The sequence below is a fragment of the Bidens hawaiensis genome, unplaced genomic scaffold (assembly GCF_021521415.1).
Source record: "Bidens hawaiensis isolate Kalapana, Puna unplaced genomic scaffold, B.hawaiensis_p1.1 tig00004282_1, whole genome shotgun sequence".
NCBI lineage: Eukaryota > Viridiplantae > Streptophyta > Magnoliopsida > Asterales > Asteraceae > Bidens > Bidens hawaiensis.
The window spans coordinates 1,827,636-2,115,993 of record NW_027491257.1 but is presented as its reverse complement, the minus strand read 5'-3'; the positions used below and the strand labels follow the sequence as shown (position 1 = coordinate 2,115,993).

Below are 288,358 nucleotides of genomic sequence, written 5' to 3'. Positions count from 1 at the left end.
TTGTACTTTAACTTTACATTTTCACAACAAAAAATAATACAAATTTACATAAAACACGTACTTTTTAATTTTAAAATATTTTGTTAAGTTCCTTTTTAAGTTTTAACCCTTTTGCATTTTAATTTAATACATAATCTTTTGTTTTTTTAAATAAACAGGTCAACTTGAAAACCAGTGAGGGGTGACCCGACCCATTTGGCAAAATGGGTTCTAGTGTTCAACCCAAAACTGAGCCGAACTCGTTTGTACCAAACCAGAACCCGCAAATTTCGTTTTGGGTTTTTGTATGCGCATTAGAAATTTACACCCCTACAAGGAATATGGCTAGTGAGTAGTGAGTTATATGGTTTGAAAGTTTTAAATAGTATATGTTGTAAATTTTGGTTGGTTCTCTTCTAGTATCCTTAAATAATCCAAGGACATAGTTTGTCCCACCTATGCTCGACCAAACATAATAATCCAAGGACACAACCTCCTCCTTAATCGGACCAAAAAACCGTACCCATTAACCTCGTACGTACAAAACATAGTCCCTCTGTCCCATTTTGATACATTCATTCATCTTCCTAAAATCCAAAGCATTCATTCCCACAACATCAAATTGTTTCATGGAGAAAACTAGTAGCATCAAAGCCGAAGACCATGACGATGATGTTCCCGACAAACTCGAAGATCTTGATCTTAATCCTGACCAAATATCCACAGCCATCAACGATATATCCACCATCGACGACAAATCAACCTCACCTCAACTTCCAGAAACCGTGGACACATTCGTTAAATTCATCGAGTCGAAAATAAAAACGTACAATAACATTAAATCCGGTACAAGGTTTGCTAGTATAACCGAAGATGATGAGTTTTTTATTAATTCGATTAAACGTTTGTCTAAGCTCAAAAATGCATTGGGCGAGTTTCCTAACACGGCGTTGTTTAACACGATTAATCAAATACTCCAACTAGCCATTGTGTTGATTGAAGACGAATTTCGTGCTATTTTACAAGACTCAAATACTCCATCCGACGCAATAACGAAAGGGGCCGAACCTGAAACGTATAACCAGGACGAGTTTCCTGGTTATTCGAAAGAAAATGTGATTTTAATGAATAAAATCGTTGCGGTTATGATACCAATGGGGTACGAACACGAATGTTGTCAAGCGTATAGTGAGGCACGGAAAGACGAATTGAATGATCAAATTAAGAGGTTTGAGTTTGATAAAGTGAGTATGGAAGATGTTCGAAAGTCGAAATGGGTGTCGTTAGAGCCCGATATAACACGATGGGTCAAGTTAGCGAACCATTGTTCGCACGTGCTTTTCGTAGCCGAAAGGGAGCTCGGGGAAACTATATTTTCTGAACATCTCTCAGTTTTCACGGGCATGTTCATTAACCTAATTCGCGGGATCACCACTTCGCTTCTGGAGTTCCCTACCACGGTGGCGGTAGAGAAGCCGAAGGCGAAAAGGTTATTTAAATTCCTTGATATCTACGAATCGATACGTGATCTTAACATTGCGGTCGGGGACGAAAAGCTAGAAGAATATTGTAATCTAAAATCGGAGATTTCGATTGTCGGGGACACTATTGGGGAGGTGGCGGTATACATGTTTAATGATTTAAAGCGGACTATTAACAACGACACTAACAAGTCGCAGGTCCAAGGGGGTGCAGTGCACCCCCTAACGCGCTATGTTATGAACTACATAAAATACGCGTTTGATGATTACCAAAACACATTGGAATATATTTTTCGACAACATGATAAACTCGAAAGCGAGCCTCCATCGAGCACGGAAAACTCGTCTTTATCGAAGCAATTGTTGGATATGATTGATTTGCTAGATGCTAACCTACAAACAAAATCAACATACTACAAAGATGCTTCATTACGCTACATATTTCTGATGAACAACAATCGGTAATGTAATTTGGGTAAAGCCTTAGATTATGAAAGGAGATACGTTATATTTTAATAATCCAAACTATGAGCGATAATAATTCTTCCTGCAATGTGACAAGTGATAATTCTGACTTTCGCTTTCATTGTCAAAGACAATCTCACCTAAAAGGAAGAGTCACTTTGGTTATCCTAATGAGCACTTAATTGATTTATGTCAATTAGAGCGTTTTAAATTGATTTGAAATGACATAAACGAAAGTTAGAGATAAATGAAGTTATTTTTAAGGATTGCCCTTAGACACGAAAATGAAATTAAGAAGTGTCATTGGTCACATTGTCCATACTCTATATGGATTAATATCGACCACTTAATCATATTTTGAATTATTAAAATCCAATTTGCCTAAAAAGAATGTAACTAGACTAATTCAATAGATAGTTCCGCTTACTATCTAGATTGTTTATCTAACAGGTTTATATTACAACTAGTGAAAGAAACAAACGAGATGAAGCAACTGGTCGGAGATATTTGGTGTCGTCGAAAGTCATCAGACGTTAGAAACTACCACAAGAGTTATCAAAGGGAAACGTGGACGAAGCTATTACAATGGCTGGCACAAGAAGGCATTCAAGTGAACGGGAAACCAAATAGACGAGTGTTGAAAGAAAGATTTAAGAATTTCAACACGATGTTTGATGAGTTACACAAGACACAAAGCACGTGGATTGTGAGCGACCAACAATTGTTGTCGGAGATGAGGGTCTCAATAAATGCGGTGGTGAGTCCCGCATATAGATCATTCATTGGTCGGTATAAATCGCAGTTTGAAGGGAGTAAGAGCATCGATAAGTACATCAAGTATCAACCTGAGGATATCGAGTTGATGATCGAGTCTTTGTTTGAAGGTAATTTACAAATTTATTTTATTGTTTTAGAGGTTTTTCAAATAAGGGAAAATCTTATCAATATTCAATCAATCATACCCAGTAAAATCCCACCGACAGCAAAGCTATAAGTAGGGTCTGGGAAGGGTGGGATGTAGGCACACCGTACCTCTATCCAAAGGAATAAAGAGGTGGCTTCCAGAGAGACCCTCGGCTCTAAGTACATGTGTATGAAGCAAAATAAAGGAAATCAAAGTTTAACAGCTATATAAAAACTACTACTAATTATAATAATATTAATAATAAGATCACAGTTTAACAGCTATATAAAAGCTAATAATAATTATAATAATAATAATAATATATGTAAGGGAAATACCATTATGGTATGTGACATAAATAAGTTAAGTCTAAGCCCTAAGGTATTCAATTCTCTCTAAAAATCCTTAACTTTAATTCTACTTCTCCACGAATTCCTATCCTCAACCATGTCCTCGGAGAGGTTTAGGTCTATCAAATCATGCCTAATCCTCTCATCCCAAGTCAATTTCGGTCGTCCTCTACCCCTCCTCCCCTCTATAGTAATGTTGTCTACGGATCTAACAGGATTCGTCGTCAGTCTTCTCTTTACATGTCCAAACCATCTCAATCTCCACTCTCTTATCTTGTCTGCTATGTTCGCCACCCCTAATCTCTCGGGAAACACAACGTTTCTTATTCGGTCTAGCCTTGTGTGCCCACACATCCAACGTAGCATTCTCATCATTTTTATGTGAGATTTTAAACAACCATTTTTATTTATTTGGGCAACAAAGTTGTTTTTGTGATTTTTCCTTCAAATAATCTGATTGGATTATTTCATCAACTATTATCCAGTATTTTTTTTTTACTTTAAAAAAATTATAAACAAATAGATAAATATTTTATGTGAGATTTTGAAATTTAACTATAATACAACAAACATGGCACATTTAACATAAGCAATTTTCAATACATAATTGGAATGTAACCGTATAATGTATATGTATTTGTATGTAGTGCTTTACAAAACTTACTTAAGTGTTAAAACTGAGGCAAAATATACAAATTTTTATGTGGTTTTTGAGATCTCTACTTAAAACTAGTTATGTTTTGAACATCACTCTATACACATAATCTAATATTTTATTTAATAGACCATTTATTTTGAACGACATACTATCTGTTTCTAAATGCACTTGTAGGTTGAACCGTCCGTTTATAGGATAGAGTGAAGACCTATACACATGCATTTTGTAGGGTTTGAACCCTTCATTTATAGGGTAGAGTGACCTTACCACCACACCACGTCAATCCCTTTGAACTATGACTTGTCTTTCTTTTTATATCGTTTAGCTTACGCACCAGAAAACACAACTTAACTCGACAATGAATGCTCGAATATTAATAGTTTTAAGTGTTTTATTAACAAGGTACGGAGAAGGTTGAGACTCAAATGAATGCCATACAAGCTCTATCAACTGTGAAGCAAACAACAGGAGCTTTCAAGAATCTATTGAAAACATATAAAAATGTTGGACTTATGTAAATATGATGATAGTTTTAGTGTTGTATTCATTGTTTAGTTAGAAGTGAAATTTTGTTTGTTACATGTTTTTTGCTTGTTTAAAGTTGTATATGTACGATGTAGCAAGATGTGAACACACGAAATCCATTCAGATTCTGACTTTACTCCTTTATTGATTCCATGAATACAGAAAATATTAATCGATAAACAGAAGTTCGAAACTTTTATTAAATTTGTTATAGAAAAAGCACACACAAGAAACCATCAACCAAATTAAACACCCTAATTAATCTAGACAAAAACCTAAACATGCTATAATACTAATTGCTATTTTCTAGACAGTTTCAATAATAAAAATAACCTTGAAAACTAATAAAAAAATGAACCATAACTCTAAACAAAAACTTAACCAACTTAAACAAAAACTCAATTAAACTTACAATTTTAGTTCCTCACCTTTCTTCAAATTTTGTCTCAGGACTAAATTTCCAATATAACTTTGGGTGGGTTATAATTTGAATTAGTTTAAACTAAAACTTTTGAATCATTATTTAACTATGATGGGAGTTAGGGTGTTCATAGTTCGATTTGAACTCATGATCCCTTCTAGACCAGCTAATGGTTTTAGTTTTCTTTATACAATATTGAATGTTTGGTTTAGAAATTTTCAAAACCATATGATATGGTTTGGTTTGCGGTTTCAACCAAAAACCGGTCGTAAAACTCCGAACCAGACCGTAATTTTATCTCTAAAATAAAAGCTAGTAAAATCCCACCCTACAGCTAGTTTATATATTGTAAAACGACATAGAGAAAACTATTTTAAAAAATAGAGTTATTATCATTATTTAGTGATATAATGTATAATTTCATATTTTTCTAATGCTATAATTTAAAATACCTAGATTTTGAATTTGCTTTGTTTTCTAAATCTATTGAGATGGCCCTTATAACAAATTTATGTTTGGTCACGGAGGGTTTTAGTACAAGTGCGGGACCAGTCTGCCAATAATTAGGACTGCAATGTACAAGACAAGCTTTATATTCCTAAGTGCAATTTTCCACATCTCATATTGTGCAATTTTCCACATCTAATATTCTCATTACATATTCTATAAAATAGTTTATGTTGTTACCATGATTTGTATCACTAAGGAGGCGGAAATTTGTCGTGGAGGTTTCAGGATCAATTAATTCTAAGCATCACCCACTTGGGGTGGAACATATAATGATTTACCTCTCTCGTGTTGGTTGTAAGACCGGTTGGTGAGGGCACTTAATAAAGTTACTGTATCGATTAAGACCACAAGAGCTTTCCTATCTCATAAGTCACTAGGTTACGACTTTAAGTTTTTTTTAACTTTCTCGTACGCCCTTTAATCGAAAATCACTAATGTTTAGATGATCCTTTTTGACAATCCTAATCTTAATTCAAATTCATGTATTTATGTATATGTCATTTGTATATCGGTATATGTAAGGTGTAAACCCAGTCTCACATTGAAAGTTAGAGAAAGCAAATACCTATATGTAAGCCTATATGTCACTACCTTTATTGAAAGTTAGACAAATCTCTTCTGAGTTTTATATGTAAGGCAAGTGTTCTAAGAAGTTGTTCAAGTCAAATGTGATCGACACTGCTACATGCTTAGCTCTGATGTGGATGACTAGAGAACGAATCGTTCCCATTGACTCGTTGCCTTTGAGAGATGGATATTGTATCCAAAACTCAATCTAGGTACACAAGGTTGGATAAGATTGATTATTGTTTTGTGCGTAGGCCTAATGGTTTGGTTTGAGGTGACCAATGTTTCGTAGATGCCTAATTCAAAAAGAAGAGTAAATTGCTACATATAAATGTGTGACTCGTATGGAATTGACAGTTTGTAATCCCGTTTAAGAAGGATTAGGTCTTTAATTACAAAGATAAAAACCTAATTTTGATATACATGAACTTTGACAAGCTAAACAAAAGCGGAAAAACCTAATATTAATACAAACGGTAAACAAATGTCAGAAACTGTTCCAGCTATCCTACCATCCGTGAATTATCGAGCCTTATGTATTTTTTAACCTTTTCTTTTTTCTTTTTTCTTTTTTGGACTTTTATGTATTAAATTTTACGCTGCACAACTGAGCTTGAGTCTAGCCTTGCTCGTTTAAAGTACTACATGAGCTCGAGCGGAGCTAAGGCTCGTTAAAGGTTTTCTCAAAGTACATAAAAATAGTTAAAAACGTATATAAATTAATTAATAAATAATAAGCAAGCCGAGCTTGAAGAAATAGCTAGCGAGCCGAGCTCAAGCTTTAGAAAAACAGCTTGAATTGAGCCAAGCTCGAGCCTCCTAGGTCGAAACAAGCTGAACTCAAACCTAATCGAGCTCAGACTCGACTTGTTTACACCACTAAAACAAAATATGTCCAAAGTCTGTGTTCCCTTCTTTCAATTTTTTTATAATTCAAAAATAATAAAAGAACTAATGAAAGAGAAAAAGAAATATTTACAAAATTTCTATTACCAAACCACAACTCAATTAAATTAACATATTTTATAATTGCACATGAAACAAAATTTATAAAATTGTTAGCTAACTTTTTATTTATTAATTTTATCTCTGATCACTCGATAACTCGAAAAACATTTTTAATTTTATGACACATAAAAATATAGAGTTCCCATCTAATTTTCATATTGATGTCTCATAATTCATGAACATGATCCCCTGCATGGCTTAGTTGGAGATTTAGGTATGAGAATAATGTTGATATTTTTTGGCCAATACATCTTAAAGCTCAATACAATAAGGTTGGTTTTCATTTAAATCAACTAACAATACATAAAGTATCTTGCTTGTAAAATTAATAATGAGATTTATATTTACTTGATGCAGATAACAACTAATTAAATAGCTTCTGTAGATATAGATATGTACTAATTAACAATTATATACTGAATGATATCAATGTTACGTTCGAACCATAAATGATGAACCGATGATTTGATATCGAACTGATTGAAAAATAGAGTATGAAATCTAACTTAAGAAGGTTTTTCCACACAGTTGTAGGTTTTCACCTTGGTGGTGTTTCTAGGTGAGTCAGACATTGAACGTCAAAATCATTATCGACGGTTGACATCTCATCTCAAGATGACTCATTCAGGTGTTCGGAGTAGTTTCAAACGCTGTTAAAAAAAAAGAACCATTTAAGATTGTCATGTGAAATATCTTTAAGATCTAAATTAAAAGGTTTAGATTAAGTAATATGACTAATATCATTATAGTAATTATAAATAACTTGACAAAATTTACAAAAAACATTAATTTGTTCATTAAGAAATTAGATCAAAAGTTGATAACTATTCAATTGATTTATGGTTTCCTTACAAACCCTAGAGAGAAAAAAACTAAATAAAGGGACCTATTTTTACTTCTCGACACGAATCACTGCCGCAACCCAGCAACAGATAAAATAAATTTCTTGTTTTTTTTTTCACAACGCATCAATATTTTCTCTTCATATTGTAGGTTTTTTCTTCGAGGCTTATATACACAACTAGGTTTTCAACATCATACACTATGTTTTTTCTTTGGAGCTCATCTTCGCAACTAGGTTTTTGTCTTTTTAATTCAATACTAAGGGTTTTTCAAAAGCTAAAATAACATACCTAAATTATCTAAGACATGTATTCACTTCTCATCATACTCAGAGCCAAACCAAGAAACATCATTCACATAACAAATGTGTTTATTGGTTTGATTGCTTATTAATACTTGTTGGAAAATTTAGATAAAAATAATTTTGTGTACCTATTGTTAATACAATTATTAGTTAACTAGCTTTTATACCTGTGAATTACACAGAATTTGTTATATAAAAAAACTAATAAAGTCCATTATTTGAAATAAAGGCACAAAATTAAAGGTAAAAAGGAAACTAAATACATAATACAATAAATGAGAAGTCTAAATTCTCAAATTACACTCATATGGAAAACATATAAACGAATTAAATATTGTTATAAGTTCAATACTGCTATGAGTTCGAAGAAGAAGAGAGATTAGAAAATTAAAAAGAAATTGTATGCTAAGATTGAATGTGGTTAGGACAACTAAGCATTATTATTTTTGTTTATTAGTATAGTAAGATAATAAGATTGTTGTAAACGATCATTAATATGTGTATAATATTTTGAAATATATTGAAAAATTTGTAACTCAAGGGTCAAACTCTTTTCACCCATGACCCGTGGATTACATAGATTAAGGAGAAAAGAGATTAGAAGATTAAGAAGGAATTTTATGCTAAGATTAAATACGGTTAGGACAACTAATCATCATTATTTTTATTTATTAGTAATAGTAAGATAGGTTTGTGATCACGTTAAATGAAGCATGCTTCACAACATAGTCTAAGTGTTGTGAGTGAAATAAAAGCGCTTTGGGGACTTGGGTGAGAATTTGTCCCAAATTTAAGCATGTATAAACCTTTGAGTGTTTTATACATAATAACCCAAGATGCTTGGTAAGCATATATAGTTGCGCTTTATTTCAACTCCCCCACACACGTAATAGATGGGTTGTTTATGTTTTAGAGTTTCATTTAAGGGAGGAAAGAAAAGAAAAGGGAGAGATGGGGAAAAATAGTTGTTTTCCCGAGTTTAATTTCAAAAAGAAAAAACAAAAGGAGTATTCCTGAGTTTCATTAAAAGAAAAAAAATGAGAGAAAGAAAGAGGAAATAAAGAGTAAAAATAAGAGAATTTGTTTACTTTGAAATTGAAAAAATTTAAAAGGAAAGAAAATTAGAGAGAAAGGGGAGATGACAAAAGAAAAGATAAGAAGGAAAACTTTCTATTCATTTCCATAAATAAACTCGGGAACACAGCTTCAATTGTTCTAAAAGAAACTTCAAATTTGTGTTCGCATGCAAACACAAAAGCAAAACCAAATACAGGGCTAGCACAATCAATTTTTATTATGAATTGTAATTTTTTAAAACTAGTTTCTCATCTTTAAACTAAATCGAGTTTAGAATATCTCTTTCTTCAAAGATAGTTTTAGAAGCTTTGAGTGCTATTCGCATGTCTCACTATAATCCAATATTTGTGCATCATGGAAAAAAGTCGTGTGGTTTATATGGAAGTTTGTATTGCGAACTTCTACCAGTAAAGATACAACAATACGACAATTTTAATTAATTGTAACGGTAAATAGAATATGGTATTGAAGACGCAATTTAATTCATATAATTAGTGCAATTAAATGAGTGGGTGATTGTGTTTTGATGTAATTATAAAACTTAGGTAATCAATCTTAGTTGAGTAGTACTCGAAGAATGAAGAAACGTGGATCTACTCACCGGTAGCAGATCTACTTTCCTCGGGTTTTGATTGTACTATTTCACCGATGGTTCTTCTGGATCTGTGTTCTTCCACCTACAAAATGAACAACGCCGTTAACTTACCCCTCAGAAAGGGACAGAGGGGTCCTCTTTGGGGTAACCCTCCGGCGTGAGAATAAGTATGTGTAGGAGAAGATAATAATGTGTGAGTAAGGGAATCTCAAGAGTATTGCTTAATAGCTGAATACTGTATGATTGTGTGACTGTGTGTTTGTATGTAACTGACTGTGAGTGAATGTAATTCAATATGATTGAATGTGATATCCCTGCCTGTAACTGTCAATGATTGAGTATGAATGTGTCCATCAAAGTGGAGTTGATGCTGTATTTATAGTGCTAGGGTTTCCACTGGTTGGGCTCAACCTCGTTGGCCTCCTCCAATCGCACTGCGCCACGTGTCCTCTGGGACACCTGGCGCTTTCTCGTTGGTTGTAATCACGTGGTAGCACATGTGTCATGCTGAGTTGTCGACCTTTCATTTGGCAGCTGTCAACATCAGCATATTCTTACTCCTTAAAAAGATGCCTTCTGGAAGGTTGTCTGACGTGCACAATCAAGGTTGCCCTAATCCTGATTTGGATAAGGACGAGGTCGATTATGTGCATGTGTGATATGCGCCAATCCTGAGGATGCACGAGGTCTTCTCTTTATTCTCACGCGCAGATATTTCATGCGCAGATGTGATATGCACGAGCATGTGATATGCGCCGCGCGCTGGTGCGCCGCGCGCATATGTGATGCGCGAGCATATGTGTGCCTGGGCAGATGTGATATGCACGAGCATGTGATATGCGCCGCTCGCATATGTGATGCGCGAGCATATGTGTGCCTGGGCATATGATGCCTGAGCATGTTTTGTATGCGCCATGCGCATAGGTTTTGGCTTTGTGCCTTCATAATGTGTTTATCTTGTGGGTTGACCCGCCTTGCTCGGTGTTGAGGCGGGTACATACCTCTTCAAGCCCCCCAGTCTAATGTGTGTCTTATCTCGCGCTAGCGCGGTAAGATAGATATTAGACTTACTGATGGGGTTTTGTCGTTTTCTTGGTTGTTTCCATCGTTGCGCGAAGTTCTATCCATTTGGTTGAAACGAAGGGTCCAAACACGTGGTTGGTTGGTGGTGTCGTGCGCCGTAAACGTGTCAGACGTTTCGTGTGCTCGAGGTGCTACAGTTGCCTTTCATGTCCCCTCGCACAGCTGTCTGGAACACGTGTCGCGCTCTCATTGGTTTGCACCTGCGAGTGGGGGCGCGTCTCTGCTCCGTGGCAGATCCGTTACGTTTTTATGTCCCCTCAACAGTGTTAGGGACACGTGCCGCGCCCTCGTTGGCTTACACCTGCGAGTGGGGGCGCGTGAAATCCGATCAGTTACCACTTTTCTCTCTCCTGGGCCTATAAAAGCAGGCCCTTAGGAAAAATTTTTTATCTTCATCTTCATTGTTGCTAATTTTCGAATTTCTGCCTTTCATATTCTGAGTTGAGTGTATTCATCGTTTCGAATCTTCGATTATCTGCTGCTGCAGTTGTATGTCTGATAGTTCAGACTCCTCTAACCCCTCAATCACCTCTATTGCCTCTCGAAGACGCCGTGTGAAATCTGTGGTGATGTCGACATTAAAGCAAAAGGGCAAGGGGAAGAGGGTTGTTGAGACCACATCGGAGGAAGTAGGGAAGACCAAGGCCACGAAAATGTGGAATGAAATCCCCTGCAAGTTGAGGCAGGCCGATCTCGACAGCCTCATCTCGTCACAGGGTTTCCCCCCTGTGTTTGGCTGCATGTTGCCTGTGGCCGAGCAGACGGCGGCGGACCCGCCTCCCGGCTATATTTTACTGTACACCCATTTTTTCACCCACTGCAACCTTCGTCTTCCGATGACAAGGTTTGTAGGTGCGGTGTTACGTTTTTTCGGGATTCATATATCCCAAGTCCATCCGTTTGGACTTGTGCGCATGACTCATTTCGAGTTCATGTGCAAATCACAGCGCGAGGAGCCCACCCCTCGGCGCTTTCAATTTTTTTACAAGCCCAAGATCCAAGATTCTTGGATCTCCTTTATTCCTCGCAGTCAGAAGGTTAATTGCAGCACCGTGTCATTCAAGAGCCTTCATGACTGGTCTGAGAGGTTCTTCTACATCAGGGCTGGTGTAATCCCCATCCACATGACGATGCGCGCGATCGATTCTGCGCCCGCGGATGCGGATGTTATTAAGAACCCAACCGGCGCTTGGGTTAAGAAACTGACCGCCGAACCATCCCCCGCCAAGAAAATTCGCGAGGAGGCGCTGGTGGGGGTCGGCATGAGTAAGCTGTGGACCGACAGCGTGCTTGAGCCCGTTATCCAAGTCGACGGGTTGTGTAAGTTTATTTCATTGCTTTATTTCTTTTTCTGCGCGAACATAATTCTTTTTGCTGATATCACTTGACTTGTTTTTGCGCAGTCACCAAGGATTATATCCACGCCGCTTATGATGATCAAGTGGAGGGTGGCTCCGTCGCGCTTGGCGCTGGGGAGGTGGGCTTCCCAGATCGCTTCGATGACATGTTCATCCCTGTCGATCTGGCATTTGACTTTGATAGCGACGCGCCTGGTAAGCCTTCGCACTTATGCTTATTCCTTTAGAATACCAAATTATGCTAACACTTGTGTTGCATGTATTGTAGATGCGCTGGAGAACTACGAGCTGGAGCTCGCGGAAGAGGAGGAGGAGGAAGAGGAGGCGCCCCTACTAAAGCGCAAAGCTAAGGGGAAATCCGGCGCAGGGGGCAGTAAGAGACAGAAGAAAGACGACACCCCTGTCGCTCATCCCCATGCTCAAACGAAGGGACCTGAGGAAACCCAGGTGTTTACCACCAAGGTTTCTTTAGCTTCCCTGCCTGTGAAAGTGGGGAGACCTCCTGTCCACTTGAGGTATGGTGGCGTGACCTCCTCCCTTCGCGCGGCTGAAGAGAGAAGCAGTGCCGCGCCTGCGAAAGGTATACTTTGCTTACCCATAATTCTGATTGAACTTTTATTACATCTTTTCGCATTTGAATGTTTGCAGGACCGGCGACGGTAGCAGATCAGCCTCATGCGCAACAAGGTGCTGAGGCTGCGCCGGGGGCTGCTTCGAAGTCCCCTGTTCTACCCTCAGAAAAGGGTAGAATGAACTTTATGGCGATGTTCAACGCGCGAACAGAATTGCGCGAAGGTATGTTTTGCGCCATTGTCTTCTGAATTTTTTGTTTTGATCAAATCATAAACCCTTTTTTGTTGTTGATTTGTTCATAGGAGTTGTAGCTGGCGTACAAGCTGCTGGTGACACTCCTGGAGCCGTTGCCGGCACCGCTGGTTCTGGTCCTGCTCCTGCTAGTGCTGAGTCTCCCCTTATTGGGATTACAAAGGAGCAGGAAGCCGTATTGCGCGCCGAACTGGCGGCGTCGAGACCTCCCTCGCCTCCTCCTACGCGCAGCCCTCTCTGCGAGGCTGGTTTGGAGCCCTCCAGGTCGCAGGAGAAGAGGCCTATTGAAGAAGATGAGGAGGATGAGGGGGCTCTAGCTGAAGACTCCTTGGGAGACCGCGCCAGCCCTGCGATGCCACAAGACTTCGCAGCGCAGACTTCTGGTGGGGCTGGCGCTGACTTTTCTGCTTCATCCCCGCAGGTATGTTTTAATTTGTTGCTCCGCTGCGCGTACCTCCATATAAGTATGTTTTATGACTTAGAACATTTCTTGTGTTTTGCAGGAAGGTGACCACGTTTACCGCCCGAGATGGAATATTAATGAAGACAGTTCCTTTCAATCCATGGGCGTATGCGAGGACTTCTGGGCTCATGCCGTGCCTCCTACTGAAAGGAGGTATCAGGAGGAGCGCACCCGAGCTGACTTGCTCAACGATCACATTTTCGCTGGGTCAGCTTTCTTTGCTGCCTCCCAAGAGCTTCATCGTGATTATATTAAAGTACGCGATGCTCTTGTGGCAGCCCAGCAAGAGGCTAAGGTGGCTGCCTGGAACCTTTCTGATGCTCGCGCACGAGCTGAGAAACTCCAGGCGGAGCTCAGCGAAAACCGAGCAAGTGCCAACACCGCCTTTATTAAGCGCGGGCATGAGCTCCAAGCTGCGCGGGAGAAGCAGCAGGTGGCGGAGGCCGAAGTTGCCAAGTACGCGCGGAGAGTGCGTGTCTTGGAACAGCAGGCGGAGGCGCGTGACCAAGCTATCGTCCAGAGTATCACTGAGAAATCATCACTGGAGAGCGAGGTTGCGCGCCTGAAGAAGGAGTTGGCGGCCGCGCAGGTCGATAGGGATGAGGCCTTGGCGACGGCAGCGTCTAGCCAGGAAGCACTTGATGCTGCGCAGGCGGAGAAAGAAAAAATTTTGGCGGCAGCAGCATCTGATAAAGAGGAGCTAAAAAAGACCAAGGAAACTGTTGAGTTATTAAACTCCCAGGTTCCTGCCCTCGAGACGTCTGTTGCTGGCCTCGCGCAGGATCGCCAATGGCTGGTGTCACAGGGCATGACTCGTTGCGCTTTGGCGATGAAATATTCTGCCGAGTTTGAGGCCCTTGTGATGGACTGCAATGCTGCCGCGCGCCTTGTGGGTCGAGCTGAAGGGTTTACGGATGGGTATGAATATGGGATGTTGAAGAAGAACCCATCCGAGTACCCTTACAAGAGCGACGCGGCCTGCGCGGACATGGCCGCGGTGGGGGAGAAGTATATGAACACTCCCATCCCCATCCTTGTGCAGGTACCTTGACCTTAATGAATTTTTCTTGATTAATTTTCCAAGTTTTTTGTACTCAATCCTTTTCTAATGATTTGCAGATAGCTGCGCTTGCTGACCAGCCCGACCTCGGCGCGCTAAAGAAGTTGCTCGATGAATGCGAGGGGGCTGGTGGCGATGATGGTGGCGCGGGGGATGTTGCCCCTGCCAGCGGCTCTGGCGCGGCGAAAGAATCTGCTCCTGACACCGTCGTGATAGAAGACTCCATTGAGGAGGAAGAACTTGACTATGGTCAGTTCGGAGATGAGGAGCGGGCCGCGCCAGATGCTGCGGGAGATGATGAGGGTGATGAAGTGGCTGACGTCGACGTGGAGACTTGAGAAGCCCTTCATCTTTCTAATTTTTTTTTTTTTTTGTTTTTTGTTATACTTGTAATTTGTAACTCATCACACTTGTAAATTTCAATGCTATGGAATGAAATTTGTTTTCCCTTTTTCACATCTTGCGCATTTCCATTCATCTCTTCATGTTTGCTTGTATAGATATAAGATATGCTTGTACGTTAAAATAAGAACAAGGTTGTAAGGAAATTATTTACTTAACCATAGTCCTATTTTGTAAGTGGTTTCGCAGTATCCTGTTTATGCTGACATGCGCGATGACTTTTCACTACTCCATTTTTGCGCGTCGTTGTCGCGCGTTTTTTATATGAGTTTTAGCCATTACATGTCAGCATGTGTTACTCAGATATCCACTTTTGTTCCGCGCGCGACCTCGACCTGAGACCTTAACAACTATGATTTGGCATGTACTTTGCCTTAGTTGTGTTTAGGGATTTTTATGATCAGGCTGCGCGGGATGTAAGATGGATGTTTGTGAGTGTTTTGAGCTAAGGCTCTTTGTTTTGGGCTAAGGCCCTGACGTTTTTAGAGTTAAGACTCGTTAACGTGTTTGAGCTAAGGCTCGTAGGTTTGGGCTAAGGCCCTGACGTTTTAGAGTTAAGACTCGTTAACGCGTTTGAGCTAAGGCTCGCGCATGTATGTTTTACTTCGTTTTATTTTGTTTTGAAGTCAATATAGTGTTGTCATATTGCTCCAAATTAATAAAGGAAGTGTGAAACATGTATGCAAAGGTAATAGAACAAATATTGAAAGATAGCGCGAATCATCATTCATGATGGCTTAAAAGCCTTGATTACATATTTGAATTTTTACATGAAGCATTTTCTAAGCTGTGCTGCGTTCCACGCGCGCGGTATCTTTTTTCCATTCAAATCTTTTAAAGTGTACGCGCCTTTCCCCAATTCTTCTGAGATTTGATAAGGTCCTTCCCAATTGGGGGACATTTTTCCTGGGGGTATTGCGCGGCTAGCTTCATTGTTTCGAAGGACAAAATCATTTTTCTTGAAGTGGCACTCTTTAACGCGCTGATTATAATATTTTTCCAGCTTTTTCTTGTATTTGGCTTCATTGATGATAGCCGCTTCTCTGCGCCCTTCAAGCAAGTTAAGGTCCAATCTTCTTTCGCGCTCGTTATCAGTGTTGCTCATCATGAGTACCCTATGGGATGGGCATCCAATTTCTGCTGGGATCATAGCCTCTGTCCCATAGGTTAGGCTGAACGGGGATTCGCCATTGCTAGTTTTGCTTAATGTCCTGTGCGCCCACAGGACATTAGGTAACTCTTCGACCCAAGAATGGGATTCTCCCTCCAACCTTTTCTTCAGCCCATTTAACAAACTTTGATTCGCGCGCTCCACTTGGCCATTCCCCTGAGGGTGGTAGACCGAAGTGAAGATTTGGTTGATGTGCAATTCTTTGAGCCAGCTGGATATCTTCCTGTCAGTGAATTGTTTGCCATTGTCGCTCACAATTTCCATAGGAAGGCCAAAACGGCAAATGATGTGGCTCCAGATAAATTGCTTCATCGCCTCAGCTGTGATTTTTGCTAGTGGCTTGGCCTCAACCCATTTAGTGAAATAGTCTACCGCCACTACCAAAAATTTCACTCGCCCTTGCGCTTGCGGCAGGGGCCCCACAATATCAATGGCCCATTTGTGGAAAGGCCATGCGGAGGTCACTGGAATCAAGTTGTTCTTTGGCCGCATGGTGTTTGGCGCGTAGCTCTGACATGCCTTGCATTTTTGTATTTCTTTTAACGCATCCAAGTACATGCCTGGCCAATAGTAGCCCGAGCTCATTGCCTTGGCAACCACCATGCGCGGGCCAGCGTGTATTCCGCAGATTCCTTCGTGAATCTCCCTAATCACATAGCTTGCTTCTTCAGCATCCAGGCATTTCATGAGCGGTCCAAGATAAGAGCGTCGATATAATGTACCATCAAGTAGTTCATAGTTCTGCGCCTTGTGTCTTATCTTTCTCGCCTGTGCGCGTTCGTCCGGTAACTTCCCCTCCTTCAGGAATTCCATTATTGGAGTTATCCAGGATGAAGGGGTTGTATGAATTACAAGGACAGATTGCGTTTGCACTGACGGGTTGCTCATCACTTCCACCCTGACATCTTTGCCAAAGTGATCAAAATTAGTTGATGCCATCTTACTCAACGCGTCAGCGGACTTGTTTTCGCTGCGCGAGATGTGTATGATTTTGAAGAAGTCAAACTGCTCAACGAGCTTTTTTGCCTGCTCTAGATATAGAGGCATGGTGTTCTCCTTGGCATCATAAAGGCCATTGACCTGTGCAGCTACCAAGTAAGAATCAACATGGGCCTCTAGCCTTTTAACTCCAAACTTGCGCGCAATGCGCAGACCAGCCAACAGGGCTTCATACTCAGCCTCATTGTTGGTACTCTTGAAGTCCAACCTAATAGCATAAGTATATTCATGATTATCAGGGTCCACCAGTTTGAGGCCTGCGCCGGACCCTTCGCTGTTGGAGGCTCCATCAGTGAATAGCCTCCAAACACCTTCTTCATCATTTGCTCGCGGAGGGTCTACCTCGCGCTGAGCTTCTTCAATCTTTCCCTCTGGGATTTCCGTGATGAAATCCGCTAAAACTTGACCCTTTATTGCTGGACGGGGCTTATAAGTGATCGTGTGTTCACCCAATTCCAGCGCCCACTTTGTCAGCCTTCCGGAGAGCGCGGGGCGTCGCAAGACTTGCTGGATGTTGTAACCTGTCAGAACTTCAATCGGGTGACCATTGAAGTATCTGTGAAGCTTGCGCGACGCGTGTGTTAGTGACAAAACTAACTTTTCCATGATGGAATAGCGCGTCTCAGGGTCTGTCAGCACCCGACTCACATAGTATATTGGCGTTTGGATCCCCTTGCGATCCACCAATAATACTGCGCCGATGGCGCGGTCTCCAGCTGACAAGTACAATGTAAGGGTTTCGCCAGGAAGTGGAGCTGTGAGCGCGGGCAGCTTTATGAGACATTATTTTATCTCACTGAAAGCTAGCTCAGCCTCAGGCGTCCACTTGAATTGGCTCTTCTTCAAGCAGTTCCTCAAAGTGTTAACGAATGGAGTAGATTTGCTGGCGTGGTTCGCTAGGAACCTGTTGATTGACACCAATCTACCATTCAGCTTCTGAACCTCTTTCATGGTGGATGGTGAAGGCATGTCAAGGATGGCTTCCACCTTTTCAGGGTTCACCTTGAAACCATCCTTAGTGACCATTACACCAAGAAATTTCCCCTCTTCCGCGCCGAAAGTACATTTGCTCGGGTTGAGCTTCATGTTGACTTCCGTTAAGCGCTGAAGAGTTTCCTCGATGTCTTTGAGCATTTGTCTCTCCTCCCTGCTCTTGATCACCAAATCATCAACGTAGACTTCTAGATTTCTTCCGATTTGTTCACTGAAAACCGATTCCATAAGTCTCTGATAAGTGGCGCCCGCATTCTTTAAACCAAAGGGCATTTTTGTGTAACAAAAAACACCCTTGTCGGTTCTGAAGGCAGTCTTGTCTTCGTCTTGTGGTGCCATTTGAATCTGGTGATAGCCTTTGTAGGCATCCAGGAAACATTTGAGCTTGAATGGCGCCACGGAGTCCACCTTTGCGTCGATGTTTGGGAGGGGGTAACAGTCTTTCGGACATGCTTTGTTGAGGTCCTTGAAGTCAATACACATCCTCCATGACCCGTTGCTTTTCTTTACCATCACAGGATTGGCTACCCACGTCTGGTATCGGATCGGGCGGATGATGTTTGCGCGCAACAGGTCCTCAACTTGCTCATTCATGGCCTTCGCCTTTTCATCCCCCATGATTCTCTTTTTCTGAGCAATTGGCTCCACCGACTTGAACGTGTTAAGAGAATGTTGCGCCAAGTCTCGCGGGACCCCAGTCATATCGGAGTGTTGCCACGCGAAGACCGACGTGTATTTTGCGAGCAACATTTTCATTCTCAATCTCGTTTCGTCTGAAATGGTAGCGCCAATTGTGACCGTTTGCTCTGGGAATTTTGGGTTTAAAATCCACTTCTCTGGCGCATTATCCGCCATTGGAAGTTTCATTCTCCCTTCCCGCGGCGTACTTGTCACTGCGCACAAATGATCGCGATAAACAAATGTTACACCTGTTGGTGTAGGGAACCCCAATGCACCGTGCGCTGGCGACGGTACAGCATTAAATTGGGCAATCGTTCCCCTACCCAGGATCATATTGTGGCATGACGTGGTGGGCAAGACCAAGAAGTTGACAACTTCGGCTCGCTTGTGCTCATCATCCCCCATAGTTAGTTCAAACTGAATTTGACCTAGGGGATGGATGATTTCATTTGAAACACCACAAATTGGTGCGTTCACCATCTCGAGCCGCGCTTGGTCTGCCGGGTCTAACTTTCTGAAACATTGCTCATACATAATGTCAGATTCGCTTCCAGTGTCCACCAGGACCTTTGACACTTCGTAATGAGCAATGTGTGTGGTGATGACGAGAGGGCTGCTGATTGAAGGGCCTCCCCTGATTCTTGGGAAGATAACTTGCTGCTCGCGCCAATCTCCGTGGATTTGCGCGCTTCTCTTTTTTGACGTCTGCCCTTGTCGTCCTCCCTCAGCCACACAGATTCTTTTGTATTTCTTGCTGGCAGAGGCTCCTTCCGGTTGCTCATCCTCTATTCTTGGGTTTTTCACCAAGTGAGCCAGCCTGCCTGATTTTACATCCTTCTCGATCGCATCCTTTAAATGATGGCATGCGTCGGTGTTGTGGCCCGGGGACCTGTGAAATTCACAATATTTGCCACTGTTTTGCGGTCCCTTGTAGTGTAGTTGCTTGGGGGGCTTGAATTGGACATTCTCAGTACTTAACACCTGTGAAGGTGTTTTAGTGAGGGGAGTCCATATTCTTGGCAGAGGTTTGCTAGGATCTTTGCCGCCCTCCCTCTTGTCACCCTCCCCGCGATTACGAACATCTTTTTGGGGCTGGGGTGAGCTTGGTTGCGTTTGCTTTTCTGTGGAAGAAAAACTTGTTGGTTGCAACCTGGACCATACAGAGTTCTGTTTGGCCCTCTTCTCTTTGCTGCGCGGTGATTCAGCCTGATGCGCTCTTTCTCTTGCCCTATCTTGGGCAATCTGCTTTTCATTTCTCGTGAAGACTCGCGATGCTTCCATTAGTTTTGCCCAAGTGGTGGGCATACCATCTCTGCTTACGAGAGCTCGGCGGAGTTGATCACTGCGCGCGCCTTGTATAAAAGCCACGCGCAGGAGTTGCTCAGTTATACCCCCGATTGCCAGAGACTCCTGATTGAAACGAGTGATGTAGTCCTCAATCGTTTCATCATTCCTGCGCACGCAGTGCATGATGTCATCAGGATCGCGCGTGTGTCTGCGCTGTTGTACGAAGTGGGCTTGGAACTTTTCCAATAGTTCCTCGAACCCATCAATTTGCCCAGTCGGCAAGCTCTCGAACCAGACCCGCGCCGCGCCCGTAAGGCAGCGGGCAAACATGTGACACCATGTTGGCATCGTCCAGCTCTCTAGGTTTCCCGTGTTATAGAAACCTTGCAAAAAGTCATCTGGATCTGTTGTACCATCATATTTGCCCAGACCACTTGGCATCTTGGTCTTGTGCTGGATTGGGGCCTTAGCGATGCGCTCAGTAAATTTTGAGTGCTTCACTAAGATGGCCGGCCTGTACGGCGTGGTTACGTCCACTTGCCCCCTCACTGGCGGGCTGTACGGCATGTGCAGATCCAGATCTGCTCTGGCTCCAGGCGCCATGTTCACAGGCGCGCGGAGTTGTGAGCCTCCTGCATGAGTATCTCGCGTCTTCCTCATGCTATGCACTTCTTCATCAATGAACTCAGTGTGTGCAGTGTGAACAGAATGTCCTTCTTCCGGAGCGCGCGGCCTTTTTGTAGTCTGCTTATCAAACGCTTGCCTTTGTGTTTAGTCGGTTAGCTTTTTCTGTTTGACCATTTCATTGTACTTTTCCATTAAACGCCGCTGCTCGTTTATGAGCCATTCATTCGGATCATTTGTTTCTTCTTCTGGACCCATTGGTCCTTTCAGTTTCGCGCCGGCAAGATTTTGTAACGTGAGATCGTCTGGGGGAGTTTCAGTCTGGCCGTGAGGGGTTGTGATGAAGGGACGGTTACTGGTGGTGCGCGTAGAATCACGCGGCACCCTCAGAAACTGTTGTCCCTCATTGACACCCTCACGTTCAATATCCTCCAGAGCTTGATCAGCGTTACGAATGCCAGAAACCATGGTGATTGATTTTTTTTTTTATGTAGATCTGATGAGATCTGATTGCCGTTTGTAACAGTGGATGGCGCCAATGAAGAAACGTGGATCTACTCACCGGTAGCAGATCTACTTTCCTCGGGTTTTGATTGTACTATTTCACCGATGGTTCTTCTGGATCTGTGTTCTTCCACCTACAAAATGAACAACGCCGTTAACTTACCCCTCAGAAAGGGACAGAGGGGTCCTCTTTGGGGTAACCCTCCGGCGTGAGAATAAGTATGTGTAGGAGAAGATAATAATGTGTGAGTAAGGGAATCTCAAGAGTATTGCTTAATAGCTGAATACTGTATGATTGTGTGACTGTGTGTTTGTATGTAACTGACTGTGAGTGAATGTAATTCAATATGATTGAATGTGATATCCCTGCCTGTAACTGTCAATGATTGAGTATGAATGTGTCCATCAAAGTGGAGTTGATGCTGTATTTATAGTGCTAGGGTTTCCACTGGTTGGGCTCAACCTCGTTGGCCTCCTCCAATCGCACTGCGCCACGTGTCCTCTGGGACACCTGGCGCTTTCTCGTTGGTTGTAATCACGTGGTAGCACATGTGTCATGCTGAGTTGTCGACCTTTCATTTGGCAGCTGTCAACATCAGCATATTCTTACTCCTTAAAAAGATGCCTTCTGGAAGGTTGTCTGACGTGCACAATCAAGGTTGCCCTAATCCTGATTTGGATAAGGACGAGGTCGATTATGTGCATGTGTGATATGCGCCAATCCTGAGGATGCGCGAGGTCTTCTCTTTATTCTCACGCGCAGATATTTCATGCGCAGATGTGATATGCACGAGCATGTGATATGCGCCGCGCGCTGGTGCGCCGCGCGCATATGTGATGCGCGAGCATATGTGTGCCTGGGCAGATGTGATATGCACGAGCATGTGATATGCGCCGCGCGCATATGTGATGCGCGAGCATATGTGTGCCTGGGCATATGATGCCTGAGCATGTTTTGTATGCGCCATGCGCATAGGTTTTGGCTTTGTGCCTTCATAATGTGTTTATCTTGTGGGTTGACCCGCCTTGCTCGGTGTTGAGGCGGGTACATACCTCTTCAAAGAACTACCCACACACCGGGATAACCAATGAAATTGTAAGAAACAAACCAAATCATTTCAAGAATTTTAACATACTTATTTCACGTTTAAATTTATATTCATTTGGTCATCTCGGATGGTACAATGAGTCATTCTATTGTTATCCCTTGGAACGATTTCTTGAGTAGATCAAAATTGGTTTGGATGATCTGTTTAGAGCCATTAACATTTAAGACTCAACAAAACACCTTCATTTTGGTTCGTTCAATCTTAACAGCTAAAGATAGAGTTGCTAATACCGGTTTTAAGCCTCTAATAGTTAAATATGTGTTCCATGTATTAGTTATTATAATTTGTTTAGTATAAGACACTTTACTATTCATTTCTTCATAAATAGAATATATATAATTATTTTACATAATAAAAAGATGCTCATTTCCCATAAAAGATGTCGGTCTAGCCCTCTCACCAAACCCAAACATCCTAATCCTAAATAGGTTTATTACTAAAACTAACTAGACACTAGAAAAGCACTAACATGTCAAAATTGCATACCCTTTACATGATTCAAGTTTGCAACACCTAAAAATTAATAATCAATGATGATCTATACCCTACAAGTCTAACACAATATACAACAATTATAACAAATACAAAGTCTTATAGTATGAGACAACAATTCTAACAAATACAAAGTCTTATAGTATGAGAATTAATATTTGTGAAACTAACATTTGTAGTCATACAAATGCATTGTTTTCATCACCTGACCAATCATCAAACCGGTTTAGTGGTTGGACTTGCCCAACCAAGCTATAAAAATAGACGACGTCATAAATAGTTTAAAAACTAAACAACTTAACACCTGGTCTAATCGTTAGCCTAGCGTAGGAATGAGCATGAATTGGGTCTTACCCATGAGACCCACCAAACCCGAACTAATCATACTCGATTAGAATAGAATAGGGTGGTTGACTTGGTCCTCGAGTCCTACAATTACCAAAATTCAGGTTCAGATCAATCCAAGGTATGCAAAAATGGCTTAGAAACTGCTTAAATCGGTTCCAATACTAACAGACGGTTATAGGCCCCGAGAGACCCGTCTAGGACCCAACCAAGTAATAACAATAGGGTCGGCACCCGCCTTCCCGGATATAACAAGGTTCGTATCGGTTTTGACAGGTAAAACGCATTTAATCACCCATAGCAAGGTGATTTAAATACTCACCTATTCCTAATCTATTCAGTTCAATCGACCTATCCGCTCCAGTTCCGAAAACATATCAAACTCACCACGCAACTTACCCGAAACCAATTCCTCAAAGTAACCTTACTCGGACCTATAACTAAATCGAAACCGGTTTCACCTCTACCCCGTCATAACCCTGGCCTGAACCGACCCAAATCTTATAAAAAAAAATCAGTAAAAAACCGTCCCTACCCTGTTTATAGAAAAACCCGATTGGTACACCTCTAAACCAGTTCGAAAAACCCATCTCTGTGTCCAATCCAGTCCTAAAAACATACCGAACTCACCACGCAACTTACCTGAAACCAGTACCTATACATAATTGAACAGAAACGGGCTCCTCCTCTACCCGGTCATAACCCGACCCGAACCAGCCAAATTCGATTAAAAAACCCGATCAAAAACTCGGTTGGTGAACCTCCAAACCGGTTTGAAAAACCCATCTCAATGTACCGAACTCACCACGTAACTTAACCGAGAGCCCGAACCCACTTTCCCGAACTCATTTGACCACCCAGGTCCGATCACGTACCCCCAAATAAATTCCCCCAAATTTGTTGATTGGGTCTTCTCACTACCACCCAAACACTCTCTCGTTCTGTGCTTCGCTTACTACTCTCAACACACACAATACTATCTCGATTTCGATTCAATTTCAAGCCCTAATTCCAATCCAATCAAACCTCTCGATTGATTCGATTCGCCTTTCATTTCACTCTCTCTTCGGATCTCTTCTTCTCCGATGGCTGACGGCAGCAAGCTTCATCTCTCCTCTGGCGATCTCGATTCATGGACTCCGAAAGGTTTAATTCAATTTCAATTTCAATTTCATGCTCATTAATTCATTAACTAAACAATTAATTAGTTAATCGGTTAATTAGTTAATCGATTGACTGACTGATTGATTGATTACGATTCGGTTCGTGTTAGGTTACGGCCACGGCTATGGCTAGGGTTAGGGTTTACGGATTTGCGATTTGTTTTTGAGGTGTTTGAATCTGTTAGCTGTTAGGCTAGGGTTTACTGATTTGTGCGTTGTGGTTGAATTGATGATCTGTGGTGAACTGATGATTATGAGTGTAGTTGTTGATGCGATTGTGATGTGGATATGTAGTATTGTGTTTTGAATTTGATTTTCGGTGTTTGCTCGGTCTTCTGTTTGTGTTTGGTTGTGTTAGGTTAGGGTTTATGATAATATGATTTGTATATGTTGGACTGTGTGTGTTTACTTTTTTTTGGCTGCAGGGGTATTTTCGCATTGATTTGTGCTGATTACGGATTTAATTCTTTGATGTTTTTGTGTTGAATTGATGATCTGTGTTGAACTGCTAATTATGAGTTTAATTGTTTTCGTTTTTGCTTTAATCTGTAATATGTGTATATGTGTTGTGAATCTGTCATATTGTTTTTTTTTTGAATTTGATTTTCATTGATTGCTCGCTCTTTGGCTTGTGTGTGGTTGTGTTAGGTTAGGGTTTATGATTTGTATGTGTTAAACTGTGTGTATTAATTCTTTTTATGACTGTAGGCTATTGTGTCATTGATTTGTGCTAATTATGGATTTAATTATTTGACGTTTTAGTGCGAATCTGATGTTACTGTTGTAGATGTGATTTAAATTTGTAATTTTTTTTTCAATTTGATTTTCATTGATTGCTCACTATTTGGTTTGTGTTAGGTTAGGGTTTACTGATCTTTACTTTGCTGAGTACTTTAAAGCGGCTAAGTTAGGGTTTATTTATATGCTTGACCGTGTCTGTTTGCTTTTATATGCGTGTAGGTTATTATCGCATTGATTTGTGCTTTATTATGAATTCATTTCTTTGTCGTTTTCTGTGAGTTTGATGTTATTGTAGAATTGATTGTACATGTAACTAACAACAAGACACATACGCGTTGTAAATATTTAATGGATCTTATTTATAATTTATCTCACTTATGTTATCTGATAAGGTACATTATCACCGGTATACTAGTAGCCGGAGGCATTTTAACAACTTTAGGTTATCGTCGCATTGATTAGTGCTATTTATGAATTTAATTATTTGACATTTTGTGTGAATCTGGCGTCATTGTAGATGTGCTTGTACATGTAATTAATAAAGTGATGCTTATGTATATGTGTGTTGTAAATTCGTAACGGATCTCTTTTATTATCTTAATAGAAAAACTGTAATTCTGTGTTTTCACTCTTTTATTTACTCGTATCTCGCTTATATTATCTGATAAGGTACATATCACCGGTTTACTAGTAGTCCGGGGTATTTGCTTAAACAACTGTAGGCTATTGTTGCATTGTTTTGTGCTAGTTATGAATTCGTTCAGTTGCATTTTTTTATAATTCGATGGATATTGTATTTGTGAATCTGTATGGAATTTTAGTTCATAATTCGATGGATATTGCATACAGATTCACAAGGCGCAGTTTTTGTTATTGAAGTTTAGCTACATTGATATGAAACTGATTTATTCAACTTAAACATCTTGCTGCTCTGAATAATGCTTGTTAATTTATAATTGCTTGTTTCAGAGCCTGAGACTCGTGTAAAGAGAGATGATAAAAAGGATTTTTTTATGGATTGAAAGGGTTTGCAATCATGTTTTGTTTTCTCTAACCTCTGTTTTAATGTTATTCAGCTGAAGTTTCAATGAGATTTTCATATAAGTTATTCTTTTAATTTATTTACTTGATAGTTGATACACACCACTTATATGCTCATATTGTTTTTCTTTTAATCTTGGAATGATTTGATCATTTTTGGTAGTGGAAACTGCAGGTGGGAACGATGAGGATAAGATGCTGGGTTTACTAGATGATTCCAAAGGTGGGGTTTGTATATGGTTTGTAGTGTTACAGTTTTTGCTTATCTAATTAATGGTTTGGAAGGGGCTTTTTTCTCTTTATGTAGCGCCATCTTCTTTTAATTATAGATTTTTTGAGCTTTTATGACTTTTGTGCTTTATGCCTGATTATTTAAAGATCATGCAGGTCTGGATAGCAGCATTCCCCTGTCTCCTCAGTGGCTGTATGCTAAACCAAACGAGAGTAAGATGGTAAGTTATTGGATAATAGTTAATGATATCTTCTTTAAAAGATTTTGATTTTCTTAACGATATCTTCTTTTTAATATTATCACAGGAAATGCGTGCACCAAGTTCTCTCTCTCTTGGAATTTCTGCTGATTCCAATGTGAAGGACAGGCGTCCAGATGTCACTGATGACAAAAAAGATTGGAGGAAAGTTGCAAATGAAACTGAAAATTCGCGCCGTTGGCGGGAAGAAGAAAGAGAAACAGGCTTACTTGGCAGAAGAGACCGCCGGAAAACTGACAACCGCCGTGTTGATGGCGGTAGAGACACCACTGATGCTAGGGCTCCACCTACCAATGAGAGGTGGCATGATGCTGGTACCCGTAATCCTAACCATGAAGCTAGGCGTGATAGCAAATGGTCATCTAGGTGGGGCCCAGATGAAAAAGACAAAGAAGCCCGGGTTGAAAAGAAGACAGATGTTGAAAAAGAAGATAATCATGGTGAAACACAAACACATTCAAGTACTGTAAGATTGACATCTGAGAGAGATCCTGACTCTCGTGATAAATGGAGGCCGCGTCACAGGATGGAGGCAAATTCTACCGCACCGGGTTCTTTCCGGGCTGCACCAGGGTTCGGGCTGGAGAAAGGACGGTCTGATGGTCCAACCACGGGTTTCACGGTTGGTCGTGGCAGGTCTAGTGGACCACTTGCAAGGCCTTTATCTGCAGGGTCTACAGAAACCAATGATAGCGTTCCTGGAAAGGCGGTTACTTCATCTGGTGTGTTTTTCTATCCAAGGGGAAAGCTTCTTGACATATATCGTACACAGAAACTTGACCCGTGTTTTGTTAACACGCCTGACAACATCGAGCAAGTATCTCCTATAACAGAAGTAACTGTTGTTGAACCACTTGCTTTTGTTGCACCTGATAAGGATGAGGAGGTATGCTAAACAGCTAAAGTGTCCTCACAGTTTTGTTACTGTCTTTATTATTATTGTTACTATATTTAGTTATCTAATGTATTTTGTCACAGGCTATTCTTGGTGACATATGGAAGGGGATTATTACCAACAGTGAGGTGTCCAATTCATTTCCAAAGGCTAGAGAACCTGAGTATATTGCAGGTAATAAAGATTAATCTTAATGACAAGTGAGAACAGGTTTGTATTTAAAGATTAGTTTTTGTATATTGAAGTTCAAGTTTTTTTTGTTGTCTTAAGATGCTGGAAAAGAAGATATTTTCTCATCGGTGGAAGAATTGGATGATTTAAAGAAAATGATTAATCAAGCAGAAGCTGAGAGTACTCTGCATTTTAATATTCCTAAAACTAACTTAACTGAGGGTGAGTTACAGATATTTAAATTCAGGTATTCACTAATTAACACTTGTTAGCAGATTATTAAAAAATGACTTTGTACCTTGTTTCAGTGGAGCAAAGAATTCCAGAAGGAGAATCATATGAGGGGAATATAACAAGGTCAAAGAGTGGATTTGTACTCAGCAATCATGAAGAGACTTTTATTTCTAAAGTTGCTGATTCAGCCTTTGTGAAGCATCAGCTCTTTGATGATGTCATCAGTAACAAGCTGTCTGACAATTCAAACTCGCTCTTTGCCATGCCAGCATCTTCGGAGCAATACTGGGCTGGAAATATGCAGCAGCCTGTAAGGGGTAGTATAAACAAACATTTGGCTAGTGGTGTACCACCCGAGGAGTTAAGTTTAATTTATTGCGACCCGCAAGGTGAGATTCAGGGTCCGTTTCTTGGGGTTGACATCATTTCTTGGTTTGAACAAGGGTTCTTTGGGGCGGAATTACCCGTTCGTGTGGTAGATGCACCTGAAGGAACTCCGTTTGAAGAATTAGGAGACGTTATGCCACACCTAAAAGCTACACACAGTTACGCCACTGATGCTGACATGGCGATGCCTGCTGTTTCTGAAATGGGTGGTTTGACTGAGGATCCTCGTTGGCAGTTAAATGGTAATAATGGGTTATCTGCAAAATCATATTCCGAAGGCCAACGCTTCCATGATGAAGGTTAAATTAAATGCCTCACTTTTGTTATAAGTTAATTATGTATTAATGGTTACTTATTGTTTTCTTTCATTTCAGAAATTGTGTTTCCAGGAAAGCCTGAAAGCTATGTGAAACACACGGTTCCTACTGACCTAACAGAACCTGGTGTACCGAGCCAGAATGATAATAAGATGCACCCGTTCGGGTTATTGTGGTCTGAGCTTGAAGGGTCAAGTTTGAGAAAAGAACCGCCATCTAAAATACCATTTAGTGGCGGCATTCAGCAGCAACATATGAACCCTGTTGGTGATGTAGCTGATTACAGAAGGAATACACTTTCTGAAAGTAACTTATATCAAGATGCCATGTCAGCATCCAACATGAATCAAGAAGCTAATCACTTTGGTTTAGCAGAGAAACTAAGGTCTCAACACATCCAGCAGCAGTTGCTTCAACAGCATAATCTTTTATCTTCTTCTCATTTGAATGAACAACGGTTTTCCGGTCAAGATATTGACCACTTTTTGGCACTTCAGTTGCAGCAACAACAACAACAGCAGCAACAACAACTGCAACAGCAACAGCAACTGCAACAACAACAACTGCAACAACAAAGGCAGATTCAGCTTCAACAACAAATGCTACTAAAAGAGCAACAGTCTAGAAAACAAATGTTGCTTGAACAGCTGGTTCAAAACCAGAGGTCACGAACCGATGTTGCGAGGTCCCACAACGTCCTCGATCAAATGCTTCTGAAGCAGCAAATATTAAGTGAAATGCAACAACGTGAGCATTTGATGCAAGCGAATTACGGTCATCAAGGTCAAACGAATGATCTCATGGAGATGATGATGCGTGCTAAACACGGACACGTCTCATCTTTAGAACAGCAGTTGCTTCAACGCGAGCAGTTGAGACAGCTGGCGTTGAGGCAGAGGGCTGAAATGGAAGAAGAAAGACAACTCGGTTCCGACTGGTTTCACCGAGTCAACTCACCTGGACTTGGTTCTTCAGATTTGAGTCAGCTTGAACGGAACCTCTCGATGCAGGAACGGATCCAGCACGGGCTTTACGAACCGAACCCGTTACCATTTGAACAGTCGTTGTCAATGCCAGGTGGCGGTCCGGCAATCAATCTTGATGTAGCGGGCCGGTTCTCTTTGACTCCTCACTCTCATCAATCCAACAATTCATTAAATCCTAATAATTTCCGGTCCTCACATTTGGATGCGATGGAAGGACAAATGTCAAACGAGTGGATGGAATCAAGGTTTCAACAACTACATATTAATAATGAAAAACAGAAACGAGAAATGGAAGTAAGAAGAAGCTCAGAGGAACAAAGCCAATGGATGTCAAGTGGGACCAGTGACGACACTTCAAAAAGACTGCTGATGGAACTACTACACCAGAAGCCATCCAATCAACCTGTTGACCCATTAGATATTAACAGTGGACCGAACCATCACTCGTTTGGTGTTGGATCTTATGGCTCGAGTCTTGGTTCAACCATTGATGATGCATTAGCTGGCTTTAAAGCCCATGAAGAGAGCCCGGGCCAGTTAGCCGAAACTCAAGAAGGTATGATGACTCAGCAGGGTGGCAGACCTTCTGATTCGTTTTTAGTAGACACTAAAGATCGGTAAGGAAACTTAACTCCATTTAGTAGCGCCATTCGATCTTCAAATTGTTTTTTTAGTTAATAATTTCTGTTTTTTTTACTTTGTTTTGCAGTGTGACAGGTGGTACATCCAGAAGGCCTGAAAATATTTTGTTGAAACGCCCTCCGGTCCCGCGTGCAGCCTCTACACATGAAGGATTATCTGAGCTGGCATCGAATTCAGACATTAGAGGGAGGAGTATTCCTATTAATATCCCTCCTGAAGGTATGTATATATTGCGAACGTCAAAATTTTATTACATTATCTGTTTGTTAAAATACCAAATAATGTTAGGGGGAAGACGGGAAGTGGTAGGGAATGTGGTAACTCAAGTGAACGAGAATACTACAGGTGGCAAGAAGGATGTTCGGTTTAGGAGAACGTCATCTTGTAGCGATGCGGACGTGTCAGAGACGGCATCTTTTAGTGACATGCTTAAAAGCAATGCTAAGAAGGTAGATAGTAATGCCGCCGCCGCTGCTGCTGCGGCTTTAGAAAGTGCAGATGGACAAGGGGGTAAAGCGGGAAAGAAAAAAGGTAAAAAAGGGAGGCAAATCGATCCAGCTCTTTTAGGGTTTAAAGTTACCAGCAATCGGATAATGATGGGTGAGATCCAACGTATAGAAGATTGACCGGTTAATTTGTCTTGGTTTTCTTGATTTGTTGTTCTATTTGAAGAGTTTTTGTAGCCTCATTTTTCATCCAAAGTTTTTGATGCTGGGGTGGTATGGTAATTGGTAAGGTTAGGATTATTGCATAGAGTTTGCCTGTAAAGCATTGTACAGACCTCTTTTATTTTAAGATTTTATATGTAGCTAAGTTGAAAATATGTCACCCGTCTATTTTTTTTTTTTACTAAACCACATACGTGATCATATATTTAGGGACGTTTGGGTGAGCTTTTAAATTTGCTTATTTGATTTTTAAAACACACTTTTGAAAAATTAAATAAGCAAATAAACAAGTTTGAAAAGCTCACCCAAACACCCCTTTAAAAAACAATTAAGAACAATGGTCTTAGAATTTAGAACCATACATGGTTGATAAAAACTGGCTGCATAAATTGGTATGGTTTTTAAAGTAATTGTAGCATCTGTTTGATAACTGGTATAGGATGTCACTAGGGCTATCCAAGTGGCTCGAAGCTCGCTGGGAATCAGCTTGTTTACAAAATGAGCTAACTCGGTTTGGATTGTTTACAAACAAAGATGACCTTGGTTCGGCTTGTTTATAAACCAGCTTATGGTGGTTATGAACTTATGATGCCATGAAAGGCCAGAATCTTAGGTCTATTACAAGAGAAACATAATAGTTTTTTTTTTGAACGACCAACAAAATTTTATCAAAAAAGAATCAACTAGCAAGACGTAGTGACACGATGACAAACGCCAAGTCACCAAGTGCAGCAAAGAAGAATACAACAAATCAAATCCCCCAATCCCCATCATACCCCATTACGAGCGAAATTTACACCAATCCTCCCATGAAATTCCTCTTAGCACTTTTATCTTTTCAATGAAACTCGATATTAGTATCAAGTTCCTCTTCTTACGTCAAGTTGCATTAGGCAAATTGCGTGAAAAACTTTTGCTCTATCCTTTGGGAGCGAAGCAAATTTGTTCAAAATCTAACACATCCCAAAAGCTAAAAAGAAAAAAAGTGGGCAGTTTATACCAAGTCAAAAGTTGTTCTCAATGTTTGATCAGCAAAAATAAATCATAAAAAATATCCAGGTGACCACATAATCTGAATATTAGAGGACTTTGGCGCGTCTAGAATCTCAAATGCCTTTTTACATACATGTTCTTCATTCCAAAACTCAGAGCAATCTGTCGGTCTTTCCCTTGAATCGCCCGATTTACCTTTCCTACAAACGAGTCATACTTTAGGATAAGCCAAGCCACCAATTTGAAATGTCAAGTTAGTGTATGTAGGGTTCCACCACGAGGTGTGCCTCAACGAAGAAAAGGGTACATAACACGCTTGTGCGCATTCCTTATAAAATTCCGGATTTTCATCAAACTCCTCCCAGTGATCATGTTGAGAATCCGTGGACAACATCTCCGACCCAATAACTATGCTACACCCCCACTGCTGACAACCGTCAAGGCACAAACAAATTCACTTAAATCACTATACCAATTGTGTGGAAGTTGCAATGTGATTGATTTCTTGCATAAATCAGATTTTAATTGCCCTACATGTGGAAGTACTATACTCATAAAGTGATTGAAGAGGTAGGTCCCAGCAGAGACCAGTTGGTCCCGCAAGACTCACCTTGAACAGGGTTGTCTGCGCAAAGGCCATCTGCTCCCGCAGGACCCACCATGCTCATAGAATCTTACGCGCAGTACGCAAGCTGTACACGCAGGGAAAGCCTCCCAATGGTGAAGTACCCCGCCTGTTCCCGCAGTTGCGGATACAAGCCATCAGGGAAGGCTACCCGCACACAGCAGGGCTACACGTACAAGACTAGCTACTTCAGTCACGTGAAGGCATGAGCAAGGCGGGAACAATCCCGCCCAAATGAGCCAGTCTGATTCTGAAAGATCTTTTGTACCATACCTACCAAGGTATGGATAGGACAGACGATCTGACCAGAACAGCCCATGAGCCAATCACAGGGTGACAGCTCACCGACAACAGTGCGAGGAGGAGCACCCTCTAGTACTGTTTGTCACTATTAGCCGCTGCCTACTCACCAACCCTCACTGTGGAGCAGGCGCAGCCTACAGTTGGTGGAATAGTATTACTGTTGGCCGTAACCTATTCACCAACCAGCATGGCCTGCGTACAATCCACAGTCAGTGGGACGTGCATGGTCTACAGTTGGTGGAATAGTGCAGCCGACTTTATTACTGTTGGCTGTAACCTACCCACCAACCAGTATGGCCTGTGCGTAATCCACTGTTGGTTGAACAGGAATACTATTCAGCCGGCTGTACCTTCTAGAAAACCTACCTTCGGCTATAAATACTCCAATATCTTGGAATGGTAAGATGATCTACAATCTCGTATAACTTACTTGATAACTGCTCTTATAGTATTCATATACTTTTATATTCAAAGAGCAATATAGACTGATTCTCACGCCGGAGGGTGGTCACAAGGAGGAACCCCCCCCTTCTCAGTGACGAGCTTACGGTGTCTGTTTTGCAGGTTCCCTGAAGTACAACTTACTCTGCTGGACCTAACCTTCGTGGGAAACATTACCTGGCCCCCAGATTACCTATAATCTGCCCGGGGTTACTTAGTGTTTCTTCATTGGCGCCATCCGTGCATAAAGCTAGAACTACATCCTTCTCCAGTTTTTCAAAACTTCCAAGATGACTAGAGAAATTCCGGTAACCACAACCCCAGCCACTGGGGTAAACACCGGCAACACAATGTTTACAAACACTACCCCAGCCACCCAAGCTGGGGCAAGTGAAATACATTTTACGAACACTACCCCAGTCACTCATGTAGGGGCAAGTGGAGTAAATATTCCACTGGGATTCACTGATGCCCAGCTGGAAAAACGACCTCGAGCCCCTCGCCAAACACTTGATCAAGTGAAGGCATGGGCCGAGGCACGTCAAAGAGAATTTCAGGCTGAGTTGGACGAACGCTTGCGTTCAGTCCAACAAGCTGAGGAATTCGGTAGTACTCGCCAGCACCTCAACATGAGTAGTGAGTACGAGTACTCAGACGGCGAGGGGGAAGACTCCGACACCGACGCGAACCCTCGCCATAGGACGAAAGGGAAGCGTAAGGAAACGGATCCCCAGCCAAAAAGGAATTTTGGGGAAGCATTCCAACCAGTCACAGAAAAAAGCGAGCGTGACTTCTCCAAGGCCTTTAGACCTACTGCTACAAACGCAGGAAGGTCAAAATTTGCAAGGGACATTGCAGAAGCAATCGCCCCGAGGAGTGCCAAACAAATGTCCAATATTGGCACATACGATGGTCTATCCGACCCAGATGACCATCTGAACAGGTTCATTGCGGGGGCAACCGTCAGTAACTGGACGGAACCCACGTGGTGCTACATGTTCCAGATGACTCTGGTAGGAGCAGCCAGAGCATGGTTCGACCGTTTACCGGTCCACCACATTTATGACTGGGCAGACTTCCAGAACAAGTTCAGTCAACAGTTTAGTCAACAGAGGAAACACACTGAGGAGCAGTGGACGATCCTCAACTGTGTCAGAGAAGAGGATGAATCCTTACTGGACTTCATCACCCGCTTCAACTCCAAGAAGGTGAGTCTGGGCAACATCAGTGAATACCTCGTTCGCGCCGCTTTCATTCAGGGCGCTGAATACCCAGAACTCATCCGCACTCTGACGGGTAAAGACGGTATGCCATCCACGTGGGATGCCATAATGACGGCAGCCAAGCGCTTTGCCGAAACAGAGAAACAGCTGGGAAGAGATCTCCCCCACAATACAAACCTCTACACGCAGAGGACAAGGGAGAATAATGTAAGAACCGCCCGGCTAAACAAAAAGAGGCGGCAAGGTATTTGGCAGTCAAGGATAAACTTTGACGCCCCCTCAAGCTCTCGCCCTCTGGTTGGCGGAAGGGACAAAACGCACCCTTTGAACCGGAAAAACCGCTGGACGCCACTCACCAAGAGCGTCACGGAGATATTTGCCACGGAAAAACTGCCATGGCCAAAAGCTCCAGTGATCCGACAGAAACCCAATGCGGATCAAAGCAAGTCTTGTGACTTCCATGGGACAAAGGGCCATAGCACTGAGGAGTGCACATCCTTGAGGGACATCGTCGAGACATTCGTCAAGGATGGGAGGCTCGCACACCTCGTGGCATCTATCAAGAAGGGAGGAAGGAACGACAACAGGTACAGGGGTAACGGACGGAAGCCCGTCGACATTAGCATCAACATGGTCCATGGTAAGGTCAGAGGAAGAAAGAGACCAATGACCGAACCATGCGCATGGAAGGAAGCAGAAGTGCGCTTCCCGCGAGTGCCGGGAGGCCCAAACAAAGAAGGCCCCATTGTCATTAAAAGCCAGTTGGGGCACTACATCACCTCCCGCACCCTCGTTGACAATGGCGCATCGTCGACAGTGATGTACAGGCAGTTCTTCGACAAGCTCGATGATGAAGACAAAGAACGCCTGGAGACGGTCTACGCTTCAATGGAAGGGTTTGACGGCAGCATGAACACTCCCTTGGGCATCCTATCTTTCCCCGTCACTCTCATTGATGGGAATTATTCACGCACGGAGGATGTGGATTTTGTTGTGATGAAAAAACCACATCATACGTATGACATCCTATTCGGGAGAGACGGGATGGCAAGATTCAACGCTGTGGTATCCTCAGTCCACGGCATGATGGGATGGCCAACAACTGAAGGCGTAGCGATGATCACGGGCATTCCCCAGGTATGCATCGCATCTGTCTCCTCTAAACCCAAACCGAAGATGGCCAAACAAACCATCACTGAGCCTGAACAGTGGGCATTCAATGGGAAATATCCCGATCAGGCCGTTACCATTGGCCCGACAATTGTTGATCCAACACGCACCTTACTCAAGCGCTTACTGCAGCGAAACGCAGACATCTTCGCGTGGACACCAGCCGACATGACTGGTGTACCCCGGGGAAAGGCAGAGCATAAGCTCAAATGCGATCCGGCCGTAACGCCGATCGTACAAAAGCGCAGAGTAATGGGGCCCGAGCAAACCAACGCGTGCAGAACCCAAGTCAAGGAACTCCTTGATGCGGGCATCGTGCGCGTTAGCAAATATCAAACATGGGTTGCAAATCCCGTAATGGTACCGAAGAATAACAAACAATGGCGCATGTGCATAGATTTCAAAGATTTGAATAAAGCATGCCCCAAAGATTGTTATCCGTTGCCAGAAATTGATCTCAAGGTGGATTCGGTGGCACCATTTCGCCTTAAATGCTTCTTGGATGCGTATAAGGGGTACCATCAAATCCACATGGCTGTGGATGACCAGGACAAAACCGCCTTTCGGACGCCCGATGGCACATTTTGTTATAAAATGATGCCGTTCGGACTTAAGAACGCGGGGTCCACGTACCAACGACTAATGGACAAAGAGTTTCACGCCCAAATTGGGAGAAACTTGGAAGTCTATATGGATGATTTGGTCATCAAAAGCCCCGAGCCAGAGACGATGTTGAAAGACATTGAGGAAACTTTCAACACGCTCAGAAAGATAAACATGAAGCTCAACCCGAGCAAGTGTTCATTTGGGGTGGAAGAAGGGAAGTTCTTAGGGGTCATTATTACTAAAGATGGCTTCAGAGCGAACCCTGAAAAGGTCGAAGCCATTGTCAAAATGGAATCACCTACCACCATAAAACAGGCTCAAACACTTAATGGACGACTAGTCGCGCTTAACCGCTTTTTGGCAAACCATGCGGATAGGTCGTTCCCTTTTGTGTCAACACTAAGAAATTGTTTAAAGAAAACGCACTTCCGCTGGACACCAGAAGCGGAAGCAGCTTTCCAGGAGATTCGATCACGCCTGATCGAACTCCCAACACTCACAGCACCACAAGCGGGAGAGGAGTTAATCCTATACCTCTCCGCAACAGATAGAGCAACCGGGGCAGTCCTGCTTGTAGAACGAAAAGGCATCCAGATGCCAATCTATTATGTTAGCCGCGTGCTGGCAGACGCGGAAACCCGGTACTCTACCCTGGAAAAACTGGTCTTGGCACTTATACACGCTTCACGCAGGTTGAGACGATATTTCCAGGGTCACCCAATCACTATTCTCACCAACTTCAAACTCTCAAATGTTCTAGGCAAACCCGAGTTATCGGGACGTCTAGCCAAATGGGCAATTGAATTGGGAGAATATGCGATTCAATACAAGCCGAGACCAGCCATTAAAGGCCAGGTCCTGGCTGATTTTATTGCCGAAGTCCCCGCTGCGCGGGAGAAAGAGTGCCAGGAGGAGGTTCAACCCTCCCCAGCACACGAAATCGATGAGGTCTGGCGACTCTATACTGATGGAGCAGCTAGTAACGAGGGTTCAGGCGCAGGGTTAAAATTAACAAACCCAGCAGGCCAGGAATATACTTATGCTATTCGGCTGGATTTCCCAAGTACGAATAACGAAGCTGAATATGAAGCATTCCTGGCCGGATTGAGGATTGCGCGTAAAATGGGTGTAAAAAATTTGGAAGCCCATGTAGATTCCATGCTAGTGGCAAACCAAATAAACGGGACGTACACGGCTGTAAATGACACAATGGCCCTGTACCTTGCCCAGGCCAAAGCCATCATGCGCGATTTTAACGATTGTAAAGTGATACATGTCAAGCGCAGCGAAAACAAATCTGCGGATGCGTTAAGCAAGCTTGCATCACTGGCCTTCACCCACTTGGGTAAGGACATCCGCGTGGAACTCCTCGAAACACCATCAGTCCCGCACAAGGAAATTTGTGTCATCCAAACCGGTACAGAAACATGGATGACCCCAATAATAAAATACCTTGAAGCAGGAACGTTACCAGAGTCGAAGTCACAGGCAAGAAAACTACGCTGTAAAGCACTGAATTATCAGCTGGTCAATGACACCCTTTACAGACGTAACTTTCTTGGCCCATTGTTAAGATGCGTGGACAACCAAGATGCTGACTACCTCCTAAGGGAGGTTCACGAAGGCATCTGTGGAGTACACGCAGGCCCCCGCGCTGTGGTAGCCAAGCTAAACAACGCGGGATACTTCTGGCCGGGTATGCATATGGACGCGTTGGCATACATCAGAAAATGCAGATCTTGTCAGCTTTACGCACCCAACACGCATCGCCCGAAAAATGAACTTGTTCCTGTCACTTCCTCATGGCCATTTCAGAAGTGGGCCATTGACGTGACAGGCCCATTTCCAACAGCAGCTGGGAATGTTCAGTTCCTAGTGGTGGCCATTGACTACTTCACCAAATGGATAGAAGCGAAACCTTTAGCCCAAACAACCGCAAAGCATATCAAAAAATTTATTTGGGAATTTATTATTTGTCGTTTTGGACTTCCACAGAATTTGGTAAGCGACAATGGCACCAACTTTGCTGACAAGAAGCTACAGCAGTGGCTGAAAGAACTTCAAATCACCCACACCTTTACCTCAGTGGCACACCCGCAAGGTAACGGTGAGGTAGAAAGAGCAAACAAGAGCATCGTCGAAGGCATCAAGAAAAGACTCTTGGAACACAGATCCGGCTGGGTGGACGAGCTTCCGCACGTCCTTTGGGCAAACAGAACGCTGAAGAAGACCAGTACGGGAGAAACCCCGTTCAGTCTCACTTATGGCACTGAAGCCATGATCCCAGTCGAAATCGGTTTACCCTCACCAAGGGTCTTAATCCAACCAGAAGACAATGATGCGGAAAGACGGTTAGACCTTATGCTAACCGAAGAGCGCAGAGACTTAGCCGCCGTGCGTGAAGAAAACTACAAACGACAAATGCAAAAGTACTACAACACGCGGGTAAAACTCTGCAACTTCAAGGAAGGAGACTACATACTGCGTAACAACGAGGCTTCGAACCAACAACGCCCAGGAAAGTTGGCCCCAATTTGGGAAGGGCCATACATCATCAAAGAAGTTCTGGGAAAGGGCGCGTACCGGCTCGAAAGGCTCGATGGCACTCCCATCCCTAGAACATGGAATGGAGCTCAATTACGCAAATGTTATATGTAGATCAATTCCAACTTGTAAAGAAAAGGCCTAGAGCCACTTCTAATGGAAATGATTCTCCTTTCATGATGTATTGATAGCTTGTAACCTATGAACTTCCCTTACGGGAAGAAGTAGTTGCGTGTGGAAGGCGGCAATACCCGCATAAACACAACGCCAAAATGTTAAAAAGTTCTAAGGAAAACCTACACGCAGGTCAGATGAAGGTAAAGTTTAGACATCCTTGTAAGTGCAAGTGACGGTCTTACCCGCACAATCACGAACAAGGAAGCCAAACTTAACTTACCATCTACCACGTTAAAAGGTTAACTTATGAACACTTAAAAAAGAAGAAAAACCTACACGCAGGTCAGATATAGGTCTGAAGTTAAAGCCATCCTACTAAGTGCAAGTGACGGTTACACCCGCACAATCACGAAAGAGGAAGCGAAAACTTTAGTCCATTATCAACCACGTTCAAAGGTTTAACTTAATGCCTTAGAAATTTCGAAAAGGAAACCTACACGCAGGTCAGATAGAGGGTAAAGATTAGCCATCCTACCAAGTGCAAGTGACGGTTTTACCCGCACAATCACGAGGGAGGAGGCGAAACTTTAACCCATCATCAACCACGTTCAAAGGTTCTTATTCTAAACACTTGGAAAATTGCTAAATCAAACTAAGTATGCAAGTCATAAGTTTATAAAGCAAGGAACCCAAGGAAGGAAATAACAATCTTATACGCAAAGAGATTAATATTTCACGATCAATTACAAGAATGGCTGGGTAACTACCCGCCTAAAAGAAATCTATACAAAGCTAAGTCTATCCTAGCAGCGGGAAGGGATCTTCAGGATCAGGCTTCAGGGCCACCTCCGCTTGGGCCAGCACCATCAGAGCGCGGCTGCCCAAGGAAAGCCTTAAGGATGTTTAGCCCATCATCAGCAGCAGCGACTTCATTCACCTTCTCCACCACTGGATGCGGGAAGGCAGCGTACTGATTCACAGCTTGGTCATAAGCAGCTTCAGTATTAACATTGAATAAAGGGAAGTTGGAGGGCGGAAAGCCTCTCTCAGCAAACCCTAGACCAAGCAGGAAGCCAGTCTTCTGCCCATCCTCATGAGAAGCGTTGAGGGCTGCGCTCATTGCATCGTCGTAAGAGGTCTCTGAGAGGACCTGACGCACAACCTACAAAAGAATACTTAGAACATTTTCTAATTACGAGCAGAAAGCGTAAAGAAAAAGAGGATACCTGAGGCAACGCTTCTCGAAGCAACCATTGGAGGGTAGCTTGACTTTCTTTACAAGCACGTTCGGCTCCGCTTTTATCAAGGTTGGCAAGTTGAACTTCCTTGGCGGCAGCTTCTTCGACGCTTTTGAGTTTCCTTTCAGTACGGTCAAGCACCCCCCTCTGGTCAAGGATCTCCTGCAGCTTCTTGGCATCTTCCATTGCCAAGGCGTCATGAGCATGCTGAAGAGCCTTTAATTTGCATTTAAGCTGCTCATTCTCTTCGCGAAGTGGCTCAGCAACAGCTTCAGCCTTGGCAGCCCTCTCAGTTGAGTTTCGCGCAGTCTCCTTGGCCAGCCGAAGCTGTTCATTCACAGCTTGGGCAGCCTTGGAGCGGGCCTCGAGTCGCGCCTGGACTTCAACCTCAAGGGCCTTGAATGCCTTCTCCTTCTCGGCTGCGGCAGCGGCCAACTGCCGGTTCTCCTCCCGAAGAGCCCGCGCTTCAGATATATCTTTGGCGCGAGCTGCTTTTAACTTGTCGTTTTCACGACAAAGCAGCTCGACACGGGGCTGCGTTCGGGCCTGGAGAACCCGAAGCTCATTGGTTAGCCTACCCTCTTGGTAGCCAGCCATGGCTTCCCCCAACGCACCATGAGGAGCAGCGTGGCGAGCCCAGTCCACGCACTCCACAGGGGTGCGAAGGGTTGTTCCTCGGCGTATGTTCCATCTTGGAACATACACTTCATTGGAATCCGACACTGCAAAAGAAACAAAGGCAGTTAGGAAAAGATGATAAAAATATGTAAAGGAAAAAGAACCCTACGTACCTGTAGGGTCAATAACAGGCCGATAGCCGCCAAACCCATCACCTGAACCTAAAGGAAATCCATCCAACAGGTCAGGCAGACGGGAAGGTGGCATAGATCGGCGGGAAGCCTGGCGCATACCTGAAGGTCCGGCCGTCGGTGCCGGTGGCGCAGGTATAGTGGCAGCCGCTGTGGTAGCCATGGTTGGCGCCACCTCCTCAGCAACAGTAACCGCCGGCTCCGTGAAAGATGCTGTAAAAATTGCACTCACGGCCGGCGGAGACACCTTCTCAGCTGGAACAGCCTCAGGAAGGCTGGAACCAGCGGAAGCAGGCGTAGACGCCTGGGTCGATGCCTCGGGAAGGCTGACCGAGCCTACCGTCATTGGCGGGGGAATACTTGCTCCAACTCCACCCTGGAATGCGTCAACATCCACACCTGCACAAGCAAAAGTGTTAGAAAAATTTATTTTAAACAACAAATCTAGACAAGAATTATGGGGGTACTTACGGGGTTTCTTGAGCTTGAACGCACGGACGAGCGGGGGCGAACCCGATGGAGCCGGCCTCTTGACACCGGTAACCGTCGTTGCCGCTGCCTCCTCGGAGGTGACACCTGCAGCCTCCGGAGCGGTGGTCTCTTCACCACCGGGCTTCCCCGCCACCTTTGCATTATCTGACTCCGAGTCAGATAGGACTACCGGGTCGGCCGTAGAGGCCACCTTCTCCTTGCCCTTCGCGACGGCAGCCTTTCTCTTCCGCACCAGTGGAGGACCTTCTGCGGATTCCTCAGAAGAAGAAGAAATGTCATGAACTCCAGCAGCAGGCACAGCTTTGAGAGGTTCAGGGTAGAAGATAGGCTTACCTGGCCGACGGTGGCTCAGGATCTCTTGGCCTGGCGGGTAAACCTCCACGAACCGACCCGCAGTCTGCTCGAGGATGGGCAACTCGTTCTCGTCCAGAGCACGAGTACCCATCCGCGCAGGACCATCTTCCTCCCGCGGATTCAGGAGCGACTGAAGATCGTTACCCTCTGAAATCAACAAGAAAGTTAGAAAAAATCGTAGTCAGCAAAAAAGAAACAAGACATACCATAAGGGGTAGAGTTCGAACCATATTCAAGGACGATCGGAACCTTATCCGCATTCGCCGCCTTCCACACCCGGCTCATCCCCAGCATCACCATCGCCGACTCCGGAAAACGGAAAACCGGGGACTGGACCCGGGATATCTTCGAAAACCATTCCGCCTCCTCGTAGTTAAGGGCGGGAAGGTTCGGAAGCGCCTGGCCATTCTTAAACTTCATGGCGATGGGGACGGCGCGAGCGGATATGAAGAAGAACTCTCTTCTCCATGAGCGAAGACTCCGCTCGGTGGTACAAATCTTTAAACCCTTTATACGGGTTGTAAGAGTGTACCACCCCTGGATGCACCTCCAAGTGTAGAAGGTCATCAGACGGTCAACAAAGGGCTCAAGGCCCAGTATCCGGCACACCCACTCAAAGTGCCGGACCTTGGCAATGGCCATGGGGTGCACCTCTGTCAGGTGCACACCGTGCCTCTCCAGGACACGGTACACAAACTTTGTCAACGGAAACCTAAGGTTTCCGTAGACAAAGAATGCAGCATAAACCCCGATCTTGCCACTAGGGGCATCGTACACAGTATGGTGGGGTTCAGGAAACTCAGGCTCGAGAGACTCGAGCATGAACTTCCTGACGATATACTGGTACAGATCGACAGGAAGAGAACACTGGCATTCGCCAGCAGTCTTCTGATCATCAGTATCATGAGAAGACATGGTGGAAAAAAGAAAAAGATTTCAGAGTAAGGCTTTACTGAACAGAAAAATTTGCCGGAAATTACTTGAGAAGAAGAAGAAAGGTGAAAGTGTGAATTACAGATAACTCTCTTCCCCTTTATATAGTAATCGCAATTAATGCGGTGAATTTAATGCGGAGGAGAGAGAAATCAAAGGTGCAATGAAACTATGACACGTGGCAAAAAGCAGGCTGGCAACAGCTGTTGAAAGGACGTGTGCCAGTAATTTCGCGGCCACGCGCCAGAAAAATCACGCCCACGCGCCTGAAAAAGCGACTGGAATGACCATGTTCTGTCACGTCACCATAACTTCCTGCACGTCCTGACACAGTCAGAAGAAACTGTCGCGCGACGTTTCAGAGGTTTGGACTGTTCTTATCTTTTCACCAACTCTTCGAATTTCAAAATTCAAAATTCGAAAATAAGCGGGAAAATCCCCCCTTACCTTGGCAAACAAGTAACCGTAAGACGGATGCGGGTACAGTGTTAAGGCGAAACCCTTCACACACCTAGCACCCGCAGGGAATTGAAGCCAAGAAAACCTTGGCAAACAAGTAACCATAAGACGGATGCGGGTACAGTGTTAAGGCGAAACCCTTCACATACCTAGCACCCGCAGGGAATTGAAGCCAAGTATTCCTCGGCAACCAAGTAACTATAAGACGGGTGCGGGTACAGTGTAAAGGCAAAATCCTTCACATACCTAGCACCCGCAGGGAATTGACGCCAGGAATACCTTGGAAGTAAAGTAACCGTAAGACGAGCGCAGGTACAGTGTTAAGGCAAAACCCTTCACATACCTAGCGCTCCGCTGGGAATTGAAACCAAGAAGGATCTTCTGGGCAATGCTTGCGGAAACGGAAATAACATCCCCGCATAGCGGGAGCGTCGAGAACTACGTTGTTTGAAGCTCCAAGATGGAATTGGTGGTCTTAACATAATTGATCACTATGTTCGAAACTACCAAAACCTCATGGAAAATACATACAACTGGGACTCAATGCTCCTGACTTGCGAGGAGGTTACAGACCTACCCGCATCATACCCAAAGACCAAGCAGGAAACTCGGGCATTTCTGCAAGTGACAAGGACTTCCCATGGAAAACCTTACAAAACCCTTTTCAAAACCCTTTGCTTAAGTCCAAAAGTTCACCTCACTTTATTAAACACGCATGAGAAGAACATTGGACTGGGGGGACTTGAAGAGGTAGGTCCCAGCAGAGACCAGTTGGTCCCGCAAGACTCACCTTGAACAGGGTTGTCTGCGCAAAGGCCATCTGCTCCCGCAGGACCCACCATGCTCATAGAATCTTACGCGCAGTACGCAAGCTGTACACGCAGGGAAAGCCTCCCAATGGTGAAGTACCCCGCCTGTTCCCGCAGTTGCGGATACAAGCCATCAGGGAAGGCTACCCGCACACAGCAGGGCTACACGTACAAGACTAGCTACTTCAGTCACGTGAAGGCATGAGCAAGGCGGGAACAATCCCGCCCAAATGAGCCAGTCTGATTCTGAAAGATCTTTTGTACCATACCTACCAAGGTATGGATAGGACAGACGATCTGACCAGAACAGCCCATGAGCCAATCACAGGGTGACAGCTCACCGACAACAGTGCGAGGAGGAGCACCCTCTAGTACTGTTTGTCACTATTAGCCGCTGCCTACTCACCAACCCTCACTGTGGAGCAGGCGCAGCCTACAGTTGGTGGAATAGTATTACTGTTGGCCGTAACCTATTCACCAACCAGCATGGCCTGCGTACAATCCACAGTCAGTGGGACGTGCATGGTCTACAGTTGGTGGAATAGTGCAGCCGACTTTATTACTGTTGGCTGTAACCTACCCACCAACCAGTATGGCCTGTGCGTAATCCACTGTTGGTTGAACAGGAATACTATTCAGCCGGCTGTACCTTCTAGAAAACCTACCTTCGGCTATAAATACTCCAATATCTTGGAATGGTAAGATGATCTACAATCTCGTATAACTTACTTGATAACTGCTCTTATAGTATTCATATACTTTTATATTCAAAGAGCAATATAGACTGATTCTCACGCCGGAGGGTGGTCACAAGGAGGAACCCCCCCCTTCTCAGTGACGAGCTTACGGTGTCTGTTTTGCAGGTTCCCTGAAGTACAACTTACTCTGCTGGACCTAACCTTCGTGGGAAACATTACCTGGCCCCCAGATTACCTATAATCTGCCCGGGGTTACTTAGTGTTTCTTCAGTGATCTTCTGATGCATTTCCCTGCGACGTATTCATTAGAATTATGAGGAACACTACTATTATATCTCATAAGCCAAAAAAAGATTTGAGATTTGAGATTCGAGAACAAGATAAGATTTATAACTGAATCAAAGAATGTAGTACCGTCTCGTCACCAATCAACTTATTCCCACCGTTTCTATAAAGGTAGACCTTCCACAACCATTTATATTTCGATAAATCTCCTATGCATTCAAGTGAGTCACATTGAGCTGCATTGAGAATAGCTATACTTGATGGGTCTGGCAATTCTATGAGGCTTTTGTAGGATGACAAGTTGTAGAACTTGAAACATGGGATTTGGGCTCGGCTCGAATGCAATTGTGAAAAATTATTATCACTTAGCTCTAGTATTTGTAGGTTTAGTAACACACTCATATCAGAGGGTATGTCTCCATCTCCCAAATTGCATCAACTAAGATCCAACCTTCTTAAAACACGTCGAAATTGAGGAAGCTTTAGGCTCACTGAGTTTTGATGAAAACATTGTAACTGGTTACAATGCATGTGATCATTGAAGCATGCTGACTCACTAAACAGTATTCCAAGATGCAATTAACAAAGCCGTTGAACAAGCTCTTAAGGATCGTGGGATAACCAAGTCCGCAAGTAGCAAAACCAACAGCTCAAACCAACCCGCCTATCAAGTTGATGACTCCAACATTGCCTTGATCAATGCCTTCCTGGTCAGCCATGAAGAATTGCTACAAGGAAAATTGTTGCCCCTTCTTTCCAACAAGGTGATATCCCTGAAATCAACAAGAGAGATCTTAAGAAAATGGATATCAAGCATCAAATGGCCATGGCGGTTCACCGGGCCTCAAACTTCATGAAAAAGTATGGCAAGAAGAACTTAAGAGACTTTGACAACAAAGGCATTGGGTTCGACAAGGACAAGCTACGTGTTACAACTGTAATGAGATGGGGCACTTTGCAAGAGAATGTACTAACCCAGCACAACCTGCCAATGACGTTAAATCATCGAAGTCTCTGATAGTGAAAGTGGGAAGAAGAATGACAAGAGACCAATGGGTCAAAGTAGCGCGCTCTTCGGGTAATTCAACTAAAGGGAACTCAAGCTCAAGCTCTAGGGCACGACTCATCCAGTTTGATGAAGCGATCTGAACAAGATTGTGATGGTCAATTTGGTGAGCTATGAACCCACTGAACTTTGCTAAAATGACATTCATGAATGGAGATCAAGCATCTTTAAGCTCTGAAACAGGATGAAACCAAGATACTCCTGAAACTCCCGAGGCACACAAACATCTCTGCTCTCAAGCATGCACAGATAAGGTTGAACACTATAGAACACATAATGCCGCATTAATTAGAGAAAAATTAGGGCTTAAACATCAGAATGATGAATTCAAGAAAGCTGACAAGATATACACCAGTAGAATTAAAACTCATCATGATGTCATGCAAACTTGAATATAAAATTGTTTAAGTCAAATTTGCTAGTTGAGTTTCACGAAAAACGAATTGTTGAATTAAATGCTAAAATTGAGACTCTAGAATTAGATCTTTCACAAAGAAAAATAATTGTAGACAAGTTTAAAATGGCGCCTGATAAGTTATATGGTAATATTGGAGCACAAATGAGTGTGAAACAAAAGACAGGTTTGGGATATGAACATGCTGCAATTCCACCACCTGTTAATGATAATTATACATCTCAACCCCATTTTAGTTACAACACCCCACCTGAAAACGAAATGGTATTGGCCATGTTCCAAAACCTAAGATATCCGTTCCCGAGGTTCCGAAAATTGTTGATCCAATTCCAGTGTCTGTTAGTTCTAATAGTGATTTATCTTGTTTGGCAGGTTGTGTAGAAGAAAGTGGGTCGGTGGAAAGTGACATGGGTTGTGACAAGAAAAGAGTGTCAAATTCACATTTTGTTTCTAATGTGAATTTAAAATCATCATTTACCAACTCTGTCTGTAATAATAACAATTCTATTTTCAAGCAAAGTACATTGTCTTCATCTTCAAATGATGATGCAACTTGTGAGAGTGTTGATGTTGGCACTTCTCATATTATTTTGAATGAAAATGTTGATGTTATTTCAGATAGTGATTGTGAAACTGTTTATTATGAAACTTTTGTTGAAAATTGTGTGAATGTGAACGAGTCAGTTGAGGTGAACATAACTAGTTGTTCACCATCAAGTTGTAAGCCTAGGGTTAAGGCTAATTCAAATAAAAATAGAGTTTTTGAAAATGAAAAAGCTAGTACTTCGTGTAAATACATTCCACCAAGTAAAAGGTCATTTTCACAAACAAGCAGACATTTAAAACATTTAAAACATCTTCAGTCATGCAACTTTAGTGATAATAACTACTATGGTCATCATCAACAAAACTATGCTAACTCATATTATACCAATGCTTTTGGTGATCGAGGTCACAAACCAAATGGCTTTAACAGCCACGTTCCTTTCCAAGGATCACATTTCCCACCGCATCAACCATATTATACTTTTGATGATTATTCTACCGTTTATCATAGAAATGCCGTTACGTGTGTTTTAATCCTTCTCACCTTGCAAGACATCGTAAGGACTGGCATAGACAGCAAAAGGATTTGAAAAAACAGTTTAATCGGTCCCGATCCCATGTTGCTGCAGCTCGAGATTAAGGACTGATTAAACTGCCATTGATGTAGTGAAATGGATGTGAGATCCAACAATACCAAGAAAATAAGAAAACATTTTTGGATAACCAAAAGGGAAAGATCAAAAAGGGATTCAAAGACTGAAAAGTCCAGAATCCACCAAAAACAAGTGGGAAAAGAAATCAGAAGGTTGAAAAATCTGAAAGATTTTATTTTGAAAACAAAGAGAAGATGGCCTAGAAAATCTTTCAAAAACAGGGAATACATCTCTGCATGGATTCCCAAGGATTGTACATCAGATTCTGATTCACCACAAGTTAACATGTTTTCAAGAAATAAAATAAAATTTGGTGATTTTGTTGTTAACCTTCCCGAAACAACTTTGTCTCGGGAACCCACCTCTAACTAAATGCTAATGCGTATAGGGTCAGTCAAGAAGGCCTGTCAACAGTACCTGGCACTTAAAACAGTGACTACACCCGACACATGACATGGACGAATCCATACTATTTGACGTTCAATTGTTCGATGGCGAATCTGTTTCCTTTGCTTGCGATTTGGGTAGGAAAATAACAAAGAGAGGGAAGGTCTCCAATGGCACCTTGACCTTCAATGATGTCATCCTCGTGAAACAAATCAATCACAACTTGCTTAGTATCTTTGAGACAAGAAATTCTCCACTTTATTTACTGAGAATGAATGTTTGATCTTGAAACCAGGTTTTAAAGTCCCTAAAGAATAGATATTGATGCGTACTCCGAGGCACAATGATGCTTATATATTAGATATGAGAAGTTCATACTCACATCAAGCTGCTTCATGTCTGATATCCAAAGTCTTAGAGAATGGTTCATCAATTTGGCATCAACGTCTGGGTTATGTCAACTTTAAGAATTTGAACAAATTGGTAAAAGGAGAGCATGTGATGGGCGGCTACATATGGATTTGTTTGGCCCAATTCAACCTTTGGAAATAGGCCGAAAAGCCTACTGTCTTCTTGTTACTGTTGATTTTTCCCGTTTCAGCTGGACTTTCCCTAACACATATAAATATGTACAAATAAACTGAACATCACCCATCAATAATGAAAATTTTAATTTTTCTTTAGTAATGAATATTTTTTTTATAAAATATAAAAACTCTAAAAATTGCTAACAAACATTATAAATGTGCCAATAATAACTCATATATAGATTATAAAAAATGTTCAAATTATACATAGAATTGTCTAGTAAACCCAAGTCAATTAATATTTTTAAGCATAATACTTAAGTGAAAATTAAATAAAAGAATAAAAACATCCATCGCCTCAACGACCGATAAATTATGTTTCTATCTACCAAACGACCATCCTCCTCGACGCAAGTTTGCCCAAGGCTTTAACCATCGCCTTACCTGCTGCGTTTAAACCAAATGACAACACATGTCCTGGGGCAATGGGACCATTCCATAGGCTCTCCATGAACGGAACAACAATTGCAGGGACAGAAGTAGAATCAGTGTTGTCAGAAACACTAGCAAGAACTTCATTTGCAACAGTTTCTTTAGCAACAACCTTTATATTATCATTTGATGAGAGAGGTGTGGGAATGGACTTGACCACACTAGGTTCTGCCTGAAGATTCACTATAGGCTCCTGTCTGATTTGGGTCAACATTGATAGCCGTTATGAATGAAGTATCCGAATCTGAATCAAAAGCATCTTCGACGGTTACCACGTCGGTTGTATCTTCTGGTTGAACTATGGGATCAGCTGCAGCAGGTTGAGGTGCTCCAGGCCATATAGGATCAGCTGCAGCAGGTTGATCAGCTACAACATTCATTAATACTATTAATACTGACGGAGATACCGAAGTAGGGACTGGAGCAGCTGCAGCAGGAGGGGTAGAGATACAATGAAACTGATTGAACAAACCATCATAATCAAATAAACAATTAGGTCCCGTGTGTGCGTGCGGAAGCAAAAAAATTTTCCTATGGGGTCGGGATTTTTTGGTGCTAGGCTTTTTTCCGACGTCAAAAGTTTTCGGGCCAAATTCATATTTAATAATAAACAAATACTACATATATATTATAAATGTTTCCTACACATTTTCATGTTTTGAAAACTTTTAATAACATCTTCAATCACGACTTCCAAAAATAAATTATTTTCAAGATAATAAATGCATGCATCATATATATATATATATATATATATATATATATATATATATATAGTCGTCACCCATCTAATGTCTGTCTGGATCGATTGAAGGCTTATCAAAGAAAGAGTTGTTTTCTTTTGTCCAATTTTGTTACGATCGTTTGATAATAAAATTATTTATTTGTAGAATAACAATCCAATGGTTTACAATTAAAAAGTCGTAACAGTAATCAGTGGCGGATCCATGAATTTTTTTTGGGTGGTTCACTACTTTTATATGTTTCAATTTCACCGAGTCGGGTATATAAAATTTCGGGTCGGTTTGAGGTTCGGGTCGGTTCGATGGTTCGGGAAAAGTTCATTACATAATCTTGTTTTCACCATCATTTTAGCAAGATCGCCTAAGCCACTCAAGTTGGCAAACCGCTTATCTTCTTTCACGTTAGTAATGTAGTGGCCAAGTTCATATACAAGCTTCTCCTTTTCATCAAAATCAAAATCACATGGATACATCTCGGCCAAGTTTATCAAGTTTACTTTACTAAAGGCACTAAAATTACAAGACGGGCTCAAAGAACTCATATTAGTAAGCAATTTAGTGGTTACCTCATTAAAGCGGCTTCCAAGCTCTTGAATTTGCATGTCGAGAACCGTGTTGAAATTATTAACCACATAATGATGACGATTGGTGATACCGGTCTTCTTTCTTTTAAATCTCGGGTCAACATTCTCTTCATATTCAAAATACCTACAAATCAACAATTTCAAACTAACAAATTTAAAACTAAGAAACTAACAAAAACTAACAAACTAACAAATTAAAACCAATAATCATTAAGGCTTTATTTGAAATAAATAAAAAAAATAAAGGTATTCACATAAGTTTATTTAGTGAAATAAATAAAAAATAAAGTTACAATTACAAATATCAAAACAAATTTTCACTCAGACAAATCGTCGAACAGGTGGAGGGCATCCCTGGATTCGGGAATCGTCATAACTCATAAGAATTAAGAAGGACTGGGTTGGATCAATATGAATCGGATAACTAGAATACAACACTCTCTTTCAAAAAGATTTTCACAAAGCAAACTACTTTCAATAATCATTTCGAATGGATTAAATAAAATGAATCATACAAGAAGCAAAAAAATACCTAACAGGAGGCGGACGGCGGTGTGCCACTGCCGGACTAGTGAGCAGAGCAAGCAAAAAAAGGTTTTTGTTGGAATTGATTTTTATGGGGGCAAGGATTGGTTCAGGGGTTTGAAACCAGTGACTGATTCAATCAGAGGCGGAGGCGGACGGCGGTGTGCCACTGCCGGAGTGGCTGAGCTGAGCCTGAGGGTGGAGCGGTGGACAGAGGACAGAGGCGGCTGCAGCTGCTGAGGACCATGAGGACACGGATTGGTTCAGGGGTTTGCCTGCTTTGCTTATCAGCTTATGTTATAAAAAACCCTAACAGGACTTAGGGTAACTTAGTAAAAAAAAAAAAAAAAAAAACTGTTAAAAACGGGAATAGAACCTGCGACCTCCGGGTTACAAAACCCACAAACTACCATCCGGGCAAGCACTTTATATGTTTTTAAGATGGTTCCTGTATAATTTATAGGGTGGTTCCTTTATTATTTTCTATATATAAATACACTATAATTTCGAAACTCGGGTGGTTCCGCGGAACCACCCGTTACTACCGTAGATCCGCCCATGACAGTAATATTCTCATAATAACTTTCTATTCCTCCAATTAATTCTAATTACAAAAAGCATATAGATTATGTAAAATCACTCATTCATATAAATACATATTTTTAAATTTCTTCAAATGTATAAACATATATACTTACCTAACGATTTTAATAATTTACGCTTGTGTGGTAAACGAATCGGTAGTCTAGTTATACTTAATAGGTTATACCTGTTTGAATCAATGTGAACCGGATACACCTCCCTGTATATTCAAAAATTAAAAATCTCATCAAATAGATCAGTTACATCATCAACTACATCATCAACTACATCAACTACATCATCAACCACAACTTCAACTTTATCAATTACAACTTCAACTCTGTCGATAAACTTTTCCAGCGCTAGGGTACATAGCGTATCGGAAATTGTATCAACAATGTTCTTGATGCATTTTCCTTCATGCCTGCACAATCGATACACAAGGAAATACATATTATGTAAACTATAACCATATGTTTGCCTAATAACTATTCATGTCTAATTCATTCGATATGAAAAGCTAAAGGCCACCACCCCCGGGTTTCATTTGATCAAGTTATTGGGGCAGGCAGGTTTGGTAAATTTTACAAAGGTACACCGAGTAACACAATATAAGTCGCTATAAAATGTGTGAATCAATATTCAAAGCAAGGGCCAAGGGAATTCATGGCTGAGACTTTTAAGTATGGTTCAACTTCAACATAAGAATTAGTTTCACAATTTTGGAGGTTTAAACAGATGCATAGTTTTGGGAAAAGACTGGTAGTTGTATGTTTAATTTACAATGCGTGTTGTAATGGAACTCAACCTGACCGGACCACAACTGAAACCTGAATAACCAAAATGTATTCTGATTCTCATCGGTTACTTTTGCTAGCATAAAATACCTGATTTTCAACAATTATATGCATATAAGTTTGATATTGACACCTTTAGTTACAAGTATAATCGAGTATAGAAAGCAAACATATTGAGTATAAAACAAATATCTAGAAATCAGGAGAAGAAAATTACCCGCTCGCAAAGTCATTAGAGACCCATCCAGAAAGGTTGCCAGCCTTTACCAGAGCTTGTCTCCATGATTCAACTTTGTGCTTATTCCCACGCTCATGTTTGGTAAATGCCTCTCCATATATCCCATTTTGTTTTCTAACATCTGACGGATCAACGTCATAAAATATGGGCATAACGATTTGCCCTGTGTATTCGCTGCACTCTAAAATATGTGCAAGCTCGTCCAAACACCAAGATGAATCAGCATAGTTTTTAGAGAACACAATAATTGCAATCCGTGATTTTTGGATAGCCTTCAGGAGGGCTGGACCGATTGCCTCACCTCGAGCAAGTTTTACGTCATCCTTGTACGTGTCGATTCCTTCTCGTACAAGAGCCTCATAGAGATGATCCACAAAACCCTTACGGGTGTCTTCTCCTCTAAAACTTATAAACACATCATGTTCCCATGATTGAGAGGACAATGAAGATGCCATTAATTTGTGTATTGAATTTGTTTTAATTAGTATAAAAGCGAGCAATGGAAATGAGATCCAAAAAGAGAGAGGGGGTTTGAGTGGCTGAGATGTGAATTGGTCTGTATTAAATATTCCATCAAGTCAAGAAAAGTCATACAACGTAAACTTCATAACTCCTTCAAATAATTTAAAGAAGTCCGTGTTTTTTTTTCTAAAAAAACTAAGGGTCAAAAGAGGCTGAAAAATTCACATTAAATTTCTTTGTTCTTTTGTCTTTGTTCAGGGTTGGACCTAATAATTTAAAGAAGTCCGTGTTTTTTTTCTTTGTCTTTTTTTTTTTTTTTAAATAATCGAAGTTTTATATAATTTACTATAAAACGATTACAATAAAGTGGCAGGCAAACGGGCAACAAGCTGCGCCGCAACCCCCTTTTGAACAGAAACAATTACAATTTGTCTTTTGAATTAAATTAACTTATTATACCTATAAACATTAAATGAGTTTATTTAGCAATTAAACTACATTATAGATTAAAGTGTATTAAAAGGCCAATTAAGTACTAACAAAAAAAAAAGATAATGGCATCGTATTCTTACTTTGTTTTAGGCCTTCAAAATAGTTGGACTGACCTGTCTTTGTTTATATTTTTTTGATGACCATTTATCAAGACCAAAAGTAAACGGAACGTAAATAAGAAGGATCAATGACTGGTCAATGAATGAATAAACCAGAAAACAAAGAAGTAATAGGGAGTGGAACGCAGTTCATCTAGAAGAAACGCGTCGAACAATTACTCAACTAGGGACGTGTGTGTGATTGTGTGTTGACTTTGGGTGACCCAGTCCACCTCTTTCATTTCTAATTAAATTTCCTTTTTATCAATAAAAATATGTATTTTTTTTAAAATTTGATTTCAAATCATCATTTTTTTCTCAAAAAAAAAAAATAGCTTCAATTTTTTTTTCTCCTTTTCAAGCAACCTTCTTAAGACATTTTTTTTGTTTACATAAATCATGATTACTCAACCTTTTTTTTTCTTTTCCATTTTTAATAAATCTCAACTGTATAAAAATAAATAAAAGGATTCTATAGAATTTTCATTTTGAAACAACAAAAAATTGTAAGGCAATTACTAACCCGCCCAACGCACCGATTTTGGGCAGAATAGCTGAAGACATCAGCATATGTAATCAATAGAATACCGCAATAAGGTCTCTAGTATGTATCTTCACATGAGAAGCTGCTCACGACCACCGCGAATGTGGTTCAAACTTTTGTTGAGTGTCTGGCTATATATGTTTATTATGTGTTCATAACAAACCAGCTCGGAAAATTAGTTTTCTTCACATGAGAAGCTGCGGCACATTCTTGTATTCTGCAAGGCCTACAAAATTAGTTTTCTTTAGATCGCTAAGTGGCTAGTTTATCTACAGTTAATTTCATGTGTTAGTAGGTAACTTATGCATAGTTTGTGCGTGCAATCCTTGTGACCACTTCTCTAATTTTTCTTACCTGCATTAACAGCTTCGTTTACATCAAATCTTATAAAAGACTAGGATGGATAACACCACTGATATTTAAAGATGGTGAGTTACAGATATTTAAATTCAGGAATTAACTAATTAACACTTGTTAGCAGATTATTAAAAAACGACTTTGTATCTTGTTTTAGTGGAGCAAAGAATTCCAGAAATAGAATCATATGAAGGGAATATAACAAGGTCAAAGAGTGGATTTGTACTCAGTAATCATGAAGATATTTTTACTTCTAAAGTTGCTGATTCAGCCTTTGTGAAGCATCAGCTGTTTGATGATGCCATCTGCAACGAACTGTCTTGACAATTCAAACCCGCTCTTTGTCATGCGAGCTGTTTAATTCAGCCTTTGTGAAGCATCAGCTGTTTGGGTGTTATATAAACCTATCAAAAGTTTTATTTGTAGGTAGTAGTATGAATTCTGTTCTTGTTTCTTATTAATAAAAAGAGTTGCATAAACGTTTTATGCAATATCATGTTTGGTGTTCTTGATTCACTTGTCTAAGGTCATTAGGAACCTTCATAAATAATTTAAATCATAAATAATTATAGGTGAGTAATAAACTTGTGAAGTGTGAATAAATATTTTGGAGTAAATGAGTTTTGGAAAATCAGAAATGATTAATTTGAGGGCCTTATGTGCCAATTCTGAAACTAAAGCAAAATATACAACGGTCAAATTCTACGAAGATTCATTCAAATAGGCAGTATGCAAGTATGAGAAATTGGTAGGTAAGGTACCAAATTATTGCTTAATCTTTTAACTACAACAAACCATACCTTGAAATGAACATATGAAGTGTTTGATTCGAGAATGTACAATCGAATATCAATCAATTAGCAAATCAGAAATTGAAGTGTTTGAAACTTACATTGTATCAGAGAACAACGTGAAATCGTAGAACAAAAGCTAGTCTTAAAATCCAAGAAGCGGTTAGTAATGGCAATCGACTAAAAACTCTAACCTTCATAATTGATTACAATGAGATGAAAGACCAGAACATTATTAGGTTTGTTATGAGCTACACATGAATACCAAGTCAAAAGTTGTTTTCACTGCAATTAAAAAAAATAAAAAATTTGAGGTGACCATTCAATCTTAATTTCAAAGGGCTTTGAAGCGTCTTCGATCTTAAATGTCTTTTTAATTCCAGTCTCGTCCCAACATTCTAAGTAGTCTACTGCTCTTTCCTTCGATTTACTGTTCCTAGGAACAAGCCCTACTTTTAGATTATCCAAGCCATGAAACTGAAATGTGATATGAGTGTATGTAGTGTTCCACCATGAGGTGTGCCTCAATGAACCAAAGGGTACATAACCCACCACCTGTGGCCAATCCGTATAAGATTCTGGATACTTTTTATACTCTTCTAAGTGATCGTGATCTAGTTGAGAATCCATGGACAACATCTCCTGCTTAATAACTACGCTACACCCATACATATTGCAAGCATCAGCAGATAATAAAAATCCACTAAAGTCATTATGCCAATTTTGTGGAAGTTGCAATGTGATCATCGTGATTATTTCTCTACAAGAATTTGGCGGATACACACACGGATGCACTACACTCCAAAAGCGATCTTCAAGTGCATTAATCTGCATTTGAATTATGAGGAACACTATTATTATTATTACATTTTATAATGCATATAATAAGGTTTGATCAATTTCAAGAACAAGCTAGATAGAAGTTATACCTGAAGCATAGAATGTAGTGCTCTCTCAATACCAATCAACTTATCCTGATTGTCTCTCATAAGGGAGACTTTCCATAACCATTTAAAAGTTGATAAATCTCCTACACTTTGAAGTGAGTTACAAAATTCTGCTATAAGAATAGCTATGCTTGATGGGAGATCCGGCAGTTCTATCAGGTTTCTACAAAATGACAACTTGAGGAACTTGAGACATGGGATTTTGGAGAGGCTGGAATGTAATCGTGAAAACCGGTTATGACTTAAGTCTAACATTTGTAGGTTTATTAATCCACTCATATCGGATGGCATGTCACCATCTTCCAATTTGCAGTAACTAATATCCAACTTTCTTAAAAAACGTGGAAATTGAGGAAGTTTCCGAGTCACCATTAAAGAAAGCTCTTCTAAACAGCATTCCTCGTCAAAAAGATCCCCTGCTGATTTCTCAAGTCGCAATCCAGAGAACTTTAGATATTTCAAACGCTTTAAGAGATGGAAGTTGCCCTCTATCCATTTTAGTTTGGAACATTTTCTTAAATCTAAAAAAACAAGGTTGGTACAAAATTGCCCAACCGAAGTTGGGACTAATTTTATACCAGTTTCATCCACATGAAGGTTTACCAAGCTGTCCATTCTTGTTTGTATATCCGGAAACTTTTTAAGTTGCTTGCACTCAGAGAGCACAAGAGTCTCCAATTTTTTCATGTGTATGATGGGTGGAAACGATTTAAGTTTGTCACAGCCTTTCATATTCACCCAAACAAGCCTTTCGTGATATCCAATCGATGGATGAATCTCTTTTAACTGTACACATTTCTCTAAATTCAATTTTTCAAGACATGGAAGGCCTTTAAAATCAGGTGTCATCCTTAGGTTCCTTGAATCATGGAGATCAAGAATTTTTAAACTTGGCAGACTCTGTTGTAAGACAAATACGTAAAGTCAAATAGGGATATTTATTTATAGGTCGGTATGCGCATAACTCGGCAACAGTACACGTGTAACGCGCCATCGAACCGGTAACCAGTGCCGGTATGCACATAACCCGATGCCGGTACGTGCACAACCCAATATCAGTTGGGTAAGCGGCACGGTATGTGCATAACCAAACATCGGTATGTGTGTAACACAATATCGAATGCTTAATCAGTGGCAGTACTGGCGCAACCTGACACCGAATGGGTATCCGGCCACGGTACACGCACAACCCAGAATCAGATGCGTTACCAGTGCCGGTATGCACATAACATGGAATCGGATGTGTAACCAACACTAGAAAACGTGTAATCAACGATTGAGTATTGGCATATAAATAAAAATAGGAAAAAAGTTAAAATGAGATCAGATTTACAAATACAAGAGAAAGAAACAAATTGGAAAAAGTTAATTACAAAACATATAACATATTTGAATATAGATAAAAAATAGAATTACGAACCGTACACCCTTTCCAGAGTTGTTTCAGTTTGCTCATTTCTGGTAGGAGTGAAGATGCCGGATAGTGTTTCCAATCAATACACCGAAGTTTTTTCATGTTTGCAATAACATCAGGAAGATGTTGATGGTTGGGAAGCGAAATGGTCGACCGAAAAGAACGATCTCGCAAAGACAATGCCTCTGTCTCCTGTGTTAATTAATAAAGGGAACCAAATTTTGTTAACAACAAAAAAACGTCAATAGCAACACATATATAAAATATTTTTTTGGCAAAGTTAATCTGACCATTGACGGTGCAGCTGCCCCCATAGTACATAAGTAATCAATATCTTCCATCTTCCAAATTCTGCTATGTTTTTCAGGATTATCAGGGTGTTCCCCTCTAACAATGTAGTGGGCCATTTCTTCTACCAAGTCATGCATATCAAATATTTCATCTGAAACTTTTATAAGAGACTTTTGTGCCAACACTTTTATCCCTATATGGGGCTGAAAGTTACAAGTATGAAGCACCGACATTGCCTCATCTATCTTCACTCTCCTATAGAAACATGCGATATCTAAGAATAACTGTTTCTCGTCAGGTTCAAGTCCATCATAACTAATTTTAAGTCTCTTTGTAACATCAGGATATGGGATGTGTTTTAACTTGGCCAAAACACTTCTCCACTCATCCTTGTCTTTGTCGTACAGAAAAGAACCTAAAATTTCTAGTGCTAATGGGAGCCCACCAGCATAAGAAACTACATCTCGTGAAAGCTTCTCATAATCTTCTACAGGTTCATCTTTCCCAAATGCATGTTTATTGAAGAGCTTGATAGCCTCGTCATGTGATAACAAACTCACTTCATATATCATGTCGGCTTTGCGGGTTAGCAAATGCTCATCCCTGGTTGTGATTATTATCCTACTGCCCTCACCGAACCAATCATGTGAACCTGCTAACGCCTCTAGTTGATTGCGTTCATTAACATCATCGAGAACAACTAAAACACTTTTGCAACCTAACTTTCTTTTTATCATATTTATTCCTTCCGTCTCACTCCCTATCACCTCAGTTGTTTTCGTAACTAGAGATAGTAATTTTTCTTGCAACTTAGTCAAACCATTCTTGCTTGATTCCTCACGAATATTTTCAAGAAGACAACAAGCTTCGAATTGGTGAGAGATTTCCATATACGCAGAAGATGCAAGAGTAGTCTTACCCCCACCCCCAACTCCCCATATTCCAACGATACACACACCACTGGACCCAATTTTTAACTTTGATTTTAAATCTTGCAAGCGAGTCTCTAGTCCAACGAAGTCTTTATTAACATTTGTAATTAGGGGAGGCAATCTACGGGAAATTGTTGCAACAATGTCCTTAAGGCATGATGCTTCATGCCTGTATAGATACATAAGGAAATACATATTATATAACGAATAATCATATGTTGCCTGATAACTAGTTATGTCTATTTCATACAATATGAAAACCTAAAAGCCACCGCCAACATGATCAAGTTATTGAGAGCAGGCATGTTTGGCAAATTTTACAAAGGTACACCAAAGTAACAAAATAAGTCGTTACAAAATGTGTGAATCAAGATTCAAAGAGGGGTTAAGGTAATAATTAATGGGTAAGACTTGAGTATGTTTAATTTACATCGTGTGCAAATATAAAATACCCAATAAACACGAACCCCATTCACAGTCACATCTACGTAGGAATGATCAGTTATCGGGTGAGAATAAGCACAAACCCGAAAAAGATACCCAAACAAGCCTCATGGTTGTACCTGACTAGGATAGTAGGATGAGCCCCACTGACAATCACATCTGGTGAACTCTCCTTTTTTCATTTACTCCAAATCTCAGATATATAGTTAATGTGTTACGTAAGCAATTAAATTTTATTATGAGATTAACAAACTAAATATTCATTTCAACCTTTTTATTTTTACCTCAGCCTTTTGAATTTGAAATTTGACTAACCAGAAAAAAAGTAAGTCAATGTCTCAAACTGATCTATTTATACACAAATATGTGATACTGAATTACATGTGTAAGAGTTAGAGAGAGCAACATATCAAGTATAAAAAGTTTTTTCTTAGAGAAAAAGTAAAAGAAAAATTACCCGTTTGCAAAATCCTTAGGGACCCATCCAGAAAGGTTGCCAGCCTTTACAAGAGCTTCTCTCCATAATTGAACTTTGTGCTTATTGTCACGCTCATGTTTGGAAAATGCTTCTCCATATTTCCCATTTTGTTTTCTTATATCCGATGGATCGACGTCATAAAATACTGGCATAACGATTTGCTCTTTATTTTCCATGCACTCTACAATATGTGCAAGCTCATCCAAGCACCAAGAAGAGTCTGCATAATTTCCAGAGAATACAATAACTGCAATCCGCGATTCTTGGATTGCCTTGAAGAGTGCTGGACCGATTGTGGCACCCCGAGGAAGTGTTTGGTCATCCTTGTACGTCTGGATTCCTTGTTGCACAAGAGCTGTGTAGAGATGATCCACAAAGCCCTTACGGGTGTCTTCTCCTCTAAAACTTATAAACACCTCATGATTCCATGATTGAGAGAAAGTGGCAGAAGTTAAGTGAGGAGAGGACGATGAAGATGCCATTGATTTGTGTATTGAGTATTGAAGTTGTTTGGAACTAGTATAAAAGCAAGCAGTTGAATCAGGTATAAAAAATAATGCTAATACATTTTTCTTTTATAAGAAAATAAAGGATTAAGACGTTATGAAGATTAAAAATATTATAATTATCGTGAATCTCGACGGATGGAATCCCCATCACACCTAAAGTATTCGGTGTTGTTTTGTTAAAATAAACAGAGGATTAAGACGTTATGAAGATTAAAATATTACTAGTTATTGTTGATCTAGAGGGATTAAAATAATGCCAATACATTTTCTACCAATTAACTATATTATCAAGTAGCTCAAATAATTGAGGCTCCAATATTTTTTATGTTTGTTGACCATCAATCAAGACAAAGTAAATGTAACATAAGTATAATCATCGATATGGGTGCAAACGAGCCACCTCATTTAACTTATACAGACTCGATTCGAGCGCTATTTTCGAAGCTCGAGCTAGGTTGTGAGTAGATTTTCAAGCTCGAACACGTCTTGATTCGACTAGTTTATTGTTTATCATTTTTTTTACTATTTTTATATATTTTTTTCTATTATAATTTTATATATGAAATAATATATATTATTTAGTTATTCTTATTTATTTATTCATAACTTTATATATATATATATATTAATTAATAATTATTAAATATATATTCTAAAAAATTATATAAATGACAGACTCGTTGAGGCTCGCGAGCCGGCTCGTTTATTAAACGAGCTTACTTTAAGGCTCGAGCTCGGGCTCGGTCTCGGTCTCGAGTAAGCTCGGCTCGATCGAGCATTTTAACAAGCCGATCTCGAGTAGCTCGCGAGCAACTCGGCTCGTTTGCACCCCATCAACGTAAATGTGAAGGAAATTCCTTAAAAAAAATTAAAATTGTGAGGAGTGTAACACGGGTCGTCTTCTAGGAGAAGCAATAAGTTATGTGGGTATCGTGTGTATTACTATGTATTGTATGGGAAGTCAGGTAGAGGTGGACAAACTGGGTTTTTTTAAGGTATCAGGTTCCGGACGGGGCTGGAATCAGGTTTTTTCCCACCTGTAAAGGCGGGTTAGGCCGGGTGACCAAGTGTCACAGTGTACCTCTTTTGATAATGTTTCTATTTTTAAATTGAATTTCCTTTTTGTATTTTTCTTGTTATTTAAACTTTAATCAGTACAAATAAATCAATAAAAAAACTCAACGTCTGAAGTAATTATTTCTCAATATACAGTGCCACTAACAAAATAATTGAATTGATAACAGTCAACTCAATTAATCATTCAATTGTAAATAGAAAATTACAAGAAGCAATTAGGATCCAATAGAAAGAAGATGAGAATACAGAGAGAAAGGAGACGGGAAACTAGAACCAATTCACCATAAGCTCATTCACGACCTAGACTCCTTTGCGACTTGGCTTATAACTTGGAACATTTAACATGTTTGGGCCATTTGATTTGGGCTGCTTGTACGGGATTGGGTTGGTTCACAACAAGGTCATGTACAGATGCTGCGAGGTGCCATAACATGCTTGATCAAATGCTTCTAAAGTAGTAAATATTAAGTGAAATGCAACAACATGAGCATTTGATGCAAGCAAATTACGGTTGTTGGTTCAGGCCCCAAAACAAACATACAATCAAAGCTCACGTATGTATGAAAGATGAATAAATTTTGACAATGCAGGGAAAGAAAAGCAAATAAACAACCTACAAGTAACAAATGTGGGATTGATAAAACTAACAAAATATTAGTTCTTCCTAAAAACTTGGTCAAATTGTTTACTAATTCATCTTCACAACATGCGCTTTTGACCTGTAACCCGTTGACCTCGACTCTCAACCCGTGAACAACTTGAATAACCCAACAATGGCCATCATGAAGATGATATGCTTTGGAACTGTTTGGAAGGAATAAACCATGCTTTGAGATGGATTTATGATGGCACACATAATCTGGCAAAACAAAAGTTAAAACTACGATTTTTTTAATTGAGGCGTTTCATCAAACACATGGTTTGCAAGAAACTACAAATAGATTAAAACGGTGTGTAGTGTACGGCAGGAAATACATACCTTTGATTTGAGAATGCATAACTGTCCTACTCAATAAATCGATTAAATCGGTGACCATAAAATCTCAATTTCAGTTGACATTGGATAATCTATGATATGAAATGTCTTTCTACGTTCAGTCTCTTCCCAACACTTTGAGTAGTGTATTGGTGTTTCCCATGATTTATTTTTTCTAGGAACAAGTCCTACTTTTGGGTTAGACAAGTGTCCGGTCTGAAATGTAAGATGAGTGTATGTAGGATTCCACCATGACGTCTGCCTCAATGAACCAAAGGGTACATAACCCACCACTCCGCACTCATTATAAGATTCTGGATTTTTATCAAACTCCTCTGTAGGTCCCGAGTCGGGTGGGTCTAACAACGTCTTTAGATCAACCTAACTTAGTGCTAGCGGAAATCACACTAAGCAACCAAGAGGTCTCGGATCTTGAGTTTATTTTCGGTCAAGGAAAGGAGAGGTTAGAGAGAGAGAGAGAAAGTGATAGAGTTCTTGCAAAAAGTTTTCTTTTGTATATTAAACTTCAACAACCACCAATGAACCACGAACAACTCCCTTGCTTCTCATGGCATGCTTCCTATTTATAGGGAAGCATGCATGAGAAGTAAGGTACATCTAATGCCCAATGGGCTTCTTTACAATGGACCATGGCCCAACAATGTACAAAATGACCCATCGGCCCAAATATATAACTTAATCAATACAAAAGACTAACTATACAAAACGGGGCCCAACAATCTCCCTCTAGTCTTTAGTATTGAAACCCGTCGGTGTCGTATATCAGGCATTTGTCCTCGGTCAGTGGAAGTTCAACAAGTCTACGCACGAACTTGTTGAAGGCTTCCACTATCTGGTCAGTATTCTGACGGCCCAGATCCTCGACGGTTCCCAGCGGCTTGTTGTAGAGCTTCTTTACATCTTCAACATGTAGTCCCATAAGCTCATGCTCGTCAAACACTATGATCTCGTGCATACCACGGCAGTGAATAACGGCCTCGCCGGTTGTGTTATCGAACTCCCAATCTTTGAAGTCTCGGAGAGTGTTGGGAAGATAAGGCTCGCCATGATAAATCTCGTGACATTCTTTTGGCGCCTTATATCTCCACATAGTGCGAGGCTCTCCGGTAGCAGGGTTTATCTCTCTTGGATTCTTGTACCTGCGTCCCTTATTTGGCTCGAAGTCCTTGTAGTTGACTCTTGATTGTCGCTGCAGATAAGTCGGGACCCAACTTTCCAGCGTACTTCCAGTGGCATCAGGACCTAGAGCTTTCTGAAGATAATTCAGATCAAGCTCAGGTAGAGTCTTCAGCTCGTGATGACTAAGATAAATGAGATCCCCGCTGTAGCGCCTGATGTCCCAGACTTTGTTCCTTTGATCATACCTAGCATACATGATCAGCTAGTCGTCATGATATGGATAGTTGAGCACGCGGGCAGACGCACAGCTAGTGACAATGTGTGTCTTTCGCTTCTTCTTTGGTGGTGGTGCAGGGACAGGATCTGTTGCAGGAGCCTCCGAAGCTTGGGCGGGAGGAGTATCCGGATTTGGCGAGTAATTAATGCCATCGTCTTGTTCATGCACTGCCTTCTCTGTTTCAGTTCCCTCGATGAACTCCTCAAAGCTTATACCTGCATTAATAAAGTTAGCGATCACACCTGTATTGTCAGTCGGAGAGATGATGTCTTTGTATAAGTTGTCAAGTATTGAATCATCCTCTCTGACTTTGCTGGCTGAGCCGGGGTTAGTAGGGTCTTGAGTATCGTGTTGAGAGTGTGGAGGTGATTGAGTGTTAACTCCACCTCCACCTCCTGCTGCCCCGGCCCCTCCATCTCCACCACCACCGTTGCCACCATCGTCATCATCATCATCAAAGCTATCATGGACGTCATCGTCGTCGTCATCTTCTTCATCATCATCATCCTCCTCTTCATCTCCATCATCCTCTTCGTCACCATCATATCCACCACCAACACCACTAGATTGGCCGCCCTGTTGTACTAACTGACCAACAGTCGCCTCTCCTTCTGACACAGCAACCTGTACTCCTCGCATGGTCACAGAAGGACCTGTGGCGGGTTGCAAACCACCAACTTGAGAAGTCTCACCGGACCTTCTCCAAGTTCTAAACACGGCATCAAGCCTATCCTCCAGACCATGAAATTCATCTTCTTGAATGCCCATGAGGTCTGAGGCCGCTTGGTACTTGCTCACCATCTCTTCATTGGTCTTGAGCTGCAGCTCATTCAGACGCTCTTGTTCTTTGATTCTTTCTTTAATGGCTTCCATGTCTGATCTGAGCAAGTCAAGAGAGGTGGAGGAAGCGAGTTGATTCTCCAAATCAGCAACTCTTGAGTTTGTAGCTTCCTTCTCAACATCCCACCTTCTTGTAGCATCTTCAATTTTCTTGTTTATGCTTGATCTGAGAGCTGCACTTGGTAAGTCTCTTTCAAGTGTGGCCAATCTATCTCCAAGTCTAATGTGATCGGCTCTCAGATTAGCATTCTCGGATGCCTCATGATTCATTAAAGTATGAAGATTTTGGATGCGGGTGTGGAAGGTATTAGTCAATAACCGTTGATTTTCAGCAGCTTCATCACTTGCTGCCTTCTGGTCTTCCAACACCCGGATCCTTTCCCTTAGGTCCGCCTTTTCCTTTTCGTTCTCTAGAGCCTTGTGCTTCATTTCCTTGATAAGCTTGAGGAGGGTAATCTCTCGTTCTGCCCGTTTGGCGTTTGATTCCTCCAGTGCGACGATCCTATCGAGGATAGGATCAACGTACACTGGAGGTGTCGCAGACATCCCTTGTGAGATTGGTTTGGGAGAGATAATGGTGGACGGTGGGGTGGTGGTTATTATGGGTGGTGAGGTGGTTGGCAATGGTAGGGTGATGGCTTGAGTGAGGATTTGTGAGGCTATAGTGGTGAGTGGTGTTGGTTGTATTGTAGTTGGTGTGACGGTTTGGGTTGGTGAAGTAAGGATGGTTTTGCTCCATATGCTTGTAGTTTATATTGGGGAGCTAAAAACTGAGGAAGTGAATATGGATGAGGTTGGTTGTGCGGGTGGTGTTGAGGCTTGGGTAGGTTCAGGTTGAGATTGTTGTTGAAGTAGTGAGTGTGGTGAGGAAGGTATTTGGGGTAGGAAAGTTGGAATTGGTTGGTCTGTAGGTGAGGGTTCAAGTGAGGATTCAGGTGAGTCATGGAGTAGGGTTTTGGGTTTTTTGGCTTTGGATTTCTTTCTGGTTTTAGGTGGTTTGAGGGCAGGGATTTGTATTTTGGTCACATCTAAGGTGTTGAGGGCTTGGGCTAGGTCTTCTTTTGTTATTTTTGGTAGGTCTGAGGGCTTGTCTTGTGAGGGAGATTTGACATGAGACTTGGTTGACTTCTGGGAGTCTCCATGTCTCCTCAAACGCTTTAGGGGAGGCTGGTCTTCTTCCTCCTCCTCAAGCTCTATTATTTTGCCCTTTTCCGCCATCTTTCTCTTCAAATCATGTTTGGCCTTGGTTCGATCTTCGGCCGGCTCATCGGATGAATCTTGACCTCCTTCAACTGTGGGTTCTTCATCACCTTCACTTTCACCAGACGCCTCTTCTCTAGCAGGCTCTGTCTCTTCAAACAATCCAAACTTGGGCCCAGGTCATGGTCCTGTGTACTGATGACCTCTGCCCTTGGTGCTCAATAGCACACCAAAAACTGATATCTTGATCCCGTGAATATGAAATGACTCGGGGTGTGACTTCTTGTATTTTGCCTTCTTGTATCCCGGCCTTTGAATTTCTGGGATCGTATCATCTAATAACAATTGCACGAATCTTGGGTACATCAACCATGTGGCCCCACTCTTGATGTTTGCGAGCATGTACAAGAATATACGTCTTGAGTAATTAAACTTCTCTTTGTTGGTCAGTGCGTACATAACTCGAACCCAATCTGTGCTCATGCTGTCAAAACCACCTCGAATATAGGTGAAGCAATGAGTAATAATGTGGAAGAGGAATCTCCAATACGGTGACAGATGGCTCTTCTCTAAGCTTTTCCATTCAGTGTCATACCCCATCTATGCAACGAATTCTTCCAGCTTCTTTTTGTTTCCTCTCTCATACTTGTAATCGGACTGGTCGTCGATCTTTAACACCCTTCTAATATCATCCTCTGTGATAGTCAATTCTTTTCTGGCAACGGTTGTTGTAAACGATAGAGAATCATCTGCAACCCTGGTGAAGGCCCAAAAATCTAAGATCCACTTGTAGTAGATGGTTGGATCTGCAGTGATGGCATATGAAAGGGGCGATTGCCTGAGCCCCTTGACCATAGGAGTGAATACCTTGTCCGCCTTTGCCTTAGTCAACGCCAGAGCACAAAAGTTGTTATGACCCTGAAATTGAAAATCAAAAGATCATGAGAATCATCATTAAACTAGATATGTACATGGACATCAATAAGTTATACATTAGATAAGTTAGATTTAATACTACCATTATGTACATTCTAGATTAATTTTAGACAATCTATAAGTCAATTGGATCATAATGTACAAAGATCAAGTTCAAAACAGTCCACAAGTCCAAACAGTGTGTTTGAGTAAAACAAAACAGTTGCAATGTGTTGGAATTTCTGACAAATTTGCTAAGTAAGGATTTATCGCATGAGAAAGTGTTTCGCTTCGCATGGTCAAGCGAAGCGAAACAGAAAGTGTTTCGCTTCGCATGGTCAAGCGAAGCGAAAGACCCTTTCAAGCGAAAAACTTGTACTTAGCCCCTTTTTTCCACTTCTCACTTTACTCAAGATCTCCTGTATGCGAATTAGGTTTCTGGAAGGTTTGAACTTGAAGATCCTATGATTACTAGGTCAATTTGTCCTTAGAACAGATGAAAAAAAGCTTAAATCTACAAACTTTGTACAAACAACCCTAATACTAATAATTAATGATGATACTCAAGATTTATGAGTCCAAAAACAGATTATTTAAAACATATGAACCAATTTCATATGAAAATCAATCATGAATCGACCTGACGGCTCATCTGAACCATCGTCTCGATCCAGGAGAACCCAGAATTCATGAAGATGAAGGATTCATGAAGTTTTGATGTTATACCGAAGGTGGATACTCTGGATTCAACGGCATATTTGTGATTATGAGGGTCGGATGCTTTGAAGATTTGAAGAAAATCTGGGTTTGAAGGTTTGAAGATTTGAGAGAGGAGAGAGTGAAAGTTCAAAACATTTTGGTGAATAGTGAAAGATATTTTAGGTTTCCCATATATATAGAGTCAGCCTATCTCGCAATAAGGCCAAAACATCGTGAGTATTCACCGAAAATACACTCTCAGTCCTCGGTCTTTAAAAATATTTGCATTTTCAAACCCGAAAAACATTTACCCACCAAATCCAAGCACTTGATTATTTATAATATTTTCTTTTGTTGGTCCGTAACTGTTTAACATTTGCACGATCGATCTCTTGTGTCAAGACAAAACATAATAAAAGAAGACACTAAATTAAAATAAAATAAAAATAAAATTAAAAAATAAAATTAAAATTAAAATTGAGAAAGAAAAAAATTAAAAAAAACTTAAAGTTAAAGTTAAAAGCAATAATATTAAATTAATTTACATAGTACTTTCTTTGATTAATTTTTCAAAGAATGATCATGATATGGAATCATATTGATTTGCAAAGCTCTACATCGCGTTTCCATTTTGAAATTATTATGACACAAGTTCATCATTGACTGTAGATATTGTCCTCCTTTTTAAATTGACAAGTGTTTTGATGCCAAAAGTGATACATTTAGGGTACAATTAGGCACGATGCGTATGCGGTCCCCACTTAATCGGACATGTTACTGATTCCATTATATCTCAGGCCTACTTTGTGTTATCATATCACCTCAACTTGACTTAGACCTTTCTTAGTTGATCACAGTACACTTATTGACAGACTGACTTACTGTACACTGTACACATGACACTTTGTGCTTTGCACACTTGACTCTATCTAGAAAGATTAAAATAAAGCAGAAGTTCAGGCCATAACAATCAGGTTGGATAATACCATATTATCGCGCAGAGAAAGTCCAAGGCTTGAACAAAAGAAAGAAAATAAAACAAAGCAGAAGACTCAGGGCCTTAACGATCAGATCTTGTATGACTACAAACGTAGAAAGTCCAAGGCTTGAGTCGAAAATAAATGAAGAAATAAAGCAGAAGTTAAAATTCCTAGGACTGACTCTTTTTCTGACTTCTTTTCTTTTTCTTTTCTTGCTTTTCTTTTTCTTGACTCTTTTCTTTGACTCAAAGAAAATTGAAAATTTGACACTGACTTTCATAAGACGACTGTGATCAGGTAAAGAAAGGCTTGGGTATGACATGTGTAGTTACATTTTTGCCTTCATGAATATGACTTCACGGAATCATGCAACCGTTTCATAATTGTATATCCACTAGCACCGGCAAGAATTTAGGTTTATATCACCCGACACTTACTTGTTTGTCAAGCCTACCTACACATCAATGAATGACCTTGTAGCCTTTTGTTCTATTCTTTTAACGCGCTAAAATCATTACAAACCAATGTACTATCAGTTTCCAAATAGTCAGATCAAATTCTTAAAATTTAAAAATTTTAATTTTTCGACTCCCTCTAAGCAGGAGCTCCCTCTAAACGGGACAATAGTTCTTTTTGAATTTTCTTGAAATATAGAAATAAAATCTTTTTGTTAAGTCAAATGACTTGTTTTTGTTTTACTGAAAGTAAATTTAAAATCTTTTTGGTGAGTTAAAGTTAACTCATTTTCTCCCTCTAAAAGTGTGACATATTTGAAAAATATTTACAGTTTTTAAACTAAAAGATAGACAATAAAAATTTACTGAAAGGAAATCATGCCCAAAGACTCAACGAGAAACAAAAATCGGGCACGACTGAAAGCTTTTGTAAAGAGATCTGCAAAGTCAAAATCAGTATGGACCCGTTTTATGTCGACAAGCTTGCGATCATAACAATCACGAATAAAATGTATCCGGATGTCAATGTGCTTAGTCTTTGAGTGCTAGACCGGGTTTTTGACAATAGCAACGGCCGCCTCATTATCACATTTGATGGTTGATCCATAGAAATTCAAACCGTAATCCAGCAGCCGATTCTGGATCCATATCACTTGTGAGCAGCAGCTGGATGCGGCGATGTACTCAGCTTCGGCTGTGGATGTAGACACGGTGACTTGTTTCTTGAACTGCCATGAGATCAACCGATCTCCCAGGAATTGACATCCACCAGATGTGGATTTTCTGTCCAAGTTGCATCCTCCATAATCACTGTCGGTGTAAGCATGAAGTTCCAAGGGAGAATCCTTTGGGTACCAAAGACCCAAACATGGTCTCCCTTTCAAGTATCTGAATATACGTTTGACAGCAGTCATGTGAGATTCTCTTGGGTCAGACTGATATCTGGCACACTGACAAACAGGGAACATGATGTCCGGTCTGCTTGCAGTGAGATACATCAGGTAACCGATCATTGACCTATAAAGGTGTTGATCGACTGGTTTTTCTGATGGATAGGGAGCGAGAACAGGACGCTTAGCGATTGGTGTCATGAAAGCAGTTGAGTCCTTAAAACCAAATTTCTGAACAATGTCATGAACGTACTTTTCTTGGTGAATCAAAGTCCCGTCCTTCGTTTGCTCAACTTGTAAGCCGAGGAAGAAATCATCTCCCCCAAAGAACTCATTTCAAATCGCTTTTGCATGATCTCAGAAAACTCCTTGCACAGAGTCTCATTCGTGGACCCGAAGATGATGTCGTCAACATACACTTGAACGAGAATCAAATCATCCTTCACTTTCTTGACAAAGAGAGTTTGATCAACAATGCCTCTCTTGTATCCATTCTTCACTAAATGATCAGCTAGTGTGGCATACCAAGCACGAGGAACTTGGTGAAGACCATAAAGTGCTTTGTCAAGTCGGTAAACGTGGTCAGGATAATTTGGGTCTTCAAAACCTGGTGGTTGGCTCACATAAATTTCTTCTTTTACTTTCCCGTACAAGAAAGCATTTTTCACATCCATCTGATATACTTTGAAATTCATGTACGAGGCGTAGGCCAAAAAGATACGAATTGCTTTAATTTGGCCACCGGTGCATAAACTTCATCGTAATCAAGTCCTTCTCGTTGCCAAAAACCTTGTACGACCAAGCGGGCTTTATTTCTTATAATCACCCCCTTGTCATCCTTCTTGTTACAGAACACACATTTTGTTCCGATCGGCTTCTTGTGATCTGGTTTCTTCACTAGCCTCTAAACGTTTAGCTTCTTGAACTGCAACAGTTCTTCTTGCATTACTTCAACCCAAGAGTTCTCCTTCAAAGCAACTCTGTAGTCCTTGGGCTCTACTTGCGAAATAAAACAAGAAAAAAGACATCTGTTAATGTTACCAGAGGTGCTGCGTGTTTGGATGCCAGCGGACGGATCTCCAATGATGTTCTCAGTCGGATGTCGGCGATGAATTGGTAACTGTGGGATTTGTTCGACACTCTCGACTGGTGTTGCCTCAAGCTCAATGGTCAGGCTCTCTATGGGATGAAAAACCGTGGTCACATCGACAGCGGCATTTGGTTGGGGATCTCTTGCATCTTCTTCTTGATCAACCAAATGTTCCTATGCGATGGTGCCTTCCCATAGGTTGTCGTAGAAAGGTACTACGACAGCAGGTGCCGACGATGAGTCAGTGGTGCGAGAAGTTCCAACAGGAACGGTGTCATTCTGCACATTCTCTCGAATAACTTCCTCAGCAGATCCATGAACGTCTTCTTCAGAGGAAGGTGTAGGAACTGATTCAACTATACTTGGATCATCAGCTGGGGAAGTTTCCATTTGGTGGTTTTGTTGATCCGCCTCTTGAATGGTCTGGTCGTTTCCCACATTGTCAGCTGACATAAATGAGTCGGTGTCTGAATCATTAGTGTCTTCGACAGCGGGCATTACTGTAGATTCTGCAGATGTTTGCACATTGACTTCCGGGACAGGTTGATTAACCCCGTGTGAACCATTGGTGCAAGTGCGGGTGCAGCAATCTGAATATCTGTCAAACCTTTCACAATGGCGTGCATCAAGATTGATTGATCAACAAATGTCGGAGATGGTGCAGAAACAACAGGAGACATTACTGGTGCAGACGGTGGTACATACATTCCTCAAAACTGCCTGAACAAGCATTCATAATCAAACATCCAATCAGGACCATTGTGTGCATCGGTAGGGTTTAGTTCTTGCCAGTCAATGTTGTAGGACTCCAAAATCACTCGGGATTTCTTATTGAACATACGATAAGCACTTTTGTCAGCGGAATAACTAACAAAGTAGCATTCATCGGCCTTTTCAGCAAACTTTGAAGTGGCACCAACATTTGGCTGAAGAACTGTGCAAGGACAACCGAATGTCTTGAAGAAATTAACCCTTTGCTTGTTTCCATAAAAGACTTCATAAGGTGTCTTATTCAGTCTTTTGTTCAGCAACACACGATTCTGAGTGTAGCAAGCAGTGTTGATAGCTTCCCCCCAGAAGAATAAGGGAAGCTTGGAGTATGATAGCATGGTTCTTGCAGCTTCAACCAATGTACGATTTCGTCGCTCAGCCACCCCATTTTGTTCAGGAGTGTAGGGTGCACTAAATTGACGAAGAATCCCCTTGTTGTGACAGAATTCGTTGACAGCTTTGTTGCAGAATTTTGTTCCATTGTCAGTTCTGATGCACTTGACTCGTTTGTCCGACTGATTCTCAACCAACATGATGAATCTGATAAGAAACTGAGTTGTCTCATCCTTGTGACCTAGTAGAAAGGTCCAACTGAAACACGAGTAATCATCAGTAATACCCAGACAATACGCTTTTCGACCTATTGCCATTGGTTGAACGGAACCAAAAAGATCCATATGCAACAATTGAAGAGTGGAGTTAATGGAATTGACACTCTTGGGGCGGTGAGGGAGTTTGTGCTTTTTGCACTTAGAGCAAGATAAATATTTTTCAGCACAATGAAAAGATTTTACAGGCAAGCCCCTCACATGGTCACCTTTAACCAACTTATTCAAGTTCATAAAGTTGACATGCCCTAGACGTCGATGCCATAAGGATGAGTCGTTCTCCGAGGCCTTGGACATCAAACAAGAAGCAGTCCGCATGGAATAATTGCTTCTCATGTCCAGAATATAAGCGTCATTGTGCATTGGAGTACGCAACATAATCCACTCTTCCGGGACCTCGAAGCCTGGTTTAAGAATAAGACATTCATTTTCAGTGAAAAGAGTTGAAAATTTCTTATCGCATATTTGAGAGACACTGAGTAAGTTATGGTTGAGTTGTTCCACAAGATTGACCTCGTCGAAGGTCAATGTGTCATTAGAGACCTTGCCTTGTTTCGTGATTTCTCCTCCTATGTCACTAGCAAAGGAAACATGTCCACCATCGAATGGTTTTATGTCAAACAACAGGGACTCATCTCCTGTCATATGTCGGGTACAACCACTGTCCAAGTACCAAATACTATTGACAGGCCTTCCAGGCTGACCCTACATACATGAGCAGCTGGTTAGTAGAAGGGCCCTGAGACGAATTTGTCTAGGGTAAAACAAACAGAAAATCACCCAGTTTTATTTTATGATTCTTAAAAATGTAATCTTTTGGTGAATCTGAATCTGAAGTGCAATCACTCGAGGAACTTGTGTTAAGATTTCCTCGAATCTGAAAAGATTTTCTTGATTGCCTTCGCTTTGGTTTGGGTTTAATTGTTAAATCTTCTGTGTTTGCTTTTGAAAATGGTTTAGAGGGGTTTTTAGGGTTTTCAGCTTCTGACCCTTTGGCTAACCGCTTCCTTTCTCTTTGTGTTAGCCAGAAGGGTTTCTTGGATTTGTCGGTTCTTTTAATTCTTGAATCCGTCTTACTGGCTGAGGTACAAGTTTGATAAGACATTTTCTTAGGTTGAACATTTAACTCAGTAAATGTCTGACCAAACTTGCTTTTGGCATCTCTTTGTTGCTTATGCCAGTTCTTGCAGTGTCTCGCAAGATGAGACGGATTTCCACACACAAAACAACATTTTCTTTTGTTACAATCATAGACATGTTGACCACTGAAATATGTGGAGTGAGGTGATGTGAAAGAGTTAATGTATTGATAACCTCTATCTATGAACACATTTGAATGATTTGATGCAAAGCAATTTGACTGCCTAGGTTTATGACCAGAGTAGTAATAGGAACTATCAAATTGATCATAAAATTGAGAACTATTTCTATTAGTAATATTTTGTGAAAATGAAGCTTTCTTTGAAGGCACATATTTACACGACGTGCTTGGTTTTTCATTTTCAAAGATAATTTCTTGTTTTCGTAAGTCCTCAAAATCACGATCAGTTGACGAGCAACTAGAACTTTTCTGTTCATCAACTTTAGCCACGTTTGTTTCATCAAAAACTGTTTCACACTCATAATCAGATGAAGAACATTCACTTTCATTACATACTTTTTTACAATTTTCTTCACAAGTGGTTTCACAAAATACAGGTTTTGATTCCGACATTAAACATTCCAACATGGATTCACAAACTTTGTTACAGACAGGGTTATTAATGCTTTTGGTCAGACCCATACATGACTCAAAACGTGGTTCTAATCCTCCATGTTGCTTAAGACCCTGATTAACTTTCTCACAATCACCATTGTTTATATTGCCTGCTTCACAAGACACATTGACTTTAGATTTATCAAATGATTGAATTGGAGCAACAGTCTGAGATGCTGCGGGAATAAATGTCACAGGTTTTGGTATCCTACCAACACCGTATGCCATTTCTTCATCAGGAGAAGTATTATAGCTAAAGTGGGGCAAACTGGTGTAGTTATCATTGAATAGTGGTGGTACGGCCATGTAGTCGTACCCCAACCCCGCTTTAACTTTAGTACTTCTCTGGGCTCCAATAAGATCATCTAATTTCTCAGATGATACCTCAAACCTTTCGACTTGTTTTTCCATTTCTTTCTTATTAGTAACTTCGAGTTTTAACTTCTTAATCTCTTCTTTTAAATCATTGATTATGTCCTTATAGTAAATGACATTATGTTTTTCTCGAAAAATTTCAAGTCTAAGATTAGCGACATCATCGTGATGAGTTTTGATCTTTTCAATGTAGATCTTATCAGCTTTTACATATTCAGTGTTCAATTGACGAAGTTTTGCATTTTCTTTCAAAACTTCGTCTTGCAAGTATCTATAGTATGTAACCTTGTTAACACATGCTTCTGTGCAAAGATTTCGTTTTACCTCATCAAGGTGAGATGCACAAGAATCGTCAGCAGAAGATGAAGAGGCTTCATTGTTTGCAGTAAAAGCCATGCTAGCCATATTTAGCAGATTCTGCAGCTCTTGAAACTGTTCGTCCCAATCCATACCAGTGTGCACTTCTGTTTGAGAGACAAGGGCTCTTGAGTTTGAGCTTGAGCTGCCCTTGTGTGGACGATTCCCGATTCTTGGAGCTGAGTTGTTTGCCTTTTGATCCTCAGGCCTCTTTCCAACAGCTTTTGCATTCTCTTCATCAGTTACTTCTGTCACCTGTATATCGTTTGCTGGTTTGGGAGGATTTGTGCATTCTTTGGCAAAGTGACCCATCTCTGCACAATTGTAGCATCGAAGCTTGCTCTTTTCAAAACCAATTCTCTTTCGATCAGAATCATTGAAGCTGTCTTTTCCGTAGGTTTTGATGAAGTTGGTGGCCCTTTGCACAGCCATGGCCATCTGATACTTGATGTCCATTTTCTCAAGATCCTTTTGATTGATGTCTTTCAGATCACCTTTCTCAAAATGAGCCGGTAACAAATTCCCTTGCAACAGCTCTTCATGACAAGACAGGAAAGCTTTAACGAGTGATTTGAATCATTCAGCATGGGAATTGCTTCACAATAGCTGGAGGGTTTGTTTGCTTGAGGTTTTGTTGTAGAAATTCCATGTGCCTTCAGAGCTTGAGCAGCTGCACTGTCAACTGCCTTTTGAAACGAACGTGCACTGGATGGAATTGATGGGTTGCTGGTGGAGATAAATGCGGTTGATTGTGAAGGAATAGTTGGTGAGTACTTGGGATTGGTCACGGGATATACATTCGGTTGGGTTTTGCTGACAAAAGCTGTTGGCACACTTGAGGATGTAGTACTCACTCCGGCTTGATTCAGAGAATTCATGTGATTGTTCATCCTCATCTGTTCATCCATTTCGAATGATTTGATAGTGGATATTAGTTCACCATTAGTCATCCCATTCAGATTTGTGGTTCTCTTGATAGTTATTGTGTTTACACTCCAACTGTAGGGCAAAGAGTTCATCAACTTGTGATTCACCTCAGTGTTGGGAATGTTAACACCTGCAGCTCTTACTTTGACCATGAGCTTTTCAAACCTCTTCACTAAGTCTAGCACAGCCTCACCTTGACGATGGTTGAACATGTTGAATTCTTCCTTCAACAGTTCTTTCTTGTTTTCTCTAATTTCAGCATTTCCTTCAACCATCTCAACAAGAGCTTCCCATAATCCCTTGGCACTTCTGTGTTCTCGTAGTGTTTCTGTGATTTCATTTGAAAGACAAACTGTCAACAACAGAAACGCTTTCTTATCTTGTGCTAACTTATCCAAATCATCTTGATCATAATTCTCCGGTGCCTTAGGTTGTTCCCCAGCATCAGTGCGAGTTACTGGAACATGAGGACCAACTTCAAAACATCTCATCAAATCAGTTTCAGTTAATGAGATGAAGTTCATGAATCTCCATTTGAAATAAATAAAGTTATCATCTAAGGTCATAAACTTAGAAGGTTTTTGAGGTGTTCCCACTTGATTTTCCAACAGCAAATAACCCTTCAATAATTCTGAATCAGTGCTAGCCATTGTATAAGCCTTCAACAATGTGTAATCCTCAAACAGTCAACTTTTTCGCTTAAATAGCTTCAAGCGAAGCGAAACGGCTTCAAGGGAAGCGAAAGGATTCCAAGCGAAGCGAAAGGATTCCAAGCGAAGCGAAAGAAATTCTTAAGCGAAGCGAAATGGTCCAAAAAGCAAATCTTCCTTGGGATCTGTTCCACCCACTTTTGTCAGTTCAAGTACGATGTTTGGTACAATGCTTGAGCGAAGCGAAATTTTACTTTTCAAACTAACAAACTTGAAGCCCGTAAATACCACTTATAACACTTAAAACTTTTACCAGTAACATTTCTAAGAAATTGTATGAAGTTTTGCCAATTCTTTTTGTATTTTTGATAATTTTCTTTGTCAAGAGCACTTGAACACTTATCTTCTTCTTTTCAAGATCAAAACCCAAGGTTGTGATCCAAAAACCCTCAACTAGTGAGCCGAAGCTCTGATACCAATTGTAGGTCCCAAGTCGGGTGGATCTAACAACGTCTTTGGATCAACCTAACTTAGTGCTAGCGGAAATCACACTAAGCAACCAAGAGGTCTCGGATCTTGAGTTTATTTTCGGTCAAGGAAAGGAGAGGTTAGAGAGAGAGAGAGAAAGTGATAGATTTCTTGCAAAAGGTTTTCTTTTGTATATTAAACTTTAACAACCACCAATGAACCACGAACAACTCCCTTGCTTCTCATGGCATGCTTCCATATTTATAGGGAAGCATGCATGAGAAGTAAGGTACATCTAATGCCCAATGGGCTTCTTTACAATGGACCATGGCCCAACAATGTACAAAATGACCCATCGGCCCAAATACATAACTTAATCAATACAAAAGACTAACTATACAAAACATGGCCCAACATCCTCCCACTGATCAGGTTGGAAATCCATGTACAACATCTTCTGCTTAATATGTATGATACACCCAAACATATCGCAACCATCAGCAGATAATAGAAATCCACTAAAGTCATTATACCAATTGTGTGGAAGTTGCAATCTTATCATGCTTAATTCAATATAAGAACATGCCAGATCTAAACTTGGAAGCGCTATACTCATAAAGCGATCTTCAGCTATCTGCCATGTATTCATCTCAATTATGAGGAACACAATTACCATTATTACAAACTAGTACTTTACCCATCCGGTGGACGGGAACAACAACGCGAAAATGTGACGTTAATAATCTTAATAAATAATATGTTCCAAGATAACCCATTTGCGCCGTGCAAAATCAAATGACCCATAAAATCTGTTTGAACAGTCAAACTAGTTAAAATGACAAATCTATCTTTCTTTGTTAAAGAAGAGATTTTGCCTACATCAAACACAAGCTCAACATATTAGCACCTGAATATTGAACTTCCTATTTATTTCAAACAAAAGTCTCTTTAGTAAAAAGTGAATCTCCCGGTCTGATACATATAGCTAGAGGTGCACAAACCGGGTATTCTCAGAAACCGGAACCAGGTACAGCCAACAAAAGTCAAAACCAGGTCCGGGTATAGTCGGGTATTTGACCGGGTTTTGACCGGTTCCATCGGGTTTTTTTTTTCAGGTTTCAGGTAGGGTACGGCCGTGTATTGGCGGAACCGGTTCCACCGGGTCCGGGTCGGTTTTGGTTCAGGTACAGTTTCAAAGGGAAACCCAAAACTCGGTCCATACCCGCGGGTAAGGTAAGGCCGGGTCCGGTTCTGGGTAGGAACCGCTGGGTTGGGTCTAGAACCGGTTGTTTTGTGAGAAAATTATTGTTTAGTTTAACTTTATTCATTTATGAGAAAATTACTGTTTGCGTCCCTATGGTTTTAGGACGGAGACACAATGAGTCCCCGAAAATTTTTTTGAACTAGTTGACTCCCCGTGGTTTTAGAAACGAACAATTTGAGTCCCTGTGGTTTCAAAAACGAACAATTTGAGTCCCTATAGTTTCAGTAAAATGAAAGTTTATTATAAAAGTTAAGTAAGGGTAGGGACTCAAATGGTTCATTTTTGAAACCACGAGGACTCAACCAGTTCAAAAAAATTTTCGAGGACTCATTATGCCTCTACCTTAAAACCACAGGGACGCAAACAGTAATTTTCTCATCAATTATTATATACTCATGTACATGAATTCCTGACATTAAATGGTTTTCGTTTGTTAATTTTGTTCTTTTATAGGCTAAAATCTCTTAAAATAAGCAAGTATATTAAAACAACAAAAAAAAGGTCAATATAGACATTGTAATTTGAACTACACTAAGCCATTTCAAGAGCATCAATAGAATACAATTCCGACAATGAAATATATCTAAGTGTGAAACATTTTAAAAATCCTGAATGACATAATGGCATAACTATCTTTCCTTTCATTCTAAACAAATAGTACCTGTTTAAAATCAAAATACAAGTCATTTACTGTCAAATGTACCACCACACATATTCTAAAAGAAAGAAATAAGTATTTACTACATTCCTTTGCTGTCAACCTCGCAAATTGCGATTACTGACTACATGACCCACTTCAACCAGTGTTAACAATATATATCTTTAAATGAACTGTTAATTGTAACTTTAGAAATATACAAACCAAATTAATTAGGTTAGTGTGACACCTAAAATAAATATTGTTCATCTTCGATGCCATCTCTGAAAATAAGCAAATAAAACATAAGTGAATAAAAAAAAGTACAGAATAAGATGCTCATAAGCTACAACACTCACCAATCATTTCTCTGCAATTTCTCTAAGCATCACTCCCCATCACCAAAATCAAGAATCATTGATTAAATATCAGATCGACAGGTTGACTTTTTAAATCCAAACACTTACATGACGATATTTAGTTTGGGATTCAAGGATATATCAATACACACTCTACATTCTCGATCTCACCACCATTTTGTTTTTGTAGCTCTGTCTTGCTTGTGTCAGACATCTGTAAAATGACAATATAGCATCAGAGTTACATAATTATCGGTTCTCCTATTTGGCAACCCCTATATAGAAAAGCATAATTTAAGTTCGTAGTAAATAATATTTGTTTAACTTAACATGCTTTCCGTTAACAACATCCAGGCAATCAAAGATCATAAATAGCAAGTGAAACTAATGCCCAAAGTTTCAGGCTGGCCCGTAGAATATTTGTATATGTTTGCGGCCCTATAATTGTCTTAGGGTATAGATGGGCACCTGACTCCCGTTAACAGCATAGTATCGTATCATGTATCCTTCAAAAAGTTAAGTGGCTTTAGAAGTTGCATTGTTAAAATGTATTCTTAATAATTTCTGACTGTTCCCACGTTCCCTATCAGCCATGTTCTTTGATCTAACCACTAGAAAATAAAATATTATCCAAATTGACGGGTTAGTAAATAATAAAATCAAGTTTTTTGTTGTGTATTACCCATTGAAACATAAAAGAACTACAAAACACAAATTTGTAAGTTTCAACCCAACAGATAGGAGGTGAAAGTAACCAATAATAATGATGTTTGACCAATTAACTATTGCTATAAATAACTTACCGATTGATCCGAAATATAGATGCAGCAGTAAATCAACTTAGGATTTGCACCTTCAACATTGGCCTCACACAGAAGTCTCCACAAATAGCCAAAACTTATTTTGTGCACCAAGTATGCATTTTTCATTTGTTGCTATACTTGTTAATGGAAAAACAGTTTCCCTACATCACATTCAAATAAACAATCATGATATAACTTAGCGTAGCATTATTTGCAAATGTTAACTTGATATTTGAAGTTAAAATAAGCTGGACACAAACCATATATGAGGTTTTTTTTTTTGGAAAAGTGATAGAGAGATATCAAGTCCAGTTGTCTGAATTCTTAAAATAGTTCTTCAACAATTTCTGTTAATGCTGCATTTGAAGGCCAGTAGTACATTGTGGGTTCATTTGTAGGGATTGAGGGTTTTGCTCAAGCTGAAAGCAACTGTTTCGCCTGAACAAAAAGAAACACACAAATGAAGCTAATTGTATGAACAATTAATCCATAAAAAAGAAGAAACCAAATCAAACCTCTAAATATGAGTTTCTTGTTGAAGCATCCATCCCTTTTGTTTCTGTTGCCACCGAGTGCTCTGATTTCAAAATTCACCGAAATATTTTTATTTACCGCTGTATGCACAAACAAAGAATATCGATAAACCAAATCTGCAAACCGTAATCGAACAGAAACGTGCGGATGTGAATCAATAGCGCAATGGATTATTGAACAGGTATTGAGAGTATCGAATGGAAGATAGGTTTTTAGCTACCTTGGTATTGAACAGTTCGGATTGTTCAATAGCTTCGCTGGAAGACAAATTCTTTGTTTCTCTCTATATATAAATCTCTGTGTTTGTAGTGGTTACCGGGAAGAAGGGGCGGCGACGGGGGAGTAATCAAAAACCGTTCGGAGTGTACGAAAGAGATGATGAAACTTCCCTTGACTACCCCTTCTAGAAGCTTTTTAATGACTTTGGATGGCTCAGATCAAATGCAGGAGGCTTTAAACGAAAATGATTTTCTCAAATGCTGGTTACAACATCCGGGAACAATATACTATATAATTTATCAGCATTGGCTGTGATAAAAAAACCCTCAAATAACCATTTCTATTTCAACCAGTAACAAAACCACATGCCTTATGTTCTTCAAACTGTTCATAATCACCGCCTTTCAAAAAGGACTTATTTTGTGATCAATAATAACCTGAGCACTAAAAAAAGAAATCAAATTAACCTTTTCTTCCTTGTTTAACCTTTGGTCTCCGTTCATTGAGAAAGTGCCTTCATCTCCATTGAAAAGCAACTCTAAATCACTAACACCTGAACATTAAAACCACATTACAAAGTCATACAACAAATGTTTGCAAATTAAAATCAAAACCTCCTAAATTCATTTATTTGAATGAAATACACTAATTTAACTATATAGAATTATAATAATAATTCATAACTTTACCTGATTTGCTCCAATTTTCAACGCTCCAAGTTCCTATAAGATAACCTTTCATTGTTGATCTTCCCATAAGTTTGTTCTTCTTCTTCTTCTTCTTCCCTATTCTCAAATTCAAAGCAAAATCAAACCCGAAACCTTTTTAAATCCTCAAAAAGCAGAGCATAATCAACCCACAATCCCATTTTTTATAAAAAAGAAATGAGCATTGCAAACACAAAGCATAATCAACCCACAATCCCAATCACTATTTTTCCTATATCACAAATAAACTAAAATTATCAGTCAAGACCCTCACGGTTAATAAATACAAGTTGTGAGATTTGAATATTTAAAACGAATGATACCTAAGAGAGGTCGAGAGAATAGATGATGAACAAATGATTTTGAGGTACCGATTGAAGATGATTATCAGACTGAAGATGATGAATTAGGTACCGATTGAAGATGTCCAACTCGCTGTCTGCTTGAAATCCCCAAATTAAATAATCATTTGCCATTTATAAAGAGTAATGATTTTTATATATCACAGTTTCGTTAATGGAAACTGGTGTGTAACCTCTCACAACTGCGACTGACGGGAAGTGGGGAGAGATTGACGGCAACTGCCATGTGATATACAACTAATTGATCCCAAGGTTTAATCGATTGAGAATGTGGAACCGCTGGTAACGCGTGATGAAAAACCTATAAACGATTTGGTTATCGGAGGGCGATAATCAATCTTGGATTGAGTGTGAGATTCAATCTTGGATTTTGCTTCTATTATTATTGTTAAAAAATCCCAATCTATGGTAACTATATATAAACTAGAGTTATTTTACATTATTTGTTTTTAATATTTACATATGTATATTTGGATTTTAATTTTATTTATTGTAAGAAATTTCTGATGGCTTGAGAGAATGGTTGTTTTATATTTTTTGTTCTTTTAATATTTATTTTTTGGATTTAAATTTTTTTTATTGTAAGAAAGTTAATAATATACTTAGGGTTTGATGATAAAAGGGTTTCATAAATAAATGATATGTTATAACCCCGTTTAAATCCTGTTTAGATTAGGTGACCCATGACGCACTCGTGTTTTTTTACTATAAAATTGTTTATTAATTATAAATAATATCTTTTTCTTTTTAAATTGAATATTAAATTTTAGTATATCCCTATTTTATAGGATTTTCATATCAAATAATTGGTAAGATTAATTTTTAATTTAATGAGATGTTATAACCCGTTTAATAGCTATCTGGTTTTGGTAAGATCCATACTCATGAATTTGGGTTAAATCAATGAGAGAACTCCATTTAAAAATCAAACAATCTGGTGACTTCCATAAAAGGGGGGAGCGACAACATCATGACACGTACGATTTTAGGGTCTTTGTTTATATATATTCTAGATTATAATTTATAAAAGGCTTGAAATTCAAGAACAAGATAAGAGTTATACCTGAAGCATAGAATGCACATCTTTTTCAACACCAATCAACTTATTCTTATTGTCTCTTCTAAGGGAGATTTTCCATAACCATTTACAATTTGATAAATCTCCTACCCTTTGAAGTGACTCACAACGTTCTGCTATGAGAATTTCTATGCTTGATGGGAGATCCGGCACTTCTACAAGGCTCATACAGTGTGACAAGTTGAGGAACTTGAAACACGGGATTTGGGAGAGGCTAGAATGTAATCGTGAAAAGTCGGTACCAGTTAGGTCTAGTACTTGTATGTTAACATACCCACTCATATCAGATGGCATGTCTCCATCTCCCATATTGCTGTCACTAAGATCCAACTTTCTTGAAAACCGTGGAAACTGAGGAAGCACTTCTAAACAACATTCATTGCAAAAAAAAAAAATCCCCTGCCAATTTCTCAAGTTGAAAACATTCAGAGGTCTTTAGATATTTCAAACGTTTTAGGAGACGGAAGTCGCCTTCTATTCGTTTTAGTTTGCAACAACGACTTAAATCAAAAGAAACAAGGTTGGTACAAAACTGTCCAATCGAAGGTGGAACTAATACTATGGCAGTTCCATCGAAACGAAGGTGTATCAAGCTATCCATGCTTCTTTTGTATATCCGGAAACTTTTCAAGTCGATAACAACTGGAGAGCACAAGAGTCTCCAATTTTATCATCTGTATGATGGGTGGAAATGATTTAAGAATGCCACAACCTTTCATATTCACCCAAACAAGCCTTTTGTGATATCCAATCGATCGATGAATCTCTTTTAATTGCACACAGCCCGCTAAATTCAAATCTTTCAAGACTTGGAAGGCCCATAAAATCTGGTGTCCTCCTTAGGTACCTCGAACTATGGAGATCAAGAAATTTTAAACTTGGCAGACTCTGTTGTAAGACAAATACGTAAAAGTTAAATAGGTCAATAATTTATTCATAGGCCAGTAAGCGCATAACATGAAATCGGAATTGGAAACGGTCTCATTACATGCGTAACTCTACGCTGGTTGCGAACGCAACCTGACATCGGTTGCGTAACCCCAGTCTGGTGCGTGCATAATTTGGCCCATCACATGCGTAACCGCATCGGCTTGTGCATAACGCGACTTCGGGCTCACAAATAGTGCTGGTATGTGTGAAACTCTGTTCAAGTACGCGCGCAACTAGAAATCAGCATAACCGATCCTAGTACGCGCATAACCTAAGTACACATGTAACGCGCCATCACCCGTAACGGTGTCGGTACGCACGCAATCCTATGAAGGTATGCTCACAGCCCAACATCGGTCGCATAAGCGTTGCCGCTATGCGCATAACTCCATGTCGGTGCATGCGTAATGCAACGACAAACGGGTAATTGATGCCGGTACGTGCGCAATCCCACATCAAACCCGCTGCTGGTATACGCGTAACTTGGAATCAGATGCGTACCGGTGATGATACATGCATAACCCCGAACCGGAGGTGTAACCAACACCGGATTACGCAAAACTGACGATTAAATGTGCGTAACCGAGGATTAAACATGCATACCATCATCGGGTTATGACTTTTGTTAGATTTGATCATGCTTTTGACCAGCAACAGTGGCTGCGCTTGGACAAAATTAGACCCTAAATTCATTCTTATTGTGAGCGCATATGTTACATATGCGCCTACTCAACATATGCGCCACATATGTATTTGTATATATAGGAGGTTTGTCATTTGTATGGAACTTTGGTTCCAGAGCAATAAAATTTCTTTCTTCCCTGCATTTCTTTCTTTTCTTTCGTGTTATCGTTTATAAAATTACATGGTATCATAACATGGTTATTAAGGCATGCTCTTCTTTTGAACCGGGTTTTCATCTTTTTCTCCAGGTTTTTTTTTCTTCATCAGTCGTTTTCTCTGGATTATTGATCTTTTGATTAATATATTCAGGTTGTTACATTTTTTCAGTTGGTTTTCTTTTCTTTTATTCCATAGATTCCTTCTTTTTCATTTCCTTTGTCACTTTCTCGGGTTTTCAATCGTCAAAATTTCTTCAAACTTTCACCGATTGTTCCTTATACTTTCGTTTTAAACCCTACAAAGTTTCATACTCAAAATCCAATCCAAAATGTCAATATTTGTTTCTAATCATTCCAGCGCATATGTCTAGACATATGCGCCGTACAAGTCTAGCGCATATCTCATTCTAAGTGCATATGTCTACATGTCCACCATATGCGCCGCAAATGTATGCGGCGCATAAGTCTCTTTTGTCATGATTCAGAGCATAAGTAATTTTCTTCTCGTTCTTTGTTCGTTTTTCTATTTTTTTCTAAATGGAAGTCCTTAATACTTCCTTTATTCAAAATCTCACAATTGATTCATCTAATCCTCTTTACCTTCATCCATCCGATCACCCAGGCATGATTCTCGTCTCAAAATTCTTTGACGGCAATGGTTATGGAGCCTGGAAACAAGCAATGGCTATTGCTCTTTCCGCTAAGAACAAACTTGGGTTCATTAATAACACTGTCCCTATGCCAGCTAATCAAGCACATCTTGAACTCTGGCAAAGGTGTAATGATATGGTGATATATTGGATTCTCAATACTCTTAATCATGATATTCGTGATAGTGTTCTGTATGCCGAAATAGCTCAAACTCTTTGGAACGAGCTTAATTCTAGATATGGACAAGCAAGTGGTGCTAGAGTCTACCAACTTCAAAGAATCTTTGTCAAATCTCCCAAGGAAGTAGTGACATTGCTACTTATTTTGCTAAAATGAAATCCTACTGGGACGAGTTGAATGCTGTTAATTCCATTCCTTCTTGCACATGTGGGGCTGCTCATGCTTTTGCCAGAAGAGAGGAAGATCAAAGACTAATTCAATTTCTTGTTGGACTAAATCCAAACTATGACATGATCAGAAGCAATATTTTAATGATGCAGCCTCTTCCCTCTATCGATCGTGCTTATGGGATCTTGATACGAGATGAAAAACAGAGAGAAATTCACACCACCACCACTGATTTCACCACATCCTCTACTTCTATGCATGCTAATACTGCAGGACCGGTCAGTGGTGGAACTGGAGAAAATAGAAGAAATCTTGTGTGTACTCACTGTAAAAGGAATGGACATTCGGTGAGCAAATGTTATAAGTTGATTAGTTTTCCAAAGGACTATAAATTTGCTAAAGGAAAGAGGTTTTCTAATCTTGCTGAAGAACAAGAACAAAATGATAAACATGCTGATCAGCAAGGAATAACTCAACAAAAGTATCATGACTTAATGGTTTTGTTGTAGCAAAACAAACTCCAACCTGGGACTTCTAATGCTTTTGCTGCAAACAACGCTACAACCATCAATCATGACTCTTTCAGAGATATCATGTCTTGTAATTCTTCTAAATCTTCTTCAAAATGGATCATTGACACTGGTGTAAATGATCATATGTGTCATGATCAAAACTTGTTTTCAAGCGTTTCCTTTCTTCAAAATCCAATTTTCATCAATCTTCCTAATGGCACCGGTGTTACGATTCATCAGTATGGGATTGTTCCTTTAACTGATAACCTTTCTTTGTCTAAAGTTCTTTTGGTACCACATTTTAAAAATAATCTTCTTTATGTTTCAAGATTATGTTCTGATACTGATGGTACTGTTCTTTTCTCTAAACACAATTCTGTTTTGCAGGCCCCTTTTCTGAAGAGCCATCTGGTTCTTGGTGAAATACTCAATAGTCTTTATCTTCTTGAAGCCACCGAGACTTTTGCTACTAATTCTTTTCTTTTCAATAAATCTTGTAACTCTGCTGTAACCGTTGAAACTTGGCATAATCTTCTAGTACATTTGCCAGTTTACAAATTGAAACAGTTATCTTTCATTTCTAATTCATCTTTCAAGTCTATCAAGCATTGTGATATTTGTCCTAAGGCAAGACAACATAAAATGCCTTTTTCTATTAGCTCTACATCTACTAGCAAAATTTTTGAGCTAATTCATATTGATGTTTGGGGGCCTTATCATACAGCTACTTATAATGGCTTCAGATATTTTTGAACCATTGTGGATGATTATAACAGAACCACTTTGACACATTTGCTTTCCACTAAAAGCAATGCTTTTCCTATTCTTCAATCTTTCATTGAAATGGTTAGCAATCAATTTGGCACCACTGTCAAATGCATTCATTCTGATAATGCTTTTGAACTAGGGACTGGAATAGTTCAACGTGCTTACTTATTAAGTAAAGGCATTATTCATCAGACAACTTGTGTTGCTGTTACTCAACAAAATGGTTTTCTTGAACAAAAGCATAAACATTTGCTTGAAACATCGAGAGCCTTAATGTTTCAATCTAAACTTCCTGTTCAGTTTTGGGATGACTGTGTTTTGACAGCAACACATTTAATAAATCGTTTCCCCACTGAGATCCTTAACAATAAAACCTCATATGAGGTTCTGACATGAAAATTTCCTTCTTATTCTCACATGAAGTCTTTTGGTTGCCTTGCTTATGCTTCCACTTTAAGTCATGGAATGGACAAATTCAAACCACGGGCTGTTCCTTGTGTTTTTCTAGGATATCCTCTTGGTAAAAAGGCTTATCGTTTATATGATCTTAACACAAATAAGATCATCATTTCAAGAGATGTCGTTTTCTTTGAAGCTTTATTCCCTTCAATCACTAAATCCAAAGAAAGCTTTATTTTTCCATCAATTGATATCATCAATCAATTCTTTGATGATCCTTCCTCTACTTCCGCTTCTGATTCGATTCCCGATTCCATTCCTAATTCTTCCGCTGCTTCTGATATTCCTATTCCTCCTTCTAATGATCCACCTGTTAGAAGATCTTCTAGAACTTCTGTTCCTCCTTCTTATTTGAATGATTATGTCTGTAATTATCCTGATTCTTCTCACCATTGCTTTCACACTGTCACTAATTCGTGCTCCTCTTCTATGTCTTATTCTTCTTCTCAACTTCTTTTCCAGTCAAACTCTCACCACAGCTATATCTGATTTACATGAGCCTACTTCGTACAAAGAAGCTGCAAATATTCCTGCATGGCAAGATGCCACAAAAGCAGAGTTTCAGGCTCTTGAAAATACTAATACTTGAGCTGTTGTTGATCTTCATCCTGGAAAGAAGGCTATTAAGAGCAAATGGGTGTTTAAAGTTAAACACTGAGCAGATGGCACTGTTAAACGTTGTAAGGCCCGATTGGTGGTTAGAGGAGATACTCAAAAGGAAGGAATTGATTATAATGAGACTTTTATCCTGTTGTCAAAATGACTACCATTCGTGGTCATGTTGCTATTGCTACCAAACGAAGTTGGCCTCTTTTTCAACTTGATGTTAATAATGCTTTTCTTCATGGAGATTTAGATGAGGAAATTTACATGCATTCACCTCCCGGTATGGATCTTCCTAATCATCAATTTCTTAAGCTTCAAAAGTCTTTATACGGCTTAAAACAGGCATCTCGGCAATGGTATGGAAAATTGTCCACTGCTCTAAAAACACGAGGGTACATGTGTTCCCAGAACGATCACTCTTTGTTTTCAAAATCTATGGGATCCTCGGTGGTTTATGTGGCTGTATATGTTGATGACATATTCATCACTGGGAACAATCTATAGGAGATTAATATTCTCAAATCTTTTCTTGATTCTTCTTTCAAGATTAAAGATCTTGGGCGTCTTAACTATTTCTTAGGAATAGAGGTTCTTTATACGACGAATGGTATCATCATGTCCCAACACAAATTTGTTAGGGACATGCTTTCAGAATTTGATACTTCCAATCTTTCTGTTAGTGGTTCTCCATTACCTCATCATTTACAGCTCAAGGTTCATGAGGGTCTTCCTATCAATGACCCTCTACTATTCAGGAAACTTGTTGGGAAACTCAATTATCTTACTCATACAAGACCCGATATTGCTTTTGCTGTCCAATTCTTAAGGCAGATCATGCAAGATCCAAGGCTTCCTTATTGGAATGCGGCTCTTCATACTCTTTCTTATGTGAAGGGTACTATATCTCAAGGCTTATTTTTCAACAATAATCCTTCTTTTGAATTACAGGCTTTCTATGATTCGGATTGGGCTGCCTATCCTAATACACGAAGATCGGTCAGTGGGTTTTATGTTTCTCTTGGTGGTTCTCCTATTTCTTGGAAATCCAAGAAACAACCCACTATTTCCTTGAGTTCTGCTGAAGCTGAGTATCGCTCACTCCGTCGTGTTACAGCTGAGCTTGCTTGGTTAACTCGACTTCTTACTGAGTTTAATGTTCCTAACATTACTCCAGTTACCCTCAAGTGTGACAGTCAAGCTGCCATCTACATTGCCAAGAATCTGGTCTTTCATGAGCGAACAAAGTATATAGAGATTGATTGTCACTTTGTTCATGAAAAATTACAGGAAGGTCTCATTAATCTCATACATACGAAGACTGCTGATCAACTTGCGGATTTGGTTACAAAAAGCTTGCCAGGGCCTCATTTTCATGAGCTATTGCGCAAGTTGGGTTTTCTCAGCCTCCAACTTGAAGGGGGGGGGGTGTGAGCGCATATGTTTACTCAACATATGCGACACATATGTATTTGTATATATAGGAGGTTTGCTTTCATTTGTATGGAACTTTGATTCCAGAGCAATAAAATTTCTCTCTCCCCTGCATTTCTTTCTTTTCTTTCATGTTATCGTTTATATGATTACACTTATTTTAAATGTAAAAAAAAAGCACTCTATTGGTTCCTAACCGAACCAAAACTACCTTATTATAATAGCACACTGTCTCTAAATTCAATCTTTACATAGAAAATTAAAATCTGGTGTAGACTCTGTTGTAAGACAAATAAGGAAATGTCAAATAGGTTGGTATATTTATTAATAGGCTGGTACGCGCATAACTCGACATCGGGCGTGTAAGCAATCCCACTATGTGCATAGCACGACGCTCGTACAAGTGCAACCCGACATTGGTCGCGAAACCCTGTGGCATAACGCAGCATCGGATGGCAATCATTTCTCATATACTACTTTTAATATATGAGAATCTATTTTGTTGGTTTTTTTTTAAATTTGAAAGTGATTAATCTTTATAACATGATTTGTTTCATCGGCATATTGACAATTTGGCATACAATAATGAACAAAACTTGCTTTATAATACCTTAAACAGGGTTAATCAGCAAGTTTTTTTTAAACAAAGGAATAGAGACATTTTTATAAATATTTAAACATGATTTGTTTAATTCAGTCTCATGATGGACCAAATCGACTCTTTGTAGAGGAAAGAAGTAAATCATGAATTTCAACAATTAAATTGTTTGCGTAAAACTCATTAAGTTGCCGAATTGGTTTGCTCATATTGTCGAATTGGCAGTTGTTTGCATAAAGCTTATTTAGTTTTGTCAATTATCACCAGATTAATCATACAAATAGCCCAGTTTTATTTTATCGAACTCAGTGTAAACTAAAAAATAGAAATAATTCAAAACTTATGCAACCTTGAATTCTACGGTCATGCCCGGTTTTGTTATAATAAACCGTAAACCAAACGGTTCATTACGTGTAATATGGATTAAAGATTTTTTTTAAAAATATATAAGTTAATAAAAATTACTTAAATACATCACTTATGTTCATTAACTTACGTAAACAACTAATCGTGTTTATTTTTTATAATGTTATGTAAATTTTATTATATTTTTTTCATCGTAAACAATGCCGAATATAAATTTTGATATAGTGAATGTCGGTACTATAATGAAGTGAACCGCTACCAACCGAATTTTGGTTGCATTCCCGCTGTAACACGCGGGCTCTTCCCCTAGTAATTTATTAAAAATATATTTGGACAACTTAGTTTGATAGCTTTTCGTATACATGATCTGCTAGTCTTTATAAAACTTACAAAAATAAAAAATAAAGTACTAATAGAAAAGATAAAACAATTCAATCGTAAAATATTTGGGGCGCGTTCATTTCACATAATGAAATGAAATTGAAATTGAAATTTGCAAAGAATTTGAAATTGGATTTGGAATCTGAATATTTTAATAGGAATTGGAATTCAAATGAATTAAAATCCAATTCCACTCTTGATGTGTTCGTTTAACAAATGAATTGGAGTCGATTTTTTTTAACGAGGATAACGGCGAAAACATTTTAGTTTTTTTTTTAGAATTTTTGTTTTTTATTTATATTTTGCGTTATGAATTTTTTTTTTTGAATTTTTTAGGGATTTTCTATTAAGATCAAAAACCCCTAAAAAATATTCAAAAATAATAATAAAAAATTCATAACTCAAAATATAAATCGAAAACAAAAAAAAAGTAAAAAAAAAAAAAACTAAAATGTTTTGTTCGTTTTCCTCGTTAAAAAAATTGTAAGTATTTTTTAGTGACCAATTCGTAATGAATTTCAATATGAGTGCCTGGGTGAAGAGAGTGCCGGAGCTTCATGGTATGCTCAAAACGGCTGGGATGAATATTTCCACTAAGACTAATCAAGTTCTAATGGTTAATGGTTTGATCTAATGGTGTCAAGAAGCTTAAGCCAAGAACCGGGGTAATAACGGTAAAGGCAAGAAAATGAAATGGTTACTGTTACTGCCAACAAGTCTGCCACCAACACTAACAAGGGTGTTGCAAAGGTACCACCGCCGCATCCTGAGGATCGCCAGTGCTACAAGAGCAACAAAACGGGACATCGGAAGCGTAACTATCCCGACTATCTTATTGAGCTGAAGAGGCAGATGACCAATGGTGAAAGCTCCTCTAAAAGTATTTCCATTTACGTTATTGAACTTTTCACTGTCTCTAACAACACATGGGTATTTGATACCGGATGTGGTTACCACATCGTTAATGTCTTACAAGAACCTGAAAACTAGAAGAAGCTAAAACAAGGCAGCATGGAACTCATTGTTGCTGATGAAAAGAGAGTCATAGTTCTTGCAACTGGCACATATCGTTTTGCTTGTCCATCTGGCCTTGTAGTTATGTTGAATAACTATTTGTTTGCAACTGATTTGACCAGAAACATTATTTCAGTTTCTTTACTATTTGAACAAGGATTTAAGTACGCTTTTAATGGTATTGCTATTTCTGCTTACTTGAATGATCTCTTTTATTTTGAGGCTAAACCTTGATGTGGTATTTATAAGATTGATATTCAAATAAACAATAATGTATATAATATTTTTAAACGTATCAGATCTGACATCAATGATACATTTCTATGCAATGCCGACTTGGCCACATAAGCAAGGCACGAGTTAAGAGACTCCAATCTGAAGGGATTCTTGAATCCACATGACCAGACTCTTTTGATGACTGCGAATCTTGCTTAGTTGGCAAACTCGCCAAAGACTCCTTCACTTATAAGAATGAACGAGCAAAGGATCTGCTATGACTCATACATACTTACTGATGCCTACAGTTCTTTCAGAACCATGTCTAGAAATCATGAAAGATACTTCGTTTCTTTTATTGATGATTACAGTCGGTATGCTTATGTGTATCTTATGAAACACAAGCATGAAACTTTTGAAAAGTTCAAAGAGTTTCAAAACAAAGTGGAAAACCAATTTGGGAAAACTATTAAAATGCTTCGATCATATCGAGGTGGAGAGTATCTCAGCTCAGAATTTATAAATCATCTAAAAGAGCGTGGAATTGTTTCACAGCTCACTCCACCCGGTACACCCCCAACATAACGGCGTGAGTGAGAGGAGAAATCGAACCTTGCTAAACATGGTTTGATTGATGATGTGTAGAACTAACTTGCCTCACTCCTTTAGGAGATTTGCCCTTATGATCGACGCCCGAATTGTCAATCTGGCTCCAACTAAAAAGGTAAGCAAAACCCCATAAGGGATATGACATGGGCGCAAACCCAATTTGTCATTCCTTAGAGTATAGGGATGTGATGCATATGCCACCAGTAGTGATTCTGATGACAAGCTTGATCCTTGCGGCGTAAAAGTTGTTTTCGTCGGATACTATAACCAAACCGGATATTATTTCTTCCATCCTGATATAAATATGATTTCTATCAAAAGGGAGGGCCACTTCCTCGAGAAGGAAATTCTCGATCGAGGAAGTGAAAATAATATTGTCGATCTTGAAGAAATTCAAGAACCACAAACAACCACTGAGGAAGTTGGAACGTCTTATTAACACTTGTTGTTGCTGATACATCAGACATAAACACAAGCGTTCGTAGAAGTAATAGGACTCGCGTACCAAATTCTAAATACCTATGGCATCTAGATGGTCCCGAAGTCCTCTTAGTAGCTGAGCCAAGTGAAGAACCTGGTAATTACAAATATGCTATCTTAGATCCGGAATCTGAGAAATGGCAAGATGCTATATATGAACGCCGTGATGCAGTCAAGTCTAGAACTTGGTTGGTCTATCCCCCCGAATTTCGGGCAGTAGGGAGCTAGTGGATTTTCAAAAGGAAAACAACATGCATGGAAATATACAGACTTATAAAGCACGGCTAGCCGTGAAAGGTTTTACTCAAACTCAGGATATTGACTATGATGAAACATTCTCACCCGTTTTTATGACTAAGTCGATAAGGGGGTATTACTTGTCGTAGCCGCGTATTATGACTACGAGATATGGAAAGTGGATATCAAAACTGCTTTTCTTAATGGACATCTTTCTGAAAATGTCTATATGGTTAAGCCTGAATGTTTTATTAATCCTAAATATCCTAACAGGGTGTGCAAATTGAATAAGTTCATTTATTAAGCCATGACAGTTTAGCTGCTATAATAAGAACCACTAGAACAAGTATGCAAGACTAGTGAATATATATATATATATATATATATATATATATATATATATGGAAGAGATATTTTAAGAACTCAAATAAGTTTTAAGAACTTGATAACTATATTTATATCCACACATTTAAGTAATGGTAATTTTCTTGTGGTTGAGATTAAACATGAATTAATAATTGAGAGATGAGAGAGAAATAAGTAATATTTAATGATAAAGGGTATTTGGGTAAAATATTCATTTTATCTTTTTCAAATTCCAATAAAAAACATATCATTTGTCACAAATCATGTTAGTTTTTAAAAACTAAATTATTACTTCTAAATAATAAAAAATACAAAGATTTTTTTCTATAAAAATATTAAAATTTATTATTATATTAAGCATATTTAGAAAATAATAGATTTTTTTTTAAAATATATTTCTTTTTGTTCTCTAAATACATGTAGTTTATTTCATACCAAAACACATAACTTACCCAAATCACACAAGTTGATAACTACCCAAATTACACAAATTATTATGCACTAAACAAATGACATAAATTACCCAAAATTACACATACAACAATTATACGAATTACCCAAATTACATTAGTTTCTCAACATCGAAATACACAAAATTACATAATTACCAATTGCATAATACAAGGTACATAAATTACACAACACGAAATACATTTATTACCTTAAATAATCTAATTACCCAAATTACATAAATAATATAAGTTACTCAAATTACTCAACATCGAAATACACAAAATTACATAAATAATACAAGTTATATACACAACATAATTACTTAAATTACAAAAGTTAAATATCTTATAAATTACATAAATTATGCAAGTTACATTCAGTATACATATTACAAAAATTACCTCAACTACATAAATTACCTAAATTGCATCCACGCCAATTACAAAAATTACTCAGCCACAAAATACAAATATTACGTAAATTACCAATTACACATACTACATACGGTTCATAAATTACACAACACAAAATACAAATATTACATAAAATACTCAAATTACCTAAATTGAACTTCAAATGTAATATCACATCACAATATTAAATGAACTAAAAACGAAATAACCATTGTATAAACTCTATATAAATTGTGTAATTAAATTTAATTGAGTAATTATAAATAATCAAATTTCATGTATTTATTAATATTTTTTTGAGTTTAAATAAAATTTGAATTAAAAAAAGGTGAACACAAAATCATAAAATTAAATCTAATCACATAAAAATAGAAGATATGCTCAGACCAAAATATCCATCTCCACGTACATAAAGTGTTTGATTTCTATAAACTGTAAAAAAAATATTTATATACATTTAACTTGATAAATACTACAATAAAAAAAAGATAAAATTCAATAAAAAATGGAGTTTACTTAAAACTAGTTTGCTTTAAGTCAAAAGACACATAAAAGTTTGCAAATAATTAAAATTCAGTTATTTGTAAAATAAGAAAATAAGAACAAGTCGCTCTCATAAAAAGAAACGACCATATCTTATTTTAAAATTTAAAACGCATATCTTCTAGTAAAATAAAGTTTAATAAGTTTTACTTAATGTTCAACAAGTAATTGTTTTTTTTAACTTGATTGCATTTTTTAACTCATATTATCTATTTAATAATTTAAATTAATAACTTTGATAAAAGTTAATGAGGAAATAGAAAGAGAATAATAATGGTCTAATAATTAAAGAAAGATAAATAAATGAAAGACTAAAATACCCTTAGGTGCGTTTGTTTCACGAAATTTTTTTAAAGGATTTGGATTTGGAATTGGAATGGAATGGAATGTTTGATAAAGGTCGGGGTTTATTGATAAAAACCCCTCCAGAAAAAATTTAAAAAAATTAATAAAAAAATCATAACTCAAAATATAAATCAAAAACGAAAAATATAAAAAAACTAAAACGTTTCCGCCTTTGCCCTCGTTCTTCAAAAAAACCTGACCTAAACTCGTTTTGACCCGTTCCGACCTTGACCCATTTCGACCCGGACCCATTCTGACCCGAACCTTTTGACCCTAACCCGTTCCGACCGAACCAAAACAACCATTTTTTAGTTGACTCATTCTGACTCTAACCCGTTCCAACCCATGACCCGTTTCGACCCAACCCATTTGCCATCCCTAGTACTGATTAGGGTTAATAAAACAACCCTTTATTTTCCATAACAATCCTTATAAAATAGGTGGGATTTTAAAATCCCATAAAATGTGGGATTTGATGAGATTTAGTTTCCATTCCCATTCTTTCATTTAATGAAACGAACATATAAATTCATGGGATTTAAAATCCAATTCCTTAGAATTCCTTACAAATCCTTGAAACGAACAGGACCTTATAGTATTTTAAAAAAATGGTGATGTGTTTTAATTTGGTCCATACATTAACTTCTCAAGTTCTTACAACTCAAAAAGGTTCTTGAATAAAATCAACACTATATATATATACACATTTGTTAAGTTAAATTGGTAAGAATTTGATAATCATCAACTCTAACTTTATCACAATAACAATATATACACGGTTGTATATGGTTGACATATTTAAAACTAAAAGTTGTACATATGTGTCTGTATATATATGTAAATTTATCATTTATTATCTATAAACATATTTTTAACGATCGAAATTTAAAGTTTCAACACTATTGGTGAAAACTCTATATTATTGATGAAAACGTACTCTATATGTGTGTGTATATGTAAATTTATCATTTATTATCTATAAACATATTATTAACGATCGAAATTTAAAGTTTCAACACTATCGAAATTTAAAGTTTCAACCTAATTAAATATTTATACACATTTTAAAATCACTATTGGTGAAAACTCTATATTATTGAAAGTTAAAAAGTAAAACTTTTAGAGAATGAAAAAGGAAATTAAGTTTCAACATTCCACATTGATTCCTTACAAAAGAAATTTGTGAATAATGACGCATACGAATACGACCTTCGCGTAAACATATCTTCTCTCTTTAGCCTTTTATCCATGAAATTGTTGTTAAATCTGGGGCCTATCACTCTAGCCACTTTAGCCTTTTTATCCTTAAAATTTGTGTCTCTAAATACTTTCCACAAAGCTAACCGAAAACTTTATCGTTTTAAATACTACAAATGTTGATAGATATTTAGCATTTAGTGTAAACCAAGGTTCTTGATTTGATAAAAATGTTGACCAAATCTCTTAATTCTGGCTAAGTTATGAATGGTTGTCGGTTGTATGATTTACTAAGTACAGGAGAGTTGAAGAAGTCTCGATAAGAATAGTAGCGAAAATTATTAAATCTTTTTAAGAATACTGCGGAGATGGGTGTCATAGTGGCAAGAGTTTCTCACACGATAATGGAACATCCGGACATCAACTGGGCAATGGATATATTGTAAGTGGGCTACAACTAGTTTCCACGAAATAAATCACAAAAAATCACAAGGTTTCCACGAAATAAAAATACTAGAGGAAGCTGAAGAATCTTCGATCTTGAAGGCATTGTTGTATCCAAACGGTTCTTCCAAACACTCTGAGCAATCATCTGATTGACTTTTCCTAGGCACAAGTCCTACTTTCGTATCAGACATGCCATAAGTCCGAAATGTAACAACAGTGCATTTAGGATTCCACCATGAGGTGTGACTCAATGAAGCAAAGGGTATATAGCCCACCTGCGGTCTTTCCGTATAGGATTCTGGATTTTTATCAAACTCCTCCCAGTGATCAAGTTGAGAATCTGTGGACAAAATCTCCGGCATAATAGTTATGTCACACCCGCAAATCTCGCAACCATAAGCAGATACTAAAAATCCACCAAATTCACTATACCAATTGTGTGGAAGTGGAAGCTGTAAGGTGACTTTTTCCCTACATGTACCAGATTCTAATCGCTGTACTTGGGGAAGTGCTATACTCATAAGGCGATCTGCAGCTGCATTTACCTGCCCGTATTCGTTTACATCATAGGGAACATTAATATAATAATAATAATAATAATTATTATTATTATTATTATTATTATTATTATTATTATTATTATTATTATTATTATTATTATCATAAGCCAAACAAAGATGGAAAAAAAAAAGAAGAGATAAACCTGAAGCATAGAATGTACCACCCTCTCACCACCAATCAACTTAACACTGTCCAAAAGAGAAACTTTCCATAACCATTTACAATTTGATAATTCTCCTACACTTTGAAGTGACTCACAATAATCTGCATTGAGAATAGCTATACTTGATGGGAGATCTGGAAGTTCTACAAGGTTATTGCACCACGACAAGTTGAGGAACTTGAGAGACGGGATTTGGGAGAGGTTGAAATGCAATCGTGAAAAATGATTTTCACTTAGGTCTAGTATTTGTAGGTATACTAACCCGCTCATATCGGATGGGATATGTTCATCTCCCAAATTGGAGTTACACAGATACAACTTTCTTAAAAAACGTGGAAATTGAGGAAGGTTCATGCTCAGCGACTTGTCTCGATAAAAGGATTGTAACCCGATACGATTTTTTAAGGATGTTGAGTCCTGCCACTTTATAGTTAAATGAAGCTCCTCTAAACAACATTCCTTGTTAAAAAAATCCACTGCTAAGTTCTCAAGTTGATAACATTCAGAGAGGTTAAGATATTCCAAATGTTTTAAGAGACGGAAGTTTCCCTCTATTCTTTTTAGTTTGTGGCAACGAAATAAATCAAAAGAAGCAAGGTTGGTACAAAACTGTCCAACTGATGGTGGGATTATATCTATATTAGTTGATCTCAAACCAAGTAATACCAAGTTATCCATGTTTGCTTGGATATGTGGAAACTTTTGAAGTTGATAACAGTAAGAGAGATCAAGAGTCTCCAATTTCTTCATGCATACAATGGGCGGAAAGGATTTAAGTTTTGAGCATTGATTCACGCTCACCCACACAAGCCTTTCGTGATATCCAATTGATGGATGAATCTTTTTTAATTGTTCACATTGTCCTAAATTCAATCTTTCTAGACATGGAAGACCCTTGAAATCTGGTGTCCTCTTTAGGTTCCATGAACTCCATAGATCAAGAATTTTCAATCTTGGTAGATGCTGTTGCAAGACAAATACGTAAAAGTCAAATAAGTTACTATAATTTATTAACGTCGTAGAACCGTTTTCATGTAGCATTTTGTTGCACATGATTTGCTAGGCAACGAGGATTTTTTTCTTTTATACACAGTCAACTTAATTGTGTAAGAATGTAGGTCCCGAAACCGGATCCGACAACGAAAGGTTTTGTTCTTGATAATCGCTCGAGACGGGTGCGGTGAATTCAAACGACTGAACAAAATGATATAACGATAATATAAATGAACGATCTCGTTATCTGTTGAAATATTTAATATATTAAGTAAACGAACCGACCCCACCCAAGGTGAGCTCTCCTTGGGTGGGTGAAAACACCATAAAAACAAACACAAATAAAACCAACAAAGTCCTATTTATAGCCAAACTAAAAACATTCTAGAAGCTTTCTTTCCGTTGAAGCTAAACGCGTGCTCGAAGTTCTCGTCTCTTGTTCGGATTTGCTCGCCGACATTAAATATTATCTTGACCATAAATATATATCGGGTTTCGTCATTTGATATCGCAAGTCACAAATATTGACCTTACAAAGAATTATATCAATCATTATATATATATATCCATTTGGCGAATGATCTGAACTTTGACCTCGAAGAGGTCTTCCGCTTGTATACGGGCGTAGTAGATTTCTTCGACACTAGGAAGGGGGTTAGAAGCCAAAAGCCGCCGTTGGATGGACGAGACGGAATCGCCCCCGATCAGCTCCTCCGGATGATATGGGTAGGGGACCCCTTGCCCTTGTGGGGGCTGATTCGATGGGCCAGCTTCGTCCCCCCGCGGAGCAACATGAGCCGCAGGCGGCACGCGCCTAGGTTCTGGCTGATTCGATGGACCAACTTCGTCCCCCGCAGAGCAACATGAGTCGCAGGCGGCACGCGCCTAGATTCTGGCTGATTGACCGTCGCGCTGCTGTCTCCGCTCTCCATTGATGTTGGCCAGCTTTCCATCAACACATCGACCGCGAAAGAATCATCTTCAGGGCCCAATGGGCCGGAAGAAGCGGAAGGAAGAGAAAGCCCTCTTTCGGCACCGTTGCCCGGAGAGCCACCAAAAAAGAATAAAAAGGAGCCAAAATAAAGAAAAGAAGATTTCAGCCAAGCACCCAAAAACGAAATTAGAAAAAGAATAAAGAAGAACATAAGATAATCCTTTTTTCCCCTGATTCTCCTTATTCGATAAATCAGAATGAAAGCTAGTAATAAAAAGAAAGAAAGAATAAAATAATGCGTAGACACCCGAGTGAGGCCCTCTGACCCTATCTCACCCCAAAAAACAAGAAACACTGTACCGAGAACCTTATGCAAGAGTTTTCCCATTGTTAACATTTTTTTTGCTTTATGATTTTTTCCAGTATCGAACCCCCCCGCATGGTAGCGATCCAACTAAAGATTTTGATTCCAGTGGGGACAGCTATGATCATGGTAGCTGCGGTGAAGTAGGCACGGGTATCAACGTCTAAGCCCACAGTAAACATATGATGAGCCCAAACAAGAGATCCAGGAACACCTATACTGATCATGGCATAAACCATGCCTAGATACCCGAAGACCGGTTTTCCCGAAAAAGTAGAAACGATATAACTTATGATACCGGATCCAGGCAGAATGGGAATATACACCTCTGGATGACCGAAGAACCGAAAGAGATGCTGGTATAATATGGGGTCTCCCCCTCCAACGGGATCAGAAAAGGTTGTATTAAAGTTTCGATCGGTTAATAACATGGTAATTGCCCCTGCCAGTACCGGAAGTGATAATAAAAGTGGGAATGCTGTCACTAGAACGGACCACACAAATAGGGGTGATCTATGCATAGTCATTCCAGGTCCACGCATGTTGGAGATAGTTGTTATAAAATTGATAGAACCTAAAATGGATGAAATACCAGATAGATGAGGACTAGAAATTGCTGAATCAACTGCTCTTCCAGAATGGCTGGTAATACCACTTAAGGGCGGATAGACCGTCCACCCAGTGCCACTACCCACTTCTACTAAGGCTGGGCTTAATAGGAGCAAGAGACTTGGTGGCAACAACCAGAATGAAATATTATTTAATCGTGGAAATGCCATGTCAGGCGCACCTATCAGAATCGGAACAGACCAATTACCAGATCCACCTATCATTGCCGGCATAACCATAAAAAAGATCATTAAAAAAGCGTGAGCCGTTATTAAAACATTATAAAGTTGATGATTCCCACCAAGAATTTGATCGCCGGGTCATGCTAATTCCATACGAATCAGTACTGAGAAGCATGTGCCCATCACTCCAGCAATGGCACCAAAGATGAATATTAATTATTTAAACCCAAGTGCCGAGTCTCTCCGTCTTCTGAGACGGATGAAATGTTTGACCTTGTATCTATGAGTGGGATTTACAAAGTATTTAATGTATTTAATGGATTTACAAAGTATTTTTAGTGTTGACTACTTGGTAACCTTGGCTAGATTCCCAGTTTAATACAACATTCATTTCACAATTAATAATTCATTTAACAGTTCTATTAAAATGATTTAGTGAAACATGAAAATTTGCATACCTTGTACCCCTTCCAGAGTTGTTTTAGATTGTAACATCTCAACATTAGACAACCAAGTTCTGTTGGCTGGAATTTTGATGGGAATGAATATCCTGGATACCTTTCCCAATCAATCCATCGAAGTTTCTTCATGTTTGCAATAACACGAGGAAGACGTCGATGGTTGTAATAATTTTCAGAAAACAAAAGGTTTTCCTCATCATCAAATGCAGGTTGTGGGAAAGCTAATACTTCAATTTCCTGTGCCAATTAATCAAGGAACCAGATTGTATCAGTTTAGCTAGACAAACATCATTAGATGCACAATCAAACTACATGCTTAGAAAGTTAACCGTTAGCAATGCATCTTCCTCCATAGTAAAAAACTCTATGATATCTTTCTTTCTCCAAATTCTACTGCGTTTTTCAGGATGATTAGGGTGTCGTTCTTTAACAATGTAGTGCGCCAATTCTTCTACCAAGTCATGCATATCAAATTTTCCATTTGAAACTTTTATGAGAGACTTTTGTACCAACACCTTTATTCCTATGCGTGGGTGAAAACCACAAGCATCAAGCACCGTGATTGCCGATTTGATGTTACTTCTCCTCATGAAACATGCAATATCTAAGAATAATTGTTTCTCATCATGTTTAAGCCCATCATAACTTATTTTGAGTCTTTCCATCACTTGAACATCTGGGATGGATTTTAGCTTGGCCAAGGCACACTTCCACTCATCCTTGTCTTTGTCATATAGAAAAGAACCAAGAATTTCAAGTGCTAACGGGAGCCCACCAGCATAAGAAACTACAGCTTGTGAAAGCATCTCATAATCTTCTACAGGTTTATCTTTTTGATATGCATGTCTATTAAAGAGCTTGGTGGCCTCGTCATGTGATAACAAACTCACTTCATATATCATGTCTACATGGCGGGTTAGCAAATGCTTATCCCTAGTTGTGATTATTATACGGCTCCCCTCGCCGAACCAATCATGTGAACCGGCTAACACCTCAAGTTGTTTGACTTCATCAACGTCATCAAGAACAACTAAAACACTTTTTTGACATAACCTTCTTTTTATCATGTTCTTTCCTTCTATCTCACTCCCCACCACAACATTTGTTTTCAAAACAAGTGTCAAAAACTTTTCTTGCATCGTTTTCAAGCCATGCTTGCTTGATTCCTCACGAACATTTTCAAGAAGACAACAAGCTTCGAATTGGTTATAGATTTCCATATAAGTAACAGATGCGACAGTAGTCTTACCGCCACCCCCAACTCCCCATATTCCAATCATGCGCACACCACCTGACCCAGTTCCCAACTTTAACTTCAAATCCTGCATGCGTGTCTCCATTCCAATGAGGTCTCTATTAACATTATTAATTAGGGGAGACAACCTACTGAAAATTGTAGCAACAATGTCCTTGATACATTTTGCTTCATGTCTGCACAATAGATACATAAGTAAATAAACATCTTATAAAGAATAGTTGTATCTATGCCTAGTGCCTACTTATATCTAATTAATTCAATACTTTAATACATGGTTTACAATAATATACGGAGTAACGCAAAACAATATTAACACAAAGAACTATAAGTGAAACCAAAATACCAAGTAACACAAAACAACAATCGAGTACTATAGGATATGTCTTCAGATTTGTAATATCAAGAATAGTTTCCATACTAGATTTAAATTGACACCTCTAGTTACAAGTATAACTGAGTTATAGGATGCGAACATATTAAGTACAAATGAATTTTTCATAAAAATAAAAGAAAATTACCCATTTGCAAAGTCCTTAGGAACCCATCCAGAAAGGTTTCCTGCCTTTAGCAGAGCTTTTCTCCATGATTCAACTTTGTGCTTATTCTGACACTCATGTTTGGTAAATGCTTCTCCATATTTCCCATTTTGTTTTCTCACATCCGAAGGATCGACATCGTAAAATACGGGCATAACAATTTGCCCCTTCTTGTCCATGCACTCTATAATATGTGCAAGCTCATCCAGGCACCAAGATGAATCAGCATAGTTTTCAGAGAACACAATAACGGCAATATGTGAATCTTGGATAGCCTTCAAGAGGGCTGGCCCGATTGACTCACCCCGACCAAGTGTTTCGTCATCCTTATACGTTTGGATTCCTTGTTGTACAAGAGCCATGTAAAGATGATCCACAAAGCTCTTGCGAGTGTCTTCACCTCTAAAACTTATAAACACGTCATGATTCCAAGATTGAGAAACAAGGGCGGCAGGAATGAAGTGAGAGGAAGATGATGAAGATGCCATTGAATATGTTTGGAACGAGTTCAAAAGCAAGTAGTGGAAATCAGGTCCTGAAAGAGAGATGTGGTTTTATCTTAGATATATATAAACGAAACCTTTAAAAGCTCTCCGGTTACTCCCTACATTCTCTCAAGCCATTAGATTGTTTTATTTGTAAATAGAGACTTCTCATGCATTTGATCCGAATTCACAGATGGATCTCACCAAACCCAGATTGCCTTTAAACGGGTTATAACATCTCATTAAATTAAAAATTAATCTCACCAAATATTTGATATGAAATTCCTATAAAATAGGTATATACTAAAAATTAATATATGATTAAAAAAAGATATTATTTATAATTAAGAAACAGTTTTATAGTAAAAAAAATAATCGGGTCATGATCTCACCAAGCCATATAGCTTTTAAACCGGGTTATAGCATCTCATTTATTTATGAAATCCTTTCATTATCAAATCCTAAGTATATTAATAACTTCCTTACAATAAATAAAACTAAATTTCAAAAAAAAAAAATAAAAATATTAAAGAAGAATAATGTAAAACAACCCCATAATACATGGAGATAAAATCTAGTATTAAATATTTGAGAGATTCCTCCTCCAAGATAAGACAAATCAAGGAAACATCCTAATCCTTTCAATAATACTAATTTTTTTTGTTACATTCTAATGTCTTTTATTAAAAGTTATCGGGTTACGCGGGTATGAAGATTAAAGTACTATTAGTTTGTATTTATACATAAATTATTGTTGATTCCCCATCACACTTACCATCTACCAACTATTTTATCATGCGAATGGAATAAATATTGAGGGTCAAAATAGACTGCATCCTTTTACATTGGGATTCCTTTTATCTTTATTTGTATCTTACATAATATATATTTTTGATCTTATCCCATTGAATAATATATTTCTTTTGATATATTTTAATGAGCAGGTAAAAAGCTTACATGATGCTGATGCTGAAAAGTTAAAAGATAGCATGTCAACTATTTTACTAATTTTCGTCCGAAAATTTAAGCAATCCCCTCTCCCCCTATTTATTATAAAAATCTTTATACGTATTAAGTCCCCCTGTGTTTTCGTCCTGATCATAATATTTAATTTCATGGGCTGCTTATTTAACTCGTTATGTTTACTGTTTATTGCGTCAAGACATGTTTATTTGTGTTATGTATTTGTAAATGGGGCGGACTTGTTTAAGCCCGATTTATATTATGTATTTGTGTTAAACAAAGCGTCTATTTATGAAGCGGTTACCAAGAGACAGTTGCATCGTTTCATCTTGTATTTATGTGTCGTGATGTAAAACAATCAGAATGAGATCGCTTTGATCATTATCATAATATTTACATCAGTTTGTTTATCAAGTATCATTCATGAAACCTATTTGGAATCCATGCAACCCCCCTCCCCCCCCCCCCCCCCCCTCTTTTGGCCAGGGGGGAATTTATGCCTTTTCGTCTCAAAATTTTTAGATGTAGTGTAAATTTACCCATTTTCTTCCAAACATTTGAGCCCACACCCTCTCTCTCCCCTGTTTATTAAAACTCTTATGCATACCGAGTCCCCTCGCATTTTCGTCCAAACGCTTCGCCACTATCCTACTCAGTGGCTGAAGTGACTTCTTTGATTTATGTGGGCAAATTACGGCGTATAAATAGTTTGTACTCTAATTCTCAATTGTAAAGTCAAAGGGTTAGTCTCTAAACTTGTTAGATAACAATCCGTCAAAATTGTTCATAGGCCATCGTGGGTTTCTATTATCATTCGTTTGTTGGGCCACATGTCCAACTTTTGCTAGGGGCTCGATTATTTCCTGGGCTGAATTGAAGCTATCAATCTTTTTCAGGTTAGATAAATAATAAATTTATAATTAACCTTTTATTGCTATGTTATGTTTGTAGGTCAGAGGGTTTTACATTAAACTTTTGATTTTTTTTAGAATATAGGTGTAACTGATATTTTACATATTGATTTTTTCTTGTCCTCCAGTGATAGTGACCTAATACCTTTTGGTTTGACAAAATGTGAGTGTCAAATTCGGATTATCAATGAAAATGACCAATTTCATAATTTATGAAAAAGCATCAAGCTCATAAAGGGGAAATTGCATTATCTCCTAAACTTACAAATTACATATTTCCTCATGTTCGTAGAGTTTTGCACATCATGCATTGAAAACTTGCATTTTGAGGTAATATGCACTTTCGTAAATTTAGTGGGGGATTCTGCAATTCTGCCAAGTATTATAAATTGCAATCAGGTTACCAACAGCCATGTGATGTATGCGATATTTGATTTTTGTGACGACAACACCACCACCACCAACAATAATAATAATAATAATAATAATAATTCTCCTTTTTCTGACTTTAGTAGTAACAGAAAAATATGAAAGAAATTTTCCTACTAAATATTAAATAATAATAACAAGCTGAATACTAGAGGACTTTGGATCATCTTTGATCTCAAATGTCTTTCTATCTTCATATTCTTCATCCCAAAACTCATCTATCGTAGGAGCATTTTGTTTTTGCCTTGAATCACCTGATTTAGTCCATTTCATAGGAACAAGTCTTACTTTTGGATTAGACAACCCATCAATTTGAAATGTAGTATGAGTGAATGTAGGATCCCACCATGAAGTGTGCTTCAATGAACCAAAGGGTACATAAGCCACATATCCGTATTCATATGATTCATGGTTTTTATCAAACTCCTCTATGTAGTCATCGATCGGTTGGGAATCTGTGGGCAACATCTCATGCTTAATAACTATGCTACACCCGCGGTCCATGCAATCATCAGCACATAACAAAAATCCACTAAAGTCACTATACCAATTGTGTGGAAGTTGCAACTTGATTAATATTGTCTTTATATGAGAGTATATAGACATCATTAATGGTTCATGCAGAAGCTGGACACTCATAAAGCGATCTTCAACCGCATTTACCTGTCACGTTTACATTAAATTTCGATGAGTTATTATTTTTTTATATACTTAACATTCCATAGAAAAGTTGAAATTCAAGTACAAGCTAGAGTTAAACCTGAAGCATGGAACATAGTACACACTCACTTCCAATTATTAACTTCTCCCGCCTCCAAAGTGAGACTTTCCACAACCATTTATACTTTGATAAATCTCCTACGCTTTCAATTGAGTCACAGTTAGTTGCATTGAGAATAGCTATACTTGATGGGAGATCCGGCAACTCTACAAGGCTTTTGCAGAATGACAAATTGACGAACTTGAGACATGGGATTCCAGAGAGGCTAGAATTTAATCTTGAAAATTTGTTTCCATTTAGGTAAAGAGCTTGTAGGTTTAATAACTCACAAATATCAGATGGAATGTCTCCATCTCCCAAATTGCAGTAACTAAGATTCAACATTCTTAAAAACCGTGGAAACTGAGGAAACTTGAGGCTCACAAAGTTGTATTGATGGAAAGATTGTAGCATCTTACAATTCATAAGATTCTTTAATGTTGTTGAATGCGGATTCAGATGTTGGCTACAGTAGGCAAGATTAAGTTCTTTCAAACTTTTAAGGAGATGGAAGTTTCCATCTATCCTTTTAAGCTTACAAATAATAAACTTAAAAGAAACAAGGTTGGTACAAAATTGTCCAACTGAAGATGGGATTATTTCGATATCAGTAACATCCAGATGAAGGTTTACCAAGTTACCCATGCTCGTTCGTATATCAGGAAACTTTTGAAGTCGACGGCAGACAGAGATCTTAAGAGTCTCCAATTTTTTCATCCGCAAGATGGGTGGAAACATTTTAAGTTTTCGACACATGCTCACTTTTACATAAACAAGCCTTTCGTGATATCCAATTGATGGATGAATCTCTTTTAGTTCATCACAGTCTTCTAAAATCAATCTTTCAAGGCATGGAAGACCGTTAAAATCAGGTGTCCTTAATAGGCACAATGCACGATAGAGACTAAGAACCTTTAAATTCGGTAGACACTGTTTCAAGAGAAGCGCGCAAACTTTAAATAAGTCAGTATATTTATTAGCATCATAGAAGGTTTTCCTGTGGCAGGAGCTTCTTGCCTTATTGAACATGTTTTTCTTTACAATTTATACAACATATATAACATGTTATTACATTTTAACATGCACGGTAATTTTTAGTTTTTTAAAAATCTTCACATTTTTACACTCTCGAAATCAATGGCAACCTAATTTATCATACAATTTTATATTATTGGGTTTAATTATATATCTTGATAATTTTCTTAAAAAAATTACTTTTGGGAAAGTAGTCAAAAGTTTTTAATCGCAATCATGGGCATGCATATACAGTGTTCACTAGCTACTCATGTCCATTTTATAATTTGTTTCAAAATCTGATAACTCATTTCACAATTTTATTACAATAATTTTGTGACACAAGAACGATTATGTACCTTACGCCCTTTCCAAAGTTGCTTTTGTTTGCTGTCTACCAGCATCATACAACCAAGTTTTGTTGGCTGAAACTTTGATGAGAATGAAGATGCCGGATAACCTGACAGCATAACCCACCGAAGTTTCTTCATGTTTGCAACCACACGAGGAAGGCGTGAACGATTATCATAACTAATTTGCAAATTAGCTAATACTTCAGTTTCCTGTGTTGAAACCAAATTGAGTCAGCAATAGAAAAAAGTCACTGGATGCACCTAAAAACTATATTTGTGCAAATTTAACTTAACCATTAATGGTTCAGCTGCCCTCATATCATAAAAGTCTACAATATCTTCCTCTTTCCAAATTCTGCTACGTTTTTCCGGATTATTGGGATGTTCCACTCTGACAATGTAGTGTGCCATTTCTTCTATCAAGTCATGCATATCAAATATTCCATTTGAAACCTTTATGAGAGACTTTTGTACCAACACCTTTACCCCTATAACTGGGTGAAAACTACAAGCAATAAGCACCCTCATTGCATCATCTATCTCCCATCTCCTCATGAAACATGCAATATCTAAGAACAACTCTTTCTCATCACTTTTAAGTCCATCATAACTTATTTTGAGCCTCTCTGTGACCTTAGCGTCTGGGATGCATTTTAATTTGTCCAAGACACTCATCCACTCATCCTTGTCTTTATCATATAGAAAAGAACCTAGAACTTGAAGTGCTAGTGGGAGCCCACCAGCATAAGAAACTACAGCTTGTGAAAGCATCTCATAATCTTCAACAGGTTTAACTTCTCGATAAGCGTGTCTACTAAAGAGCTTGGTAGCCTCATCATGTGATAGCAAACTCACTTCATAGATCGTGTCTACCTTACGGCTTAGCAAGTGCTCATCCCTGGTTGTGATTATAATTCGGCTCCCCTCACCAAACCAGTCATGTGACCCGGCTAACGCCTCTAGTTGCTTTAGATCATCAACATCGTCAAGAACAACTAAAACGGCTTTGTGACCTAACCTTCTTTTTATCATGCTCTTTCCTTTTATCTCACTCTCTAGATTCACTTTTGTTTTCAATATAAATGACAAAAAAACTTCTTGCAATCTTCTTAAACCGTGCTTGCTTGATTCATCACGAATATTTTCAACAAAACAGTGAGCTTCAAATTGGCGAGAGATCTGTGTATAAGCAGCAGATGCGAGAGTAGTCTTACCACCACCCCCAACCCCCCATATTCCGACCATGCGTACACCACCTGACCCAATATCCAAATTTGATTTCAAATCTTGCAAGCGAGCCTCAATTCCGATGATGTTTTTATTAACATTTGTATTTGGAAGAGATAGCCTACTGGAAATTGTAGAAACTATGTTTTTGATGCATTTTGCTTCATGCCTGCATCAAGGATAAATAGAACAAGCTCACTCACACTTGCTTAATGGGCTAGGCAAACATTGGCTGCTAATTAGGAAAGTATTTGTAGTAACAACTACAAGTTAATACTATATATTTTCAGGAAAAGTGGCCACTAATTCAAAAGTTACTATGGGATTAAGACTTACAATACAAACACGTTAAGCATAAAATGCGTTACGTAAAGAGAAGAAAGGAAAAATATACCTATTTGCAAAGTCTTTAAGGACCCATCCAGAAAGGCTGCCTGCTTTTACCAGAGCTTTTCTCCATGATTTAACTTTGTTTTTATGCTCCAATTCATGATTGACAAATGGTTCTTCATATATACCGTTTTGTTTTCTCACATCCGACGGATCGATGTCATAAAATACGGGCATCATGATTTGCCCTTTGTTTTCCATGCACTCTATAATATGTTCAAGCTCATCCAAGCACCAAGATGAATCTGCATAGTTTTTAGAGAATGTAATAACTGCAATCCGTGATTCTTGGATAGCCTTCAAGAGGGCTGGACCGATTGCCTCACCCCGATCAAGTGTTTCGTCATCCTTATATGTTTGGATTCCTTGTTGTATAAGAGCCGTGTAGAGATGATCCACAAAGCTCTTTCGAGTGTCTTCTCCTCTAAAACTTAGAAATACGTCATGATTCCATGATTGAGAAACAGAGGCAGGAATTATTTGATCACAAGAGGAAGATGCCATTGATCTGTGGGTCGAATTTGTTGGGAATTAGTATTTAAAATTGCAGTGGAAATCAGGTCCAGAATATATGAGAAGTTTCCCCATTCCAAGAAAACGGTATATGTAGGAAACTTCATAATACTTTCAATAATGCTATTTCATTTTTACTTATATATTATTGTTGTCCCTATCACACTGACCTTCTACCAACTACTTTATAGTGTGGATGAAATAATTGAGGGTCAAAGAAACTGATCCCTTTCACATTGGATTCCTTTCTCTTTCTTTGTTCTTGTTTCTTAAATTATATTAAAAAACACTTATATTTAATTGTGCTTTTTGTTATCCAAATATTTTCCATTTGCAGCTCTCATCTATTTCATTCTTTGACTAAATCTTGACAAGTATGATTTTAGATTAGCACAAATTGTTTCTTGGGTCCGATTCGCCGGTTTGAAATCGATTTGGGTATCTATACTTGGTATCCAGGTTTGTAACCGTTATGGGGATGAAAACAATTGTGAATTGGTTAGAATCAGATCGGTTGGGGATGACCCTACCAACAGCTTTCACTATGGGTGAGATTCACGGGGTGTTCTCGTTTGTATGTTCTTTTACATCAAAAAGTAAGAACGGGCAACAAGTTATCGATGCTATAGTTAAAATCATGGGTATGCCGGCTAACTTGCAGTCAACTTTGATATCTTTGCTATGGTCAAAATCACGGGTACGCCGGCCATAGGTAGTAGTTTTCGGCTTGAAAGTGATCATCATCTTAATATATTGGCAGGTATGAGAAGGAGTTTGTTCCTACCCCGTTGTTGTTTCGTAGTGATGGACAATTCACAAGTTTGGTCTTGCAATTGCTGTTCCACAGACCTGTTCTCATATGCCATGGCTGCACAAAATAAATTGATGAAAAAAAGGGTAATGGTTGGAATTAGATTCAAAGGAGAATAAAGAGCGTATTAGTCGGCCCTGATACCAAATGATAGCAATTTGTTTAGGGTAGCATCTGACCAATTTAAAATTAAATCAAACGAATACTGTTAGGATTGAAGCACACACACGAACTGGACTCAAACACGCGAAAGCAATAAACCAACATGTAGGTTCCGAAACCGGATCCGACAACGAACGGCTTTGTTCTTGATAAGTGCTCGAGACGGGTGCGGTAAATCAAACGACCGAACATAAATAATGCAGAGATAAGATATAAAGAACGATCTCGTTGTCGGTTAAAAGATTTATATATTAAACTAGAACCGACCCACCCAAGGTGAGCTCCCCTTGGGTGGATAATTTACACCATGGAAAACACACACATAAAAGAGCATACAAAGTCCTATTTATAGCTAAACAAATATTCTAGCTTTCTAGAAGATTTCTCGTTAAACTTAAACGCGTGTCGAAGTTCGCGTTTCGTGTCCGGTTTTGCTCGCCGACATTAAATATTAGCTTGACCATAAGTATATAACCGGTTTCGTACTTTGATATCGCAAGTTACATTTTGGCCAAACAATCACCCCCTTGACTTGTGATATCAAAACTTTGTCTCACCGTGTCTCGCATCTCCACAAGTCACCCGATAAATCGAAGCCTCTTCGTTTCAATTCACCCCCTCAAGGTATGACTCACCTATATTTAATGTTGAAGTAGTTCTCGCTTGTATATAGGCATGAGATGAGCTCGAATTTCACAAATCAATCTCGAATTACCGGCTTCATCGATCAAATGAACAAAACTTATTATTTCGTTCAAAGTTCACCTTTCGGATCCAACTTCTCGAACGCCTTAGAAATAACAAGCTTTGAACACGGTTAAACAAGACGAAACCCGAACGAATTTTGACTCTCTTCAGTTGGTCAACTCGAATAACAATCTCAAGAAATACCCCTCAAAACCGGCCCAAAAATCTGGTTATAACATAAATGTAGTCAACCCAAACTAAAATAATTCAGCAACCCAAAATAAATAAGAACAAGGCCCAAAGAAATAAATCCATCCAAATTATAATCAGATGGCCCATAAACAAACAGCCCACATCAGTTTGAGGCCCACTTAGAAACCAAGCATGTATATTTCATCTTAATCAACAAACCCTAGATGCCTAATCAGTTGCTGCTGCCGCCTCATATATCAACTTGCCGGAAAAAGGTAACCGGCACCGTACTTGCCGAAAGACGTTTTTCCGGCAGCCATTTCCGGCCACCACAGCGCCGCTGCCGCCTCCTCCTTCCACAGATCCACGTACTAATCAACAACAACTACCATTATCCGACGAAAAACGAGCACCGGTCATCACCAATCCACCACACCAGCGACCTTTCTGGCCGGAAAACCGTTCACGGTGACCAGATGCCGGAAAGTCAGGTTGCGGTTCTAAACCACCATAGCCTCCTCATTCTTCCACCGTGGATAACCGTTACATGTAAGCCGGACATCTTCTTCCGGGAAAAAGTATTCCGGCAACATCATCATAGAATGAACTTCAACATCTTGAACATATATATTGCTACTAATAAGTTTACAGATCTAGATCTAGCCATGGTTGTGTGCGCCAGATTTGATTGCACCAGATCTAATATGGGTTTAACAAACCCGAAACACAAAAAACAGTCCTCCGAACGGACTAGATCTGAGTAACACCAAACCATATTCGAACCGAGCAAGAACACGAAGAACACACCCATTTAAACTCAAAACCCATCCAACAACGTACCTTTAAACAGCCGAATACAGATTTTGAAACCCAAGACGAACTTCAAACACCTTTATTTCCAAATTTTATTTCCAAGCATCTTCAAACTTTATTTTCTAAACTTCAACGGAATTAACGTCTCGGTTCAGGTAATCGCGGAAATAGAACCCGAATATCAAAAACAAAGTTGAATAATAAGATTCGACCCACTCTGATACCAATTGTAGGTCCCGAAACCAGATCCAACAACGAACGGCTTTGTTCTTGATAAGCACTCGAGACGGGTGCGGTAAATCAAACGACCGACCATAAATAAAATAAAGATAAAATAAATGAACGATCTCGTTGCCGGTTAAATATTTGATATATTCATAAACGAACCGACCCACCCAAGGGGAGCTCCCCTTGAGTGGATGACTTACACCATAGAAAACACACACATAAAAAGATATACATGATTCTTATTTATAGCCAAACAAAAAAAACATTCTAAAAGCTTTCCCCATTGAAGCTAAACGCGTGTCCCGAAGCTCTCGTTTCGTGTCCGGTTTTGCTCGTCGACATTAAATATTATTTTGTCCATAAATATATAACGAGTTTCGTCATTTGATATCGCAAGTCACTTAAATTGGCCTTACAATCACCCCTTGACTTGTGATCTCAAAACATCATCGAACCTTGTCTCGCATCTTCACATATCACCCGATAAACCGAACCTTATTCGTTTCAGTTCATCCCCTCAAGGTATGACCCACCTAATTTATTCATGAAGAAGTTCTTGCTTCTTTATCCATCTCGGAACTTAAGCAATATAAGTTGAGAAGAGCTCGAATATCCACAAATCGATTTCGAATTACCGGATTCAACGATCAAATGAACAAAACTTATTATTTCGTTCGAAGTTAACCTTTCGGATCCAACTTCTCGAATGCCTTAAAAATAACAAGCTTTGAACACGATTAAACAATGAAGAAACCCGAACAAATTTGACTTCCTTCGGTTTGATCAATCCGAAAAATAACTCCTTTTACGGCCCAACATCTTGCAAAAATGTGACAAAAAAAATATTAATCTCAACAGCCCAAATAAGAAAGAAGTGGACTGGCCTGTTTTTGATCAGATTGTGCAGCCCAAGTTGAGTGATTAACTTCTGGCCCATATCACACACATAAGCCCAAGCAGTTAGGGCACAAAAAGAAAGAGATGGACCATGAAGTTCCATCCGCCAACATCACAGGTGACAAACGCCGGAAAAAGGATTCCGGCCATCACATCCACCACCACCAGTGCAATCATTTTCATCCTCCGACACCACCTCAGCCGCCGTCTCCAACTTCTCGTCATCCAGCGAACGTTACCCGGAGGCAACGGCCACACCAACGACGGCTGCACCACCTCCGAATCCTTTTCCGCTCAGCATCAAAACGCCGCCCAAACGTCGTATATCATCAACCATCTTAGAGGTTACCTCACCGGAAAACATGGTTTCTAGCAACGTCACCGCTGTAAACATGTGACCGGCCGCTGCTGCCGGAAAGGAGTTCACAAAAAAAAATACATGTTCTGACCCCGAAACCTCGACCCACCACAGCTTCTGTCGTCGCCTCTACCACCACCAGTTTCATTTCATTTGAAAACACAGCCTAACCCAAGCCGAAAAAAATAAAATATAATAAATCTGACTTTTTCCGGTATCGACTTTTTCGAACACACCCATTGTTCATGTTTTGCACAAAAAACCCTAAACAAACCCCGAAAAGTGTCGGTGAATCCAGATCTGCGAACAAGACGGGCTTCAAACACCTTTATTTTCTCAGATCTTCAAACTTTATTTCCAAACTTTTAACTTTATTTTCAAAACTTCAACGGATCTTCAATAAATTAACGTCTAGGTTAGGGTAATAGCGGAAATAAAACCCGAATATCAAGAACAAAGTTGAATCAGTTGATTCAAACCCGCTCTAATACCAATTGTAGGTCCCGAAACCGGATCCAATAACGAACGGCTTTGTTCTTGATAAGTGCTCGAGACTGGTGCGGTAAATCAAACGACCGAACATAAATAATGTAGAGATAAGATATAAAGAACGATCTCGTTGTCGGTTAAAAGATTTATATATTAAACTAGGACCGACCCACCCAAGGTGAGCTCCCCTTGGGTGGATGATTTACACCATGGAAAACACACACATAAAAGAGCATACAAAGTCCTATTTATAGCTAAACAAACATTCCAACTTTCTAGAAGATTTCTCGTTAAACTTAAACGCGTGTCGAAGTTCGCGTTTCGTGTTCGGTTTTGCTGGCCGACGTTAAATATTATCTTGACCATAAATATATAATCGGTTTCGTACTTTGATATCGCAAGTCACATTTTGGCCTTACACAACACGAGTAATTATTGTGGTTCGGTTTAAAATTACCTACATCCACGAGTGACAACTAGGCATTCTTTATTGGGTGACTACGATTACAATTACATAACGTGAAATATATATAACCAAGGTTGTAACTTTGTAAACAAGAAAATTAAGTTAAACGGGCTAGGGCCGGCTGCCCCGTCCCTCTTTTCTTGATCTAAACTTGGTCCAAAAGGCCTACAAACCCAACCAATACTAGCATAAATAATGAAGATACAACCATCAATTGAATTCGTCGAGCAAAACCTAAACTTAGTTAGGATACGAAAATACCAGCTAGCTCGGATTAGGGTCCAAAGAACACCACCCAAATACCCAAACTTAGATTATAAATCGGAAAATTGATCATAAAACACCACAATTTCATTAATTAAAAGTCCAATACATTTAGGCAACAAAAGCCTTAACCAAACTAAAGTACATGCTACCTAAAAAGCAAAAAAAAGGACAACTAGATGAAGCTTTAAAAAAATGGAAGTAACGAAAATAAAAGAAGTGGGTAATGGAAATGCACGATTCCTTTAACCTCCACCATGGGGGTCCATCTGACCCATCCGTTCCGCCCGAACCATATACGGATTCTGACCCAAGTCCAATAACGGAAGCAACGGCTAACTTTTTCAAATTTCCAGCAGACAAATCTTTTAAGCTTGCCATTCAATCTGAATACTAGAGGACTTTGAATCATCTATGATCTTAAATGTCTTGTTACTTCCACGCTCTTCCCAACACTCACGAGGAATATATTGTCGCCTGCCTTGAATCACTTGGTTTACTTTTCCTAGGAACAAGTCCTACTTTAGCAGACTCTGAATTGTACCCCATGTCAAATGAGATCTTTGAGTATGTAGGATTCCACCATGTGGTGTGCCTCAATGAAGCAAATGGTACATAACCTACATACATGTGCTCGTATGATTCTAGGTCTTTATCAAACTCCTCCCAGTAATCCTTATCAGGTTGGGAATCCATGGACATCTCCTGCTTAATAACTACGGTATCAACGATTCCAAAGCCACATAATAAAAATCCACTAAAATCGCTATCCCAATTGTGTGGAAGTTGCAATGTGATGATTGTTTTCGTTGGAATAGAATCTGAGTATTCCTCAAATTCCCATTCGCAGTTATCAAGAGAATCAAGATGGGATTCCAACCCAGAATATGAAAAATCACTATATTTAGAAGCCCCTATATCCTCATCTGATACCGTATTCCCACTCGTATAGAGTTGCTGTAGATGCTGATCTACACTAAACACCGTATTCTCATTAATACAGCCCTGTAGCTGTTGCCACTCATCCGCATCATATACCGTATTCCCACTCATATAATGTCGCTGTAGCCACTGATCTGAAGCAAATACCTTCTTCCTACTCTTACTTTGTAGCATTAGCCATTGCCATTGATCTGCATCTAATACCGGAACTTGACTCGCATAAAGCACTCTTCTTTTGCAGTTACCTGCCATGGATTCATTTCTATTATTATTCTTATTATTATATATAAACTCTCTCTCTCTCTCTCTCTCTATATATATATATATATATATATATATAAACCTACAATGTTTAATTTGTCATTGCCATATTAATCCATATTATTTAAAAGCAACTAAATCTTTAAAATCATTCGTTACCAGTTATTTGTTAATTGATAACTATTAAAAATAACATTACAAACGGCTGATTCTTTAATAATATATGATAAGTTTCTTGTTTTTTTTATTTTGCATAATTATTAAATGTTATTTTTATTCTTCTATTGGTGTGTGTGTGTGTATCAAATGGTTGGAAATCAAGAACAAGAATAGAGTTATACCTGAAGCAAGGAATGCAATACCCTCTTTCCGTCAACAAACTTATTAAAATTCCTAAAAAGCTCAACTTTCCATAACAATGTACATTTTGATAAATCTCCCAGTCTTTGAAGCGAGTAACAACCTTCTGCTTCGAGTATAGCTATGCTTGTTGGGAGATCCGGCAATTCAACAAGGCTTATGCAATTTGACAAATTGAGGAGCTTGAGATATGGGATTCTCGAGAGGATGGAACGTAATCGTGAGAAATTGTTTCCACTTAAGTCTAGTACTTGTAGGTTTAATAGTTGGTTACTTATATCAGATGGGATGTCTACATCTCCCAACTGGCAGTCACTAAGAACCAACTGTTTTTAAAAAATTGGAAATTGAGGAAACTTCAAGCTAACGTCAAAGCTGTATTGATGAGAACTTTGAAACCCCATACGATCCATGAGATTCACGATCAAGGATGTCGAATCCTGGCTCTTCTGGTTGTTGATAGATAAAGAAAGCACCTCTAAAAAACATTCACTGTCAAAAAATTATCTGCAAATTTCTCAAGTTGATAACAACCGTAGAGATGAAGATGTTTCAAACTGTCTTAAGAGCCGAAAGTTGCCCTCTATTCTTTTTAGATTCTTACAGTTTCTTAAATCAAAAGAAACAAGGTTGTAACAAAATTGTCCAACCGACGATGGGATTATTTCTATCTGTATGATCCAAATGAAGGTTTACCAAGCTATACATGTTCGTTTGTATATCTGGAAACTTTTGGAGTCGACTGCAGTAGAGAGATCAAGAGTCTGCAGTTTTTTCATGCGTACGATCGGTGGGAACGTTTTAAGCGCAAAGCATCCCATCATGTCCACTAAAACAAGCCTTTCATGATTCCCAATTGATGGATGAATGCTTTCTAATTTTACACAATACTTAAAACACAATCTCTCTAGATTTGGAAGGCCGTTGAAATCTAGTGTCGTTGTCAAGTACCTGGCATTTTCGAGACTTAGAATTTTCAAATTCGGTAAAAGAAGCTGTTTAAGACAGGTAAACAAAAGTCAAATCGAAATATTTATAAAAATCAAGGAGCATTTACAGCACGTAATCCCTTTTTAATAACTACGATAACCGAAAAATAACTTAGACGTAAGGAACGAGAGGTTTTATAATACATGAATTAGCCTATAAAAATTGTCTAAGTACCCTTACATTTATATGGTCAAAAATCCCTCTTGATCCAGGCTCAGAAAAGTTTAGCTAGAATATAATATTCGTAAATAAAATTATTTTAGTAAATTCACTTACATATCTTGTCAATTTGGTATACTAAATTTATTTACTTCCCTTATCTGTAATCCCATTTTTATTTTATTTTTTTACCTTTGGCTGAAGGTCTGATAGAAATGATAATGCCGGATAACATTCCCACTTAATCCACCGAAGTTTCTTCATGTTTGCAACTACATCTTGAAGACGTGGAGAAAAGCTATCCGATGATGACAAATTATACAATACCTCATTTTCTTGTGTTTGTTAATCAAGGGAACAAATTGTGTTAAGTACGCATATACAAAACATCACCAGATTAGCATATATAGTATTCGTGCAAAACTAGGCTTACCATTAATGTTCCAGCCTCCATTGCACACAAGTCTTCAAAATCTTCATACTTCCAAATTCTGCTATATTTTGCAGGACAATTAGGGTGTGGTCCTCTAACAATGTAGTGAGCCATTTCTTCTATTAGATCATGCAAACCAAATTTGTTATTTGAAACTTTTATGAGAGACTTTTGTACCAACACTTTTACCCCTATACTAGTGTGAAAACCACAAGCATCAAGCACCATTATTCCTTTATCTATTGACCACCCCTTCATGTAACAAGCGATATCTAGGAATAACTCTTTCTCGTGAGGTTCGAGTCCATCGTAACTTATTTTAAGTCTCTCCGTGACCTTAGCATCTGGTATGCATTTTAACTTGGCCAATGTACTTTTCCACTCGTGCTTGTCTTTGTCGTACAGAAAAGAACGTATAACTTCAAGTGCTAACGGGAGACCTCCAGCATAAGAAACTAGCTCCTGTGAAAGCCTTTCATAATCTTCTATGGGTTTATCTTTCCAACACGCATGCATATTGAAGAGCTCGATAGCCTCATCATGTGATAACAGACTCACTTCACATATCATGTCCACCTTGCGAGTTAGTAAATATTCGTCCCTGGTTGTGATTATTATCCGACTACCCTCGCCAAACCGTTCATGCGATCCGACTAACGCCTTATGTTGCTTAAGGTCATCTACATCGTCAAGAACAACTAAAACACTTTTATGGCATAACCTTCTTTTTAGCAGGCTTCTTCCTTCCATCTCACAACCTACCACCACATTTGTTTTTGAAACAAGTGATAGAATTTTTTCTTGCAAACTTTTCAGACCATGCTTGCCAGATTCTTCACAAATATTTTCAAGAAACATCGAGCTTCAAATTGGTGAGAAATTTCCATATAAGCAGCAGATGCGAGAGTAGTCTTGATAGAATGATAAGAGATCTTGGAAAATAATCCCGTGCATGTTTTCCTTGTTGACCATTACATAATATTAGAGTATATATACAATACATATATGATAAGTTAGGCGATGATTTTATGAGATAATCATGCCATATAATACATATTATTTATATTTATTAATATAAATAATATGTATTATATGGCATGATTATCTCATAAAATCATCGCCTAACTTATCATATATGTATTGTATATTTATGTATTAGAGTATATATTATTTATATAAACTATATATACTCTAATATACCCTCGCAGTCTAAGCAGGAGGATCACGAATACTTAGACTGGCTCGAAAATCTTCAAACAAGGCACGCGGTAATCCTTTGATGAAGATGTCAGCAAACTGATAACGTGACGGGACGTGCAATACTCGAATGTGGCCTCGGTGAACCTTTTCTCTAACAAAATGGATGTCGATTTCAATATGTTTGGTGCGTTGGTGTTGAACTGGGTTCCCCGAAAGATAAATGGCGCTGACATTGTCACAGTAAACCAATGACGCCCAAGTGGGGGGCGTCCTAATTCCAGAAGAAGGTTACGAATCCAACATATTTCAGCCACAACATTAGCAACCCCATGATATTCAGCCTCGGCACTTGACCTAGAAATTATGGATTGTCGTTTCGAGGGGCAGGAAAGGAAATTAGGTTGTCACCAAGATAGACACAGTAGCCAGAAGTAGATCTACGGGTGTCCGGACACCCTGCCAAATCAGCTTCGGTGTATGAAACTAAAGTAGAAATCTAATTACGATGCATGTAAAGACCTTTGGAAATGGTACCTTTCACATAACGTAGAATCCTTCGAAGGGCGTGCAGGTGATCAGTACGTGGTGCGTGCATGTGCATGCAAATTTGTTGCATAGCGTATGAGATATCAGGCCGCGTAGAGTTCAAGTATTTTAAAGCACCTGCTAACCGTCTGTACATGGTCGGATCTGTGAGTAACGTGCCGGTGTCGGCACTAAGCTTACCTGTAGTGTCAACGGGTGTGTTTGTCAGATTGCATTGTGCCATATTAGCTCGTTGAAGAATATCCATGGCGTATGTAGACTGGGAAAGAAACATACCATTGGGATCCCGAGATACAGATAACCCCAAAAAATAAAATAAGGGGCCAAGATCCTTCATTGCAAACTCACCTGAAAGGCGTAGTAAAATAGTTTCTTTTAGAGATGCTGACGAGGTTGTGAGAATGATGTCGTCCACATATAGTAGAAGATAAGTAGTGTCACAACCATGAGTGTAAATAAATAATGAGTGATCACAAGAACTATGACGAAATCCCAAAGTAGCCACGTAATCTGTAAACCGTTGATACCAAGCCCGGGGTGCCTGTTTTAAACCATATAACGATTTCTTATGGCGACATACATGATGAGGCAAGTGAGGATTTCTAAACCCCATAGGTTGATGCATAAATACGGTTTCAGATAGATTCCCATGCAAGAAAGCATTTTTAACATCCAACTGATTAATGTCCCACCCATGAAATATGGCGATGGATAAAACAAGACGGATGGTTGCCGGTTTAACAACTGCACTAAATGTTTCATCACAATCAACTCCGACCTGTTGAGACCTACCATCACACACCAAACAAGCCTTATACCTTTCAAGTGTACCATTAGATTTTGTTTTATGTTTAAAAATCCACATACACCGAATAACATTCATGTTCGGTTGACGAGGCACTAACTCTCATGTCTCATTTTCAATAAGAGCATTGAATTCATCCATCATGGCACTGGTCCAAGTAGGGTTGGCTAAGGCCTCGGTTGGGTTATATGGAAGGGGTTCTAGTGTGGTGTGAGTGTGAAGATTAAAGATAGGTTTGGGTTTTGAGATCCCGACCATGCCTCGGGTGGTCATGGTTCGGGTCGAGGCGGGCGATGGTGAGGTGTTGGTAGTTGGAATGGAAGGGGAAATTGGGGATGTGATGGGTGATTCGGGAACTATGGGGGAGGGTGTGATGGTAGTGGTGTGGGTTGGAGTGGAAGGTGGTGAGAGGAAATTAGTTTGTGTGGGAGTATATAATTGTTCAGGGGTGGGTTGGGTTATAACGGGTGAGGGTGGTGTGTCAGCCGTGGATGAAGGTAAGTGGGCAGTAGAGTTAGGATTAGGATGTGATGAGGGGCTAGAGGTGTTTTGAGTGGTAGATTCGGTATTGGGAGGTGGGTATGGAGATGTCCAAAATATCGGAGATGTCTCGGACGAGAGATTTGAGTGGAGAAAATCGTAGGAAGGAGGGGGGGATTGTAAGGTAGCGAAAGGAAATATGGTCTCGTCAAAAATTACATGTCGAGATAAGATAATTTTACGTGCCGATAGTTCATAGCATTTGTATCCTCCATGATTAGAAGGATAGCCTAAAAAGACACAAGGAGATGAGTGGTTTTCGAGTTTGTTAATGGAGGTAGACGGTAGGAGTGGGTAGCAAAGACACCCAAAAGTACGAAGATGAGAGTAAAGAGGGTGAGTATGGTATAAGAGTGAAGTTGGGGTATGATTTTGTTTAGTTTTGCTAGGTAGGATATTAATGAGGTAAGCGGCGAGTTGAAGAACATGGTGCCAAAAATTTGCGGGAACGGACGCGTGTGCTAGGAGGGTACGAATAATGTTGTTGATGGAACGAATTTTTCGTTCTGCTTTACCGTTTTGAGCAGAAGTGTGGGGACACGAAAAACGAAAAGACATGCCATTTTAGGCACAAAAAGCATGGAACGATTTATTATTGTATTCGGTTCCATTGTCACATTGGAAAGTTTTAATGTGAATGTTAAATTGGGTGAGTATATACTTATGAAAATTAAGAAAGATAGAGAATACTTGTGATTTATTAGTAAGTGGAAAAGTCCATAAATAGTTTGTCAAGTCATCAAGAAAGAGAATATAATAGCGGTGGCCACGGTGCTAAGTACCGGTGACGTCCATAAATCACTATGCAATATATCAAATGGAAGGTGCGTAGTTGACAAGGAATCATAAAAAGGTAACTTAACATGTTTACCAAAAACACAAGATTGACAAATACGCTTAACAGAAGGTCTAGTAACAGAAATAAAATTTTGTTTATTCAGATGTTGCAAAAGAGAAATTCCAGGGTGCCCTAGTCTTTTGTGCCAGAGGTCTTGAGAAAGTGTGGCAAAGGTTGTTGGACTTGTAAACTTGGTGTTGGAAGAGAGTGTAAGTGGGTAGAGGTCGCCAGTATTATTGCTGCGGAGGATAGGAATCTGCGTTTGGTAGTCCTTCACAAGAAAACCAAATGGGTCAAATTCAATAGAAATCATATTATCAACAGTAAGGCGACGGACAGATAGAAGGTTTTTAATAAGGTTAGGTGCAAAAAGAATATTATTGACATGTAATGGTTTAAAGGTGGTATTAAGTTTGGTATAGCCCGTCCCTAAAATGGGGATTTGGAACCCGTTTGCCACAACAATATTATTTGGAATGCTATTATTGAAAAAAGAAGAGAGAGTACCTGTCGTGTTGGTCATGTGATTGGTTGCACCCGTGTCAAGATTCCATTGTAGATCCGAGTTCAGAGTCATGGTCTGAAAAGCCTGCTCAAGAGAGTTAGGGACATACTGTGATGTAGTAAACTGTTGTGGCATTTGTTGTGGGTTATTATTATAATAGGCTTGGCTAAAGTGAGCTTGAGGTGCTGGGCCTAATAGACCAGATTGTGAGTTTGAGTGAGGGTGGAACTGTGGACGATTGGTTGTGGGTGCAGTAGGGTGTGGGGTGGGTGGGGTGGGCATGGTGGGCATGTTATTATATGGTGAGTTATTTCCCCATGGGTTATTAAATGGTGGAAAGTATGTTCCTTGAGCAAATTGGCCAGGAGGGTTTGTTTAGCCATAATAGCTTCGTCCGCGAGATCGTCCACGGCCCCGCCCACGAGCACCACGACCCTGGCCGCGTTGAGATGAATCATGTGAGCCATGGTTTTCATTTGCCGATACATACGAGCCACGGCCTGATGCGTCACGATGCGGGTTGTTTAGAGCAGTGAGAAGTGCAGTCCCCGCAATTGAATTAGAAGTGTAACCGGCTCGCCTAGTTTCTTCTTGTGTTAATCTGGATCTTGCCTGAGAAAAAGTGGGTAGCGGTACGGTTTGACTAATAAACATACCGATCGCATCGTATTCAGTATTTGTGAGACCTGTGACTAATTGTAACACTAAATCTGCGTCGGATATTGGTGCTTCGACGTTGGCTAATTGGTCGGATAATACCTTTAGTTCTTGGCAATATGCCGAGATGTTGGGAAACGACTCCAGTTTGGTGTTGGTAAGGCGAGTTTTCAAGGCGATGGCTCGAGAAGCTTGATTGTCTTGAAATAGATGGGCAATGGCATCCCATGTTTCTTTGGCAGTGGCCTTCGGCTTGATAACGTTCATTTGCAGATTAGGAGAAATCGTGCCGTATATCCATTGCTTTACTACCGATCCCATGAAACAAGAGTGGTTTTGTTGTTTTCTTTTTCCTTGTCCGGGGCAGCATATGAGGTGATGTGATCAAGCACCTCGAACACAGTACAATGAATGGTGAATAATTCAACCAAAGAGGTATACTGACCGGTTTCAAGATCTAGAGTAAGGGGAATGAAATTGCGAATATTATTGATTGTTAGGGCGGGGTGTATAGCAGCCACTGAAGTGTTGAAGAATGAAATCAGAAGAGGGATGATTGGGAACAGGTTGCAGGATCGTAGGATGAACAGAAGAGCCGAAGATGTTGAAGATCGGCGCTAGGGTTGTTATTCAAGGTGATGATACCATGATAGAATGATAAGAGATCTTGGAAAATAATCCCGTGCCTGTTTTCCTTGTTGACCATTACATAAATATACAATACATATATGATAAGTTAGGCAATAATTTTATGAGATAATCATGCCATATAATACATATTATTTATATAAACTATATATACTCTAATAAGTCTTACCACCACCGCCAACACCCCATATTCCAACAATGCGTACACCGCCTGAAGCTATATCCAACTTTGATATCAAATCTTGCAAGCGAGCCTCCATTCCGATGAAGTCTTTATTAACATTTGTAGTTCGTTGAGACACACTATTTGAAATTTTACCAACAATGTCTTCAATGCATTTTGCCTCATTTCTGTGGAATGGATAATTAGAACAAGCTCACACTCATACTTGTTGAGGAAGGGGTTGGTGAGATGCAAAAAAAAAAATATATCAATAATTTAGACCGTTCGGTAACCACTGTCCGGCTAGAGTTTTGGTATTCATATATTTTTAGATAAAAAGTCTGTAATTTAAAATAATACCCAGAAAAAAACACTATAGATAAAAGAGTATCGCCAGCGAACATCTACCATCTACCGATTACACGTTTTTTAACAATTAATTTTTTGTGTTTTTTAATCCGTCGATGAAAATTGTTTAATTATTTGACAATCCACCGGTAACTTCGCTGCGAGTTCTTTATTACTTATCTAGTTTTCTCTTTAAGATAAGTTTTCTCTTGATCCCACCCATATATATAATCACCATCGTTTGTGACAGCCTATACTCACGACAAGTCGTCGCATAGGTGAAACCTATAGCAACGACCCTATAACGACGACTTTTAGCCTATAGCGACATCACTTCGGTAACGACAAAGCTAGCGACGATTTGTCGTCGCTAAAGGGTATGGCGTGACAAGTCGTTGCTATAGGGGATGAAATCTTCGTCATATCAGACAGAATTTCTTGTAGTGATCGTATTTAGTATATCCCACCAATAACAAAGGTATGGTAGGATCGAGAAATGTAAGATGAGGACAGCCTTACATCTATCCTACAGAAATAAAAAGGCTGCTTAATTTCGGAGAGATCACTGGCTCGATGGTAGTTTTGCATCAAGCCTTGGACACAAGGCACATAACACTTAACCATTGGCCGATTGGTGAATGTACCCTCGTCTTTCACGTATCAACACCACCACATGATAATTGATTAACCTTCCGCCACTTTTAACTTTATTTTTACGAAATTAGTAAAATAAAGTCAAAATTAGTGCAATTTCAATTTCAAAATTAGTGCAATTCCGTCATAATTGTTGGATGTTGTATTTATTATTATGACTATTTTGGTTATGATATATAAAATTTATTTATCTATTTTCTCTTTTTTGTCTAGGGTCTAATGTTGAACTTTGTGTGTATTCAGTCTCATACATATATGTTTTTGTAGATGGGGTTTCTTTAAAAGCAGACTCATCTCACATTATTCAAACTCTGCTAATAACTTTATTATAAATAAGATTTAAACCGGGTATAATTGTTGTTAATATCATGAGTTCTTTCTTACTAGATTTTATACAATATATACACGTCCAAAATATGCCTGGTTGGATATGACTAGTTGATTCCTAAAAGATGTTAAAAGTTAAATTTTAGTTTAGAGCATTCTGGATTCGTACTATCTATATAATATAAAGAAATAAATAAAGAAAAGAACTAAAACACTGTTGCATTACATTAGACTTTTTATAATGGAGAAAATTTAATAAAAAACATAAATACACCGCATTATTTAGAGACTCATATTCAACACTCCATGTGTTTGTTGTGAGCATATAAATTAGCAAAATTAATCAAATAAGTGTTTGTGAGTAAGATATAAGTGAAGAGTTGGATTTGAAGTTTTTAAATAACAAAATAAGGGAGTAAGAAAAATATGTTTTTAATCAAATTATCACAATTGAAATTGAGGCTCCAATTTGAATGATCTTACAAACATCTCAAGCACAAAAGGACTTTTTAAAGAAAAGAAAGAAATGTACCCGTTTGCGAAGTCCCTAGGAACCCATCCGGAAAGGTTGCTCGCCTTTACCAGAGCTTCTCTCCATACTTTAATTTTGTTCTTATTCTCACACCCATGTTCGGAAGATGCTTCTCCGCATGTCTCTTTATGTCTTCTCCATAATTTAATTTTGTACTTCTTTTGTCGACCCTCATGTGTGGCAAATGCTTCTCTATATTTCCCCTTTTGTTTTCTCACGTATGAGAGATCTATGTCATAAAATATGGGCATCATGATTTGCCCTCTATTTTCTGTGCATTCAATAATATATGCAAGTTCATCTAAACACCAAGATGAACTTGCGTAGTTTTTAGAGAATACAATAACAGCAATCCGTGATTCTTGGATAGCCTTCATGAGTGATGGACCGATTGACTCACCCTGAGCAAGTGATTCGTCGTCCTTGTACGTATGGATTCCTTTTTGTAAAAGAACTGTGTAGAGATGATCTACAAAGCTCTTGGGAGTGTCTTCCCCTCTAAAACTCAAAAATACATCATAGTTCCATGATTGAGAAGTAGAGGCCAGAACGCAGTGAGTAGAGGACGATGAAGATGCCATTAATCTATCGATCGAATAATTTGTTTGGAATCAATTAGTGTACAAAAAAAACTCAGGACCAATTACAAAGAGAGAGAGAGAGAGAGAGAGAGAGAGAGAGAGATATGTTGATATGAGCAGCTGAGAAGTGTCATTGTGCATTAGATATATATATTCAGCGAAACCCAACCCCCACCCCCCCTTCTTCTAGAAAAGGCATAGGCGAAACTTCATAATACTTCCCAATAAACTTGTAGGTCCTCTAAATGGATCTCAAGACTTGACTAGGATCAATCCGTGTTGTTGGTTAGCGAAAATCACCAACGACACTCGGATCTTAGTTTGTTTGGTTTATTTGCTTGAAACAGAGAAAATGAGAGAAGTGGATGAGAGAAAGAAACTTCTTTTCTTTAAAGAGTTGTGAAAAAAGGGTTGGAGTTCGTTGGATAAATGGGTTAAGTGGCCCTTTTATAGGGTCCCCATTTATCCAAAACTTACAAAATAAACGTACAAACTAAACGTACCGAGTACGTACTACACCGACTAAAAGCAGACTAAAACGACATATACAATCCTAAAAACAATATAGAATATTGGCCCTACAATCTCCCTTTAGGATTGAGTATGTCGAGGAACCTTCGTCAAGTTCTTTGCTTCGTCTTTATTTCTTGAAACTTAGTACTTGTCTTAATCCAGGATCTTGAACCAGATTGGATCTTGAACAGTTCTTTATTTTCCAGTCTTATAGACTTGAACTTCAATCTTATTTTCTGGGAAGGATCGGCAACAGCAAATTTTAGAAACACCAGATGCGGGAGGCTCGACATCTAATTTTCTCTTGTTGACTTTCTTGAGCCAACTGGTTTCTTTCCTTGTCTTCAGATACAATCAGTTCTTTTTTTAGGTTCAACCACCAACTTTCACGTTCTCGTTTTCTTTTTAAGTGCTTCAACATCTGCAACTCCAAGCAGACTTGATCTTGATCTACCTGTCCATGTATAGCTGCACAAACCTTAGAACGATAAGATTTGCTCACAGACCCTCTCGAGGGTCAAGAAGAAATCGTTCATAGGCCCTCCCAATTTCAATCCCTCAACTTGTAAATGATTTGTTTAAGTCCCAGATTTCTAACGAACTTTGCATGAACGACCTTGACAACAAAACACATGATTTTGAATGAAACAAAGTTTAACAAAATATGTACGAACATAATAAAAACTTAAAATCTTTTTGGCATTTTCATATATTTTAAATATAACGAAAATATATACATAACATTTTGAAGTTAAAACTAAAACAAAACAAAATCCAATAAACAATAAAAGATAGGAGTAAATATGAAATTAATATTATATATCAATAATATTTACAGAAAACGTTTACTAAATTATTTTTCTGAGAAAGATCACAACATGGAATTACATTATCTGTTAACGTTCTAGATCACACTTCTATTTGGACATTATTATGCCAAGAATCCAAAGTCGATTATAGATATAATTTGTCCACTTTAAACTTAACAAGTATTTTGATGTCAACATGATACGTTAAGGTACAATTAGGCACAATGCTTGTGTGGTCCCCATTTAATCCGACAAATTATAGACTCCATCATACCTCGGGCTTAATTTGCTTTCACATGTCACCTCAACTTGACTTAAACCTTTCTTAGTTGATCACAGTAATGTTATTATCATACTTGACACTTTGACTTTGTGCACTTGAAACTTTGTACACTTAACTCGATCTAGAAAGATTAAAATAAGGCAGAAGTTCAGGCCATAACAATCAGGTCGGATAATACCATATTATCGCGCAAAGAAAGTCCAAGGCTTGAACAAAAGAAAGAAAATAAAACAAAGCAGAAGATTCAGGCCTTAACAATCAGGTCGGATAATACCATATTATCGCGCAGGAGAAAGTCTAAGGCTTGAATCAAAATAAATGAAGAAATAAAGCAGAAGTTAAAATTCCTAGAACTGACTCTTTTTCTGACTCTTTTTCTTGATTTTTCTTTTTCTTTTCTGACTCTTTTGTTTTTCTTTTTCTTGCTTTTCTTGACGCTTTACTTGACTCTTTTCTTGACTCAATAAAAATTAGACTCAATAAAAATTAAAAATGACACTGATTTTTCATAAGACAACTGTGATAAGGTAAAGAGAGGCTTGGGTATGACATGTTTAATTGCATTTCAGCCTTCATTAATATGACTTTAGTTGGAGTCGGCAACCGCTTCATAACGTGTAACCACTAGCATAGGCAGATATTTAAGTTTATATCAATATGACACTTACTCATTTGTCAAGCCTATCTACACATCACGCAATGATCTTGTTGGCTTTTTATCTACTCTTTTCATGTGCTAGAATCGTTAGAGATAATTTCTTATCATATTCCAATGGTCGGATCAATTTCTCAAAATTTTAAAAATTTTAAATATCCGACTCCCTCTAAACAGGAGCTCCCTCTAAACTGGACAATTCCTTTTAGATTTTCTTAAAAGTAAGATAAAATCTTTTTGGAAAATATCCGACTCCCTCTAAGCAGGAGCTCCCTCTAAACGGGACAATTCCTTTTAGATTTTCTTAAAAGTAAGATAAAATCTTTTTGGTAAATCGAATGAATTGTTTTTGCTTTTCTTAAGATGAATTGAAAATCTTTTTGGTGAGGTAAACTTAACTCATTTTCTCCCTCTAAAATTGTGACATATTTGAAAAATATTTACAATTTTATATACAAAAAGATACATAGTTTGTTTTAATCAAAATTGATCATGTCGATCTATTCGACCCGAAATTCAAATCGAGCATGATCGATGGTTTTAGTGAAAAGGTCAGCAAAGTTGTTGTCAGATGGATTATCTTAATCATGCATTATCACATTGTATGACAAAGTTGAAGAGATTCAAACCGAGATCCAACAGCTGATGCTGGATCCATCACTTGAGAAAAGCAGTTGGACGAGGTTGGTTTGAGAAACGCTCGAAAAGTTGTTGTTGAACCATTTAAACAAGGCTTCCCTTCCATGAAGTTTGTCCTCCCATGTCGCTTATGAAAGACTCGAATTTGCCATCAAATGGTTTAACATCAAATAGCAAGAGTTCGTCTCCCATCATATGCCGAGTGCAATCACTATCTAAGTACCTAATACTATTGATAGTCCTCCTTGATTGACCCTGCATGCACTAAGCTTTCAAATAGACATGGGTTCCCGGGATACTTTTGTCCCGGGAAGGTCAACCGTAAATCGACCAAACTTGATTTTATTTCCTGAAAACCATTTATTTCTTGTTGGAGCCTCACTTGATGAAGAGCGGTCCTTAGGAATCCAAGCAAAAACTTGTTCCTTGGTTTTGGCAATTTTGGACTTCTCTTTTCTTGCTTTTGAAACTGTTTTTGGTAAATCCTCGACTTTACAGTCTTTGGATCCTTTTTGATTTTATCCTTTTTGGTTTTCCAAAAAGGTTTCTTTTTATGTTTTAATTTATTTACTTTGGATCTCACATCCATTTCACTAGGTTCACTATCAGCTTGATCAGTCCTTGAATCAGGGCTAGTAAAAGCTCTTTTTGGGGACTGACTAAGTCGCCTTTGAATATCAAGCTGTTGCTTGAACCGGTGCTTGAAATGTCTTGCAAGGTGAGAAGAGTGACCACACACAAAACAACACTTTCTCCTCGGAGTGCCAAAGAACTCATCTGAACTGTAATGTGGTTGGTGTGGTGGGAAAGGTGATCCATGGAAAGGAACATGATTATAAAACACATTTGTATAATATGGATCAACAAAATTTTTTTTGATGATAACCATAGTAGTTGTTATCACAGAAGTTGTATGACTGAAGGTTTCTTGATTGATTGGTTGTTTGAGAAAATGATCGTTTATTTGGTGGAACATATTTACACGACGTACTTGTCTTTTCATTTTCAAAAACTTTGCTTTTACATGAATTATCCTCAGTCTCACAACTTGATGATGAACAACTTGATATGTTCACCTAAACAGGCCTACTTTCGTTGACACATTTTTCAACACAAGTTTCATCACAAACAGTTTCATAATCTGAGTCAGAAGAAGAACATTCACTTTCATTACGTATATCATTACAACTGTCTTCACTAGTGGTTTCACAAAATACAGTTTTTGATTCCGACATCAAACATCCCAACATGGATTCACAAACTTTATTGCAAACTGGATTGTTAATAGTTTTGGTTAGATCCACACATGATTCAAAACGTGGTTCTAACTTTCTTTTTAGCTTACAACCCAGGTTAACCGTCCCACATTCACCACCATTTACATCACCAGCTGCTACACAAGACACATTGATGTCAGATTTATCAGATGATGGGACTGGAGCAGCAGTTTGAGAGGCAGCAGGAACAAATTTCACAGGCGTTGGTATTCTACCAACCCCGTATTCCATTTCTTCATCTGGAAAAGTATTATAGCTAAAGTAGGGCAAACTGGTGTAGTTATCATTGAATGGTGGTGGTACGGCAGTGTAATCGTACCCCAACCCCGCTTTAACATTAGTACTTCTCTAGGCTCCAATAAGATCATCTAACTTCTCAGATGATGCCTCAAATCTTTCGACTTGTTTTTCCTTTTCTTTCTTATCAGAAACTTCGAGTTTTAATTTCTTAATTTCTTCTTTTAAATCATTAATTATGTCTTTATAATAAATGACATTATGCTTTTCTCGAAAAATTTCAAGTCTAAGATTAGCTACATCATCGTGATGAGTTTTAATCTTTTCAACGTAGATCTTGTCAGCTTTTACATATTCAGCATTTAACTGACGAAGGTTTGCATTTTCTTTCAAAACTTCGTCTTGATGATATCTATAGTATGTGACTTTGTTGATGCATGCTTGAGAACAAAGATTGTGATTTACCTCATCAGCTGGTGATGTGTCGGGAATGATAGGACATGCATGACTACTTTTACCGGCAGCACTTGTCCCAACTTTATTTTCTTTGAACTGATTGTTCATTTGGAGCTTATCTTCCATTATTTCAAAAGACTTGATGGTAGAAGCCAACTCTGAGAGTGTCATGGTATACAGATTTGTGGTTCTTTTGATGGTAACCACGTTGATGCTCCATGTATATGGCAGTGAACTCAACAGCTTCATGTTGATCTGAAACAAACCATTGATGATACCAACACTTCTCATTTTGGTGACGAGTGACTCAAATCTGTTGATGAGAGAGAAAATCGATTCTCCTTTAATATGTGTAAACATGTCGAATTCTCTTTTCAATATTTCCTTTGGGCTTTCTCCCATATCCAGATTTCCTCCAAGCTTAGGTTCGTAAGACAATTTTTTTTTAACTCGATTAGATTTTCTTTTTTTTTTTTTTGGAAAGAGAAAAAAATTTTAAGTTTTTTTTTTGCTACAGTACCGAGTCTCTATAGTGTTTCGCATGAGTTGCTATAGTACCGGGTCGCTACAGTATTTCGCATGAGTTGCTACAGTACCGAGTTGCTACAGTACCCGATGCGAAGCGATTGCTACAGTACCGTGCGAAGCGGAGTGGTTGCTACAGTACCCCCGTGCGAAGCGAAACGATTTGCTACAGTACCCCCCCCCCCCCCCCGTGCAAAGCGATAGCTACAGTACCTCGGCGATGCGATTGCTACAGTACCTCGGAAGCGACTGCTACGGTACCCGATGCGATTTTTTTTTTTATTTTAAGAATATAGCACCCAAACTTCCAAAAAGTTAAAAAGACTTTAGTATAAAAATCAATAAATCGGCCTAGATCTGAGTTTTAAGCCGAATCTGAGCTCAGACACAAAAACTTAAAATACTAAAAACTTGGATTTAGTGATTCTCGTGTATTTCTAAGGTGCAAGGGACTCCAAAAGAGATGAGTAACACGAAATCAACCTCAAATCCAACAAAAACTAAGATCAAAACCCAAAAAGTTTGACCCGAAAACCACAAAAAGTCGAGCCGAAAGCTCTGATACCACTTGTAGGTCCTCTAAATGGATCTCAAGACTTGACTCGGATCAATCCGTGTTGTTGGTTAGCGGAAATCACCAAAGACACTCGGATCTCGGATGTTAGCTTGTTTGGTTTATTTGCTTGAAAGAGAGAAAAGGAGAGAAGTTGATGAGAGAAAGAAACTTCTTTATTTCCAAGAGATGTGAAAAGGGGTTGGAGTTCGTTGGATAAATGAGTTAAGTGGCCCTTTTATAGGGTCCCAATTTATCCAAAACTTACAAAATAAACGTACATACTAAATGTACTGAGTACGTACTACACCGACTAAAAGCAAACTAAAACGACATATACAATCCTAAAAACAATATAGAATATTAGCCCTACAAAACTTCATAATACTTCCCAATAATGCTAGTCTTCGGTTTTTTCAATGTTCCCAATAATGAAAGATATATATATATATATATATATTAATTATTAATTGAAGAAACAAATTTTTTGAACAGATTATAACACTTAAACAGGGGTGGCTCGTGTGAAAACAAGTTATAGGCTTTTAAGTTCATACTTAATTAAATAATTAATTAAAGCCTCAAACTCTAAAAAAAACTTTATATATATAGATATATAATAATGAGTAAAGCAAACTTTAAGCAATGTATTGGTGTAGTGATAGGCTTATTTGTTACTAAAGTATAAGTTATGAGTTCAAAGCTTGTAATAAGCAATTTTTTTTCTTAACAATTGTGATGTAAAGGCCAAAAAATCTTGTTTCGATTTAGGCCTCCGTATTCATTGAGCCGGCCTTGCACTTAATAAACCATATGTTTGATGATCATATAGTTTAGATGCTATATATTTTTTTTCAAATAAAAATCCTTATTGTAATAAGGATTGCATCGAAACAGAATACAAGCGGGCAACAAGTTGCGCCGCTACCCCTTTTTGAATTGCATGGATGCATTTTTTTTGTTCACAGATGTAGTAGATCATTTCTGGCTTCTATATACTATTCTTTAATTATCCATATAATTTAACTACAAATCCACTTTCATTTAAAAATTTGTTCGCCATTTAAAAAGAACTTTTACATCCATTTCTCTATATTAGGTAGCCTCTTAACCGTTAAGAGTCTACCTTTTAATATTTCATAGCTTTTTAATGGCTAAGAGTTAACATTAAGCGTGAATGGTTAATAGACTATTCTTAATGATTATCTTTTAACTATTCAGACTTAAGGTCATCTCTTATGATTATTAAAAGACTACCAAAGAGTCTTAAACACTTGAACACTAACAAAGTTTTGAGTTCAAGTTACGAAAAATATAAGGAAAATTGGTTTTAAATAATCCCAACTATTGTCAATTGGCAAATAAAAGTCCCAACTTAATACTTGGCTGGTGACGGTCCCAACTAAAGATGTATTTGTTTTTAATGATCCGCGACTAACGAAGCCTTAAATCCGTTAGGATGATGCTGAGGTGGCATGCCATGTTGTCAAAAAAACCTTATGTGGCATAGAAGTGGGCCTCAATCCCCATCCTTCCTCTCCATCTTCTTTCTTCTTCCCCTTACCCCCACCATCCACTTCCCACCACCGTCACTAACCTGCAACCACCACCACCTGCTTCCTCTTTTCTGCCGCCACGCACCACCACCAACCCATCACCGTACATCTTATATCCCATTACGATCCCATCGGCACTACCACAGCCACCGCCAGCGCTGTCACCAATGGAGGAGCAAACCCGTTACATTTGCGATGTGTTGATGGAAAATGAAAACCCCTGCTCCGATTGGGATATCAATTTCACCAAAGAACTCCAATATATCGATGCTATTTTCGAATCTCGCAAACCCACCGTCGCCGATTGACCTAAAACACGCCGGAGATTGCCGGATTCGTTGTTCAAAATTTCACGTGAATGTAATCAGATTGGTGACTCTTCATCTGCTTTATTGCCGTGCCACAGCCGCCGCCAGCATCGTAATGGGATAGAAGATGTACGGTGATGGGTTGGTGGTGGTGCGCGGCGGCAGAAAAGAGGAAGCAGGTGGTGGTGGTTGCAGGTTAGTGACGGTGGTGGGAAGTGGATGGTGTGGGTAAGGGGAAGAAGAAGGAAGATGGAGAGGAAGGGTGGGGATTGGGGCCCACTTCTATGCCACATAAGGTTTTTTTGACAACATGGCATGCCACCTCAGCATCATACTAACGGAGTTAAGGCTTCGTTAGTCGCGGACCATTAAAAACAAATACACCTTTAGTTGGGACCATTATCAGCTAAGTGTTAAGTTGAGACTGTTATTTACCAATAGGCAATGATTGGGATTATTTAAAACCAATTTTCCAAAATATAAAGAATTTTGACTTTATAAGAATAATAATAAACAATGAAATCTGCTGAATGCTCGTAGTGGCTCTTTTGATTCATACACGCGCCGTTAAAAGAATAGTATAATGAATAGTGAGTGGCGTCTCATCAAGAGAAAACGTATACGTCACTTTTAACACGTTCAACATTTACGTACATATCATGTGCCTTTGTCACTATTCTCAACATTCCACAATGAGTTTTCTACACCCACCGGGCCCCGAATAGATCAAGATAAAAATATATGAAGCTTCAAACTTTAATTTAAGTTAAGAATTAAATAATCCAAAGTATAAAATTATGATCAACTTCATAATTAACTTAAAAAACACATTTGAACACGGATACTTAAAATCATGATCAAAGTATCCTAGAATTGAAATGTTTTGAGTCATCCATTTAATTCACATTCTCATGGGATACTTTTAGAGTCTAAACCGAACCGCGCGATAAAAACGAAACGAAAAGGCCGAAAAAATCGAAACCTAACCAAAAAACGATTTTAGTTGGATTTTTCGATTTCAGAGTTTGCGGGTCATCAGTGGGGTTTTTCTGTTTGGTTTCAGTCCGGTTTCGATTTTTCTATTTCATTTTGGTTGTGTTTCCGATCAATTTAGATTTTTTCTGCGTTTTTTATTTCGTTTTGGTAGGATTTTTCGGTTTCATGTCGGTTTTGTTTCTATTCGGTTTCGATTTTTATTTCTTTTTGGCTGGTTTTGTTCCCATTTTTTCCCCTTTTTTTGTTCCACATTGGTCCGTTTTTTGGTCGTGGTTTTTTTTTGTTTTGTTTTAGTCTATTTTTACGGTTTTTTCCTTTCGTTTGGGTTTGGCCCAGTCAAAACGTTGAGGGTCCTTGGGGCCGCTTCAGGTCGAATAGTTGCGAGTCGTCGGCAGGCCGAGTCGAAACATTGCGCGTCGTCGGCGATTCGGGTCAGGTCAACGACATGGGTCGAGATGTTGCGGGTTGAAGGCATGTCGAGTCGGGACAAGAAGTTATGGGTCGTTTGCGACATCTGTGACCAAACAAATCAACATTGGAATTATGATTCCAAGTTCGAGAAACACTCCGAATCAAACAATTTGAGAGTTGGAATATATATTCCTACTCCATTAAATTCATCATGCGAGCCAAACGCACCCTAACATAATACATAAATAAGAGACATAATTAATTAATGGTTAATTAATTAGTATGAGAGCAAGAGAAATTAGAATAAAAGAAATCAGCGGAAAAACACGTCCAAAAAGAAACATGCAACTGGCGGTAACTCAATAAATGTGTCGTTGACTCATTATTATAGAGGAAATTTCAAAGTATATATTATATGAAATGATGCTAAAGCCCACGGTCTTCTTGCGATCAAACTTCACTAACCTGGATTTTCTCGGGATCGAATTGAAAATCACAAAGATCTCAGTATTTCTTTATAGAGCTACGCATATCCCTCAAAGCGTTGTCATTGAGAATTGAACTTAAGTCTCCATTGAAAAACCCAAGCTTCCTATCACTACACCTGAATATAATTAATTAATGGTTAATTAATTAGTACGAAAGCAAGAGAATTTAGAATAAAAGAAATCAGCGGAAAAAACACGTCCAAAAAAGATACATGCAAGGGGCGATAACTTGTGTCGTTGACTCATTATTATAGAGGAAATTTCATAATATATATATATATATATATGTATGAATGATTCTAAAGTCCACGGTCTTTTCTTGCGACCAAACTGTGTAACGTAAGACAAAAATGTGTAACATATCTTATAAGCAGGGACGGATTTAGTGTTAGGGTCAGGAGAAGGGTACGACACTTCTTAAAATTCGTATTTTCTTCCATAAACTTTTAATATTAGGTTCGAGCACCCAAATGTCTTGTCCATGTTTTTTAGTGTCCCAAACCAACTTTCTGAGTTTAACTTGTCAAAGACAAGTTTAGTTTTTCTATTCATAAAATATCAATCAAACCCTGATTGTCTAATCACTTCATTGATTAGTTATTAATATGGTGACATATTCTTGAGTTTAATTGAACCATTATGAAAATTAGACCAAATATAAGATATTCAGAATATCATTTTCTTTTTATATTTCTACCCTATTTAACTTTGTAAGTTTTTTAATGGCATAGTAAGAACTTTAAGCTATGATTACTATAGAAAAGTTTTCATCAATTATAATATATATTTTGTTTATTATGCTTTGATGAAATTTGTTACTTACCTTTTTATACGTGATTTATTTAATGCAGTTTCTTTTGACCGTCGATGGTTAAGATATTTTAGGCTCATGAAATAACAAGACTGTACTTCTTTGAATACTAAAAAAATCAAAGTATAACTAGTTTAACTTCAAAGTAAAAACCGAACGGATACAATTAAACGACTACAAAACGATAATAAATAATAACTAGTAACAAACCTGCTGCGTTGCGACGACAGAGCAACATGAATTTGATCGATATTGGTTGAGCTTGTTACGACACCAGTATCCAAAAACTAAATATGTAAACGCCACCTTAAAATCAAAGCGGTACAAATTCAATTGGTTGTGTTCGTTATGGTATCGACACTAAAGCAAAAAGAAAATTAAAACAAAAGGACACAAAAAGGCATCTTTAAAATATAAATCGGTGGAACGCAATTGTTGGTAAAAACATGTGTGTTGCGGCGACTAGTCGACGCAGGTGTCAATTAGTTTCGTTATGGTACCGGAACTAAACCCACAAAACAAACTCGTAAAATAAAACAAAAAAACAATAAATATAAGTAAAACCAGGATGTTACGACGGCTCGTCAACGTGAACTTGGCCGACATCAATAAGGCTCGTAATTATGGTATCAATACTAAATCTAAGAAGTAAACTCGTAAAACAAAGATACTTAGAAAAAGAAAAAAAAATAAACTAAAATTTTTTTGCGGCACCGCCTGCTGATTTTTATCTATAGTATTAACAGCTGAACTACCGAAACATGTGATTGTGCGTTACTCCCACTACAAAGAAAAGGAGCAATAGCGACGACAATTGTCGTCGCTAAATATGATCAAAGAATGGCAAATCCTCGTTATTGTGTCGCTGGTAATACCTAGTCACTGATAGTCAAGAATTGTATTGCTGGCGTTGCCACTAATACTATTTAATCGCCGCCAATGATCAGCATGTCGTCACGATTGCTCTCTGGCATGTATCACATACTTTTTCTGTACTCTCCGCATTTTCCAGATTTTCCCAATCGAAAAAATGCTATAAATACATACATGCAGATTTTTACAAACAAATGCGTGAAAGTAACTTGCTTAAGTCAAAAATAAAACAACCAATTGAAACATCAAAGTAGCAAGTTCTCATGAATCACCCCCCCCCCCTCCGGCGTCTTTCTCATCCGTATCATCTTCTTTGCGTTTATTTGATTCCTTTTTTAAATCCACAAATTGCAAATGGAATTTTTTTTAACAACAGTGTGGAAACAACTATTAACAAATTTTTTAACAACGGTGTGGAAAATTATTTCCTGTTAATAATTTTAACTCTAACTTAGCTAATAAGAAACCTAATAACCATAACTTGGTCATTAATAACCCCCATTTTCGACTTGAAATAGGCAGGTGTTCAACTTCATGCTTGTTGATGCTAGACTGTCGCTATCTAGTCAAAAACAATTAAATCTAATGTCCTAATTACCTTAAGCTAGTCAGGGTAAGTAGGGTGCCGAACCACGAGGAGTATGTGGTCAGTGTAATGTAAAACTGATTCCTAACATTATGAAGTAAACTATCAACAATGCTGATCACACTATCAATTGATTCAGTTTAATATTAAACAAACAACTTAAGTAAGAGTTAATCAATAAACAAAGCAAATCACATTCGAGAATTCAAGCAAGCAACTAACAGTATTCTCATGCAACTTAACAGATTAATTATCACTGGTCAACTAAAGATTGCTTCACGAGCTAAACCTTAGGCATCAAAAATCGCTAACACACGACACTGGTTATCAAATGGTCCCTGCCAGTGTGACTCAATTAAGGGCAATTGTATGCTTTCTTGCAATTAACTAGTTAACACAACCCTATGAGCAATAATTATAGCAACCGACAAACTAATCGTTCTGATCGACAAAAACCTAAACCGACTGAATGCACGGATATACTAAACATCAATACTAATAGATTAATCAAAGATAATTACAGTTAGTTGTTCTAGTACATGAGAAAATAACTGAAAGATTACAAACTATACATCCCGGGTATGACTCGAAAGGATTAGCCGCTCATGGTGTCGATGGAATCTTTAATCTTCATGGAGACCGGAGTTGATTTGATGGAATAATAGTGGTTTTCCTCTCCAACAATTGTTTCCAGCCTCTAGAGATGTTTTCTTTTTCCAAGCCCTAACTTAATCCTTATATAAGGTTTTTAATTAGCGACTCCTCGTAGTTTATTTTGGTCTAGTATATGGTACTCTAGTTTTAGCAAATGGTATTCTGGCTCAGAAAATGATACTCTAACTTTAGAGTATGATACTCTAAATCAACAAACCATACTTTAAAAGCTCCTGATGTACGCTTCTCTTATGCTCAGCATATGATACTCTGTTATCAACATATGATACTCTCAAATAAGCTTTTACCCAAATCCTCTGGTTTTGATCATACGCTATCACACATCATCGCGGGTCTTCATTCTGTGCTCGTACAGGTCCATATTAACTGCTTTATTCACATATGACCTAAAATATAACAAACACGTATAAAGTACCAAAGTTCATGAAATAAACAACTAAAACAAGTAAAATAAACACATGAACTATGTACAAATTGACCGAATATCACTTGTCATCAAATTCTTGATTCTCCCAAGACATTTCTTGATCTTTTGAAATGTTCTTTGGGCTCCACCTAACTTAAAGAAACACTTGCTTCATTAAATCATAACACGTCTTTCGTATGGCTTGAATCTCTTTCATTATTATCTTCAAATACGGTAAGATGCCAGATCATTGGAGGAGCAACATCGTAGTCCCTAACTTATGCCCAATGTTGTGGGAGCTACAAAAGGTATCAAGCTACTAAGCCACATTATGAAGTTATGGGAAAGAGTTATTAAGGTTAGAGTTAGACGGGAAACTCACGTCACAATTAACCAATTTGGTTTCATGCCAGGGCGTTCTACTTCGGAGGCAATACACATCCTAAGAAGGCTGATGGAAAAGTATAGGAAGAAGAAACGTGATCTGCAAATGGTGTTCATATATCTAGAAAAGGCTTACGACAGTGTGCCACTCCGGGTGCTTTGGGAGAGCCTAGAGGGTAGAGGGATTCCAAGGAAATACATAGAGATAATAATGGATATGTATGCCAAGACTACAACTAGTGTTTGTGCGCCCGCGGGGGATGCTGAAATCTTCCCAGTGGAGGTAGGCCTTCATCAGGACTCATCGTTGAGCCCTTTTCTTTTTGCAGTAGTCTTAGACGATTTTTCAAAGTCGATTCAAGAGCCAGTCTCGTGGTGCATGATGTTCGCAGACGATATTGTGTTAGCTGGTGAGAGAAAATAAGATATGAACACGAGGCTAGAGAAATGGCGATCTGCTATACATATGAAAGGTTTAAGGATTAGTCGTGCGAACACCGAGTATCTCCACTGTGACTTTGGTGGGGTAATCGACGATGAAGAGGTGCAGATCACCATTGAAGGCCAAGTGGTGCCACAGGTAACGAATTTCAAGTACCTAGGCTCGTTTGGCCAGATCGATGGGAAAATAGATAGTGATGTGGCCCACCACGTGCAGGTAGGTTGGTGTAGATGGAGAGTAGCAACAAGAGTTATATGCGACATGAGATTTCCAGCTAAACTAAAAGGAAGATTTTACAGGGTTGGCCATGTTATATGGAACAGATTGTTGGGCCATCAAGAAGATGCATTTGCGAAAGTTGGAGGTAGCAGAGATGAGAATTCTAATGTGGATGTGTGGGCACACAAGGTTGGGCCGAATCAGAAATGGCGTATTTCAGGAGAGATTAGGGGTGCCTTGCTTATGAAATAAGATTAGAGAGAGGATATTGAGATGGTTTGGACATGTGAAGAGAAGAAGGATGAAGGATCCTGTTAGATTGGTAGAAAATATTACTATAGAGGGGAGGAGGGGTAGAAGTAGACCCAAACTGACTTAGGATGAGAGGATTAGACATGATTTGATAGATATGCACCTCTCCGAGGACATGATTAAGGATAGACATTCTTGAAGACATAGTATTAAGGTTCACAACCTCTAGGGTAATGCATAGTTTCTGGTTAGAAACGTATTTTAGGGGTTTTTCCTTTCCCTTTTATTTTTTTGTGTTGCTTTGTTTATTTTTTGGCCATATTTTCTTCTTGCTTTTAATTCAACCTAATGTAATATGTTTAACTATTCATCTATTTATTTGAAAGGTCTAAATGATATACTATTACAATATTTTGTTTTTACATTATTTTCTAGTATTTTAGTATTAATCACTATTATTAATGTCTTCATGTATCTATTTAATACTAGACTACTAATATTAGCATTACTGTAACATTTTAATTTGTTGATTTTTTTTCTTTGCTATCTAGGAGTCTAGTGTTACACTTATGTTTTTCTTTTATACGGCTTCATACATATACTTTTAGAGTTGGGGATCTCTGTGAAAGCAACCTCTCTATTCTTTGAACAGAGGTATGGTTTGCCTACATCCCACCATACATAGACCCTGTTAATAACTTTGCTTAGGATGAGATTTTTACTAGGCGTGATTGTTTTTATATATTATTGTTGTCCCTAGCACACTGACCTTCTACCAACTACTTTATAAAGTGGATGAAATAATTGAAACCTTTCACATTGTATTCCTTTATCTTTCTTTGTTTTTATTTCTTGAATTACATTAAAAAAAACTTATATTTATTTGTACTTTTTGTTATCCAGATATATTCCATTTGCAACTTTCATCTATTTCATTTTTAACATTCTTCTGACTAAATCTTAACAAGTATGATTTTAGATTTAACACAAATTGTTTCTCGGGTCTGATTCACCGATTTGAAATCGGTTTGGATATATATACTTGGTATCCAGATTTGTAACTGTTTTGGGATGAAACCAATTGTGAATTAGTTAGAATCCGATCGGTTGGGGACGACCCTACCAATAGCTTTCACTATGGGTGGGATCCACGGGGTATGGTTCTCATTTGTATGTTCTTTTACATCAAAACATAAGACAAACGGGCAACAAGTTATCGATGCTATAGTTGAAATCATGGGTACGCCGGCCTAAGTTGTAGTCAACTTTGATATCTTTGCTATGGTCAAAATCACTGGTACGCCGGCCATAGGTTGTAGTCTCCGGCTCGAAAGTGATCATCATCTTAATATATTAGCAGGTATGAGAAGGAGTTTGTTCCTACCCCGTTTTCTCATAGCGATGGATAATTCACAAATTTGGTTTTGTAATTGCTGTTCCACAGACCTGTTCTCGTATGTCATGGCTGTACAAAATAAATTGATGAAAAAAGGGTAATGGCTGGAATTAGATTTAAAGGAGAATAAAAGCGTATTAGCCTAGCCCTGATACCAAATGATAGCAATTTGGTTAGGGTAGCGTCTAACAATATAAAATTAAATCAAACGAATACTATTAGGATTGAAACACACACACAAACTGAACTCAAACACGCGAAAGCAATAAACAAACACGAGTCTTTAACGTGGTTTGGTCTAAACTTACTGATAAGTGAGTGTTTGATTGTCACTAGTGATTAATAATATTGCACTTTTAGTTTGAATACATACTGAAATGCAATTACATTTAGTGGTTTTTATATTTTGTAGGTTATTTAATAAAACGAGTTAAAAGGGTCTAATTAATATAAATGAGAGAAAGACGTATTAATGATTAACGATCAAACTAAATGCCATTCATATGTATTAGAGGGGAAGGGGCACTCATGGGTATTACCCATGCACCGGTCAATCTCGTACTACCATATCATTTCTACCCTCATGTATCCACAAACCACAAATTCACCGACGGCATCTACCCACAAGTACCCTAGAACTTTTTTGTGTTTTTGTTTTTTATAATAATAATTAATTACTCATTTATTTTTCCAATTGTTATATATTCTTTATGACAAAGGTTTGCCATGAATTGCAATTTGGCAATCTACCCACATAGTTAGGGGTGAGTTTGCCATATAGTAAACTACCCATGAGCCTTACCCACACTAGTGCCCCTACCCTTCTTGAATCCAATTAATTATGCTAAATGATTGTAACATAAATGAGAAGTAAACAAAGTTAGATCGTGACTTTTGCAAGATTAGAAGTATATTTTAATAACTCTCATTTAAATCATAGATAATTGTTTGTTACATATGCTTTCTTCTCATGTTCAAGTCACTTTATATTAAATACACTTTGTGAACTCAATTTTCCACACTCAAACGGCCGGTGAATGAATTTTATTGGACCATCACAATTAACAAGTTAAGAAGGCACATGGGCTAAACTAAATTAAGAGTGTGATCCGTGGATTATTTGGGCTTGCAATATACATTTTGTATGGCCCAGTTAAGAAAGAATAGGAGACGAGGTATTTTGACTTTTAAAGAGGGACGGCAGTAGGGATGAGCTCGGGATGGTACCGGTACCGATCTCGAAAATCCTGATCTCGAAATTCGGAAATAGTCGGTACCGGTACCGGTACCGAAATGTTCGGTTCGGTACCTATACGGTACTGGTATGGTACCGGTATTTCGTGAAAAATTCAGGAAATACCGATACCGAAAACTCAAAACTTGGTATCGATTCGACACCGACGGTACCAAATCGGTATTGAATTCAATACCGGTACCAATCGGTACCCGTACCGAAAACGCTCATCCCTAGGTTTGAGAAGCAAGGGGAGCAGCTTTGGCTGCTGTGCACAAGACCCAAGAATAGAAAATATTTACCACCAAGATGCAAGGCTAGTTTGTTTGTAACTTCTTCCGAGGAATGGTTCTTATAGGTGAAGCACTCAATTTTGTTTGTTTATGTATTGGATATGTTTATGTGATGACAAACATATAACACATTGAAGTATTAGTTAATTAAACAGTTTGTTGGTGTTTTGAGTTCTTTCTTTACAACCATGTTCGGTTTATGACAAAACCTATAAGCGGGTTGGGTGACTAGAGGGGGTTGATTTGATACTAGTAGACTGGGTAATTGAATTGCATATGTTTGATGACAAAAGCCTGTCTCAATAGCTATGTTAACTAATTTCCAACACCATGTCAATGTGGTATCCAATTAATTAAATAAGTTTTGTGTGAAACCTAGAACCTGAAACCCGTAGGAGGTTGCATTTTACTTAAATTGTTTTTAAAATCAATCTTTCAATTTTTGCTTGAGATCGTTTGTCCACTTAGATTAATATCAGAATAAATAATAAAACAAAAGGCGTAATACTGACCACATGCTCTTCATGGATACGATGCCCTACTTACTCTAACTATTTAGTTTAATGTTTTTATTTATTCGTAAATAAAATTATTTTAGTAAATTCACTTATATATCTTGTCAAATTGGTTTACTAAATTTGTTTACTCCTCTTCTGTTATCCCGTTTTTAGTTCTCTTATATGTAATCTTAATCGTAGTAGGTCGAAGTCCCACTCAAATTTAGTCCCAAATATCCTAATTAGCTAGTTGTAAATGGGTATCGAACATAAGGAGTTTCTGAAAAATGTGTTAACTAAGCAGTTTATAAATTAATAAAGACTAAGTAAAATGCATAAAGTAGTCTCAAAGTTTGGTTGGTTTGATTTTAAGAATTAAAGTAATTTAACACAAAAGTTTTAAACAAGTAACTAAACGAGTATTCCTCTCGGGTTTCATGTTTTCGCGCAACAACAAATGTTAATGTTCTCTAGAAAGAACCACAATAACTTGGTTCGTAAAGATGCAATTGTTTGTGATTAAAAAGAACGAAGTACTCGGACTCAAAGAACGTGAAGTTGTTGCCCAATAATCAATCAATATAACCAACCCTAATCCATTCCACTAAATGTCACACCCCGACTAGCACAATGCGGAAGCGTAAAACGGGAATGTAACAGACACCTCTGATATCAATACATTGTTTATAAAGAAACATTACAAACTAATTTACAATATATTACATTTCTTTGTTCTATCATTGTTTAACAGTCTAAGCGATACAAACAAAACTAGTTCGTTAACTATACATTCTTACTAATAACGCCCTTGCTTCTATTCACATAGCATCAACCACACACTTCAGGCAAGTAACAGATCACCCAATCATTCCGATTTATGTACACCTGAAAAGCAGTTTAAAACAGGTCAACTACTAGAGTTGGTGAGTTTCACGAGTTTCAAGAAAACAGTAATGAGTGTTCGCAAGTCAACACTTGTAATTATGAAATAAGTATGTATGTATGTAAATGATGTATGTGATGTAATTATGCTAAGCTACAGTGAAGCCTGGACTGTTCGTGCTGCGTGCCTCCATTTCCCACGCTCAATCAACCACTGTGGCTCCCCTTCCACCCACAACATTCCCCGGTAGCTATGTCTAACACTACATAGCCTGTTTGTATAAATATGGTCATGTGCAAACGGCGCTATGTGACACGGAAACCAGGCCGATTCCGTTTGGGTTTGTCAAACCAATAGTACTATTCACAAGCCACCGGCTCGAAGTTAATCACTGTGATTGTGGGGACTTTCATGTGTTAGCACTTAGATAATTCACATCATCACATGTTTCAGATAAGTATATAGATATAAGCAAACATGATTTTCACCCCAAAAGTTCGTAAAACAGTTTAAAAGTGGGGTCATGAAACTCACGGTTTTGTAGATATTCCGTATTGTATCAACTCGTGGTTTGTTCGGTCCGCTATCAGTAGTTCCTATAATTAATATTATAATAATATTAATATTTTAATATTATTATAATCTCAATACTAAACTGGGCTGTATAACTAATCTGGGTGTAGCTGGAACGCCCAGAAAGTGGCAATAGGCTTAGGTTGTGATGTTGTTCAATGTCTAATACTTAAAACTGAACTTGGCTCAGATTCCCGTTTTCCCAGCTAGGCCAAGTTGTTCGTTTACGCGTTAAGAAAACAGTTATGGGAAAATAAGCTTGGGTAAATGTATTGGTTAATAAAATGATTAAGTTATAAAGAAAGATCACATACTGGGGTCCCGGATTAGCCACGGGGCCCGTTTCCGCTTATTCAGTTTGATTTGAGAAGAAACGCGCACAATCCACCCGGATTGTCCAGGTTTCTCATAGAAAAGTTCATTTTCACTTAACTAGTCCAAAAATATTATTTTTGATCACTCTTGGTGTTTTGATATTTCCGCAGATTCACTGGTCGCGAACTTGCCGGTTTTTATAAAAACTGAATTTGTTTAATATTCAGATTAGCATAATTAATTAATCGTTAATCACTAAATTATTAAAATTTAACCACTTATCAATTAAAATATGTAGATTTTAATAAAAATATTTTTGGAATTTATTTACTGATTTATTAATTTATAAAAATTCATTTTATCAGCTATATTTCGTCTGAAAATCGTCTGTTTACCCCAAACAATTTTCAAAAATTCACCAAAAATTCCTGAATACTAAAATCATGTCCCAAAACAACCTGTATCAATTCCAGAATGTAAAAAGCTCGTGCGATATTATTTTCGGCCCAAATTCGGCTGTAAAAATTCACACGAACGCAAATAAACAAAATACCTTTAAACTTCTCAAAATGATCCCAAATTTTATATGTTACCAAAATACATCAAATATGAGTTCCCAGAAAAATTTCATAATTTTTTAAGTATTTTAGCTATTTTTCCCAAATAAACGTCCCAATTCGGTAATAAATTCGCCAAATATTCTCGGATGGTCGAAAAATTACCAAATTTAAACAGGGACTCACTGACATGATCCCTGATGTCCCTGAAAAATTTCAAGTCCTAAAAATATGCACATCACAACCTTAACCTAAATAGCCCGTAAGCTAGTGTTTCGGCATTACCTTAGCGGGTTTGGCTCGTTTCTGATCTTTTAATCAAGTTTTCAGGTTCTTGTGCTTCTAAGCAAGCTAGGTACAAGTCCTATATCACAAACCAAGAAATATTTCATCAACATAACAGCCCTTACATTAGGGTTTCGGCTAGTGCACAAAAACGAACTTTTGAACCGTAAAAACGTCGTTTCAACCCTTTAATCCGTGTTTATGGCCAAAAAAATTATCAAAACAGGTTCCTTACCATGTGTATGATCAAAACATGTTTATGGACCATTTTTAGGATTTTTACACGGTTAGGAATGATTTTTAGTAACCAAGACATGTTTTTATGGTATTAAACAAGTTCAAACAAGTAAAAAAGCTACTTATTTAAGCTCTTACCTTAGGGTTGTGGAAGTTTTCTGGCTGAAACAGAAGGGGTGTCCAGAGTTTTCCAAGAAATGATGTTAAAATGGCTTGAACCTAGTTTAAATGTGAAAGAATAAACAAGGGGGGGCTGCTGATTGCGATCGGACCATCATGGGCCCCCTTTGGGCCCATTTTGGCCCAAGTTTCTGATTTCTCAAGCCCAAATACGAAAAGTCCGGTCCAAATTTAGTTCAGGTTCGGTTTTTGGCACGAAAAACTTATCGGGTGCGTTAAACAACGCGAAAACAAGTGTTTTTCGGCTAGTTTTGTGTAAAATTATAAAAGCATACTATATGTTTGTAAAAATCAAAAATATTTTCACGGATCGCTTAAAATATTTCAAATAAGTGTTTGGTAAGTCTTTTTCGGCTTAACGGATGATACAATGCTTGTTTTGTAACTATCTTTCGCGTTTAATTCTATGGCGGGTGGTTAAACGAGCATGTTTTCGTTTAACTTGTTTGCTATCAAACTAAGACCATATTTCTAATATTTTAGTTTGTATAGATCGTATATCACTTATAAATGGCCCCCCGAGATATCTGGGTCATAACCCGACCTGTTCGGTTAATCGTTCGCTTGTTACGCAAAAGACGTTTATTTGCTTAATCAGTAAATACGTACTGAGGTGTACCTTGTTTTGGCTCAAATGTCACACTAAAGCTCAATTGTCAATGACACCAAAAACATATGGATTAAAAACTAGGTTTAAACGATATTAACAATCTACACACAATCACACCAATACCATGTTAATACTAAACATCATAGATTATATAATCATTCTAGAAATTCAAGAACAAATAACATAAGTATCTTGCAAATAACCTTACATCCCAAGAGAAACACAAAGAGAATTAGCCACACATTGTTTGGATCATCAATAGCATGTCAAATCCAAATCACCAATTGATCAGAGCTTCAATCTACAATTAGAAAGCCCAAAACAATGTTCTATGGCACCCAAGATCACCCTCACCAACTTCTAAGTCGGAATAATGAAAAAGATATGTGAAAAGTCTCTTAAAACACGTTTTTACACTTGTAACCGCCGCCAGCGCGGAGTCTACCGTAAGCTACGGTGGCTACCGTAGCTTACGGTAGCGTTGAATCTTCTACGATGGGTTTTGTCTGTCCACGGTAGGACCCTAAGCCAGGATCTCTATTGTAGCTTACGGTAGCTAACGTAATCTACGGTAGCTTCAGCTCGAACATCACTTTTGTTTTTTCAATTCTTTGTTGTTGACTTCATCAAGCATCTAATCTTTTGCTCCCTTCCATCATACCACATTCGAACACCCTTTCACGTCACTTGTACCTGTAATAACAAAATTGAATGTAGTCATCTAATTCCTTGAAGTTAAACCTTAAACCACACATTTGTTATTATAATTACTACAATTAAGGTTTGCCCTACGGTCCACCCATCACATTCCCTTACTTATACATTGTTTGCCCTCAAGCTGCATATTCAATCACTTTCATATATCTTCTTTTAAGCCTAATAACTACTCTTTTTTTTATCATGGTCTCGATTATGGTCCGAAGTCATACCTCATTCCTTATATTTCATATAAGCTTTAGCAACACATCACATCTTCTAAACAATTAAACCTCTATTAAAGAAGACATCAAGATCAATTTGTTCGGATGGATCAAATCAAGATCTTCATACAAGCAGATTACTTGGGAGAACTGGTGTTCGAACCCATTTTCTTGTTTTATGGTTTGACTATTAGTTATGTTGGTTTATTTTAATCTGCTTTTGCTCTTTGCAGTGGCGGATCCAGGAATTTTTTTTAGGTGGTTCCCTCTTAATTTATAAGGTGGTTCCTACGCGTCTTCTATGTATCCGTACACTTTTATTTCGAAACTCGGGTGGTTCCGGGGAACCACCCGTTTGTATGCTGGATCCGCCAATGGCTCTTTGTATGTGTGAATTGCTTATTTCCTCCAGCTCCTGTTATATTACACATTTATATGCATTGCTGTTCAAAAAAAAATTTGCATAACTTTTTGAGTTTGAATTTTTGTTTCAAATTGCATTTCCACAGCTGCAAAATAATATACAATTAGCAAAATTAACGGAAAGCTGGACAAGAGTAATGATTAATTAGTATGACCGCAGCAGAAATTAGAACAAAAGAGTGAAAAAACACGTCCAAAAAAGAGACATGTGGTCGTAACTCAATATATGTGTCGTCAACTCATTATAGAAGAAATTTCATCATACTTTCCAAATGATGCTAATGTCCTCGGTCTTTTCTTGCGAGAAAACTTAGTAACGTAAGACAAAACTGTGTAACTAGGGGCGTAGGATAAGAGGGACTGGGGTATCCCCGGTCCCCATCGTTTTTTCGTTTCGTAGTGCAAATTTTAGCGATTTTATCCAAAACTTTTAATAGGTATTGAGCCTGGTCACCCGTTCGTAAATTCGGTCACCCCTATATCTTAACCCAAGCTTTGCCACTGTGTGTAACATAACTTGTAACTAGTTTCATATCATTTCGATGGTCAGATAGTTTAGTGTCATGAAATAACAAAACCGTACTTCTTTGCATTCTTGAAAAAACCCAAAGTATAACTAATTTAACTTCATAGTAAAAACGAATGGCTATACCTTGTAGCTAATGGTCAAGAATTGCTGCTTCCGGTGTTGCTACTAATACTATATAGTCTCCGTTAAGGCAAAGAATGTCATCGCTATTGCTCCTTGACCTGTTTTGCGTATTTTTTCAGTATTCCCAAATTGCAACAACTAAGATTCAACTTTCTTAAAAATGTGAAAGTTTAGGAAGCTCAGACTCATCGAGGTTTTTTGATGAAAACTTTGTAAGCAGAACACAACACAGTGGCAAAATATATTGCCACTGTGTTCTGCTTACAATGTTTTCAATCCCAGTAATTTGTTATTCTTTGACGACATTCCATTGTAACACGTATACGCGAACACACACACTTTTGATATAAGATTAACAATATTTGGCAAACACAAGTTTTGCATTTAAGATTCTACAAACTTGTTACAGATTCACAGATTGTTCTCTGCATTATATGAAACGAAGCAAGCAATGCAATGAAATCGGTTAACATACCGAAATGGTCCCCACACTGCCGATTCATCAATCTGCAGATTAACTAAACACCAACCAAACCTAGGATCGGTTCAGCATAAGTTATGTGGCCTACTGTTAGTTAATCTTGAATAAAAAGAATAAATTGAATAAATCATGGGTCAATAAAGAGTATTTCTAGGAGGAGTGATCCTAGGAGCAAGATTAGGTTCTGTTATTATTTAGTCTTTATGGCTGAATATTTTGTGTCTTATTTTTAGGAAATTTTCCTTTCTTAGTTACCTTGCCTACCTAATATAAAAGGGGCAGTCCTGCAGCATTGTAATCAACACAAACACAAAAAATACTTTTGTTTTCTTTCTTTCAAGCAATAAGAATCGGGCTGTCTGTTTTGTTTTCTCTTGTTCTTGATTTGTGGTTTTGATCCAATTGTCTTCAATTGGTATCAGAGCACCAGGTTAAGAGTGTTCAGTTGCTTGAAGGCTCAGTCTTTTTCGACGGACAGAAGAAGAGAGTATCTCAGAAAGCAACAGAAAAGGCATGGCAAATCCAGCAAACCAAGGAGGACCAAGAGAAGCAATCCATGGAGGACCAAGAGAGCATACCTTGTCATTGCAATGCCCGATTTTGACTCCCTCAAACTACACTATCTGGGCTGTCAAAATCAAGGCTATTTTCAATGTACATGGTGTTTGGGAAGCAATCGAACCAAGGGCTGGAGTCGAGGTTGATCCGAAGAAAAACAGCCTTGCGATTGCATACTTGTATCAAGCAATCCCAGAAGAACTAGTTTTGCAGCTTGCTCATCTTGAGCAGGCAAAACAAGTTTGGGATGCTTTGAAGGCAAGATTCATCGGAGCTGAACGAGTTCAACAAGCCCGTTTGGGGCTGTTAGAAACAGAGTTCGAGGCATTGAAGATGAAGGAAAGTGAATCAATAGAAGACTTTGCTGGAAAATTAGGAGAAATCGTATCTAAAACAAACAGCCTTGGAGGGGAGATGGAAGAAAAGAAACTAGTTCGCAAGTTTCTTGGGGCTGTTCCTGATCGGTTTCTACCAATCGTAGCCTCAATCGAACAATTTGCTGATCTGGATACTATGTTATTCCAGGAAGCAATCGGGAGATTGAGAGCCTATGAAGAAAGAATAAAATCAAGTACTAAAGGTGGCGACCAACTCCTATTATCCTATGAAGATTGGCAGAACAGAAACCGCGATCAAAAGGGTTCTGGTCGGGGACGTGGGTCTGCTGGAAGGAGTAATAGAGGCCAAGGGAGAGGCAGAGGTCGATCATCTTCGAATGGTGCGAAAGCTGAAGAACGACAGCATTCAAAGGGGAGGGATAGATCAAACTTGAAATGCTTCCGATGTGATGGGAAGGGCCATTTCTCGTCTGATTGTCCCACAAAACGAAGAGATGAGGCAGCAAATCTTGTACAAGAAGATGGACCAGCACTGTTGATGACAGTTCATTCAGAAAGCAAGAAGGAATTTGTTTTTCTAAATGAAGATAAAGTGATTCCACAGCGGTATGATCAAGAATCAAAGGAAGATCACACATGGTTCCTTGACAATGGTGCAAGCAACCACATGACGGGTAATCGTGCAATCTTTTCCAAACTCAATTTCAACACGGTTGGAAATGTTCGATTTGGAGATGGTTCATACGTGAACATAGAAGGAAAAGGAATGATTATCTTAGCATGCAAGAATGGTGAACAAAAGATTCTTGAAGATGTCTATTACATACCTTATCTAAGAAGTAATATTCTTAGTTTGGGCCAATTTACAGAAATTGGATATTCGGTTCTCATGAAAGATGAGTACTTATGGATGCGAGATGCAGAGGGGAGACTCATCATGAAGGTGCTAAGGTCTTCAAACCGGCTGTACAAGATTGATTTGAAGGTGGCAGATCCGGTTTGTTTGCTGTCAAATTTGAAGGACGAGGTTTGGGTATGGCATGCCCGACTCGGGCATCTCAATTTTGACGCCATAAAGCTGTTAGAAAACAAGAATATGGCAATTGGAGTTCCAAAGATTGAGCACCCAAAACAGGTATGTGATTCTTGTCTTATTGGGAAACAAACTCGAACCCCTTTTCCTAATCAAACAAGTAATCAAGCCAAGAAGCCTCTTGAGCTAATTTATGCAGATGTGTGTGGTCCAATCTCTCCCTCCACAAAAGGTGGAAACCGGTATATGTTTCTAATCGTTGATGATTATAGCCGGTTCATGTGGGCTTATTTGATCAAGACAAAAGATGAAGTCTTTGAATGTTTTAAGAGATTCAAGAATCAAATGGAATTGGAGCTTGAAACAAAAGTTAAGAATTTGAGAACGGATAATGGTGGTGAGTTCGTTTCTCGTGCCTTTGAAGACTTTTGTAATCAAGAGGGGATCACACATCAATTCTCCGCACCATACTCACCACAACAAAATGGTGTGGTGGAGCGTAGAAATAGATCCATTTTGGAGATGACACGGACTATCTTGAAGGCTATGGAACTTCCACAAGATTTATGGGGAGAAGGAATAAGGCACTCTCTCTATATCCTAAATCGAGTTCCTACAAGAGCTTTAAAGGACAAGACACCGTATGAAACTTTAAAGGGCCGAAAACCAAACCTAGATCAACTCAGAATTTTTGGGTGTGTATGTTATGCAAAAATAATGACTACACATCTGAAAAAGCTGGATGATAGAAGCCGAAGACTAGTGCATCTTGGTGTTCAACCAAACACTAAGGCATATCGACTTCTAGATCCAACAACAAATAAGATCTTGGTGAGTAGAGATGTGGTGTTTGAAGAAGATACAAAGTGGGATTGGTCAGAATCATCAAGCAACAGTGCACCAGAAGTTACAGAATTTATGGTGCACACTGATTCTGAAACAGAAGACTTCTCATACTTTGATGCATCTACGGCTGACCTAAACCAGCCATTGGATGATCAGAGTCATGAAGAAAACAATTCTTTTGTTGATTCTTCAACTGGGTCAGATTCCAGCAGCCCCATGATGGCAGTAACAGGTAGAGGACCTATCCTACCAAGGGAACCAACTGATAGTGAAGGCGTGGGAGACCCATCTATGGCTGAAGATGAGGTGTTTGATGACACTCCAATTCGGGGTTATAGATCTATTGGTGAAACTTATGAAAACAGCAACATAAATTTACTCCTAATGGAAAATGAACCCAGAAACTACAATGAAGCTGCAAATAAAAAGGAATGGGAAGTAGCAATGCAGCAAGAATTGAAGTCGATTGAGAAGAATGACACGTGGAAGTTGACTGATCTACCACAAGGTCATAAACCCATCGGTTTGAAATGGGTATTCAAAGTAAAACAAGATGCAAATGGAGCAGTTACAAAACACAAAGCACGCCTGGTCGCAAAGGGGTATGTACAACAGTATGGGGTCGATTTCGAGGAGGTGTTTGCACCGGTTGCAAGAATGGAGACCGTGAGATTGATCCTCGCATTGGCAGCCTACTTTGGGTGGGAAGTACATCATTTGGATGTAAAATCTGCATTCCTCCATGGAGAATTAAAGGAGGAGGTGTATGTAACCCAACTGGAAGGCTTTGTGAAGAAAGGAAAAGAAAACCAAGTCTACAAACTAAGGAAGGCACTCTACGGTTTGAGACAAGCTCCTCGAGCATGGAACACACGCCTAGATAACACCTTAAAGTTGTTGGGTTTCATAAGGTGTAAACATGAGCATGCTGTGTACAAAAGGGTGACAAACAAACAATTGTTAATTGTGGGAGTGTACGTAGACGACATGATTGTCACCGGGGGGAGACAATCAGATATAGCAACTTTCAAGAAGGAAATGGAAGGCCGTTTTGAAATGAGTGATCTAGGATTACTCCAATATTACCTTGGCATCGAGGTAAGCCAAGGAAGTTGTGGCATATCTATAAAACAAGCTGGGTACGCTCGCAAACTACTGAATCTAGCAGGACTTGCAGATTGCAATGCAACAAAGTTTCCTATGGAGCCTGGTTTGAAGCTGTCAAAGAAAGATGTTGGAGCTGAAGTTGATGCAACCGAGTATAGGAAACTGGTGGGGAGTCTTCGGTACTTAACCCACACCAGACCAGACTTGAGCTACTCAGTTGGGTTCGTAAGTCGTTTCATGCAATCGCCACAACAAACACATATGCAAGCTGTCAAACACATTTTAAGATATGTTAAAGGGTCGACTGAACTTGGGATACACTATCCTAAGAATGGCAGCAAGGAAATTCTCGGCTTTAGTGACAGCAGTCACATGACCGATCTAGATGATGGTAAGAGCACAACAGGCCTTGTTTTCTTTTTCAATAATGCACCGGTAGCATGGAACTCTCAGAAACAGAACACTGTAGCTTTATCCTCGTGTGAAGCTGAATTTATGGCAGCCGCTACCGCAACTTGCCAAGCACTTTGGTTGAGAGGCTTACTTGCTGAGATAACAGGCTGGAAGGAAGAAATGGTGACCATGAAAGTTGATAACCAATCCGCCATAGCACTTATGAAGAATCCGGTGTTTTACGGAAGGAGCAAACACATTAACACGCGCTACCATTTCATACGGGAGTGCATTGAGAAAGAGGAGATAAAGGTTGAACACATCAGTGGGAAGTTGCAGAAGGCAGACATTCTTACAAAAGCTTTGCCAAGGCAACAATTTGCTGAAATGAAAGAGCTGTTGGGAATGAAGATTATTCAAGATTAAAGGGGAGATTGTTAGTTAATCTTGAATAAAAAGAATAAATTGAATAAATCATGGGTCAATAAAGAGTATTTCTAGGAGGAGTGATCCTAGGAGCAAGATTAGGTTCTGTTATTATTTAGTCTTTATGGCTGAATATTTTGTGTCTTATTTTTAGCAAATTTCCTTTCTTAGTTACCTAGCCTACCTAATATAAAAGGGGCAGTCCTGCAGCATTGTAATCAACACAAACACAAAAAATACTTTTGTTTTCTTTCTTTCAAGCAATAAGAATCGGGCTGTCTGTTTTGTTTTCTCTTGTTCTTGATTTGTGGTTTTGATCCAATTGTCTTCACCTACGGCCCATAATACAATGTTAAGATAGAACCCAATATAAACATAAATAAGTGATTGTTTTGTAAAAGTATTAAACCTAACCCGACAAGGATCAAGCTTAATATACAACTCATAAGATTCTTGGATGAGGTTAATTCTTCACTCGTGAGATCTAAAGAAAGCTCCTCTAAACAACATTCCTCGTCCTTAAAATCCCTTGCTAATTCCTCAAGTTGATCACAGCCAGAGAGCTGAAGATATTTCAAACGTTTTAAGAGACGAAAGCTGCCCTGTATTCTTTTTAGCTTCTTATAACCCCTTAGATCAAGGATAACAAGGTTGGTACAAAGTTGTCCAACTGAAGGTGGGATTATTTCTATATCAGTACTCTCTAAATGAAGGTTTATCAAGCTGTCCATGTGCGTTCGAATATCTGGAAACTTATGAAGCTTATGGCAGTAAGAGAGCTCAAGAGTCTCCAGTTTTTTCATGTGTTTGATGGGTGGAAAAGTTCTAAGTTCTTTGCATCCCCTCATGTTCACAGAAATAAGTCTTTTATGATATCCAATTGAAGGATGAATCTCTTTTAATTGTATACAGTCCTCTAAAATCAAGCGTTCAAGACATGGAAGACCACTAAAATCCGGTGTCGTCGTTAGGAAGGAAGAATAACGGAGATCAAGAATTTTCAAGTTTGGTAGATCCTGTTTTAAGACAAGTATAGAAAAGTCAAATACTTTGTTGCCCATGGCCAGATCATAAGGTGGGAGATGAATTTTACACTATTGAATTTATCTATATAATAAATTTTATACTATATATATATATATAGCATATGTTACAACACTTAAATTCATAACAATGAAATTTACATCATAACTTTGAAGGTGTAAATCACATCCTTTACGCCTGACCCAAGCAACATTAAATGATGACCAACCATGGATAGATGCATGTAATCCAAACTTCAAAAAATGACTAAAGTTGACCAGATTTTGATATTATTAAACAAATTTATTCCATAAAATTTGATATTGTTATACAACTTTATTCCATATAACTTTTTTATATTAAATTAAATTAAATTAAATTAATTCTCGAAATTTCGCCAAAAAACATCCGTTGTTTGTAATCTGGCCCGTTTTTCTTATAACTAATGGTCATTTGTAGTTTGTGAAACAACAAGAAACATGTACCTTACGCCCTTTCCAGAGTTGTGTTTGCTGACCCCTTATAGATATTAGACAGCCAAGCTTAGTTGGCCGAAAATTTGATGGAAATGAAGATGCCGCACACCCTTCCCAATAAATCCATCGAAGTTTCTTCATGTTTGCAACAACCTGAGGGAGGCATGGATCACTTACATAACTTGGCAGTGGAGATTTAATAAGTCTTTGTGAACGGTTATTCTTAGGAGACTTAATTGCACCAACACGAGGAGAAGTTGGATGGCTAATATAACTTGGTAAAGCTATTACTTCAATATGGTTATTTTCCTGTGTTAAATAATCAAGGGAACAACGGTTATATATGCCACTATACAAACATCATAACTAGATGAACATATAAAACTTATTGTGCAAATAAAGTTATAACGTACCATTAAATTATCAGCTCCCATAGAACAAATCTCTAGAATATCTTTCTCTTGCCAAATTCTACTATGTTTTTCAGGATTATTAGGGTGCTCCCCTCTAACAATGTAGTGGGCCATTTCTTCTACCAAGTCATGCATGTCAAGTCTTCCATTTGAAAGATTTATGAGAGACTTTTGTGCCAAGACCTTTACCCCTATACTAGGGTAAAAGCTACAAGCGTCGAGCACCCTCATTGCCTGGTTAATCTCCCATCTCCTCAAGAAACATGCAATATCTAAGAACAACGCTTTTTCGTGATGTTCAAGTCCATCGTAGCTTATTTTTAGTCTTTCCATGAGCTTAACATTTGGGATGCGTTTTAACTTAGCCAAGGCACTTATCCACTCATCTTTGTTTTTGTCATGTAGAAAAGAACCAAGAATTTGGAGTGCTAATGGAAGCCCACCAGCATACGAAATTACATCTTGTGAAAGCATCTCATAATCTTCTATAGGTTTGTCTTTTCGATATGCATGTGTTCGGAAGAGCTTGGTAGCCTCGTCATGAGACAACAAACTCACTTCATATATCTTGTCTGCGTGGCGGGTAAGCAGATGCTCATCCCTGGTTGTGATTATTATCCGACTGCCATCACCAAACCATTTGTGTGAACCGGCTAATGCCTCTAGTTGTTCAACGTCATCAACATCATCAAGAACAACTAAAACTCGTTTATGACACATCCAACGTTTTAAAATGCTTTTTCCTTGTATCTCACTATTTATATCCACAGTTTTTTTCAAAGAAAGTGATAGAATTTTGCTTTGCAACATGTTCAAACCATGCTTGCTTGATTCGTCACGAATATTTTTAAGAATACAATGTGCTTCAAACTGGTGAGAGATATCCTCATAAGCGGCAGATGCGAGTGTACTCTTACCACCACCCCCAACCCCCCCATATTCCAACCATGCACACACCACCCGTCCCAATTTCTAACTTCGATTTCAAATCTTGCAAGCGAATCTCTATTCCAATGAGGTCAATATTAACACTTACAGCTAGAGATAACAACGTACTAGAAACGGTAGCAACAATGTCCTTAATGCATGTTGCTTCATGCCTGAACAATCAAACAATCGATACATAAGGAAGTATATATTACATACAAAATAATCACATGTTCGCCTAAAGTCTATTACGTCTAATTCATTCCATACATGGTTTGCATATAATTGTTTCTCTTTCGCCTTTTTTTTTGTTAATTTTACGATATTGCTCATAAGAAATACATGTGATGAAAACGTATTCGAGACAAAAAAAAATGTTTTATTGCATTGTAGGAATTTTTTTTAAACAAGTATTATGTTAAAATACAAAGAGTCATAAAAATGAAAAGGATGTGAAGGAACTGTGGTTAAAAGAACTTCTCAAAAAAATTTCAAGAAAAATAATTAAAAGAATCATAACTCAAACTATAAATAAAAAAAAGAGAAAAGTATAAGAACTTAAATGTTCTTGTCGTCCTCATTCAAAAAAAAAAGAATCCTTAGGTCTTTTTGTTTATCATTGTGTTTTTTTGTTTATTTTCGTCACCGTATTATTTTTTCTCGACACTGTGGCTTTTCTCTAAGAAAAATATAACACTATGTTGAGTAGTATGACACAATATTAAGGAACAAAGACACAATGCTGGTTGTCGGGCATAAGTCGTGTATATTGTTGTATTAATTGCTTTATAATAGTTTAAATATATTGTGAAATTTGGTACTTTAAGCTTGTTTATGTGTTTCAAGTCATTGGACACTAAGGATGCTTATCAGGGTGATTTACGAGCTTGGAATGTTAACGTAGAAGAGCGGAATGGAATGGCACATTTCCCAATGCAGAAATCAAGAAGTAGCAAAGAAGATCCATGTAATAGAGCCATTTGCGCTACGCGAAGGGATTGATAGTTGTTGCTTCGCGCTACGCGAAGCAAACTAAAAGAGAGCCCGACTATATGGGTTTTTTTGTGGTCACAAATCCTTCTCATACTTTCATTTTGGTCTGCCTTTGTTTTTTAACATTTCCATATTTAGTGATCTAATATGGGCCAATAACCCTAGATTTGGTTTTTAGTTTCACCTTTTTAATTAACAATTGAAAAGAAGGGTTGAAAATGTAACATCTCAAAAATTATCATGCTAAAACTGTCATACAATCAAACATCAAAGTAGCGATGAGCACGGTTTGGTTCGGTTTTTAGGCAAAAACCGAAACCGAAGTCATCGATTTTTTGAATATACAAATCGTTTGATTTTCGGTTTTTCGGTTATTTTCGGTTTCCGTTCGGTTATAGTCGGGTTTTTTTCAGCTATATGTAGACATTGCAAAAAAAAAAGTTTAAAAATGAAGATGATAGCTTTAAGCTTGTAAGAGCGTATTTGAGTACCACAAATATATTGAATAAAAAAATAGATGCATGTTAGGTGGAATCATATGGATAAAATGTTGATAGAGTAGTGGAGTTTAGAATTCAACAAAATTCTTAATGAAAAAAACACTAAAAGTTTAGTCCTGGTCTTCATTCATCATCTTGTTCATTTTCAAAGTTTAGTGCTAGTCTTCATTCATCATCTAGTTCATCTTCAAAATTTAGTCCCAGTCTTCATCATTTTCATCACCATCAATCGGTTCGGTTCAGTTTTTTCTGTTTTATAAAAATGAAACCGAACCGAATTTCAAAAAAACAAAAAATTAACAGTCGGTTAATACTTTAGTTCGGTTTTTTTGATTTATGCAGTTTCGGTTAGGTAAATTCGGTCTTATTATCACCCTACATCAAAGGGTGAATCTCAAAAATTGTCCACCGGAGTAGGTGGCGGACCAACAAGATTTTTTTGTAGATTGGTGGTGGATCGCCCCCAACGGTTATAGTCCGCTACCTTTTTCATTAAGCAAATAATATGTTGTGTCACGTGGTGCTACTAATTGACGAAAAGCGACACGTGTTGACATGTGGCTAGTAAATCAGCTCGTGTGACGGACACGTATCAACATGTATCTTGCGGTTGAAGGTATGGTGGCTTAGAGGATGCGTGGCTGACCGCCACCATCCGTAACGGTCCTTCACAAAGAATGAACAAGCTATAAAACGGGGCCGCATGGGGTGTTTAAAATTTCATTCAAAACTCATTCAAAACACTCTCATATTGCCACGTAACTCGTTCTTGACCTCTACGATGACCGACGAATCTTTGAGCCTCAAAGTTCGTGCCGTCAAGTTGAAGTCCCGACGACCATCTGGAGTTCCGACATATCCCGACGTATAGTAGAAGTACTATCCGATTAATCCTAAGCTTTACTCTCTGAATAACCGCAATAAGGTTGGGATTATGCCTTAAGTAAAATTCATTGCATAACTTAGAACCTAGTAGGGGGTATAGTCTAACCTTAAAGGTTTTATACAAAAGGTTTGGAATACAATATTTCGTCAAGAGTAAAAGACATTCATTTTGAAACAGTGAACGTTTCATCTATTTAAAGTAAGAAACGTCAATATTAAAAGGAATGATTTTATAGAATAAATGTCTAAAGTCGTATTTTTTCAAGATTTGAAACTATGAAAATAGACACATAGTGTCGTACATCAATATGGATAACTAATTAAATTATTATTTAGAACTATATGTTTGAAAATCATTAAGAGGCAGAGATTAGTTATAGATTATAGATTGACCCACTCAACAAGGTGAATATGCCTCAGCTCTTTTAATTATGAATATTGGTTTTATTAATCTTAACTATTGTCTTTTGGTCACTGTTGGTCTCAACTAATAAATTGCCTACTGCCCAACTTTTAACGTATTTGTTCCTAATGGTCCGCGACTAACAGAATCCTAACATTGCTAGTTTCAAGTCGTCGAAAAACGTTTTTGGCCGGAAAAGTCAAATTTGTTGCCAGAAAATACCACCTAAACACCGCAACCACCAACAATTGACTCACCGCCAACCAACTACCACCACTTGAGCACCATCAACCGATTCCAACGACGGTTCTAGGGTTTCCGGTGACCTCGATCAATAATTGAGGCTTTTACTAGAAAAATGTTCCTAAAGGTCCGATACAAAGTTACCAAGATGTTTGGAATGAAAATGTTGAGTTTTTGGGAAAAATTTGAGTTTCCGGCGAAAAACGTTTTTCCGGCGACCTGAAACTAACGACGTTGGGATTCTATTAGTTTCGGACCGTTATGAACAAATACGTCAAAAGTTGGGACCGTCAGCTGCCAATTCGTTAGTTGGGACCGGTAGTGACCGAAAGACAATAGTTAGGATTAATAAAAACCAATATACCTTTAATTATTTAATCGAGTCATTATAACAAAAGTTTACATGAGATTAAAGATCGATCTTAAAACTTTAATAGTCACTGACTCTCAGTCTAGGTATATGTTTGTCCTAGATCCATACATATGTGGTCAGACGGTAGGTATCACGTTGGACATTAGGGTTGTTAGGGAATGACTATTTGATATATTTGGTATTTCAGTCTATAGGGCCGTTTAATAGTTTTGAGTTGAGCTAAAGGTCTATATAAATGGTTTAGTGTAAATGTATTCACCAGCAATCATCGCTGACATATTTTATAATTATGTAAGCAGGTATATATTAGCCATTAGAAAAGTGTAGCTAGAAGATGGAGGAGGTACTCTTAGTTATATATAAGACGACTTTATGACTCATATTGTTTTAATTATGCAAACATGTATAATTAATGTTTAATCACTTTAAATCTTTTCTAAGACAATATCGGGTGTTTAATTCTCGAGTTTTTAATATAATATATAATATTTTAATAAAAAAACTTACGCCCTATATTTACAAAATAGCTACCAACTGCGGTCATACTAAGCCCATGAAGCTAGGTGTGACAGAAAATTGGCAAAAGACAACTTTTATAAATACAATTAATATAAAAATTCAAGTACAATATTAAGACAAAGGATCAAAGCCTACGAGTGCAACATATTTAGTTGTTAAAAAGATAAATAAAATAAAAAACGAAAGGAAAAAGAAAATTGACAAAGGAACCAGAAGCGAGGGAAAAAAAACGGAAACAATAATTTCACCACATGATTTTATATCTTAAGCTGAACCTTTGTATCTGGAAATGTAATATCAAGAGACAAGAGTAGTTTCCATGCCATATCAAAATTGACAACTCTAATTTCAAGTATAAACGAGTTATGAAAGGCAAACATTTTAAGTATGAAAGTATTTTTCTAGTAAAAGGAGAATAAAATTACCCGTTTGCAAAGTCCTTAGGGACCCATCCAGAAATGTTGCTTGCCTTTACAAGAGCATTTCTCCATGATTTAACTTTGTGCTTATTCACATGCTCATGTTTGATAAATGCTCCTCCAAATTTCCCATTTTGTTTCCTCGCATCCGATGGATTCACATCATAAAATACAGGCATAACGATTTGCCCTCTCTTGTCCTTGCACTCTATAATACAGGTAAGCTCGTCCAGACACCAAGATGAATTTGCATAGTTTTTGGATAATACAATAATAGCAATCTGGGATTCTCGGATAGCCTTCCGGAGAGCAGGACCGATTGACTCACCCCGAACCAGTGTTTGGTCATCCTTATACGTTTGAATTCCTTGCCGTACAAGAGCCTCATAGAGATGACCCAGAAAGCCCTTGCGGACGTCTACACCACTAAAACTCAGGAACACATCATGATTCCAAGACTGAGAAACAGAGGCAGGAATGGAGTGAGAATAGGACGATGAAGATGCCATTGATTCGTGGATCGAATTTGAGTACAAAGGCAAGAAGTGGAAATCAGGTCTAAATGGCTAGCCAGCTTAGATATATAAAATAATTGAGAGATTTCCCCGATCCAAGATAAGTCACATGCAGGAAACTTCAAAATACTTTAAATAATTCAAGTTTCTTTTATTAAAAATTGACTAAGACGGTCGGAAGATTAAATTACTACTACTATTAGTCATTATTTTATTTGTATATAAATTCATGTTGATTCCCCATCACACTTACCATCTACCAACGATGTTATCATGTGGATTGAATAATGGAGCGTCAAACGGGGGATAATTCCTTCATCTTTCTTTGTATTTTATGCATATGTTTTTTTTTCTTATTTCTAGAATTATATTTTAACAATCTGGAAAAAAGTTTTATCCGGGTGAGATCAAGAAAAAACTTTTTTTAAAAAAATAAAAATTTTTAAAGAATTATTTTTAACTTTTAAAATAAAACATATTTTATAGTTTTTTTTTTATTTCATTCTTCTTATATATATTGATTGACACTGTAAAAAAATATATCGTCGGTGTAGTGCATATGTTCAATAGCGTGTTTTGCATATATGCAAGAGTGTTGTATTGCATAGAATACAACAGTATTGCACATATTTGATACACACTATTATATATGTGCAATATTGGACTATTGCACATATCGAATACACTTGCGATACAAGAATAATGCACATTATATGCACTACAGAAACTTTTATTTATTTTTTACATATTTTTGCATATAATACAACATTATCAAATATATACAATACACACTACTAAATATATGCAATTGAACATATAAAATATACGCTATTTCACATATTTAATACAACACTATTGCATATGTGTCATATGTGCTCTACATCGACTTTTTTATTATTTTTTTAATTCTTTTTTGTTGAATTAATAAAAACATATAAGAAGGATGCAAGAAAAAAAATTTTGAAAATATTTTTTTTAAATTAAAATTTTTTCTTTATGATTTTTTAAGTTTTCTCTCTAAGGAGTTTTCTCTTAATCCTTCCTCCCGATACTAATACTAAAAAGTAAAAACATGGCATGTCAGGTGATCCACAACCGCCTTAAAAGGTTATGAAGAAAACCGTCATTATCCCAACCATTGTGACCTTAGGGTTGTTTATAAAGTGTCGATTGAAACGTATATGGTAATCATCTATCACATTCAAGTTAATCAAAGTTCTGTTCCAATCATTTTCAATTTGTTCTTCATACTCGTAAGTCGTAATACTCTTGATTGTAATTGTGTGTATTGATTAACAGTGGTATCCAAGAGAGTTATGTATGATCAGAATGCATCCGATCAACAAAGGGACAACGGTAGTATTGGAGCCAGGTTTTGTGATCAACAGACAAGTTTTCACGAGTGGTGGAGATATCAGTTGTGTAACAAGGTCGGCCAAACCACGATTTGGTGGTAGGCTGAAGTGTGCTCAACCAGAGGTTGTTTTGGTTGAAGGTTACAAAGGTCATCCAAAAAGTTGTTAAGTGATTGTAGGTGGGTGTTTGAGAAATGGGCACATATAGGTAGTTCGCTATTTGAACAAATGAACTTCAACTGATTTTCATTACAAAAAAAATGAGGTGGCACAATGGAACACACACCTATACTTGAGATTCATAGTCTACTCGTTGAATAAGCAAGGTCGCCCCTAGTTATCCCACGTGTCACGCGGACTTGTATAGTTTGCTTCTTGAACTAACAAACTCTAGAAAAAGAATAAAATGTGTAAGAGAATCAATCCTGCTTCAAAATTAAAAGGTAACCTTGCTTATTGGACAAGCAGACTCTTGAAAAGTCATGTCTCTGTGAAAAAGTAAGTCTACTTATTCAACGAGCAGACTAGGGATCGTAACTACAGCCATACAGGTATGTGTTCCGATGTGCCACCTCATTTTTTATTATAAAATAACAATTGAAGTCCATTTGTTCAAGTAGCGAACTACCTATTTGTGTCCACTTTTCAAACATCCACCTACGAACACTTAACAACTTTCTAAACCGCCTCCATATAAAATAAAAAAAATCAATGTGTAGCCTATACTACTAGAGGCAAGTTATCGGGTGACAAGTTTGGAAGATTCGCATTGGCTTGCCTCCGAAAAACAACTTGTGGAACACTGATTAATCAAGAATGCATTTTAAGTCTTGATTAGCATTGGCTTGCCTCCGAAAAACGACTTATAATGTTTTTGTGGATTTTTATGTTGTCTAATTTTAAGTATGTTAATTAGACGACTTTATGTTTTATGTATAGTTCCAGTATCATAACCAATACCAAAAGTTTTGCATTGGTTTGCCTCCGCAATGCCCAAGTTTTACCAATCAAATTCACAGTGCAACATACGCATGTAAATCACAGCTTGGAGACAAGTAATGAACTTATCATTTTAGACCATGTGTAGTGGTTCAAGCATTTTAGAGGCATTTTCTGCCATGTGGACGCCATGTCATTATGAGAATTTTTAGCTAAAAAGGATGTCATGTCATGCCCATTTAATCATTGTCAAATAATTAGATACTTTTTTAACAAATATTTTTATAATCCTTTTATTTAGTTATATTTTAAATTAAATAAAACCTAAAAAATACTTAATAAAAAACATAAAATACTTCATTAAAAATTAAAAAAGTACAAACTTAATAAAACAAAAAATGTCCATCAACATTTTTGAAAAACACATAACCAATAAAAATAAAATATTTCATTTGTCACCATCGAGCCCATATTTGTTTTTGATTCGTTCATGCAATTTAAAGGGGAGCTCACGTTTCGGTCCTGGAACGTCGAGATGTGTTTCGACAAAATTTCAAGATCCATAGCCATTTGTAATTGCATGATCAGTCGTGAAGGATGAGTAACACGTTCCATAAATTGAACCACGACTTGAACTGCACTTGTAATTGCATCATCAATTTCATTCTCGTCTGAGGACGTACCATCCTCTGTGGTTGTTGATGATGAATAGTTATCCATTTTTTTCAACTTTAAGAGAAACTTTTTGAATGAATTCTTGTAATTTTGAGAAATATAGATTAAGTTTGGGTGTAGTTCATAAAACAACCAATATATATTCAATACTAGGTTACGTACCCGCGTAGAACACGGGTTAAAATAAAGAAATTTATTTAAATAATAGCACAATGTGAAATATAAAAACTATGTTCAACATATATAAAGATATAATATATATGGTAGAATAAATTACACAACACACCATATGAAAAAAAACAGGTTATATAAAAAAACAAATCAACCATCTATTGTGACTGACCTTAGCCTTTTATTAATATTTATTGAAAAACAAGCATAAAGTGAAAATTTTATTCTTTGAAATTTTAAATTAATTATTTTATCTAAATTGTGAAAAACCGTTACCTATGAAAGCTTAATATAAATAACTAATACAATATTTATAAAAAAACTAAATAATAAATTTATGCGGGTATTAATTTTTTTAAATCGCAAAATAATTATTAAAAAAAGAAAATAATAGATTAAAAAAGTTAAATATAAACTATTAATAAGAAAGAGAATTGTATTTAATAAAGGAGAGATGGAGGGAAATTTTGTAAGAATATATCTTCTGTGATGTCATGTGTCATTAAGAAACCTTTATTTATTATATAGTATAGATTTTTAACTTTTCAACAGTCACTTAAAAAAATCACAAATCTTAACGGTAATATAGGTGAAATAAATTTTGTTATCTTCTAAAAAATATGTATAATTAATAATTGCAAAGATGGTTTGTGATTTTCAACAAAGATTGGGGCTTTGTTTGAATAACGTCTTATTATATTTATTGTCATTTAACATTATATTATATGTGTAATGGTTGTTTGGTAGTTTTTCTAGTGTGAAACAAGGGGTTAAACGCCCCCCATTTCTAGTGATGACATTGTCTTAAAAGTTTTTAATTCCGACCCACCTAACACCCAAACTACCCATCTATTTTAAACATAAAAACGATAAAGAAACACCTCAATTGAATATTATTTTATAACAGGTTGTATTTTTCTTCAAAAGCAAAGCAGGTGGGGCTGTAAACAAACCGAACGAACACGAATAAGGCTTTGTTTATGTTCGTTCGTTAAGAAAATAATTTGTTCACGAACGGTTCACGAACACTTAACGAACGAGATTTTATGTTCGTGTTCGTTCATTAAGGAAATTAACGTGTTCACGAACGGTTCACGAACACAAACGAACGCAAATAAAATCGGCAGAGCCTAGAGATTGAGACCGATGTATTCATCAATGTGAATAATGAAAGCCTATAAACGAATCGAATGAACACGAACAAGTTCGTTCATTTAACTTTAAAAGAACACGAACACTTAATCGAACAAATATTTATGTTCATGTTCGTTTATTTAAAGATGGACACTTGTGTTCGTTTGTTTATAATCTAAACGAACATAACTGAACGAAGATAAACGAACATGTATGAACAAATGTAAATGAACGCAAATGAACAAATATAAAACATTTAAGTCGATGACATATCCAGATAATATTTAATTATTTTCTATTAATATATAAACGAACATAAATAAACAGACATAAACGAACGTTCATGAACATAAATGAACGAACAGAACATGTGTTCATGTTCGTTCGTTTAATTAAATGAACACAAAATTTTTGTTCATGTTCGTTTGTTTATTAAATAAACGAACATAAGTGAACTTCCTGCCGAACGGTTCAAGAAAGTTCAACGAACGTTCGGTTCATTTACAAGCCTAAAAGCATGTGGAGAAAAAAAAAAGATATTAATAAGTTAACAGGCGAATTACATATATTCTCATCTTAACCTTGGGTTAAAATGATTATGCATTGATATCCTAAGCCTCTCTACATGGAGATAGTTGATGATTGAACTGTTTAAACACCTAAGATTAAAGTTAAAAACTTTTAGGATAAAAATATAGTTTTGATTAGAAATATGTCATAGAGCTATAACTTTACCTATTTAATATTTATCATTATTGTTTTTATTATTATCATTTCATTTTTTCTCTAAATTCTTCTATTATTAGTACTAAATATTGCACCATTCTATTATATTAATTTATATTTTATTTGTTTTACTATATGTTGTTTGTTTTCAGCCTAGTATTTCGTTGAAAGCAGCGTCTCTATACCTAGAAATAGAGGTAAAGTTTGTCTGCATCTCATCATCCTTATACCCTATTAATAACTATTGGTATTTGTGAGATTACTGGTATGTAGTAAAATTATAAATTTTTACCTTTTTTTTTCGAAGCACAGTCGCCACCAACCTTTTTTTCACTTCATCTATGGCCTAATTAATTAATAACCATAGTTAGTTTCATCTACGGTTTAAATAATTACCATGGTTAGTTTCCAACATTAAACCCATGTAAATTTACCAGTTTATTCTAGTTCCTAAAAAAATAAAAATTAAAAAATATATATATAAACCATATCTTCATCACTTCCACCTAGCAAAAACGTCAGCCACAGCAAAATCGTTGTCCCACAGCATAACCATTTTAAATTGATTTAGTGTTGAATTTATTATTTAAGTTGATGTTGCTTGTTTAATGATGTGTTCCCGAGTTTTGCGTCTTACGAGGGACATGACAGGAATTATGAGGAAGCGAGAAAAAAAATCTATGTTTAGGTGTTCATTTACTTTAGATCATTCCGTATAATTATATTAAAAGTTATTATATTTTGTTTTTCTATTTAATTAAATATATAATACTTTCTTATATATGTATAATTATATTAATGGGGTGTTTGGGAATCCTTATTTTACCTCCTTATAGCTTATAACTTATACGTTAAAAGTTATAAGGTGTTTGGGAAAGTTTGGTTTTGTGAATGTATAAGTCATAAGTTACAACTTTGTAACTTATAACTTATGACTTAAATAAGTCGTAAGGAGGTAAAATAAGGAATCCCAAACCCTGAGCCCATCCGGGTTTTCGTCCCACCGTGTGTTACGTCAGAGAGTTATGCTCTTGTGGTGGCACAACGGTTGTAATGTGGCAGTCGGCGGTATGGTTTCTCAGAGGAACGCCCAACCCAAACTCTGAAGTCAGTGTGGGTCCGGTTATGACATCATACTCTTCTCCACTCACAACCATTTTTAAAAAATGTTAAAAAATTATACAGTGTGAACAGTAAAACCTCAAATTTAATTTTCTCAGAATATTCGCATTCAGTTCTCTACTATATATCCATATATATCATATAATTACATTAAAAATAACTACCGTTTCTCACTTTTTTTCAATTAAATAATACATTTTTATACTTTTATTATTATCATTTCTCCCTATTTCACTCACAATCACTTTTTGAAAAATAGTAAAATATTATACCGTATGAACAGTGAAACCCTAAATTTAAACTTTTCGTATAACATTTTCTCTCTCATATACTCATAACCACTTATAACAATACCAAATGATTTATAAATTCCCCTTACATATTTTTAGGGAATAGGTTGAGAATGCGCTCACAAACTCTCATAACCATACCATATAATTTACAAAAAACACTCACATAATTATAGGACACGGGCTAAGAATGCTCTTACATTCTACAAAAGATGAGAGAGACTAAGGGGCTGTTTGGTTGGCATGAATCCTTGGAATTTCAATGGAATTGGGATTTGAATTTCATTCTTTGGCATTTTTGGTTGGTAAGAGAGAAAAAATGAAATTGAATTTGATTCCATCCAAATCTTTCAATCAATGTAACTCACAATCCTTCCTTCAATGTTTGGATGGAAAGTTTTCGTAATTCATGGAATCTTTATAACATTACCTAAATAACTCTCAAAAACTTCTAATCACCGCCGTCAACCTGTTTCTCCGGCGACCACTAAATTTTTTTCTGGTCACCACCACCAATGTAATTTCAGTGAAATATAAGCCCCCTTTTTCGGCTATAACATTGCTAAACGTAACCACTACCCTTTCGCTTTGTCAAACTCACCTGGAAATATCGTCTGGCAGTGGCACCACCAACGTTTTTCCAACTGCAGCGTTTTATCAAATCTAGGTTTTCAGGCGGTAATATCTTATAGGACATGGAGAATGAGAGAGAGAGAGAGAGAGAGAGAGAGAGAGAGAGAGAGAGATTTTGAAGTTAGAGACAACAGGATTTGGCGGTGGCCAGTGTCGACGACTGTCTTGCTCAGATAAGAGAACGACAAATCATTTGTCAAGGGGTGGGGTGGGTTGCTTGCATATTGTTGAATTAAAGGGTAATTTTGTTCATTTTATCTAATATTATTTACATTCCAATTTAATCAGCAAAGAATACCAAACATATTATCTATTTTGAAAGGAATCCTATGAATTCCAATTTCTATATAAATTCCATTTCCAATTCCAAAACAATCCATGAACCAAACAACCTCTAAGAAGGAATTGATACTTAATTTCTAATTTATAACTAGGTTGTGTTACACATAGGTGGAAATAAAAATGCAAATGTCATATTTATAATAAAAAAAAAGGATAATTTCACTTGAAACTTGAATTCTAACTTATTACATAGTTATTTTATATTAAATACAAAAATCAACATTCAAGACATACAAATTTTATAGAAAAATTAAACTTTTTCTGTAACATAGAAAATAAATGCTTGATAAAAACAAAACACCATATAAGGAATACTTCAACATATATGGAGTTTGGGACCTTAAAACTTATAAAACATATTAGTAAAAAAAATTTATAATATTAAATGAAAAATAATCACAAATATATACCAGGTTTAATCTTTTTCATATTAAGTTTCCAAAAATCTCCTTCTATACAACAATCTCACCATCTGTAACATAAAAAATAAATACTTGATAAAAACAAAGCAGCCTATGAGGAATACTTCAACATAGGTGGAGTCTGGGATCTGAAAACTTATAAAACATATTGGTAAAATGATTTATAATATTAAATAAAAAATAAGCATAAATATATACCAGGTTTAATCTTTTTCACATTAAGTTTTCAAAAATCTCCTTCTATACAACAATCTCACCAAGCAGGTCGTCCACCCACAATATTGAGATCATTCAAAAAAGCATCATCTACATATGAATCAGCCGATCTCAGATTGTACCATGACTTCTTTTTATGCTACAAGAGAACAATGCAATCATGTAAGTTAGTAATACGCAGATTATGATAAACTATGATTATGATAAATTATGTAAGTTGCATATATTATTTCAAAAAATATAAGTCGTATATATAATAACTTTCCAATCAATCAATATATACACTTTGAACTTTCTAAATTTGAACTAATCATGTCGATAAATTTTGAACTTTCTAAACACAAATTGGAAATATTTACTTAAAATAAATAATTATGTTGACAAAAGATGTAGTCTGACCAGCACTCATTAGTTGTAATGTAAGCTCAACGAATTGTTATCATTATGTGAAATTATGATGAAAAATAGCATATACCTTCAGCCCTCGATTGACAACTCCAAGCAGCTGTTGTTCCCACCTCCTCAAACTCTCATCATCTTGAGACCTGAATAAATAACGCATGATCATAGTTGTTATTATTGTGATGATCAAATAGAACATCACCTACTGCAAGCTCAAAATACAATCATAATCGTCTAATAAGTATAAGTCAGATCATGCTTAAAATAACAAATTAGGTTACAAACAACCATTTTAAGAATATGAAAATATACAAACAAAAGACAAGAAAGAAATATAGATCCAATTTGGGCTTTTGCTTATTGCAAGTGAAGTACCTACAAACAATCAGATGCTTTAATTATTGATAATTATTGTATGAACATCTAACAAAACCTATGAGAAAATATAAGATCTAGAGAAGAAACATTGGCAGAATTAAAAAAATCAACAAAATCATACTGAAAACCAAACTGAGATAGAGAGATCTCATATGAAGGTAAAACTAGTGATGTGGTTTGATATTCATTGATAATTTTTTTAAATGATCTCAAATCTTGTTATTTAATTCAAATTTGCAACAAAGGAAAAAAATTAATAAAATTGAGATAAATTAGGAAATTTATAAGGATTGACGAAATTAGTGAAAGTTTTAAAAAATCTTGATCAAATTTGACTATTGACCGCTTAAAAATTCAAACAGAAAATTAAACATTGTTATTAGTTACTATATTAGTGGAAAGACTGAATTTTTTTTATTATTTGCTATAGTTTTAGAAAAAATGCTTAACATGTGGAAATTAATGGTAATCGGGTTAGAAAACATAAAAGAGTTGAGTGTCTTTGTGAATATTAGGATTAAAATTAAATGCTTAATATATGAAAATTAGAAATATGGAAGGTGGATGACATGCAAGCTTAAGTGAACAGCTTAGGAAAAGGACATGTGGACAAAATGGTTTTGCTTTAATAGATTAGTTAGATTAGATTAGAGATATGAGACTAATTGAACTCCGAATTTTGAAAATTCCTAAAGAGTTAAATGCTATTTTAGTACCTGTGGTTTATCTAATTACTTAACTTTCCAACTGTTTTTGATTTATTGCAAATAGCTACCTCTCTTTTCTAAAACTTGCAATTTTAGTACTTTTTTCTAACCTCGTCTATCTTGGCTGTTAAGTCAGGGGCAAATTAGTAATTTTGATTATTTTATTTATTTTCTCTTTTGAGCTAAATGCCATTTCATATTTGTGATTTGTTCAATTACGCAACCTTAGTACTTTTGTTTTTAATTTATTGCAACTAGATACTTTGATTAGTTTTGAATAGATAAGTCAACCAAGAGAGACATTACATATTACAATTAAAAGATAATCTACATACCCTAAATGAACATATCAACACCCCCCCCCCCCCCCGGACGCTCAGTGATCCTTCAAACCCTAACCATTTTTCATCTTCAAGTTAAATGAATTACGATATGGCGTTTTGCCATGTGATTCGTCAACCATCGTTCATCTACAAATTCAATTGATTATATACAAAGAAGTGCAAAGTTGTGTGATTGTTATTTTGCTTGATCCTCCGATGTGTTAAAGAGCTACTGTTATCATACCCGAACTTTTGAAAAAAAAAACAATTCACATATAGAAAATGAAAGAAAAATGGCTAAGGCGAACTCGGATCTTGAGCTACTAGAAGTAAATTGGCAATCAAGAACAAAAGACTAAAAAACATGTTATACATTTCATGGTTGCTTTTCATCTTCTATCATGTATTTTATTACCTTTTAATTGTAATATGTAATGTCTCTTTTGGTTTGTCTATCTATCCAGAACTAACCAAAGTATCCAGTTGCAATAAATTCAAAAAAATGTACTAAAGTTGAATAATTGAACAAACCACATGTATGAAAATAACACTTAGCTTAAAAGAGAAAATAAAGAAATAATCGAAATTTCTAATTTGCCCCTGACTTAACGAAAAAAATAGGCGGGGTTAGAAAAAAGTACTAAAATTGCAGGTTTCAGAAAAGTGAGGTGGTCATTTGCAATAAATTCAAAAACGGTACTAAATTGCGTAATTGGACAAAACACGTGTACTAAAATGACACTTAACTCAATTCCTAAATTACTTTCAACCCATTATTAAAAACAAATACGACATTTCTTTTCTTTTCTTTTCATTTCAAGTCAGAAACACATAAAATCTTTACTTTATTTTCATTTTACTTGAATTCTGAAAAACGAAATCACAATATATTTTCTCCCGGCCTTTTCTTCTCGATCATGCCTATAATTTCCTTTCTCTTCTTATCATTCATTCAATAAATTTGGAAAAAGTGTTAATGTTCTTCCCCAAAATTAACACTTGCCAAAGCTGATGCGGTTAGATCAATATAATCAAATATGTTATGTTCAGATTAATAAGAAAGCATGAGAAATAATCGAAAGTTTCCTGCTAAAATCAACATTGCCACAAGAACAATTAAAACACAATTCATCTTCCTCGCCACTATATACAAAAATCATCTACTTGACTATTTCACCGTAGAAACACACAAAGTTTTAAGACCTAGTGTAGTGGCTTGGGCATTTTGTGAAAACCGCCAGAGTGGTGTTGACTTTGATCAAATCAAGAAGGTGGGGGCGCTTCCCCCTCCTCCACTACACTCGTTCTTAGATTTTTCACCTAACCCAAATGAATTGTCGTTCAAACCAACAATTGCGCGTTCTCAACCCAAAAGTTCTTAGATTTCTGACTAAACCTAGAATTGAAATGCAAGTGATCATAGAACTAACAGAATTATTGATATCATAGAAAGAGCCTTTTCTATTAACTTCTTGTCTATTGCTTTCAATACATAAGAAAAGAAAAGAACACCACGGAGATGGCTTCTGTGAATCGTAAAGGGAAAAAAATAGAAAAACAAACTAGCTAACTTCCTTAACAAATTACAAGTCAAATTAAGAAGAGATAAAAATAAAAGGGACGGTAAATCTACCTATTTTAATAAAGTAAAATAAATGTGGATACTTGTTATGTTTTAGTTAATTCTTATAATTTTTTCCCTTCAAAACTAATATACCATAATATATGTAATAAATCAATAATTATTTACTTTCCTTTTACACTATATTTATATAATATCTATATATGTAATAAATCAATAATTACCCTTTACTATACATTTCAAAATACTTGGTGAATTCCAAAAATCAACAACAAATTATTTTTCTCAAATAAAAATTGTTTCGGGTTTTTTGTGGAAGTTAAATTTGATTTTACGGGTCAAAAGTTGGTAAATAGATTATTTGGTACAAATTAACTACATTTAGGTCAAAATTTGTTACGGGTCAAAAATGAAAAATTTGAGTATTTTTGAAAGTTTGAGAATGCAAAATAGATTTATCATCAAATTTGTTATGGGTTCAAAGTGTTGACTTTAAAATGTCAAAAATATGAAAGATAGAATTTTAAACATGATTTAGATTTCAGGTTTATTTATAAGGGTATTTTTTGAAATAATCAAAAGGTTCGGGATTTATCAAATTGATTATTCAAATATTTAATTTGAATTATGCCGTGTGACACGGAATCTAAAACTAGTTTATTTATATAATAACAATTTCAGGGTCCGTGGGCATTCCCACATGTACCCTTTGCTTTGCAGGTTGTTCCAGCAATCTCTGTATACAAACGCATTTGTCTCTAGCCACCACCACCGTTTCCCGCCACCACGTCTCACCACCACTGCCATGTTGCTATGCGACTCCGTCTATGTCTCTGATTTCGACCGATTGATGTTGTGCGGCGTTTTGTGGCTTCGATTGACTTTTGCCGCACTCAATTTTGGGAACCCTAGGCGACGGCGGTTGTCTATGGCAGTGGTGGAGGTACGGCGGTGATGTTGTGCAACCACTATTCAGTTTCAACTTCGACTAAGGTCAGTAACATACTCTTTCTCGCATCTGATTCAATGCTTTGTATAATTTTGATGTTATGGTTGTAGTTACTGATGCGTTACCAAAGTCATCAATTCATATCAAAGTGGTAAGACAAAGTCATAGAAAGAGTAAACATGTAAAAATGAACATTAAATTTGGATTGAAAATAGAATGAAATAAAAACATCATCCTACCATTTTGACTTTTACACACATTCATACCATTTTTGAATATATAGAGAATCCAATTATAAAGTTGTTTCTCTCATGTGAATTCTTTTGTAAGAAATCTTGATATCAATTTTCTTTCATTTTCTTATATATCATTATGTTGCCCACATCATTGTCTCAACGCTCCAAATTCCCGCTGCAATACATGGAGACGTTTACTAACCCTCAATTGTATTATAGTCATATAGTTATATTCACAAACTCGCGTAATCAACGTCCGAGCTATAAAACCTATTTTATAAATATTATATAACAGTTGTGTTAACTTTTATAAACTATATTTGGAAAAAAAGCTAAATATAGAGCAGTAAACTTTTGGGTACACAAAGTAAATAAATCAAAGTTAATTTACTTCCAAAAAAATGACAAATGAAACTTTGGGAGTGTTATATGCAAATCTGTAAATGATGTATGAGTGTGTTAGTGTTGGTTTGGGTGCCAAATTATCATATTTTGTAAGTGTTACCTTAGCTGTTAGTGTCTTGCATCATGCTACTATCAATATGTATGCATATATGAGTTGTAATATGTGAAGAATTGTTGTAGGTTACTATAATGGCAGACCAATCATTGCAGTGATGTTATAGTATTCTGGTGGTCATATTAGATACAAACATTAGACATGATATTCAACCATTACAAATCAGTGTGTAAACAACCATTTTGTAGGTAGTGGACTGCGGTGGACACTGTTAACTCATACAAGAGAGTGTAAATGGCATTGTACTAATAACAACCATTTTTTGGTGCAGACTTTGGAGAAAAAGGAACAAGCTGAAAAATAGGCTGAACCTCATGTAGACAATCAAAACTGCAAGTAACTTTCTGACTTGAATTTATTTTTAAAATTGTATTTGCGTATATGTTAACTTTATGTTAGCTTCTATATTCTATTTCTAAATACACACAGAAATGGATCCTAGCTGCTAAAGAACAATGGATGTTAGCATTGAACCGCAACTACAATCACTAACCAAAAAGACAGGAACTACATTTAAACCAAGGACGTTGTAACTCTACACATGATCAAAATTAAGGAAGTTGTAGACCCTTACTTTCTGGGATGTTTTAATCAAAATTATTATTTCTACACTATTTAAATGTGTTAATCAATATTATTACACGATGACAGACTATTGTAACAAACTGATATTTAGATTATTCCCAACCCAATATATAAATCAAACAATGATAAAAGAGTATTGCAAAGTCTACTGCCCAATTGGAGTGAAATAGAATACAAATAAAACACAAATCATCTACAACTAAAAGATGATTTGTGATATAAATAAAGGCAGTAGCAACAAGATTATGATATAGAACCCTTGAATTGGAGTTTGGACTAGAATAGGAGCATCTGTTTGTGTCTTCAACAAAGAGAGAGCCAACTTTAAATAGGCCACAAAGAGAGAGCCAACTTTATATAGGCCAATGAATCCTTCATTAGCCACTAAGATAACCAAGATGAGCGGAGCAATCACCGGAGTTGCCAAAGATAAGTGCAGAATAGAGGACGCTCCATTCCAAAATTAAGAGAAGATGAGGACGCTTCAAAACTGAACGTTGGCAGCAAGGGCAACAGACCTAGCAGAAACATGGAGGTGGGCCAGATCTAGTAAGGTCCAGTAGCAGTCCAAAAGCCCATATGCAAAGATAAAAAATAAAAAAAGGATTATTAAATTGAAATATGCATATATATATATATATATATATATATATATATTTAACACCCCCTCTTAATTTGATAATCCAAACATGTCGTACATAGAAAGTTCACGAGTTAAAAAATCATGTTGTTTAGGCAACAAACCTTTCGTGAGCACATTTGCAAGTTGATTGTTGGAATCAATATGCATGGTCTTGATTAGCCCATCAGCGATCTTTCTACGAAGGAAGAACAAATCTATTTCAAAATGTTTCGTTCGCTCATGAAACACTGGATTAGCCCATCAGCATTGTTATCACAGAAGAGCTCAACGGGGAGCAATGTTGGAACATGCATTTCCTTCAAAATATTCATCAACCAAATAATTTCACCGGTTGCAGCACACATTGACCTGTATTCAGCTTCAGCAGAGGATCTAGCCACGGTTTCTTGCTTTTTTCTCTTCCAAGAAACAAGGGACCTACCTAAGAAAATGCAATAACCTGTGACAGAGCGACGGGTCTCAAGGCATTTACCCCAGTCAGAATTAGGCTCGTATATTTAAACCCGACCCTTTGCTAAGTAGAATGCCTTTGCCCAGCGCTTTTTTTAAGTACCGAAGTAGCCGAAGAGCAATTTGTAAGTGAGAGTTTGTGGGTTTGAGCATGAATTGACTTAAAAATTGCAAAGCATAAGATATATCTGGCCGTGTGTGGGATAATTATATTAGTTTGCCAACCAATTTTTGAAAACCTGTGATGTTCGTTAAAAGAGATTCATCTAGTTTGCAAAAATTCATTACGACATGGTGTTGTTCAATAGGAGTGTTGACGGGTTTAGATGCACTAAGTCCAAATTCAGCAAGAAGATCAATACAATACTTTCTTTTTGATAAACATATGCCTTTTTCAGATCTTAAGACTTCTATGCCAAGAAAATATTTTAGCATGCCAAGATCTTTGATTAAAAAGGTTGAGTTTAACATTTGTTTGACTTTGTTTATTTCAGTAGGGTCATTACCTGTAATAACAATATCATTTACATAAACAAGCAAAATTACAAGGGAGGATTTGCCACCTTTAACAAACAGAGAGTAGTCGCACATGCTTTGGACAAAACTCCATTTGGTTAGAGTCCCAACCAGTTTTTCATTCCACATTCTAGGGGCTTGTTTTAAACCATATAAAGACTTATTTAATTTACAAACTTTGGTTTCATGTGGAGAGAAATAACCTTCAGGCAAACGCATGTAGACTTCCTCATTTAAGTTACCATACAAAAAAGCATTGTTAATGTCCAACTGAAAAAGTGGCCAGTCATTTTCAGCGGCAAGGCTAATCACACACCGAACAGTAACCATTTTAACAACAGGAGAGAATGTTTCATCAAAATCTACTCCTTTTTGACCATACCCTTTTGCTACAAGCCTAGCCTTAAATCTATCGATTTCTCCTGTAGATTTGTATTTGATTTTGTAGACCCATTTACAATCTATTGGTTTCCTACCTTCAGGTAGGTCAACAAGAGTCCACGTATCATTTCTATTTAAAGCCTCCATCTCTTCATTCATGGCATTCACCTAATTAGTATCATTTTTTGCTTCGAAAATTTTTTTTGGTTCACTTGATTTGTTAAGACAGGAAGCAAAACACTTATTTTCAAAAGATAAGTTTGAGTAGTTAAACTTTCTCAAGACCATATTTTAATTTGCCTTCGATGATAAAGTCATCTAATTTTTTTGGTATATAGAAGAATTTCGGGTAGACTTTCTAACAGGAATACTAGAAGTTTTAGTTCCCTCAGGAGAGCATGTGTTGTCATTGGTAGTTCTAGTACCGTCGACCTCACTAGCACCTTCAGTTGACTCATGAGGGTAGGCTGCTGTGGAACAGCCTCGCCATCACGGTTTTGAGACTGAGCACCAGGCTGCTGATCGGTACCAACTACCTCACTAAGATCCCTCTCCTCATCATCGGGGTTTTCATGCTTAGAATCATCTGGCTGGTTAGACTCAAATAGATCAAAAACATTTATGGAATTTATAGAGGGACTAACATTTGAAGAATCTTCATTAAAAAAAATCATTATCTTTGAAAGGAAATATGGTTTCATAAAATTTTACATATCTGGAAAAAAAATATCTTTCTTTGATCAAGACTCCAAAGTTTGTATCCTTTTTTAAAAGGTGAGTACCCTAAAAAAACACATTTCTCAGCACGATTTGCAAACTTGTCGGTGTTATTTAAGATAGTGCTAAAACAAAGGCAGCCAAATGTTCTAAGATGATTAAGAGAGGGCTGAAAACCAAACATGCGTTCATAGGGTGATTTGCCATCAAGAATGGAAGAGGGAGTCCTGTTAATTAAATAAGCAGCGGTAAGCACGCATTCAGACCAAAACTTAAGAGGGATGCCCCCTGAAATAAGAGAGTTCTCGCAATGTTTAACAAATGCCTATGTTTTCGCTCAACAATTCCATTCTGTTGTAGAGTATGTGTGCATATAGTTTGGTGAATAATGCCGTTATCTCTTGTAAAATCATACATATGACTATTAATAAACTCAGAGCCATTATCACTTCTGAAAGTTTTTGTAGAGGTGTTAAACTAAGTTTTTATAAGATTGAAAAAACTTTGAATGTTGTAAAAAACCTCATCTTTGTGTTTAAGCAAATAAATCCACATGCACCTTGAAAAATCATCCACAACAGTTAGAAAAAACCTATACCCACCATAGCTTTTTTACTTTATATGGCCCCTAAATATCTAAATGAACTAATTCTCCCACATAAGTTGATTTATGGCCACTTAGTGGGAAGGGCTCTCTATGTTGTTTGGCCTTGTGACAGATATCACAAGGGAAGATTTCATTTAGGGTTTTGATTTTCAAAACATTTTCTAAAATTTTTAGAACCTGATCAGAAGGATGTCCTAGGCTAGAATGCCAGAGATTAAAAACATCATGACTATTAAAGCACACCTTAATAGGTTTAGAGGCATTACCACAAAAGTATAAACCATCAATTTGATTACCAGTCACTAGGACTCTCTTTGTGTGCAAATCCTGAAGATAACAAGTATGTTCATCAAATGAGACACGCAACTTATTTTCACTAGCAAGCCTATAGATAGACATCAAATTCACATAATATTCTGGAATAACAAAGACATCCGATAAAGTGACTCATTCAGTTAATTTTAGACGACTGATTTTAGTAATTTTAGCATTTGTACCATTTGGATGTTTAACAGAAATATTTAAATTAGATACATCAACAAGATCTATTAGCCCTTTTTCGGATGTCAATATAAGCTGGTTTGCCCCAGAATCAACAACCCACCTGGTGGACATTTTGTACGAACAACTTGAAAATCCAAATATATATTTAGTGAAAGCATTTGAAGAAAAAAAAACCAATGGAGTTACCTCCAAAGTTTGTATTTTGAGGTCCATCTTTGTTTTTTTCTTTAAGAATCTCCAATAGCTGAGTAATCTGATCAGTGGTGAGGGTAGGGGTAGACGTAGAGGCAGCACTAGCAGATGTATCAGGGCAAGTTTTATTTGATATAGAGTTATACACGCGATTACCTTGACTATTTCCCTGTCCATATTTAGATTTATTCCCTTGAGGATACCCGACCAGTTCAAAACACCTATCTACAACGTGGCCCAGTTTGTGACAATTGGTGCATTTAAGGTTTGGATTAGGCCCTTTATTAAACCTTTTTTTGTTATCCATAAAATGATTAGATTTAGACACAAAACCAACATTTACACCTTTGTTAGGGGCATTTCCACCTCTATGTGATTCTTCCCTAGTAATTATCGAAAAAGCAGTTTTGATTGAGGGAAGGGGATCACGGGTTAAAAGACTAGTTCTGACAGGTTGATAAACTTCATCAAGCCCCATTAAAAACTGCATTAGTTTTATTAATTGAGTGAAATCATTAAATTCTTTTGAGGCCTTACACGTACATGTGGGTAATTGCACCACAGCATCAAACTGTTTCCACATTGTATTTAGCTTGTGATAGTAATCAGAGACGGAACTACCATTTTGAGACACAGAATTGATTTTTTGGTATAAGTTAAATACTATCGATCTGTCAACCTTATCCTATGTTTCTTTTAAATCATCCCAAACATCATAAGCAAATTTAGAATAAACTTGACCCACATAAAGTTTTTCACACACAGAATTAAGAATCCAAGTTAAGACAATTGAATTACACCTTTCCCATTGAGAGGCTAAAACTTCATTTTCATTGGATTTTTTGCAAGAGCCATTGATAAAACCAATTTTATTTTTTGCTTGCAAAGCTAATAAAAAAGAATTTGCCCAAATGGTGTAATTTTCGGTGCCTTTTAGTTTAACATTTACAATAGTCAAACAACTTGAATCACTAGGATGCAAATACAAAGGGTCACTAGCATTTAGTTTGCTAATTAAAGTCTCTGAGGTGCTCAGAGTAAACAATTTAAACACACTATAGTAACAATCACCACTAAAAAATAAAGCAAGAAATAATTGGAGCACAATAAAATACCTAGCAGTAGTAAATCATGAGAAAAATAAAAGGAACGAACTCACCAGGGGTTCCTAGTTGTGGTATTTCACCGAGAAGAGTAATTGTAATCTTGTATTAGGATTACAAAGTGTTAAGATATAAACCGCAGCGAGCTTCCTGTGCGTCTTAATTCAACAATGTTACCATCAGAATTAATGCACTATAAACCAGTTGCAAAAAAATGACAGAAGCCTTCAATGGTGAGCCAATGCAACAGCCTTTAACCAGATGCCCAAAATAAAATTAAAGAGGGGATTCACTCCAAATACCCAGCAGCGGAATAGGTGTGGTAGAAAAATCAAATCGATTTTGCAGACTCGACACGAGTTTATTATAGAGCAGCGGAAAAAGTAGGATTAATCGGTAACAGAAACAGGCTTTGATTACAGAAAGAGATGAATTCGAAATTACGAGCTCGATGGCTCTGATACCATGTAACAAACTGATATTTAGATTATTCCCAACCCAATATATAAATCAAACAATGAGAAAAGAGTATTGCAAAGTCTACTGCCCAATCAGAGTGAAATAGAATACAAATAAAACACAAATTATCTACAACTAAAAGATGATTTGTGATATAAATAAAGGCAGCAGCAACAAGATTATGATATAGAACCCTTGAATTGGAGTTTGGACTAGAATAGGAGCATCTGTTTGTGTGTCTTCAACTTTAAATAGGCCAATGAATCCTTCATTAGCCACTAAGATAACCAAGATGAGCGGAGCAACCACCGGAGTTGCCAAAGATAAGTGCAGAATAGAGGACGCTCCATTCCAAAATTAAGAAAAGATGAGGATTATTAAATTGAAATATGCATATATATATATATATATTTAACAACTATGAAGAAGGAAGCAGATTGAAGAAACAATGGCGCCTTAAAAAAGGGAGGTAGTTATAGCCGATGAAAAGTTTCTCGAATCAACTACTAAATACCATCATCAAGTATAGAATACAAAGGGTTTGTTATTTTTTTGTTCAATTTTTTTTTCTGGATTTTAGCAACTTTGACTCATTTATGACGGCTCAATGTTTGAAACCGCAAATTATTTAAAGCTGTGAACCCGTTTAAAGTTGTGATGGTTTCCCAAGCTATATGGGCGATGATGTTAGCAGAGCCCATTTTAATCTTATTTTTAATGTCTTGAATGTGTTAAAGAGCGTAATTCGGTTAAACGTGTGAGCCCGTTGGGTTCAACCGAACAAAGCCTCTATAGCGAAATGGGTTTCTATAGGCGATGATGTTGTTTGAGCCTTTTGGTTACTATTTTTTGTTAGCTTGAATAGGGTCACGATTGGAATCGGGTTAAATTGGTCAATGTGTAAACATTGAAAGTTCAACCGAACACAACCTATTTAGGTAAGCAGGTTTGTTATATTTAAGCGACCGTCCACCCCCCCCCCCCCCCCCCGGCAACGCTGGTGGGTAAAATTATTAGTCTAATCTAATTCAAACACATGTGATAGCCCCTAACACGTAACACCAAAACACCACTATGGATGTTACCCACAAGGGGCGTAAAGAATGTATTCTTTAAGTGTTTTAGTCAATCAACTTCCGCCCCACCCGTATCACTCCACTTCTTTTAATTAGTTAATTTGTTTATATATTTTCAAAGTTATTTAATTACTTTTAAGGACATTCAACCACTACTAATAAAACTTGAAAAAGTTTTTGTTTCAATAGTGAAGGGAAAAATGAACTCATCATCTTATGATGAGAGGGTCTATGTTAACGTTTTTGATTTTTCACTCCAACCCACCCAACAATTTTCTTTTTTTTTAAAGCAAAAAAACAAAAAAACACTTAAGTTCAATATTATTTTATAACAAGTTGTACTTTCTCTAAATAATGCGTACAAATATTTATATTATTAAGTTATAAATAGTCAATATATTATAGGTGATTATTGAGTTATAAATAGTCAATATATTATAGGTGATTATTGGTGGAGTACGAGAAATAAAATACGCCAATTCGAAGAAATTATTTGTCTATTTTATTTTTATTTTACTTTTTTTTCTAAACGTATTAGAAGTTATTTGTCCGTTTCATTCACAACATTTGTATATGTGACAGTGAAATCAAGTAGCTGGCTATCCATGTTCGTTTGGATGGGGAAACTTCTGAAGACCTGACCAAGAGATATCAAAGTCTCAAATTTCTTCATGCATAAGATGGTTGGAAAAGTTTTAATCATGTGACATCCCATCATGTTCACATAAATAAGCCTTTCGTGACATCCAATTGATGGATGAATCTCTTCTAATCTGTTACATTTCTTTAAAATCAATCTTTCAAGACATGGTAGGCCCCTAAAATTTGGTGTACAATATAGGTTCTGCGAATGCTGGAGATCAAGAATTTTTAAATTTGGTAGAAGCTGTTGTACGACAATTAATACGTAAAATCAAACAAAGTAGAACCTTTTCACGTACAAATTACATACTTCGTGATGTATGGATCATCATGGGAGAGAGCTTTTTAGACAGTAAATTCTAATTGTGTTAAGAATCATATCATTTGTATATTTTAGAAAAAAAGTGGCAACCATGATGAGGCCGCCTTTGTCGCCAAAAGAGATTTAATAAAAGAGAGTTTAATTAAAAAATATTTAGTATTCATACAATTTCAGGGCCACTGAGCATCGTGTAACAGTTATTAAGTGCAAAAAATGAGAAGAGTAGGAGGTATAAGAATCAAGTTTTTCATTGTAGAATAAAAGTTCAAAATTTCGGGGTTTATATGTTTTCGGTAGTTACAAATCAGTTTATGGTGGTTGCAATGACATGAAAGACAAGACATTAAGTCTACCAAGTACACAATATATACCTAGTCAAAAGTTATTTTCATTGCTTAATCAAAGCACGTCAAAATAACTCAATACGAATGTCAGTGAGACCATACAATCTGAATACTAGAGGACTTTGAGTCATCTAAAATCTCAAATGTCTTTTTATTCTTATATTTTTCATCCCAAAACTCTGAGCAATTTACTGTTAGGCCCCTTGAATCACCCGGTTTACTTGTCCTAGGAACAAGTCCTACGTTAAGTAACAATAAGCCATCAATCTGAAATGTAATACTAGGGTGTGTAGGATTCCACCATGAGGTGTGCCTCAATGAACCAAAGGGTACATAACCCATCCTTACGAAGCTATAAGATTCTGGTTTCTTATTGAATTCCTTCGGGTAACCAGGTTGGGATTCCATGGACAACATCTCCTGCTTAAGAACTATGGTACATGTCGGCCATTCATTAGCAAAAACCCAAAATAAAATTCCGCTAAAGTCACTATACCAATTGTGAGGAAGTTGCATTGTCGTTAAACTCCTTAAATCAGAAATTGCATACGTCTCTGAAGGTCCACTCGGAAGGTGGATACTCATAAAGCGATCTTGATCTGCATTTACCTGTAACATAATTCCATTAGAATTTTGACAAAACATTATTATTATTATTATTATTAGAAAGGTTGAAATTCAAGGACAAGATAAAGTTAAACCTGGAGTATGGAATGTAGTAGCCTATCACCATCTCCGATCAACTTCTTACTATCCCAAAGTGAGACTTTCCACAAACATTTATAATTTGACAAGTCTTCTACGCTCTGAAGTGACACACAACCATTTGCTTCGAGAATAGCTATGCTTGATGGGAGATCCGGCATTTCTACAAGGCTTTCGCAATATGACAAGTTCAGAAGCTTGAGACATGGGATTTGGGAGAGGCTAGAATGTAATCGTGTAAAATGGTTTCCACTTAGGTCTAGTACTTGTAGGTTAATAAACCCACTCATATCAGATGGCATGTCTCCATCTCCCAAATTGCACCCACTAAGCTTCAACTTTCTTAAATTACGTGGAAGTTGAGGAAGCTTTGGACTCGCCAAGGTGTTTTGACGAAAAAATTGTAAGTAGATACGATTGTAGGTCCCGAAACCGGATCCGACAACGAACGGCTTTGCTCTTGATACGTGCTCGAGACGGGTGCGGTAAATCAAACGACCGAACATAAATAATATAAAGATCAAATAAATGAACGATCTCGTTGTCGGTTAAAGATTTGATATATTAATAAACGAACCGACCCACCCAATGTGAGCTCCCCTTCGGTGGATGATTTACACCATGAAAAACACACACATAAAATGTAGACAACAAGGACATATTTATAGCAAAACAAATTCTATCTAGAAGCTTTCCCGATAAAGTTAAACACGCTTTCGAAGCTCTCGTCTCGTGTCCGGATTTCTCGCCGACATTAATTATTATCTTGACCATAAATATATAACGAGTTTCGTACTTTGATATCGCAAGTCACATTCTGGCCTTACAATCACCCCCTTGACTTGGGATCTCAAAACTTTGTCCCACCGTGTCTCGCATCTTCACAAATCACCCGACAAAACGATGCCTCGTTATTTCAATTCACCCCCTCAAGGTATGATCCACCTATATTTAATCTTGAAGTAGTTCTCGCTTCTTCGGATCTTAAGTTGTATATAGGCATGAGATGAGCTCGAATATCCACAAATCGATCTCGAATTACCGGATTCAATGATCAAATGAACAAAACTTATTAATTCGTTCGAAATTCACCTTTCGGATCCAACTTCTTGAACGCCTTAGAAATAACAAGCTTTGAACACGGTTAAACAAGACGAAACCCGAACAAATTTTGACTTTCTTCAGTTTGGTCAACACGAAAAATAAACAACTTACTCGACCCAAAGACATCTTGCAAACATGTGGCTTGGTTGTAGTTGAATTACTTTCTTGTGACCAGGCCCAATTAAAACATTTTATCCCAATAGCCCAAGTTATAAAACATTCTGATCCATATCAGTAAGCCCAAATAAAACTATTCTGGCCCAGATCACAAAGCATAAGAGTAAACCTTGCAGGCCCAAATTCCATTTTCAGCCCAAGCCCATTCAGATTAGGTCACAAAACAAAAATAATACCTTTAGTTTTTCAGTTAAGTTTCAGCCGTCATCACAAGATCACCGACCGGTGACCGGAGCTGGAAATCCGGATTCCGGCCACCACGTCCGGCACCTTTACGAGCGCCACCGCCGCCGTCACCTGCAACCTCCAACCACACCCCGGTTACCACTGCCGTCTCTCAGACCACCGCCGGAAATCGTATTCCGGCCACCACAGATCCGCCGCCGATAACCGACATCACCATCACCACAACCGGCCATATCCAACATCATCTCCCTAGGTCATCGACAACCTCCATCTCCATTTATAACACACCAGCCCCTCACGACATCCTCCATAACCACCCGTCACCAACCACCGGTGACCTTCTCCAAACAAACCGATTACGGTGACTGGCCACATCACCACCGTCGTATACCGACACGTACCAGAATGGCAGCAACCACCGCCTCCCTCACTGTCGACAGCCTTTCTGGCCGGAAAAATTGTTCTCCGGCCAACACCCATCATCGAACACCCCTTTTTCTTTTCGATTTTAAAGCATAACCAACAGATCCGACTCTTCATAAAACTTCACAAAACCCCTAAACGAACCACTCAAACGGCTGAACCCGGATTTAGAGACCCGAGACGAATTTCAAACACCTTTATTTTCCCAAATCTTTGATACCACTTGTAGGTCATCTAAATGGATATCAAGACTTGACTCGGATCAATCCGTGTTGTTTGTTAGCGGAAATCACCAACGACACTCGGATCTCGGATCTTAGTTTGTTTGGTTTATTTGCTTGAAAGAGAGAAAATGAGAGAAGTGGATGAGAGAAAGAAAGTTCTTTATTTCCAAGAGTTGTGAAAAGGGGTTGGAGTTAGTTGGATAAATGGGTTAAGTGGCCCTTTTATAGGGTCCCCATTTATCCAAAACTTACAAAATAAACGTACAAACTAAACGTACCGAGTACGTACTACACCGACTAAAAGCAAACTAAAACGACATATACAATCCTAAAAACAATATAGAATATTGGCCCTACAATCTCCCTCTAGGATTGAGTATGTCGAGGAACCTTCGTCAAATTCTTTGCTTCGTCTTTATTTCTTGAAACTTAGTACTTGTCTTGATCCAGGATCTTGAACCAGATTGGATCTTGAACAGTTCTTTATTTTCCAGTCTTATAGACTTGAACTTCAATCTTATTTTCTGGGAAGGATCGGCAACAGCAAATTTTAGAAACATCAGATGCGGGAGGCTCGACATCTAATTTTCTCTTGTTGACTTTCTTGCGCCAACTGGTTTCTTTCCTTGTCTTCGATTACAATCAGTTCTTTTTTTTTTAGGTTCAACCACCAACTCTCACGTTCTCGTTTTCTTTTTAAGTGCTTCAACATCTGCAACTCCAAGCAGACATGATTTTGATCTACCTGTCCATGTATAGCTGCACAAACCTTAGAACGATAAGATTCGCTCATAGACCCTCTCGAGGGTCAAGAAGAAATCGTTCATAGGCCCTCCCAATTTCAATCCCTCAACTTGTAAATGATTTGTTTAAGTCCCAGATTTCTAACGAACTTTGCATGAATGACCTTGACAACAAAACACATGATTTTGAATGAAACAAAGTTTAACAAAATATGTACGAACATAATAAAAACTTAAAATCTTTTTGGCATTTTCATATATTTTAAATATAACGAAAATATATACATAACATTTTGAAGTTAAAACTAAAATAAAACAAAATCCAAATAAACAATAAAAGATAGGAGTAAATATGAAATTAATATTATATATCAATAATATTTACAGAAAACGTTTACTAAATTATTTTTCTGAGAAAGATCACAACATGGAATCACATTATCTGTTGATGTTCTATATCACACTTCTATTTGGACATTATTATGCCAAGAATCCAAAGTCGATTATAGATATAATTTGTCCACTTTAAACTTAACAAGTATTTTGATGTCAACATGATACGTTAAGGTACAATTAGGCACAATGCTTGTGTGGTCCCCATTTAATCCGACAAATTATAGACTCCATCATACCTCGGGCTTAATTTGCTTTCACATGTCATCTCAACTTGACTTAAACCTTTCTTAGTTGATCACAGTAATCTTATTAACACACTTGACACTTTGACTTTGTGCACTTGAAACTTTGTACACTTAACTCGATCTAAAAAGATTAAAATAAAGCAGAAGTTCAGGCCATAACAATCAGGTCGGATAATACCATATTATCGCGCAGAGAAAGTCCAAGGCTTGAAAACACACAAGGTGAGCTCCCCTTGGGTGGTTGTTTACACACTAGAAAACACACACATAAAATGTAGACAACAAGGACATATTTATAAATTCTATCTAGAAGCTTTCCCGATAAAGTTAAACGCGCTTTCGAAGCTCTCGTCTCGTGTCCGGATTTCTCGCTGACATTAATTATTATCTTGACCATAAATATATAACGAGTTTCGTACTTTGATATCGCAAGTCACAGTCTGGCCTTACAACGATTAATAAGATTCTTGGATGATGCTATTGATTCTTGACTTGTGATGGTTAAATAAAGCTCCTCTAAGCAACATTCCTCATCGAAAAAGTCCCCTGCTAATTTCTCAAGTTGCTTACAGCCAGAGAGATGAAGATATTTCAAACGCTTTAAGAGACGAAAATTGCCCTCTATCCTTTTTAAATTGCCACACTCACTTAAATCAAAAGAAACAAGGTTGGTACAAAACTTTCCAACTGAAGGTGGAATTATATCTATACCAGTTCTATCGAAAAGAAGATTTACCAAGCTATCCATATCCGTTTGGATATCCGGAAACTTTTGAAGTCGAAAGCAGAATGAGAGATCAAGAGTCTCCAATTGTTTCATGCATATGATGGGAGGAAAAGTTTTAAGTTCTTTACATCCCCTCATGTTCACGAATGCGAGTCTTTTGTGATATCCTATGGATGGATGGATCTCTTTTAATTGTTTGCAGTCCTCTAAAATCAGTGCTTCAAGACACGGAAGACCATTGAAATCCGGTGTCGTTGTTAGGAGGAAGGAATAATGGAGATCAAGAATTTTCAAGTTTGGAAGATCCTGTTTTGAGACAAGTATAGAAAAGTCAAATAATTTGTTGCCTATGGCCAGATTAGGTGGGAGCTGATTTTTACACTATTAAATATGATCTATAAAATAAATTGTACTATTTATATACCTTATGCGACAACGTACACTTCAAAACAATCTGTTAAATGTACGTCGTAACTTTGAAGGCATAAAAACACATCCTTAATTTAATTATGCCTGACCCTAGCAACCTAAATGATGACCAACCACAGAGAGATGTAACTGAAACTTCAAAAAAGTAAAAAAATAAAAAATCTTGAGCATTCTCATCCTACCTCCAAAATCTTGTGAGGGGAGTTTGTAAATATAGGGTAAGGTTTTGAGTGATTGTGAGTGTAAATTATAGGGTAGAGAGAAAAAAGGTAGTGATCTTTTATAAATTTGGGGAAAAAGTAGTAATTTTTTTGTAAATTATAGGATAAAGAGAGAAAACTGTAATGATAAAAGTGTAAAAAAATATTATTTAATTAAACAGAAGAGAAAACATAATTTTTTTTAATACTATTATAGAGATGGAGATGAAGGGTAAATTAAAAATGCTCTTAGTTACCATTGTTTAACAATTTGACCCAACAATTAAGATCAAAACTTAAAAACAAGTTACCAAAATAGACATGTTGACTAAATATTTTTGAAAATAAGCATTCTCTTTTTACCCTACAACTAGACATCCATTTAAATCAATCATCTCGCATCAATTAAGATCATATGGCCATTGAGGCTAAGCCTTAGCGAACCCTTTTTACGTTAAAATTAATAAAAAAAAAATATTATGATACATGCATTCTAACCAATAAAGATGGCACACATGTCACCGATAGGCTTTTTAGCCTACGAATCCACCTAGCTAGCCGTGTGTGCCACATAAGTGTTGGCTATAAAAGACACGCCAGCTTAGCTGGCTCCAAGAAGACGACAAAAAGAAGAGAACACTACGTACTAAGCTTGTGAGTATTTGTAGCCTACAACATGATGTAGCAGAAACTTTTAACAAAGATCGTCTCTAATAGTTTTTGGTTCAAACCGTCACATCAGTTTTTTTAAACACCACATTTTTTACTCCAACAATACACATTCTCAGACCATCTTTACATTTCCACATCATCACTTAATTTTACATTTATTTTAAATAAGAATTTTGCAATACTATTAAATGTTTAATTTTTATTTAAAATAATGGTGAAACACGGGTTGGATGAGTAGGACTTCTTGTAACGTTTTTTTTTTGCTAGGACTTCTTTGTAACGTTTTTTTTTCTAGGATTCTTTTTAATGTCTAGGACTTTTTGTAACGTGTTTTTTTATTAGAATTAAGCACTGTAAAATAGATAATAAAATCGTGAAAAAACTAGGCGTTTTTAAAAAATAACCGTTAAAAAGATTTAACCGTTAAACTAGCCGTTACATAAAAAGTACACAAACAAAAAAATACATCATTTTTGAAATAAATATAAAAAAGATGTATATGTATAACATTTTAATATATTTAATAAATATAAATATGGGTCTGTGTGTGTGTGAGGTGAAAGATAAATATGGGTTTTTGATGGTTTGAAAAATCAAACCTCAAAATTTGGTTTTTGGTTTGAACCAACCATTGGAGATAGTCTAAAAGAGGATTTGTTGGTCAAATTTAGCATACATGTGAGACCATCTCCAACAGTTTTTAGTTCAAACCAACCATATCACTGCCACTCAACTTTTTTAGAAACCATCTTTTACTCCAACAATACACATTCTCAAACCATCTTTACATTTTCAAATCATCACTTACTTTTACATTAATTTTAAATAAGAATTTCACAATACTATAAAATATTTAATTTTTATTTAAAATAATGACGAAACACGAGTTGGATGAGTAGGACTTCTTGTAACGTTTTTTTTTCTAGGATTCTTTGTAATTTGTAATGTCTAGGACTTGTTGTAACCTTTTTCTAGGACTTCTTATAATGTGTTTTTTCTAGGACTTTTTGTCATGTTTTTTTATTTGAATTAAGCGTTGTAAAATAGATAATAAAATCGTTAAAAAACTAAGCGTTTTTTAAAAAAACTAGCCGTTAAAAAATTTAATCGTTAAATTAGCCGTTACATAAAAAATAAACAAACAAAGAAAATACATCATTTTTTAATATAAAAAATATGTATATGTATAATATTTTAATATATTTTATAAATATAAATATGGGTGTGTGTGGGGGTGGGGGTTGAAAGATTTGATGTTTAGGACCCATAATATGTGGTTTTTGATGGCTTGTAAAATCAAACCTCAAAAGTTGGTTTTTGATTTGAACCAACCACTCTAATGGTTTAGGTTGGTTTGAACCAATAAAAACCAACCATTAAAGATGCTCTGACACGTTTAAACTCTTGGTCAGAAGGTGGGTCCTTACTTTCTTTAATGCATGTGTAAACAAAATTTTTTTGACAGAATATCATATTATTAAACAACTTAATTTTAAACAAAAATTTTAAATTAAATTGATTAACTTCTCAAAATATCATCAAATTCAAATTCATTGTTTGTAATCCCAGTCTTCATATAATGTTCATTTTCGAATTTGTCAAACTATAAGATTCATGTACCTTACGCCCTTTCCAAAGATGTGTTTGCTGACCCCTAATCGATATTAGACAACAAAGCTTGGCTGGATGAAAATTTGTTAGAAATGAAGATGTTGGATACCCTTCCCAATAAATCCACCGAAGCTTCTTCATGTTTGCAACAACATCAGGAAGGCGTGGATGACTTACATAACCTGGCAACAGAGAATTTTCAACTTCAAACAAATGGAAATCCCTAACCTTAATTGCACCAACATGGGGAAGATTTGGATGGCTAATATAACTTGGTAAAGCTAATACTTCAATATGGTTATTTTCCTGTGTTTAATAATCAAGGAAACCATGGTTATGTCACTATACAAACTATGTAATTAGATAGAACAAATAAAACATATTGTGCTAATTAAGAAAGCATAACGTACCGTAAAGTTTTCAGCTCCCATACCACAAATCTCTACAATATCTTTCTCTTGCCAAATTCTACTATGTTTTTCAGGACGATTAGGGTGTTCCCCTCTAACAATGTAGTGGGCCATTTCTTCTACCAAGTCGTGCATGTCAAATTTTCCATTTGAAACTTTTATTAGAGACTTTTGTGTCAACACCTTTACCCCTATAACAGGGTAAAAGCTACAAGCTTCAAGCACTCGCATTGCCCGGTCTATCTCCCATCTCCTTAAGAAACATGCAATATCTAAGAACAACTCTTTCTCATAATGTTCAAGTCCATCATAGCTTATTTTTAGTCTTTCCATGACCTTAACGTTTGGGATGCGTTTTAACTTGGCTAAGGCACTAATCCACTCATCCATGTCTTTATCAAATAGAAAAGAACCCAAAATTTCAAGTGCTAATGGGAGCCCACCAGCGTAAGAAACTACATCGTGTGAAAGCATCTCGTAATCTTCAACAGGTTTATCTTTCCTAAATGCATGTCTACTGAAGAGTGTGAGAGCCTCGTCATGTGACAGCATACTCACTTCATATATATTGTTTGCATGACGAGTAAGTAAATGCTCATCCCTGGTTGTGATCATTATTCGGCTTCCCTCACCAAACCAATCGGGCGAACCGACTAGTGCATCTAGTTGCTCAAGGTCATCAACATCATCAAGAACAACTAAAATCCTTTTATGACATAGCCTACTTTTTATCATGCTTCTTCCCTCTATCTCACTTTTTATCCATGTTGCTTTTTTCAAAATATGTGAAACAAACTTTTCTTGCAAGTTTCTCAAACCATGCTTCCTTGATTCCTCACGAATATTTTCAAGAAGACAACAAGCTTCAAATTCGTGATAATTTTTCATATAAGCAGCAGATGCTAGAGTAGTCTTACCGCCGCCCCCAACCCCCAATATTCCAACGATGCACACACCACCGGACCCAATTGCCAACATTGATTTCAATTCCTGCAAGCGAGTCTCTATTCCAATGAGGTCTTTATTAACATTTGTAAGTAGGAGAGATAACCTACTGGAAATTGTAGTAAAAATGTCCTTAATGCATTTAGCTTGATGCCTGCACAATCAATACATAAGGAAATATATATCATAGAAAGAATAATCATATACATGCATAGTGACTCTTTGTGTCTAATTCATTTGATATTTTAATACATGTGACATATATTTCTTTTGGATTTTACCGTGTCTTGTAAGAAAGTGACAGAAACCGGAAACCTAATTTAGTGAATTAAGATGATTAGCCACGTTTGAGATAGGCATACTATATTTAAATACAACTAGTTGTATGCGACCAGTGTGTTGCAACGGGGGCATGACACGAATTCAGTCGGTTTCCATTCGGTGCATTATGGTGCTTGTTTGTACGATACCTAAATACGCTACAACAAACGTAAAAGAAAAACAAAAAAATGAAATTCGTAATTTATAAAATCTACATGTGTACTGCAGCGACATCGACTCAGTTTTTGCACATCAAAACATAATAATGGAACGTTTTGGCGTAATTTATAAAGTTCGAGACTGGAAAATAAAAAAATTATCATATGTATTAATTTGCAACTCTTTATAACTTCTAATGTGGTACATTTAGCTTCTTATGTTGTACTATGCTTTGAGAAGTTGTATGTGGATCATTGTCGTTTGTACATTTTTGTTTGTCTTTCTTATGCTTACACGTATTCTTTTACTTTACACCTATTTCTATGCCACACTCTCTTTTCATCATCACCGTGGCTTGCCTCTAGGCTTTGCCTGTTGGTATCATCGCAACCTTCTTCAACCACGACCGTCATCTCCACTGTTCTCGCATCTCCCGCCATCGTCATCATCAGTTTAGCACCACTAGATTTAGGGATTCGATATGGAAACCCTAGGTGGTGTGCTGACGGCAGTGGTCCGGTGGCCGGTTGTATATATGATGGCGGCTTTGTGTTTTGAATAGCGTTTAAATTAAAGCTAGACACAAACCCGCGCAATACATTTTAGTTTTGTGAAGTTGACTGGAATCCAATCTTAAAATGTGCTTTTTGTCTAATCATGTAACTTTACTTGCCTAACTTTGCTCTGGATTCCAATCCTAAAATGTGTTTTTTTTCTAATCGCGTAACTTTACTCGCCTAACTTTACTCTTTGTCGCGCGGGTCCTTTATGCTAGTTAATTTTAAATGCAAAAGAAAAAGAAAGTCAAATTAAATAAAGCAAAAAAGAAAAAAAATTAAATAAAAAAAGAAATGTAAAAAGAAAGGGAGTAAAGGAAATGAGGGAGTGCGCTAACAAAACGAATGGGCTAAAAAAGTAAGAAGGATTGAGAGCCTACCGTGACCTACGATTTAAAATTAGCATTATTACCCCATCAACAAACAAGATGTAAATCTTTGCTTTATGTTAAGAGTTAAGAGCATTCTAAGTCGTCGATGCTCTACATTTGTATGAGTAGGTTTTGTAAATTACATGGTATAATCAATTATGAGTAGCTATGACTAGATGACATATAAAATATTATATGAGAAAGTTAAATCTGGGATTTAACTGTTTACTTAGTATATTTTTTTAATATTCACTACAAGAATATGAGCCTATCCCGACGACACCTATCCCGACAACAAGATGTTGTCGGTATATCCAACCCTATCCCGACGACATGTTATCGGGATAGCAAATCCCAAATTTCTTGACTAGTCAACACACATGTCAATTGTTAATACGCGAGAGATTGTTTGACTAAACCAAACCTTTGACCCGACACTTTTCCCGACGACTTGTTGTCGGGATAGAGTTTTTATATTTTATTTTTCATTTTCTTTAAAATCATTGTAAATTAGAAATAAATTTAAAAAATTAACTACCCAATCTCGATGACATGTTGTCGGGATAGAGTTTTTATATTTTATTTTTTCTTTTCTTTAAAATCATCTTAAATTAGAAATAAATAATAAAAAATTAACTAACAAATCCCGACGACATGTTGTCGGGATAGAGTTTTTATATTTTATTTTTCCTTTTCTTTAAATTCATTTTAAATTAGAAATAAATAATAAAAAATTAACTACCCAATCCCGACGACATGTCGTCGGGATAAAGTTTTTATATTTTATTTTATCCTTTTCTTTAAAGACATAAATAAGAAATAAATAATAAAAATTTAACTAACAATAAGAAATAAATATGTATAATGTATTTTTCCTTTTCTTTAAAGACATAAATAAAAAATAAATAATATGTATTTGTGTGTGCTTATATATATGTGTGTGTATGTATGCATGTAACCATGTACGCATGAATGTATGTGTACATGTACCCATCTATTTAACCATCAATGTACATATGTATAATGCACGTAAAGTATATGTATGTAAGTTTGTATATATGTATGTGTGTATGTATGTATGTACGTACATACGTACATATATGCGTATGCATGTATGTATGTATGTATGTATGTATGTATGTGTGTATGTGTATTTGTATATGTATGTATGTATGTATGTACGTACGTGTATGCGTATGTATGTATGTATATGCTTATGTATGTAATAATGTATATATGTATGTGTGTGTGTTTGTATGTAAGTGTGTATGTATGTGTGTGTATTTTTATATGTGTGTATGTATATGTATGTGTGTGTGTGTATTTGTGTATATATGTATGTGTATATGTATGTGAATGTATGCATGTAAGTAGTTATGTATGAATGTATGTATGTGTGTGTATGTATGTGTATATGCATGTATGTAAGTAGTTATGTTTGAATGTATATATGTATGTGTATGTATGTATGTAAACGTTTCGTGACAAAACCTATATACCGACGACATGTAATCATCAATGTATGTATGTATGCATGCATGCATATAGCCATCATTGTATGTATTACAAATACAAAAATAATTAGTTGAGAAATATAAAAACAATTATTTGAGATATAAATTAAAAAAGAAAAAAATTATAAATGTCGTCCTAGTCGGGATAGAAAAACAAAATTATATTTTTACTTTTTTTTAAAAACATAATACACAATAAATAATAAAACATATAAAAATTAAATAAATACAAACTAATCCCTACAACATGTTGTTAGGATAGAAAATTAAAATTTATTTTTAAAAAGCATTATACATATAAATAAAAAGCAAATAAAATTAAAAATATGCTAACTAATCGCGACGACATGTCGTTGGGAAAAGTCACGATCCGTGTGATTAGTTAAATGCTTTATGGCCCTATATTAATTTTGATCCGATGGCTAACAACACTTCTTCTTTCACCATCTTCTCCATTTCAATAATAAATGTCCATCATCCATCCATTTACTTCATTAACACCAAACCCTCCATCAACCACCACCTTCAACTTGCAACAATTATATCTAGACCGCCTTTAACCACCACCGTCACCTTCAACGACCACCATCAAACGCCACCACCTCCGTCAAACGCCACCTTCAACATCTCCGCCTCCGTCTTGCCACCATTAAGAACTTCAAACTACCACCATCAAGATCTCCTTAGTTTTTATATTTCATTTTTGAAGTTGTTCGTATCTTGTGTTTGTATGTAATTTGTAATACCGATTAACACCGATTTAATGAGAAATAAATTGTTTTGTTGTTGTTTATAACTTTGTTGTTTGGATATTATGTTTGACATTACGTTGTATCTCGCGTTTGTTACGTTTTAAGTCTTGAAACTCGTCCCCGAAAATTTTTCCGGCAAAATCTCCGGCAAGGCATTAGCAGCAAACTTTAATGATGCTATTTACATATACCGACGACAGGTCGTCGGTATAGGTTTTTTTTATTTTTTTTATTATTAATCCTTTTCGTTTTATAAACAAATAAATGATTTTTTTAATATTTTATGTAATTTCTTTCCGGACGACATGTCGTCGGGATATGTTTTTAATTATTTGTTTATTAAATATTTTTTTCCTTTTTTAAACGAATAAATGAATTTTTTAAAAACTTTTTGGTAATTTCTTTACCGACAACATGTCGTCGGGATAGAATTTTAAAATTTTTTTATTAAATCTTTTTCTTTTTATAATTGAATAAATGATTTTTTTAAAATGTTTTTTGTATATCTGTCCCAACGGCGTGTCGTCGGGAAAGATTTTTCTTTTTCTATCAGGACGAAGCAATGCCGACAACACTTATTCCGACAACTTATCGTTATCGTCGGAACAAGATTTTTAAAGTTATATCGACGACATGCCGTCGGGAAAACTTCAAAAAACGTTGTGTAGGTTCCCAGCCGGATCTACACGAGATATCTCGTTCTACGTAGGTGCGGAATCCCTACGTAAGACGTTACGAGTGTAGAAGACGATACGAGTTAACACAATCGACCACACGTTACAATAAACAAAGACTCGTTATATTGCAACCGGAAACACGTGATACAATGATCACTGAATACAGAACTCGTAAACACGTAAACTCGAATAACTGATTCACTATCTATACTGCCGTAACCTAGCTGATTATAAAGGCGACAACTTCGCCTGGCATGTTCAGGCGAAGTTGTCCCTAACTTCGCTTAGTTCACAAGTTCGCCTGTATCAGCGAACTTGTGAGCTAACTTCGCTTACATACAAAAACACAAATCTAACAAACTCGATTACAGACACTTGACGCTGAACTACTGACATCATGTACCAACAAACTCCTCATTGGCAGTAGCTTCATATCTTTATCTTCAAACACGTGTCTTGTAATCTTCAACAATCTTGTGTCTTCATCTTTAAGCATGAACTCCTTCACGTACACAAACTGATACAATTCTTTGATATTTCTTCGCTTCGTCTTTCCAAGCAGGAATATAAAATATCTTCTTCTCATTCAGCACCTGCAGATCAGCTTGCGACAAGTTCACTAGATGCATCGGATCATAGACTCTCAGCAGCTCTTGTTCATCTTCGTCTTCCATTACTGCTTCAGCTGTCTCACAATCTACATACCACCACTTCAGGTCTTTGAGCACATCCTTGGGCATCTGTTTCATCGGCACCTCTTTTAGACACCAGATCGGCTTATACTTCATAATCATCCAAGGCTTGCCATCTGCTCTCAACCCTCTATCTTTGTCTTCGATAAGTTTTCCCTTTTGTGGTTTCAACAGCTCGAACTTCTTTTCCTTTATACTCTCCTTCCATACTATCTTCCCGATGACTCTAGCCATATTATCATCACTTCGATTTATCAATCCCAATCTGGCTAAGTCTTTCACTTCACATTCAGGCAATGTATTTAACGATCTCAGCAGCCTTTTGAAGTACTGAACACCATCATATCTCTTAATCACAAAGAGCCTCAACTGCTCATCATATATCCAGCAAATGATCCCCTTTCTCGCTTCAGCATAGCCTCTAATGTTGTAACTCTTCTTAAACATAGTAGGGACTGCCGGTTTCTTCGTTTTTACAAACCATTGAGCATAGCCTTCTTTCCATCTAGGCTGCTCTTCCCATTCTGTCTCATCATTTCCAATCTCTTGACTCATATATGCGTTATCGACTTCCGGTATCTCATGCTCCACATTCTCTTCTACAATCTCTCCCTCTTCAATATCATTATCAATCACTATCTCTGCACCAATCTTCTCTATCTCATCCACCGGTAATACATCATCATCACCTACAAATTCATCATCCATCTCCTCAACGTCCACTACCACCACATCATCACCACCAGCTGCACTTGTTGACTCCCCCTGAGTTGTGGAAGTCCCAAGAGCTTGTTCAGTTCTTGGCAACTCTCCACATGCACCTTTCGATGCATTGGGATCATCGTCTCTATCATTGCGCTTCTTAGTCCTCAACTCATCGCCTTTACAGCTCGTCTCCCCCTGAGATGCCAAGAACTCCTTCAAAGCATCTATGATTTTACCATGTTCTACTAGCAGGGACGACTGCATCTGATTCTCAGCAACTAGGCGTTGAATAGCCTGGGTCTGGATAAGATTAATCCTTGACTGTTCTGCCACGACCCGTTCAAGTGCTGCTATTCGTTCAGAGTCTGATAAGGTTGCATCGAAATCAAACCTCAGATGTGATATATCTTGAGTGTACTGAGGAGGGATTTCCGATGTAACCGGGACCTCAGAAGTAGGCATAGACGTAACCGCAGGTGGTATCGTCACCGATAACCCTGCAGTGGCCACAACCGTCGACTCAATAAATCGTGCCACGACCTCCGTTGGAGTAAGAGTTGAAGGTGGCAACGAGACAATCTCCGGAGCCGATAGTTGGAATGTAGTTGGTGGGAGGCCAAAGGCAGATGAGGTAGCCACCACGGGAACATCCGTGGCGCTTGACCTTGTAACCTGTAATGATGAAGGGACCATTGTCATACCGGACAGTGCGGGTGGGGTGAAACGTACCACCCTCGAGCTCTCACCAGCTCCCGATCCTGCACCTGCCCGTTCCCTTCTTGATCTCCGAATCAACTGATGTACCTCTTCTTCATAGTCTGACTCGCTGTCATCATCAGTTCTCTTTCTTTTCCCTTGAACCCGTTCTTGGTTAACTAGAATTCGTCTCGCTACAGCCAACTCATCATCAGAATCAGAGTCAGCCACCGTTGTAGCTGCCCTAGTCACGTTCACACTCGACACCCTCTCAACTGAGACTTGCACATTCTCTTCAGGGTCTACCCTCTCCATGTCAAAGAATCCTTGACCGCCAAACTCTGCGTCAAGATCTACATTCTCCTCCGGTGACACAACAGGAGCAGCAGGTATAGCTTGAGGTGCTCCTGCCTGTTGTGGTGCCGGGTCCCGAAACTCGTCCCCACGAGCAGGCACATACTCCGGGTTGATCAAGTACCCAAATAGTGGAGTATGCCGAGGACGGAGCTCAGGTTTGCTCCTTGCACTGGAGGATCTGCATTGGGCGAAGATCCTTTTGCTCACACTTTCAACGTATCTGATCGGGCGGCGCTGAGGTAGCGTTGAAGCAACATGATTCAAGATCATTTGGAGGAATCTTGGATACATGATAAATCTCTCACGCGCCACCGCTCTTCTTTGTCGATCAATCTCGTAGAAGACCATCTGACTAAAGCTGTAACGCTTATTATAAGTCAGAGCAGTCATCGCCGACTGCATGGTCGCGCCCATGCCATCAGTTCCCGCCTTTCTCCCTGACATGCATACAATCATGACATGCATGAGAAAGCGCCACTGGTCAAGTAAAAACCCCTTCCTTCTCTGAGTATCTCCCAGGGGACCAGAGTATCCCATCCTCAGAAACGCTCCATCACGGAAAGGAGCCACAAAATCTGTCGGGTCATCCCTCGTCTCATCTCCAAATCGTAAAGCCGCCCGGATCTGTTCAGATGAGAACTGAACAATGTGATTGTTGACTGTTGCTCGTATCACCGGGGGCTCGACCCTACAGTCATATTCCACAGTCTGCCAAAAATCCTCAATGTTTGGCAAGGATATTGGCAGTGTTGTCGTAATCGCGTGGAATATACGCGAGCGTAGTAAGAATGTGATGATTTCGCGGAAATCATTAACTCCGCTCGCCTCCGGGTCTAATGTTATGTACATGTTATGACCCGGGAAGAACTGTCTTTGGTTATCACCACCGTCATCACCGCCTGCACCACCTACAGCAGCCATATCTGCATCAAACAGACTAAGTTAGATAAACGTTAAAGCAAATCACAAGTTCGCATGTTACCATGAGCGAAGTTGTGATTTATTCTATATAGGCGAAGTTAGAGGTGGGGCGAAGTTGGGAACAACTTCGCCTCAACTTGAACTTCGTCTGTGAACTGTTAAGTAAAAAGGTCCAGGCGAAGTTAATGATAACTTCGCCTAACCACAACATCGCCTCATAAACTGTTTCAAAACTAATTATCAGGCGAAGTTAAACCTCAGGCAAAGTTACGGATAACTTCGCCTAAACTGTAACTTCGCCGAATACGAAACGGCATCAGTTAAGGTTTTCAATCGACGTGAATCGGGTCAATTTGGAGATTGTGGTCAGTTAAGCATATGTTGTAGAGACGATCTGGACGATTAATATGTTTATGATCACGTGAAAGTAAGTTTGAAAGTCGGGTGTTAAGGTTTCGGAAAAACGAGGTTGTTAATCGGGTTGATACAACCTCTGAAAAACATCAATAGTCAACGAATAATCGATGAATCGACACTACACACCTTTAATCGGAGTTGAAAACGAGAAAGAATGAACACAGAATGATCGATGGTTAAGTTCGCTTAGGGTTACGTAGGATAAGTTCGCTGGGTTTTTGAAATTAATGAACAGTTTGACCTTTACTCTTCTTTATATAGGGTCAGATTTATTCAGGCGAAGTTATGGATAACTTCGCCTATTGCAGGCGAGGTTATGCACAACTTCGCTGATATTAAAATATTTCAAAACCAACCCCATAATTTGAACAATTTGCAATTAAGTTTTAAAACAACCTTCAAAGCGTTAAATGATACGATCAAGACCAAGTAACCAGGTAAAAAATCATACAACTACATAAGTAGGAAAAAAATTTTAAAAATAAAGTACACGGGATCAAATTTCAGTCTCGATAGGGACTACCATGTTTTAGAAAAGATCCGAACAGTAATCATACTAATTACGTGACTGTCACACAGATCCGTGTTTAGCTGTATTATGACATAAAGAAACAAGTTGTAAGCAGGTAAATAACTTAGAATGGTTTTCATCGTTTCTGTGATACGGGTTAGGTTCAATTAAGCTCAAAACTTAAGTGGGCAACAACTCAGAGATTATGATACCTCCTATCTATTCTCAAAGCGTATTTGGCTTTCCCCAAGTCACCCCGAGTTGACCTCGACCCGTAGTGTCTGATTAAATAGTAATTCCTCTTCGATCTTCAGACTCTTCTTCCCGTTTTCTTTCTTACATCATGATTGAGAAGTATTAATTTATGAACTCTAGAATATCTCAATAACTCACAAAAATATTTTTTTTTAAGCATTTACACAAACTTCAGAGTAGTAAATAACTGCAAGTCCCGAATCTGGATCACTGCAGTTTCTTGACACACTATCTTCACGGGAATCAGAACACTCACGGGCTCGTGTATGACTGGGTAATCGCTTTTCTGCCTATCATTTGGAAAGGTATATGCGGAGACATACACAACTCTTAAGGAGTTTCCACGTAAAATCGAGTAGATTTAGTTAGTATCACTTCTACTTTTACGCACCATAAAAAGCTACCATTACATACAATGACTGTTCTAAAGTCTTTTAGGCCTAATAACTTCACTAGTTAAGCACACAGAATCAGTATATGTATCACTTTCCAAGGTTGGATCAATTTTCTGTTAAACATAGTAAAGGAACTTCTTACGAAGTAGTAGACTTGAAAAATAATTTCATCTCCCTAAAAAATTTTTTTAACTTCAATCGCCCCGATCAAATTGAAGTTTTCAGGTAAACGGTTATCCTGAAGATCCAATGGATCAGCTGGACCGACCACATACAGGTATGTGTCCTTCTTACTAAGTATGATCGACTAATTTTCAGCGAAAGAATAAAAACACATCATAAACCGCCCCGGTCACTTTCAGTCATCTGGTTAATGGCTATCCTCATATTCTAAGTAGAAATGAGGACCAAACATATCCGAAAATATGTCCTTCAAACTGAGGCAACCGACATAATTCAAAGCGATAGTGACGTTTTTTTTTTTTTTTTTTTAAACAAAGACAAAAAAAACAAAAAAAAAAAAAAAAACATGGTTACTCGGGATTGATCATCCCGCTCAGCTCAACAAGCATAACTCGGACTCCGATTCAGTTGCTTTCGACAGAAGGCACGATTCTTCTGTTGCCATTTCAGTCGACCTCATGTCCATAATATACGTATTCTTTTCTCTTGGAGCCTTCATAACTATCCAATCCTCTGGTATCTTGAAACCAGGATGTAGCACGATCGCTTCATTCTTGGTAAAGTGCACGGTGTAGTCTTTGTCACAAATCTGCGAAACACTCAGCAGATTGTGCTTCAGTTCTTCAACAAAATTTACTTTCTCTAACGTCATCTTTCCGTTAGTCACCGTCCCAATTCCTGTGATCCTTCCACCACTCTCTCCAGCGAAACTCACTCTTCCTCCCTGAACAGGTTTCCATTCGTGTAAAAAACTTTTGTTACCCGTCATGTGCCGGGAACAGCCGCTATCCACAACCCATAGATTGTTTGCAGCCCTGTTCAACTGTTCCTGCACGATTAAAACAGATGATTAAAATCTGGGGACCCAAGACCTATTGGTCTTGGGTCGATACATCCCGTACCTTGGCTGTCCAAAGTTAGTATCAGAATAATTTCTGTAAGTCCTAAAATGATACCTTCTTGGAGATTAACTATGAGGCCATCCATACCTTCTAGAATTAAATGAATTATTTCTCATGATTTGGTTGTTAACGGGGAAAAACTGAGGTTGATTTCTTTGAAAACCTGGATTAGTCCAATTTCTGAACTTTGAAGAGTTTTCATTTTTACCATTATAGTGATTAGTTCTATTCTCAGTTTTTGAAGGTCTCATACCTCTGAATCTCTGCTTCAGAGGGCAATCAGCAATTAGGTGTCATAATTGATTACATCTGAAACAACTCCTGTGTTCAACTTTCTTTTCAATAGTTGTTTTAGATGATGAGGCTGCATTACTGCCCGTTTGTCTCACATATGGTGGGACATACGGGTTTAGTGGAGATTTCTTTTCAGTTATTTTATGTTTCTCTCCACTTTTTGGTAACACTGCCTTTTCTTTTGTCTCACTCGACTCGGATGACTTATCCGAGTTTGATGAGACAGGACTAGGAACAGAAATCTTCACATTAGACACAGGCTACTCGTTTCGCCTTTATTAACTTTTGGATCTTTAATAGTTACCTTAACCGGAACTGTCTGACTATAATCAACATCGACAGATTTCTGATTACTAGGATCATAAGTGTAATTATGATTGTAAGGTGGTGGAACTTCATGATAACCAATTCCTCCCCTTTTAACTGGGGAACTTTGATCACTAACGAGGTGATCAAGTATAGCGGAGGAATTTCTAAATTTCTCAAGTTTCCTGTTAAGTTCCACCACTTTCACCTGGTGATCAGCTATCTGTTTATCCCTTTCAGCTATTAGTTTGGTTTTTTCTTCTAACACTTCATAGCTCAGATTAATTACTTGAATTTTTTCAGCTAGATTTGCTTTAAGACTTCTAATATCTTTTTCACTAGCTTTTATTCTTACCTTGTAACTATTTTCTCTAGCTTTAGTGAAATGATGATCTTCTTTTAAGGTTTTAAATTGAGCATCCAAACTAACATACTGATCAGTTATAGTTGTCAATTGTTCAGACAGATTTTCACACTTAGTACAAGGGAGTTTGGTACTTACCTCAGAGAGCTGGTCTTTCACATCTGCCATGTAAGCTTCATTTTGAGCTTCTGCCATGTAAGCTTCACTTTCGCCAGTCACTTTCTCAGTATCTGCAGTTTCGATGTTCGCCAAATTGGCATGTTCGAACACTTCTTCAACATGCAGATTCCAGTTATACTCCCCGTCTTGTCTGGAAATCATGGCTCTATTCTCATTACCACCCCCACTCTGTTGTGTAGACCTGTTTTGACTGCGTTCTACACGTTCATTTGTGCACTCCTTCGCAAAATGGCCATTCTATTGACAGTTGTAACACCTGACCTTCGACTTATCGAACCCTGGTCTTTCACCAACAAACTTCCTACCTGTCTTCTTCATAAACCTCTTCACCCTTCTCACAATCATCGCCATCTGCCACTGCAGATCCATCTCTTCCAGATCATCAGCATCGATCTGATCATAGTCTTCATCCAATCTTGCAGGATCAACAATCTTACCCTGAATGTAATTTTCATACGAAGCAATGAAAGATGCATAGAGAGCAAACTGCTGTTCAGCAGATTTAACACTCATGGGCATCTTTGAGTAGTTGTTGTTTGAAACACTTGGGGAAAAACTACTCTTGGTTGCTTGAGGTTTAGAAGCATTTGATCCTCCAGCTACAAAGCACACATCACCATTCATGTTGAGAGATACATGACCTTCATGTGTTGAGTTAGCGCCTGACTCTCCCTTTGAGTAGTAAGCAGACGAATCAGACTTCGAACTTGAACTTGAGTTTACTTTTGCACCATACATTCCTGGATCCTGAATCTGATCAGTTGGTGTCTCTTTTCGAACCATGTTTAGTTCAAAAGTTCGTAGCTTGTTAACTGCTGTTTCCAGGTCATAGTCGGTAAAGTCTTTGTCTTCTCTCATCAACACAGTGTACATCTCCCATTTCGGTGGGAGAGCATCAAGAAGCTTTTCAACGATCTCATCTTCTTTGTAAGTAATGAAATAGTTGTTGAGTTCGGTCATCAGATGATAATATCTAGTGATGATATCATCAAGTGATTCATTCTTCAAGTACTTGAATACCGAGAATGGGGTTTTAAGTAGTTTAATCTTTGATGCACGAATCCCCACATTACCCTCAAAACGGTTTTCAAGTGCTTCCCAAAGCTCTCTAGCAGTTTTATACTTTCTGAAGGTGTGTAGAATCTCTTGTGGAAGAGCCATTGTTATCGCTGCATGAGCTTTGCTTTCAGCCTCATACATTTTCTTTTCTTCTTCTTCCATCTCTTTGTATTTCTTTATCTGATCACGACCCTCATACTCTGTAGTTGGTGGAATGTAACCATCTTGTATGCACACCCACATTTTAGCATCTTGGTACTTGACGTATTGCTCAAACCGATCTTTCCACGCTACAAAATCAGTTCCTTTAAGCATCTTCGGTGCCTTTGTAGCTGAACCCGCTTACACTTCCATCTTCACCAGTTCCGTAATGTTTATTGAAGACATCTTTCACAAAACACAAAGAAACCCGAAAAATAAAAATTTTATTTTTAACAGTACTGTAGGCGAAGTTGTGGATAACTTCGCTTAAGTCTGAACTTCGCTGATTCTGAACTTCGCTCCCTTTGTTAAATTCGCCTGATTCGGCGAAGTTGTGTATAACTTCGCTTAAGGTAAGCGAACTTGTGAGGTAGGCGAATTTGTGGGTAACTTCGCTTGAGATAAGCGAACTTGAGAAGGTAGGCGAAGTTGTGGATAACTTCGCTTAACCTTATATCTTCGCCGAAACCCTACGAACAGTGACGGCAACTTCGCCTGATGAACACGAAGTTTTTGCAGGTTTGATTTCTGGATTTTACGAGGTTTGTGAAGGTGTAATGGGTTGTTTATGATGGTAGGAGGTGAGTATAACACAAAAACTCGATAAACACGTCCCGCGAATAGTCGAACGGAACGATTTCTACACCCGCGTGATAATCCCGAACCACAATCACGAGCAAAAGCTCTGATACCAATTGTAGGTTCCCAGCCGGATCTACACGAGATATCTCGTTCTACGTAGGTGCGGAATCCCTACGTAAGACGTTACGAGCGTAGAAGACGATACGAGTTAACACAATCGACCACACGTCACAATAAACAAAGACTCGTTATATTGCAACCGGAAACACGTGATACAATGATCACTGAATACAGAACTCGTAAACACGTAAACTCGAATAACTGATTCACTATCTATACTGCCGTAACCTAGCTGATTATAAAGGCGACAACTTCGCCTGGCATGTTCAGGCGAAGTTGTCCCTAACTTCGCTTAGTTCACAAGTTCGCCTGTATCAGCGAACTTGTGAGCTAACTTCGCTTACATACAAAAACACAAATCTAACAAACTCGATTACAGACACTTGACACTGAACTACTGACATCATGTACCAACACGTTGTCTGGATAGGCAAGAAATGTTGTAGTGATTTTTTGAAAGTGATTATGAGTAGAGGATAGAGAAAAGATAATAATAAAGGTATAAAAATGTATTATTTAATTAAAAATGAAAGAGAAAATATAATAATTTTTATTGTAATTATATGGGGCTAGATAGAGAATGGGTTGAGAATGCTCTAATATATGCTAGATACCTAGTAATAGTAATTAAATAAATCTCTAGTGGTAGGAATTCAAAATTCTATAATAAATTCATTATATAATGCTTGTACAACTTGGCGCCTAGTTGTACGTGCTACACATTGATGTCTAGTATTTTGGTAACAGGCCGGTTGGAATGTGTTAGCACTTCGCCTTAAATTCTTTTAGCAGTCATTAGAATCAGTGATAGACTATTGAATCATTCGATCATCTCTATTCCACTCTCGTAAGTAAACTCATCACAGGTGAAAATACTTGCTGCCCAAACCTAAAACCCCCTGGCTTTTGTTGTATATAGGGCTTAAATCCGCCTCTCATTTTCAAATTGAAGTGTGGCATTGGGTGTCTCACCTGATCCATCACTTGAGCCGGGATGATCGGCGGGTTGACCCTAAGTAATGAACACTTTTTATCTTTGCTTCTAAAGATTAGATAATTAAATTTTTAGATATGATTTTGGTTTAAATTAAGTTATTACAAAAATAGCTTAGGTTTTTTTTTTCTTTTTAATTGACTGAGAATTAGTATGCATTTAGATTCACCGTGTACAAATTTACAACTCGTATATTCTATTGCATCTTTACCTTAGCCTTCTGAATTTGATTATTTATATTGGAGATAAAGATAACTTATATAGACCCATTTATACGCAAATGAGTTGAAATTGACATCTCTAGATATGATGCAACCACCTCAAATAGTTACGGTTTATTTTAAGAAAAAAGGAAAAGAAAAATACCCATTTGCGAAGTCCTTAAGGACCCATCCCGAAAGATTGCTAGCCGTTACCAAAGCTTTTCTCCATGATTTAACCTTGTGCCTATTTTCCCCCTCATGTTTCGAAAATGCTTCTTCATATTTCCCCTTTTGTTTTCTCACATCCGAGGGATCTACGTCATAAAATACAGGCATGACAATTTGCCCTCTCTTTTCCATGCACTCTATAATATAGGCAAGCTCATCCAAACACCAAGATGAATCTGCATAATTTTTAGAGAATACAATAACAACAATCCGTGATTCTTGGATAGCCTTCCGGAGGGCTGGACCGATTGACTCACCCCGAGCAAGCGTTTCGTCATCCTTAAACGTGTTGACTCCTTGCTGTACAAGAGCCTCATATAGATGGTCCACAAAGCACTTGCGAGTGTCTTCACCTCTAAAACTTATAAATACGTCATGATTCCAAGATTGAGAAACAAAGGCAGGATTTAAGTGAGAGCAAGACGATGAAGATGCCATTGAATGTGTTCGGAATTAGTTCAAAAGCAAGTAGTGGAAATCAGGTCCAACAAGAGAGATGTGGATTTGAGTAACTAGCTAGAAAATGTTAAATATTCGAGATATTCCCTCCTTCAAGATAAGTCACATGCAGGAAACTTCATAATACTTTCAATAATACTAATTTTTTGTTACATTCTAATTTCTTTTATTAAAAAAGTTAGTGGATTGAGAGTATGAAGATTAAAATACCATTGAGTGTCAAAAGAGACGGCCCATTGGATTCCTTCATCTTCCTTTGTATTTTATATAATATAACTTTTTTTCTTACTTCTTGATTTGTATTTTAATTTGCAGGCAAAAAGCTTACCTAATGCTGAAAGGTTAAAAGATGGCTTGTCATGTGATCCTACTAGTAACTCGAGTGGCATTCAGAGCTGGGTTTTGCATTAAATTTGGGGGATGGTCAAGTGGCAGCTCACTGAGGCATTTCATCGAACACCAGCAAAACTTTGTCGAAACTGTTCACAAAATCCAAATAATTTGAGATTATGTCTTGGACACTTGCTGCAAATTAAGAATGAAAAGAAACGCATACCTTTGATTTGAGAATGCTAATTGCAAATTTATTACATGCGAAAATAAGAAAATAAGTGAAAGTTTTATAATCTTCAAAACACTGCCTATTGAGTCTATTGGGCCATCGGTTCCTGGACCCGAATTGAAGCTATCAATTTTTTTTTATCATAAGTTGGATAAATTTACAATTAACCTTCAATGAGTTTAAGGATGTCATGTGCCACCCAATCGACAAGAAGCCAGTTATAATTACACCCTCATGTCTTGCAAAAGCAACTTGTGAGTTGTGAACAGTTACACCTATAATTGCACTTGCATATAACTCATGTCCACCACCACCTGCATATACATCGGCCGTGGATCCAGAAGTTCTACAAGTTTCCGAAAGTGTGTTGGTGATTTTAAGTGGCATGACATTCCTTATTAACCAAGAATTTGTCATGTCCACGGCTGATGTGGGATTTGGCCAAAATCATACATTGATCCATGTTGATATTCTCTATATCGTTACAATCACCTCTCCTTAAGGAATTGGCGTCCTAGAAGAAGTTTGCCTCACCATCCCAATCGGAACAGAAGTGGCTCTGATATGATTTGTAACATTTGGCATATTATACCACCAATATTGGTCGCTTTGCCCTCGAAGTAGTCATAGTTTTGTTTTAGTTTCCCAGGTGGAGCCTCCCAGGAAGTTCACCTCTCATCCACTAGCATTTAGCCTAAAGTGCATTGGTGATTTAAGAGGCGGGGCACTTCTTATAACCACTCTTCTGCCCATGGCAGATGTGGGATTTGCCTAGGGTGAAACATTGGTCATCCTTGTATTGTTATAGAAAGCAATGAGCTTCCAAACATTGTCTTCCGATATTCTAATGCAAGTTGCATAATACAAGAGTGCAAAGGAAGTGTGAGATTCGATTAAGATTTAATTCCTTCTAACATATGTCGTCCAGAAAGCCCACCTTTAAACTTTGAGGGGTGATTTAAAGACCTTAAAGATGTAAGACAACAAAAAATTAAGGGGGTGTTTGGGATTTCTTATTTAACCTCCTTATAACTTTTCATTAAGTTAATAAGTTATAACATTGTAGCTTATGAAAATTTTCCTCTCACAATATAAGCAATCCCAAACACCTTATTACTTTTCAAAGAGTTAATAAGTTATAAGTTTGTGAAAATAAGCAAGCCAAACACAAGTGATTTCTCAGGGAAACTTAGGGCAACATAGTGTCAAGTTTAAAAAGTCTTGATACAACTCTTAAGGACAAAACAATTATGAGATAGCTACTTAACTCGGTTTGAAACACGTTTCTGTCAATCGTGGCTACCATCGAGCAATATTTAGGGGTTTACAAAATACCAGTTGAAGAAGTAGTATAGAGAATATATAATAGCTTTTGAAGAGCACCTCAAAACTCAAGATAAACCAAAGGATAACCAAGGGAAACTCCTAATGGCAAGTGTAAAAAATCATCCTAGAAATTGGCATTACGGAAGAGGACATGATGAACGTAGCCTTGGTAGAGGAAGAGGATCATTCAGGGGAGGAAGAGAATGTGTAAACTTTGTACGTTCAGATGCTTTAAATGTGATGATCGTGGGCACTTTGCATACAAGTGCATAAAGTGGAAAGATAATGAGACAGAGAAGGAGCAGCCTAACAGGATGCTCATCTCATCTAGGATGAGAACCAACGAGTCTTTGAATTATTATTTGAAAGTCTAGTCTTGAGTCTAGCTTATATATATATTATGGGGTTGAGTTCAAATAAGAAGTATCATTTTTCTAGGAAGCTAAGAAGGAATCACAAAAAAAAAACCTACATTTGACAAAACCCAGTAGAAATCTTTCCTTTCTCACCTCCTTCACCACTTCACCACACTACCATAGCCACCTTCTCCGCCACCGCCACCTTCACCAGCGACACCACCTTCTCTAACGCCCGCCTCTGCCGCCTGCAACCTCATTTTAACCCTATGCCACCCATCCCCGCCACCCCTGCAACTTCCGTCACCTCGTCACCCACCTCTTCAAGTTCCACCGCCGCAACCACATCTGATGAACCACCATGTACCCGAACATCGAAGACAACAACACTGAATCAGATTATCTCGTCGGAAACCCTTCGCCGGAAAAACGTTTTTGTTGCCGGAGTGGTCGGAATGGTTTTTGCTTGCTGTGAATGGTGAATGTCGTGGCTCTAGTAAACACAATGGACTAAAAAAAACACAATTGGTACTTTTTTAAAAAAACACAATTGACCATATGTAAAACACAATGGATAAAAAAAAGTGTGGTAAAACACAATTGTGTTTTTCACTTAAAACACTATAAGAAAACAAAAACACAAAAAACACTATTTTGGTAATGAAAAAAGGCTATTGTTAAAACACATTATAAAAAAACATTATAAAACACATTCTTGGTAAAACACAATAACCAAACATATAATATAATGTATAAAAAACCCACTAAATTTTTTTAATTTTTATATAGCAATATGGTAATCAAATTAAAGATAAAAAAATACTCATTATTATGGTGATTTTTTTTATAAAAAAATGTCGTTTAAAAAAGTTATTGTCGTTTAAAAACGTTGAGGGGAAAATTGACATGTGACTTGCATGTGGGTTATGAAAGTCAAAAAATGTGTCATTTCATTTATGCCCTTGTCCTTATTTCCTCAATGATTTCTATCTAAACCATTCTCAACCATCAAAATCCAAAATCAATGAATAAGATTATTTCATATCCTTCTTACAAAAACAATACTTCTTATTATAACCTAATCCATATATTATGTACATTTGGAAGTTAGAAACACGCGGTTTTTAGGGTTGTGCCGGTTCTAATTGAACTACGCATCACTTGGTGGGTTTATATATACGTCGATTGTATGTATACAAGCAGAACACTTCATACTAAAAAAGTCAATTTATACTGTTCCTAATGTTCGCTTCATATCAATTCATATAAAAATTGCAATCTGGTTACCAATAACCATGTGTGTATAAGTTTTTGATTTTGTTATAATAATAATGATTTTCCTTTTTCTAGGCTTATAATAGCAACAGTAAAATCTGAAAAGAAATATTCAACCAAAATAGTAAATTAGTATTGCCAAACATACAAAACCATATGGATCATATGTGTGATAAAAGTGAATATTAGGAAGAAACTATATGATCCCATACAAGCTGAATATTGGAGGACTTTAAATCATCTTTGATCACAAATGTCTTTCTATCTACATATTCTTCATCCCAAAACTCCGAGTGCTCTACTGTACCAACGTCCTCTCTAATTTGCGATAAATCACGTGATTTAGTTTTCATAGGAACAAGTCTTACTTTAGGATTAGACAAGCCAGCGATTTTAAATGTAATAGTTGTGCATCTAGGATTCCACCATGAGGTGTGCCTCAATGAACCGAAGGGTAAATAACCCACATATTTGTATTCAAATGATTCATTGTTTTTATCAAACTCCTCCTGGTGATAATCAGGTTGGGTATCCATGGACAACATCTCATGCTTAATAACTATGTGGCACCCTCTGTGCTTGCAATCATCAGCAAGTAACAAAAATCCACTGAAAGCTCTATCCCAATTGTGTGGAAGTTGCAATCTGATTAATATTGTCCTTCTATGAGAATTTGTTGGCATCAATAATGGTTCACGCGGAAGCTGGACACTCATAAACCGATCTTCAGCTGCATTTACCTGTCATGCATTCATTCAAATTCTGATGAGTTATTATTTATTATATCTTATATTCCATAGAAAGGTTGAAATTTAAGTACAAGATAGAGCAAAACCTGAAGCATGGAACGTAATACAAGGTCGCTACCAATCAACATCTTCCACCTCCAAAGTGAGACTTTCCACAACCATTTATAATTTGATAAATCCCCTACGCTCTCAAGTGACTCGCATTGAGTTGCTTTGAGAATGGCTATGCTTGATGGGAGATCCGGCAACTCCACAAGGCTTTTGCAGGATGACAAATCGAGGAACTTGAGACACGGGATTCCCGAGAGGCTGGAATGTAATTGTGCGAATTCGTTTCCATTTAGGCAAAGTACTTGTAGGTTTAATAACTCACAAATATTAGATGGGATGTCTTCATCTCCCAAATTGCAGTAACTAAGATTCAACTTTCTCAGAAAACGTGGAAACTGTGGAAACCTTTGCCTCACCAAGCTGTCTTGATGCAAAGATAGCAACCTCATACAACACATAAGATTCTTGGAGGATTTTGAATGTGAACTCAGATGTTTACTACAAAGGGTTAGATCAAGATCTCTCAAACTTTCTAAGAGATGGAAGTTTCCCTCTATCCTTTTAAGCTTACAAGTGACAAACTCAATAGAAACAAGGTTGGTACAGTATTGTCCAAGTGAAGATGGGATTATTTCGATATCAGTAACATCCAAATGAAGGTTTACCAAGCTATCCATGTTTGTATGTATATCCGGAAACTTTTTAAGTCGACGGCAGACAGAGATCTTAAGAGTCTCCAAGTTTTTCATCCGTAAAATGGGTGGAAACATTGTAAGTTTACCACATGTTCTAACTTTTACATAAACAAGACTTTCATGATATCCAATTGATGGATGGATCTTTTTTAATTCATCATTGTCTTCTAAAATTAATCTTTCAAGGCATGGAAGGCCGTTAAAATCGGGTGTCCTGATTAGGCGCCGAGCACGATAGAGAGAGAGAATTTTTAAATTCGATAGACGCTGTTTCAGGACATGTATGCAAACATCAGATAAGTCAGTATATTTATTAATATCATAGAAGGCTTCCGTGTCCCATGGGTCATTAGGCAGGAGGTTATTGTTTTATTGCAATTGTTTTTTTTATTAATACATATAATTGAAAACCCAAAAATCCTATGTGTCGCGATGTAGTCGCTCCCCTCTTTTTTGGAAGCCACCAGATTGCTTGATTTTTAAATGAAGGTCTCTCATTAATTTAACCCAAATTCATGGGTATAGGTCTTACCAAAACCAGATAGCTCTTAAACGGGTTATAACATCTCATTAAATTAAAAATTAATCTTACCAATTATTTGATAGGAAAATCCTATAAAATAGAGATATACTAAAATTTAATATTCAATTTAAAAAGAAAAAAAATATTATTTATAATTAATAAACAATTTTATAGTAAAAAACATAAGCGGGTCATGGGTCACCAAATCCAGATAGCTTTTAAACGGGTTATAATATATCATTTTTTTATGAAACCCTTTCATCATCAAACCCTAAGTATATTATTAACTTACTTATAATAAAGAAAATTAAAATCTAAAAAGTAAATATTAAAAAACGAAATATGTAAAACAACCATTCTCTCAAGCCATCAAATTGCTTTATTTGTAAATGAAGGCTTCTCACGCATTTGACTCGAATTCACGGGTAAATGTTTCACCAAACCCATATAGCTCTTAAACAGGTTATAACATCTCATTATATTAAAAATTAATCTCATCAAATATTTGATATGAAAATCCTACAAAATAGGGATATACTAAAAATTAAATATCCTATTTTATTTTTAAAAAATATTATTTATAATTAATAAACAATTTTATAATAAAGAAAATAAATGGGTAATGGGTATCACCAAACCCAGATAGTTTTTAAACCGGATTATAACATATCATTTATTTGTGAAACCATTTCATCATCAAACCTCAAGTATATTAATTATTAACTTTCTTACAATAAATAAAATTAAAATCCAAATACATATATAAATATTGAAAACGAATAATGTAAAACAACCCCCATAATACGGGGGATAAAATCTAGTGTATATATATATATAGGGTATGGATCCTAAGAGAACCATTGGCAAATTAAGAACTTTGAGAACCATTTTGGACCACTAAAAAAAACCTTTAAAAAATTATAAAACACAAAAAAAGGAAAATCTTAAAAAAGTAAAAAAACCAAAATTCTTATATTTCATTCCGATTTCATTTAAAAAAAACCGAATTTTTTTTTTCTTTTTAATTTGTATTATACCTCTACACATATGTATACTTTAATTTAATCTCTAGTTACGTAATGTACACATATGTACATTATCATTTACCTTAAATTATACATATGTGTATAGAAAAAAACATGTGTGTACATATTATACATATATGTATAATAAAAAAACCGATTTTTTTTTCTTTTTAATTCGTATTATACCTATACACATATGTATACTTACATTAATATCTAGTTACGTAATGTACGCACATGTACACTATCATTTACCTTAAATTATACATATGTGTATAGGAAAAAAAACATGTGTGATGTATATGTACATATTATACATATATGTATAATTTAGCTAAACCGAGAATTTTTTTTACGTTTTTTTAGAAACCGGGATGATAAGAACTTTGGTTTTTTTAGCTTTTTTATTTTTGTGTTTTTTTTTGTTTTATGATTTTTTTATTTTTGGGTTTTTTTGTGGTCCAAAATGATTCTCATAGTTTTCAATTCCCAAAAAGTTCTCACATAATCCTGATGTATATATATATATGTATATATAAATATATATATATGATTAGGCTCATTTCAGAAGTTTTTCTTATTGCGAGAAGTGATTCTAACCAATCACATAATTTCTTTTTAATTTTTATTATTTAAATACAAGGGTATACTAGTAAAATATAAGGTGTTTTGTTTTATAACTCATAGTCATTAATGGTTTAGTTAATGATAAATTACTAATTAATAGTAGTTACAAATTATTATTATTATTATTATTATTATTATTATTACATACAAATCAACACAGACATGCGTGTGTATGGCTTGATTTATATGAGAATAATAATAATAATAATAATAATAACAATAACAATAATAATAATAAAATAATATAATAGGAATGCAACGACTAGATTAATATTTTTACATAATTCATACCTTACGTTTTTAGGTGTAATAATCCGTAGCACATACAATTTTTAAGTTTTTGTGAATATTGTATTCACATACACTTTATTTTGTAAAAAATAAAAAGGAAAGGAAAAAAAAAGAGAAAACCTTATTATTATTATGCATTCAATCTAAAATCATTTTATTCTAAAATATGGTTAATTATTATTATTATTTTTCTATTTGATATCAATGTAAAGTTTTTTTTCCTCGATATTAATCAACTAATGTAATGTAGGTGTTATGTAATGTAGATATAGCTACGTAATGTAGTGTAAACATATTTTCAAATGTTGTGTATATGTGTAGTCATAACTAATGTAGTGTAGGTACACTTTCAAATGTTGTATTGGCATAACTAATGTTGTGTAGACATATCTAATGTAATGTAGGCGTAACTAATATAGTGTATGTACACTTTCAAATATTGTGTAGACATAACAAATATAATGTAAGCATACTTTCAAATGTTGTGTAGTCATAACAAATATAATGTACACAGTTATTAAATTGCACGCCCCTACATAACCACCAAATCCTTACACAACCAACATGCTTTGAAACGATTAAATGAAAAATTACTACACAACCAACATATATCTATATATTACTTTTTAACGGCCTACACAATTTTTTTTTCTTTTAATCAATTAATGTAGTGTAGGATTATCTTAGTAATGCAGTTACGTAATGTTATGTAGGGATACTTGCAAATGTTGTGTAGTCATAACTAATGTAGGGCATACATATCTAATTTAGTGTGGGAACATTTTTAAATGTTGTGTAGTCATAACTAATATAGTGTAGGCAAAACTAATGTAGTGTAGACACACTTTCAATATTGTGTAGTCATAAATAATGTAGTTTAAAAATATCAAATGTGGTGTAGACAAAACTAATGTAGTGTATGCACACTTTCAAATGTTGTGTAGTCATAACTAAAATTAATGTTGTGTAGAAATCAGTTTGCTTATACAATATAGTTAGGCAAAACAAATGAAATGTAGCCTTAACTAAATATATTATATATAACTATATGAAAAATGATTAAATCCATAATATACATAATTTTAATGAAAAAAAATAAAATCATATCAACTATCTAATGAGCATTGATTACTCATTTAAAGTAACCGTTGAACACATTAAAGCCTAGTTTAATGAGGCCTACACCACAATTGACATCTCTACCCATTTTAATTAAATATATGTCATAAATATGTATTTTTAATTATGAATTTGCCATTTTCATTGTAGACCATTGATTAAAAGCAATTAATGGTTCAGATTCATTTCTCGCACTTCTCGCTATAATATCACTTCTCTCAAGATCCATCCCTTATATATATATATATATATATATATATATATAGGTGGGTTAAAATAAAAAGAGATAGTTTCTAGGAAGAGTAAGAATATATCATAGCCATTGGATCATGTTAATCAATTGTTGAGATTTAAAATCACCAAAAATCAACATAGTTTCCTAGAATTACTCTTTCACCATTATAACCGGCATAGTTTCCTAAAATTATTCTTTCACCATATGTTATAATGTCAAATGTCAAAAATCTATTGGTTCTTACCATTATTAGGAAACTTCTTATTCTTATTTGAACAATTTTCTATATATATATATATATATATACTAGATTTTATCCCTCGTATTACGAGAGTTGTTTTACATTATTCGTTTTTAATATTTATATATGTATATTTGGATTTTAAATTTATTTATTGTAAGAAAATTAATAATTAATATACTTGAGGTTTGATGATAAAATGGTTTCACAAATAAATGATACGTTATAATCCGGTTTAAAAGCTATTTGGGTTTGGTGATACTCATTACCCGTTTATTTTATTTATTATAAAATTGTTTCTTAATTATAAATAATATCTTTTTTTAAATAAAATAGGATTTTAATTTTTAGTATATTCCTATTTTATAGGATTTTCATATCAAATATTTGATGAGATTATTTTTTAATATAATGAGATGTTATAACCCGTTTAAGAGTTATCTGGGTTGGTGAGACCTTTACCCGTGAATTCGGGTCAAATGATCATTTACAAATAAAGTAATCTGATGGCTTGGCTTGAGAGAATGATTGTTTTACATTTTTCGTTTTTTAATATTTATTTTTTGGATTTTAATTTTCTTTATTGTAAGAAAGTTAATAATATACTTAGGGTTTGATGATGAAAGGGTTTCATAAATAAATGATATGTTATAACCCGTTTAAAAGCTATCTGGATTTGGTGACCCATGACCCGCTTATGTTTTTTACTATAAAATTGTTTATTAATTATAAATAATATCTTTTTCCTTTTAATTTGGATATTAAATTTTAGTATATTTCTATTTTGTAGGATTTTCATATCAAATAATTGGTAAGATTAATTTTTAATTTAATGAGATGTTATAACTCGTTTAAGAGTTATCTGGTTTTGGTAAGACCCATACCCATGAATTTGGGTTAAATCAATGAGAGACCTCCATTTAAAAATCAAGAAATCTGGTGGCTTCCATAAAAGAGCGGAGCGACCAAATCGCGACACATAGGATTTTTGGGTTTTCGTTTATATATATATATATATATATATATATATATATATATATATATATATATATATAATCTATTTAGTCTTATGAGGCTAAGGGGACAAACAAATATAAAACTGTCGATCAACTTTACATTATATGGTCTAAAACCATATATTAATTATTAAACAATTTCATTGTATTGTGCTTACTTATATATGCATCTTGACGGCTATATTAAATTTTATTACTTCCTCGAAATGCAATCAAAAGTTTTTACTCGCACTCACTGGATGCATATAGTGTTCACAAGCTATTTGACCATTTTATAATTGATGTCACAATCTTATATCTGATTTCACAATTTTATTACAATATTTTTGTGAAACAAGAATGATTACGTACCTTACACCCTTTCCAAAGTTGCTTTTGTCTACTGTCTTCCAAAACCATACAGCAAAGTTTTGTTGGTTGAAAATTTGATGAGAATGAAGATGCTGGATAGTTTGACAATATAGCCCACCGAAGTTTCTTCATCTTGGCAACAACACGAGGAATATTCTTCACGTTCGCAACAAAATGAGGCGGAAGACTAGAATTTCTAACTGAAGAAGTAAATACTTCAATTTCCTGTGTTAAAACTAAAATGTGTCAGCATCATAGACAAATGTCGCTAGATGCACATAAAAATTATATTTGTTCAAAGTTAACTTAACCATTGACGGTGTATCTGCCTCCATATCATAAATGTCTTTAATATCTTTCTCTTCCCAAATTCTGCTATGTTTTTCGGGATTATTAGGGTATTCCTTTCTGACAATGTAGTGGGCCATTGCTTCTATCAAGCCATGAATATCAAATCTTCCATTTGAAATTTTTATAAGAGACTTTTGTATCAACACCTTCACCCCTATACCAGGGTTAAAATTACAAGCATCAAGCACCCTCATAGCATCATCTATCTTCCATTTCCTCATAAAACATGCAATATCTAAGAATAACTCTTTCTCATCACTTTTAAGTCCATCATAACTTATTTTGAGGCACTGTGTGACCTTAGCGTCTGGTATGCGTTTTAATTTGGCCAAGAGACTCTTCCACTCATCCTTGTCTTTATCATATAGAAAAGAACCTAGAACTTCAAGTGCTAACGGGAGACCACCGACATAAGAAATTATATCTTGCGACAACGTCTCATAATCCTCAACAGGTTTAACTTCTCGATATGCATGTCTACTAAAGAGCTTGATAGCCTCACCATGTGATAGCAAACTCACTTCATAGATCGTGTTTGCCTTATGGCTTAACACATGCTCATCCCTGGTTGTGATTATTATTCGGCTTCCCTCACCGAACCAATCATGTGATCCAGCTAAAGCCTCTAGTTGCCTAAGATCATCTATGTCATCTAGAACAACTAAAACAGTTTTGTTACATAAACTGCTTTTTATCATGCTCTTCCCTTGTATCTCACTCTCTAGCTTTACTTTTGTTTTCAAAATTAATGATAAAAACGATTCTTGCAACCTTCTTAAACCACGCTTGCTAGATTCATCACGAATATTTTCAAGAAAACAGTGAGCTTTAAATTGGTGAGAGATCAGTGTATAAGCAGCAGATGCAAGAGTAGTCTTGCCACCACCCCCAATCCCCCATATTCCAATCACATGCACACCACCTGACCCAATATCCAAATACGACTTTAATTTTTGCAAACGAGCCTCTATTCCAATGAGGTTTTTACTAACATTTGTAACCGGAAGAGACAACCTTTCGAAAATTGTAGCAACTATGTCCTTGATGCATATTCCTTCATGCCTGCATCAAGGATAAATTAAACATGCTCTCACACACGTGCTTAATTAGCTAGGCGGAAACTGATTGCTATTTGTACTTGTAGTAATAATTGCGGCTTTAGACTTCTGGTATATACTTTCAGGAAAAGTGTTCACTAACTAATTCAAAAGCACTTGTAAGAACGAACCGCTATGCGCTACGGGCTTAAGGCTTTCAATACATACATACATATATATAGGCTAAGTATAAAATGAAAACCCACTTGAGTTGTGAAAACTCTAGAAACTCATTCTCAACAAAATGTTTTTAATTAATGTTTAAGTCTTGTGGTCCACAATTAAAGTGAATAAAAAATGTAAATATAAATATAATTTTTTCTCTCTTCTGAAAACATATATAAAAATTAGTAAAAAAATGTTAAAAAATAGCAAAACATTTTTTTTTAATGTTTCGATGTTTTGTATTAAATGTTACAACATATATTACATGTAACAAAAAAAAAACGTTGTTACATAGGGTTTTCGCGGGTTTTCACAACTCAAATGAGTTTTCATTTTAACCTTACCCTATATATATATATATATATATATATATGTATATATATATATATATATATTACAAATCTCAAATGATTAAGAATGACTACTCTCAATGTTTTCCATCTATAGTGTAGATGTGTTTCATGTTTTTTTTTAAAAAAAAAATGTTATCAGGTACACCCCTTAACATGCGTCTTTAACTTATTTATATTTCTACTAATTTGATTTTCCTTGAATAACTTTCCTTTATTAACTTAAAAGAAAAAAAAACTAAATATTCGATTGTGAATACTTTTTAATTAAGTAGAATAAAATGCCAAAAAATATAAGTGAAACTTGTTAGACCCTATTTTGTATATTAAGTCTTTTGATTTGTCGTGTTTGTTTGCGTATATATGTAATCGTCTTTTATCTTACTTGTATGTTTGGGCCTAAGGCCATTTGTAAACAAAGTCCATTTGGCCCAATGAAATAAACAATGTGCATGAGACTTTATAAATAGTGCAAGCATCTTATGCAACCTTAACATTTTGCCATATTGCTACCTTATTCTCTTACCAACTATTCCACTTTTTCTCTATCTTACGTTTCTCGGAAATAATATAAAAAACAACAAGATCCGAGACCTTGGTTACTTAGAGATGATTTCCGCTAACCTCTAAAGAGATTGATCCAAGAACATTGTTGTTTGATCCCGATCATAGGACCCACAAAACTAAATTACGGAGTAGTACAAAAAAATAGCAATTATAATCTATATTTTGAATTTGTATATTAAAGGCAAATTGTATTGGGCAATAATAATCTCTTCTTTAAAAATCACTACCAACCGTCCAACCTTTCAACTATTTTTATCTCAATTGGCCTCCATTAAAAAACTTAACATCGTTAAGTTTTTTCTGAGTTTCAAACTGAAATTTTTAGGCTTTTAATAGGAAGAAAGATACGATTTGACTGTTGTAAAACTTATCTTGAAACGGTGATTCAAATGGCTTGATTTTTGTTAATTGTAAATTCAAGCACGCGAACTGAAACATTGTTTTGTCGTTTGGATAACCGTTTCGAGATAAGCTTTACATTAGTCGACAAGTATCCTTCTTTTGATCAAAAGCCCTAAACATCGGTTTGAAACTACGAAAAAACTTAAGACGTTAAGTGTTTTTTAACGAAGGTCCACTGAGACAAAAATAGTTGGAACGTTGGTAGTGATTTTTAAAGTTGAGATTATTGTCGGTCAATATACAACATGTGGATTATTTCCAATTTGCCTATATTAAAATGCACGAATTATAAAAAAATAAAAAACAAATACTGGATTTGCGTATAATACTTGTTTCATAAAAGACTCAATATGACAATCTATTTTGTAAAATATGTCTTTATACTTTTGTGGCAAATTTGTTCTCTTTAAACTTAAACAAATGTAACACAAAATCTATCTATCCATTCTAATAAAGTAAAATAATTGTGGACACTTGTCATCTATTGGTTAGTTATCGCCATTCTTTTCCCTCCAAAACTAAGATCTTAATTGACCCTAATATATGTAATAGATCAATAATTATTCACTTTCCTTTTATACTCTATTTATATTATATCTATACATATTTAGAAAAATAAATATTAACTTACTATTTTACTATAAAATTCCAAAATAATTGGTGAAATCCAAAAATCAGCAACAAACCATGTTTGTCAAATACTGAAAAGAATATAATTTCAAATGTTATCATTAACATATTATACTATATATGTTGTAGATGATTGTAAACCAAAACAAAACTCGAATATGCTTTCATTTTATAAATTACTTTTTTAATCATTAAATTATAAATATATGCTTAAAAGTCAATCCATTTTTTAAAAATCAATCATATTATTTACTATTACTATTATTATCATTATTTTTATTGTCGTAAATTGTCATATAAATTATAAATCTATGCTTTAAATCTATCCATTTATTTTTCGGTTAATTTACTAAACTATATATATATATATATATATATAGGATCAGGATCATGTGAGAACTTTTTGAGAATTGAGAACTATGAGAACCATTTTGGACCACAAAAAAACCCAAAAATAAAAAAAAATCATAAAACAAAAAAAACACAAAAATAAAAAAAGTAAAAAAACCAAAGTTCTTATTTATCATCCCGGTTTCTATAAAAAAAAATTCTCGGTTTAGCTAAATTATACATATATGTATATAATATGTACATATATGTACACACATGTTTTTTTCCTATACACATATGTATAATTTAAGGTAAATGATAATGTACATATGTGTACATTACGTAACTAGAAATTAAATGAAAGTATACATATATGTATAGGTATAATACGAATTAAAAAGAAAAAAAATAAGTTTTTTTTATTATACATATATGTATAATATGTACACACATGTTTTTTCCTATACACATAAGTATAATTTAAGGTAAATGATAATGTACATATGTGTACATTACGTAACTAGAGATTAAATGAAAGTATACATATGTGTATAGGTATAATACGAATTAAAAAGAAAAAAAATTTTCGGTTTTTTTAAATGAAACTGCAATGAAATATAAGAATTTTGGTTTTTTTACATTTTTAAATTTTTTGTTTTTTTTTTGTTTTATAATTTTTTTAAAATATTTTTTAGAGGCTTTTTTTTGTGGTCCAAAATGGTTCTCAAAGTTCTCAATTTGTCAATGGTTCTCTTAGGATCCTTACCCTATATATATATATATATATATATATATATATATATATATATGTTAACACGTAAGGATGATATATATCAATCACTTTCAGACATAACAAAGTTTATCATATTTAATTTCTTAAATTTTTTTATCAAGGATTGTTTCGGGTTTTTTGTGGAACTTAAATTTGATTTTTATGGGTCAAAAGTTGGTAAATGGATTGTTTGGTACAAGTTAACTATATTTAGATCAAAATCTGTTATAGGTCAAAAATAAGAAATCTCAGTATTTTTAAAAGTTTCGGAATGCAAATAGATTTATCATCAAATTTTTTACGGGTTCAAAGTGTTGACTTGAAAATGTTAAATGGATGGAAGTTAGAATTTTAAACATGATTCGAATTTCAAAATTATTTTCATGGGAATTTTTTAAAATAATCAAAAGGGTCGGGATTTGCAATTGACTATTTTTCCCTCAACTATTAAAATTTAAAAAAAAATTGCGAGCACATTCGACATGCCATCCCAGACCTATCAATACTTCTAACTTTTATCATATTTGAAATATTTATGTAAGAATTAGCATTTTTCCTTCAATGGTGATCAGCGCATTGTATGGGAAGCATGTCATGCAAAACTATGCTCAAATGAAGCAAAATTTAGTGAGTTAACATGCTATTTTTTATATTGTCATTATGGCAAAGTCTATAAGCTCCCTGAAACTTATCAATCTTTTTCATGGTGTAGCTCAGAAAACATAGTTCTTGAAAACATAGTTCTCCTTTCCTTTGATGGATGGTAAATTGATAAACATATCAATAAAGGTAACATTTATTCTGTATTTAGACTGAGTGGTTAGAACTACTATTGTATGAGAAGTCTTATTCTCGAAATTGGTTAATAACCAAAATTCTTTCAATAATACATATATGACACTGAAAATGAAATTTTCAATAGAAAGAGTGTTCTCGAGAATGTTTCTGAACATGCATTTTTTTTATTTAGTTCATTTAAAAAAATCATTTTGTGATATAAATAAAATTAATTTATGTACACATAGTACAAGCATAAATCTAATACATTTTTTCATATACATTATGTAATTATTTGTTTTACTTGTAATTTTATAATATGGATCCTTCTGAGTGTGACGCGGGCTCTAAAGCTAGTTAATATATATACATATACATATATATATATATATATATATATAACAATAAAAATTTAACATATTTAGGAATCAAGACGAATTCAATGTGTGACGTGTCTAACTTTATAAATTTACTCATATGACACTACATAGCTTCAATCAACTTATTTAAGCAAATAAGTTAGCTCACGCCTATGTCCATCAAAATTATATTTGAGATATTGAAAACAAACATGCTAAGCATAGAATGTTTTGCATAAAGAGAACAAATTAAAAAAATAAATTAAAGAAAATAAAAAATACCCGTTTGCAAAGTTTTTAGGGACCCATCCAGAAAGGTTGCTTGCCTTAAACATAGCTTTTCTCCATGATTTAACTTTGTGCTTATGTTCCGATTCATGTTTGACAAATGATTTTTTATATTTTCTGTTTTGTCTTCTCACATCAGAGGGATCTATGTCATAAAATACAGGCATAACGATTTGCCCTTTTTTTTCCATGCATTCTACAATATGTGTAAGCTCATCTAAGCACCAAGATGAATCTGCATAGTTTTCAGAGAATATAATAACCGCAATCCGTGATTCTTGGATAGCCTTCAAGAGGGCTTGACCGATTGTCTCGCCCCGAGCAAGTGTTCTGTCATCCTTGTACGTTCGAATTCCTTCTCGTACAAGAGCCTGATAGAGATGATCCACAAAGCCCTTACGGGTGTCTTCTCCTCTAAAACTTATAAATACCTGATGATTCCATGAATGAGAAACAGATGCAGAAATTATGTGAGAAGAAGACGATGAAGATGCCATTGATCTGTGTATTAAATTTGTTTGGAATTAGTATAAAAGCAAGAAGTGGTTTTGCGATTTATAAAATATTTGAGAAATCCCAGCCTCCTCTAAGCAAAGGCATATGCAGGAAATTTCACAATACTTTCAATAATCCATTAATTAATACTATAGGAGTCCGTTTCTTGATGTTACATAATATTGACTTCTATTAAATATGAAAGGATTAAGACAGGTTATAGTGTTAGTTTTTATTTGTATATTATTGCTGATCCTGACCCTGAGGGATAGCATCCCCGTCACACTTAACCGCATACTGACTATTTTATTATGTGGATGAAATAATTGAGGATCAAAAGAAACTGCAACCTTTGACATTAGTTGGAATATTCCTTGATATTTCTTTGTTCTTATTTCTTGAATTCTATTTAATGCCTCACTCACTTTGTTATGTTTCTTCAGGTGAATGATGCTCAAAGACATGATCTCAGCGATCTTCTCAAGGGAGAAAAGAAGCAAGCACGCACCTTCGATTTGAGAATGCATAATTAATACTCCTACTCAATAGTTAAATCTGCAGAATATCAAGATATAAGAAATCAAATATTAATCAGTTAGCTAATGAAAAATTTAAATATTTGAAATCTAAGCTGTATGCATAAGAGAACAACAATGCAAGAAGCAGTTAAAATCCTTCTATCTCAACAAGCGGAGAAAGAAAATCGCAAAATACAAACTAACCTTAAATTCGTAGAGGCCTCTGAACTCAGCGAATCTGTTCATTGAAGCTAATTGCTTTAGATACAGTGAATCACCGAAGACTGAAAGATCAGCGCCCATTAGTTTGAATTTCAAGCGAACTGTGTGCAATATTTGATAAACAACACTGTACTGGGAAAAAAAGAAGTCGGAAGGGGCGGTAATTCTGACACTTGTGTTCGTATATCTAACCCGTTTGTCTTTTTTGGGTTGGCTGGCTTAATTTAGCAGGTCGGTCCGTGTTCACGTAAACCTGTTTAATCCGTTTAATTAAACAGGTCAACTAGCTCACTAACCCGTTTGAATAATATTAATAAAACACACCAGCTCGGTTAACACGTTTGAATCTTGGTTTTCAGCTACCAGCTGGTTTGATAAATGGGTTAAATGGTTGTGTCCAAAGACGATTTTAAGTGTGTGCAGGTTAAAGCTGATGTTCTTCTCACAAATAAAAAATATAGGCTTTGTTTGGGTTGAATAATTCAAAGAACAAATAAACAATGAGCACCTTTGTTATCCTTAACCATCTCTGCCATCCTATTAAACAATAGCAAATAGCGATTTGATTGTTCTCAAGTTCTAGACCGTTGGCGTTATTCTTAAAAGTCTGTCCAAACGCAAATTGGAATTAAAAATACCTTGTTTGCATGAAATTACAAAACTTAGGTGAAACTGATAATAAAGTACCAACAAATACAATAAACCGAAAAAACGTCAACGACGCCTATGGCAAATAAAGGGATAAAAGAAACACATGTCTTTGATTTGATAATGCAAGTTTGGACAGTTTGGTCTTATGCATCTTATCACGACGAAACTGAAAATATGTAACTTTGTATCACTTAAATTCTTTAATTTATGAATAAGCATACATTACATGAAACAAAGTAAAGATCCACATATATGTGCTTAAATGATTTAGAATAACGTCATATAGCGGCGTAGCTTGCTGCCCGCTTAATTATCTGCCTCTCTATTGTAATTGGATTCTTTTATTTGTCAAGTTTATGGTATTATAAGTTTCTTCTAAAATGATATCTTGATTCCTCTGTCGTTTACAATCCGGTTTGATATGATGATGGTCTCAGAAATTGATTTTCGATCAAGTTCCAAGTCATCTACCACAAAGTCTCGTGTTAGGAGACTGGTGGTGTTAACATTTGTGAAGCCAACAACATTTTGGATTGAACCATATAAATTAAACCTCACGAAGTTATCCAACAAATAAATGACATTGATCAGGACTTGAATCGTTTGCATTTCTCTTCATGGAGATTGATTCTTACAAATCACAGTATTTTGTGTTCAAAGACACCAGCTAATTTCAATATGAGAGGACGTTGAATCGTCTATGATCTCAAACGTCTTTCTATATTCATGTTCATCTTCCCAATACTCTGAGCAATCCGTTGTAGCTTTTAATGTTTCCACTGAATCACCTAATCGACTTCTTTTAGGAACAAGTTCTACTTTACAATTACCCTTGCCTTGTATCTCAAATGAAATCTTTGTGTACGCAGAACTCCACCATGGGGTGTGTCTCAATGAACCAATGGGTACATAACCTATTTGTGCGTATTCATTAGATTCTGGAATTATATCAAACTCCTCCCGGTGATGATCATATTGGGAATCAATGAACATCTCCTACTTAATAACTATGATGCATTCGTCCTTCCAAAGATAATTCTCAGCACTTACTAAAAATCCAGTAAATTCACTATGCCAGTTGGCTGGGAGGTGAGGTGTGATGAATGTTGTCGTTTTACAAAACATATCAGGTTGCCTACCCGGGAGTGTGACACTCATAAAGCGATCTTCAACAGCATGTCCCTGTTATGATTCATTTGAATTGTGAGTGTAAGGCCAGTATTGGTGACTTGCGATATCAAAGTACGAAACCCGTTATATATTGACTGTCAAGTTAATAATTAAAGTCGGCGAGCAAAACCAGACATGAAACGAGAGCTTCGGGACACGCATTTAACTTCAACGGGAAAGCTTCTAGAATGTTTTTTTCTTGTTTGGCTATAAATAGGAATCATGTATTTCTTTTTGTGTGTATGTTTTGGATGGTGTAAACAACCACCCAAGAAGAGATCACCTTGGGTGGGTCGGTTCGTTTATGAATATATCAAATCTTTAACCGACAACGAGATTGTTCACTTACTTTATCTTTATTTATTTATGTTCGGTCGTTTGATTTACCGCACTGTCTCGAGCGCTTATCAAGAACAAAGCCGTTCGTTGTCGGATCCGGTTTCGGGACCTACAATTGGTATCAGAGCGGGTCGAATCTTATGATTCAACTTTGTTCTTAATATTCGGGTTCTAATTCCGCGATTACCCGAACCAAGACGTTAAAGTCCCGTTGAAGTTTGAAAATAAAGTTTGAAGATCTTGAAAATAAAGTGGGAAATAAGCGTGTTTGAAGCTTCTCCTTGTAGATCCGGATGTCCGGGATCTACAAGTGCCAGATCCGGGCGTTTCGGGAACCGTTCCGCCATACGCCAAAAATCCGATGACCTGAGTTGGTTATCTTTGTTTGTTCAAGGAGGTCCGTATTTCGGTGAGAGTCGGCAAAAAAAACAAAAAAAAAAAAGAAATGGCAGAAGCAGCCGGCGACCTAAGTGGTGTTGAAGGCTAGATATGGCCGACAACGGATTTTCGGTGAGTGGTGTACCAGAAGCGGCGGCGGCAGAGGTAGGTATGGTGGCGGTGGTGAGAGAGATGTCGGCTGTAATGGCCGGAATCCGTGTTCCGGAGAGTCATGGTGGAAGGCGATGGCTGTTTGGAAGGGCGACGGCTATGAGGGCCGGAATCCGATTTCCGGCGGCCGGTAACCGTTGATCGGTTTTCCGGTGCCGGTCACCGGTGGTTGGTGATGTTGGCAGCTTACAAAATTTACTAGGGTTTGTATTTCGTTTCTCTCCTTCACGTAACATATCAAAAAATAAAGTGGGCTTCCTATTATATGTTGGGCCCAAACTACATATCTTGGCCTTTAATTGTTAGACTCAAGTGTTGGCCATATTATAAGTATTGGACAACTGATTATCGAGTAGGCTAGGCTGGTTCGAAGGAAGTTGGTTTTTGGGCAGATTTTGAGAGGTGTTTTTTGGGCCGAGTAAGTCGTTTACTTATGTTCGGGTTGACCAAACTGAAGAAAGTCAAATTTGTTCGGGTTTTGTCTTGTTTAACCGTGTTCAAAACTCGTTATTTCTATGGCGTTCGAGAAGTTGGATCCGAAAGGTGAACTTCGAACGAAATAATAAGTTTTGTTCATTTGATCGATGAAGCCGGTAATTCGAGATTAATTTGTGGAAATTCGAGCTCATCTCATGCCTATATACAAGCAAGAACTACTTCAACATTAAATATAGGTGAGTCATACCTTGAGGGGGTGAATTGAAATGAAGAGGCATCGATTTATCGGGTGATTTGTGAAGATACGAGACACGGTGAGACAAAGTTTTGAGATCACAAGTCAAGGGGGTGATTGTAACGCCAATATTGGTGACTTGCGATATCAAAGTACGATATATTGACGGTCAAGTTAATAATTAAAGTCGGTGAGCAAAACCGGACACGAAACGAGAGCTTCGGGACACGCGTTTAACTTCAACGGGAAAGCTTCTAAAATGTTTTTTTCTTGTTTGGCTATAAATAGGAATCATGTATTTCTTTTTGTGTGTGTGTTTTGGACGGTGTAAACAACCACCCAAGGGGAGCTCACCTTGGGTGGGTCGGTTCATTTATGAATATATCAAATCTTTAACTGACAACGAGATCGTTCACTTACTTTATCTTTATATTATTTATGTTCGGTCGTTTGATTTACCGCACCCGTCTCGAGCGCTTATCAAGAACAAAGTCATTCGTTGTCGGATCCGATTTCGGGACCTATAGTGAGCAACTCTAATATTGTTGTTACATTATATAAACAACAGAAATATTGAAATTCAAGAACATTATAGATATAACCTTAAGCATTGAATGTAGGACCTTCTCGCGTCCAGTCAGTGTAACACTCATTACTTTTCAAACCCGAAAATTCGACCAATTTTATATTTATTTTTCGGTTACATATATATATATATATATATATATATATATATATATATAAACCGACCCGGTTTATCGTTTACAATGGATTCTTGTCCATCGTGTATTAATATAATATTCTAGATGGTTCACGGTTACCGTTTGTTCGTTTTCTATACGTTTTGTTAAGTTATCGAAACTCCAAAATTTAAAATTTATATTTTAAACTTAATCGATTCGCAAACCAACCGGGTATAATATAATAAATATCCCAAAGACTATAATTTATATTACATTTTTATGAATCTCAAAGTCCAAGGTTTAAATGGTAAATAATTAATAAGTTAGTTTTAAATAAAACCTAAAACTAGAGGGACTAATTATGAAACTTTAAATTAAATCATATGGTTATAATAATATTATGAGTTAATGGCCATTTTCGTCCCTGTGGTTTGCTACTTTCGCCACTTCAGTCCAAAATTTGTATTTTTGTCAATTTAGTCCTCATAGTTTTAAATATTAGCCAATTACATCCTATCCGTCTAACGGCATCCAGCTATGCCGTTAGTTTAAGGGTATTTTTGTCTTTCTCCTTTTTATTTTGAGTTATTGGTCATTTTCGTGTATGTGGTTTGATACTTTTGCCAATTCAGTCCAAAGTTTGAAATTTTGTCAATTTAAGTCAGTTTTTTTCTATAACCCTAGAGAGCATTATCCAAGCCCAAAACAAGTCTGCATTTACTCTGTCGACAGCAGTAATCATACCCTCTCCTCTCGTATTTAGTTTCTAGACGGTTCCTAAACTCTCCCCCATGGTGGAATTCAATGGTAAAGTGGCCAAAGCAATTCCGTGAAACCGAATTGTACGAAAAAAACTAAAAATCGTTTCTTTGATGAATGCATTATATTTAGGGTTTAGAGATTAGCATATCATAACGAAAATCTGGGTCGTAATCAACTATTATACATTAATCAACAAAACAATTTTTAGTTTTTTGTGTATAATTCGATTTCAGGGAATTACCTTGACCACTTTACCATTGAATTCCACCATGGAGAAGATTTTAGGAAATGTCTAGAAACTAAATATAAGGGGGGGGGTATGATTACCGTTGTCAACAGAGTAATGCATACCAGTATTTGAGGTTGCTCGATGGTTTTGGGCTTGAATTATGCTCTTTAGGGTTATAAACAAAAAACATAAAAAATAAAAAAAACTGAATTAAACTGAACATTAAATTGACAAATTTTCAAACTTTGGACTGAATTGGCAAAGATATCAAACCACAGGGACTAAAATGACCATTAACTCAAAATTAAAAGGAGAAAGACAAAAATACCCTTAAACCAACGGCATAGCTGGATGCCGTTAGACGGATGGGACGTAATTGGCTAAAATTTAAAACTATGAGGACTAAATTGACAAAATTAAAAATTTTGGACTGAAGTGGCGAAAGTAGCAAACCACAGGGACGAAAATGGCCATTAACTCTAATATTATATGAAATCAGCCATCCCCATCCTTGCTCTCCCGTTTTCCGGCCACGAATTTTCCGGCGAGAGAACAGCGACTCCGGCCGCCATTTAAACATTTTATTTTCGCGTTTTGAACAAATTAACCGGGTGTAACGTCATTATTCCATAACGAAAATTAATAAACGATGATTATGACTTGTAAATAGCGATTGACTCGCGGGTATTAGGCCGTAACCGCCGGCCGGAATTATTGAAAATCCATTCAAGGCCATTCAACGTTATACACTAAAACTGGTAGTATAAATAGACTCATAACCTTCATCTAAACTTGTCTCAGCCTCCAAATCAAACTAAAATACTCCCTTAATCATATAATTCTTCCGTCAAAGTCATTTTCCGGCCAAGTCGTCGTTCACCTTCAATCCATAACCATACAAGGTAATTGTTATATGCATTATAATAGTTTTTAGCCATAAAACAAAACCCCCAACTCAATTTGATCATACAAAGAACAGATTAATCAGATTAAAGATCTAGGGTTCTTGAATAATGATGAACATGAACTTGAACATATATTTTATTTAGTTTCTGGAATATAAACAACGAATTCAAGCTGGTCTAATGGTTGTGTTTTCTTGCTGTAAACCTGAGGACCCGGGTCATACCATTTCATTTGATATTATTTTTTTTACATTATTCTCTTGATATTAAATTAAAATAAATTAATAAAAATCATTAAAAAAATTAATAAATCAGCTAAAATTATTTTGAATTATTTATTGTTTTTAAACTAAATAATTTATAAATTAAGTATAAAATATATTTTGCCATTTTCCCATTTAAAAACCAAACTTTCATAATCGTTAATCTGCTAATTTCATTTTCTTTGTTAAACTTTATAATTGGTTAACATAATTATTTTTTTTTTCGAGATAAAATCATGTTATTAAAACCCAGTGCTTCGTAAAGACTAAAATTCTCGTTTAAATGATAAACCAAATAGTATTAAAATAATTTAAACCGTTAAAATTAGTTAACTTTTATTTCGTTAACTTTAATGCGTTATTATAATTATTCGATAAGTTTTCCTTTTAAAATCCGTCCACTGTAATATTGTAACTCGCATATTAGTGTTAAAGTTTAATATTAAAACAATATAAACCATTAAAAACCCGTAAAACTTAAAATAATATATATATATATATATATATATTAAATTGACATTTAAACTCTAAAAGTCAAACTAATAAATCCCGATAGCTAGTTTTGATTCCCTTTATATTTCCTTTATAGTTCGTGACGTTTGACCGTTTCAGAATTCTTTATACTCTCTTTCGGTTTTTCGTCCAAGTATCCTCAAACTCAAAGATGAGTTTTCATAACCCTTTTTTATTTTTACATGTTTTGGGGTGTAGCACGTCCAAACTTGGTTTTCTTGTGTCAAACTAAAATTCACATGCGTGTCTTGTATGTATTTGTTTTGTATCATATTGCTTGTAAACTATGTGATTATGTGCAAATTGTTTACTGTTTTTGTTGGTGGATACACATACTCATAGCGAGAGGGTCCGACGGGACGTACCTGCGCCGTCCATTTGTTAATGGCGGTATCATACACATACTCATAGCGGGAGGGTCCGACGGGGCGTACCTGCGCTGTCCATTTTTAAATGGCGGTATCATTATTCTATACTCCAAGTAGCGCGGCGAACGGGGGTTCCTTAGTAGATTTGACTTTTGTCAAGCGAACGGGAATATCATGTATTTACTTTTCTTTGCTTTATGATTTATGCAATACATCTTGACTTGTGAATTTTACACTTTTCGTATTATATATGTATGCAAAAACTATATAAATTCTTACCAACATTATTGTTGACAAAATATATTATTTTCAACGTGCTGCAGGTTGAAGTTTAAGGATTGAAGAATAGAATAGTTTGACCATTAGTCCTCCCTATCATCTTCCAAATTGTCTAGAGACACATTCTCGTGATCGATTTCGGATACAAGAGACGAAAATTCAAAGTTTATTGTATTAATATATGAATGTGTATTTGTGATGTATTGAAATGAATTAAATATAATTATTGTCGCTTTAATAGCGTTACGAGCTTATGAGTGATCTGTACATCACACCCGGGCGAATTCCGCTTTAGCCGGGTGTTACAGTCAGCTTATTAGTGTTCCATAGCGAGACTTTCCACAACCATTTATAATTTGATAGATCTCCTATGCTTTCAAGTGAGCCACAAAGATTTGCTTTGAGAATAGCTATGATTGATGGGAGATCTAACAATTCTACAAGGTTTTCGCAGCAGGCCAAATTGAGGACCTTGAGACAGGGGACTTGGGAGAGGCTGGAATGTAATCGTGAAAATTGGTTTCCACGTAGGTCTAGTACTTGTAGGTTTACTAACTCACACATATTAGATGGAATATCTCCATCTCCCAAATTGCAGAAACTAAGATTAAGCTTTCTTAGAAAACATGGAAATTGAGCAAATTTCAGGTTCACCGAGCTGTCTTGATGAAAAGATTGTAACCAGATACGATTCACAAGATTCTTGAAGGGTGTTGAACTTTGACTCCGAAGTTGATTACAACCGTATAAATTAAGATCTTCCAGGTGTTTTAAAAGACGGAAGTTGCACGCAATCTTTTTTAGTTTGCAACACCGATACAAATGAAGTGAAACAAGATTGGTACAAAATTGTCCAATTGACGGTGGGATTATTTCTATATCAGTATGATTCAAATGAAGGTTTACTAAGCTATCCATGTTCGATTGGATATCTGGAAACTTTTGTAGTTGATAGCATGAAGAGGTCTCAAGAATCTCCAATTTTATCATCTGAAAGATGGGTGGAAACTTTTTAAGCTCTAAACATCTTTTCATGTCCACCAAAACAAGCCTTTCATGATATCATGGATGAATCTCTTTTAGTTTTTCACAACCCTGTAAATTCAATCTTTCAAGACACGGAAGGCCACTAAAATCTGGTGTCTTCACTAGATACTTTGAATGCCGGAGATCAAGAATTTTCAAATTTGGTAGATGCTATATTAAGACAAGTAATCAAAAGTCAAATAAGTATATATTTATGAGTATCATGTTAGAAATATTTATGTGTCTTTTGACCATTTAACATTTATATGGACTAAATGTGTGTAGCCCCATAATAAAGGTATCTAATTTGATGGGAGTTAATACTTTAAGGGGTTAATATGTAAATATGGTGGTTAAAAGGATTGTTGCGTCGTTGCCCTAATTAACTGTCATCATCATACGATCGTTCAATCATCCATTCATGCGATCTCTCTGACAAAAATTCTCTAACACCATAATTCAATCCATTTTAAGTGAAGGACAATTAGACTCTTAATCTTGATCATCATCATGGCATCATCTTCATCAAACACTCAAAAGAATCAATCGTCTCTATCAAGTAAGTTTTACAACCCATTATTTATGATAGATTAATTAATTGGGACTTGTAGAATTGGTATCATATGTTGAAATTAATCAACATGTGGCATCAGAGCCAAGGTTAAAAAATTCAATCAATTAATACCAAACTCAATTAATAGCATGTGACTAAAATTGACATGGTTCCAATTTTCGTTTTAGTATTTTACGGTCAATCAATATCAAATTGAAATTGGTTCATGATTTTATGAACTTATATATTAATACCTAATAAATTGGATTGTTTCGAGAAACGAATATTCTATAAAGTGGAATATGGCTTTCTAGAAAATGGAATTGAAACAATTTGGGGGCATTCCGAGAATTAATTATTCACAATTCATGTTTTCTTTTGTTCCGTGAACATGAACAAATAAGTTAATATTAAAATTGTGATGAATTAATTCCTTGACTTTGTCATCATTCTCAATTTTTTATAAAGTGATGATTAATGATTACAACCACTTTAAATGAATAACTATTAAATGAATTGATTTTATTTAAAAATATGGATGACTTTAAATGGATGACTATTAATTTTATGTAATCAATCTCACTTATTTTCACGACTTCCACTTATTTGATGATTTGCAACAAATATGAAATTTGAAATTAAGTGCAAATGGGTTCATGTACTGTGACTTGTTTTTTGGAATTTACAGATCTTTACTTTTCTTTCATTTTCATTTATCATTACTAAAATAATTTAATAGTTGTTGGAGTACAAATTAAAGAATTAATGGTGTTTTATGTATCCATGCCTTGGATTCTTTTCTGAATCAATAAAAGGGATAACTATAAGAGTTACCAAATGCATGGTTTCTTTCTTCTAAAACTAATTTTATTCCTTTTACTTGTTTGCATTTAAAATGGCTTGTACTTTAACGATTTGCGTAATCAAACCAATGGGAGATCACTCAAATCAATATAAGTACTAATATTAAGCCACTAAATATACATCATCTGAATTGTTATTCCATGAACCCAACGTGAATTGGTTTAACACTTTAGATAATGGAAATAAACATATTTGTTTCATCTTACCCAATGGTTTTTTGAAATATATATGTTTAAGAAATTATTAAATAAAACATTTTAAGTTCAATTATTTTATTAACTGAACCAACGAGACGTTAATAGTTGAACATGATGTGTATTTTACCTATATCAGATATGTTTTATTTTGTATCCTAATTATGTTTCGTATAGTCATAACTGAGCATAATATTTATTCTTTTCATGCATCAGCATCTACTTTACGATCAGGTTCCGGTTATTTGCACGGAATAGAACCTTTGAACGGAAATAACTTTGGTACTTGTATAGAACAAGTTAAGTTGGCCTTGGGATTTATGGACCTTGATTATTCTTTAAGGCATGATGCTCTTCCTCCCCTTGCCGATAATTCGACGGCAGAAGAAAAGAAAATTCATGATTGGTGGGAGTGTTCTAACAGAATGTCTCTTATGGTAATAAAGAATTCAATCTCTCCTACCATTAGAGGAGCCATCCCTGATTCGAAAAATGCTAAGGACTACTTAGACTTGGTTGAGGATCAATTCAAAGGTACCTAAAAAACTAATGCTGGTATCTTAATTCTTAGAATGTTAACTACCAAGTATAACGGGACTAGTGGTGTACATGAGCATATCATGATGATGAATGACATGTCTAACCAATTGAAAACTCTAGACATGGAAATTAGTGAAGGTTTCTTGGTTCACTTCATTATGACATCTCTCCCTTCTCAGTTTGATCTTTTTTAAGATTAACTATAATACTCAAAAGAAGAAATGGAAGATGAGCGAATTGATTGCCATGTGCGTTCAGGAAGGAGAACGCTTAAAGCTAGAAAAACATGATGTTGCTCACCTAACCACTTTTGACTCCAAGAAGGAAAAGAGCACATTCAAAGGCAAGGGTGAAATGGGAAATAAGTCAAAACCCAAAAAGTTCTCTACCCCTGGAGCAAGTACTAGCATAACTAAAGGCACTCCTAAATGTCGTTTCTGTCACAAGAAATGACATTATCAAAGGGATTGTCCAAAGTTTATGGAATTTTTTTTTTTGTGAATATTAATTGTTTATTGGATTACATCGAAACAGAAGGCAAGCGGGCAACAAGCTGCGCCGCTACCCCTTTTTGAATCACAAAACTCAATCTTTTAAAAACTATATTTATGGAATGGCTAGCGAAAAAAGGTATTGCCCTAAATCTTATGATTCATGAATCATTTAATATTAATGTTCCCTGTAATACATGGTGGTTTGACTCTGGTTCCACTGTACACATTTCTAATTCTTTATAGGGATTCCGTACAATAAGGAAGCTGGGAAGAAACCAGCGGACGTTTAAAGTGGGAAATGGCTTGGTTTCTGAAGTGGAAGGCATGGGGACTCTTTCTTTAGTTCTGGAAGGAGACTTCATTTTAAATTTACCTGAAACTTTATATGTACCAACTAATACTAGAAACTTAATTTCTGTTCCTAAACTAAATCGTGACGGATATGTATTTACATTAGGAAATGGTAAATGTATTATTAGTTTCAATTCTCGCAATATTGGTTATGGTCTATTAGAAGATGGTGATCTCTATAAATTACGTTTAGATCATAATTTTTCGGAATCCTTATTGTCTTATAATGTAGAAGAAAAATTCGTATGTAAAAAGAGGAAAAGAATTACAGAGACTTCATCTAAATTGTGGCACCAAAGATTAGGCCATATTTCACGAGAAAGAATGAATCGACTCGTGAAAAATGAAGTACTACCAAAACGAGACTTTTCCGATTTTGAAGAAAATGTGTTAAATGTATTAAAGGAAAAATGACCAAGAAAAATAAGAAAGGTTCCACTAGAAGCACAGGATTACTTGATTATATCCATACAGACATTTGTGGTCCTTTTCTTACGGGTATTGGAGGGCATAAGTGTGACATTTGAGCCAAAACGAGGTACACCTCAGCTCGTATTTACCGTTTAAGTAAATAAAAGCCTTTTGAGTAACAAACGAATGATTAACCGAACGGGTCGGGTTATGACCCAGATATCTCGGGGGGGGGGGGGCATTTATAAGTGATATACGATCTATAAAAGCTAAAATATTAGAAATATGGTCGTAGTTTGATAGCAAACAAGTTAAACGAAAACATGCTCGTTTAACCACCCGCTATAGATTTAAACGCGAAAGATAGTTACAAACCAAGCATTGTATCATCCGTTAAGCCGAAAAAGACTTACCAAACACTTATTTGAAATGTTTTAAGTGATCCGTGAAAATATTTTTGATTTTTACAAACATATGGTATGTTTTTATAATTTTACACAAAACTAGCCGAAAAACACTCGTTTTCGCGCTGTTTGTCGCACCCGATAAGTTTTTCGCGCCAAAAACCGAACCTGAACTAAATTTGGACCGGGCTTTTCGTATTTGGACTTGAGAAATCAGAAACTTGGGCCAAAATGGGCCCATGGATTCCGGCCGCAGCCGCCACCCCACCCCCCTTCATTTCCTTTTCACATATAAACTAGATCCAAGCCATTTTTCCACATAATTTCTTGAAAACTCTGGATACAACTCTGCTCCAGCCAAAAACAGCAAGAAAACCTAAGGTAAGGAGCTTAAATAAGTAGCTTTTTACTTGTTTAATACCATAAAAACATGTCTTGGTTACTAAAAATCATTCCTAACCGTGTAAAAATCGTAAAAATGGTCCATAAACATTTTTTGATCATAAACATGGTAAGGAACCAGTTTTGATAATTTTTTTGGCCATAAACACGGATTAAAGGGTTGAAACAACGTTTTTACGGTTCAAAAGTTCGTTTTTGTACACTAGCCGAAACCCTAACATAGGGGCTGTTATGTTGATGAAATATTGCTTGGTTTGTGATATAGGACTTGTACCTAGCTTGCTTAGAAGCACAAGAACCTGAAAACTTGATTAAAAGGTCGGAAACGAGCCAAACCCGCTAAGGTAATGCCGAAACACTCGCTTACGGACTATTTTAGTTAAGGTTGTGATGTGCATATTTTTAGGACTTAAAATTTCACAGGGACATCAGGGATCATGTCAGTGAGTCCATGTTTAAATTTGGTAATTTTTCTACCATCCGAGAATATTTGGCGAATTTATTACCGAATTGGGACGTTTATTTGGGAAAAATAGCTAAAATACTTCAAAAATTATGAAATTTTTATGGGAACTCAGATTTAATGTATTTTGATCACATATGAATTTTGGGATCATTTGGAGAAGTTTAAATGTGTTTTGTTTATTTGCGTTCGTGTGAATTTTTACAGCCGAATTTGGCCGAAAAGAATATCGCACGAGCTTTTTACATTCTGGAATTGATACAGGTTATTTTGGGACATGATTTGAGTATTCAGGAATTTTTGGTGAATTTTTGGAAATTGTTTGGGGTAAACGGACGATTTTCAGACGAAATATAGCTGATAAAATGAATTGTTATAAATTAATAAATCTGTAAATAAATTCCAGAAATATTTTTATAAAAATCTACATATTTTAATTGATAAGTGGTTAAATTTTCATAATTTAATGATTAACGATTAATTAATTATGCTAATCTGAATATTAAACAAATTCAGTTTTTATAAAAACCGGCAAGTTCGCGACTAGTGAATCTGCGGGAATATCAAAACACCAAGAGTGATCAAAAATCATATGTTTGGACTAATTAAGTAAAAATGAACTTTTCTATGAGAAACCTGGACAATCCGGGTGGATTGTGCGCATTTCTTCTCAAATCAAACTGAATAAGCGGAAACGGGCTTCGTGGCTAATCCGGGACCCCAATATGTGATCTTTCTTTATAATTTAATCATTTTGTTAACCAATACATTTACCCAAGCTTATTTTCCCATAACTGTTTTCTGAACGCGTAAACGAACAACTTGGCCCAGCTGGGAAAACGGGAATCTGAGCCAAGTTCAGTTTTAAGTATTAGACATTGAACAACATCACAACCTAAGCCTACTGCCACTTTCTGGGCATTCCAGCTACGCCCAGATTAGTTATACAGCCCAGTTTAGTATTGAGATTATAATAATATTAAAATATTAATATTATTATAATATGGATTATAGGAACTACTGATAGCGGACCGAACAAACCACGAGCCGATACAGTTCTAATTATCTACTAAACCGTGAGTTTCATGACCCCACTTTTAAACTGTTTTACGAACTTTTGGGGTGAAAAGCATGTTTGCTTATATCTATATACTTATCTGAAACATGTGATGATGTGAATTATCTAAGTGCTAACACATGAAAGTCCCCACAATCACAGTGATTAACTTCGAGCCGGTGGCTTGTGAATAGTACTATTGGTTTGACAAACCCAAACGGAATCGGCCTGGTTGCCGTGTCACATAGCGCCGTTTGCACATGACCATATTTATACAAATAGGCTATGTAGTGTTAGACACAGCTACCGGGGCATGTTGTGGGCGGAAGGGGAGCCACAGTGGTTGATTGAGCGTGGGAAATGGAGGCACGCAGCACGAACAGTCCATGCTTCACTGTAGCTTAGCATAATTACATCACATACATCATTTACATACATACATACTTATTTCATAATTACAAGTGTTGACTTGTGAACACTTATTACTGTTTCTTGAAACTCGTGAAACTCACAAACTCTAGTAGTTGACCCGTTTTAAACTGCTTTTCAGGTGTACCTAAATCGGAATGATTGGGTGATCTGTTACTTGCCTGAAGTGTGTGGTTGATGCTATGTGAATAGAAGCAAGGGCGTTATTAGTAAGAATGTATAGTTAACGAACTAGTTTTGTTTGTATCGCTTAGACTGTTAAACAATGATAGAACAAAGAAATGTAATATATTGTAAATTAGTTTGTAATGTTTCTTTATAAACAATGTATTGATATCAGAGGTGTCTGTTACATTCCAATTTTACGCTTCCGCATTGTGCTAGTCGGGGTGTGACAATAAGTCGTTTATTACTTTTATTGATGACTATTCGCGTTATATGTACTTGTATTTAATCCATGAAAAATCTGAAAGTTTAGAAACTTTTAAAACCTTTAAGGCTGAAGTTGAGAATCAACTAGACCGGAAAATAAAGGTTGTAAGATCAGATAGGGGTGGGGAATACTACGGCCGACACACCGATGTTGGACAAAGCCCGGGGCTTTTTTATGAATTTTGTAAGAATCACGGTTTAATAATTCACTATACCATGCCCGGGACTGCTCAACAAAATGGTGTAGCTGAAAGGCGTAATCGTACTCTTATGGATATGGTACGTAGTATGTTGGCTAATTGTGATCTCCCTTTATTTCTTTGGACCGAAGCATTAAAAACAGTCGTCCACATACTTAATCGGGTTCCCTCTAAGTCTGTCCCCAAGACTCCATTTGAACTTTGGACGAGAAGGAAACCTAATTTAAATTATTTTAAGGTGTGGGGATGTCCGGCTGAAGCTAAACTGTATAATCCACATTCCAATAAGTTAGATATGAAAACTGTTAGTTGCTCTTTTATTGGATATCCCGAACGTTCGAAAGGATACCGATTTTATTGTCCTTCTCATTCTACCAGAATTGTTGAGACTAGACATGCTGAATTTCTTGAGTTTACAAACTTGAATGGGAGTAACGGTGGTAGGCAAATAAATCTTCAAGTAGAAACTGAAGAGGCGCCATTCAATGACATACCAGTGCCCATTAGTCAGCCACTTGAACCACCTAATGATTTGCCGGTTTCTCATAATAATAATGTTACTAACACTGAGAATCCATCTACATCAAATCCATTAACATCTCAAGAGGTAAATGAACAAGAGACTCAAGAACTGCCATTAAGAAGGTCTTCTCGGCCTAGGCGACCCATAGTTTATGATGACTTTGTGACTTACCTTCATGAGACTGACTTTGAGTTGGGTAAAATAAATGATCCAACTACTTTTAAAGAAGCCATGAATTGCGACCAATCAGCTAAATGGTTAAGTGCCATGGAAGATGAGTTGAACTCAATGAAAATAAATAATGTTTGAGAACTTACTGAATTGCCAAAAGGTGTTAAGCCTGTAGGTTGTAAGTGGGTCTATAAAACTAAATTAGACCCTAATGGAAACATTGAACGTTATAAAGCACGTTTGGTTGCAAAGGATACACTCAAAGAGAGGGAATTGACTATCAGGAGACCTTTTCTCCTGCGTCAAGAAAGGACTCTCTAAAAATAGTTATAGCCTTGGTAGCACATTTTGACTTAGAATTACATCAAATAGATCTTAAAACTGCATTCTTAAATGGAGATTTGCATGAAGATGTGTTTATGAAACAACCTGAAGGTTTTGAGCCTAAAGGCCAAGAACACTTGGTATGCAAATTAAATAAGTCAATTTATGGGTTAAAACAAGCGTCTCGACAATGGTACATCAAATTTGATGAAGTAATGAAAAGACATCATTTCATTAAAAACCAAGTAGATTAGTGTGTTTATATTAAGATGAGTGCGAGTAGATTCATCATACTTGTGTTGTATGTTGATGACATATTATTAGCAAGTAATAACTTAGACATGTTGCATGAATCCAAAAGATTTTAATCTGCTAATTTTGACATGAAAGATCTCGGTGAAGCCTCTTATGTGATTGGCATAGAAATCCATCGAAATCGATGCTTGGGACATTAAGACTTTCTCAAAAGGCATACATTGAGCGGATACTTAAAAGATTTAATATGGAACATTGCACTCCCACTGTAGCGCCTGTAGTTAAGGGTGATAGTTTTGGGTCTTATCAGTGCCCTAAATCTGAGGCAGAACTCGAACAAATGAGACTCCTACCATATGCTTCTGTTGTAGGAAGCTTAATGTATGCTCAAGTTTGTACTCGTCCCGATATCGCATACATAACTGGCATGCTAGGCAGGTATCAAACAAATCCTGGCCTAGATCACTGGAAAGCTACTAAAAAGGTGTTGCGATATTTACAAGGGACAAAAGAGTATAAGTTAACTTATAGAAGGTCAGATGATCTTGAACTCATAGGCTATATCGACTCTGATTTTGCAAAGTGTAAGGATGACAAAAAGTCTACTTCGGGATACATTTTTATGCTATCAGGTGGGCCCATTTCAAGGAAGAGTCAAAAACAACAATCGACCACTACATTGACAATGAAGGCAGAATATGTTGCGTGTTATAATGCCACGTGCCAAGCGATGATTCTAAGAAATCTTATTAAAGGACTCAAAATTGTTACTTCCATACAGAGGCCTATAAGAATGTATTGTGATAATAGTGCAGCCGTGAGTTTTTCAAACAGTAATAGCTCAAGTGGTGCTGGACTATATCTCGACACAAAGTACTTGTTTGTGCGAGAGCGAGTGGAAAACCAAAGTGTTATTGTTGAATATATTAGCACACATGACATGTTAGCGGATCCACTTACTAAAGGTCTACCTCCCAAAATATTCAATGATCATGTACTTAATATGGGCTTTAGGCGAGACCTTTTATGAATGTCATGTCAACAATGTAAACATATATAGGATATTATCTTCTTACTTCACTCAAATGTAAAGTTTGTCTATATTTCTTAATATATGTGCACTATAATGTTTATTTTAGACAAACGTATTCTTTACCACCTAACCTATAAATTTGAAGATGATCTCATTATCATAATTGATAGGGGTCTTTGCATTAATGATAATGCAACTGACTGTATCGATTTGTTTTGATGTTATCATAAGAAGGTTTAACGAAATTACCTAATTTTATTATTTCGCCAATTAGTATTATTTTACATGTATATATAGTACACGCATATATAAATGTTTAGTAAAGATGGTCCAGCAGCCAAGTGGGAGAATGTTAGAAATATTTATGTGGCTTTTGACCATTTAACATTTATATAGACTGAATGTGTGTAGCCCCATAATAAAGGTATCTAATTTGATGGGAGTTAATACTTCAAGGGGTTAATATGTAAATATGGTGGTTAAAAGGATTGTTGAGTCATTGCCCTAATTAACTGTCATCATCATACGATCGTTCAATTATCCATTAATGCGATCTCTCTAACAAAAATTCTCTAGCATCATAATTCAATCCATCTTATGTGAAGGGCAATTAGACTCTTAATCTTGATCATCATCATGGCATCATCTTCATCAAACACTCAAAAGAATCAATCGTCTCCATCAAGTAAGTTTTACAACCCATTATTTGTGGTAGATTAATTAATTGGGATTTGTAGAATTGGTATCATATGTTGAAGTTAATCAACATATCATAGAACCTTTGTCCATTAACATACTTGTTCGATTAGACCGGAGCTTTAAACCTTTGAATTTAGTGTAATATTTTTTACTTTGGAGAATGACCAGCCTCCTCTATAACAAAAATAGAGTAAAATCTTTACTGTCGCTGACTTGTCGGTCATGAATCGTAAATATATATGGTCTAAAAATTTGTTAAATCCCCGCCCAAAATGTTCCAGTCAAAACTTTACATATATTGTTAGTCTGGAACCCTTGTATGAAATCTAAGTTTTATTACCATGTTCATTTTATGATGTTGATTTCACAATTACTTTAGTCAAATTTGTGAAACAAAAATTACCTTACACGCTTTCCAAAGTTCTTTCTGTTGGGCCCTGATTAACATTAGACAGCCTAGCTTCGTTGGCTGAAAATTTGATGGGAGTGAAGATGCTGGATAGCTTTCCCAATCAATCCACCGAAGTTTCTTCATTTTTGCAACAACATGAGGAAGACATGGATGTATGGCAAGACCTGGCAAAGTTAATACTTTATTTTCCTATGTTGATTAATCAAGTGAACCAAATTGTGTCAGTAACCATATACAAATATACAATGGCCATTAAGAGTTACAGTTATGGTATCAGAGCAAAGGCTCTTTCCTGTTGAAAACTTAAACATAGTAATTAGGCCTATAAGGAATAGGTAGATTAAGAGTTAGACATGTAGGGAAAAACTTTCCTTTTAAGTAAGGGATTAGGTAGTTATATTTTACTCATTTTTTTTCCATTGCATGTTCCTAACTTCGCATCTATTCTGGTAGATGGCTCCTCGTCGTCAAACCTTTAAAGCTACCCGTGCGACCAACAACACTGCTTCGAATGAAACTCCCGTTGATCCGAATGTGGTTTCTGCTATCAACCAAGCCCTTACCGGATTGCTTCCGAACCTTGTTGCTCAAACCGTGGAGGCAGTTATTCAGCAGACTCGTTCCAAAGGACGTGCTAATTCTACTCCAAATTCGGGGGCTACAATGGAGGAGAATGCCACTACTGAAGGAATACACATTTGGCTACAACGATTTCAAAAGCAGAATCCAAAATCCTTCAGTAACGTTGCCACTCCGATTGAAGCCAGAAATTGGATTGCCCATGTCGAGAAGATCTTTGAAGTTTTGGGAGTTGCTGACCAGTACAAAGTCAGACTAGCCACCTATAAATTAGAGGATGACGCACAAACTTGGTGGGAGGGATACAAGAAAGTTAAAGGAGGAGATACCTATGTTGCTACACTTCCATGGGCCGATTTTCGTGTGATATTTTATGCCAAGTATTTCTCTACAACTGATAGAGAAGCCTACGTTAGGGAATATGTTGTTATCCGATAGAGAGACGATGAACCGGCTTCAGAATTTATCACTCGATTTGCAAGGCTAGCTAGCATTATTGGAAATGCAGCTGGGTCTATTCATGTGCAACCTAAGAAGTGTAAGTGGGCTGTTTGTGATCGAATTCAGAAGTTAATCATGTTCATGAAGTTCAAGGATCTCACCGAAGTAACTGATGCAATTAAGACTTTTGAATTTGAAAGGAAAGAATTCTTATCGAGAAGCGTGAAAAATAAGAAAAGAGACTGTGAAGGAAAGCCGAAGCTAGCTTTGATCCAATCCTCCACCGTTTCACACCACCTAATTAGTAAAGCCCAAGCCAATCAGAAGTCCGTCCAGAACCAGATCCAGCCATACGCGGAACCCATCTTAGCTCAACCGTTAAATTAGTACGAAAGCTCAAACCAGAACCCAATATGTGGCACTTGTGGCAAGAGACATTGGGGAGTTTGTCGCAAGACCACAGGAGAATGCTTTAAATGTGGACAAACCGGACACATGGCCAAAAATTGCCCTAGGAAGATCATTGGAGGGAATGTCGCACCACCCAACACCGGAGGTAGAGTTTTCACTCTTTCTGCTACCAATGTTGCTAGTACTCCTTGTACTATATCTAGAACTCTTTAGAATGATAGTCAGAGTATCTAAGGGTTAATTGATCTCAAACGACCTTATCCGCAGTTAACTCGACATCCATGTAGTTAGTGATTATTATTGGTGATGTGTCATCTTTGTAACCCAACCCCTGTTCATTAAGAAACCTAAACCCCATAAGTCTCACACGATCATCTTGGCGCTTAGATCTACTTAATTAATCGCATGATTGTGCTAGTTCTTAGATTAAATAAGAAGGAAATGATGATATTAGTAGTTGTCTTGTTGTTCGTAAGTATACTAACGCATTTACCATTAACTTTCCATATGATTGGATAGGCCATTAAGATAAACTATAGGAAAACCATTAGGGCATGATTGTGAGAAATTGCCAAATATGGTCTAGAATGTAAGTGTGAATTACAAAAATTAAAAAAACAAACAAAACAAAAAAAAACAAATATGCGGTTGTAGGTCCAATTTATATGAATCAGTGTCATTAGAATATTAAGCTTTATGTCATGAAAACGTTTTCGACTTTGTTACTTATGTGTTGTTTTAAATCCATGTCTGAACTTATAAATTTCGAGGACGAAATTTTCTTTTTAGGGGGTAATAGTTGTAATAACGGTAAAATTTATAAACATATTATGTGACACAAAATAATAATAATAATAATAGACAATAAAAAAAATAATAATAATAACTAAACTACCTCACGGTGGAAAAAAACCAAATAAATAAATAAAGTAATATAAATTAAGGAAAACAAAATCAATTCAAATAAACAAACAAATAATAATAAAAACCCGTAAACATAGAAAATACAATAATAGATAGGTAACATTTGATTGGACAAGACAATATAATATTTTGAAAAACTACTTTATTTTCTTTTCTTTCCTTTCTTGACAGAACTATTTCTGGACCTATTTTCCTTCTTGTATAAGCATTCAGAGATGATGGGTATGTTTGACAAGAAGATTTTAGAGGTTTTTAGGGGCTTCAAGCTTCAAGCTTTTAAGAAAAAGATCATACATAACAAATAGCCTTGTTTGGTTCAATGAGCTTGAAGCTTTTATATTAGGAGGAAAAACTCTTTTTCTAAACGCTACTACTACTAACGTTTGAGAAAAGGCTACAAGCTTTTACAATTGAATTTACAATTTTGGTACTTGAACTTTCATAAACTTTTGTTAATTTATATAATAGTTACATAATTTACCCTTATTCAAAACTAACTACCCCATAACTCTTTAAAAGTCCATAACTTTTTCATACGTTAATATTTTTTTAAACACATTACATTATAAAAAAGAGCATTTTATTCTCTTTAAGTTGAATATGATATTGCTATACTTCTTTACCGGTTATGATTGGCAACAAGTCGAGTCAGACGAGCTCGGGTCATGTGTAAGACTAAATTAGGGTCGGAACGAGTCGATGAAAAAGGGTTAATTTAGTTCGGTTTGTGTCGATACGGTTTTGGGTCGAAAGAGGCCAGGTCAGAACATGTTTCAGATTAAAACGGTGTCGAGTCGGAAAGGGTTTCAAATCAAAAGAGGTTGGTTTAAAAAACTATCTATTTGAAATTACTGTATATTTTAGCTTTGTTTCTTGATTTTCGTCACGATTACACGCTTGCTGCCTTTGCACGAAGTACACGTCTGTATTCGGGTTATGCGTGCACTAATATCAAGTGAATCACGTACCGACACTGATTATGCGGTTGATCTCAGGTTGCGCGCGCACCCCGCCGCACCGCGCTGGCACCAAATTAGTTTTATTAAAAGCTCCAGCTATTCTGCCAAATACCTAAATATATCTAAAAAGCTCCAGCTACTCTGTCAAACACCTAAATATATCTAAAAAGCTACAGCTAACAGCTATCAGCTTCCAGCTAGTTTTGCCAAACATACCCGATATGATAAGGTGAACCATCCGTAGAGACCATGCCTCCCAAGATATTTTTTTTCTAGATTTCAAACGGTTATAAAAATCGAACCTCATTGCTACATTCTATAACTCAAACCATGCCATCTCTGGTGACTTAATTGATTTCCGTCGACGCCCATTCGCCATCTCCGACCAACTCTTTAATTTTCCGCACTAAACATAACCAAACCCACCCCATTGGTCTCCGCTTCGTGACACCACATGCTACACGCGGTACCGGAAACTATAACATCGCCTCCGGCCAACCGTTCGTTGCATAAAAATTTTCCGGTGACATCTACTAGTCCGTTCCCTTCTGCAACCGAGGTACCAACCCCTAAACCCAATTTATGCGCATTATATGTGCTTATACTTTGTTAACTGTTTGTAGCATACAAATCAAAATAGATTTTATGTGGTACATGGTAATGCTTTAAAAATAATAGTAGCAATGAAAATATATGGAGATTGAAGACGAACACTAAAATTAATAACAATAAGGCAAGAATGAAACAAAACAATAGAAAAGAAAGGAATGTAATGCCATAACGTTAGAATTGATAACAGTTAATACTCTAAATCTTGGTTTCAAAATAGGGTGTAGATAAAGAAATAACAAAAAGGAACAGACATATTTCCTTTTATCTGTGATATGAATCCACCTTTCACCTTATGTTGTTTTACTAATATTACAATTCATTTACTTATTTTTTTTTTACAAAATAGGTTCTATATATATCTTCTTGTTATCTGAATAAACCTAAATGCATATATTCGATAAACCAAGAGGTGCCGAATTACATTCTACAAACTTAAAATGAACTAATCTAAATAATAGCTTTTAACATAGGGAATAGATTTCCTTATCACATTAAAGTTTAAACAAGCTAATCAGTAAATAGCCTATATACTAGCTAATAATATAATAATGAGTAAATGAAGTAAAGTCTGTTTTTGATTATTAAAAATCTAGTCAAGTAATCAAATTCACATAACCTTTAGTCCCTCGTAAATACAAGTGTAACAAATAATAATGTCTCCGAACCTAGATTGTTGCATTATTATACTATTGTACCTGCAATGTAGAAAGTTATAATGTATCTCATCTATTACAAACTAATTATAGGTTACCATTAAAAGAGCACGCCTAACACCATTGTGAATTACCATTTGAGGTACGGATTCTAACCCTCTCCTTGTTGTTATCATATTCGTTCGTTATACACCCTGTTGATATTATATATATATATATATATATAAACACTTTTGGAACTCCTAACGTTCTTTGACAACTCGATTCATTTGGCCGTCCGTTCGATTTATGTTCTGATTATGATTTGTTATTTGACTTGATAGCATGCGATATATCTATTATGATATTGTGCTCATTATCGCATGTTCCAATACGAATTATAATGTTATGGTCATTATTTACGGTTTATTAAATTTATGTTATGATTGATTGTGCTCTGTTACCCTGAGTTCTAGCTTCTTGTGGAGTGTCCCACGAGCATGTTGTTGTGGCATAAACAACATGTGTTCCTACCGTGACGGAGAGATTAGTTCACGGCGTCTCTTAAGGGCAGGTGTGGCCCATAGCTATTAGGAGGCGTATGGATCGGTCCTAGATATGTGTTATTGTTCTGCTACGGGAAATGGTTGTGGGTATGCCAACCTGCGCCATTTCGTGTGAATACAGGAGTAGCTACCTGTATATCGTCACGTGTTATACATTTCTGTCGGGCTAACGGGTACATCTGTAAGATATGATTTCTTTCTTTAAGTTATTCTGTATCGTATCATATTACTGATTGTGTTTTTGATACTGCTATATTACTGATGATGTTATAGCTTATGTTGTTATTACAATTATCGTTTTTATTTTGAGTCTATTATTCCGTACTGGGCATTCGGCTCATTCTGCAAAATTTTTCCTCCCACAGGTTCACAGGTTACTTTGGGCGGGATGGAGAGAGTGAATTAAAATAGTAGGATGCTATCTAATGATGCTAACTAGTTTCGTAGTACTAGAATAATATGTATTTGGACCTTTGTGTTTTCAGGCTTGTAATGCAACTCTAAGATGAATGAAATTATGTCTTTTGTTTCTGAATACTGTAAGGTGACACATCAGCCCATTCTGGGTTGGGGTGTTACATCCATAGTACAAAGTTCTATAATATCTTCTTTTCTCCAAATTCTATTATGTTTTTCAGGATTATTAGGGTGTTCCCCTCTAACAATGTAGTGGGCCATTTCTTCTACCAAGTCATGCATATCAAAAATCCCATTTGAAACTTTTATGAGAGACTTTTGTACGAACACCTTTACCCCTATACCAGGGTGAAAACTGCATGCATTAAGCACCGTCATTGCCTCATCTATTAATGATCTTCTAAATAAACATGCAATATCTAAGAATAGCTCTTTCTCGTCACGTTCAAGTCCATCATAGCTAATTTTTAGTCTCTCCATGACCTTAACATATGGGGTGCATTTTAACTTGGTCAAGGCACTCATCCACTCATCCTTGTCTTTGTCGTACAGAAAAGAACCTAGAACTTCTAGTGCTAATGGGAGCCCTCCTGCATAAGAAACTACTTCTAGTGATAACATCTCATAGTCTTCTACAAGTTTATCTTTCCGATACGCGTGCCTATTGAAGAGCTGGAGAGCCTCGTCATGTGATAGCAAAGTCACTTCATATATTGTGTCTGTCATGCGGGTTAGCAAATGCTCATCCCTAGTTGTGATTATTATCCGGCTCCCCTCACCGAACCAATCATGTGATCCGGCTAAGGCCTCTAGTTGCTCAAGGTTATCAACATCATCAAGAACAACTAAAACACTTTTACGACATAACCTTCTTTCTATCATGCTTCTTCCTTCTATCTCACTCTCTACCACCACATTTGTTTTCAAAACAAGTGATAAAAACGTTTCTTGCAACTTTTTCAAACCATGCTTGCTTGATTCATCACGAATATTTTCAAGAAGGCAGTGAGCTTCAAATTGGTGAGTTGTTTCCGTATAAGCAACAGATGCGAGAGTAGTCTTACCCCCACCTCCAACCCCCCATATTCCAACCATACGCACACCACCGGATCCAATTTCCATCTTTGATTTCAAATCTTGCAAACGAGTCTCTATTCCGATCAAGTCTTTATTAATATTTTGTATCAGCCTATTGGATATTCTACTAACAATGTCTTTGATGCATTTTGCTTCATGTCTACACATCGAGTACATTAGAATAGTTAGAACACATGCTCACACTCAGTATTCATGTATTCTCAATAAAAAAAATTGTTACTAATTTTGAAACTGCTTGTAGTAACCTATATTTTAATGATATAATATTTTTTTTTCTGAAACATAAGTTCTATGAAACAACTCCCAGTCAATGAATGATGACCATTTCTCACAACTGTATTGGATTATTACTCCTAAACCTCAAGTATGAGATTTATTTGATTTCAAGTAAAATTAAAAAAAAAACAAAGAAAATAGACATGAAACAATACTGAGTAACACAAAACAATAGAACAGAATGTTTAATATCCAAAATTTAAATATGTAATATTAAGAGTAGTTTATTCAAACTAGATTTACATGTACTACTTGTGTCAAGCAAAAGTTTTTGGTAAATCAGACAAACTTTCAATCCTTTTGACCCTTTTTTACTTAAAACTTCCGATTAAAATTAACCTGTAAACTTGCTTTTAGTGATAAGAGCATAAGCTAAACTGACCTATTTATACACAACTGAGTTGAAATTTTCAACTTTAATTACATGTGTAATAGAGTTATAGAACGCAAGCATCTCAAGGGGGAAAAAAGTTCATCTAAAAGGTAGAGAAAATTACCCATTTGCAAAGTCCTTAGGGACCCATCCAGAAAGATTGCCTGCTTTTACAAGAGCTCTTCTCCACGATTCAAATTTGTGTTTATACTCAGACTCATGTTTGGCAAATGCTTCTTCAAATTTCCCATTTTGTTTTCTGACATCCGAGGGATCTACGTCATAAAATACGGGCATAACGATTTGTCCTCTCTTGTCCGTGCATTCGATAATACACTCTAACGCATCCAAGCACCAAGATGAGTCTGCATAGTTTTTAGAGAAAACAATAACAATAATCCGTGATTCTTGGATAGCGTTCAAGAGTGATCGACCGATTGGCATGCCCCGAGGCAGCGTTTCGTCATCCTTGTATGTGTAAATTCCTTGTTGTTCAAGAGCCGAGTATAGATGGTCCACAAAGGTTTTGCGAGTATCTTCTCCTCTAAAACTCATAAAAACATCATATTTCCACGATTTTGAAAAAGATGTGGGAATCAAGTGAGAAGAGGACGATGAAGATGGCATCGATCTGTTTAGTTTGATTGAAATTAGTACAAAAGGAGTTGAAATCAGATCCAGAAAGATATATGTGGTTTTGAATAGGTGATCAATAAATTTAGTTGCCTATATCATATTTACCGATACTGACATCTCAACCACATGTATAGCCCCACCTACTACTCTATCATATAAACTAGTTTTAAAGCACGTGTCACACACGGGATGATTTAAATTATAAAATTACAAGTAAAACAAATAATTACATAATGCATATGAAAAAATGTATTGAATCTATGCTTGCATCTAATTTATACTGTGTGTACATAAATTAATTTTATATATATCACACAATGATTTTTTTTAAATGAAATTAATAAAAAAATTGCACATGCAAAAACGTACCCGATAACGCTCTTTTTATTTGAAATTTCATTCTCAGCGTCATATATGTATAATTGAAAGAATTTTGGTTAACCAATTTCGGGAATAAGACTTCTCATACAATAGTACTTATAACCACTTAGCTTAAATACAGAATATGTGTTAGCTTTATTGATACATTTATCAATTTACCACCCATCGAAGGAAAGGAGAACATTAAATTATAATGAAGATATTTTTCAAAAACTATATTTTTCTGAGCTACGCCATGAAAAAGATTTTAATAAGTTTCAGTGAGCTTCTCGACTTTTTTCAAACCATGCTTTCTTGATTCATCACGAATATTTTCAAGAATACAATGAGCTTCAAATTGGTGAGAGATTTCCGTATAAGCAACAGATGCGAGAGTAGTCTTACCCCCACCTCCAACCCCCCATATTCCAACCATGCGCACACCACCGGATCCAATTTCCATCTTTGATTTCAAATCTTGCAAACGAGTCTCTATTCCAATCAAATCTTTATTAACACTTTTTAGCAGCCTACTGGATATTTTACCGACTATGTCTTTTATGCATTTTGCTTCATGCCTACACATTGAGTACATTAGAACAGTTAAAACATGCTCACACTCATACTTGCTAAACGAGGTGAGGGTCAATGAGAGAGAGAAAAACTGTCTATAATTCAGAAAGTACTTGTAGTAACAACTATTCACTTAATATTCATATATTTTCAAGAAAAAAGGTTGTTACTAATTTAGAAACTGCTTGTAGTAATCTATAATTTAACTAGTTTGGGCCCCGTGTATTACACGGGAATTGATGAAAATTTAAAACTTTAAATATTAAGCAAAATCCAATCAACAACACAATTATCATATATTGTTAATACAAAACAATCTACATTACAATTACATGAATTACAAAACAAACATTACACAAATATTTCAAAGTTGATTGAGCATGATAAGTTTGCTGTCACCGACTTATCTATGTGTGAAAAAGTAATTGACTTAATCTACTACAAAGTTAAGGTAAATGAGGAATGCAATTATGAAAACATATTTCTACACATACTAACATGTTTGTCATTGTTCGGAAAATATTGATTACTCTGAGTTCGGGATACCAGTTGATACCAAAAGAAAGATGCAATGAGGTTATATATATTAGTTTAATGTATTAGATAAGAAATTTAATTTAATATCAACTAAAAGACAAAACATTTGGGAGTCGGATCTAAATAGGTAGCGGCGAGGATGCAGCGGTGTTTGGGATGGGGGTGCTCTAAATTGAAAGAAATATGGCCTATTGGGCCGGGTAATAAGTTAGTAACCCATGGGGGTATTCAAGAAATCCATAAACAAACTATATATTGAAAATAGGTAAAAAAAGGTAGAAAGGCTAAGAGAGTGACAAGTGACAAAAATGGGTATTCTTTTATTAGTATAGTAGATAGATGATACAATACTTTCTCTTGAAACATAAGTTATATGAAACAACTCCCAGTCAAATGTAAAACCACCATTTCTCGCAACTGTATTGGATTATTACTCCTAAACCTGAAGTATGAGATTTATTTGATTTCAAGCAAAATAAAGAATGAAAAACAAAAAGAAATAGACTCGAAACCAAAATACCGGGTATAAAAACAATTGAAGAAATGTTTTAATATCCACAATTTAAATGTGTAATTAAATTTGTAAAATACTAGGAGTAGTTTCCATACTTGTCAAACAAACTTTTTTGGTAAATCAGATTAAGGGTAGTTTGAGTGAGCTTTTAAAACTTACTTATTTGCTTATTTGTATTTTGAAAAGCAAAAGATATTTGACAAAACTCCTCCAAAAGTTTCAGATTGAAGCTTTTCAAAATTGCTTTTGCATTTTAAAAAACAAATAAGCAAGTTTTAAAAGCTCACCCCCCCCCTCCCCCCAACTCTCAATCCTTTAGACGTTTTTTATTTAAATTTTTAATTAAAATTGCGTTTATAGAACGCAAGCATCTCAAGGGGGAAAAAAGTTCATCTAAAAGGTAGAGAAAGTTACCCATTTGCAAAGTCCTTGGGGACCCATCCAGAAAGATTGCCTGCTTTTACAAGAGCTCTTCTCCACGATTCAACTTTGTGTTTATACTCAGACTCATGTTTGGCAAATGCTTCTTCAAATTTCCCATTTTGTTTTCTGACATCCGAGGGATCTACGTCATAAAATACGGGCATAACGATTTGTCCTCTCTTGTCCATGCATTCGATAATACACTCTAACGCATCCAAGCACCAAGATGAGTCTGCATAGTTTTTAGAGAAAACAATAACAATAATCCGTGATTCTTGGATAGCGTTCAAGAGTGATCGACCGATTGGCATGCCCCGAGACAGCGTTTCGTCATCCTTGTATGTGTAAATTCCTTGTTGTTCAAGAGCCGAGTATAGATGGTCCACAAAGGTTTTGCGAGTATCTTCTCCTCTAAAACTCATAAAAACATCATATTTCCACGATTTTGAAAAAGATGTGGGAATCAAGTGAGAAGAGGACGATGAAGATGGCATCGATCTGTTTAGTTTGATTGAAATTAGTACAAAAGGAGTTGAAATCAGATCCAGAAAGATATATGTGGTTTTGAATAGGTGATCAATAAATTTAGTTGCCTATATCATATTTACCGATACTGACATCTCAACCACATGTATAGCCCCACCTACTACTCTATCATATAAACTAGTTTTAAAGCCCGTGTCACACACGGGATGATTTAAATTATAAAATTACAAGTAAAACAAATAATTACATAATGCATATGAAAAAATGTATTGCATCTATGCTTGCATCTAATTTATACTATGTGTACATAAATTAATTTTATATATATCACACAATGATTTTTTTTAAATGAAATTAATAAAAAAATTGCACATGCAAAAACGTACCCGATAACGCTCTTTTTATTTGAAATTTCATTCTCAGCGTCATATATGTATAATTGAAAGAATTTTGGTTAACCAATTTCGGGAATAAGACTTCTCATACAATAGTACTTATAACCACTTAGCTTAAATACAGAATAGGTGTTAGCTTTATTGATACATTTATCAATTTACCACCCATCGAAGGAAAGGAGAACATTAAATTATAATGAAGATATTTTTCAAAAACTATATTTTTCTGAGCTACGCCATGAAAAAGATTTTAATAAGTTTCAGTGAGCTTCTCGGCTTTTTTCATAATGACAACATTTAAAATAACATGTTAAATCATTCTATTTTGTGAATATTGGTTCATTTGAGCATAGTTTTGCATGACATGCTTCCCATACAACGTTCTGATCACCATTGAAGGAAAAGTTTAGGCTTACACAAATACTTCTAATTTGATAAACGTTAGAAGCATTGATAGTTCTGAGGATGGCATGTTAAAAGTGTTCGCAATCTTTTCTTAAATTTTAATAGTCGAGGGAAAAATAGTCAATTTGTTAAATCCCGAACCTTTTGATTATTTCAAAAAATGCCCTTGAAAATAATTTTGAAACCCGAATCATGTCTAAAATTCTAACTTTCATCCGTTGACATTTTCAAGTTAACACTTTGAACCCGTAACAAATTTGATGATAAATCTATTTGCATTCTCAAACTTTTAAAAATACTCAGATTTCCCATTTTTGACATGTAACAAATTTTTATCTAAATATAGTTAACTTGTACCAAATAATCTATTTATCAACTTTTGACCCATAAAAAATCAAATTTAAGTTCCACAAAAAACATGAAACAATCATTGATAAAAAAAACTAAGAAACTAAATATGATAAACTTTGTTACGTCTGAAAGTGATTGGTATATACCAACCTTACATTTAAACATATATTTAGTTTACTAAATTAACCAAAAAGTAAATTGATAGATTTAAAGCATAGATTTATAATTTATAAATTTATATGAATTTACAATAATAATAATAATAATATATAAATTGATTGATTTTAGAAAAATGGATCGAGTTTTAAGCATATGCTTATAATTTAATGATTAAATAATTACTTTGGAAAATGAAAGCATATTCGAGTTTGTTTTTCTTTACAATCTTCTACAATATACATAGTACAATATGTTAATGACAACATTTGAAATTATAGTCTTTTCAATATTTGACAAACATGGTTTGTTGTTGATTTTTGGATTTCATCAAGTATTTTAGAATACATAGTTAAATAATATGTTAATGTTTATTTTTATAAAAATGTATAGATATAATATAAATAGAGTATAAAAGGAATGTATAATTGCTGATCTATTACATATATATTAGGGTAATTAAGATATTAGTTTTGGAGGGAAAATAATTGTGAGAATTAGCCAAAAGATGATAAGTGTTCACAATTATTTTACTTTATTAGAATGTGTAGATATATATGCGGGTAACATAAGATTTCAGCATTTCACATTGGATCCTTATCTATTTGTATTTTCTTACCGACTATCAAGAGAAAATTGTGTGATTGGTAAGTTAGCCTCCAATAGTCTACCGTTAAAAAGGACTTAACGGTGTTATACTTTTTTCCAAATTTCAGAATAATATTTTAGGGTTTTTGATTGGAAGAAGAATGCGTGTCGACTGATGTAAAACTTAGTTCGAAATGGTGCTCCAAAACCACGAAACAATGCTTGAATTCGAATGTTGAACTTTCAATTAACAAAAATCAAGCCGTTTGGATTACCGTTTCGAGCTAAGTTTTATATCAATCGACTCGTATCCTCATTCAGATCAGAAACTATTAGTTTGAAATTCAGAAAAGTATACGTCATTAAGTCATTTTTAACGGGAGACCACTGGAGGCCAATTTTTTTTAAATTTGGGACTGCCAATGGCGATAAAATGAATATTAATTATTATCGGCCAATATCATTCAATATGGATTATATTAAAATCCAATAAACAATAAAAAAACTGGAAAAAAAAATTATTTTTTCATCTATAGTAAATTACCCCATTCCCAACATTTAAGCTTTTGACCCAACTGATATAACAAAACACAATTCTGAACTTTAGTGACTATCTGTAACAGAAAACAGACGGGCCACATACGGATGAAGCCAAAAGTATGAAACTATTGTATTACTTGAATTCTTTAACTTGTGAATAAACATACAACACGTGAAACAAATTAAAGACCTATATGCACTGCCGAAGCTCTGGGCAATTGATTTTCAACCTCCAGATCATCTACCTATAGTCACGCATTAGAAGACCAGTCGTGATAACTTTGTGAAGCGAACAACACTTGTGATTGGCTCAATGGTCGTGCGTTTTCTTTCAAGGGGGTCGATTTTTTTTACCAGATGTAACTTTTGTAATCGCTTCTATCAAAGACACCATCTAATCCGAATAGACGACTTTGAGTCATCTATGATCTCAAATGTCTTTGTAAATGTGTCTTCTCCTTCCCAACACCCCCGTGTAGCTTTTGGTCTTTCTCTTGAATCACCTGAATCACTTTTTTTAGGAGCAAGTCCTACTTTATAATTACCCGTCCCTTCTATCTCAAATGTAATATTAGTGTACGTAGAGTTCCACCATTGGGTGTGCCTCAATGAACCAAAGGGTACATAACACACATGTGCATGTTCAAAGGATTCTGGATATTTATCAAACTTCTCCCATTGATAACGATCTGGTTTGGAGTCCATGAACATCTCCAGCTTAATAACTATTATGCATTCGTCTTGCCATTGATAATTATTATCAGTTACTAAAAATCCCGTAAATTCACTATGCCAATTGTGTGAAAGTTGCAGTGTGATGCATTTCGTTTGATGAAAAACTATATTATCTCGTCTACTTGGAAGTGTGACGCTCATAAAGCGATCTTCAATTGTGCTTCTCTGCGATGGGCTCATTCAAATTATGCGGAACACAACTATTATTGTTGTTGTTGTTGTTTTTGTTGTTAGTTGATTACTCAAATGGTCCCTTTGTGTTGCTCATGTTGCAAGTCTGGTCCTCAAATTTGAAAAATTACATTTGTGGTATTTGATAAAATATCGATTTCACAACTATACCCTTTACAAGTATCCCTTATAACTTAGATGAGGGAAACTTGAAAACTGAAGAAAGAAAAAAAAATCAGTTTGGTCAAATCTCTCCTATCCTTCTTCCATTCTAAATGTTTAGGTGGAGGAATAGTACGTGGGGACCACGCATGTATTTATAAAACATTGGTACCAAACTTTTAATACGGACATACCACATGGACCATTATCTGAGTAATTAACTCTTAATTATAGTTATTATTCTTCTTATAATTAATATTATATTTGATAATCCATACAAAGATTGAAATTCAAGAATAGGATAGAGTTAAACCTGAAGCATGGAATGTAGCACCCTCCCACCTCCAGTCAACTTATTACTATTCCAAAGTGAGACTTTCCACAACCATTTATAAGCTGATAACTCTCCAATGCTTTCAAGTGAGTCACACTTAAATGCTGCCAGAATAGCTATGCTAGATGGGAGACCAAACAATTTTACAAGGCTTGTGCATTGTGACAAATTGAGGAACTTGAGACAAGGGATCCGCGAGAGACTGGAATGTAATTGTGAAAAGTGGTTGCCACTTAGGTCTAGTATTTGTAGGTTTACTAAGTCACATATATCAGATGGTATATCTGCGTCCCCTAAGTTGCAGTAACTAAGACTTAACCTCCTTAAGAACTGTGGAAATTTAGCAAATTTCAGGTTCACCGAGCTGTCTTGATGAAAAAATTGTAATCCAATGTGATTCGTGAGCTTTTTAAGGGATGTTGGATCTTGGCTCGCAACTTTACTACAGCCAAAGAAATTAAGATCTTCCAAACGTTTTAAGAAATTGAAGTTGCAAGCTATGCTTTTTAGTTTGAAACACCGATGCATGTCGAGAGAAACAATGAGCTTTCTTGATTCATCACGAATATTTTCAAGAATACAATGAGCTTCAAATTGGTGAGAGATTTCCGTATAAGCAACAGATGCGAGAGTAGTCTTACCCCCACCTCCAACCCCCCATATTCCAACCATGCGCACACCACCGGATCCAATTTCCATCTTTGATTTCAAATCTTGCAAACGAGTCTCTATTCCAATCAAATCTTTATTAACACTTTTTAGCAGCCTACTGGATATTTTACCGACTATGTCTTTTATGCATTTTGCTTCATGCCTACACATTGAGTACATTAGAACAGTTAAAACATGCTCACACTCATACTTGCTAAACGAGGTGAGGGTCAATGAGAGAGAGAAAAACTGTCTATAATTCAGAAAGTACTTGTAGTAACAACTATTCACTTAATATTCATATATTTTCAAGAAAAAAGGTTGTTACTAATTTAGAAACTGCTTGTAGTAATCTATAATTTAACTAGTTTGGGCCCCGTGTATTACACGGGAATTGATGAAAATTTAAAACTTTAAATATTAAGCAAAATCCAATCAACAACACAATTATCATATATTGTTAATACAAAACAATCTACATTACAATTACATGAATTACAAAACAAACATTACACAAATATTTCAAAGTTGATTGAGCATGATAAGTTTGCTGTCACCGACTTATCTATGTGTGAAAAAGTAATTGACTTAATCTACTACAAAGTTAAGGTAAATGAGGAATGCAATTATGAAAACATATTTCTACACATACTAACATGTTTGTCATTGTTCGGAAAATATTGATTACTCTGAGTTCGGGATACCAGTTGATACCAAAAGAAAGATGCAATGAGGTTATATATATTAGTTTAATGTATTAGATAAGAAATTTAATTTAATATCAACTAAAAGACAAAACATTTGGGAGTCGGATCTAAATAGGTAGCGGCGAGGATGCAGCGGTGTTTGGGATGGGGGTGCTCTAAATTGAAAGAAATATGGCCTATTGGGCCGGGTAATAAGTTAGTAACCCATGGGGGTATTCAAGAAATCCATAAACAAACTATATATTGAAAATAGGTAAAAAAAGGTAGAAAGGCTAAGAGAGTGACAAGTGACAAAAATGGGTATTCTTTTATTAGTATAGTAGATAGATGATACAATACTTTCTCTTGAAACATAAGTTATATGAAACAACTCCCAGTCAAATGTAAAACCACCATTTCTCGCAACTGTATTGGATTATTACTCCTAAACCTGAAGTATGAGATTTATTTGATTTCAAGCAAAATAAAGAATGAAAAACAAAAAGAAATAGACTCGAAACCAAAATACCGGGTATAAAAACAATTGAAGAAATGTTTTAATATCCACAATTTAAATGTGTAATTAAATTTGTAAAATACTAGGAGTAGTTTCCATACTTGTCAAACAAACTTTTTTGGTAAATCAGATTAAGGGTAGTTTGAGTGAGCTTTTAAAACTTACTTATTTGCTTATTTGTATTTTGAAAAGCAAAAGATATTTGACAAAACTCCTCCAAAAGTTTCAGATTGAAGCTTTTCAAAATTGCTTTTGCATTTTAAAAAACAAATAAGCAAGTTTTAAAAGCTCACCCCCCCCTCCCCCCAACTCTCAATCCTTTAGACGTTTTTTATTTAAATTTTTAATTAAAATTGCGTTTATAGAACGCAAGCATCTCAAGGGGGAAAAAAGTTCATCTAAAAGGTAGAGAAAGTTACCCATTTGCAAAGTCCTTGGGGACCCATCCAGAAAGATTGCCTGCTTTTACAAGAGCTCTTCTCCACGATTCAACTTTGTGTTTATACTCAGACTCATGTTTGGCAAATGCTTCTTCAAATTTCCCATTTTGTTTTCTGACATCCGAGGGATCTACGTCATAAAATACGGGCATAACGATTTGTCCTCTCTTGTCCATGCATTCGATAATACACTCTAACGCATCCAAGCACCAAGATGAGTCTGCATAGTTTTTAGAGAAAACAATAACAATAATCCGTGATTCTTGGATAGCGTTCAAGAGTGATCGACCGATTGGCATGCCCCGAGACAGCGTTTCGTCATCCTTGTATGTGTAAATTCCTTGTTGTTCAAGAGCCGAGTATAGATGGTCCACAAAGGTTTTGCGAGTATCTTCTCCTCTAAAACTCATAAAAACATCATATTTCCACGATTTTGAAAAAGATGTGGGAATCAAGTGAGAAGAGGACGATGAAGATGGCATCGATCTGTTTAGTTTGATTGAAATTAGTACAAAAGGAGTTGAAATCAGATCCAGAAAGATATATGTGGTTTTGAATAGGTGATCAATAAATTTAGTTGCCTATATCATATTTACCGATACTGACATCTCAACCACATGTATAACTCACCTACTACTATAGAAATATATGTGGGTAACATAAGATTTCAACATTTCACATTGGATCCCTTATCTATTTGTATTTTCTTACCGACTATCAAGAGAAAATTGTGTGACTAGTAAGTTATCTAGAAGGTTGGAAATAAACTTAGAAATGAAATGTGTGGGTTTGGTGGAATTTTTACCCACTTGATTATAAATGTGTTGATTTGGTTTTTTTTTTTTTTTTTGTCAACCAGGTCGAGAGGACAAGCGAGTAGGCCATTTCTTCCGCATACGACCATCTATATAGTTTTGTTCTACGTTCCGTATTGTTTATACGTATAAATTGTGTAATTTGTAACTCTTGTTATTCCTGTAGTATTGGCTTGGTATGTTTATATTAAAAGACCACCAATTTTGGTATTGAGATTTCCAAAACTTCACATGGTATAAAGCTTAAGGGTATGTTTGGCAAGGAGTTTTTAAGGGCTTCAAGCTTCAAGCTTTTAAGAAAAAACTCATACTCAATTAAAAGACTTGTTTGGTTGAAGGAGCTTGAAGCTTTTAGGTCATGAGAAAAAGCTTAAAGCTTAAAGCTCCAACTAGTAGCGTTTAGAAAGAGCTACAAGCTTTTAGTATTTTAATTACTTAAATAACTTTCCAAAATAAGTACATTTAATATTATTGTTTTTTAGTTATGCCCATTTTGGTCATTTTATAAATTTTATTAAAAGCTCCAGCTACTCTGCCAGCTTTCAGCCACCAGTCACCAGCTACCAGCTAGTTTTGCCAAACATACCCTAAACCTTTCTTCTACTCGCGACCAAACCCATAGGCATGCCTCCTTTTTTCGACCGACGAAACTTCCTCCTTCCAAAACCTGATTAGTGACAACTTCCTCTCCTAGTCTCCTTCATCAGATGGGACTCTCCCATGGCCACAATTCTCCATACGACAATTATTAGGCTTTCATCCCCAAAATACTTTTTGTGGAAGAATTAAATGGTATTGCAACTCTCTTATTGGAAACTTCACGGTCATGTTGATGGTTCATCCATGCCGCCTCCTCATATGATCACCTTACGGCAAGGAGGTCGCCAACCCATCTTACTCGATCTGTCTGGTAGGATGTCGACCAATGTGTAATTATTCGTCTTCATTCGCCTCTAACCAAAGACGTTGCTGACGTTCTTGGTTTATCAACGGCTCGTCAAACCTGGGAGGCCTTGGAAACAGCCATTATAATGTTGAATGTGATCAAATATGTCATACCACTAAAGATGCTATATATGTTTCAGAATATTAACGCAAATTTAGAAGCATTTGTGACCATTTTTCGGTTATTGAGCAACATGTTGATGAGATGGACATGATACATTGGTTTTTTGTATGGTCTTGGAGCTTCGTTTGAAACCTTCTCTACTGTGAAAATGGCTGCCAAACCTGGTCCAGTTTTGGGTGACTTACCCAAGCCGAGAGCCACAAATTGTTTGTTCGGTCTCTACGTGTATCGACTACACCTCCTGCTGCATCCATCGCACATTAGCCATGGTTTCCCTAAACAACTGAGGTTGTGGTCACTCTAATGCGTACCTCTTATGGTAATTCGAGTGGTACTCGTGGTCATCATCCCCACATTGTCCGCTTTGGGGCAAAGATGGTCATTATATTAATAATTGTCCTAATCTAGAATCTTATGCAAATCAAGCCAGAGTTTAACAAGTAAATGACTAATTATATTGGATTGCTCTATTTTATTTATCTGAATCTAATCGGAGAGATCTTCTCTCATAATCATTGATCGCCTTATCCAGCTCTTGATCTATCATTGTCATTGTAATGTCTTTCGTGGTTGTGATGGAGTGTTCCAATGTGTGGGTTTCGGGAATTGGTTAATCTCTAACAGCTTGATTGAGTTAGTTAATAGGTTAGTGTGCCTGCTGATATCAGGGTTAACGTCACCGCCGCCTTCTCCACCATCCCATCACCTAGCAGAAACCTCATAACTATTACTTCTGCCTCCACTCATTTTCATTAAGGGTTTGGATTTTATCAAATTTATGGTGATTCAGGGGTACATTTTAATCATACCTCGTTTGACCCGAACTAAATTGATACTTTCAATTGTCTGAACTCAACACGAATCCAGTTTTTAACTTTTAACATGACCTGACCCAACCCAACCGCTATACCAAACTTACAAAAGACAAAGATAAAAAACATCCCGTAGCCGTTCCATTTTCGCTAAAACATATATACAAAAACTATACAAAATTGGAATCCCAAAATGAGTTTTCATCTTTTTTTAACAATGTCAGAAACTACCTCAATACCCGAGTGATTTTTTCTAACACATGATGTTAAGCGTCCATACTTATTTTGACACTCCAGACTTGATTCATCCAATAACACAATCAAGAAGGAAACCCACCCTATAAGAAAACCCCCTTTAGCCAGTTTTGAACCTAAAACCATAGAGATCTTAAGCCTCAATCATCACTCATATGTCTATAGACCAGATAACAAGCTGTTGACTAATTCATCTAGAATCGTGTAGGTTTAGGTTTTATAAGTCAAAATAATAACCTTTCAAAGCTTAAATATGATAAAATTAAATGGGATGAATGTCATAACTTAAATCTTTACTTCAAAATGTTACTTTACTAATTACTATTGTAGGGGTGTTCAGAAAAACCGAAATCCAAAAAAATCCGAAATTCGAACCAAAACCGAAACCCGAATAAACCGATCCGAATTAGTTATTAGGCTATTCGGATCGGATCAATCCGAAAAACTAATTCGGATTTGGATCGGATATGGATTTCAAAAAAAATCGGATAGTTCAGATTACTCGAATAACTGTTTAATCCAAATAAATCATATGTTTTTAATAGTTTTATATAGCCCAACAATAACCCCTTAACATTTACAATAACCCTGACTTCTCTATTCATTTCATATCAAAAATGACCTAATACACTGCGGCCATACTCTCGCTCATACGCAATAGAGCACCGTCATACTCGATATCTTTTTGTGTTTCATACTGTTTTATTGACTTATTTACTAATTTATTATAATCAAAATAGGAGTTTGTTGGTTTCATAATTTGAATAAGATACATATGTTTTTCCTCTCCGTACGATTATTTGACTGATTTCAATATATGAGCTTTTTCTTTTTTTTGTTAAAATAGGAACCTGATTATTTGTGATGGAATCAATTAGACCATTGTTCGTTTGTGATTTTTCAGTTTGTATGTTTTATTTAATTAGACTTTGTTTGTATGTTTGTTAAACGGATTATTCGAATCCCATCCGAATCTATTCAAATACAATTCGGATCGGATTTTGGATAAGGTTCTAAAATTTTCAAATCCAAAAAATCCGATCAAATAAGCAGAATACTCCCTTATCCGATTCGATAACCACCCAACTATTTCATTGCCTATTGCATTTCTTTTTCTACTTCTTCATAGTTGTTTTCTTAAGTAAGTATTCTTAAAAAAACTAATTACTATTTCATTTCAATAATCTTAATGTTCTCTAATTCTCCAAATTCAACATTTATTTCTCTCATTTAGGCTATGTTTGAGATTCCTTATTTGCACCTCCTTTGGACATATAAAAGTTGTTTTTAATAAGTCATTCCCTCCTAACTTCGCAAAAACTTATTTTTCCTTCTTTAAAAACTTTAAAAAAATTCACATTACTCAAACACATTTCTAATAAAAAAGTTAATAAGTTATAAGAAGGTAAAAATAGGGCTGCAAACAAGCCGAGCCGAGCTTGAGCTCCACCAAGCTCGATCTCGGCTTGTTTAACTTACATAGAGCTCGAGCTTGACAAGGCTCGAGCTCGGCTCTGTCAGGCTCGAGCTCGGCTCATTTAACTTACAAAGAGCTTGAGCTCGGCTTGTTTTAGCTCTATTTTCAAAGCTCGAGCTCGGCTCGTTTACTATTATAATTTTATGTATGAAATAATATATATTATTTAATTATTTTTATTTATTTTTTCATAACATTATATATATATATATATAAATTAATAATCATTAAATATATATTTAAATACTTATATAAATGGCAGGCTCGTTTATTAAATGATAATCATTAAATATATATTTAAATACTCAATAATTGAAGCTCGGGCTCGGGCTCGTTTATTAAATGAGCTTATTTTTAGGCTCGGGCTCGATTAAGCTCGACTTGATCGAACTTTATAACAAGCCGATTTCGAGAAGCTCGTGAACAGCTCGACTCATTTACGGATAAAAATAAGGAATCCCAAACACCCCTTTATATACATTTCCTATTTCCAAAACATAATAAATACAAATAAATAATAACAAAGTAAAGCCACACTACCGAATCTCACAGCCGCCCTTATACCAACCCACCCGAAGATATTTTTCATTTTTAATCCACCGGAATCACCTCCGTCAATTATCTCCGGCCGGTGATCGGAATATTACAGTAAGCAAACTCAAATCCATATCCATACATACATACATACATACATCTATCAATTACTTGTATTATTATTATTCTTCACTTACGTCATTTTATAATTCGTTCGTTCATTTCCGTATGTGTTACGTCGTAATTAGGATTATTACGTCACTAGTAGTTAATTAGTTAATTCGATGTGTATGTAGGTTAGATCTGGTGTTGTACCGATCGGATTGTTGATTAATTGTTTATTTGTGTAATGAATTGTGCTTGAAAGCCTAATTTGCTTTACTGTGCCTAGGCTGTAAACGAGCCGGAACTGTTCGGTTACGTTCGTTTATTTGTGTTCGTTAACGTTCGATAAGTGTTTGTTTGTGTTTGTAGTGGTGCTTCAAATTGCTTCCCTGTGCCTAGGGCTGTAAATGAACAGGTGAACTGTTCATTTACGTTTGTTCCACGCTAGATAATGTGTACGCTTATGTTCGTTAATGTTTGTTCATTTAAGGTTTTTAATACTTATTAACTTTCTATCTATTAACTGTATCGATTACCTGTATTCAGTTACGTCATTTTTATTGTTTGTATTATTTGTGCATTGCTGTATTTGATATGCCGTAATTAGGATTTTTATGTCACTAGCAATCGGCTGGTGAATTTGATGTATATGTAGCTCAGATCTGATATTGTAACGAATAATGATCGGACTGTTGATTGCTCGTGTATTTATGCTGTAAATTGCTTAGGATTTGTTAAGTTAGGACTGTTTGCTTGAAAGCCTAAATTGCTTCCCTGTGTGGCTATGCCTAGGGCTGTAAACGAACCAAGCGTTAGGCGAAATGTTTTGTGCTCTTGAACGCTTGATAATTTGTGATTCTGTTTGTTTATGTTCATTTATTTTCGTTAATGTTTGTTCTAGGCGAAATGTTTTGTGTTGTGAACGTTCGATAATGCTTCTGTTTATGCCCATTTATGCTCGTTCATGCTTGTTTTAGGCAAACTGTTTTGTGTTTGTGAGTGTTCGATAATGTGTTTGTTCATTAAATGTTTTTATTACTTTTTAATGGCTTTTGTAGTGACTTTGTAATGTTATAAGATAGATTTAAGCAAATTAGTAACTATAAATCAAATATATATATGAGTAGTATGTGACAGTTAATATGTAAAATTAGCATATGAATACAAATGTTAAAAAACACCAACACAAACTTGGTAGCTGACCGTTCTCGGTTAGTCAAAATAAACAAAACATTGTCTTTGTTCATTCATTTGTTTTCATGAACCGTTCACGAACAAGTTCATTTACTTAATGAACGAATACAAACAAGAGATTTCGTTCGGTTAGCTGTTTGTGAACCGTCTGCTTGTTTGATAAAAGTTTGACGGATGAGCATGAACAAGGCCTTGTTCGGTTTGGTGTCTGATAAAAGGTTAGCAGAGGAGCATGAATGAGGCCTTGTTTGGTCCAGTTCGATTCATTTACAGCCCCACCTGTGTCTTTTAATGGCGACTTATTAAACAAAATTATATCTGTTCAGCTGTTTAGGTACTCTTAATCATTCTCTTTTTAATGTTATCTTTTGTTTTTGAAGCTTTTGGGTAAATATTCAAAAAATATGTTGGGGATTGTAAGGCAAAATGTCGGGGGAGCCAGAGGCTTATCCTCCCAGGTAAATGCAGTGGCATCTGTTCTAACAAGCGAAGGTATTGTTGGTATGAAGACTGCTTAATAATTTATGTTTATTTAGGGCTTGGGGAATTATGTGATGAGGTTAAGGCCTGTAGCGTCAGCCATGAGAAATTACTCATCTGCAACCAAAGAGGTGATTTGAGCTTTGCTTTATATGCTTGTTTATCATTTATTTTTCATCCCAAGTTTGTATTTATTTTTGCTACACAAGTACTCTATAGTGTATTAGACTATTGGTTGGTTAATGAGGTGAGTTGATACAGATGACAGTTAGAGATGCTTTGAACTCTGCACTTGACGAGGAAATGGCTGCTGATCCTAATGTTTATGTTATGGGCGAAGAGGTAAAACTGTTATTTATATAAAGTCTGGGTGTTTCATGTTCATTTTCGTTTATTTTATGCCCATTTTTTTGGTGTTCAGGTGGGAGAATACCAAGGTGCATACAAGGTTAGAATTTTATGTTTCTTTTATATTCTACAAAAGAAATATCATATATCTTTGTGTATTTTTGTCTCACTATACGTTTTTTTTGCAGATAACTAAAGGATTATTGGATAAATATGGTCCTGAAAGAGTTGTTGATACCCCTATCACTGAGGTTTGGGAATTATTCCCTTTAGTTAAAATATGCTTTTCTACAGCTTCTAGATTTGAATACTTTTTTTTTAATATAATTAAATTTGCAGGCTGGATTTGCCGGGATTGGAGTTGGTTCTGCATATCATGGTCTTAGGCCCGTGATAGAGTTTATGACTTTCAACTTTTCTATGCAGGTATTTTCACATTTATTAGCATGTGTTCATCTGTGTTTGGAACTTTTAACATTTTGTCGTACGATAAAGTTAGCTATGAACCGTTGGTAATCTTTTGCAGGCGATTGACCATGTTATCAACTCTGCAGGAAAGTCAAACTACATGTCTGCTGGGCAGATTAACGTACCAATTGTTTTTAGAGGACCAAACGGGCCCGCTGCTGGTGTTGGTGCTCAACATTCTCAGGTGGGGCTGTTTGACATTGACCTTTTTTTCTCTTGATTTCATATCAATTTTCTCATGCGGTTCCCACGTGAGTGACACTTTGTTTGTGTTGTGATGCAGTGTTATGGAGCATGGTATGGGTCGGTCCCAGGTTTGAAAGTGCTTGTACCTTACTCATCTGAAGATGCTCGTGGACTTCTGAAAGCTGCGATTAGAGATCCTGATCCCGTTGTTTTTCTTGAAAACGAGTTGTTGTAAGTAAAAAAGTCAACTTACTAGTTATTATATAACGCTCAGTCGCTCATTGTCAATACATTTCTTTATGAATTTTTATCTTATTTATTTGTTTTATATTTGTTAGATATGGTGAATCCTTCCCAGTTTCGGCTGAAGCTCTTGATTCAAGTTTCTGTCTTCCTATTGGAAAAGCAAAGGTTTTCATAAAAAGATTAAATTTTATTAAAATTTGTTGTGAATATATTCAATCTGGCTAATTGTTTACTGGTCACAGATTGAAAGAGAAGGAAAAGACATTACAATCACAGCTTTCTCTAAGATGGTTGGCTATGCTCTTAAGGTTTGTTAAAAACTTACTCAAATCGGGTTGGGTTGACCAGTCAACTTTTTTGTCCTTTTTTTTAATTTATCGTTCTTTTCTACAAACATGATGTAATGTTTTTGTGTAATTTTAGGCGGCTATGATCTTGGAAAAGGATGGAATCAATGCTGAGGTAACCTATATATGGCAAAAAAGCCTAAATTTATTTTCTATAAAAAAATATATTATGCTTATTTTAAGTATCAATAATACTCAAAACCTCTGTTTACAGGTTATAAATCTTCGGTCCATTCGACCTCTAGACAGAGCTACAATTAATGCTTCAGTCAGAAAAACGAACCGTCTAGTTACTGTTGAGGAAGGGTTTCCTCAACACGGCATCGGTGCTGAAATCTGGTATCATCTACTTTCCAGTTTTTATTTTTTAAAGTAGTTAATTTGCCAAATTTATATTATTTAATGAGATTCTTTGTTTACAGTGCTTCAGTCGTTGAAGACAGCTTCGGTTATCTTGATGCCCCGGTCGAGCGGGTTGCAGGTGCTGATGTACCCACACCTTATGCTGCCAATCTTGAAAGAATGGCTTTTCCTCAGGTCAAATTTCTTTACTAGCTTTTCATTTTATATTTTATATTTTATATTTAATTTAAGGGGCAACTTCATAGAATAGTAACCAACTTTCAAAAGTGTTCCAATTAGGTCACTTAACTTTAAAAAGTGTTCCAATTAGGTCACTCAACTTTCGTGTTTGATTAAATTAAAAGTTTTAACATGTTTTTTTAGCCAATTTCTTTTCTGTTTTACATAGGAAATCTTTTTATCTTTTTTTTGAAGTTGACGTTGAGTGGCGACGTGAATTTTATTTTTTATTTTTAAATTTTAATATAATTAACGTTTTTTTAAAATTTTTAAATTTAACTACATATATTGCAAATTCCGACACCCACATCTTATCATCCATTTCTTTCTTGATGTACACAAAAATCGGTGAGACTTGATTTGAAGATTTAGTGACCCGATTTGGGAAAAATATGCATCAGTGACCTAATTGGAACACTTTTGAAAGTTGGTTACTATTCTATGAGATTTTCCCTTAATTTAAAAACAAATTACATTATTTGTCATTTTTAGGTATATAATAAATTTCAGGTTTTGTACTTAAAACTAAGTAAATTACAGAATTTTTCCTTATGTTCAAATTTGCTTACATGTTTCGTCCTTTTCGGCGTTCGCTAACAGACATTAAGTTTGTATATTAAGTTCATTAGGGTATTTTGGTCTTTTTACTATTTAACGCCCGCTAGTGATAAGGACAAAATGTGTAAACAAATCATACAATTTTTGTTATTTTCTTAGCTTAAGAACGAAACCTAGAATTTGCGATATACCTAAAGACGGAAAATGTAATTTGTTCTTTACTTTAACTTGTTTTTTACTTTCTTTCAACTAATTAATTAGAGATTTTTTATTTATTTTGGGAATAATGTTTTCAGATAGAGGATATCGTCCGTGCTGCGAAGAGAGCATGCTACCGATCAGTGCCTTTGGCCGCAACCGCTTGATTTAAGGGTATAAAGAAAGCTGACTCTTTTGGTTTGAGATGTTTTGGAGAATGCAACTTCTGATTTTTGAGGGGCATAAATGTCATAAGTTGGGAAAGACTACATTTTTTTATATTTGTTTTGTATTGTGTGAATTAACTTAATAGAATATTTTCTTTTATTTACACATGGGCTCTTATTATTCAATAAGGTTGAATGCAATTATGCAATGCAAGTGATATCAGTTCTAAAGGTTTCATGGTTATGATTGAAACCAGTGAAACTGGTCTACTTGGAAGTAAATTGGTTAGGTTTAAATTTTGACAGTTTTTAATTTGATTTGATCTTTATATTTAGAGTAAGCTGTAGTTTTTGTTCATGTGGTTTGTCTAAATATGCGGTTTTAGTCCAATAGTTTCAAATTTGTGATTTTCGTCCTTATGGTTTGATTTCACTTGCAATTAAACCCGATCTCACTAAACCTGTTAAGTCTGGTCGTTAAATTCATCAGTGTGCTATTCACGTGAGGGGTTGTTTTGTCTCTATTCTCTTCAAATAAACATTAGTCCTAATTCGCAAGCCCCCTTACGTTAAAGGTTGAGGTGTGTGGAAAAAAAAGGACAAAACTGTCCCTCACATGAATGGCACGTTGATAGATTTAACGACCAGACTTAACGGGGTTAGTGAGGTCGGGTTTAATTGCAAGTAAAATTTAACCACCGGGGTGAATTTTGCAAATTTAAAACTATTGGACTAAAACAACATATTTGGACAAACCATAGAGACGAAACCCGAAATTTACTCTTACATTTATATATGTATAATAGATTTTTTTTTTTTTTGAAATGCCAAAATTTTATAAAACGAAAAAGAGATAGTGCACACATACCGGAGAAGAGAAAGACAACAACCAAAGTACCAAAACTTGACTACAAATTACAATGGAAACTTAATTAAATTAAACTTACTCCACTTCTCCCAATCTAATGTCGACTTCTTGCTTGGATGTCTCACACACATTAAAGAGGTAGTTTTAATTTCATACACCAAATTACCCACCAAGATAGCTTTATTTTTGAAAATTTGATCATTTCTAGCCTTTCAAATCAACCAACATGTAACAATCGAAATAGCTTATGTGGCCAAGCACTCCTCTTTGTTACTCTTATGTTTACCTGGAAACTTAAAAATATCCCTCACCGAGTCAAAAGTACTAGACACCGGTAATTTCACTCAACTATGAACAATTGATCAAACCCACTCTGCAACCCGACAATGAACCATAAGATGATCCGATGTATAATACATGTGTAGCATAACTGGACAAGATGAATATGTTGTGGTGGGTCATAACATATGTAATAGAAAGACTGACAAAAATTTTATGATCTATGAGTTTGATTAACACCGCAGAGGCATATTATCCGAATTGTTCGTGTATATTTAAGTACTTGTTCCGATAATCCAAAACATGCATAGTCGGTCAATAGCAACCGAATCTCAAATTAAGATCATAATCACATTGATTATAGTAGGAAAGATGTCAATTGACTACTCGATTCTCAAATTAAGATCATCAAGGTTTACTACCTTTATCAACTGATACTGTCATACACTACTCATAATATGAAAAGGTCCTATATTTGTAGACATAGCCAATTAGCCATGAACCATGTTTAGAAACTAAAACTTTACTTAATTAACAACCATCTTTTAATAGGTTCTATGATCAATGCAACTCACTGAAACTACATAATATAAAAAGAAATCATCAAAGTTAACATGAGTACCTTCATTCATTAACTATAAGAAACAGAAAAAGAAAGACAAAACCTAGAAATCTTCTTAGCAGAATCCGAACCAAATTAAAAAACTTCAACCACGAATCGTGATTGGATCTTAAAGTTAAACTAATTTAAAACTCTCCTAATCTACACTAAAATTGGAATTTGGGTTGCAAAATAAGTGACGGCAACCTTCCCTGTCTAAATTTCCTTAGATATGCATTTGACGCGAAACATACACATACATGTGTTTTTTGTTTACCTAGTTGTAGTTTCCGTAGTAGCATTAATTATGGCAACCTCCCCATTTAGACACGTGATCGTGCCATTAACATGTTCACTCGTCTATGACACAAAAATGTTTAACTCAAATATTAAGCAATTCAGTTTTGTGACTAGTCTTGTCATGTTAATAGATCATGTAATAAATTCTCTCTTTAAAAAAAGCCAGCCTTAATTCAAGCTAAGCTCTTAAAATATTCTATTATGGCAACCTTTTTGAACTTTTATTCGTTTGGAAAGCATAAGGTAGTTAAACCTATATCTATATCTCCTAACAGGGGCGCGACAGGGACCCGGCTCCCCTGAGTTTAAAAGACCTTATAGAAAAAATGCATTATATACATGTGACTGAAAAATAGCCAAGATTTTTGTAAGGTACTCGATATTGTCTTGATAAAATATAATCAATTAAGCTAAATCCAAGCGTAAATCGAAACTCATTTAATAGATGAGATCGTACACAACTTTATTCACTATGCTTGGTTGAACTTTCTATCTTAACGAGCATGTTACTCATATAAATCTAACAGTGTCGATATAACAAATATAGTTAGATAACAAATGTAATACACACACAGAGAAAATAGAGCCCGATCCAAGCTTAAGTCTATAACTTTTCTCTTGACTAGGGATCAAGTTTTGCACATAGGGCTCAAAATGACCCAAGCTCTTTTAAGTTAAATAAATCAGTCTTGGACTTATAGGGGTTCGTACTTCGTTGAACTCGTTTACACCCTAGGAGCAACCAACCAAAAGATAAAAATCGCCAAAACTCTCATAAGCTCAAGATCAATCCATATTGAGATGAGATTTGATCCTTGGTAATGAGTAGAATAGAAAGTTTTAAGAGTTACCCAAATCACTAATTCATGAGAAAGATCATAAGATAATCTTTACATTTTTATATGCCCTCACTTATCTGAAGTATTAAACAAAAGAAATTGGCCTTACTATAAAAAGATTTGACTAATGAATGAAGTAATCTAAAACATCAAAAATAACTTCTTTGAGACATTATTGCACAATAATGGCTTTTATACATTGTAGAATCCCGTAATCAAGAAACATGAATGTACATCGGATTCATTTATGATTAATTGATATGTAGCGGCGGATCTTGAACACATAGTATGGGTGAACCGGAGGATTTTGAGTAAAAATGTGGATGAGCCGTACTCAATACATATAATTTTTTATTATTTTTTTGAAAAAAATACACTACTGTACGAAAAAACTGAGTGAGTCACGGCCCGCCTTGGCCCACACTAAGATCCACCGGTGTTGATATGTCTGTTTACAAGATGTTCATTGGCCAATCATACTTTTGTCGGAATCCTGTGTGAACTAGTGTGTCTGTTTATGACCGAGGCACCCTTTCTTAACTTCTACCAACTAAATTTTGTACCTTACACTTATAAAATAAGTGATTAAACTTATATTTCATGTAATTAACACTTGGGTCAAGAATTTTTTGGGCCAACAAAGACGCAGAGCCGTCTCTTGGGTAAGCTAAATAAGGCCATGGTTTTAGGCCTTTATTTTTATAGGGCCTCAATTTTAAATAGGAGCTGTGTATTATGAGATTTTGAAGTAGAGTTCTTTTAGAATTAGTAACTCATTGATGTGCCACAAGCTAAAGATGATTGCTTCATATCCATTATCACTGTATATCATCAAAATTCTATAATTCTTATATACTCTCTAGCCTTATACGTATGAAGAAAAGGAGAGAAAAAGGCCTCAAAATTTTAGTTAGTTTTAGGCCTCCAAGGACGTTGAGCCAGCCATGCAAAGACGCAGTAATTAAAGGATCAACAAGTTCTCAACAGCAGCACGAGAAAATGCATGTGATCCGACTCGCACAATTAATTAATACAATTTAAACACGCCTACGCATTAAGTGGAATAAACTGTACTAAAAATAGTTCTATATCTAGTATGAAACCAACTTGCTTGACTAATACATGGTTTCTTGATGTTTAGTATATTAGTCTTGAAGGTTTTTAATTCAACATCAAAGAAAACTTCAAATTATAAAAATTTAAGCTTGAAATACATATCAACCATAGTTTTTATCAAATATAATTTAAATAACATTTAATTTAAAAACCACTAATTATAGGATTTTTAATGTAACAACCATGAAAACAAAACATTGAAAGTGTCCATAAATGAAACTCAAAACCATGTACACACTAAAATACTGATAACTGAACCAACATATATATATAACTTCAAACTTCATCTTCAAGCCAACAAACCAAATGATCAAACCAAGCTAGCCACTCATACCATCTTCCTCGGATCCTTATTCATATTTATAACACAAAGTCGTCCAAACGTCCAGGCGCCCTAGTCATTCTTGTTCTTGCGGTTGTCGTAGATAGATCAGGTGGCGGATCCCTTTGCATTGCATACTGCTGGGTATAATGCTGAGCATTGGCGAAGAATGAGTCCGGAGAAGTGCGATACTGCACAAACAAAAATAGAAAAGTTATTATTTAGTATCTCATAAATTAAAAACAAGGGGAATGTGAAGGAAGATCAAGGGAGGTGTTATACATACATGACTCATTTTCTTTGCGTCTAGTGAGTTACTAATGTCGGGCTCGGTTAGTAGAAAGCGAAGTTCAAGCAGAGTGCCTTTAAAACCTAAGGCGGAACTCCAACCATCATTCGTTAATTTGTCCATACGTATAACGCCAGTGTTATGACAAATATTCGGATGCCTATGAAACAAATATGGTGAACTGATTAGTTAAGCACATATGAATGTATAGTAATTAGCAAACTCCTAAGATTTAGAATTGGCATGTAAATTAAAACAATGTAAATACAATCACTATATTTTTTTTGTCTTCGGTTTTCTAAAATGTACCAAGTAAATCTTCTTAAATACTTATTTTAGTTGGTTTTATATCAAATTGTTTTTTTATTCATTAATGCATAAAATAAGATGTATACATGAAACTCATTTGTCAAAACAATTTAGATTTAGAATTGACATGCAAACCAAAACAATGTGTGTACAGTTACTATTTCTTCTTCTTCTTCTATTTTTTATTTATTATTTTTTTTTGGCTTAAATGTATCAAGTAAATCTTTTTAAATACTTTATTTTAATTAGTTTTACATTAAATTGTTTTTTTATTAATGCATAATAAAATATATACATGATGAAATTCATTTCTCAAAAGATTTAGGTTAATAATTCTTATGTAAATAAAAACAATGTAAATATAATTACAAACCTTTTTTTTTTGGGTTTTGGGTTGTTTAAAATGTATCAAGTAAATCTTTTAAAATACCTGTTTTAATCAAAATTACATTAAATAAATTGTATTTATATATAAACAATAAAAATTCTTTTATATTTATACATGTTCATATATATACAGAATCTTCTTCTTACCAAATTCTTGTGATGAATCTCATACTAGGAACTGCAAAGGGATACTCTTCTGCAGATGAGAATCATATCATTAGCAACAATATTTATAAAAACTGAAAATTTAAAAAAATCACATATCTATTCTAGGGTTAAGGTTAACTTCATATCTATAATTATTTATGCACATATAACTTAAAATGGATCCAGATAAATCTATTAATATAAATTTGTTTTAACTGTGATTACATAAACATAAACATAAACATCGAAAGAGATAAGAGATCGAAAACCTGGTAGTTGAATATCAACTTGAAGAAGTAGGTCCCAACAGAGCCCAGTTGGACCCGCAAGACTCACCTTGAAGAGGGACGTCTGCGCAAAGACCAACTGGTTCCGCAGGACCCACCATGCTCAGAGAGATGAAGACCTTACGCGCATACGCCAGCTGTTCCCGCAGGAAAAGCCTCCCAATGGTGAAGTACCCCGCCTGTTCCCGCAGCTGCGGATACAAGCCATCAGCGGAAGCTACCCGCACTAATAGTAAGGCTACACGCACAAGGCACTAACTCTCAATAATTCAGTAATGTCACCTGAAGAAGGAATGAGCAAGGCGGGAATACTCCCGCCCAAATGAGCCAGTCCGTACGCTTCTGGAGGATCTTTTGTACTATACCTGCCAAGGTATGGACAAAATAGACAAGATCTGACCAAAGCAGCCCATGAACCAATCATAGGGTGACAGCTCACTGACAACAGTACGACGAGCAGCACGCTCTAGTACTTAATGTCACTATCAGCCGCTGCCTACTCACCAACCCTCATCGTGGCACGTACATAGCCTGCAGTTGGTGGAAAAGGAATAGTACACAGCCGGCCATGTCACTATCAGCCGCTGCCTACCCATCAACCACCAGCATGGCACGTGCGTAGCCCACAGTTGGTAGAAAAGGAATATTATACAGCTGGCTGTACCTGCTTGGAAACCTACCTTCGGCTATAAATACTCCAACACCTTGGAACGGTATCATTATCTTATCTTATCATCTTATCTTATACCATCACATATCTTATCTGCTCTAGCTATTTCTCTTAATATACATTTATATTCAGAGCAATCTAGTCTGATTCTCACGCCGGAGGGTGGTCACAAGGAGGTACCCCCCCCCCTTCTCAGTGACGAGCTCACGGTGTCTGTTTTGCAGGTCATCAGAAGAATAACCATCTTTGCCGGACCTAACCCTCGTGGGAAACATCTACTTGACCCTAAGATTATCCGTAATCTGCCGGGGTCACTTAGTGTTTCTTCACAACTTTAAATATTCCTCCTTCATAAGGACTGCCATCAGTTCCTTGGATATAGGCCGTCATGTGACGGATGTCATTTAAATCTGGCACGACTTTTATTCCGGCCATATTAGCTTCATTCTGAATGCTATCGAGTTCTCTGAAAATTTTCAAAGCACGTTGTTCCTCGTCCATTTTAGTTGCAAAAACTGGAATTTAGACAGAATATTTTTAATCAACAGATCAAGTCTTAGCACTTATTTTTATTGTGTGAATATACAGATTATATAGAAGACTTGATGAATGAAAAACATGTGAGGAAGATGTCACATGGTACATGATGCTATAGGTTTCTTTTGTCACATTTCATCTTAGGCGTTACTATTTTTTCCGTTTGTTTCTTAAATCCCGCCTAAAAGTTGCCACTTAGCGGCTTGCTTTTTGAGATTTGAATTTTAGTTAGTGTAAATTTGGCCCCCAAAATTGTTACTAAAATTGTTACTATGTTGCAATTTTTCCTCTTCTTTTTCGAAGTACGTATTTTTAACGGGATTTGGTTTCATACACCCTTTTGGACTTTTTTTAGGGTGTATGAAAACCATATCTCGTTTTTGATGTTTTTTATTTATCTTTTAAAATGCATGATTTTATTATTTACTTTAGAAAAGAGACATTTTAGCCGAGTCTAGTCGATCTAAGCATTGTGCCTATGTCTACAGTTATTGCACTTCCCGTAGAATGATAGAAAATATAGGTAACACCATATTTATACGTATCCATGATTATTCACTCTTTTTTCCTCAGTTTCACTCACAATGCACTCGTCTCACATGTGTGCGCATGAGTTGAGAGAACCTCCTCCAAACTAAACCCTAAGGAGCATTGGGCTACATAGTAGGCTATTTGAATACCAACTTTGATTTTCTTGTGATTTCACCTCATTTTCACTCATATTAAAGCAAATATGAGCTAACTATGCAATATATTTTGAATAGATTCATCAATTTGCTTGAAATTTGTAGTTTCCTACATTAAAAAGTGCGGCTTCGAAGATAATTTTCCCCGTACGTTTTTAGGCTTTCATACAAGGTTATTTAATCATTCGATGCATGTGCAAATCTTATTCATTTAACTTAGGGTAGACGGTTTTACTTCTTTAAGACTTATCCTCAATAATCGTTCGAACCTGTCCCGGACCAAATTTCCAACATCTATAATCTAGTTTATATACAAAATATAAAACTAGGAAGATTGAGGAAACATACATGAATCTAATATTGGAAAGCTTGGAAAGAGAAGGAGGAATAAAACCAGTAAGGTTATTATGGAAAAGATCTAAGCTTATAAGATTCTTAAGTCCTCCAAGTTCAGATGGTATTGTCCCCACAAAATTGTTCATGTACAGTTCCCTGCAAACACAAACAGACAAACCACATGCCATATTCATATCTATTCAACGATCATAGATATAAATTTTTTAAGAAATTGGTTTTGATTTTATTATGCTTTTAATGTAAACCATGTGAAATCTGGAAGAAGTGTAAATAATTTTCAGCTGTGTTAAACTTTATTTAAGAATTGTGGCCTTGTGGGCTATTTTATATAATTTTTTATTATTGTTATTAATTGTGGCTATTTCCGACCGGACATAGAAATAATTAGGTTTTAGGTTGTAACAGCCAACCATTTTAGCTAAGACGAGCCATGTTTTGGTTTACCAGTTTAATTAAACGGTGTTTTACACGTTAATATATTTAACTTTTTTAATTGAATAGGTGGGGCCTGATTAATAAAGCAGGTCGATACACTAATCCATTTACGATATGTTTAACTTATTTATTACGACTCACTAGCCATAAATCTTTTTGACACGTTTATATAAATAGGTTAAACTGGTCCTGTTTCGGTAAGGTGATTATAAGTGCCTTTGGGTTAGAGTTGAAGTTTTTGACGGTCGTAAATATATGAGCCGTTGGGTAATTCAGTTCAACAAATTAACCCGTCAACCCGACACGTTTAAATTTGTAATGTGAATATGTGAATAATAAGATGTACTTACAAGTATTGAAGACGCTCAAGCTTCCCCAACTCAGGAACAAGATTACCCGATAGCTTCGCGTTTCCAAGATCACTACACCCGACATAAATAAACAACTTCTTTTAATAAATATTATATTGAATTGATTCTTTTCACATAAAAATTTCATCTTTAGGCCAAAAGACAGTTTTTTTATTCAACAAGAAAGTGATAATTAATCAAATTAAATTATATTAAAGAACCCGAAAACGGGTAGTGTACTTACAGTCGGGTAACCCGGTTTTCAGAATCACAAGTAACATGAAACCATGTACATGGGTCAACCAAAGTAGGATCCCAGCTTTGAAGAACATTGGTGGGGTCCTTCACTGCTCTTCTCAAAGCATACAAAGCATCTCCTATATGAATATTATTATTATGTAATAGTAAGAATGGATCTAAACAAAACAACAGCTATATTATAAAAACTATCTAGTAAGCAGCTAGACATGACCGTACCTCAATACAAACCGAACCATAAGAGAACAAGTTAAACGGAGTTCAAGCATCTCTTGTGTGAATATTATTATCATGTAATAGTAAGAATGGATCTAAACTAGAAGTTTTTTTAAAAACGACTTAAGCAACTAGACAAGACGATACATCAATACAAATCGACCCATAAAAGAACATGTTAAACGGAGTTCAAGTGTTTACCTTCAATGTTTGCATATGAAGATTTGGATATTTGAATAAGAATGAGAAGAAACAAAACAACCATGTTTAGGAAGTTGTTTAAAGAGGTTGGAGTTGTGTGAATGTGTGTGTAGTTGAACAAGTTTTAAAGTGAGAAATATGGAATCTTGAGAGTGTGTGGGAGTGGGAATATATGGAGACCCAAAAGTCCAAAACCAAATGTACCCAACAAAGTTATTTTAATCAAGAAACAAAAGAAAAGAAAGTGCTTTTATAGTTTGATACCCAAACCCAATACACTGGCCACCCAATGTTAAGTAAAAGAGAATATTGGTTTCTTTCTCTTTCTAGGCGAATGTTATGGTTTGATAAGATTTATTTGCATAAGGAATTATACTTGTAGCTATAAAGAACATAGTGTGGTGTCTTTTTCTCTTTAAATTTTCACTCTTACATTAGTGTTACATTAGCTTTCACATATTTTTCCACTGATCTTTATATTTGGAAGCTGTTTTTTAGGGTTCTACTAGTTTTTAACTGTAGTTTTTTTTGGATTTGAATAGGTGAAAATGGACTTAGATTGGGAGACATGGTGTTTTTTTTTCTTTTTTTTTTGGGCATTCCTTTGTGTTTTTGGTGTGAGTGTTGTAACAAGTGTTTCCTCGGTGTTTTTTTGCTAGTTTCTTGCTAATTTTTTGGTTGTTTTATTTATAAAATTGGTCGTTCCAAAAAAAATTGTTCACTATGAAGTCTTATTTTCTTTTTAAATACAGATAATACTTTCATGTTTTAACAACTTGTTAAAAAAATAAATACAGTTAAGAAAAACGATTCACTTTAATATATAATTAAAAACATAACTTAATAATAATTGGGGAAAAAAACTTACTAGAACATTAAATAACTACTAAAAATAAATTTAAAAAAAAAACTACAGCCCCAGCCGTTTAAAAAAAATATAAACGTAATATACAAAAAAAAGGTAAAATGTTTAGTCCTCATCACCGTTTGGTAGTCAAAGTAATATGTTAAATCGTATTAAAGTTGTATACAAGACCAAAAAATATTGTATTTGGAATCAACGCGGTTTTTAATAAAATTTGTATCATAAGGTTTATAAAAAACATTACGTAATTAGATATTTTTTAAAAGTTAAAAAGTACAAGTTATTACCGAAAAATCAGTTGAAATGTCAAACAAATTCTTGACTGATAAATAAAAATTAATCAATTTGTCTCATAGTAACTCTCAACGCATGGAATTTTCCATGATTTCACTCCAGGCTTGGACCACGAGACAGAGGCGCAATGTTCCACTTGGCTCACTGCCACATCATCTTCACACCACTCTTGCACTCCCACACGCCCCTTGGTCGGCCTAACAACATGAAACACTTAAATTTGTTTTAGTACAGGTCTTCAAATCTTCAATACAACTTTTTTTACGTCATACGGGGTCATATGTCTTTTTCTTACAGTTTACCACTTAGCTGAACGAAAATAACGGGTAAATAGAGGAATGGGCCGGCTAGAATGCGCATGAATATCAATGTAAAAACTAGTTAATGTATAGAATATACCAAGTAGATGACTTGAATGCTATTAATTGCCAATTAACATATTTTTACTTTGCTATGATATTGTAGTACTTTGGTATTATTACTCCTTTTTATGATTGGCAACTAGTGGAGTAGTGGTCAACTAATTTCATTTGCTTTTCCTTACAACTTTTTTAATAGACATAAAATTGATATGATTAAAGTCTTAATGATGAAGATATGTTTATAAAGAGAGGGAGGGATAAAAATTTGAATTCCAAGTTTTCAAAATAAAAAAATGCAAAGCAAGAATTGTGGTCACAATGGGACACATTAGAAACTATGATAAACTTCTTCTCAAAAGAAACATTACTTTTTCATTATTATTATTGATATGCATTGCATGATCATACACATTGATGGTAGGGGACCCTTAGCAATGGTCTATAACTTTAAAAAGGTAACCATTGACCTCTTTTGTCATTGTTCTTGGGTTGGAGAGAACCATCATATAAAGATGTATTGTGTTCATGTGCATCATCATCAGATGTTGGCTTCATGTTCTAAAACATGTCCCATTTGGTCAAAAAAAAGAAAATTTTTGATGGTAGGGGACCCTCAAAGTTGGGCTCTTTGCCTGCTATCATAGCCATTGAACAATGCAACAAAAACATAATTTTAAGAAAATAATTATATAGGCCATGTCTAAAAATATTGCTACATGTATTGTAGCCTTGTAGGGTGTTGGCTCAAAATCTATACGTAGAGAGCAGAGATTGTAAAGTTTACATCTAATTGGGTCAGGCCCAAAATGTTTAAGCCTGCCCACTAATATCATCCCCTCCCGTCCCCACTCCCCACCACTCGGAACCCGAACTCGGAACTGGACCCAAAAAAAATAACCCATAACCGGTTTTTTAATACCCGGTTTTTTAATATCTGACCCTACCCGTAGGGTACGGATAAGGTATGCATTTCAGTACCAAACTCATACCCGGAATCGGTCCGGTTTATACCCGGTAATACATGAAAACCGGGTTTTTCAAATACCTAATCTATTCCCGAAAAATACCCGAAAATTACACCCAAAAGGTGCAGTCCCTAAAAAAATCCAATCTATACCCGAAAATAGGGTTTTTCCAATACCCGAAAACAAGGTATTCAAATACCAGGTTTTAGAATACCTTGTTCTATACCTGGGGAATTTTTTTAAAAAATAGGGTATATTTAAGATTTCTAATCACTTGAGGGGCTGGCTTTGTTTTTTAATCACAAATGGGGTATTGGTTTTTAATAGTGGCGAATAAGCATTTGGGTATAGGTGTGTAAGAGAATATAAGAGGGTTGTCAGGTGAGATAATCTTATTTGCATTTGATAATGGCGAATAAGGTTAATTGCGATTGATAGTGGCGAATAAGGTTAACTGCGTTTGATAGTGGCGAGTAAGAGTGAGGTCACGTGACCAGGTTCTATTAGCACTTAGTAATGACGAATAACCTTAATTTAACTTGATATTGGCGAGTAAGGGCCTAAGAAGGGCATTTGTGATTAAAAACCAATACCCCATTTGTGATTAAAAAACAAAGCCAACCCCCCCCCCCCCCCCCCCCCCCCCCCCCAAATAATTAGAAATCTGAAATACACCCAATTTTTTTAAAATTCCTTTAGAGCTGCTCACTATGAACTTCTATTATTTAGTAACATAGCCATGTAACGGCCATTACATCTGGTGATGAAACCAAGTAACATTAACTTTTTATTAACAATTTAATTTTATTATAATTAAAATTCATGCTCATTGCTTTTTTATTGATGGTATTTAATAAATCTAATAAACGTGGACATTTTATTTGAGTTTTTCTTTCTTTCTTTTTTTTTTCTTTTTTACTTTTTTTTTATCAAACAAACATCTCTAAACATTTGTAAGAAACGGAAACCTGAAAAAAGCAATTAAAAAGCAAAGTCTTTGTGGAATAGAAGATGCCGTTTACAAATAAAAATCTATTTTATCATTAATAAAAATATTGACTTAATATCAACTGAAATTAAGGTTATTCGCCATTACTAAGTGCTAATAATACATGGTCACGTGACCACACTCTTACTTGTCACTATCAAACGCAATTAACCTTATTCGCCACTATCAACCGCAATTAATCTTATTCGCCACTATCAAATGCAAATAAGATTCTCTCACTTGACAACCCTCTTACATTCTCTTACACACATGTACCCAAATGCTTATTCGCCACTATCAAAAACCAATACCCCATTTGTGATTAAAAAGCAAAGTCAGCTCCTCAAGTGATTAAAAATCTTAAATATACCCTATTTTTGAAAAAAATTCATACCTGGGCCGAACCAGGTGCAAGAGTGTGGTTTTTAGAGATGATGCCCGGATCCAAACACGACCCGGGTGTGGCCAATCCCTGATCATACTCGAATCTGGTTCCATACCCGAGATTGGGTATTAGAAAAACATAATTAGTGCACCCCACCAATACTTACTAGAGTAAGTATTGGTCTCACCTTCAATATCCCTCTCTTATATACTCACATATTGATACATGTATATATTGATTAATCTTGGACTAACCTGAGCGAGGGCGGTCCCAAGGCTTCAGCGTTGAACTCCTGCTAATGAGTTTTTTTCACATGGTGTTTTACGACCTTCATTACAAAACAAAGAAGACGAAGTGTTACTGTTTCATCTCATCAACTGCTATAAGAATTCTGATAGCCCTCTCAATGGAATCATGTGACAAGAATATGTACATGTTTGTGTGTGTACACACAAGTAACAAGCCTATAAACAAGCCTAATTGTATAAAAAATAATCATTTATTAAAGTATATTAAAAAAATATATTTATGAACCATAGTAAGAGCAACAAGAGGGTTTAACGTTAATAACAAACAACCGTCTGCGCTAATATCCAATGTCGTAAACAAAGTCATAAGCATATGAAATGAAAGAAGTAACTTATGATGATTAAAATTAATGAAACCCAAAATCTAAACTAGTTTTTCAAAACTACATGTCGTTACATATTAATTATTAAAGGAAAGGACTTATAGAGTTATAGTATAATGGTATCAAAGTGTTATAAAACGTCGCTTCATTTGAGGTTTTTGCGATTTTAAGTTTCGTAGTAAATAAATAATATATATTTAGAAGTAATATTAGGGAGTATTTGAGTTGGAATGTATTAGAAAAATAATGAACTTTGAGAAAGCATGCACTTTTTTGAGTTGAAATTTAATTCTATCTTAATTTGGCTAAAGCTTACATTTTTATATAATTTGCTACATTAAATACAATAGATAATGACCATCCTAGTGATGAACAAAATATCATGTATGGGCCTGACCTGGTGTATCGGAACCGGAATTGGTTCTTACCCGTACGATCTGGTATTGGGTTGCTCTCAGAACCTATACTCAAAATCGGACCCGACCTACCAGAACCCCAAAAAAAAACGGTCAAATACCCGGCTATACCCGGAACCGGTTCTTACCTGACCCGATTTTGAATTTTATTGACCATACCTGGTGGGTTTGTGCACCTCTAGAACCTAGAGGCTAGGGCTGTTATATTTACCCGAAACCCAACCTGAGAAAACCCGAACCCAAACTAGCCCGACCCGAATAACCTGAACTTGAGAAAAGGCCAGCCCGAACCCGAACCGAAGTAATTCAGGTTGGTTCTTGGGTCTGATTTCCAGTCAACCCAAATAAACTACTTGTTTAAACATGATATTATTATTAGGCATGTACATCGTATACGAAACACTCTAGGTATTCCACGTGTTCCTATTCCACCTATTATGGTTGATCGGCTATTTATCGTTTATATACCTTTTCTGATAACAACGTAATAGAAGAAATATTGTTTTACCAGGTTATGTTTATTTATAATTTGATTATTTACGTAACAAGTATAGATGAATATGTTATTTCTTTACTTTTTTATTTTGTTTTGTTTTCTTAGACACCCGAAACTCGATTAACCAAAACCCAAAAAACCGTAAGAGATTTGGGTTGGGTTTCTAAGTTTAAAATTAAAACTTTAAAACCCGAAGAACCGGACCCAAAAAACCCAAGAACGCCACTGCTAGAACCTCCCATGCTTTCTCACCAAACATGCTCTAAACCAAGTACAAATTACCAACTTTATCTTTTTTCTCACCAATTAAAGGTCCTAAATGCTTCAAGTTGACCCAAGCCAAGAGAATCACAACCAAAAGTTACAACATTTGGGCAAAAAGAATACAATTTAGTACATTTTTTTAGGAACCTGGAGACCAACCTCTCCAAATCCTCTTTTTTCATACCCCTAAATGTCCTGTCAAACACCTAAAAACAACAACTACTGCTAATCATTAACAGATTAAAGACTACATAAATACACATAAGCACGCGTCCTCAAAAGACCATTTTAACCACCGCCGTCGTCTTCATTATTAGCCTTCACAAACCGACCCTTCACTCGCTTTCTAGTATCCGCCCTTGCCTTCCTCGACTCGTATCGAATGTGCTTGTCATATCTACACACATTTTGAATACGCAAATTATAATCCTTAACAAATTATTATGCGACTAAAAATAGTGTGTGGTGCAGCTCGATGCGATTTTGGGCTAAAACCAAAACTTTGGTTTTTGGATTTTTGAAACCGTACGGTTTTGGATTTTCGGTTTTCGTTTTGGTTTAAGTTAGTTTTCGGTTTTTTCGGCTTTTGCCATTTGAGCTTGAAAATTTTAGGCCGAAAAGAAAGTTGGCCTAAAATAATGAATTTAGGTATAAATAACTTTGTTAATTGTTAACTAATAGATTATTATACATTTGGCCAAAAGTATTTGAATTACATATTTATTTAA

General features: G+C 36.6%; 11 protein-coding genes and 5 pseudogenes across 16 annotated transcripts in view; 4 read left to right on the top strand and 12 right to left on the bottom strand.

Annotated features, from left to right (window-relative positions):
* The first annotated feature begins 608 nt into the window (after window positions 1-608).
* Window positions 609-7,236, top strand: LOC143626088 (exocyst complex component EXO70C1 pseudogene; annotated as a pseudogene).
* Window positions 7,237-24,182: 16,946 nt separating this feature from the next.
* Window positions 24,183-30,974, top strand: LOC143626120 (uncharacterized). Of its 3 annotated transcripts, none has more exons than XM_077096284.1 (10): window positions 24,183-24,229; window positions 26,204-26,251; window positions 26,416-26,480; window positions 26,566-27,405; window positions 27,498-27,588; window positions 27,685-27,807; window positions 27,894-28,505; window positions 28,581-30,126; window positions 30,219-30,370; window positions 30,440-30,974. In XM_077096284.1, exons 2-10 carry the CDS (start codon window positions 26,224-26,226, stop codon window positions 30,775-30,777), a joined length of 3,795 nt encoding a protein of 1,264 aa, XP_076952399.1. In that variant the 5' UTR covers window positions 24,183-24,229; window positions 26,204-26,223; the 3' UTR covers window positions 30,778-30,974. The 3 variants fall into 3 exon arrangements, with proteins under 3 accessions (XP_076952399.1, XP_076952398.1, XP_076952400.1); XM_077096283.1 differs by having other exon boundaries at window positions 24,216-24,229; window positions 26,407-26,480; XM_077096285.1 differs by having other exon boundaries at window positions 24,216-24,229; window positions 26,192-26,251.
* A 24,496-nt stretch (window positions 30,975-55,470) lies between these two features.
* LOC143626087 (TMV resistance protein N-like) lies at window positions 55,471-60,218 on the bottom strand. The gene is made up of 5 exons (XM_077096258.1): window positions 59,703-60,218; window positions 57,833-58,970; window positions 57,585-57,770; window positions 56,147-57,064; window positions 55,471-56,045 (listed from the first exon to the last, which is right to left on the bottom strand). Exons 1-5 carry the CDS (start codon window positions 60,203-60,205, stop codon window positions 55,509-55,511), a joined length of 3,282 nt encoding a protein of 1,093 aa, XP_076952373.1. The 5' UTR covers window positions 60,206-60,218; the 3' UTR covers window positions 55,471-55,508.
* Window positions 60,219-96,887: 36,669 nt separating this feature from the next.
* On the bottom strand, window positions 96,888-103,444 carry LOC143626085 (disease resistance protein Roq1-like). The gene is made up of 5 exons (XM_077096257.1): window positions 102,902-103,444; window positions 101,455-102,556; window positions 101,123-101,362; window positions 97,562-98,545; window positions 96,888-97,403 (listed from the first exon to the last, which is right to left on the bottom strand). Exons 1-5 carry the CDS (start codon window positions 103,405-103,407, stop codon window positions 96,888-96,890), a joined length of 3,348 nt encoding a protein of 1,115 aa, XP_076952372.1. The 5' UTR covers window positions 103,408-103,444.
* A 2,386-nt stretch (window positions 103,445-105,830) lies between these two features.
* On the bottom strand, window positions 105,831-109,955 carry LOC143626084 (TMV resistance protein N-like). Its single transcript, XM_077096256.1, has 5 exons — window positions 109,456-109,955; window positions 108,129-109,230; window positions 107,841-108,044; window positions 106,468-107,397; window positions 105,831-106,370 (listed from the first exon to the last, which is right to left on the bottom strand). The coding sequence occupies exons 1-5, from the start codon at window positions 109,953-109,955 to the stop codon at window positions 105,831-105,833; spliced, it is 3,276 nt and encodes a 1,091-aa protein (XP_076952371.1).
* Window positions 109,956-116,200: 6,245 nt separating this feature from the next.
* LOC143626083 (TMV resistance protein N-like) lies at window positions 116,201-126,820 on the bottom strand (annotated as a pseudogene). Its single transcript, XR_013152370.1, has 7 exons — window positions 126,240-126,820; window positions 124,384-124,566; window positions 118,468-119,391; window positions 118,236-118,370; window positions 117,442-117,889; window positions 116,876-117,315; window positions 116,201-116,518 (listed from the first exon to the last, which is right to left on the bottom strand). The product of XR_013152370.1 is annotated as a TMV resistance protein N-like (transcript).
* Window positions 126,821-140,688: 13,868 nt separating this feature from the next.
* LOC143626082 (uncharacterized) lies at window positions 140,689-141,733 on the top strand. The gene is made up of 2 exons (XM_077096255.1): window positions 140,689-141,067; window positions 141,726-141,733. The coding sequence occupies exons 1-2, from the start codon at window positions 140,689-140,691 to the stop codon at window positions 141,731-141,733; spliced, it is 387 nt and encodes a 128-aa protein (XP_076952370.1).
* Window positions 141,734-150,738: 9,005 nt separating this feature from the next.
* LOC143626081 (disease resistance protein Roq1-like) lies at window positions 150,739-166,114 on the bottom strand (annotated as a pseudogene). Its single transcript, XR_013152369.1, has 6 exons — window positions 165,908-166,114; window positions 162,592-163,151; window positions 157,324-158,423; window positions 156,920-157,219; window positions 155,744-156,427; window positions 150,739-150,794 (listed from the first exon to the last, which is right to left on the bottom strand). The product of XR_013152369.1 is annotated as a disease resistance protein Roq1-like (transcript).
* Window positions 166,115-184,819: 18,705 nt separating this feature from the next.
* On the bottom strand, window positions 184,820-209,504 carry LOC143626118 (disease resistance protein Roq1-like). Its single transcript, XM_077096282.1, has 6 exons — window positions 208,812-209,504; window positions 193,016-194,114; window positions 192,615-192,911; window positions 189,536-189,999; window positions 185,465-185,885; window positions 184,820-185,372 (listed from the first exon to the last, which is right to left on the bottom strand). Exons 1-6 carry the CDS (start codon window positions 209,312-209,314, stop codon window positions 184,851-184,853), a joined length of 3,306 nt encoding a protein of 1,101 aa, XP_076952397.1. The 5' UTR covers window positions 209,315-209,504; the 3' UTR covers window positions 184,820-184,850.
* Window positions 209,505-213,451: 3,947 nt separating this feature from the next.
* LOC143626029 (TMV resistance protein N-like) lies at window positions 213,452-226,410 on the bottom strand. Its single transcript, XM_077096223.1, has 4 exons — window positions 225,860-226,410; window positions 220,089-221,190; window positions 219,778-220,002; window positions 213,452-214,616 (listed from the first exon to the last, which is right to left on the bottom strand). The coding sequence occupies exons 1-4, from the start codon at window positions 226,360-226,362 to the stop codon at window positions 213,642-213,644; spliced, it is 2,805 nt and encodes a 934-aa protein (XP_076952338.1). The 5' UTR covers window positions 226,363-226,410; the 3' UTR covers window positions 213,452-213,641.
* Window positions 226,411-228,388: 1,978 nt separating this feature from the next.
* On the bottom strand, window positions 228,389-253,665 carry LOC143626032 (TMV resistance protein N-like; annotated as a pseudogene). Its single transcript, XR_013152361.1, has 5 exons — window positions 253,134-253,665; window positions 251,425-252,499; window positions 245,713-245,910; window positions 234,791-235,681; window positions 228,389-228,933 (listed from the first exon to the last, which is right to left on the bottom strand). The product of XR_013152361.1 is annotated as a TMV resistance protein N-like (transcript).
* Window positions 253,666-254,273: 608 nt separating this feature from the next.
* LOC143626117 (disease resistance protein Roq1-like) lies at window positions 254,274-256,577 on the bottom strand. The gene is made up of 2 exons (XM_077096281.1): window positions 256,044-256,577; window positions 254,274-254,583 (listed from the first exon to the last, which is right to left on the bottom strand). Exons 1-2 carry the CDS (start codon window positions 256,544-256,546, stop codon window positions 254,274-254,276), a joined length of 813 nt encoding a protein of 270 aa, XP_076952396.1. The 5' UTR covers window positions 256,547-256,577.
* Window positions 256,578-260,832: 4,255 nt separating this feature from the next.
* On the bottom strand, window positions 260,833-263,182 carry LOC143626080 (TMV resistance protein N pseudogene; annotated as a pseudogene).
* A 4,459-nt stretch (window positions 263,183-267,641) lies between these two features.
* On the top strand, window positions 267,642-272,750 carry LOC143626028 (pyruvate dehydrogenase E1 component subunit beta-1, mitochondrial-like). Its single transcript, XM_077096222.1, has 15 exons — window positions 267,642-267,745; window positions 269,311-269,388; window positions 269,467-269,541; window positions 269,672-269,752; window positions 269,832-269,858; window positions 269,947-270,009; window positions 270,098-270,184; window positions 270,285-270,410; window positions 270,510-270,643; window positions 270,751-270,823; window positions 270,901-270,966; window positions 271,082-271,120; window positions 271,220-271,344; window positions 271,428-271,542; window positions 272,442-272,750. Exons 2-15 carry the CDS (start codon window positions 269,335-269,337, stop codon window positions 272,508-272,510), a joined length of 1,134 nt encoding a protein of 377 aa, XP_076952337.1. The 5' UTR covers window positions 267,642-267,745; window positions 269,311-269,334; the 3' UTR covers window positions 272,511-272,750.
* A 4,123-nt stretch (window positions 272,751-276,873) lies between these two features.
* On the bottom strand, window positions 276,874-282,084 carry LOC143626079 (uncharacterized). Its single transcript, XM_077096253.1, has 5 exons — window positions 281,965-282,084; window positions 281,534-281,666; window positions 281,290-281,361; window positions 280,417-280,639; window positions 276,874-277,026 (listed from the first exon to the last, which is right to left on the bottom strand). The coding sequence occupies exons 1-5, from the start codon at window positions 282,026-282,028 to the stop codon at window positions 276,874-276,876; spliced, it is 645 nt and encodes a 214-aa protein (XP_076952368.1). The 5' UTR covers window positions 282,029-282,084.
* Window positions 282,085-287,686: 5,602 nt separating this feature from the next.
* LOC143626077 (zinc finger protein CONSTANS-LIKE 15-like) overlaps window positions 287,687-288,358 on the bottom strand; it is a 3,572-nt gene continuing 2,900 nt past the window's right edge. The window contains exon 4 of the mRNA XM_077096252.1: window positions 287,687-288,027. Coding sequence (XP_076952367.1) covers window positions 287,919-288,027 — 109 coding nt within the window. The 3' untranslated portion in view covers window positions 287,687-287,918. The remainder of the gene's footprint in view (window positions 288,028-288,358) is intronic.

Excerpts from the sequence above, each read along its gene's own strand:
- LOC143626120 (XM_077096283.1), top strand. The coding sequence starts at position 26,224 with ATGCTGGGTTTACTAGATGATTCCAAAG. Across the intron at positions 26,252-26,406 it reads TTTACTAGATGATTCCAAAG|ATCATGCAGGTCTGGATAGC; the intron begins GTGGGGTTTGTA and ends GATTATTTAAAG. Across the intron at positions 27,808-27,893 it reads TAAAACTAACTTAACTGAGG|TGGAGCAAAGAATTCCAGAA; the intron begins GTGAGTTACAGA and ends ACCTTGTTTCAG.
- LOC143626087 (XM_077096258.1), bottom strand. The coding sequence starts at position 60,205 with ATGGCATCTTCATCGTCCTCTCCTCACTTAACTTCTGCCACTTTCTCT. Across the intron at positions 57,771-57,832 it reads CAAAAAAATATTTTATATAT|GAGACAGAGGCATTGTCTTT; the intron begins GTGTTGCTATTG and ends TAATTAACACAG. Across the intron at positions 57,065-57,584 it reads AACTCTGGAAAGGGTGTACG|AGTCTGCCAAGTTTAAAAAT; the intron begins GTTCGTAATTCT and ends GTCTTACAACAG.
- LOC143626085 (XM_077096257.1), bottom strand. The coding sequence starts at position 103,407 with ATGGCATCTTCATCATCTTCCTCTCACTTCATTCCTGCCGCCCTTGTT. Across the intron at positions 102,557-102,901 it reads CCTAAGGACTTTGCAAATGG|ACATGAAGCAAAATGTATCA; the intron begins GTAATTTTCTTT and ends TCTATTGTGCAG. Across the intron at positions 98,546-101,122 it reads AACTCTGGAAGGGGTACAAG|CATCTACCAAGATTGAAAAT; the intron begins GTATGCAAATTT and ends GTCTTGCAACAG.
- LOC143626084 (XM_077096256.1), bottom strand. The coding sequence starts at position 109,955 with ATGGCATCTTCCTCTTGTGATCAAATAATTCCTGCCTCTGTTTCTCAA. Across the intron at positions 108,045-108,128 it reads GGGCAGCTGAACCATTAATG|GAAACTGAAGTATTAGCTAA; the intron begins GTTAAGTTAAAT and ends GTTTCAACACAG. Across the intron at positions 107,398-107,840 it reads AACTTTGGAAAGGGCGTAAG|TGTCTACCGAATTTAAAGGT; the intron begins GTACATAATCGT and ends CTCTTGAAACAG.
- LOC143626082 (XM_077096255.1), top strand. The coding sequence starts at position 140,689 with ATGAACACGAGGCTAGAGAAATGGCGATCTGCTATACATATGAAAGGT.
- LOC143626118 (XM_077096282.1), bottom strand. The coding sequence starts at position 209,314 with ATGGCATCTTCATCGTCTTGCTCTCACTTAAATCCTGCCTTTGTTTCT. Across the intron at positions 194,115-208,811 it reads CTTAAGGACTTCGCAAATGG|GCATCAAGCTAAATGCATTA; the intron begins GTATTTTTCTTT and ends TTGATTGTGCAG. Across the intron at positions 190,000-192,614 it reads ATCTTTGGAAAGGGCGTAAG|GATCTTCCAAACTTGAAAAT; the intron begins GTACATGAATCT and ends GTCTCAAAACAG.
- LOC143626029 (XM_077096223.1), bottom strand. The coding sequence starts at position 226,362 with ATGGCATCTTCATCGTCTTCTTCTCACATAATTTCTGCATCTGTTTCT. Across the intron at positions 221,191-225,859 it reads CCTAAAAACTTTGCAAACGG|GCATGAAGGAATATGCATCA; the intron begins GTATTTTTTATT and ends TCCTTGATGCAG. Across the intron at positions 220,003-220,088 it reads AGGCAGATACACCGTCAATG|GAAATTGAAGTATTTACTTC; the intron begins GTTAAGTTAACT and ends GTTTTAACACAG.
- LOC143626117 (XM_077096281.1), bottom strand. The coding sequence starts at position 256,546 with ATGCCATCTTCATCGTCCTCTTCTCACTTGATTCCCACATCTTTTTCA. Across the intron at positions 254,584-256,043 it reads CCCAAGGACTTTGCAAATGG|GCATGAAGCAAAATGCATAA; the intron begins GTAACTTTCTCT and ends CTCAATGTGTAG.
- LOC143626028 (XM_077096222.1), top strand. The coding sequence starts at position 269,335 with ATGTTGGGGATTGTAAGGCAAAATGTCGGGGGAGCCAGAGGCTTATCC. Across the intron at positions 269,542-269,671 it reads ACTCATCTGCAACCAAAGAG|ATGACAGTTAGAGATGCTTT; the intron begins GTGATTTGAGCT and ends GAGTTGATACAG. Across the intron at positions 271,121-271,219 it reads AGGATGGAATCAATGCTGAG|GTTATAAATCTTCGGTCCAT; the intron begins GTAACCTATATA and ends CTCTGTTTACAG.
- LOC143626079 (XM_077096253.1), bottom strand. The coding sequence starts at position 282,028 with ATGGTTGTTTTGTTTCTTCTCATTCTTATTCAAATATCCAAATCTTCA. Across the intron at positions 281,667-281,964 it reads TTCATATGCAAACATTGAAG|GAGATGCTTTGTATGCTTTG; the intron begins GTAAACACTTGA and ends ATATTCATATAG. Across the intron at positions 280,640-281,289 it reads CTTGAGCGTCTTCAATACTT|GGAACTGTACATGAACAATT; the intron begins GTAAGTACATCT and ends TTGTGTTTGCAG.